General features: G+C 33.4%; 4 protein-coding genes across 7 annotated transcripts; 2 read left to right on the forward strand and 2 right to left on the reverse strand.

Moving 5' to 3' along the window:
* The first annotated feature begins 30,339 nt into the window (after nucleotides 1-30,339).
* LOC126889774 (ATP-binding cassette sub-family C member 4-like) lies at nucleotides 30,340-107,779 on the forward strand. 3 transcript variants are annotated; one of them, XM_050658362.1, is made up of 19 exons: nucleotides 30,340-30,489; nucleotides 49,966-50,143; nucleotides 52,617-52,727; nucleotides 58,238-58,375; nucleotides 63,960-64,158; nucleotides 67,465-67,693; nucleotides 70,139-70,295; nucleotides 73,184-73,426; nucleotides 76,976-77,335; nucleotides 80,880-81,195; nucleotides 81,248-81,421; nucleotides 82,112-82,296; nucleotides 91,765-92,165; nucleotides 95,026-95,256; nucleotides 96,883-97,113; nucleotides 99,095-99,396; nucleotides 103,949-104,194; nucleotides 104,772-104,932; nucleotides 107,372-107,779. In XM_050658362.1, exons 2-19 carry the CDS (start codon nucleotides 50,070-50,072, stop codon nucleotides 107,661-107,663), a joined length of 4,050 nt encoding a protein of 1,349 aa, XP_050514319.1. In that variant the 5' UTR covers nucleotides 30,340-30,489; nucleotides 49,966-50,069; the 3' UTR covers nucleotides 107,664-107,779. The 3 variants fall into 3 exon arrangements, with proteins under 3 accessions (XP_050514319.1, XP_050514318.1, XP_050514320.1); XM_050658361.1 differs by lacking the exon at nucleotides 30,340-30,489 and adding an exon at nucleotides 32,226-32,390; XM_050658363.1 differs by lacking the exons at nucleotides 30,340-30,489; nucleotides 107,372-107,779 and adding an exon at nucleotides 32,226-32,390 and having other exon boundaries at nucleotides 103,949-104,198.
* Nucleotides 107,780-108,923: 1,144 nt separating this feature from the next.
* LOC126889775 (GTP-binding protein 10) lies at nucleotides 108,924-119,416 on the reverse strand. The gene is made up of 6 exons (XM_050658364.1): nucleotides 118,978-119,416; nucleotides 117,187-117,404; nucleotides 115,537-115,755; nucleotides 113,236-113,474; nucleotides 111,038-111,161; nucleotides 108,924-109,209 (listed from the first exon to the last, which is right to left on the reverse strand). The coding sequence occupies exons 1-6, from the start codon at nucleotides 119,103-119,105 to the stop codon at nucleotides 108,974-108,976; spliced, it is 1,164 nt and encodes a 387-aa protein (XP_050514321.1). The 5' UTR covers nucleotides 119,106-119,416; the 3' UTR covers nucleotides 108,924-108,973.
* Nucleotides 119,417-122,013: 2,597 nt separating this feature from the next.
* Nucleotides 122,014-218,702, reverse strand: LOC126889777 (tRNA N6-adenosine threonylcarbamoyltransferase, mitochondrial). Its single transcript, XM_050658367.1, has 7 exons — nucleotides 218,413-218,702; nucleotides 211,994-212,127; nucleotides 137,845-138,101; nucleotides 133,431-133,638; nucleotides 129,981-130,129; nucleotides 126,096-126,241; nucleotides 122,014-122,221 (listed from the first exon to the last, which is right to left on the reverse strand). The coding sequence occupies exons 1-7, from the start codon at nucleotides 218,595-218,597 to the stop codon at nucleotides 122,029-122,031; spliced, it is 1,272 nt and encodes a 423-aa protein (XP_050514324.1). The 5' UTR covers nucleotides 218,598-218,702; the 3' UTR covers nucleotides 122,014-122,028.
* On the forward strand, nucleotides 138,654-207,387 carry LOC126889776 (E3 ubiquitin-protein ligase TRIM37-like). Of its 2 annotated transcripts, XM_050658365.1 has the most exons (10): nucleotides 138,654-138,923; nucleotides 142,070-142,366; nucleotides 156,264-156,444; nucleotides 160,663-160,832; nucleotides 171,317-171,507; nucleotides 198,862-199,060; nucleotides 199,402-199,586; nucleotides 200,323-200,555; nucleotides 202,426-202,639; nucleotides 207,123-207,387. In XM_050658365.1, the coding sequence occupies exons 1-10, from the start codon at nucleotides 138,751-138,753 to the stop codon at nucleotides 207,305-207,307; spliced, it is 2,028 nt and encodes a 675-aa protein (XP_050514322.1). In that variant the 5' UTR covers nucleotides 138,654-138,750; the 3' UTR covers nucleotides 207,308-207,387. The 2 variants fall into 2 exon arrangements, with proteins under 2 accessions (XP_050514322.1, XP_050514323.1); XM_050658366.1 differs by lacking the exon at nucleotides 142,070-142,366 and having other exon boundaries at nucleotides 138,663-138,923.
* Nucleotides 218,703-261,670: the final 42,968 nt, after the last annotated feature.

Here is a 261,670-nt window from a genome sequence, read left to right on the forward strand (position 1 = left end):
TGGGCGACCAACTGACCTTTTTCCATCGGGCCTTTCCCAGAATGTGGCGTTTAGAAATCTTTCGTCACTTGATCTTAGTACGTGACCCGCCCATCGTGATGTAGTGTTAGTAGGAAATAGTGAAAGAGACTTGGAACAAAAACTGGAACAGTGGAGGCAAGCTCTGGAGGAAAAAGGTTTAAAACTTAGTAGGTAGGACAAAAACAGAGTATTTGGAATGTTCTTTTAAAGATGAACTTACTACAAATAAAATGATATCTTTGGACGGTGAAATGATTGTGAAAAGCAATTAATAGTTTTAAGTATCTAAGATCGGTATTACAGAGTAGTGGAGAAATAGATGGAGATGCATGCCGTAGAGTTAGGGCTAGATGGATGAAGTGGAAGAGAGCGAGTGGCGTGTTGTGTTATAGAAAAATTCCAATGAAGCTGAAGGGAAAATTTTATAAAACAGCCATAAAACCGGCTATGATGTACGGAACTGAATGTTGGGCAGTGAAAAAGAAAGAGGAACAACGAATGCATGTGGCGGAAATGAGAATGCTTACTTAGATGCATAAGTGGAGTGACAAAAAATGATAAAATTAAAAATGAGTATATAGGGGAAGTCTAGGTGTGGCACCAATTGATGCCATAAATGAGAGAGCATAGGTTAAGATGATTTGGTCATGTACAACATCGAGCCGTTAATCACCCAATTAGGCGAGTAGGAGAGGACGACCTGGGGGAGACGATTAGGCAGGACATGTTAGTAAAGGGGATTAAGATTGATATGATCCAAGATAGAATTGTATGGAGAAATGCAATTAGGAAAACCGACCCCGCATAGGGATAAGGCAAAAAGAATGATGATGATAATAGATTTAAAAGTTTTAGGCGACAAAATGTCTCGTTCGTTTACGAACGAATGTTAAGTAATTATTCAATTTTTCTCAATTATCTTTATATTTACTGTTGCCAAAATTTCTGACGTGCATACATTTTTTTGTTTTTATTTATTTAAAAAAGATAATGTTGTTTATATATACTTAAGACTGCTTATTACAAATATATATATTTATATAGACAATTAAAAATGTGGGGTTTTTATATTCGACTTATATAGACAAATACACGATAACATTATTCAGACCATAAATCAATTAAACATTTTTCACGAAAACGTAAGGCCTCATTCATTTATCACGTGATTTTACTATACAGTCGAACACGCTTATTGGAATAGCATTCCTACCAATCAAAATTATTCCTATAACCGGGATATTCTAATAATCGATCGTTGTTGGCTAGGGGAATTTGAAATCCATAAGGAAAAATTTCCTATATCTGGCTGTATACCATTAATTACATAAATTGAAGAAAAATATCTTCTGCGTAAAAGGTATATTTATTTGAAAACCTCATTAAAGGGCCAAATTAAAAAACAGGACGTTTTCGCTCCAAAGAGAGCATCATCAGTGTTCTAAGCCTAAAATAAGTATAACCATAATTAGTGAAGACAAGAGTAAAAAATTAAAAGGTAGACCAAAATAAAAAATTAGGTTATACTCACAAGCTCTACATGCTAAGCCACCAAAAATACATGGGTTAAAATCCTTAAAATTGGACTTCGTAAGTCCTAGGTTTTCACCCAACGTGGCCGAAAGAAGAACTGGAAGTCGATATTTGAACTCTTCGTGTAGGTAACTATGCGTCGATAGATATACGATTTTTCCGGTCATAAGTTTTTAACCAGAAATGACATCAAATTCGGAAATACACATTAAAGATCGACTTTTCAATACGCGATGATTGATATATCACATGAGACCTATAGAATCAAAACCTGCTATATCCACTTTTTGAAATTTTTCAGGAGACTAAAAAAACATTACAAATGTAAATTTCCTAAAAAGTATCCGGCATTTCTCAATTAAAGTGGTATCAATAAATGTCATAAAATGACACACTAATTTGGTGAATGACACTAGTCATTTTTCTGCATTCCCCTTGCATCTTCAGAAATTTGTACTTTTAGTTTGGATTTAGCAGATTTTGATTATAAGCCCACATAATATTGCTCATTTTCAATTGCTTTTATGCGCAATTAATGAACTAAAAGAATCTGGCTCTGGCTGTATGGCAAACTGCCGAAGCCATAGTAAAAAAAATGAACTAAAAGTAGGTATTGACCTATTTTGATAGGAAAACATACAAAATGCCTATACAAGAAAAAGAAGTATTTTATTGTTCATAAAACTATGGACATAGCAGAGTCAGTGGCGGTTTCTCCATAAGTGCACATGTGCACGTGAACCCCCAAAATTATTTTCACACCAACATTCATATATGTAATATTTATCATTATATAAATAACATTTTAATCTAACTATACAGTAATTGAAATTAGAAATAACAGATCCAAGGAGTTTATAAGTATCTAATAGGTAACATTTAATTATTTTTATTCTATTTCAAAGGAGAAAGTTCACGGATGCGAGCCCTTAGACAGAACCCCGCGTTCACCGCTCTCACAGTGGTTCCTATACCAATGACTTTTCATACGACTAAATACAACTCACCACCCACCCCGCTACCCGCTATAGCCCACAAGTTTAAATGGCCACAGATCACAAGTGGGATGTGATCTTATGGCATGATCTTTGGTGTTTTCAACGTGCACGGCACACTTATGTTTAAATTTTGCTTTCATGAAGTTCGAATTTCGGAACTATATTAAGAATGTAAGGATTTGTGGACGTAAATGTTAGCGTGGAATATTTAAAATCAATTAAATTTTCTTCATTATATTTAGAAGAAAAATTAAGAATGCCGAAACCAAATTTGTTAATTAAGAATGTACCAAAGTGCAAACGTCGGGATTATAAATGATTATTTAAAATGGAGATTTGTGTAAAAACTTACAAATTGTGTAGGTGTGAAGCACATATTTGGAGAAGAGGAAGCATAATGAATAAAATAGAAGATACGATTTTAACTATCCAGTTGTAATTCTCCAATTATGTACTTGTTACGATGCCAGTGACAACTGCAGAAACAGAACGATGTCTCTCTGCATTGAAACGTATCAAAACTTTCCTTAGAATAGATATGGGCCAGGATCGATTAACTGCACAAGCAATGTTTTCAATAAAAAAAAAATGATTCAAGAAATTCCAAATTTTTTTCCAAATTTATCTAAAAAATAACAGGCGACTGACTTTCGTTACAAAACTTGCTTGTAACATTTAAACACTAAATTATGATTTTAAGTCAATAAAATACATTATTTATTGTAATTTTTAATAAGGTCCTTTGATTTTTACAATTTGAAGACACTCAAAAACCTTTACCTACGGAAATAGGGTCTCAAGGTCTTTTTATATGTTAACACTATGTGTGCACCCCCAATATTTTACACCAGGCGCCGCCACTGAGCAGAGTTTGATTCTACGTTAACATTTCAGTGGTTTTTGAAGAGGATTTAGAAGGTTTTGAGCCGAAATATTATGCCTGTAGATTAATAGATACTTGAATTTTGAAACTGTTTAAAAAAGGGAAAACGAAAAAGGACCCCGCAACACTCCTTATGGAAAAGTGGTCCCGGTCAAATTTAACGAAAGTTTGGTCAATGATACTTCTCGATGTGTAGATTAAAAAAGTCTATGGGACCTGGGCCTGAATAACTACTATTCTCGAGCTACAGACTACTGAAGTTATTGGATTCGAGGGCTCGGTTTACGTTAAGCGTTAAGTGCACTAATTCACGATCAAGTGAACGAAAATATTTATTATTGGAAGAATAGAGACTCATTTTCTTCATGCATACTTGCGTCTTGTATATGAATTTGTGGTCATAATAGATGCATCGTATTTTAGTCTTCAGGAAACCTCCGAAAAGTACTCAGAAAACCAAAGAAGTGCGATATAAAATGTGTTACTAGAGCGATGTAACAATTATCATGTTTTCATGAATGCTTCACAGTTATACAATACCAGCAAAGCTGCAGTTCCGCCTTATCTTTAGAATACTACTGAACAGTGGCGGATCTAGGGGGAATGGGAGAATTCCCCCCGTAACACGGTCTAGTACTAAAGAGAAAGTTGTCGGAACATAAAAAATACATTAGCTGACATCAAACTTGTCCCGCATATCAGATATAAGTCAAGTAGAGAACAAGGACTTGATCTCAATACGAAAAAATCAAAGTAGCTGGTAGTCAGTAAACGCTATATATATTAATGTTGTTCTGAAGCTATTTCTTTGCGGCATTTTTGTAATTAACTATTCTAAATGGGAAATAAGCCAAATTTAACTAAAAAAAAAATGATTTTATTTTTACAACGACGTCCGATGTGGACGTCGAAACGTTAATAAAATCATTTATTAGTTAAATTGTGGCTTACTTTCGATTTATAATAGTTAATTGCTAAATATTAATTATACAATTGTCTATGGAAAAATTGGGTTTAAGGGGGGGGGGGTATGGTTTGAAATATTTAATTTTTATTATTATTTCAAATAAAAGTGCATACTTTCAAGAATACACTCTGAAAATTTCAAAATAATCGGAGTAAAATTACCAGAGATACAGGGTGTTGAATATCCCTACCTTCGACTCGCTTTGCCGCGATTTCGCGCCAGCACCAGCACGCTTGAGCGTAGTGAGAAACGTTAAACAACTGTTCGCCTTCTCTTTTGTAGATTACTCCTCGATTCAAAAAACATTCCAATTTGCATCACCTTACGATTTGGCAGAAAAATAAGAATATGAAGATGCAGTTGTCAAAACTTTAAACGCATTTTTCTCAAAACTGCTTTTTCAAATGCGGTGGACATTGTAACTGAAAAACTGCTCGGCCGATCTACCTGATATTTTGCACAGATTTTCTTTAGACATTTTATGAGGTAACAACGTCGAGATATTTTTATTTTTTTGCTTATTTTTTGTTCAACAATAATAAATCTGTTGATTTTCACAAAATTTTTACCAAAAATTTCATTTTTTTTATTTCTGAGTGATACCAAAAATTCAAAAATCATTAAAATAAAAAAAACTCGACGTTGTGACCTCGTCAAACTCATGAGCTAATTAAATCATTTTGAATTTTTTGTTTCGTATGATCGAGTGTCGAGTTATGATGTCCACCGCAAAATCCATTTTTTTGTGAGCTGCCTGTCAAAATTTGTCACCAATGGCTTATTTTTCAATATTTTGGATTGAATTTTTTTCTAAATATTCTTTGAATTGTACTTAATATGCTTATTTAATTTAAAAACAAAATAATTTTACCATAGCTTCGAAAAAAATTCACAAAAATGTGCTTGATTTGTTGATTTCAAACCATAGCCCCCCCCTTAAGTCATCTTCGACTACCTGTACGTTAATATTTTGCTGATTTCGATTAGATGCATCATATGTCGTGTTAACTGACGACCTATCAGGATACTTAACATTGAAAATATTCGAACTCTTATGAATCCCGGTTCATCCATATTCTGATCAATTTGAAACTGTTCGTAATTGTCTCTAATTATTTTATCTTGTATGTAACGGTGCCAGTTTAATTTGATATATCTCAATCGTAAGGTCTTTTCGCTTTTCTAAGTCGAAAATAGGAAAGATGGCAAAATCATGATTATGAAGCCTTCCTCATTGAACATTTCTTCTAATCAGATTATTAGTCTCAACTCTATCTTGTACAACATTAGGAATTAATTACCTCTGTAATAATTGTTGAGCATCTTCAGCTGTAGCACCTTCAATTGTACAATATTTTGTATTAAAAAATTCATCACCACTGGCTCTAGAACCCCTGGTGGACCTCGGCCTGTTCAAAAATCAGCTTCCATTCCTTCATATCCTTCGCCTTGGTTTTCCAATTTCGTACTCTTAACACCCATAACTCGCCTTCCACCTGGTCCTTAAATCGTACTCTGGGTCTACGTATTTTCCTCACACCATCCGGTCTTTGGTTATAAATGAAGAACAATCTTTTTTCTTTAATTCTGGAGCATGTTACGGGTGGAATTACCCCATTCCCTCCTAGATCCGCCACTGTTAAGTAGAATTCTAATAATAAGGCGGAACTACAGCTTTGCTGGTATTGCTAACTGTCAAGCATTCATGAAAACATGATAATTCTTACATCGCTCTAGTAGCACATTTTATATCGTACTTCTTTAGTTTTCTGAGGACTTTTCGGAGGTTTTCTAAAGACTAAAATATGATGCATTTATTTTTAACCACGAATTCATATACAACACGCAAGTATGCATGAAGAAAATAACTCAATAATAAATATTTTCGTTCACTTGACCGTGAATTAGTGCACTTAACGTAAACCGAGCACTCGAATCCAATAACTTCAGAAGGCTGTAGCTCGAGAATAGTAGTTATTCAGACCCAGGTCCCATGGACTTTTTTAATCTACACATCGAGAAGTATCATTGACCAAACTTTCGTTAAATTTGACCGGGACCACTTTTCCATAAGGAGTGTTGCGGGGTCCTTAGGATTTAGCAGATTTTTTTTTATTCTGATGGGCTCACATATACTATTCCTATGACAGCAGACTGCAGACAGCAAACACAGAAGTAGATACTGCTATCACAATTCGAAGAAGTGAAATAGAACAAATGTGAGAATATTTATTATTTGAGGCAAGTAATAAAAGCGAGAAGAGAAAATCAAACAGAAGAGATTAAAATACGTATAACATTTTACATTTGGCAAATTAATCTAGATCCTGAAGAATAAGAAATATGCGCAACATATTAAGTCTAAAGTCTTCAACCAGTGTGTGTTACCAGTAAACACGTATGGAGTGCAAACTTGACACTAACCAAGAGTAATAAGGATAAAAAACACAGAGAGCAATGGAAAGACAGATCTTGAAAATACACTTTAAAGTTAAAGGATGTAAGAGAAAAAGTAGCGGAGTCTAAGTGGAAATTTGCGGGAAACAACACCAGACACAGAGACGATGGGTGGAACAAGGAAATACTGCACTGGAGAACATACGAATACAAAAGAACAAGAGGAAGACCTCAGATGAGATGGGTTGATGACTTGAAGAGGCAATCGGGTGCCAGATGAATGAACTTAGCTCAGAAAATTGACATGGACTAACATGGGCTACATCGATAGATAGATAGATTTCTGTGGCTATATTATGGCACTTCCGATTGCAACTTTTTAACCGGAAGTGTACAGATTGTCTCATCCAAAATCCAAACGACCGACAAACTAATCACAAGAAAAATCCAGGTCCGGATTAACAAAAAATTATAAAGTAATTGTGACCTTAAAACAACACCCTGTATATTGAAATTCTGAAAATCTGTTTGCATATTTGAAAAGAGCACAAAAAACTAAGTCTAATTGTTGGCTTCAATTTTTCGGCCAGACAATTTTATGACTTTAATTTTAAAATTATATTGAATTTTTTAAGAACTCTGACATTAAAAAGAAGCTATTATTAACTTTTAATTATAAATTATTAAAGCTATTGAATAAATACTTATTTTAAAATTAATCAATACTTATTTACCACATTGGAACGACCCAATTATTAATCACAAGAAAAATCCAGGTCCGGATTAACAAAAAAAAATAAAGTAATTGTGATCTTGAAACAACACCCTGTATATTGCAATTTTCAAAATTTGTTTGCACATTTGAAAAGACCACAAGAATCTGAGTTTATTGGTTTGCTTTAATTTTTTGTGAAGGAAATTTAATTTGAAATTAAATATATTGATAATTTTAAGAACACTGAAATTAAAAAGCAGATTTTTAAAGCACTTTTAACAATAACTTATTTAAGTTATTAAATAAATACCCATTTTAAAAATAATCAATAAGTATTTACGACATTCGAATGACCCACTTACAAATCACAACAAAAATCCAGGTCCGGATTAACAAAACAATATAAAGTAATTGTAACCTTGAAACAACACCCTGTATATTGAAATTTTCAAAATCCGTTTGCACATAGGTATGAAAAGGGCACAAAAAACTAAGTTTAATCGTTAGCTTCAATTTTTTGGCCAGACAATTTAATGAATTTAATTTTGAAATTATGTCGAAATTTTTAAGAACTCTGGGAACTCATAATAAAAATTTCGATATAATTTCAAAAGTAATGTCATTAAATTGTCTGCACAAAAAATTAAAGCGGGACATTAAACTTAGTTTTTCGTGCTCTCTTCAGGTGTGCAAACGTATTTTAAAAATTTCAATATACAGGGTGTTTTTTCAAGGTCAGAATTACTTTGTATTTTGTTGTTAATACGGACCTGGATTTTTCTTGTGATTAGTAAGTAAGTCCTTCTAATGCTGTAAATAATAACTGATTATTTTTAAAATTAGTATTTATTCATTAACTTGAATGATTTATTAATAAAAGTGCTTTAAAAACCTGCTTATTAATTTCAGGGTTCTTGAAAATTTGAATATATTTAGTTTCAAAATTAAAGTTAATAAATTTTTGCACAAAAAATCAAAGTGAATCTATAAACTCGGAATTTTGTGTTCCTTTCAAATGTGCAAACAATTTTTGAAAATGTCAATATACAGGGTGTTGTTTCAAGGTCAAAATTACTTTATGTTTTTTTTGTTAATCCGGACCTGGATTTTTCTTGTGATTAATAATTGGGTCTTTCCAATGTGGTAAATAAATATTGATTCATTTTAAAATGAGTATTTATTCAATAAATTTAATAATTTATAATTAAAAGTTAATAATACCTGCTTTTTAATGTGGAGTTCTTAAAAAAATTCAATATAATTTCAAAATTAAAACCAAAAAATTTTCTGGCCGAAACATCAAAGCGAACTATTAGACTTAGTTTTTTGTGCTCTTTTCAAATATGCAAACAGATTTTCAAAATTTCAATATACAGGGTGTTGTTTTAAGGTCACAATAATTTTATAATTTTTTTTAATACGGACCTGGATTTTGCTTGTGGTTAGTATGTCGGTCGTTTGGGTTTTATATGAGAGATATGTGTACCAAATATTAAAAAAATATACAGGGTGGTTCTAAAGTTATGGTTTAGGAAAGAAATGAGCAAAATCGATAAAACACCCTGTAACTCGGATATAAAAGTCGGTAGGGCAAAAAATTTAGTATACCTAGAACCGCCTTGGTGACCTCTATTCATCATTAAAGTATTTCCGTTTCCCAATGAAACACCCTGTATATCATAATATATCCCATTTAAACGATAAATATATGTCACTTCCGGTTGTAACTCCAGAACCGGAAGTCCCAACTGAAATTATTTACCCTTACTGTCTGTTTGAGTTCCCAGAAATCAATTTGGTTGTGTAAAATAGTTCGAAAAGCATCCCTTTTCCGCTACCCATGTGTTCCTCTTATCGATATCGCGGTTAAGGAATGTGAGATCGGTCGGGCACTTGAAAAACGGCCCAAAGACGAAATTGATTCTTACTATCATCACATAAGGAAGACATACGCATCCAGACCAGAAGTGTGTGCACACATCGTTCGGTCGTTCCCTAATCCCTAGTGTCTCGAATTCGACAAATTATCGGTAAGTTTAACCTAAATTTATTATACAGGGTGTCCAGAAACTTTACCGACAAACGAAGACAGGAGATTCCTCAGATAATTTTAAGACAATTTAACCCAATTCACCTAGTCCGAAAATGCTTCTTAAGGGAGCTAGAGCTCTTTGAAGATGGCGTCATGAAATTAGTTTTTCTTAAATACCTCCAGAACGCTTAGATTTAGAAAAACGAAAATTGGTATGCATATTTAGTTTTCAGAGATGAATCGATTCCATCTATCGCAAAATTCTAGTACCGGTCATGGGCGTCCGTTTTGGGTAGAGCAACGGGTATTTTAACGCATAACTTTTTTATTCTTAACTTTTATGCATTTTTGACACCGTATTATTAAATTGTGAGGTATTCTAGTACTAAAAGGTACTCTTGCTTTAAGTCGGTAGGACACACCGTTTTCTAGAAAAATCGATTTGAAATTTTTCATTTTTGGAATTTGAAAAAAAAAATGAAAAGAACTTTTCAACAAAAAACGAAGTATTTTACCAACATAAAGTAAGAGTAACTTTTAGTACTCGAATACCTCATAATTTAATAATCTAGTGTCAAAAATGCTCAAAAATTCAAGATAAAAAGTTATGCTATAAAATAACTGTTGACCTACCCAAAACGGACGCCTATGACCATTACTAGAAGTTCGCAATTAATGAAATCGATTTATCTCTGGAATATAAATAAATGTACCAGTTTTGGTCTTTCTAAACAGTTTTTTTTTTTGAAAAAAATTTTTTTAATTCAAAGAGCGAAAAATTTTCAAATCGATTTTTCTAGAAAACGATGTGTCCTACAGATTTAAAACAAGAGTACCTTTTAGTACTAGAATACTCCATAATTTAATAATCCAGTGTCAGAAATGCATAAAAGTTAAAGATAAAAAAGGTAAATTTAAGATAATTTAACCCAATTCACTTAGTCCGAAAATGCTTCTTAAAGGAGCTAGAGCTCTTTGAAGATGGCGTCTTGTAATTAGTTTTTCTTAAATACCTCCAGAACTCTTCTATTTAGAAAAACAAAAATTGGTACGCGTATTTATCTTCAAGATATAAATCTAATCCATACATTGCAAATTTCTAGTACCGATCATAGGCGTCCGTTTTGGGTAGGGCAACGGTTATTTTATCGCATAACTTTTTTATCTTTAACTTTTATGCATTTCTGACACTGGATTATTAAATTGTGAAGTATTCTAGTACTAAAAGGTACTCTTGTTTTAAATCGGTAGGACACACCGTTTTCTAGAAAAATCGATTTGAAAATTTTTCACTTTCTGAATTACAAAAAAAAAATTTCAAAAAAAAACTGTTTAGAAAGACAAAAACTGGTACATTTATTTATATTCCAGAGATAAATCGATTTCATTAATTGCGAATTTCTAGTACTGGTCATAGGCGTCCGTTTTGGGTAGGTCAACAGTTATTTTATAGCATAATGTTTTTGTCTTGAATTTTCGAGCATTTTTGACACTAGATTATTAAATTATGAGGTATTCGAGTACTAAAAGTTACTCTTACTTTATGTTGGTAAAATACTTCGTTTTTTGTTGAAAAGTTCTTTCAATTTTTTTTTCAAATTCCAAAAACGAAAAACTTTCAAATCGATTTTTCTAGAAAACGGTGCATCCTACCGACTTAAAGCAAGAGTACCTTTTAGTACTAAAATACCTCACAATTTAATAATCCGGTGTCAAAAATGCATAAAAGTTAAGGACAAAAAAAGTTATACGATAAAATACCCGTTGTTCTACCTAAAACGGACGCCTATGATCGGTACTAGAAATTTGTAATGGATGGATTAGATTTATATCTTGAAGATAAATACGCGTACCAACTTTTGTTTTTCTAAATGGAAGCGTTCTGGAGGTATTTAAGAAAAACTAATTACAAGACGCCATCTTCAAAGAGCTCTAGCTCCCTTAGGAAGCATTTTCGGACTAAGTGAATTGGGTTAAATTAACTTAAAATTATCTGAAGAATCTCCTGTCTTCGTTTGTCGGTAGAGTTTCTGGACACCCTGTATAAAGTAAATACCCATTCAACATTTAAATTTATTATCTTTATTATCCTTTTTTTATTGTTTTGAATTATTTAGCAAACAATTATTTGAATTTGTGTATATCATATGGCGCTTGTGGAGAACTCCCATTTTCTCTCATTACCATAGGCTATCAAAAGTACAGTTGATTAGTAGGTATTGTAATTAGTGTTTATTGCTTGTTTTTGATTTTATTAATTGTCTCGTTCAATATCTGCTATTAGTAAACTTACACTGTCTTATCCTATTCAATTCAAGTACTGTTATTTGACACTTTATTTTTTTCTTTATCTTCTATAATAACGGAGATATGATTACGGAAGGACGGACAGACGGACGTGGATAATTCAACATCTTCACCATTTTTTGATTATGTATAATGGGTGAAAACATCAATATTAAATACTGTGTATATGTATACATACTTACGTTGTATGCAGTTGCATGTCTTTTTATGTAAATAATACAGTGTAACTATTAATTATTTTAATAAGGTTCTGAAATTGTTTTTTGTGGCATGCCAAGTTAAACATTATGTTTATATGGGGATTAGCCACAGTTGATTGTAATGACAATTATTATAACATATATTTTTACCTAAAATAGATTTGACGTTCCCATTTCCATTCCAGAAACAGTTTTCCAAAAAGATTATTAAAAGAAAATTGTGTTATAGATATATCCACCGAGGTGTTGAGGAGCTTATGTATAAATAGGGTATGTATATTAATTATTTTATAAAAAAACCTCTTTTTCCTCTTGGAGATAGGCCAGGAACCGAAGCTTTTCACATCGCAATTTTTACAGAATAAATCGATTTGCTTTAAAATTTGAGAATAAGTAGTGGATAGGATTTCCACCCCATCTCGGGGGTGGAAATTTTTTATTATATTTTGACCGCAAAAGTGGATAAAAACATTCATTCTAAGCAAAAAATGTTCTATACATTTTTTTGATAAAATTAATAGTTTGCGATTTATTCGCTATCGAAAGTGTTAGATTTGTATAGAAAAGATCAATGTTTTTCGAGATACTCATTTACGATTCACTCAATTTTTGCCGTAGAAAAAAAATTTTTTCAAACCAAGTTATTGGGAATTAAAACGTACAATTTTAGATTGAAGCATTTTTTCGTATCTTTGATGCAAATCTTTCTATTCTGAAGAAAATGGAATTTTTTACCAAACTACAAAAATTCGTTATTTGCTTTTGACTCCAGTTTTTAAAACAATGAGAGAATGACTAAAAACATAGCTAACTTACATTATTATGCTTCCAATTGGATTTCTCCTTTTTTTTTCAAAAAAATATATTGATTTTTTTGACCGTAACTTTTTTATTTTTTATCTAAGAAAGTTTAGTAAAAAATAATTTTGTAGATTTTTATAAGGTCTATAAGCCTGACTGACATTCTTTTTATTATAAGTCACTTAATTTTTGAGCTAGAGACTTCTTTTGTATTTCTGAAGATAGATATTGTTATGTACTTTAAATTAGTTTGAACAAGTTATCCTCGAAAAATGCATAGTTTTCCCATCTTTTGACTTTGAAACTACAATATTTAGCATTTGACGAAGAAGAGCCAACATATAATAAAGTATAGCTCGATTACTCTTGGTCTTAAAGAAAATTAAAAAAAAAAACGGTTTTGTTTATTTTTTCAAAAGGTAAATTTTTGTTAAGTAAAGTTGTTCTGATAAAACGAAAACTTTTGGAGTTATTAGCAGAAAACTTATTAAAAACATTGATTGTTTCGATATAAAACTAACACTTTCGATAGCAAATAAATCGAAAACTATCAATTTTATCAAAAAAATGTATAGAACGTTTTTTTGCTTAGAATGAATGCTTTTACCAACTTTTGTGATTAAAATATAATAAAAAATTTCCACCCCCGAGATGGGGTGGCAACAACCCCCATGGTAAAAGCGCCTTTCGGCATCATATAGATTCTGATCCTTGGACTATCCACTGCTTATTCTCAAATTTTCAAGAAAATGGATCCATTCTGTAAAAATTGCGAGGTTTTGCCCTATTTTAAGCTTCATTACTTGGACTATCTGTTTAATTCTGAATTTGCCTTTGGTTAATTTCCTGGTAGGTAGATTGCCAACTATCCCTCCATCTTTTAGGTGGTCTTCCGGGGGGTCTTGAACCGGGCGGGTTGTTTTCTAGGGCAATTTTTGGGAGTCTGTTCTCATCCATTCGTCTTACATGGTTGTACCACATCCTCCTGCGCTGCCCATCTTACAATATCTTGAATTTTGCATTGCTCTCTGTTTGTATTTCTCGCCCTGTCTCTTCTTGTTTCCCCCCACTATTGTTCTTAGGGTTTTCATTTCGGCAACACTTAGCATCTGTTTCGTTTTTTGGTGTCTTCGCGCACTTCTATGCCATGTCATGATCGGTCGTATGCAATGCAAGTCTTGTAGATTCTAATTTTACTGTCTGTGCGCATATACAGATTTGACCAGACTATCTCCCGCAGACATCCTGACAATGCAGAGGCTTTGTTGATCTGACTCCTCAGGTCCTTTACTGGGTCGTGAGTGCTTGATATATCTATGCCCAGATATCTGAATTGCATCACCCGTTCTATGGGGTTGTTCTCAACTACTAACTTACATCTGAGCGGATCTTTTGCTATTGTCATACATTTAGTTCTGTTGGTAGAAATGTTCATATTTAGTTGGCGGCTTATTTGAAAGAACTGAAAGAGCTGTCTCTGAAGACCATCTTCTGATTCGGCAATAATTGCTGCATCATCTGCGTAACACCTCATACCAATTCTTATTAAAAAAAAGAATGTGTGTGTGTACTTTGTACGCACGTAAGAAGTTATACTTCTATTATATGATTTCAACGAAATCAATATACTTTCAACAGTTTATTTATATTTTATTTAAATATTAAACTAATTTTAATACTTACTACTTTCCAAAAAATTTTATTAAGACAATACGAAAAATTAAAAAAATAAAAGAATAACACATACGCAAACACATTGAAAAATGAAACCAAAGAAATTATTTCTGAACAATTGTTGAGAAAATTTTAACTAATACGTATTTTGAAAAAAAAAATATAATAAATATACTTACAATCATAAAATGTATAAAAAAAATAAAAAAATAAAAATTTGCATTGGGAATTGAACCTGCGTCTATCAGGTTTAGATTATTTTGAACTCACCCCACGCAGAATTTAACTACCGAGACATGCGGATGAAATGGAAAGATATAAACGTTTTAAAAATTTTTGACAGTTGCTTATTCTGTTAGTTTAATCAAATACGTTTGATTCTTGTGGAATTAAAATACGACAAAATATAGACTAAAAAAGCAATATATTAGATGGAGATTTTTGTTGGTAATCAAATTATGTAAATCAAAGCATTACCTACTAGCTAGGTAGGTAGGTACATTTTCCAAATAGGTACCTATTTACCTAATTTGTAATTATTTATTACAATACTGAAACATTTACAATAAGGTACGTACCTGTTGCTTTTAAAAACTATTTAAAAAGTCACTACAATTATTATAAACTTGCTTTTTGTCTCTGTCCTCACAACAATAAAAACTAATATACACAATATTTTGTTTATCCAGAATCTCCATTTGAACAATTATTGACAGATGATTTTAACACCCAATCAGATCCCGTATAACGTTTTATACCATACTGTCGGTGTGCGCATGCGCGCAGCAAAATAAAAATTTACCCTCGTGCCTAAAGAAGTATAACTTCAAAAACAAATTATATTATCTGTGCCTGTGTGGTAACATTGACATGTCATTAAACGCACCCGCGGCAACTTGCCGCAATTCAAGAAATTCTTAAAATAATTCTATTGTTCGTATAAAAGAAGAGTCGCGGTGCTGAGTATTCCTTCCCCCAATCCTATACAGCATGCTCATAGGTCAGACTAGTCTGCCGTTATCCCTTGTCGGAATAAATCGTGGTGTTTGAGCATTTTGCTAACAGCGTGTTATAGTGTAGTGGTAGTGAGTTAAGTGACCAATTTGCTAATGTTCGCTTTCTTCGCGGGAGCGCGGGAAAAAGAACACATCGATTAAGAAGTCTATATAATTCTGTTCAGGAATGTAATTTAGATCAGTCAAGTGACGATTTATCTGACTATAGTGATGCTGATGAAGCAGAAATAATAAATCATGCAGAAATCGATAGCAACTCGATAGAGAAGAGTATGTACTGCAGAAGACAGAAGATATTTCGTAGGTTCGGAATATCACCAATGAGAATGTCAATCAACATTCGCAGCCACACATTAAAGTCAAGCGTCCACAGACCCGCATCGTACGCATCGTACGCAACGGATTTTAGTTTGACAATCGATAATGCGATCCGTACGATGCGGATCAGTGGACGCGGTTACATAAGTTTCTGTACAAGGCAAACTAAAATCCGTTGCGTACGATGCGTCCGATGCGTACGATGCGGGTCTGTGGACGCTTGCCTTAAACCTTCTCTTGATCTTTTATTGCAACGTGTTATATTTTGGTGGTTTAACCACAATGCATTATTTTTAGTTCCCGGTTTTTACATCCTATGAAAACTTCTCTAATCGAGTCATTACTTTTCATTATTTCTTTGTTTCGATTATATTTACATTTATAGCCTTGGTAGTGTGTAAGTTCAGTTAGCATTTCCATAAGGGGTATTTGGCCATAAAACACCACGCTGGCTAGGCGTGCTGGTGAGTAGTTGGGATATTGGGAAGGAAACTATAGGTTTGGACTTAGAGCGAGGTCAGGACAATGGTTTCCCTGTGTGGTATTAGGAGATAAACCAAGACCAGTGGCGTGTTGGCCATATAAATGAAACGGTGCAATCACCGAGAGGCTGCGGCCTCTTGAGGCCGGTCAAATAAGTTTTTTTCACAAAAGTTTCTAGATGTAACAACAATATTTTTAAATTTCGAATCGAATGATGTTAACAAAACATTTCACAAAAATTTAAATCTTTTTTGATTGTTAAATGCAGTTTAAGTAAATTAATAAGACTATAATATGTACATATACATAATTGCTACAGATAAATAAGCATTTACATGCCACTCTCTCAGTGACACAAGTATCTTGAGAAAGAAGCTTTTCAACGTTGAAGTACATAAAAAAATAGGTTAAGACGTACTTTAACCCAAGATCACTTAAAAACATTTGTGCTAATGGCTATAGAAAAAGACACTTTGTATGAGCTTAAAAATGATCAAATAATCGACGAATTTGCTCAAAAATATATCTACTTTGGGCATAGGCGCAAAATTTCGCGAAAATGTTTTAAATGCATTTATTTTTTTAGAATGCTGAGAAAACTAATAAGTATTTTTAAAAAATTAAACGCAGATTGAAATATTGCATTATTACAGAGGGCCGAAAGTCCCTGCAAACTTCTATAACGTTTATTTGAATAAGTTACTGGGGTAAAAACAGAAAATTTAGTGTAATTTTTAATTTTAAAAATCTCATTCAAAAGAAACTTTTTGGTTATTCTAAGCGACTTTCGGCCCTCGGTAATCCCTTTCATTCTTCGTTTAAACTTATTAAAAATACTTATTAGTTTCCTCAGAATTAAAAAAAAATGAATGCTTTTAAAACATATTGGCGCGAAATTTTTCGCCTACGCCCTTAATGCGGAAATATTGAATGAGAGTTAATTATTTTATAAACTAATTGCAAAATAATGTTTAGATTATTGCGTTGTATTAACATTGCGTATTTTTACTTTCTACTGTAGGTACATACTTGTATTTGTACTCTCTTGTATAATTATTATTGATTTACTAAAATTCAACGTACTTAATACATAATTGAAAAATTCTCAAAATTTCATATTATTTTCATCTTTTAATCACATTAAATTTATATATATATATTTATTCAGGAAATTATGGTTTCTGCCTTACTGCAAACAACATTGCCATACATGTGATAATATTTATTATTTGTCAGATTGCTTATTCTTAAATAATAAACCAGCAAATTTTAAACAATTTCATTGAATTCAAAGTTTAATGTTTGATTTAAAAATAATTAATATTTTTGTATTTTTGTTTTATAAATACTTCTTCTTCTTCTTCTTCCTTCTTGTATGTAGGCTTTAAAGCCTGTTTCTTCTTCAATATTATCCTCCTAAATTGTTTAGGTTATCGCACCACCTTTTTCTTGGTCTGCCAATACTTCTTCGTCCATTTGGTGACTTATCTCGTGCTATTCGTACTATCCTATCCTCTGCCATTCTACTAATGTGTTCGTTCCACTCCTGTTTCCGTTTTGTCACCCATCCATTTATGTCTTCTATATTGCATGATCTTCTTATGTTTTCGCTCCTCTCCCTATCCAACAGACTTTTCCCTGATATTCGTCGGAGTATTTTCATCTCTGTTGTTTCTAGTAGTCGTCTCGTTTTAGATGTGTCAGGCCTTGTCTCCGCCGTGTATGTTAATATAGGTCTAATTGCTGCTTTATAGATTCTTGCTTTTGTGTCTTGTCTTAAGTGTTTGTTCTTCCAGATTGTGTCATTAAGAGATCCCGCCGCTTTACTTGCTTTTAAGCTTTGTTGTCGTACTTCCTCTTCAACATCTCCGTAACTGGTTATATCAATTCCCAGATATCTAAACCTTGCTTCCTGCTTTATTATTTTCCCATCAATTTCGATTTTACATCGTAGTGGGTATTTAGATGTTGTCATACATTTGGTTTTTTCTGCTGATATTATCATATTGTATTTCTTGGCTGTTGTATTAAAGATGTGTGTTAATCTTTGGAGATCGTCTTCTGTCTCGGCGATTAATGCGGCGTCGTCTGCATAACACAATACTTTGATTTCTTTATTCCCCATTCTGTAACCACGACCTTTACGTACTGCTTCTATTATTTCGTCCATTATTATATTAAAGAGCAGTGGGCTTAATGAGTCACCTTGTCTGACTCCACTTTGTACTGGTATAAACTGCGTTAGTTTTCCATTTATCTTTGCCTGTATTCGATTATGAAAGTAGATGTTTTCGATGGTTTGTATAATATTGATTGGTATGTTTCTTCCATACAGTAAATGTAAGACGTCTTCGACTTGGATGCGATCGAAAGCCTTTGTCAGGTCTATAAAACATAGATATGCTGGTTTATTGTACTCAATGGCCTTTTCTGTGATTTGTCTCAGTACAAATACGGCGTCTACGCAGGATCTTCCGGATCTGAATCCTTGTTGTTCATCTGATAAAGTTGTTAGTTTATTGATTTTGTTGGTTAGGACTTTTGTGGTTAGCTTAAGTGCGGTGTTTAGTAGATTTATACCTCTATAATTGTTGGGGTCTTCTTTGTCTCCTTTTTTGAACATTGGTATCATTATGCTGTTTCTCCATGCGTCTGGTATCTTGCAGTGCAATATTAGTTTTTGTATAAGTTTTGTCATCTCTAGGGTTATACTTTCTCCTCCGTATTTTAGAAGCTCGTTGGTTATTCCGTCTGGTCCTGGTGACTTCCTATTTTTGAGTGAATTTATGGCTACCCCTACTTCCTGAAAACTGATTTCAATTTCGTGTCTTAATTCAGGTAGGTTATTATTTTGATTATGATTTTCCTTTCCTTTAAACAGTTCCGTCGAGTATCTTTCCCATTCGTTTGCTGGTATGTTATTGTATTCCTTCAATTCTGCCATTTCTTTCCGTTGGTTTCTTATGAATCTCCATATTTGTTTTTGTGTTCCGTAGAAGTCGCTTTCCATCCTTTTTGTAAACTCTTCCCAGTGTTCATTTTTTGTTCTTCGTACCAATTGCTTTGTTTCATTTCGTATTCTTCTATAGGTGTCTCTGGATTCTGGAGTGTTTGATGTTTTATACTTCATGTAGGCGTCTCTCTTCTCTTTACATTTGTCTTTTATTTCTTTTCTGAACCATGGTGTATTGTTGTTGTTTCTTTTGTTCAGTATGACTTTGCGTTTTCCTAGAGCTTCTGTTGCTGCCTCTTCAATATTGTTTTTAATTTTCTCCCAGCTCGCGTTTATATCTTCGATGTCGTCTATCTGCTTCAGCTGTATCTTCTGTGCTAGCCTCCTTTGGTACATTTCTTTGGTAGAATCGTTCCACAGTGATTCTACATTGAATTTTTCCTCGGTGATTTCCTGTGGAAAATGTTTTGGTGTTAGTTTCATTCTTATTTTTGCTAGGACTAATTTGTGTTCACTCCCTGCGTCTGCCGAGTTTAAAGTTCGAATATCTAGAATCTGCTCTGGGTGGATTTTTCTATTAGTGACTATAAAGTCAATCATAGATTTGTGCCCCCTGGAGTTTTCAAACGTATATTTATACTGAAGCTTATGGTCGAAAAATGTATTATTGATTCGCAGTTCGTTAAAAGCACAGAGATTAGCCATGAGTTCTCCATTTGAGTTGACATGGTTTTCATTGAATCTTTGTTTTACTCCTGGAACTATTTCATTTCCGATTCGTGCATTAAAATCCCCCATAAGAATTAAGTGTTCTTCATGAGGTATATCGTCCAGGATGGTTTGCAACTGTTCGTAGAATGCCTCTCGTTCCTTCTTAGGTTTGCAGTCCTCGGGGCTATAGATAGATATAACATTTAATTTTTGGTAGTCCATTGTGATGTTCATATGTATTATTCTTTCGGAGACGTAACGGCAGTTACTTATGTTGTCTTTAAATTTTTTATGGACAAGTATACCTACGCCTGCTCGTGCTCGTTCTTCTTTCTTCACTCCACTATATGCTAAAATATATTGGTTATAGTCTCTTTGACCTTTACCTTTCTTCTTGGTTTCTTGGATTGCACAAATGTCTATGTTTTTGTTTATCAGTTCTTCGATTATCTCTTGGTCTTTGTTGTTGAACGAAGTTATGTTCCATGTTGCTAATCTGATTGTTGGCTTCTTTTTCCTTCTCGTTTTCCTTTTCTTTGCGTGGTTCGTCATCTTAGGTTCCGTCGAGTTCCGAGGCTTTATATCGGTTCTTTGAGCCTTGTTTTCTTTTATAATGGGTAGGATGCTAACCTGGCCCATCAACCCTCCTCTTTTTTCCGGGCTTGGGACCGGCTGTGAGTGTGAACGTGACTTCTGAGCTACTCAATCCACTCAGTCTTCGCGCTCACAACCCCCAGGCAGAGTTTTATAAATACCTAACGATTAAAAAATCCTGAAAATAGAAGGTAAACTGAGGATGGGAGGCCGCTTTTCTATAAAATCACCGGGCCGCTTGAAAAGTTCCAGCACGCCACTGACCAAGACCCGCGTAGACAAGGGCGCATCCGTAAAACAGATGTGTCACCTATCGGGATCATAGGTGAGCATCTACCCGCTACCGGAAGAATAGAGTAAGAATTGAAAATAGTGACCCTTCTGCCCTCGAAATCCTAATAGCCATTCGGGGCAGGAAAAAGTAAGAGGTGGTCAAGGGAGACCGATATAAAAGATTTAAGTCATTTTACCCAAGACAAGTTGAAGTAAGGTAAAATGTGAAGGCCCTCATAATCGGCTAGGTGCTAACTGAGAGTATGCAGTCCCGGATTCAAAATCGTGAGGCCCCTAGGCAGTGGCGGCTGGTGACTCAAAAATTTGGTAGTTCTGCAGTATTTTTTGTTTTTTTTTTAATTCAATATCTTTTAATCGTTGTATTTTACAACGAGGCTTTTAGTTTGATATTTTACACCATATATTTATTCATTATATATCTATTAAAAAATAATAAAGAACTTACCGATTTTCTTCTTTTCAAATTGAAGATAAATCCAATTATATCAAAAATAGCAATGGTACATTATGGCACACTAGTAATTGTTTTATAGTTTATGTTTTTAGTAGAATTTTATCGATAAATACGCGAAACGAAGGAATGCAAACGAAAAAACACTACAAACAAAATCGCCACAACAATAATTGCATTATAGGGTCTTACGAACTAACTACACACAGAGCCAAATATATTATTTTTTTTTATAAATAAGCTCGATTCGTCGATTTTTTTTTAAAGTAAACTTGTCTATAACTTTTTCATTAAAGTTTGGTATTTCTTTTATAAGTGTTTTTTCTACTGACAACATGGTTAATGCTACAAGTCGGTCTTCGGTCATGGACTTTCTCAAGAATGTTTTAATCCGTTTTAAACTCGAAAAGCACCTTTCAGCTTCTGCCGTACTCATGGGCACTGTAATTAGAATTTGAAGCAGTTTTACAGTTTCTTGAAAAGGCTCTGTTAAATTATTTTCAATTAAAAATTTCAAAAAAGGTATTGCCCCATTAATGTTCTACAGTCTCTTCTAAAATAAATAACAGATAATTCAGTCTTCAAGCGCTCCCTATCTAAATTTGGATATGACGCGCAAGTCAGGCTTAAATTATCATCTGGGAAATTAGCACAATAATTATCAAATTGCTTAGGATAAAGCAATGAAGTTGCAAGTAGGTGATTTTTAAAAGCAAATCTATCATTTGCACAATTTATGATTATATCACAAACTTCGATAGATGCTCTCCGATGATCTACTGGACTGTTATCCTTCCGTAACCTTTTAGTTGGTATTGGTTCAACGCATAAACTAGAACCTTGGTCAATGGTATCATCTATTGAATTTCTAACTGAATTCATGTATCTTTCGAAATCTGTCACCTTTTTATTGATTTCCAAAGGATCCGTTTTAGTCTTTTGAAGGGCATTATACAAAACGTCTACTTGTGGCATTATGCGATGGAAAAATGTTAACCAAAAAACAAAATTTTGATCCACTAGTATTCTTCGAATGGAAGACGCTGAACTACAGACAGCTGCCTTATCAAACGATTCTTCTATTTCTTCCATACATTCGATAAAAGAAGATCGATGTTCAAACACAACATTAACAGTTCGAATATTGAAGTTCCAGCGAGTTGGAGCGCCATGAGGAATTTTCTTTTGGACGATTTTATCTAAAACTGCCACTCGTTGTGGCGAATTTTTAAAAAAGGTAGGGATTTCATTTAAATTTCCAAAAAAAAAGTCTAACTTGAGAGTTTTCGGAACAAGCCTTAGACATTATTAAATTTAATTGATGCGCGTAACAGTGTACAAAATGAGCAAACGGATATTTTTCTTTGATTCTGGCTTGAACTCCTGCGTGCTGTCCACACATGACCGCTGCCCCATCATAACTCTGAGCAATTAGTTTATTATTTGAGTTTTCCAGGATAGGATCCAAAACACTGAAAATGTTTTTGCTTAAAGTATCTGCATTTAATTTTGAAGGTACCAAATATGTCCAAAATCGTTCTACCGGTGCTCCATTTCGACAATATCTAAATACTACAACCATTTGTGATTTTGCTGAAATGTCTGTAGTCTCGTCGGCCATGACAGCTAGATATGGAGATTCCCGAATTTTCTCCAAAATTTTATCCTGGCATAATTCCAACATGCAGTCCAAAATATCATTTTGAATTTCTTTAGAAATGCCCTTAAAAACCGTCGATTCTTCCAAGTGTTGTGCTAAAGTTCTATCCAATTCAGCAGTAAAATTTATGAGGCCGCGAAAAATTCCAGGATTGTCGGATGTTTGTGTCTCGTCGTGTCCCCGAAGCGCCAATTCGAAAACACTACAAAATTTTATGCAGTCTATAATTTTTGAGAGAACATACCTATTTTTTGTTACAGCTTCATTGAATTTTTGAATATTTATCCAGTATGCAGAATCTAACTGTTCTTTAATATTCACGGAGCCTAATAAAGCATATTCCATTTGATTGTGCAAATGATGCTTAGAAGTTTCGTGCTTTTTTATTTTATCACTTAAATGTACTAAGTCTGTTACACCAACTTGCGTCCATGACTTATCACCTCCAAAGAGTACACAAGGAAAACAGAAAAGAGCGTTTTTTCTGTTGCAGCCACATATCCAACTATTTCTCGTATAAATATCGCAATTAAATTGTCGTTTGTAATTTTTCCCTCGGCTTGATCCTTCTTTTTCGATTTTAATATCCGGCAAAGGACGTCCTTTGCATTTTAATTCTAGTTTTTCGTCATAAGAATATTTAAAGAATCTCTTAACATTAATCAAATTATAAATAACATCCATCCTGAACAGCACTTTTATTCTCATATACTTAATATAAATACCGAATTACGTGCAGGACAACTTATTTTAACAGTCGTCGCGTCGCGATCACCGATTATTTAAAATTACAATAAACGTAGGTTTCTACACACTAGTTCGAACTGCGACAAATGCAGCTCAAATATTGCTTTCAGTCGTCGCCTGAAAAGTGTAGGCGAGGGTTGAGAGGGTGTTATCGGGGATATCTTTAACAGTTCACAGCTCAGAGTAGCACCGGTCCGGTCAAATAAGTGGGACTTGCTATCGCCATGAGATGCGACGGACGACAGATTAAAATAAAGGCGGCCATGCACGAAAACCATCTAAATGAATTTAGATTTTATAAGTAGTGATATTTTTTATTTAATTTTCAAAGTAATTTTGTTTGGATATTTTGGTGGTTCTGCAGCTCCGCAGCACTTATATACCAACCGCCACTGCCCCTAGGCAAACCAAGCTTTGAAGCCCCTTAAGAAACCTCCTGATTCTTCCTTCAAAACCGCGGATTACGCTAAATCTTAGAAGCTACTGACACATTTGCAAACGTCGATTCGAGTTTGTTCTCATAAATAACCTAAAATGACTCTGAAACAGGAATAAATGATTGTTTTCCCTGCGTCTTGAAGCTGCGCTATAAATTATTTGAACTGCACTAGTTCATCTTCAATTACAGGTTTAGTATGATCAGGATAGGTTTCATGTAGTTTTAAAGCATAACACTTTATTTAAGTATCACTCAGTTTTGGAAAACACACAACAACACCAAATACTGAGTTCACTGGCTCGTACTCTGTCAACCGACGACTCAGCTCAGTAATTAGCTTATCCAAAATTGGTGGATACGTTTCTATTTTTAACATTTCTCCACCCTCGAGAAAAACTTCATTGGAATTAGCATCATAAACATGTAGTTTTCTTGCTCGTTTTCGTTGACTCTCGTCAGAATATTCAGAGTACTTATTGTAGATCGCAGGTCTCTGCTGGTTGTTAACAAAATTATCTCGTTGGGATTTTAAGAACTCCAAATGCGAATTTAGAAACTGAATTGTAATTTGAAGTTCAATCTCTTCCCTTTGTAATGATTTATTGACAACGTTGATACATTATGAAATTGTAACGCAAAACTTATTCATTATGAATGTTTCTTTTTTTGATATTTCTCTCAACAAACACTTAGCCTCATGAACTGTTTTAGCTTTCTGATTAGTGTCTTCAGCAAGAGTATGAAGAGCAAATTTGAAGACGCTGTAACCTTTAGATAAAGCTCTAGTTGCATCATTGATTCCTTGCGCGTCATTTAGTGCAGCTTGTTCTTTTAAGGATTAGATCGTGGCGAATGGGATCGCTTAGTGGAGTTTCATTAAGCATTTGATCATAACTTTCCAACGGTGGGTAGAGGCTGAAAAAGGTTGTATACGGACTAAAAAACCCAAAATACGATATTGCTCCAACACAACTTTCCACAGCACTTTCTACAAATAAATTAAGCCAGTGTGCGGTACAAGGAATGAAGGAATGTAAATTTTAAGTTTGTTAGTCTTAGATAAATGAGTCTGGAGACCACTGTATTTTCCTGACATGTTTGCTGCATTGTCGTTTGATTCGTCCCTCATGTCGTTTACATCAATGCCATAGTCATTTAAAAAGGTTAAAATAGCAGAAGAACGGTCATTAGAGCGAAAGGCAAGGATAGTGGATGAGAGGGTAGTGAGGGGGCTCTGACTCATTTGTTCATCTTGCTCTTCTAAAAAACTAAATATTATTCACAATTTTTTTTAATTGTAATTATTATTTTTTTGTATTGAGCCCTGCGAGGCCCCCTTTGGCGTCGAGGCCCCTAGGTAACTGCCTATTTTGCCTAATGGGTAATACGGCACTGAGAGTATGAGTATTATATATTATTGTATTCCCGCTCATACTTCGGGGTAGTGACTACAGGCTACATGGCCTGACCACTAATTGGATTCTAAGCGCCCAGGACAGAAGACAGTGGACAGAAATAGGGGAGGCCTATATTCAACAGTGGATGCAAAGGGCTGATTGATGATGATGAGTGTAAGTTAGCATTGTGTTCTAACTGTATAATATCTAGGTATGTACGCCTAATATTTCGTTTAACTTAGAAACATACAGGGTGTCCAGAAACTCTACAGACAAACGAAGACAGGAGATTCCTCAGATAATTTTAAGACAATTTAACCCAATTCACCTAGTCCGAAAATGCTTCTTAAGGGATCTAGAGCTCTTTGAAGATGGCGTCTTGTAATTAGTTTTTCTGAAATAACTCCACAACGCTTTTATTTAGAAAAACGAAAATTGGTATGCGTATTTACTTATCAGAGGTGAATCAATTCCACTCATTGCAAATTTCTAGTACCGGTCATAGGCGTCCGTATTGGGTAGAGCAACGGGTATTTTATCGCATAACTTTTTTGTCCTTAACTTTTATGCATTTTTGACACCGGATTATTAAATTGTGAGGTATTCTAGTACTAAAAGGTACTCTTGCTTTAAGTCGGTAGGACACACCGTTTTCTAGAAAATCGATTTGAAAGTTTTTCGTTTTTCGAATTTGAAAAAAAATTGAAAGAACTTTTCAACAAAAAACGAAGTATTTTACCAACATAAAGTAAGAGTAACTTTTAGTACTCGAATACCTCATAATTTAATAATCTAGTGCCAAAAACGCTCAAAAATGCAAGACAAAAAAGGTATGCTATAAAATAACTGTTGATCTACCCAAAACGGACGCCTATGACCAGTACTAGAAATTCGCAATTAATGAAATCGATATATCTCTGGAATATAAATAAATGTACCAGTTTTCGTCTTTCTAAACAGTTTTTTTTTAATTTTTTTTTAATTCAAAAAGCGAAAAATTTTCAAATCGATTTTTCTAGAAAACGGTGTGTCCTACCGATTTAAAACAAGTGTAACGTTTAGTACTACAATACTTCACTATTTAATAATCCAGTGTCAGAAATGCATAAAAGTTAAAGATAAAAAAGTTATGCGATAAAACACCCGTTGCCCTACCCAAAACGGACGCCTATGATCGGTACTAGAAATTTGCAATGGATGGATTAGATTTATATCTTGAAGATAAATACGCGTATCAATTTTTGTTTTTCTAAATAAAAGCGTTTTGGAGGTATTTAAGAAAAACTAATTCCAAGACGCCATCTTCAAAGAGCTCTAGCTCCCTTAGGAAGCATTTTCGGACTAAGTGAATTGGGTTAAATCATCTTAAAATTATCTGAAGAATCTCCTGTCTTCGTTTGTCGGTAGAGTTTCTGGACACCCTGTATAATTACATACAGGGTGAGTTTTTAGTGCGGGATCGGTCAATAACTCCATTATGGTATAAAATATCGAGAAAAGTTATTTAAAAAAAATGTAGGCAATGATACTCTGCACGCTTGGAAAATATGTCCATTTATACAGGGTGATCAGTAACTGCGTGGTATATCAAACATATAATTTTTTAAATGGGACACCCTATATATTTTTTCATATTTATATTCCCCTCATAATTCTTGTTCATATAATATATGGTTTTGCATTACTATACAGAGTATTTAACAAGTTATGACCATTTTTATTTCGAAATCACTGTGAGATTAACACCCTGTATATAAAGAAGTAATTCGTAGACAATAATTTGTTTTATGTAATAACATAAACAATATACTGTAGTTTTTAAATTAAGTCCAATTGAAATCATTGACGAATGTTTGTATACAGGGTGAACTACAAAACCAAATTACGATTTTCTCTATTTTTTTAGATGGATCACCCTATATTTTATTTTTCAACATTATTGCATTTAATATACTCTTTCATTTTTATATAGCATTCCCTATATCTAAAATGATTACTTTCCGAGATATTTTTAGTTTTCTTCAAATTTCGGGAATACATTCAATTTTTCTAGTAGAAATAAGTTAGTATTGAGTGATAATTAAACAAAATTATTTTTATTAGATAATTAACTAACACAAAATATAAACTATAGTAATACGCATTGAATATACCAATAAATGTGATATTAAGAAATTATCATATTTCCCTACTATACAAGAATCGTAAAATTCCTACAAAAAAAAAAAATTGTATTGTATATAAAAATATAACAAGATTATTTTTATTCAATAAATAACTTACATGAAACATAAATCAAAACAATATACAACTGATGTAACAGTTTTTAAATTGGTATATCAACAGCATTCTAAGCCAAGAATTTTTTAGTAGAACATTCATTTTTATAAGCACTTTTAAACTACAAAACAAAATTACGATTTTCTCAATTTTTTTTAATAGATCACCCTATATTTTATTTTTTTGAAATATTGTATTTATGATACTCTTTCATTTTTATATAGCATCTCCTATACCTAAACTTATTAGTTTCTGAGATATTTTCAATTACATATTCTTATAAATGTAAATAACTTAACAAATAAGTATTATGTAATAATATAACAAATATTTTCATTCAATAAATAAGTAACAAAAAAATAATAAACCATAACAAAATTTAATGAATGTACCAATTAATATGATGTTAAGGATATAAGTCTAAAGTAAATGTTGAAAATGACCACTTTCAACGTATATGCAATTTTGTAACCGATATTCAAATGACCGAGCCACATTTCTAACATTTTTGTAAGTCAATATTATTAAAACCTTCTTTTATTCCATTTTTCATATCATCAAGCGTTGTTGGATGCTTCTGGTATACAAGGTTTTTTATATAGCCCCACTTGAAAAAATCAATTTTGGAAGAACTGGAGCACCGTCGTATAAAAACCTCAACCGTCAAAAAATGTGGACCAATCACATAATCTCTAACAATATCACCTTAAACATTTATAGATCACCTAGTTTGAGTGTTAACAAAGTAGGGATTTCTTATTGATGCATATTAATGAAATTTAATATGAAAATTATATTATTAATAACTGCGGGTCACAATCTGCTATTAGGAATGTGTTAGTAAAAACTTCTTGGCTTAGAATGCTGTTGATATAATAATCTAAAAACTATTAAATTAGTTGTATATTGTTTTGATTTATGTTTTGTGTGAGTTGTTTATTAAATAAAAATAATCTTGTAATTTTATTATACACAACATACCTATATTTTTTTTTGTAGGAATTGTATGATTCTTGTATATTAGGGAAATATGATAATTCCTTAATATCACATTTATTGATACATTCATTGCATATTGCTATGGTTTATATTTTGTGATAGTGATTTATTGAATAAAAATAATTTTGTTTAATTATCATTCAATACCAACTTATTTCTACTAGAAAAATTGAATGTATTCCCGAAAGTTGAAGAAAACTAAAAATATCTCCGAAAGTAATAAGTTTAGATATAGGGAATGCTATATAAAAATGAAAGAGTATAATAAATACAATATTTTTGAAAAATAAAATATAGGGTGATCCATTTAAAAAAATAGAGAAAATCGTAATTTGGTTTTGTAGTTCACCCTGTATACAAACATTCGTCAATGATTTCAATTGGACTTAATTTAAAAACTACAGTATATTGTTTATCTTACTACATAAAACAAATTATTGTCTATGAATTACTTCTTTATATACAGGGTGTTAATCTCATAGGGATTTCGAAATAAAAATGGTCATAACTTGTTAAATACTCTGTATAGTAATGCAAAACCCTATATTATATGAACAAGAATTATGAGGGGAATATAAATATGAAAAAATATATAGGGTGTCTCATTTAAAAAATTATATGTTTGATATACCACGCTGTTATTGATCACCCTGTAGAAATGGACATATTTTCCAAGCGTGGAGAATATCATTGCCTACATTTTTTCTAAATAACTTTTTTCGATATTCTATACCGTAATGGAATTATCGACCGATCCCGCACTAAAAACTCACCCTGTATATGTATATCACACACATAAATAAATGATTATAAAAATACATAATATTCATCTGAAAATATCCAATGTAAAATGTTAGCGGCATTTTGCTAACGAAGCGTGTAGACTCGATAAGTCGGATGCGGCAAATTGCTAAGGGGCGTGTTTTCTCGTCACATAAAAGAAAAACAAGAGAAAAAGTAAGTTAGCATTGTGTTCTAACTGTATACTATCTAGGTGAATATCTGTGAATATCTAGGTATATGAATTAACTCAAATACAAAAGGCGAAGCGGAAGATGCTCTAATAGACCAGTAAAAAAAAACAGCTGAAAAAATCTTATAGAAGGTTTTGAAGGTTCTAAAAGGCATATGAGGGATAGCTGATGACAAATCCTTAAAGACATGCAGATGATTTTACTTTGTTTTTTAAACAATCATAAAACGTAAAACCTATAAAACCTATTTTTGCCTATAAAATATTTATTAATTTGAACAATTTTTCTTTAAAACGTATAAGATAAGTTGTAGATCTTAAAAAGTTCTTTAATTTACTAGTTTATAAATTAAAATATATAAACATAAACAATTGACTGCAAAAAACACTTATCTTTGCAGTAATTTATAAATGTTAACAACTTTGTTTTTTGCATAATTACATGTAATATAATTACTTGAAATTATGGCAATTAATGAGTTATTGAACTGTGCTAAATCTCAGCTAGATCGAGTAAATAGTTTGTCAAAAGGTTATTCAATTTTTTTATCCCAGAGAGAGATTATTTAAACAATTGTACGTGTCCAAAAAGTGACTAGAAGTATTTAGCAGATCGCAGTTGATTCTTTGAAGTTTCAATTTTAAGGTATGTTAAAATTTGTGATTTTTTAGCTTATAAAGATTATAACTTCAACATGTCACAATCCATTCCCACTTTCTATATTTTATATCATTTTATACTCTCTTTTCAGTCTTTTCTTCGATCAGGTGAAGTCATAAAGACCAATGGTAACACGTCAAGGCCAATTGAAATACAACGAGGTGTTAGACAGGGTTGTGTGCTTTCACCCATACTGTTTAACGTCTACTCTGGGGTAATATTTGCGAACGCTTTATCGCACTCTTCAGAAGGAATCAGGATAAACGGTCAAACAGTAAATAACATCCGCAATGCAGATGACACGGTATTAATGACTGATTTGGACCATAGTCTGCAGATACTGTTAGATAGGGTTACTGAGAGTTGTGAAAAAATGGGAATGAAGATCAATACTGCAAAAACCAAAGTTATGAAAATATCAAGGAACAAAAATTTACCCCTTCCAATATAATGTGAAACACCAACAACTTGAATACGTAAACCAATACAAATATCTTGGTTGCTGGTTCAACAATCAACTTGATTATAAACAAGAGGTGAGAGCGAGATTAGAGGTAGACCGACAAGGGTTTATCAAAATGAAAAGCTTATTCTGTAACAGTATAGCATTAATATCAGCCTTAGATGTCGTTTTCTGCATTGCTGTATGTGGTCAATACTTTTGTATGGAACGGACGCCTGGACACTCAACACAACACTAATGAACAAGTTAGAAGCCTTTGAACTCTGGCTTTATAGAAGAATCTTGAGAATACCTTGGACAACCCACACCACCAACGAAAATGTTCTGAGGAGAATAGGTACAGATAGGGAACTGCTAAAAATCATTAAAGTCAGAAAAGTTAGCTACCTGGGACACATAATGAGAAACGAAAAGTACCGCCTCGTACAACTGATCATCCAAGGTAAGATTGAAGGAAAACGGGGTCTCGGTAGGCGCCAGATTTCATGGAGACTGGACCGGCCTTGATTCAACATCTTTGTTTAGAGCCGCATTGGACAGAGACAGATTTGCCAGTGTAGTCGCTAACCTCCACTAAAGGAGAAAGCACCACAAGAAGAATGTGTAGGAGATCTTCGTTTCTAATGATATTAGACCAAAATACGAACAATTCTTCGTAGGCATTTATTAACAAAGACCTTCAGCCTGCAGTTTGTCTGTAAGGGTTTTTGTCACTTTCCAGGTTTCACATCCGTAGAGTAGAACAAACATGACATTTGACTGGAATATTCGGATCTTTGTCGTTGTAGTATAGGTACTGACCAGACCTCCAAACAGGATTAAGCATGCTGAATGCTTGTTGAGCTTTTCGTATGCTCATACGAATATCGCCTTCTGTACCTCCGCTTTCTGTTATGACACTTCTAAGATACGTAAAATTGTCCATACTTTCAATCTGCATGTTGTTAATAGTAAATAGTATCTTGCTTCTTGCATTTATTCTGAATGGATTTGGATTTGTTACTATTGATTTTCAAGATCCAGGTTCTCTTAATTTCGTCCATATCACTAATTATTTCACCCTTCTTATTTTTGCATAGCCTAGTCTTAAGGCTGAAGAATATATAATTTCTTAAGGCTATATAATTCTTATGTGTTTCGTGATGTCATCTTCATTGTATGTATTCACTTTTTTCAGAAAACGCCCGCTGCACTCTCGTTGCTTATCTCATGTGTATAATAATTATTTTTTATCCCAATTGTTGGTTTTATGATTACATGAAAGTTTATTTAGTTTTGATAAGTTAGGCCTCGTTTTAATGTCAGTATAATTAAAGTAAATGATACAAGTTGATAAAAATTGTTATCTTACTCTATAGTCAAAATGTGTGTTACTGAAGTTCAAATCTCGTAAAAAAAGTGTTTAATTCAATGATTGATTCAGGTAAGTTGTATATTTTATACATCGACTGACTACTTACTTTAACGATTTATTTTTATGATTCTACAATGTATAGATGTATATGGGAGTCAATGTGGATCGAAAACCTGCATTGTTTCGGAAAATATCAAACAAGCTTATATTTTTCTAAAACGTTTTTTGTTAATTTACATACAGTGATGAGCGCGCTAATAACCGGCAAAATATCACAAAAGATGGAAAACGTATTAAGTTGTGAGATAAAATGAAATGAAACTAGTCGAGCTGGGAAATTTAGCGATAGTAACCTTATTATAGTCCGTCCGCTATAACTTTTCCCATCCGATACGATTCATTTTCAATAAAATTAAGTCAAAACAGAAAGTGAAACGTACGCAGATGTGTGTAGTATATAGTATACAGTATACAAAATACAGTGCGCCCATAAAGTAACGCATAAATTCGTTATTTCGTAAATCGACGACTTTAAGGAAAAATCCCGAAACAGGTCGATTTCTATTTTTAAATTACAATTGTTTGGAATATATATCATACTAGTGACGTCATCCGTCTAGGCGTGATGACGTAATCGATGATTTTTTTAAATAAGAATAGGGGTCATGTGATAGCTCATTTGAAAGGGCATTGAATTCTCTATTCACTAATGTAAATATTAACATAATTATTTATACAGGGTGTTCAAAAAAATATTTTTTTAATTAAAATAATTGAGACAAAAAGAAGAATGTATGTAATTTATTTAATTCAAAATGCGTTTTACTACTGTCAGAAAACAGAAAAAAAATATTTTAGAAATAAACATTGATTTTCGCTTAAAAGAAATGTTCAAACTGGCAAGAGACAGGTGGGTAGCAGCTTTAACATTGAATTTAAGCGAAAAACAATATTTATTTGTCAAATAAACATTTTTTTCCTGTTTTCTGACAACATTAAAACGTATTTTAAATTAGATAAATTACATACATTCTTCTTTTTGTCTCAATTATTTTAATTTAAAAAAATGTTTTTTTGAACACCTTGTATAAATAATTGTGTTAATGTTATTATGGAATAGAGAATTGAATACCATTTCAAATGAGCTATCACATGACCCCTATTCTTATTTAAAAAAATTATCGATTACATCATCACGCCCAGATGGATGGCGTCACTAGTATGATATAAATGCCAAAAAATCGGAAATTAAAAATAAAAATCGACCTGTGTCGGGATTTTTCCTTAAAGTCGCTGGTTTACGAAATAATGAATTTATGCGTTACTTTATGGACGCACTGTATATTTACATATATTGATTGTTTCCCAGCTTGACACGTATCAGAGGAGTGTGTCAGCTAAAACTGTCACTGTGACAGTGGTATTTGCCAAACTCGTCCGATACGTCTAAATGCGGGAAACAATCAATATAATGTAAATTAATGGGTTAATATCGCTAAATTTCCCAGATCAACTAGTTTTATTTCTTTTTATCTCAAAACTTAATTCGTTTTCTATCTTTTATGCTATTTTGCCGGTTATTAGCGCGCTCATCACTGTATATTATATTAAAGTAAAAAGTTCTCCTGACAGATTTAGCCGCTAATGGCTTTAGCTCTTCTTCTTTTTTGTATAGACATGACTCAGTCTGTTTTTTCAGTGCGCCTCTAGTAAGATGTCGTTCCATCGTTTTCGTGGTCTTCCCAGTGATCGTCTTTCTATTGAGGAACCGTCTCTCACCTTCCTTATTATTCTATTTGTTGTCATTCGACTTATATGGTCATTCCATTCTACTCTTCTGTTTACTACCCAGTTATTAATGTTATCCACCTTGCATCTCCTTCGTATAGGTATCCGTACTTCTAGTTCTGTTCCATATAGTCTTACCATCGATTTTTCGAAGGGTTTTCATCCCCCTGTTTCGAGCAATATTTTTGTCCTCTCTGTGGCAGGTCATGTTTCTGCCGCGTATGCCATTATTGGCAGTTATTGGTCTGATGACTATTTTGTAAAAACTGCCTTTGAAAAAAGGGCAATATCACACTGTGCAAAAATTGGAGGGGAATAACCTTGCTTACTGCCATAAATAAAATTTTCACTACCATCATTTAACCCGGGAGCAGTCGCGCTCACTTCTGTGAGCGCGACTGCAAAAAAAATACCTACACATTACTACACCCTTCTTCGAGGCACTTACAAATTTTTTTCAAAGTTGCAAAATTTTTCATCAAGTTATCGCAAAAAGGATAAAATGTGAAATTCTATCTAACGGCGCGACTACTCGCGGGTTAAAAGATTAACAAACCAGGTTGAATTTCGAGCAGCCGTTAGACCAGAATCCTCCTGCATAGACCACATTAATACTGTAAGGGTAATAATGGAAAAATCGGTAGTTGAATAGAACACACCTCTATACATGGTTTTTGTTGATTTTGAACGTGTCTTTGACAGCTTTTCTCATGCTGCTATATGGAAAATTTTAGAGCAAAGAAATATCCCGCATTAAATAACTTCCATTATAAAGTCACTATACATTGAGGCGAAATGCAGCGTGACACACAATGGGATCAACAGTGACGAATTTGACGTACTTCCCGGAGTCAGACAGAGATGCGTACTTTCTCCGTTTCTTTTTAACATAGCTATAGACTATCTTCTCTCCAAACTAGACTCCGACACAAAAGGAATACAATGGATATTAACCACACGCCTAAGCGATATATAATAATCATCATTCTCTTTGCCTTATCCCTATGCGAGGTCGGCTTCCCTAATTGCAATTCTCCACACAATTCTATCTTCGGTCATATCAATGTCAATCCCCTTTACCAACATGTCCTGCCTTATCGTCTCCCCCCAGGTCTTCTTTGGTCTTCCTCTCCTACTACCTCCAGGAATCTGGACTTCAGCAATTCTTCGTATTGGGTGATTAACGTCTCGACATTGAACATGACTAAACCATCTCAACCAATGCTCTCTCATTCTGGCATCAATTGGTGCCACACCTAGACTTCTCCTAATATAATAAGCTATCTTGAATACCCGGACGATATCTGCCTATTAGGACAAAGGTTCCAAGATGTGGAATGAGGTAAAGGCTTTAGCACAAAATATAACTCGATGGCGCGTTTTCACTGAAACTCTATGCCCCACTTAACTGTTAAATAATTTTTATAGGGAACATTTAGAGAATTAATTTTATGTCAAAGACCACGAGATCGTAAATTTTCATCGCCCTGTATATAGCCAAAATTTGTAAATCATATAATTCAGCCGTATAGCCCAATAAATGTCCGTTTTGGAGTGTAATCTCCAGGGGCACCTCCGAATTGCATGAAAATTTGGATTTAGGTTCTACTTACCCTCTACTTCAAAGTTGGATTTGTGCCGTTGGTTGCTTTTACTTGGGGGGTGACATTTACCCCTTCTCGGGGGGTGAAAAACGCGTGTTTAAAATGAGGCCGGAAATGGATAAATTGACTTATTTTAAGCACCTTTTGTTCTATAAAGTTTTTTACGTAAGTCAATACTTTTTGAGTTATTCGCGATTTAAAATGTTGATTTTTCGACAAAAAAACTACGTTTTCAGACCGTTTTTCCCAAATAACTGTAAAAGTAAATATTTATCGAAAAAAATATTTTTAGCCAAAGTGTAGCCTATAAAAAAACGAAAAAAAATGATGTACCAGTAAAGTCTACAAATTGAGTAGAAGCAAAGTTGTAGCTCATGAAAAATACGTTCTTATTCGTCTAATTCCAAATCGAATAATTCAACGCGAAATCACCGAAGAAAGAAGCGTTTTTCGGGAAAACCTTATTAACATTTTTAAAGTATGGAAAAAAGCTTATTATCTGTTTATTACAAAAGTTTACAGCATCAAAAATAAACGAGTAACACTGAAAAAAAAAGTTGGCCCCTTTTTTTGCTAAAAAAATTCGTGAAAACCTCCCTCTATTTAGCACCCTAAATGAAATTAATCGTTTGGCTTTACCATCTAATTTAACTGTACGTGTATTGTTTATATGATTTATAAGTTTGATTGGTTTGAAGTGCTTATTTTTAAAAACATTTGGTTTTATAGTAAAAAAATTTTTCTAAAAATTTTTAAAAAATTTCATTTTTTCAAAATAACTGAAAAATAACTTAAGTATTAGTGATAAGAAAAATCTTAAAGAGTAAAAAAATGTAGATTTTGCTATTATAAATATGCTAGTTTATTTTGTTTCTTCGTAAGACAAAAATTGGTTAATATATGGCTGTTCAAAATTTACATACACTCATGATTAGTGACCCATTCAAGTTTTCTCAATTATAACCCTTTCAAAAATAAACACTTTAAACTGGTGAGACTGACAGATCATATAAAAAATAGATAGGTAAGTAAATTGTTTGTAAAGCGGTAGCGATCAATTTCATTTGGGGAGCTAAATACGGCGAGATTTTCATGATTTTTTACAAAAAAAAGAGGGCCAACTTTATTTTGAGCGAAACTCGCTTATTTTTAATGTTAAAACTTTTGTTAACAATTAAAACAAAGCTTTTTATAAACACTTTAAAAAAGTTTAAACGGGTTTTCCCGAAAAGTGCTTAATTTTTCGGTGATTTCACCTTGAAATATTCGATTTTTAGGTTTTTTATAAGCTACACTTTTGCTAAGGATATTTTTTTCGATAAAATATTTACTTTTTGAGTTATTTGTGAAAAACCGTCTGAAAACGTAGTTTTTTTGTCGAAAAATCAACATTTTCAATGGCAAATACTCGAAAAGTATTGACTTACGTAAAAAACTCTATAGAACAAAAGTTGCTTAAAATCAGTCAATTTATGCATTTCCGGTCTTATTTTGAACGTATGTTTTTACACCCCCGAGAAGGGGTGACTGTCACCCCCCAAGTAAAAGCAACCAACGGCACAATTTCAACTTTGAAGTGGAGGGTAAGTAGAACCTAGATCCAAATTTTCATGCAATTCGGAGTTGCCCCTGAAAATTACACGGTATCGCCGAATTTCCCATTCATTTACTGGGCTAGTAAGCAGTGTTTCATGGAAAGAGGAAATGTTTAGTGATAAAGATTCTACGAGCGAACTTATACAAATTAAACAATAAACTAAAATACGGTCGGATTAGAAAGTGAATGTACTAGCGGTTGGAGTAGGCAATAGAATGTTTCTAAATGGTTTCCTAGAAAGAAACGACGGTAAAAAATTTGTTTAGTTTTAGAATATAGGGTTTTTCTACGATATAAGAAAACATTTAATTTTAATATCTCCTGGAAATTTGACAAGACAGAAAATTTGTGTACAATACTGTTTCTTCTTAAGAAATGAAAGTAGGGATGTAATGTGTAGAGAGAATGCTTATGATTGGCGAAGAGATGTATGGAGGAGAACAGAGTGTTTGAGTCTCAGATTGATGAAGGAAAAAGATTTACTGTGTAATTAAGATCAGAAGGGAGCGGTCCAGTTTGAAAATTAGTAATTTTGTGTAAAGTGGTGAATTTGGTGGCCGTGTAAGCAGATTCCTGTTGAGACGAATTCGTGATCGAGTCGAGAAGTACAATCTCCTCGTGTCCGAATAGATTGCAGTTTCTGTCTGGAACGAGTAGCCGGTTTGAATCAATTTTGCACAAGATATCGAGCCGAGAGAAAAAAATCTTGGAATTATAAAGATTGATATTGTTTGTATCGAGTAGGAGACTAAATAGAGAAGATATTCCGAGCGAGTGCTGTTTTTTTTTTGTTTTGTGAAACAGTTTGGAAGAGAAAGACCGTAGCAGCATCCGAGGAGCACGTGTGGGAGAACCGAGGACAAAACAATCCATGAGAAGAAGTAAAGAAGATAAAAAAGGTTAGTCAGATTATTTGTGAAAAGGAAAGAGTTGGTTTATATTACATACCATATTTGTTTTTTGTCAATTTAACAGTTTTACAGCATAATGTATTCATTCATATACATTCATAGAAGAGATAAATAATCTATTTAAAAGGTAAATTAAATATTGTTTTTTTATAATAATAAGAACAGTCTACCGAATCATTTAAATGAAAATTTGTTAAAAGAAAAAGGAGATAGTAGAATTAAAGATTATTTTTATTAGATAAGAAATTTTGACAACAGAATAAAGTTTTAGCGTACATTTTGAATCTTATATTTAGGGTAAAGAATATAAATAAATAATATTTGTAAAATGTATAAGTATATGATTTTGAGTATATTTATTTTCTCTGTTTTGTCCTGGATGAAGTAAGCAACGAGAAATACTAGAAACCACAAACTAAAGGTGATATATTAAAATCAATTAGCCCTGAGAATATATTTTATTGGAAAGTTGTATTAAATTTTGGTTTTGTATCCATGAGTAGCAATTAAAATAATTAATTAATGGATTGAATTAATAAGATGCTGATCGATCTCATCACAGAGAGAAAATATAGAGCATAACAATAAATATGTCAAAAAATATGAATTTCGCTCAAGAGTAAAGTACCTTTATCTACGACTGATACATAATATATGTATTATACTTGTGGTGTTTGCAATATAATGCCATATAATAATCCCTTAGGGATTAATAATGCGGGATTAATAGCTATTAATCCCTCTGGCACAACAATCACAAAATTCACAACGGAAACAAAATAATCAACCTCAAAAAGTGTCACTGTCAAACGAATAGTATATTTGAGGAGGCGATTTAACTGGATTAAAGCGTCATGGGGGCTGGAAGTCAACACAGGTAGCTGAAGGATACATTGATCAGTCTATGAGAAACAAGGCAACTACAGCAGATACTATCGCTAAAGAGATAAACAGTAATGTACCATCTTCTTGTTCTACAGCAATCGAGATCCCAAATATTTGTATTAAAAACTCTACTAAAGTTAATGATGATTCTCAACCAATTCAGTTTATTAATTGTACTATTACTAATTTTAATGTTTTTAACAAATAAAGTTGTTCATTAAAAATCTTAAATTAATTAATTTGTCGTAGATAAAGTAGAGTATACTACTCGCAATAATGGCTCTCATTCCCTCGGAATGTTACTCCCTCGCCGCTAACGCGGCTCGGTTCGTAAATATTCCTCGGGAATAATAGCCATCATTATTGACTCGTGGTATAATCTACTATTATATTTCACAATATCGATAATTATTATGAAAAGTTGTTTGGAATTAAAAAGTATGTTTTCATATGCAGTTAAAACAAAAAATCCTTTTTGATTTAACAAAGATGGATAATATTTCGTTATTATAATTTTAATTTGATTTGCAACTTGCAACAATATAAACGTCGGCTTAATTACAGATCGTTTTTATATACTGTTATCGTGTCTTGAAGAACATCTGGCATATTAAAAGTATATCACTAGCTACTTGTTCATGATAAATATAATTGGCTTAATTACACTGGTTTGCAAAAAAATTTCTGCTTTTTGTTTTCATACATGATAACTTAATTTTTTTTAGAGATTTTTGTTTGACATAATGGTTATCTCTTGGATATATCTATCACCGGTTTCAGTTCTCAGTCACATAAAAAAAAGCAAAACTTCCTGTCTTCTTCTTCACGTGCCATCTCCGCGACGGAGGTTGGCAATCATCATGGCTATTCTGATCTTAGATGCTGCTGCTCTGAATAGTTCGGTTGATGTGCATCCGTACCATTCCCTCAAGTCACGCAACCACGAGATTCGTCTCCTTCCTACACTTCTCTTGCCCTGGATTTTCCCCTGTATAATCAACTGAAGTATGTTGTATCTCTCATTACGCATAACATGTCCCAGGTACTGCAGCTTTCGTGTCTTGAAGGTTTCCAATATTTCCAGTCTTTTGTTGACTCTTCTCATGACTTCGTTGTTTGTTATATGCTCGGTCAATGATATCTTCAGGATTCTTCTATACACCCACAGTTCAAATGCTTCCAACTTTTTAGTAGTCGATGCGTTAAGTGGCCATGCTTCTATCCTCCCTTCAGCCTAAGTCTCAAGTCTAATTTCAGTTCTCTTGCACAAAGTACCTTTCTCATTTTATTGAAGTTTGTTCTTGCTTTCTCTATTCGAACTTTGATTTCTTTGGAGTAATCGTTTGTGTGATTAATTATTGTGCCAAGATAGTTGTAGTTTTCTACTTGTTCTAAAGTTTTACCTTTAATTGTCAGGCTTTCATCATTATTTTGGGTTTTGATATCCTCATAAATTTAGTTTTCTTGATGTTTATTGATAATCCATATTCTTCTCCATACTCAACTATCCTGTTCATTAGCTTTTGGAGGTCTTTAAGGTTGTCTGCTATTATGATAGTATCGTCCGCATATCTAATGTTAATTGGCGTTCCATTTACCTTTATTCCTGCTGTTTCTCCCTCAAGAGCTCTTTTCATAATTTCTTCAGAGTATGCATTGAATAGTAGTGGTGATAATACACACCCCTGTCGCACTCCTCTTTTAATTTAGAACTCTTCTGATGTGTGTTCGTTAATGCGTATGTGCTTGCTGTTTATAATATAGATTTGTTATAATTCGAAGGTCATTGCATTGTAATTGTTTTGCTTTGAGGACGTCCATTAGCTGCTTGTGGCGGACTTTATCGAAAGCCTTGTTGTAATCTATGAAACAGACGTACATATCCTGGTTCACGTCCAAGCATCTCCGGATTAGTACGTTGAATGCAAAGATAGCTTCACGGGTACCTACGCCTATACGGAATCCAAATTGGGTTTCTTCAATATCCATATCAAGTGTTTGGTAAATGCGTTTATGAATGATCTTTAAAAACATTTTAAGTGTGTGAGACATCAGGTTTATGGTGCGGTGGTCGGTGCAATCTCTAGCATTTTTCTTTTTTGGGAAACAAATAAATGTTGAGGTCAACCATTCATTGGGTATGTCACCCGACTGATAAATTTCATTAAAGAGCTTTAAGAGGACATCTATGTACTCATTTTCTATTATTTTAAGGATATCAATAGGCAGTTGATCTTGCCCCGGGCTTCTTCCGTTACTGGTGTCTTTTAGTGCATACAATATTTCTTCCTTTGTAATTTCTACACTTGTTTCTCTGTTTTCGAAAGATATGACTTGTAGGTTTCCTCTTTCGTCGTCGAAAAGCTCTTCCATATATTCTTTCCGTCGTTTTAGCTTTTCGTCAGTCGTTATAATAGTATTTCCATTTTTGTCTAAAAGAGTTGTGTTGTGGTTTCTTTTTTGCAGCCCTGCCATTTCTTTAACCTTTTTATGCAGGTTGAATAGATCGTATTTGTTCTGAAGATCTTCTATCTCTTTACATTTTTCCTCATAGTAAGTTTGTTTTGTCTCTCTTATCTTTTTTCTGATTTCATTGTTAATTATTTTGTGATTGTGATTGTCTTTGTTCTTGGCTTGTCTTCGTTGATCCATTATGCCGAGTATCTCGTCTTCTCATTCTCTTTCTTAGCGGTTTATTTAATATCTCTTTGCATGGAACAAGTAGGCAGTTTTTTAGTGTTTCCCATTGATGGTTTATCTCGTAGGTGTTAGTATCTTATTTATCAAATTTTTCGTATATTTTCTGTAGAAGTTTGTTTTTTATAGCAACTTCTTTCAGTTTTCTAACATCTATATTTGGAGTTCTTTGGGGTTTTCTAATACGTTTAAGCATAAGCGTGACATTAGCGATTAGTGGGTTATGGTCTGATGTGACATCTGCTCCTGGATATGTTTTAACGGATTTGATGGTGTTACGATATCTCTCTTTAATCAGTATATAATCGATTTGGTTTCTTACCACTTTTTCCGGTTTACCTGCTGGTGAGCGCCATGTATATAACCGTCTCAAAGGTCATTTAAAGAACGTGTTTGTGATTATTAGATTTTGTTCTTGGCAGAATTGTATTAGACGATCACCTCTATCGTTACGTTCCCCTAGTCCTTGATCTCCCATTATTGTTCCAGCACTTCCCTTGCCGACTTTTGCATTAAAATCGTCCATAACTACTGTGATTTCCCTGCTCTTTGTCATTTTCAGTGCATCTTCAATTTGTTGGAAGAATGTTTCTACTTCATCTTCTGTTGCATCCGTCAGTGGTGCATATACTTGGATCAAATTTAGTTTCGTGTGTGATGTCCTTATTTGTAGTAGCATCACTCTTTCTGAGATTGGGAGAAAACCCTCTATGGACTTGTTGATTTCTGTATCGACAATAATTGCTACTCCACGTCTATGTTGGTTGTCAGTGTTTCCCGAGTAATATAAGGTACCGGTTTTGGTCGAAATGTATCCTGAGTTGGACCACCATGTTTCGCTTACTCCTAGTATATTTATATTCAGTCTTCTCATTTCTTGAAGAATCTTATGCATTTTATCCGGCTGATACATGCTTTTGACATTCCACGTACCTATCTTTGATTTCGTTAATTTTAATTTGTCTTGTTTCGGTGTTTGACAAGGGTTTCGCCGGTTAACGACCTGGGAGTCCTTGTCTGTTCCTCCCCTGACGGATCTTGGGCTCCGATTCCCATGATCAGTTCTTTTTTTCTTTTAGTACTCATTGCCATGATAATTGTACTAGAGATATCCAATTGGATCTTTAATAGTGGTTTCTCCTTGCCTTCTGTATCCTTATGCCGTTGATCATTTACTTGATTCATTCGCCTTTGGTGCCAATTTCTTAGCGCCAGGACAAAAGAGTGCCTTTCCATTTACCAACTCATCCGCCCGAAGCCGTTGGTCAGTAAGTGTGGGATTGCTTATACCGGCAATCGTTTGGTGGAGTTTTCGCCATATCTGGCTACCCTCACTTAGTTTAGCCTGCAGACCAATGCAGTTGCCCGGGGTGTGGCAAGTCTATGACGCTCGATGTGGTCGTTCCGATAAAAGGTGCTACCTCTATAACACAACTTTACAACCTAAAACTTCCTATATCCTCCCTGTAATCCAGCTATGTCATCAGCCCATCTCATTTGTGGCCTCCTTCCTAACCATTGTCTCCACTATTGTATTTCGTTGTTCCATCTTTTATCTTTCACCTGGGCATTGTGTTCTGCGAAGCTCCATTTTAATTTGGCAGCATGTTCTTCTGTATCTTTTACTTTGGTTTTATTCTCAGCTCATTTTGGTCTCACCCCGAGCATTGATCTTTCCACCGGTCTTTGTGCCTTTACTATGTATTTTATCCATATTGGCCTTAGTGAGTGTCAAAAAAAGAGAAAAAAAGCAAAAAAGAATGTGTGTGTACTTTGTACGCACGTAAGAAGTTATACTTCTATTATAATATAATTTCAACGAAATAAATATACCTACCTAACAGTTACAATACAAAAAATTAACAATAATTACCAAAAATGAACCAAAACTTAACAATGCCAAATATTAAAAAAAAAAGAAAAAAATATGAATCGTCCGGGATTTGAACCCGCAATCTCGCGATTTTTTTATCTCTGGTCCAATGCTCTACCAACAAGGCCATCAAGCCGCATGCCAGTTACCTTTCAGATATACATAATTATACATCACGGTGACAAGTGAAATATAAAAATAGATGTTTTATTATTTTACGCCCAAGGAAGACAAATCCAAAGACACAAAATTATAATAAAAAACCTTTTAAACCACCTTTTTCAAATTGCGCAAGTTGTATTATTAATATTAATGTTAATAAATGAAATATAAATATTTTGACGTTTCACAATTTGACAATTCACTTTTAACTGCAGTGCCTTAAAAATTTTAAAGCACTAGTGCCTAAAAGTAGCATTTTTAACGCTCCTATGGAGTCCTAAAAATTGCATTTTTAACACGTTTGTAGAAAAATATATTTAAAAACACTAATATATTCTTTCCACACCTTTTCTGGACTGATACATACATAAATTAAAACATTTTGAAGTATAACTTCAAAAATATAATATGAAAACTATTTAAAAAGGCAGTATAACTATTAACTAACCTTTGTTGTTTCTCTTACCACAAATTTTAAAACGCAACAACCATACATAACCAAACCGTCAACCGTCCAAACCACAGCTGCGCTACAGCTGCCATATTGGATAATCTTTGACATGTCATTTAACCATCCAATCAGAACAAAGTTATAATGCGCATGCGCCGGGATCGTAGGTTTTAACATATAAAAATTTACCCTCATATCGCGCGTAAAGAAGTATAACTTCAAAAAAAGAGAAAAAAACTAAGAAGATGTAAACCTAACAGATATTGAGTCGGGTTTACTACTACTACAGTAGTAAAAAAACAATTAAAAATAATAATACTAAAAAAATATAAAAAAACAAATTAAAAATATAATAAAAAAAATAAACATTTACAAAAAAATATTTACAACCAAAACAGTGTATTTATTAGATAGTATGTAAGTATGTTAGTTTGTTATGTACATAATATTTAGAGTTAGAAATACAGGAAAAATTCCTCCTATTAAAAAAAATTGTTTGTTTTTTAAATAAAATAAAACACACAAAAAATCCTAAGACCAACTTTTTTCGAAGCTTGAAATAATTGCGTAGGACTGACTACCTCATAAACTAATAATAGTAGGGGAGCCCAAGCGGAGATTTTTATTTTTGCAGTTACTCGAACGCCTCAGATTATCATATGGGGAGAAACCTGGTGCCCTGCAGATGTACCTCTACCATATATTGGCTCTTAATACAGGGGAGTTCGTTAAGGGGGCCCGAAAAAAATGTATCCTTAAAAAAACTCGAAATTGTCAGATTAAGATAAGGTAAGTTAAGGACATGCAAAACAGTGTATATTTCAAAAATCTGACGATTTGAGCAAGGAAATGGGCGAGTTAAAAAGTTTCACAAAAAAGCGAATAATTCGCGAAATGAACGTTAGATCGAAAAACTAAAAAATACGTGTTCAATATTTTTCAAAAATCTATCGAATTATACCAAACATGACCCCCCACGAAGAGGGGTGGGGGGTAAATTTAAAATTTTAAATACAAATTCCGCGATATTTCGCAAAATAAACATTAGATCGAAAAACTGCAAAATACACTTAATCAATATTTTTGAAAAATCTATCGAGTGGTACCAAACACGATCCCCCACGGAGGTAGGGTGGGGCTTACTTTAAAAATTTTTATTCCAGATTTGGTAAATAAGCAGCTTTTATTCGAAACATTTTTTCAAATTATGGATAGATGATAGATGGAATCTATAATCGGAAAAAACGATTGTTGGAAATGGAAAATTAAATTAAAAATGGGAAGTCCCCACTAAAACGGAAAAGTTTACTTAACTTTGTTTGGTTTTAGGACCTACAACTCAATAGGTCCCCAAAGCGCTCGAGTGACTGCACATTTAGCATACCAAAATAAAAAAACCGGTTGCAAAATATCTTCTAAAAAGCGCCGATCCCAAAATTTTAATGACGTGCATCAAAAGATTTATTTAATTTAATTGTTGAATTGATTAGGATTAAATGTAGGTTCCATTCTACTAAACATAATATGCGTGCACACCCACACGAAGTACATACCCACTTTAGTTTTCTATCACATTTACCTAAATTTTTCGTTCCGGGTATAACAGTTTATGTTTGTATTGAAGTGTTAGTTAATTGTTTTAATAAAATTCATGTTAGTGTTGCAGTAAGTTAATTGTGATCGATCTAATAATATAGGACTACCTTAAGCTGCTTGCCTACTAGGTGTGTATCGGTATGTTTAGTGTATTAACGCTATAGTGTTTGGTTTATTGTTTCTTATACTTTTTTATGTTCAATAATTCGTAACGTAAATACTAATGCGTCTGACCAATATATGTTGAGTTTTATCTTTATCAATTATATCTGACTGACTACCTTTACAGCTGAGTCTGAGTACTCGAACAGCATCTTCGATGTAATATTTGTATTCAGCAACCTCAAAAACCCCGAGATAATAAATTTCAACTAAGTTCATAACAAATTTCCTTAAAAACACCAGTTACATCATATAGCTTCGCCCTTCGTCGACCCGGTATTCCTGTTTAGCAACCTCAAAAAACCCTAGAGTATGAAAATTGAACTCATTTCCATGATTATTTTCCTAGTTGTGAATGTTTTTTGTGAACACTTTGAGATGCACTTTGGCAAAAGCATTTTTTGCCTTCAACAAAACAAAGCCTGCATATTTATAAACAAGCTAAGGGTTTGTTTATATGCAGGCGGTTTGCCAACGTCGACTCCGCGGTTTACCTATTTTACTTGATCCCACTCTAATGCCGCCTTTGAAGTTTCACCCTAATACCAAGTAAAACTACGAGTAAGACTACGCTTCTCCCAGGTGGTCAAGACTGAAGAAAGAATCTAAATGCGAGTGGCGGCTCGTGATTTTTACAATAGGGGAGGCTATACCTAACTAAAAAATATCTAGACAAATCCGCCAAAAAAATCTAATTTAAGGCCCCATTTTTTTGACCATTAATTATTTACATTTTATAATAATATCATCATAATTCACAATTTCATAATATCATATCATTTTAAAAATAGTTAGTCTAATTGTAAAAGTGTATTACCAAAGTTTGTGTCGTTTATTTGTTAACAATTCTTCTATCTCTGTAAGTAGATATGCATATCAAAATAAATACAGATTTGAAGTTTTGCAGTCCATTCAGGTTGAAGGTTCACATTTTTTAAGATACACAACTGAATTTTTTTAATTCTAAAAGTGGCCTACTGCGAATCCAAAAACACGGTGAATTACCGATATTTTGCTTTGCATTACAGATATCGGAAAAAATTATTTGAACAAGTTGTTCCAAATATTATTCTAATCCCACATACCAAATTTCATCACAAAATTCGCACTTTTAGTTTTTTCATTATTTGTAGTCAGGATCCTAAAATCGCAGAGGAGGCTGCTGGCCGATTAGCCGCCCTTGCCCAATCTCCGGGCAGCGTGTGCGTTAAGGCTATGGGTACATAATTCGCAAATATTTTACGGCTATCCCTACTTTTTCTGTCTTTACACGGCAAATTACGTGTAGTAAAATTCTCACTGGTATGGAAACTGCAGATGTAAACATTAGGTTGACAGTGACATTGTCATTAGAAAGGTAGAGACGGCTATTTCGGTTTCGTTCAGTTTTTGAATGTTCTTGGATAACCTTTACTTGTATAAATGATAGGATTATTTTTTCACTAATTATGTATTCAGTGGTTACCATTATTTATATACTATACAAATAGTCGAAAAAGAAAAAAAGTTGTAAAGTTATTTTAATAATGTCCTGTTACCATGGAAAGCTTAGTATATAGATAAGGTTTGAACATGTGAAGAACTGCGTTGTATAAATGTAGTAGGTATTGCTCAATTAATTTATAAAGACTTTATTTATTTCTTTATTTGCGCAAATTAAAATATGGGACGTTGTTATAAGAAATGTGTTATTGAAAAGCCAAGAAATAGATGGTTAGCTCAATTGAAGTAAGTACTTTTTTACATAAATCAAATTAATTACTTTTGTATTTTTCAAATTAATTTTAAATTTATAGTGAAAATATGATCTATAAAATCTATCGGTAAACCAATAATTTTCGCATTAAATTTTATTCTCGTTTAAAGGAGTAAACTATTTATTACTACACAACAGAAGTACCTACTACTGACCAGAAGTATCTACTACAAAGCGTTACGCCAGCCGTGTCTGCATTACACCAATCGTGATGGAATTAGTTTTCCATGTGCTTGTGATTTGTGAATTCACATTTTTACGTACCAAATTATTAGAATTGTACATGAGTAAAAATGAGTGACTCAGATCCGAAGCGACAAAAGAGTTACGCGAGGATAAAAATGAACAATTATTATTTATTGTTAATCTTCTTCACAATTATTAAATTTTATTTGATAAAAGAATGATCCCAAAAATTAGGAATCTTCTTCTTAGTTTGTAAATTTTTCTATGACACACATTCATAAATGCTGCCATATTGTAATAAAAAAATACCTACGCCGAAGACGTCCACCCACCAACTTGACTTAAACTGAAGCAAAATACCTACTACTAAACAAGCACATACTTCAAAGGCGTAGTACATTCTTCTATGTAGGCTGGTAAATAGTAGCAAATACTACGGAGAAAAGCAAATGCTTTTTAAGTTTAGTGAAATCTTCAAAAATGTAGTACGTACTTGAAGCATTAGCATTTACTCCATTTTATGCCACCATGGGCACTTTACTTTATAGCTAAACTCGTACCTATTTACGGTTATCGGAACAAACTCTTATAAAATAATACTTTTATTTGAACTTTAATGACTCGAAATACTTGGATTTTCCATAAATAATATATAAACAATAAATAATTTTTATTAATGGTACGCCTTAAATCAATTATTATTTTTCAAATACACTATCAATACTATTTAATAAACAACTCTTTGATTGATTTGATTTTCATCGTAAAAGCGTTAAAAAGCAGTAGCAGAATGAACTGCTATATCAAAATAGCGGGTCGGACACATCTCTACTTGTCACTGTCTTGAGTCTTGTCATAACATTATATTCGAATGAGTGCGTTGTATGGCAAAGATAGCGAATGTTCGATTTCCACGGACATGGTGTCTATTTTTTTCGAATCCTGAAAAAACTAATAAATATTTTTAAAAAATTTAAACACAAAATGAAAGACTAAATTATTATCGAGGGCCGAAAGTCCCTTAGAATATACAAGAAGTTTCTTTCGAATGAGATATTTAAAATTAAAAATTACACTACATTTTCTCTTAGTTTTTCACCCCTGTAACTTATTAAAATAAACATTATAGAAGTTCTCAGGGACTTTCGGCCCTCGCTAATAACGTAATCTTTCATTCTGCGTTTAAATTTTTTAAAAATACTTATAAGTTTTCTCAGCATTCGAAAAAAAAATGAATCCCCATTTGAATAGCATTGCAGCCGAAAATACGTACCGATCCTCTTAAGCGATATGCAGCTCTAAAAGGAGACCGGGTCTCCCTAAACTACCATGCTTAAACGCTGCTGTGCTGCGCGGAGCATTAGCAAGTGAGATTTTCCGGCCAGCAGCCTCCTCTGCGATTTTAGGATCCTGACTACAAATAATGAAAAAACTAAAAGTGCGAATTTTGTGATGAAATTTGGTATGTGGGGTTAGAATATTATTTGGAATAACTTGTTCGAATAACTTTTTCCGATATCTCTAACGCGAAGCAAAATAGCAAAGTAAACAAAACAGTGTAGCACGTGTAAAAAATTTATGGGGAGGCTAAGCCTCCCTTGCCTCCTCTGACCAACCGCCACTGCTAAATGCATTTTGTAGACACACTGTAGCGACTATCGCAACATTTAGAATCTAATGACATTTTAACATTGTAATTAAAAAATATTAATAAACAGCCATTAATAAGTGATAAGAGTAGTGTTTTAAATTAATGAAGTATAAGTATTATGGATAATGCAATCTTGAGATCCACCTTGTTTGTATTTCACATTGGTCGATATATTCATTTAATACTAATAAAATATAGTCAATGTAAAAGCGGTTTAAGGCGGAATTGTAATTTTCAGTGAAAGTCACTAACGATACAGGTTTAATCTTCTTATATGTGATACGCCGAGTATAGTGAAATATGTGCATTTTCGTTTCGTTTTTAGGGTCCATCTATAGGATGTTTAGGATATTCTAATGGAATGTACGGAATATTCATAAAAAATAAATTGTTAGGCACTTGGGATTGTTGAAGTACCTAAAGTAGAAAATGGATTCGACTAAGAAGCATGTAAAAGTGTCACCGGAAGAGAGTGCTAGTCCGTTTTCAGTACTTTTTTATTGGTAAGTAAATATCTGATTAAATGTTTAAAATCTTTTTAAAAATGTTTAAAATGTTTAAAAGTTTAGTTGTTAAAGTACTTTTTATGTCCTTTTCGGATAATTTTAAGTGAAAGAAGTGAGTATAGGGTTATAACCCCGGTAACTCTAATAATGAGAAAAATATTATCAAGAAAGTGTTTTTGGCAATAAATTAGGGTATGTAACTACAACAAAAATGAAAAAAAAACAGTTTTTTGTGTACCACTGGTACTTATATACCATTAAATTTTAAGCGAAGGAAATGAGTTTGTATTAACCCATATTTTTAAATGACAAGTAATAATGAGAAAAACATTTTTAAAAACGTGTTTTTTGTAATAAATTAGTGTAACTAGTAACTACAACAAAAATGAACAAAAAAACTGGAAATTTTTGTTTTTTTATATAGAAAAAACTAGTGGCTTTATTCACCACTGGCAAATAGTGCAGCCGATATGTGAAACAATTGTGAATTTAATGATAGAAGTATATAATTTGGACTACATATACAACACATATAAAGGTTCAAATTTAGATATGAGGCCATCTCAGATTTTGCCTTTTACAAAAATGGCGGGCATTCAAAATGGCGGCTATACATATGTGACTAATAGCACGATAACTTTTGAACGAGACGTCAGATTTCAACCAAATTTAGAATATAGGTTCTTTTTTATGTATAAGATCAGGATCTTAAACAGGATGAATCGGTTTTCCAAAAGTTGTGTTCTTCCTGGTGTTAATAATAATAATAATAATAATAATAATAATAATGACTTTATTGCTTTTTTTTCAAAAAAAAAATACAAACTAGACAAACAGTAATAATTATAATAAAGCAAAAGGCGACGTTCGCTCTTAGATGATGTTCCTAGAAACACCAGCTAAGAAGCGCTCTTCCACGTAACCGCAATATGTAAAAATATATTGTTTTTTTTTTCAATTCTTTCACCCTGCATGTATTAATTTTTCAAAAAGTTAATACCGCTATTAAAAAGAGCGTAAAAATATTTTTTAGGATATATTTTTAACTTTTTAGTTATGTTAATGACCATGTAATAAATGCATAACGTATCTTCACATGTACCTATGTGCGGCAGATTCGTGCAAATATTATAATTATTATTGTGCATTTAATGGTAGAAGCATATAATTTGGACCACATATACTACAATTATAAAGGTTCAGATTTAGATATGAGGCCATCTCAGTTTTTGTTCCTTTTACAAAAATGGCGGGCATTCAAAATGGCGACTATACATATATGACTAATGAACCAAAAGTCTGATTTCAGCCAAATTTGGCACCAAGGTTCTTTTTTGGATAAATAAGATCCAGGTCTTGAACCGAAAGAATCGGTTAACGAGAAGTTGTGTTTTTACTGCTTTTTATGTAAAAATATGTTGTTCCTTTTTCAATTCTCTCACCCTGTATATACTTATTTTTCAAAAAGGTAATACCGCCATTGAAAAGAATGTAAAAATATTTTTTAGGAAATATTTTGAACTTTTTAGTTATGTTAATTACCATTTACTAAATGCATAATGTATGTTCACATGTACCTATGGGCGGCATTTTGAATGCCCGCCATTTTTGTAAAAGACAAAATCTGATGGCCTTATATTTAAATTTGAGTCTTCGTATGTGTAGTATGTGTGCTATATATGCTTCTACAATTAAATGCACAATAATTCTTATATTATTATTTGCACGAATCTGCCGCACATAGGTACCTACATGTGAATATACGTTATGCATTTAGTAAATGGTAATTAATATAACTAAAGAGTTCGAAATATTTCTTAAAAAATATTTTTACGCATTTTTTCAACACCGGTTTTACCTTTTTGAAAAATTAATATATACAGGGTGAAAGAATTGAAAAAATAAATAACATATTTTTTCATAAAAAATCAAGAAAAACACAACTTGTGGTGAACCGATTCTTTCGGTTCAAGAGCTCTATTTTATACATCAAATATTTTATATACGAAATTTAGTTGAAATCGGACTTTTCGTTCAAAAGTTGTCGTGCTATTAGTTACATATGTATAGTCGCCATTTTGAATGCCCGCCATTTTTGTAAAAGGCAAAATCTGAGATGGCCTCGTATCTAAATTTGAACCTTTATATAATGTGTGGTATATGTGGTCCAAATTATATGCTTCTATCATTAAATGCACAATTCTTATAATATTTGCACGAATCTGCCGCACTAAAAATACCTTTACTTAATTGATTTTTTCAAATTTTTTCTTTAATTAATTTTATTAAGGCTTATAGTCCATTCCTTCATGGTTATTGCTCACAACTTTAAAGAACCTCGTTGATTGACATGAAATTTGAAATACGTATAGAAAACATGTCAAAGAAAAGTTATATGGTGCAGATATGTTATGAAATTCGTTATTTAAAAAATCGTTAAATCTAATAAAAACAATTTATTTGTTTTTAGGTGGATTCTGCCTTTTTTGAAGTATGGATATCAAAATGATATTGGGATGAAAGATGTATATAATACCACACAAGCAGATCAATCAGGACCATTAGGGGATGAATTACAAGAGTAAGTATCAATGTCACATTGTATGGTCAACTTGGCCAATTATTACTTTATTAGTGATTTTGACCGTCGCCATGCGACGGGAATACAATCAATTGCCTTCTATAGTCACTGCACTCAATTTTTTGTGACATCCTCCTATTTTATCGTATCTCCTTCCAATTTTTTCTGACAATCTCCATTTTTTTCTGATTCCCTCAATTTTTTCTGGTACCCTCCAATTTTATCTGATACCCTCCATTTTTTTCTGACTCTTATTTTTTTATATCTATTTTATTGTATAACTCGAGAAGCACTGGATTGATTTGCCTACTTTTTATTTTGAAATATTTGTAGAAGTCTAAGGGCCGGTTGTTCGAACGCTAATCAAAAATGGAATATCAAATGATCATTATCAAATATTTAATTACTGTCATAAACTGTCTATGTCAACTTTATTTGGGTTGCTGAAAACATAATTGATTACAATTATGAGATTTATTAATCAATTATGTTATTAATTGTTATGTTAATTAATAATTAATTAATCAATTAATTATGTTAATAAGCATAATGATAATTAACACAATTGATTACAATCAACTGATTGACGTACGAATGAGGGGTGTTGTTATTTGATGGTTGTTAAGAGGACTTAATTATAATCAACTTCTTGATGAGCGTTCGAACAACCGGCCCTAAGAAAGAGATATTTACAATATCCCATCAAATATCAAATTTTATTAGTTGTATAGTAGTACATTCTTTCACGGTTTTTGCTGTAAATTTTAAAGAACCGCTTGGATTGACATGAAATTTGGCATACCCATGGTAACGAAAAAAAGTGATGTTGTGCCGATGTGTGCTTTTGTCCTGGGGGTGAGTTTCACAGTTTCACCCCCTCTTGGGGATGAAAAAATATATGTCCAAAATAAGTCCTGAAATGGATAAATTGACAAATTTTAAGCAACTTTTGTTCCATAGAGTTTTTTCACCAAGTCAATATTTTTTGAGTTATTGGCGAGTGAATATGTCAATTTTTCAACAAAATAACCACGCTGTTAGACAGTTTTCGCAAATAATTCAAAAAGTAAGTAATTTATCGAAAAATCATTCTTAGCCAAAATATAGCCTGTAAAAAAGTACAAAAAATGGTGTACGCATGAGGTCTCTACACATAGTAGAACCAGAGTTATAGATAATGAAAAATAGGTTCATGTTCGCTAAATTCCAAATGGAATATTTCAATGGGAAATATCCAAATAACTAAGCACTTTTTGGGGAATACTCATTAGAACTTCTTAAAGTGTTTTAAAAAAACTTTATTTTTGTTTTTATAAAAAAAGTTTCTAGCATCAAATGTAAGCAAGTTACGCTCAAAATAAAGTTGGTCCCTTTTGTTTTTGCACAAAAACTCGGGAAGATCAACCCCTAATTAGCCACTTAAATGAAATTATTCATTGCCGCTTCACAATTAGCTTTAATTATGTTGTGTTTATATGATCTATAAGTTTCATGGATTCAAAGTACTTATTATTGAAAAAAATTGGTTTTAAAGTAAAATTTTTAATTTTGAAAAAATGCTTTTTTTAAATAACTTAAAATTTGTTAGAGATACCAAAAATATCACACAATAAAAAAAAAGAATGTGTGTGTACTTTGTACGCACGTAAGAAGTTAAACTTCTATTATATGATTTCTTATAAATAAATATACTTTAAACAGTTTGTTTTAATTTTTTAAAAACCAAACTAATTTTGTGCTTACCGCTTTCAAAAAAATAAAAAGAAAAGTATAGAATTGCTCCGGACTCGAACTCAAGACCTCTTGATCTCTGGCCGAATTCTATACCAAATACGCTACGAGGACTGTGTCTGTATTGGTTCGGACGTACCTAATGACAATTCACGGTAACAAACAGAGTGGAAGGTGAAGTATAATAAATATACAATAAAATGTTTTAATAATAATCATCTTACTCCTGAGGAAGACAAATCCAAAGACACAAAAATTATAATAAATATATTTACTAAAAACACTAATATATTCTTTTCACGCCTTTTCTTGCACTGATGCACTGATATATATATTTATACTGATATATTTATACATAACTAGAAAAATTTAGCAACTAAACGCCATACTGTATATGTGCGCATGCGCGCAGTATTATGAAATTTTACTCTCAATCGCGCCTAAAGAAGTAAAACTTCAAAAAGTCGCTTTGCTTTTCTGAATACATATTTTGTATTTTTTGTTTTTCTGTAAGACAAAAATTGGTTAAGATTTGGTGCTTTTCATTTTGCATACACTCGTGATAAGAGAATCGTTCAAGCTCTTTTAACTACAGCCCTTTGAAAAATAAGGACATTGAACCGATGAAACTTACAGATCATATAAACAATAGATACATTAATAAAGAAACTTGTGAAGTGCTAATTAGGGGGTGATTTTCACGATTTTTTTACATAAAAAAGGAACCAACTTTATTTTGAGCGTAACTTGTTTACTTTTGATGTTAGAAATGTTTTTTATAAAACAAAAATAAAGCTTTTTTAAACACTTTAAGAAAGTTGTAATGAGTTTTCCCCAAAAAGTGCTTCATTTTTTGGTTATGTCACATTAAAATATTCGATTTGGAATTTGACGAATATGAGCCTATTTTTTATTAGCTGTAACTCTGGTTCTACTAGGCACAGAGAGCTAATATATACATCATTTTTTTTTCACTTTTTTACAGGATATATTTTTGCTATAAATGTTTTTGAAGTTATACTTCTTTACGGGCGTAATGACGGTGAATTTTTATATGGTAAAACCTAGCGACCGGGCGCATGCGCATTATAACTTTGTTCTGATTGGATGTTCAAATGACATGACAAAAATTATCCAATATGACAGCTGTGGCACAGCTGTGGCACTGTGGTTTGGTTATAATGTATGGTTGTTGCGTTTTAAAATTTGTAGGAAGAGAAACAGCAAACAAAAAGTTAGTTAATGGTTATACTGCCTTTTTAAATAGTTTTCATATTATATTTTTGGACTTATTTTCATAGAAGAGATGATTGTTGCATGCCAATGTGAAAGCCCATCAAACTGTGACTAGTATGAGTGCCGCAGATCTCGCTTATTCAAAGCTAAAGAATCTTACACTGGTAAGTGTTTTATAAATAGTTGATCAAATTTTGTTATGGTATTTGAACATAGCCACAAGTGATTGCGAAATTTATTAGTCGTTATACGGGCTCCGATACCTACCTATTTGAACCTACCAAAATACATAAGTAGTATGTAATACTTTTATTTACATAATTTGATTGCCATCAAAATTTCTATCAATATTCACCTAATATATTGTTTTCTTACTCTATGTTTTGTTGTATTTTTTCAATTCTAAATCATTTCAATTCAAAATCAAAATAATTTGATTTACATAAGTTAAAAATTTCAAAAGTTTAATCCGTTTAGTTAGTCGATCTTCGCACATAATCACAAACTGTCTCTGTGGCGAAGCTTTTAATGCGAGTGAACCCCAATACAACGCAAATACCAGCCGCGTGGTAAGTTGGTTCGAATCCCAATAGAAACTTTTATTTTTTTATTTTTTTTATACATTTTATGATTGTAAGTATATTTATTATATAATTTTATTTTCAGAAAATACGTATTTAGTTAAAAAAATTTCCGACAATTAATGTTCAGAAATCATTTGTGGCATTTTTAATGTGTTTGTGTGTGTTTTATTCTTTTATTATTTTAATTTTTGGCACTGTTTTAACAAAAATGTTTGAGAAGTAGTAAGTATAAATTAGTTTAATATTTAAATAAAATATAAATAAAAAGTATATTAATTTCGTTTATAATCATATAATCATATAATAGAAGTATAACTTCTTACGTGCGTACAAAGTACACACACATTCTTTTTCGACAAAATGCTTACTTTTCAATTTATTTCCGAAAAACCGTCTAAAAACGTGATTATTTTGTTGAAAAATGAACATGTTCACTCGCAAATGACTCGAGAAGTATTGGCTTAGTGAAAAAACTCTATAGAAAAAAAGTAGCTTAGAATTAATCAGTTTATCGATTTCTGGACTTATTTAGGACATAAGTATATTTTTTCACCCCCCATAGGGGGTGAAAGTCACCCCCAGGGCAAAAGCACACATCGGCACAATATCACTTTTTTCTTTGACTTGTTAGCTATGTGTATGCTAAATTTCATGTCAATCCAAGCGGTTCTTTAAAACTTAGAGGTTTTGCTATATTTTACCGTTAAAGAACGTACTATAGGAAGTGTGTAAAAATGTGCTCCATGCTCAAGAATATGTATCTCTATTTTTGAAAATATCGAAAATTAATTTACAGAAAATATGTTTAAAATTAAAAATAATTTTAAAATATTGTTTACTGACCATAATAAAATCTATTTTTCAACATTTTCCCTGCGATAAAGTCGAAAATTCAAGTTTGTGCATTAATGCAATACATTTTAATAATTAGGTATAAATTTAATGAAACAATTCTAATGGTAGGGGAGCAAAGTATGCTAAATATGCAGTCACTCGAGCGCTTTGGGGACCTATTGGGTTGTAAAGAGTAGGTCCTAAAACCAAAAAAAGTTAAGTAACCTTTTCCATTTTAGTGGGGACTTGTCCATTTTTGATTTAATTTTCTATTTCCAACAATCGTTTTTTAGATTATAGCGCCATCTATCCATAATTCGAGAAAATGTCTCGAATAAAAATTACTTATTTTTAAGTAAGGAATCCAAATCTACAATAAAAAATGGGGGCTCCCATTTAAGATTTTAAAGTAACCCCCCACCCCACCTCCGTGGGGGACGTGTTTGGTGCCATTTGATAGATTTTTCAAAAATATTGAATGAGTGTATTTTTCAGTTTTTCGATCTGATGTTTATTTCGCGAAATATCGCAGGATTGGTATTTAAAATATTAAATTTACCCCCACCCTCCTATGTGGGAAGTCTTGTTTGGTATCATTCGATAGATTTTTGAAAAATATGGAGTACATATATTTTCGTTTTTCGATCTGTCATTCATTTCGCAAAATATTCGCTTTTTTCTTGTGAAACTTTGGAGCTCACCCATTTCCTCACGCCCCGCTCAAATCGTCAGATTTTTGAAATATACACTGTTTTGCATGTACTTACCTTATCTTAATCTGACGATTTCGAGTTTTTTTAAGGATAAATTTTTTTTCGGCCCCCCTTAACGAACTCCCCTGCATTAAGAGCCAATATATGGCAGAGGTACATGTTCAGGGTACAAGATTTCTCCCCACGTAATAATTTGACGCGCTCGAGCAACTGCAAAAATCCCCGCTTGAGCTCCCCTACCATAACATATTTTCATTTTCATTGTCAAGTATTTTTTTGACGGCCATGTATTTGATCTTTGTTTAAAATTCAGGTCATTCAGATTCAGATACAAATATAGGAACCCTACGTTTACACGCAACTGATCCAGGATAAAATAAAATTGTTCTGATCTCTTTTTAATTTTTTATAGAAATTGGGAGCGAGAAATTTTAAGTTATATTGACAAGCAGAAAAACAAACCTAGTTTAAAAAATGCAATATTTAGGACATTTTGGAAATCTTTTATCCTTTCCGGTGCTGCAATATTTGTACAATTTATAATTATTAAGTAAGTACGTCTTTAAGTTCTCTATTTTATTTTTCTCTAGGAAGGTCTATAACTTTGTGATTTATGCGGAAAACTTTGTGGAAGACAGGGGAAGGTATGCTCAGGGTGTCTTAACCCGGGCGCCAAGTCCAAGGGGCGCAAGCTGAAAACTTGCTAGGCTCAAACTTGCGCTTTTTGTCCTTAAAAAAACTACAAATAACAAAAACATACAAGTGCACTTTCGATATTTTTTACAAAGGCTATTAATGCTTACTACACCTACGATATGGAAATGAAATATGAAACCCATTTAGATTATTCCGACAATAATTTCAAAAAGGTGACGCGTAGGTATACTATTTTGACCAATATTTAATGTCGAGTGACAGTGAATCACCATCTTGTAAGATTTGAAATGTTGAGGGAACATAATTATAATTTTTCTTTCATGGAAAGTACTTATATTGTTTTGGAGAAACTCCGAAGAAAACTTAAAAAACAACACAATGTTTAAATTTACAACAAAAAAAACTAACGCTTAGAAATAGATCTGATATATGTAGATGGTGAAGATCTATTCCATGAGTTAGAATTGTTACTAATATTTTTTTTAAAATATAGACACAACTCCACTCGATATTTTTAGTTATATACAGGGTGTTTGGTAGGTCGATGGAAATTTTTTAAGGGATAATAGGGGACGCCATTTGCAACATTTTTTGCTAATAATGTATCGCTCAAAATAAACCACTTCATAGCAGGTAGATTGTTTGTTAGCATAGCAGGTAGATTGTTTTTTGTTTGTTATGCGTTCGGAGAATGACGATAGCTGATGGAAATTGTATGCAAAGAGTCAGTGTTGTAGGTTTACATTTTTATTCCATTCGTAAAACAGGAAGGTAGTACGCCTACATAATTTTGAAACGTGAAATAGACGGTTGTCGAATATTGACAAATTTAACTTTATATCGGAAACCTTAACAGTTTGAGCGATACATTATTAGCAAAAAATGTTGCAAATGGCGTCCCCTATTATTCCTTAAAAATTTCCATCGACCTACCAAACACCCTGTACATTCTAAAATAATTTACTCTCCGTTTTCCTAAATATTTCTACATGTCTAAGGATATATATTTAACACTTTTAGATAAATAGCTGAAGGAGAAAGATCTTTTTCTAAACTTAAATTGATCAAAAATAATTGGCTTTAATAAGTACCTATAGGAAAGTAAGTAAAAAAGATATCACCGAAGCAATAAATACTTTTGCCAACTTAAAAGCTAGAAAAGTTGACTTTGATAGACTTTAAAAAATATGAGGTTTGTTCCAACTCGATACAAAACCGTTCTTGAATCTTTATGCGCATGCGCAATAACGAATAATATGCGCAGTATCACATTTTTCATTACTGCCCATACTCGTAACAGTTCAAGAACGGTTTTGTATCGAGTTGGAACAAACCTATTGTATAGTTTATAATAAGATTGACATTTTTTGAATACTGAAACCATGTTTTTTAATATACAAGGTGGGCCAAAGAAAACAGTCCACTTCGACATTTGGCAGTAGTTATTGTATTTTAAGGAAATGCAGAAATATTTCGATTTTTATTGTTATATTGCAAATGGTATAATTGCAACTTTTTAGAATTCCCTCTTGTCTTCACTGCAGCATCCATCTGGCTTGCAATTTTTAGAAGCCATGGCGGTGTTACCAAGGAAATGGACCAATAAGTTTTCAATTAAAAATCTTTTATTAATATTTTTACTATTATTCAATATTATAAATGTTTATATTAGGTTGAAAACTTTGCCCTTGTGCCTTTAAAACATTTCTATTTTAACAATCATCTCTCTTGGGTTTTTGAGATAAATATCATCGTCCTCCCTCTGGGAGCTTCAAGAATCCTCAATCGCCGGCGCCGGCGATACAAGAACGAGGAACATGAAATCTAGACTGCAACGACCAAAATCTGTAGGCCTGGTGGAATACAGCCTTTAGAACCCCAGCAGAGCCAGTTGCAGAATCAACAGCAGTACCATTCGTCATCAAGAATTTACCAGCGAACCAGATACCAAACGCCATAAGTATAATTTAAAGATTGTTAGTTTTTGGCAAGAATTTGAATATATTTGTTAATGTTAAATGCATAAGTCACATTTTTATTATATATTTATTGAACAATAAACATGATTGGTTAAAAATACTGTTTTGTTACCCGTGTTGAGCTGCCCCCCCCCCCCCACTTGCAAAAATTAAAAAACAAATAGCCCTGATTTATGAGCTATTTATGAGCTCTCATATTCCGCAAACTAAAAATTTTGAGCTCGTTCCACTGAGCAGGAATTTAATACCCTAGTGGGGGCTGACTCAGCCCCCCCCCCACTACTTAAAAATAGGAATATTGAATCGGCTTTTGCGACAGAATTACGAGCTATTTATGAGCTCTTGAAATTATATAGTTTCGATTTTTCAGCTCATCCCCTTCACCCCCAAACAACCCTTTAATTGATTTAACTTAAGAGAAAGATGCTGAGAAAACTTAAAATATATCGTATTGCGGATATAATTCCTATAGCTTATATACTCTAAGAATAAACTAATAAATCAAGGGCATTTCGATTATTGAGCTACAACCCCTTCGCAAGAAAACCACCCTATCTTCCCGGCTTAAGAGAAAGTTGTACTTAAAATGCGTTAAACTAATTATTTGGCGACTACATATCATTTAATAATTTATAAGCTTCCAAATTACGCGCATTTAGATCAGTAAATTGCAATTTATTTTGTATAGTGCAGTCACTGAAGGTAAAAATCAACAATTACCTTCAAGTTCGGTGAACCTTCATCGATTTTCACGAAAATTGGTCAGTGGTTAGAGGATACGTCAAGAAACAAAGGTGACATGGTACCACCTTGCGCCTTTACCCTGAGGGTGGATACCGCCCCTTCTCGGGGGTGAAAATTATTTTATAAAAAATAACTGCACAAATCAATAAAAGAACAAATTAAAAGCCAAATTTATTATATAAAGTTAATAAAATAAGTCAATACTTTTTAAGTTATTAAAGATCAAAGATTTTAATTATTTGTGAAAAAATGCATATTTTGAAGAGGTTTTTTGTAAATCACTGAAAAACTGTAAGTTTTTACAAAAAAGTTAATAGTAGTTTAATTCGTATAGCTTATATTCTAAGAATAAATTCTAAAATCACGCGCCTTTTGATTATTGAACTACAACCCCTTCGCAAGAAAACCATCCCATATTCCCGGCTTACGAGAGAGTTGTTCTTAAAATAATTTAAATTGATTATTTGGCGACTACATATCGTTTAATAATTTATTAGCTTGCAAAATATACGCATCTCAATTATTGAATTGCCATTTTCTTTCTATAGTGTAGTCACTGAAGGTAAAAATCAACTATTACCTTCGATTTCGGTAAATCTCCATTTATTTTCACGAATTGGCAATAACAACTTGGGGTTTTAGCCTGGGGTATATGTCACCCCTTCTCGGGAGTGAAGATTACTTTATCAAAAATAACCCCACAAATCGAGAGAGGGACAAATTGTAAGCAAAATTTGTTATATAATGTGATTAAAATAAATCAATACTTTTTGAGTTATTAAAGATCAAATATTTTAATTTTTGGAAAGAAAATGCATGCTTTAGAGCGATTTTTCATAAATGGCTCAAAAACTGTAAGTTTTTACAAAAAAGTTTTCATCACTAAAATTGAAGCTAATAAAAGATATAATAAATTGCTTACTTGAAAAACCTTTAATGTTAATTTAAAGTAAGTTATTGGTAATTAAATGTATATTTTTTTCCGCTACTGTTCAAATCTAAGGGTTCAAGCTTAAATAACGGGAAAAAGATGCATTTTATAACACTTAGGTACTAAATACTTGTCAAAGTACTTAGAAATACCCATCAAAAATAAGATCCAGAAAAAGTTGATAGTATCAAAATCCGCTCACCAATTTTCGTGAAAATGAATGGAGATTTACCGAAATCGAAGGTCATAGTTGATTTTTACCTTCAGTGACTGCACTATAGCAAGAAAATGGCAATTCAATAATTGAGATGCGTATATTTTGCGAGCTCATAAATTATTAAACAATATATAGTCGACAAATAATTAATTTAAATTATTTTAAGTACAACCCTCTCTTAAGCCGGGAATATGGGATGGTTTTCTTGCGAAGGGGTTGTAGTTCAATAATCAAAAGGCGCGTGATTTTAGAATTTATTCTTAGAATATAAGCTATACGAATTAAACTACTATTAACTTTTTTGTAAAAACTTACAGTTTTTCAGTGATTTACAAAAAACCTCTTCAAAATATGCATTTTTTCACAAATAATTAAAATCTTTGATCTTTAATAACTTAAAAAGTATTGACTTATTTTATTAACTTTATATAATAAATTTGGCTTTTAATTTGTTCTTTTATTGATTTGTGCAGTTATTTTTTATAAAATAATTTTCACCCCCGAGAAGGGGCGGTATCCACCCTCAGGGTAAAGGCGCAAGGTGGTACCATGTCACCTTTGTTTCTTGACGTATCCTCTAACCACTGACCAATTTTCGTGAAAATCGATGAAGGTTCACCGAACTTGAAGGTAATCGTTGATTTTTACCTTCAGTGACTGCACTATACAAAATAAATTGCAATTTACTGATCTAAATGCGCGTAATTTGGAAGCTTATAAATTATTAAATGATATGTAGTCGCCAAATAATTAGTTTAACGCATTTTAAGTACAACTTTTTCTTAAGCCGGGAAGATAGGGTGGTTTTCTTGCGAAGGGGTTGTAGCTCAATAATCGAAATGCCCTTGATTTAATAGTTTATTCTTAGAGTATATAATCTATAGGAATTATATCCGCAATACGATATATTTTAAGTTTTCTCAGCATCTTTCTCTTAAGTTAATCAATTAAAGGGTTGTTTGGGGGTGAAGGGGATGAGCTCAAAAATCGAAACTATATAATTTCAAGAGCTCATAAATAGCTCGTAATTCTGCCGCAAAAACCGATTCAATATTCCTATTTTTAAGTAGTGGGGGGGGCTGACTCAGCCCCCCCCCCACTAGGGTATTAAATTCCTGCTCAGTGGAACGAGCTCAAAATTTTTAGTTTGCGGAATATGAGAGCTCATAAATGGCTCATAAATCAGGGCTATTTGTTTTTTAATTTTTGCAAGTGGGGGGGGGGGCGGCAGCTCAACACGGGTTGTTTTGTTTGCTTCCATTCTGAATTTTCATAGTTCATATCTAAAATTAGGACAAGACGAATATCTTAGTTGGTTGAGATATTATTTTCGAATGTTATTTCAATTAGCTGGGGTAGTCTATCGTTTTTTTTTTCGTTTTAAAGTATACTGGCTAGGAATTATTTCGGCAGGAGAGAAGCGAGAAGATAAAAATGATGGAACGAAGGAAGGCAATTCAAACCAATCCCATGTTTATTTTCAGATATTTCTATATTCTAATCTTTTAAATTTTAGCAAAGATAGAAAAACCCGTTTTTTTTTCGTTTATTTACAATCGATCATTGACAAATTTAATTAACAAAATTGTATGTATCTAATCTTCAGGACACTCCAGCCAGTAGTTTTGGCCAAATACATTAATTTCTTTGATACAAACAACAAACCCTACCTTGGTTGGATATGGGGATGTGGAGTGGTTTTGTTGGCATTGGCCAATGTGGTTCTATACCATAGCACAATGTTAGCAACCCAAAGGATTGGTATGAGAATTCGTACTGCGGTATCTTCGTTGACTTACAGAAAGGTAAGTTTGTATTATTATAAGTATCTTCTTTTTATGGTTCCGTGCACCTATTGTAACGGTCCCAATTTATCGTCGTATAAATATATCTGGTCCAACCCTGTGTGACGATTAAATTAGGCGTATGAGATTGCGTAATCCTCGTTCCCACAACTATATATTTTCCGTTTGCCCAGAAGTAAAGAATTTGTTTATCTTCGGCGAATTATCAAAAGAATTTAATGTTTTTTTGAGACTGAATTCTGTTTACTAGAGCCAGAATGTTTACACAAATTCATTCCATAGTAGCGATAAGATCAAGTGTCTTTGAGTCGAGGTTATTCGACAGAGCTGAGTTGACATTTTGGTGAGAACCGAAAAGAAACTGCTTACGGATATTGAGTATTTTCTTATTTATTTACAACTTTTAGTGGGCTGTGATTTAGTAACATAACCCTGGCTATTTATTGTTCGAAGAAATATTTGGTTTCTTTTCATTGGATAACTATCTGGGGATTGCCAGATTGGGAGGTAATTTCTATGTTTGAGACCTGGAATCTTGTCTTGAATTGGGACGAGAGAAAAGGAAGTCAAGATCTAGCTACGACAGTGTATAGTCGCGGACCGATTTGGTCTAGTCCGCGAGACAGTTTTGGTTTATTGTCTGTAAGACAAGTTGAGTTACCAGATGGAGTGAACTCAAATATATTTAGTCTGTTTTCTTAGTGAGCAAACAAATGTTGGTTACACTGAATACCACGATAGTATGTTTTGTGTCTAGCTCCCATGTATCGGAAGGAACAGTCGTTTTTATTTTTGTTTTTAAGAAGAAATTAATACAAGTTCGCGGAGCGAGTTTCCCAACTTTATAATAAAATAAAAAACTCATTTTTTTTTAAACAAAATCATGCGATGTTCAAGTGAACAGTGTTTACATCGTTCCAATATTGGAATGTTCCAATAACAATCAATAATTAGCAGTTACCTTTTTGTAAAAATAAAACAAAAACTTTGGAATTTTATTCTCATATCATAAAATTTTATGAAATAGAACGTTAGATCAAACAAATGTAAAGTGTTAAGTGTTGGATAACAGTTCCAGCTGAGCTATATACCAGATCCACGTTAGCTCTAATCAAGATGCAGTCCCAGGTCACCAGGTACTCGTAATAAACTGTTTATTCTTTCTATCGAACAATCATACTCGTGAAGGACTTAATTTTTTCTTTTTACTCTTTCTTTTCAATTCATTTTTACCGTCTTAATTTTTATAAATAAAAGACTATTATGTTATAACCTTTATCAGTATTTTTCTGCACACTACATCTCTTATCCTTATTGTTGGAGAGGAGTACAGACAAATTTACGAACGCAATGGTAAGTACCAACCTACATCAAACGAAACGACCTTGCAAGTAACTTTCTTTAATTTTGGATAAGCACATTGCAGTAATTTTATTTTGATTTATTAATGGCGCCCAATAATATCTTTTAATAATGTTATTTTAAAAACCCACCCCTTTAATCTCTGAAGACCGTAGCTTACCGGGGCATCTCAAAAAGTAGCACCAAGAACATCACGCCTATGACCTACATAAATTTTTCACCTGTTTAGAATTGCTAAATAACTACACTGTTTGAACATATTTTTTTGAGCGAAATGAATTTCGACTCAATTCAAGCTTTCTGTTTAACCCAGGTATAACATACCAAAAGGCACCGCCAGGAAAACATTCCACTTTGCGGTTCAGAGAGCCCATATGAAACGAGTCTTTGTACTCTATGCAGAGTATGGCATTAACAAAATATTTTTTTGTTTATTTAATTTAACGTGTCTAGGCCGGCTACACAAATGGCTCCCATTCGTGGGGTTACACTATAGTGCGATGGCGAATTATATAAAGGTCTTAGAATCCTCAGCAGTGACTCTGGACACCAGGTGTTCCGGGGGTCGGTTTTGATGTTCGTGTTTAGCGGTCCCAAAAACTCCCGAGTAATCTTCTTCTTCTTTTTGTATAAACATGTCTCTGTCTGTTTTTTCAATGTGCTTTTAGTAAGTTGTCCTTCCATCGTTTTCGTGGTCTTCCTACTGATCGTCTTTCTATTGAGGAACCGTCTCTCGCTGTACTGACTACCCTATTTGTTGTCATTCGGCTTATGTGGTCATTCCATTCTATTCATCTGTTTCTAACACAGTTATTAATGTTATCCAACTTGCATCTCCGTCGTATATCTGTACTTCTAGCTCTGTCCCATAGAGTCTTACCATCGATTTTTCGAAGGGTAAACCGAGTAATCTGTTTGCATCAATTTACTGCCAAAAACCCTCGAAGCTCATGATGAGGTGCCTTAGCAGCAACCCTGGACACCAGGACATTCGAGTTCGGTGACCGAAAAATCTCCCTTTATGCATTTCCACCCATTTTTCTATTGTAGACTTTTTCCTGACGTCATCCTCAACACAATGCAAAAAGTTGCGTCTCTAGGTGCTAGGTGCAATATAGCTTGTAGTTGTCATTTTCAAGCATATTCTCAAAATCGTATTGATAATATGGGATATGGTCCAAACTGTTATCTCTTGATGAAGGATCTTTCTTACTGAGTCATGCCGTTCCGTGTATTCAGTTGAAGCAAATGCCTGGTAGCCCCTGGTAAGATGTTGGATGGCTTCTTGGGCTTGACATCCATATCGGCATTTGTCGTTTTTGGACCTAAGGGTCTTTGACGATATATTTCAAATAATTTTTGGTTGGTATAACCTGATTCTGAATGGCTAGTAATGAACCTTCTGTTTCAGGGAACATCTATCCTGATGTCAACCAGTAGTTCGACGCTGTATTGTCGACGTACTAGTCTTGGCTGACTTCATTAGGATGTCGCCCGTGCAGAGGTTTACCCATCTATGTGCGCATTTTTTCGTCTTAATGAGGTGGTTTATGCGCATTTCTGGTTCCCTCAGTTTGATCGGTGTTATCGGTGTCATCTACTGCGCAAATAGCGCGATGTAGAGCAGATATCTCAGCCTGCATCTGAAAATAAGTTCTTAAATTAGCAATCTGATTATCTAATTGCTCACATACATATTCCAAAATTTTTCTTCTTCCTAAATGTAGCTCCTAAATATTGTTCTTTCTACTGCACTGCGTGGATGATGTTTTTGCGCCTTTGTGAGGTGTGTTCGTACTTTCCACTGAAGATTTTCTATATCCGTTGTTGTCCACTTAACAATACCAAATGAATAGCTAAGGGCGGAATAGGCTTAGTACCTTAAACAAATTTTTATTATTATATTTTTATTATTGTTATAAGTATTTATAATATTTATTGTAGCTTTTAAAATTAAACCACAAATCTCTAGGAGAAACTGCGGCAGGGCAACTGGTTAATCTTATGTCCAATGATGTTCAAAGATTCGATGTGTGTGCCGCTTCCATACATTTTATTTGGATCATGCCTATATACGCGGTACTTACATTCTATATCTTGTATATCTATGTGGGAATCATTGCTGCTGTGACTGGAATGGCGTTTATTAGTTTGGAATCAATTCCATTACAAGGTAGGTTATATTATTCTTTAATTTGTTAAATTTGAAGATTTAGGATATTTTCTTCTTCAAGTGCCATCTCCGCGACGCAGGTTGGCAATCATCATAGCTATTCGGACTTTAGAGACGGCTGCTCTGAAAAGTTCATTTGATGTATATTCGTACCATTCTCTCAGGTTGCGCAGCCACGATATTCTGCGTCTCCCTATTCTTCTTTTTCCTTGAAATTTTCCCTGCATAATCAATTGGAGCAAGTTGTATCTCTCTCCACGTGTAATATGCCCGAAATATTCTAATTTTCTTGTGTTGAAGTCTTGATGGTATTTAAGATTGCCGTTTATTTATTCATCTTTCTCAGAACCTCTTTGTTTGTGATGTGTTCTGTCCACGATATTTTCAGAAGTCGAGAAAACGTAGCACCTAGCCAACCTAACTTTAACTCCAAATTCAAATCTCTTGTGCAGAGGCAGAGAACTTTTCTCATTTTGTTAAAATTAAGATATTAGAATATGTACATACATTTGTACATACAGTGTGTCAATTTGAAAAGTTGCCACCCCTTATAATTTGGTCCCTATAGAAAATCTAAAAATATGCAAAAACACGTCAAATTTATTTGTGAGGGGGGCATTTTGTAGACCAGTTTTCAACTAAATTACATCAACCCTATAGCGAGGGCTGACACAACCCCCAAAATCTTTAATGGAAAGGGGGGTTGAGTGGTACCTCATTTTGAAGGTCATTAAATTACCTTTTCAAAAATACCACATGCCTTATATTTCTTTTCAGTACTTTTGAAAAAATCTTGGACTCAATACTCTAAAAAATTTTGGAGTTCTGAACTCTATACTTAATATCTTTACGGTTTTACTTGATTTTTCCAAAAATACTTCAAAAAAATACTCTAAATATTTCAACACCCCAAAAAAAGTCAATTTGGAGTTCAATACTCCAAAAAAAAATTTTTGGAGTTCTGAACTCGATATTTAATTATTAAAATTAATTATAAAAAAATTAAAATTACTGAAAAGAAATATAATGTATGTGGTATTTTTGAAAAGGTAATCAAACGACCTTTAACATGAGGTATCACTCAACCCCCCTTTCCATTAAAGATTTTGGGGGTTGTGTCCGCCCCCGCTAGAGGGTTAGTGTAATTTAGTTGAAAACTGGTCTATAAAATGTCCCCCTCACAAATAAGTTTGACGTGTCTTTGTATATTTTTAGATTTTCTATAGGGACCAAATTATAGGGGTGGCTAACTTTTTAAATTGACACCCTATATATGAATAAAATGTAGGATATACGATACCTAATGTTCCACTATTGGTACTTATTATGCACTTAACTATACTCGTAGATCACATATGTACCTTAAGAATCATCCTCGAACAAGTCAATGAATAGCAGAAAGTTATAAATGTAAGTTTTGTCGACCTTGAAGAAGTAGAGACAGTCACTTATAGGGGCAGTTTACTTCAATTGTTATCGACATTCACTTCATTTTTCCTCGTTAGAAGTCGCTCAAAACAGACTCCGGTATAATATTTAAATATTTATATTTACCCACAAGTCGGTGCGTTTGGATTCGATTCAGTCTTCTTGCAAAGCCCTTTTGATAACGGTAAACCTAGAAACACGTGTTAGAGGATGACAAGAGACTCCAATAGGGAACTTGCAAATTATTTTTATTACATAATAATGTTCAGTTTCCTATAAAAATGAGATTTCCAAAATTTCACGCTTCAAAAACTCATAATAACTTAGAAGTACAAATTTAAAGTCTTCTGTATCTTAAAATATGTAGTTCAAACGACCCGTGACGTCACAGAGTTTAACTATGTGGTTCCGTTTATGGTTATATTTACGTATATTCTTCTTCTTTAGTTTATTGGCCTCCACCTACTTGGGTATTTGGCCAGTTTGTTGTCGGGGAATAAAGGAAAAATATTTATATTCTAATGACATTGATCGTATGTTATTGTAATAATATATACCAGTTTGTTGAGATTGGAGTTTGATACAGTTTTTGAAGGAAAGGAAAGAAGGTTTACTATTGAAAATAAAACCATTTTGTAAAAGTACAAATTTTCTATGAATAGTTCAAACGATCAAAAACACTTGTAACGTCACATAACTGTATTTTCTACTGACGTTTATAATGTCTAATTTAATTGGTGTAGAATGTAAACATATAACCCCGTGACGTCACGACGCGTTTTGGGGTGGCTGGTATAAGTTGAATTTTTAGTCGTCTTTAGGAGCCAAACGAAAGACAAACACAACTTTTTTATCTTTGATGCAGGTTCTAAATTATGTTCTTTTGTGATTTATACCATTTTTTTTCGAATTTAAAATTTTATGCAAGTCCCCTATTGAATCAAAACGAAACCGTTAATTTTTATAGAATAACATGTGTTTTTATCATTTTGCAATAACAATTAATTTTTTTATTAGGAACAATATCCAGATGGCAGGGTGTATTGAGGTATAAAATTGCCCTAAGAACTGATAAGAGAATTAAACTGATGAGTGAACTAACATCTGGAATACAAGTAATCAAAATGTACGCATGGGAGAAACCCTTTGAAAAAATTGTAGAAATGTCAAGAAAGTAAGTTCATCTCCTCCAAATATCTTTTGAAAAAAATCCTAAGGATTTAGTGAAATACATATACAGATATGTCCCTGTAAGTTGTATCCATATGGAAAACTTTTTTATTATTAATTTTACGAAAAAAAGTTATTCTTCATAAAAAGCTCTGCATGGTCCAAAACCTAAGATTTAACCATCAAATATCAAATTTTTTGAATATTATACGAGGTATGTCAAAAAGTTTGAATTTCACTCAAGAGTAAAGTAGCTTTATTTTTCACAATATTGAAAATTGCTATTATGAAAAGTTGTTTGGAATTAAAAACTATATTCTAGTATGCAATTACATCCTTTTGATTGAATTTTTTTTTTTTTTTGAAAAATTATGGACAACTAACATTATTTTCAGTTATTTTAATTCAGATAACTCTTCTATTGTCCCTTTCATGATCATTTTTCAGTGCGTAACAAATGATAGGAAAAAGGGTAAGTCCGTGATAATACACATTTATGACATTTATTCTAACATGACATTTTAGTTAAATCTGACAGTTGTCACATTTTATTTTCAATTTGGAATAAAAACAAATCAAATGTGTTTCTTGCATTTATAAAATGGTATTTTCTTTGATTTGTATAGTCTTATAAATTATACAGATTATATTTGTAATATTATTATCTAATTAAAAAAAAATATTTTTTTATTATGGCGCCATCTATCGACAACTAGAATAACTAGAATAAATGTTATAAAAATGTCACCGACGAAATGTAATCACCGACGTGCCTTTTTTTCTGTCACATACAATTTAATGCGTTAGAAAGAAATCGAAAAACTGTGACGCACTGAAAGATGATCATGAGAAATACTGTATTATTAATTTTACGAAAAAAAAAGTGATTCTTAATAAAAAGTTTTGCATGGTCTAAAACCTAAAATGCAACCATCTTATGTCAAATTTGATCAATTTTATACGAGGTATGTCAAAAAATATGAATTTCGCTCAAGAGTAAAATACGTTTATTTTTCACAATATCGAAAATTGTTATTATGAAAAGTTATTTAGAATTAAAAACTATGTTTCAGTATGTAATTACATCCTTCTAATTGAAATATTCTGAACTATAAAGGTACTTTACTTTTGATCTAAATTTATCTTTTTTTGGTATACCTCGTATAAAATTGATAAAATTTGATATAAGACGGTTGTATTTTAGGTTTTAGACCATCTAGAACTCTTTATTAAGAATCACTTTTTTTCGTAAAATTAATAATAAAAAAGTTATCAGAATTGAAATAACTGGAAATAATGTTATGTTATCCAAAATTTCTCAAACATTTTTTTTTTCAATTAGAAGGATGTAATTGCATATTAGAATATAGTTTTTAATTCCAAACAACTTTTCATAATAGCAATTTTCAATATTGTGAAAAATAAAGCCACTTTACTCTTGAGTGAAATTCAAACTTTTTGACATACCTCGTATAATATTCAAAAATTTTGATATTTGATGGTTAAATACCATAAAGGTTTTGGACCATGCAGAGCTTTTTATGAATAACTTTTTTCCGTAAAATTAATAATAAAAAAGTTTTCCATACGGATACAACTTACAGGGACATACTGTATATAAAATTAAAACTTGATGTTAATATTGAGAGTAAACTAAATGCAATACCGAGTGCTTATGATGTCTTACTTTACTTTTTCGAGGCTGTTCCGAGTCTGATCCAACTATGTACAGTTTTTCTGTCCAGTATCGGGCTACGTCTACACCCTTTGTATTTGCGAGCCATAAATCATCGAGGGTGCACGTGCACTGTGATGGGCAAAGTCTGCAAACTCTCAGGGGCTCCACATTCTGTATTCCCCACATTCACAAAGTGCGTCGTTATTTGTGTTTATACCCCATTTAATGAGGTTCTCTTTTAAGGGGCAACGCCGCGCCGCGCCCCGTGCGTATGTGGTTGAGTGTCAGCCAGGTTCTCCAGTCCAGATTCATTCCATTTGGTGGTTCTGGGTGTAGGGGAAACAGTTCGGATGGTTCGACGCTGACGTTTCTCATAAACCCCTCCCTTTAGGGGGGTAGATTTCATACAGCCGATAGTCATTCTACATATTTCATTTAGTACCGTGGTTACTTGTAAGGAGTATCTAGATCTACCCCAGACGGGACAAGCATATTCCACTGCTGAGAAACATAAGGCCTCAGCTGTTGACTTTAAGACCTATGGGTTTTTACCCCACTTGCTCCCTACAAGTTTCCGGAGAAGGTTGTTTCTCGTAGTAACCTTTTATCTTATACTCTGACAGTGGAATTTATATGTTAGTGACCAGACTAGTATGACACCAAGATATTTGGGCCTATCAGTATGTTCCAAGCGTTGTCCCTTCCAAGATACATCCAGTTTTACATGTGCTAATTGGTTGTTGAGAAGGAATGCACATATATACTTGGCTTTTAGTAGGAGTTGGTTTTATTGAGTGTAGATGCTAAATAGGGACGGCGCCAGAATGCTTCCTTGTGAGAGGCCATTTTTTGAGTTCTCCATCTGCTCTTCTTTCCATTTAGCACTAAGTAGAAGCGTCTATTACACAACAGTGTTCTAATGATCTTTAGCAGGTCATAGTCAAATACAGTGTTATAGATCACAGTTAGCAAGATTCTGTGGTTTACTGGATCGTATGCCGTTGTGTTGTGAGGTCTATCAAAGCTACTAACACTATCTCCTTCTGCTCAAATCCCTCCTCACTTTATGTCAAGATAGTATCATGTTTTTTTTCGTGGTATTTCTTCTTCTTTTTTCCCTAAAATTGTGTGTTATTGTGTGTGGTTATAGTATATGATTTAATTAATAAAAAATTATTGACTTTAAATGTATAAATACAATTGCTTTCTTTTAGATACGAAATAGACGTGATAGCCAAGACCTCATATTTGTATGGAATTTTATCAGCTACTAGTGTATTTACTGAACGACTGATCCTTTACGTAACTTTAGTACCATTTGTGTTACTTGGACATAGATTGACAGGAGACATTGCATTTTCCCTTGCCAACCTTTTTAATAACATACAACTTGTCATGGCGATTAATTTTCCAAGAGCACTATCATCTTATAATGAAGCAAACGTGTCTATAGCAAGGTTTGTATGTACTTATGTAAATTCTAAAATTATTTATAAGAAGCCTTTATAATATACTATTTAGCATCTTCTTCCTCAGCTTTTTCCTTTTCAGGGGCCGTTCTCCCTTACTCTTCTTTGCCACCCATTTCTGCCTCTCTCAAGTCCTGTACCACACAGTTCTTCCATCTTCTCTTCGGTTTTCCTATACCTCTCCTTCCGTCAACTTCAGCAACAACAGCTCTATCCTTTCTCCCACATAGTTTTCATTTCTATGTCTAACGTGACCAAACCATTGGAGTCTTTGTTCTTGAATCTTTTTTGAGACTATAGTCACCCAGGCTCTTTCCTTAAGCAAGTCCTTCCTGCTGATCCTGTCCCTTCTAGTCTTACACAGCATCCACCCTACATTTTCATTTTAGCTCCCTCCTCAGAAACATGGATCATGCCAAAAAAGGCAATAAACCCTTTCAATACTTTTGACAGAAATATATTGAGAAGGGTATTGGGACCCATCTCCGACAATGGAATTTGCAAACCCATCTGTATAGCAAATTATGCAAAAATAAAAAATTGCGCTAGGCAGGTCACCTTATAAGAATGGATAATGACAGAACACCTAGTAGAACGCTTAACGGAACTATGGTGGGACGTCGGCCAGTAGGAAGGAAGAGGTGGATAGACGGAGTGAGAACCGATACTAGAGAGATATTGAAGGTAGATAATTGGAGATCAGCCAGAGGCAGTGATACTTAGAGGCGGATGCTTTCTGAGGCAAGGACCCGACTTGGGATGTAGCGCTATAGGAGAGAGATCTTTATCTTCTTTTCCTGAATCTTCTTTATAAGCCGCACTTCACAGCCGTACACCAACGCAGGTGCCACTTCACTCTTGTATATCTTTCCTTTCAGCATTTCTCCGTTTTTTTTATCACAGAGTAGCCTGGCCTCTTTAATAGCCATTCTCCAACCAATAGACTCTATGAAAACCAATAAATCTGCTGGTCCAGATGAATTACCTAGCGATCTGATAAAGTTGGTCAACGAGAAAAACCTGGACATAATAGTAGAACTGTGCAACGCTATCTATACTACGGCAATCATCCCTAGAGAAATGTTGACATCAGCATTTGTGTGTTTGCCAAAGAAAGCCATACCGAACCACAAGTTTAATGTCACAAACCTTGAAAATTCTGCTGAAAATTATCCACGCCAGAATACACTCTAAACTGGAGCTGGATATTAGTGACACTCAATATGGGTTCCGCAATGGTATGGGTACCAGAGGGGCATTATTTTCCTTCAACGTGCTGACGCAAAGATGTTTGGATGTTAACCATCCTCTTTACGTCTGTTTTATAGACTACAATAAAACGTTTGATAAAGTAAAACATGATCGACTCATGGAAATTATGAAAACTAAAAACCTAGATGAAAGAGATTTAAGACTAATAACACACCTCTATTACAATCAGCGAGCAATAGTAAGAATTGAAACAGAAACATCTGAAGAAATGGAAATAAAGAGAGGTGTCAGGCAAGGCTGCATACTATCACCTCTATTATTTAACGCTTATTCTGAAGAGGTAATGCGAGAAACCCTGGAAGATGAAACAGTCGACATAAGAGTAAATGGAGTCTTATTTAACAACATCAGATATGCAGATGATACAGTAATAATAGCCGATAGTTTACAAGACCTGCAAAGACTCATGAGTAAAATAGTAAGGTGTAGTAGGGAGTACGGACTCTCTCTCAATATCAAAAAGACGAAGTTTATGAAAGTTAGTAAAAACAACCACAATACTAACGAAATCTTCATAGTAGAGGGCCAGCTGATCGAAAGAGTAAAAAAGTACACTTACCTAGGAACACTTATAACAGAAAATAATAGGTTTGTTCTAGCATCAGTTTCAAACGGTTTGAAACCATCAGCGAATAATGGACCAGCGCGAGTAGAGGGTCTTAAAGTACGCCTAACAAAACGTTACCGTTAAATGTAGAGACAATGAGACGACTTAACGCCTTTGAAATGTGGACCTACAGAAGAATTATGAGTGTTTCCTGGGTAGATAGAGTTACGAACAACGAAGTACTAAGAAGAAGAGATAAAGAGAAGGAAGTTGAACTTACAATTAAAGAAAGAAAACTACAGTATCTCGGACATGTGATGCGGGGCGAGAAGTGTGAGTCCTGCGACTCATAATGCAAGGAAAGATAGATGGTAGAAGAAGCATCGGAAGAAGACGAATTTCATGGCTGAAGAACCTGCGAGAATGGTTTGGATGCAGCTCAAAACAACTATTTAGAGCTACTGCCTCAAAAATTAAAATAGCTATGATGACTGCCAACCTCCGTAGCGGAGATGGCACCTGAAGAAGAAGAACCCTTCAACATTTCTTAGTTTTCCTCTACTAACACGATATCATCCGCAAAGAGTATTGACCAAGGAGTCTCAACTCTTACCTTCCCTGTCAGTATATCGATAACAAGATTCAACTGATTCATTGAACAGTAAATCATACTGTCTTAATTACTTAATCCTCTTCACTCTATGCATAGGGGGTCAACTGTCTGCCTCCATTCTGTCCTATCCTTTGCACTGATCTGTATATCTGCCTAGATTTTCCCAATAGTATTAATTTCTTTCTCGACACTTCTTTTCCACGTTTCTACGGGTCTACCGGGTCTTCTCTTTCCATGTGGTGTGTATTCTTGGGCCTGACTCGCTATGTCTGTGTCAGGTATTCTTAGTGTGTGACCCATCCCCATCCAACTCCATTTCCTTTTGCATATTGTCTTAGATATAGGTTCCTGGTTAGTTCTTGTCTATAACTCTTGGTTTGATATGCAGTCTGGCCAATAAATATTAAGAATCTTCCTTAGACATTTATTTATCAACACCTGCATCTGTCCAATACATTTTCTTGACACTTTTTAAGTTTCTGCCCCATATAGTAACACAGTCTTCACGTTGCTGTTAAATAATCATATCTTGGTTTTACTTGTCATCTTACGTGAAGACCACATTTTCCTTAGCATTGAATGCCTTTTGAGCTACATATTCCTTTTCTCCGTTTTACGTTCTCCTCCGTTCCTTCTTTGTTGTTCAAATTACTGCCCAAGTAGTTAAATTTCTCTACCGTTTCTAATTTCGTGACCCCCCAGTGATATTCCCATTTCTTTCTCTCATTTATTTTCATTATGTATCAAGTTTTTCTAACGTTTATGTTAAGTCCGACCTTCTACCTCTTCCTCTGCTACTTTTTCAGTTTTGCGATGGATGTGTTGTCTTTTTTGTGTTAAAAGGCATATATCATCTGCAAATTCCAAATACTCAAGTTGGTTAAAAACATTCCATCTTATTTCAATCTTATTACTATAGTAGCCTTGGACATGATCCAGCCGATTACTATCAGGAATAAGGTTGGAGAGAGCACACAGTCTTGCCTTACTCCTGTACCAAAAACTATTTGTTCTGTTAATTTTCCTTCGTGGACTATGCGTGCTGTGGACCCTTCGTAGAACAGTTTAATATTTCTGATATTCATATTAACATTACACTTTATAGGTTAGAAAAATTCCTTCTATTAGAAGAAGTTGAAGAAGAAACAGTAGTAAACGAAAAGCACGGTGATCATGTGGGATGTATTAATTTAAACAATGTTACTGCCAGTTGGTCCCCTAAATCGATCGTACCAACATTGATTGATATTGATCTACATTTAAGATGTGGAACCTTATGTTGTGTGGTGGGTAATGTAGGAAGTGGAAAAAGTAGTCTCTTGCAGTTATTTCTAAGAGAATTACCAATAACGTCAGGTTACATGAATATTGCAGGAAAGATCTCATATGCTTCTCAAGAGCCATGGTTGTTTGTATCAAACGTGAAAGATAATATTTTATTTGGAAAATCATTTAACAAAAAGAGGTAAGTATTTGTTTATATCTTATAATCATAAATATTGTGAATTGGATATATGTTGGAGTATTTTGCCATTCGTTTGGTAATCAAGAAAAATTATGCCTGGTTGCACCAACGAATCTTAAGCTCCAGCTTAGCCCAGCTCAGCTTATAAATAGGGCTTGTCTATCTTAGCACGTCTTAACTGATAAGTTTAAGATACAATCCACGTGGCAATCCATTTTGGCAAGCTGAAAATTGATCTCAGACTCAATGGTGTAACGCTTATATTTCGTAAGCTGAGCTTAAATCACGTCTTAAGCCTAAGCTCTGTTGGTGCAACCAGGCATTATTGTTCTGGATTTTATATGCCTTCTTTGTATATGAAAGTCCTTTCTGTGTGGGAAACATGTCATTCGGGGTTTGGTTTTACAGGTTCTGGTTTGACCCCAGGTAGTTTCCCAGATAACATGTAAACTTGTGGCAAGTTTGATTCTTCTGTGATTTTAAATTGCTGCGTCAAATATGACGAGACAAGTTTGTGTCAAGTTTGCTGAAATATTGTTATGACAAAGATGATGATTCAAGTTTGTAGCAACTTTGCTGCAAGCGTACAGTTGCAAAGCCACGTCACGAGTGCCATCTATTTGGTTGACTTACACGTTACAGTCGGTTCGGTTTCGTTCGTTACCCTGACTGATGTCACGCCCACGAAAACGAGAGTGTTGCCACCGGTGGTAAATTTTCCTTTCTGCGAGAATTTTCAACATAAAAGGGAAAAAGTTAACTTATAAGGGAATCTTTGCTCCAGTCCAAATTGTAAAATATTTATAAAAATCAAAATATTTGAACATAATTCAACATATTTTCACAGATTTTTTAAATAGGAGCATAGGAGGGAATTTTATCATAAAAGTGGGAATTTTTAAGGTACATTGAGGGAAAAAGCTTACTCGACAGCTGGCAACACGGGAAAAGTAACCTGCCATCCTGCCAAGCGGTGATAATTTGTGGTTAGGTATGTCCTATCCTATGTTGATATTTTTCTTTGATTTTTTTACAACATTTACCGTACAATTCTCCGAGACTATTACTTTAATTACTAAGCTGCAGCTGGTTTTCTTCAGTTTTTCATAGACCCACCTGCTTGTGTGATTAGGTACAGATTGGTATTCTTTTTGCTTCGGTGAAATTGAGGTAAGTTTTTTTTGTTTTTCGTAGCTTCTAACTGTATTTACATACATAGTATCTAAAATAAACATATTATAATATATTATTTATAAATAAGTTTTAGGTTTTATTGTAAAATTGTTACTTTAACATATTTTTATCTCTTTTAATAGCAAATATTAATTCTGTTCACACAGCAAGACTTTACAACAATTTCTTTTATTTGTTTCAGAGCTGAGACAAAACTGAGCATCGGAATCTGAAGCTAGCGGGTTTAATGTAAGCAGTTCCAATAAATAATTTTAGACAATAGATTGTATTTTAGTTGAGTGATTACTGAATAAAGTTATATAAAATGGTATTGTATTTTTTGTTCACATTCTTTTATTCAAATTATGGCTAGTATGTCAAAACAAACCTTAAGCAAGTTTGTATCAAGTTTGAAAAAACAAACTTCATGCAACAAAACAAAAACAAACCTTCAGCAAGTTTATTATATCAAGTTTGTATCAAGTTTGAAAAAATAAACTTCATCCAAGTTTGTCACACTCCAACTAGCAAGTTTGATTTAAACTTGCTGCAAGCTTGCAAAGTTGCCATTGCAAACCTGCAGCAAGCTTTCATGTTTGATGTATCAAACTTGTTGCAAGTTTGAAACAAGTTTATATTGCTATCTGGGTTAGGTCTGCTTCTGGTTCTTTTACCGGGTGGTATCCATTATTCCGTTGTAACTCTTAACGGATTGATCTTCTCTCTTCTCATTATGTGTCATTTCTGTGCTTTTATTGCTCTAACTATGTTTTCTTGGGCCATCCATTCTTGTATTTACATCCTCTTCGTTTTACCTCTTTGATCCCAATCTTTTTGTCTCAAAAACTTTCAGTCGTTCCTCTTCTCCTGCTGTTAATATAAATGTCTCTTGTTCCGTGTCCATTATTGTTTCTTCTTCTTCTTCTCTATCCGCTGCTTAATATATTTCTTCGAAATACTTCTGCAATATTTCTGCTTCCATAGTAAACGGAGAGGCAGCGCTGAAAAATCTCTTTGAATTTACTAAAGCTAAATTTTTCACAGTTGTTTACTGTCATTGTGTAGAGAAACATACTGCGGTCGGTCAAGCGAAACGTAGAACAGGGGTTAATGAGGAGAGGGTATCAAAGATGCTTTCCTACGAAGGTAATTAAATCCATTTACTAAGGCTGAAAATCAGTACACACATTCTAAATTGAATTTAAATAAAAGTTATTATAGTCGGTCAGCTGTATGATAGGACAGAGCCGGTCGGTCGGCCCCAATGAATGTACAGGGTTATTCACTATATTTTTACCCCCTTGTAAACTGCTTTATTTACAGAATTAGAAAAAAATGTAAAATACAAAAGTTATTCGATTTTTTAATTATGATTTTTTGACATATATATCGTACTAGTGACGTCATCCATCTGGGCGTGATGACATAATCAACTATTTTTTTTTAAATGAGAATAGGGGTCGTGTGCTAGCTCATTTGAAAGGTTATTCAATTTTCTATACAGTACTATAAACATTAAGATCATTATTTATACAGGGTGTCCACCATTTTTTCTTGAATTATTAGACAATTAATTTAATTAAATAAATTTTTTTGGACACCCTGTATAATTAATCATGTTAATGTTTATATTACTGAATAGGGAATTGAGTAACCTTTCAAATGAGCTAGCACTCGACCCCTATTCCCATTTAAAAAAATAGTCGATTACGTCATCACGCCCAAATGGATGACGTCACTAGTACGATATATATGTCAAAAAATCATAATTTAAAAATCGAATATCTTTTGTATTTTACATTTTTTCTAATTCTGTAAATAAAGCAGTTTAACAGGGGTCAAAATATAGTGAATGACCCTGTACATTCACTGGGGCCGACCGACCGGTTCTGTCCCGTCATACAGCTGACCGACTATAATAACTTGTATTTATATTTAATTTAGAATGTGTGATTCTTATTTCTGTTTGCATTTTGCCAACCACTTTCGCTTCTGTTTTGTTTATTCCTAGTTTGGTGTTTTTATTTTAGATACTCCAGATTTAGCCATACGGCCCACACTCCCTCTAAGGGGAAAATTCACTCATCCCAGATACCTAGGTCGACATGTTCTTGGTTAACCTCATTCAGATGCCGTCCATGCAGAGGCTTACTCATCCAGGTGCGCATTTTTTCTTGCTTAGACTGACGGTTTATGCGCATTGATTGTTCCCTCAGTTTAAGCGGTGTTGTGTCATCTACTGCGCAGATTGCGCGATGTAAAATAGATGTCTCAACCTGCGCCTGAAAATAAGTTCTTAGATTAGTGACTTGTTGCTCCCTATGTCCATGAGTCCTCTTAGATACTTCCATAATAATTATTATTATTTTAGGTATCAAGATGTTATAAAAGTGTGTTCGCTAGAAAGAGATTTAAAACAGTTACCGTACGGCGATAAAACATTGGTGGGAGAAAGAGGCAAGTCGTTAAGTGGAGGACAAAAAGCAAGAATTAATCTAGCAAGAGCTGTCTACACAGAAGCTGATATTTATTTATTTGACGACCCCCTTTCTGCCGTCGATACAAAAGTTGGAAAGCATCTATTTGATGAATGTATAACGAAATATTTAAATGGAAAAACAAGAATTTTGGTAACACACCAACTTCAATACATGAAGAAATCAGATCTGATAGTCATAATAAATAATGTGAGTAATCTTTTATTAACAAATAAAGATGTCAAAATCGATCATATTTTAGGGCAAAATAGACAAAGTGGCAAAATTTCATGACCTAACTGAGCAAGAGTTGAATCTCCTCCAACAAACCCCAGAAATTGATGATAAAGATAAAGAGAAAATGCCGACTATATTAGAGACGAAAATTCCAAAAGTTTCATCGACTGCAACACTTCAATCAGCATCTTCATTAGCAGTAAGTCATTATAAATAATCATTTCTACTTCATTCGCTGTTAGTATGAGAAGTGTGACATCTGCGTATCGCAGGTTCTTCTTCTACGGCACTACAGCCCAAATTGAGCCTTGGCCTCCTTTATTTTTTGTCTCCACCATTGCCTGTCTGTGGCTACTCTTCTCCATACACCGACTCCTAAAAGAGCTTGTGCGTCGCTGTTTACTGTGTCTTCTCAGCGCTTTCTTGGCTTTTCAAACGGTCTCTTTCCTGCATTCTAGCATTCAGAGCTCTTTTTGGTAGCCTATCCTCTCCCATTCTTATCACATGTCCGGCCCATTGCAATCTTTGTATTCTTGTATCGCAGGTTACCTGATATCTTATATGAGAATGTGAATGGTTCTGTATTAATTTGGTTTGTTGCCTGATGTCGTCTTCTTGTGACGAACACATGGCTGATTTATCCTGACGCGTTCACGCTATATCCAGATGCAGCTTTAATAATATGGCTGAATATCTTTGAATCTCGTATTGTTAACTACAACAACTATTTAACACGAAGTTTTCGATTTTATTTTAGGTTTAGCACTGATGCTGATGATCTGCAGTCAGATCGAAAATGTTCCGCATTTGCAATGTAGCCCTTTTTAGGAATTTTTAATAAATTTTATGCCTCTTATAAAGGATTTTACTTAATCTTTTTCGATTTTAGAGTTCTATACCAACTGAAGAACCAGGAGAAACAGGCGAATTAATAGAAAAAGGAGATTTATCGACTTCTCTTTATTGGGAATATTTCCGATCTGGGACTGGCATTGGTTTCCTGCTATTTACAGGTTTTATGTTTATTTTTTCACAAATCATAACAAATGCTTCAGATTTGTGGTTATCTCATTGGTAAGTAGTTGGTGGAAATTATCACATAATATAGCGCGTCGATCCTAGAAGATCCATGGCTTGATTTGCCTCTCTCCATCCGTTCCTATCCATTTCTGTCATCCTACAATTTGTGACATTGAGACTTTTAGCTCATCTTCTACATTCATTTACTACTAGCCCGATCAAAGAACAATCTGACCCAAAAAAATAAAGGAAGGATGAAAATTTGGGAATAGGTAGTTGAAATTGTCTATTATTATATAAGAAAAAGTTTACAATTCTACATCCCCTCTCAACGGTGAAAAATATACATTCAAATAAGTCCGGAATTGGAAAAAATGGCTATTTCTAAAAAACTTTTCTTCCATAGAGTTTTTTCACCAAGTCAATACTTTTCGAATTATTTGCGAGTGAATATGTTCATGATTAACAAAATAAAACGTTTTTGGACGGTTTTTCGGAGATAACTCAAAAAGTAAGTATTTTAGCGAAAAAAATATTCTTAGCAAAAATATAGCCCATCAAAAATTGAAAAAAATGGTGTATACATGAGGTCTGTAGACTCAGTAGAAGCAGAGTTGCAGCTAATGAAAAGTAGGTTCTTCTTCGTCAAATTCCAAATCGAATATTTCAATGTGAAATAACCAAAAAACGGAGCACTTTTAGGGGAAAATTCATTTTAACTTTTTTAAAGTGTTTAAAAAAAGGTTTAAGTACTTTTGTTTTTTAAAAAAACTTGTAATATTAAAAGTAAGTGAATTACGCTCAAAATATTGTTGGTCCGTTTTATTTTTTGGTAAAAAAATGGCGAAAATCACCCCCTAATTAGCATCACAAATAAATTTTATCATTACCACTTAACAAGTTACTTTGCTTATGTATTATTTATATGATCTGTAAGTTTCATCGGTTCAAAGTGCTTAATTTTGAAAAAGCTGTAGTTAAAATGGCTTGAACGAGTAACTAATCAACGAGTTTAGGCAAATTTTGAACAGCCATAGCATAACCACTTTTTGTCTAAAAAGAAAACAAAAAAGCAAAAATATTCAGAAAAGCAAAACGTACATTTTATCACTCTTTAAGATTTTTGGTATTACTAATAATTTTTAAGTTAATTCCATAAAATTCCATTTTTTTTTTTCAAAATTAAAAAAATGTTTTATTTTAAACCCAATTTTTTTTAAAAATGAGCACTTTGAACCAATGAAACTTATAGATAATATAAACAATATAAAAGTAAAGTAACTTGTGAAGCGGTAACGATTAATTTTATTTGGGAAGCTAATTAGGGGGTGAATTTTGCGATTTTTGTACCAAAAAATAAAAGGGACCAACAATATTTTGAGCGTAACTCACTTATTTTTAATGTTAGAAGTTTTTTTAAAAAACAAAAATAAAACTTTTTTAAACACTTTAAAAAAGTTGTAATGAATTTTCCTCGAAAATTGTTGTTTTTTGGTTATTTCACATTGAAATATTCGATTTGGAATTTGACGAAGAAACGTACTTTTCATTAGCTACATCTCTGCTTCTACTGGGTCTGCAGACCTCAAGTTTACAGCATTTTTTTAAATTTTTTATAAGCTTTATTTTCAATAAGAATATTTTTTTTGATACAATATTTACTTTTTGAGTTATCTGCGAAAAACCGCCCAAAACATGTTTTTTTATGTTAAAAATGAACATATTCACTCGCAAATAACTCTAAAAGTATTGACTTAGTGAAAAAACTCTATAGAACAAAAGTTGCTTTTTTTTGCTTAGACTTACCGTCATACTGCCAGACACATAAGGAATACAAGTTATCAATGGCTTGAAATAAGGAGATGTACTAACTTCAGAGGAGTTAGTTAATTTTGGAAATTCTTTGTCTGAATTTGACAATATTTCAAATCTGTTATTAGAAATAAGACCAGAAAATGATGAGTCGCTCAAATTTTTTGCCTCCAAATATGAGATTTTATGTTCAATCATGATATTTTTTATTTTTTTTATGTTCGAAAAAAGGACAGTTTTTAGAGATCGATATATGCTTATCAGTTTTACAGTGTATGCAATACTTTTTTGTTTCATCACATGTATGTATGTCATTTTTAATTTGTCCACATTGTATACAGTATTCCTGTGTACCTTTACACTGTCTAGAAATATGTCCATATTTGAGGCATTTATAACATTGCGTCACTTTACCCAACAATTTTTCCACTTGGAAAAATACATAATTTATCACAACATAGTTTGGCAAACAATTGCCTTCAAAAGTAATTATAACATTACGTCTAGGGACGTATTCTGTATTTCCATCCTTTTCTACCTTTCTGTGCATTCTTTTAATATCAACAATTGGTGAACTAGAGCTCATATATTTTTTCAAATAGTCAATATTATATTTGGTATCAACATCGCGTATCAGTCCTTTGATTTCCAAGAGGTGATTTGGAATGTACGCTTTTAAATTATCGTCCTTTAAGTGACTATTATTGACTAAATTATTTGCATCCAAAAAAGATTTGAGGATTACTTTAACACGGTTTCTTCCTATACTTTTAATTTGCTTAATATTATTAATCTTTAATTTTTGATGTAAAATATCTGCAACAACCCTTGGATGCAAACGGGAAATATTCTGATCATTGGTCTTCTCAACATAAACACAACAATTTTGAAAGTCGTAACTATTACAATTAATATTAAAAAGTTTTACCTCCCTTGTAGCAGAAGAATTTGTGGTGATAATTCCTGTATCCATGTCTTGATTACTAACACTAATAACTTCAGCAGTATTTAGTTCGCACACTGGCGTCTTTTTTATATTCTCCCCCATCTGGGGAGAATATTTTCACTTTTGTATCACTATTCATTCTACAATATGTAAATGTTTTTACCCACGATGAAATTTAAATGTTTTAATTGTCACAAAAACTGCGAGCTGAATGTCAATATTTAGGTACGTTTAACCGTGGCCAAATTTTAAACTGTTCACACAAAAGTTAAACACCGTGAAAAGAAGCCTAGGCTGTTTAACCCATAGGACCGATACTTCTTATCAGTGATAATTAAAACCACTATAAAATTAATTTAAGTTAAACTACTAAAAAATTAATTTTTTCTGGAGCTATTTTAGATGCAACCGTATTTGACGTTTATTAATGTCAAAACTGAAAAAGTTGCTTAGTATTAGTCATTTTATCCAATTCCAAGCCTAGTTTGAACGTATATTTTTTCACTCCCGAGAAAATATTTTTCACCCCGTATTTCCGAATTTTTGTAAAATGGAGGGGATGTAGAATTGTAAACTTGTTCTTATATAATAATAGACAATTTCAACTACCTATTCGCGAGCTCAAGCGAGGGTGCTGCCGCTTATTTGGAACTAGAGGAATTGGGATGAAAATATAAACCAATCATTCGTTAACCTATGCATGAACGTCGTTTGAAAGTTTGTCGGATGTGTTTGTTTAATAAATAATTTATTTATATTAATTAATTACATCAATAATAATATTAATTATAGAAAAATACGATATCCCAATTACACCGGCCATTTTCATGCAACTGCACTGCCACCTATAGTCGATTGAGTTCGCTAATTCCCAAATTTTCATCCTTCCTTTATTTTTTTGGAGGTTTTCGTAAAATTTTGTGTTCCCTGATCGGGCTATACCTTGTTCTGTGTCGACCTTTTCTCTGACGTCCTCCAATTGTACCTCACATTCACACTAGCATTTTCGGTAGTTTCTCTCTCAACTCTAGAAACTCTCTAGAAACTCTCTCAAATCTCCATTCTCCTCCATCCATTCTTATCCATTTCTTTCATACTCCAATTAGTGATATTGAGACTTTTTAAATCATCTTCTACATCCATTTACTACCTTGTTCTGTGTCGACCTCTTCTCTTCTCTGACGTCCTCCAATAGGGAACTTGCATAAAATTTTAAATTCGAAAAAAAAGTTATAAATCACAACAGAACATAATTTAAAACATGTATCAAAGATAAAAAAGTATTGTTTGTCTTTCGTTTGGCCCCCAAAGACGATATTAAAAATTCAAATTATACCCGCCAGCCCAAAACGCGTCGTGACGTCATCCGGCTATATGTTTACATTCTGTACCAACAAAGTAAACAAAATTGTATATATATTTTAAATTAGACATTATAGACGTCAGTAGAAAATACAGTAATGTGACGTTACAAGTGTTTTTGATCGTTTGAACTATTCATAGAAAATTTGTACTTTTACAAAATGGTTTTATTTTCCGTAGTAAACCTTCTTTCCTTTCCTTCAAAAACTGCATCAAACTCCAATCTCAACAAACTGGTATATATTATTACAATGACATACGATATTTAAATGTCATTAGAATATAAATATTTTTTCCGTATTCCGCGCCGATGAGCTGGCCAAATACTTAAGTAGGTGGAAGCGTAAGTGGAGGTAGTAAACTAAAGAATGAGAAGAAGAATATACTATGTGACGTCACGGGTCGTTTGAACTATTTTATAACGCAGAAGACTTCAAATTTGTATTTCTAAGGTCGAATTTCTCATATCCAGTTCAACTCCAGTTTAAGCTGAACTGCCAGTGAACCACAGATAAACGTCAAATTTTTGACGTTGAACTGTAGTTCACCAAGAGTTTAGGTTAAACTTGAGATGAACTCGACATGAGAAATCGGCCCTAAGTTATTACGAGTTTTTGAAGCGTGAAATTTTGGAAATCTCATTTTTAAACAAAACTGAACATTATTCTGTAATAAAAAAATGTGCAAGTTCCCTATTGTACTCGACAGTAGCATTTTCGGTAGTCTACCTTCTGGCATCCTTTGTATGTGTCCTAGTCATTTTAGTCATTGGGTTCTTATTACTCCTATTATGCTAAGCTCCCTATATACTTATCGCTCTCAAATCTTCATTTGTCCTTCCAATCCAAATTTCGTTTATTTTTTCCAAATATTTTCCTTAATGCTTTTCGTTTCCATATCTGCACCATTTCTATTGCTACTGTTGCATAAGTTATTATAGGCCTAAAAATCGTTATGTATATTAATTTGACACCTCTTGATATGCATTTATTTTTTAGTAACCTATTTAGTGCATAAATATTTATTTATTATTTAAATTTTAAACACATTAATATATAGTTTGACTTTGACGGTTCTGTTAAAAGTAAACAAGGTATGCTTTGCTAATATGTTAACAGGTGGCATTAGGAGCAAACATAATAATTTATTTATTGAATTATTATAAATTCGATACCCCCATCGAACAAGGTTGTAACTTATTTTTAGCAATTTTACAGGAGAGGCAAAAAACGAAAACATGAATTTTTAAAAATTTGTAGCGAAATGATTAGACTCTTTTACACTAATGTGATATGATATTTATAATAACATAATAAGGGATTACTGTGAGATGTATGTTTTGTAATTTTATTAACTATTGAAAATCTTGAGTTTGAGTGAGATACAATCTTGAAATTAAACATGAGTATTCGTAGAAAAAGGTTATAACTCGCCTAACAACCATTTTACACTTTCCGTGTTAATTATTTTTCCCGTTTAAGTATTAAAAGGTTGTATGTTTTGAATTATTTGCAATATAGCTAGGAGAAAATTAGTTTTAATGGTATATTTAAACAAAATATCAACTCACAATTTACACAATTTTAATTGGAAATTATAAATTTTACAATAACAATAATATTCTATCACTATGAAAAAAACATGGTATAAAATATCTCAAATTTATCGCATTTTTATTTCGAATTTGTAAATATTTAATTTTAAACCGTTTTACTTTATTACTTCACTCTTTTACTATTAAGAGGAAACAGTAGTGATCAACAGGTAGCGAAAACGCGTTCCAAGATTGCGGCTGTAATTTTGAATATTTTTTCGAGATATTTGGCACACGTATTCGTAATATAATAAAGAATGGCGGTACAGAGCCCAATTTGAAAAATATATTAATATGTGGAAATTACTCTGTAATTAAATACAATATTAAAAAAACGAGCCTGTACCGCCATTAAGAAGAACAAAAAAAAATACACTTTCTTCAAATAAACTTTTTTATCCGATGCCTAGATTTTGTGTCATTTTGGAACTACTAATGAAATAAAAAATTTTAGTAGTTCCAAAATGACACAAAATCTAGGCATCGGATAAAAAAGTTTATTTGAAGAAAGTGTATTTTTTTGTTCTTCTTAATGGCGGTACAGGCTCGTTTTTTAATATTGTATTTAATTACAGAGTAATTTCCACATATTAATATATTTTTCAAATTGGGCTCTGTACCGTCATTCTTTATTATATTACGAATACGTAATATCTCGAAAAAATATTCAAAATTACAGCCGCAATCTTGGAACGCGTTTTTGCTACCTGTTGATCGCTACTGTATCACCTTAATATTTACTTCAAAATTAACATGTGTGTCCTTAAATAGGTTAAAATTTAGAATTTGCTTCTGATTTATTTCAGTTGCGGATTTAGGCTTGCCTGAGGCTTTGGCATATCCTATCATGGTTATCCATTGATGTGGACCATATAGGACTTCATGTTTTTCCGTTTTTCTATAAGGGCATGCATTGAATCACCCCCGTTTTGTGAATGTGCTATTTCAAAAAATACATGTTCTTTAGTTTAAACTTCTATGTAGTGAAAAAGTTTAATATGTATTAACATTAAACTTTTTCACTACATAGAAGTACGTAAGCAAAAACTATTCTATATTTATTTTATCCACCGCAACTATAAAAAAAGAAAAAAAGTCCGTAAATAATTTTTTACTTTTATTACGATAAATTGACTTATGAGATGCACCATATGTTTGAATACTTTATAAATTAAACATACGTGCAACAAAGTTGTAACTCATTTAAAATCCTTGTTAATCGTCAAGTATAAAGAAAGTAAATATTTAACATAGGGAGTATCTAGTGTTAGCCTTTTCACGCTAAAATGGCACACGTAAGCTAAAATACAACTTTTTTCAATGGAGCATTAGCCAAACTATTGGGATTTAAACTATGTCGTTTATATTGGCGTGTGCGCAATTTTTTGCTGAATTCGCCTGTGTTGAAATCTGAAAAGAAAAAAGGTCTAACTTAAGTTACAACCTTGTTCGATGGGGTTGTCGAATTATTAATAAAATTTTGAGTAGGTATATGTAGTTTGAAAGGAATTTATTAACAACTAATGTTAAAAGGGTTAGTAGAAATATATTGCTTTTATAATAATTACAAATGAATTGTTTATATTTTTGTATAACGTACTCGCCTATAACGGGGGTGAATAGAATATTCCATCTATTTACGTTGACCATTCAAATATCCTTACTTAGTCCTGTCGCCAGGGGGGGTACAACGGCCTCCTTTATTCAGATGGACTTACCCAAGTTTTTTTCATGTATTTTGACCCGTAGAATACGAATTTTTTGGGTAACAGTTGATCCGGATGTCGATAAGATTGTTATTGACCAAGAACTTGAGGAATTACATAACCGCGATCTCTCGCAAAACAAAACATTTTTTGGTATTTTTTGGGTCATTCTAAGCAAAACATGTTTTTACAATTTTTTTCGAGGATGGCTAGTTTTCGAGATAACCGCGGTTGAACTTTCAAAAAATCGAAAAATTGCAATTTTTGAACCCGAATAACTTTTGATTAAAAAATAAAATAGCCAGTCTGCTTACCGCATTTGAAAGTTTAAGTCAAATTATATCGGTTTTAATTATTTGCATTGCTAAAAATTTATTTTTTTATTGTTTAACAAAGCTATAAACACATAGTGTTTCCCGTGCCTTTACATGCATTTTAACGCATGCTACGTAGAAATAGCCTCGATTGCACTAGTACCTATTCTACCTACTCGTTAGATTTTAAATGAGAAATCATAGAAAACATCACTCACGCACTAGGTGTTTGTAGCTTTGTTTAACAATAACACAATAAATTTTTAGCAATGCAAATAATCAAAACCGATATAATTTGACTTGAACTTTCAAAGGCGCTAAGCAGAATTGCTATTTTATTTTTTAATCAAAAGTTATTCGGGTTTAAAAATTGCAGTTTTTCGATTTTTTGAAAGTTCAACCGCGTTTATCTCGAAAACTGAGCATACTACGGGAAAACTTGTTAGAACATTTTTTATTTAGAATGACCCAAAAAATACAAAAAAATGTTTTGTTTTGTGAGAAACCTCTGTTATGTAATTCCTCAAGTTCTTGGTCAATAACAATCTTATCGACATCCGGATCAACTGTTACCCAAAAAATTCGTATTCTACGGGTCAAAATACATGAAAAAAACTTGGGTAAGTCCATCTGAATAAAGGAGGCCGTTGTACCCCCCCTGGCGACAGGACTATACTCCAAATATTTACTACTTCATCAAAAATCAAATTTTTCGCAAAATTGACAAAAATAATAGTTATTCTATTAAGAAAAATAGTTTAAACCTTATATTTACTTGCAAGACGTTCATTATTTTAAAAAATTTTAATTTTTAATTCTTTTGAAAATTTGTTGATCTTAATATTTTGAAAAAATTGTGTAAAGTGACTTTAGAGGGCAATTGATTGAATCCCCGTCGCATGGCGACGAGCAAAATCACTATAGTCCGTCCCACCTTGACTTTACAGTATTCGCGGTGTGCAAGTACTTGGAAAGGGAAACGAGAAACGACCGTGCGCGAGTCGCGGAGAAATATTGCAACTATCTTAAATAATTCATATTGTCAATTGAAATTGTCAAATTGACGTATATTTCATACCTTCTGTCATTGACTCAGAAAAATTATATATTGCTCCACAATATTGATATGATATGCAATTATTATATAAAGGTAAATTTAATTAATTGTATTTTGCTTGCAATACTGCATTTTAATAACGGATTTTATTTACTACATACAATTGTTTACGTTTGCTAAACATAACCTGCATCTTATTTTTTCTTCTTATTATTTTTTTGGACTACGGTCTTGACAATTATCCAGCAACCAGGACTAATATAATTGGCCAATATAATTAAAAGTGCGAATAAAAGTACAGAGCGTAGAAATAGAGGTCGCTTTGCCGAACTTGCACGGTCCCAATAGGGATTATAGGCAATGCTTTATAGTATAGGGTCCTCATGAGAGCTTTCAGTGCGGTGATGCCGATTTTATCAAAAAGAATTTGTAATCGAACATTAGAGATATTAAATGAAAACTGTTTTAGAAAGGCAATCTACAATTGTAGGATTTATATGCGTACTAACTATAGTATATCAAATTAACTTAAACCCATTCGAATACTAAAATTGTAGATTGTCTTTCTAAAACAGTTTTAGTTTAATCTCTCTAATGTTCGATTACAAAATCTTTTTGATAATATCGACATCACCGCGCTAAAAACTCTCATAAGGACTGAATTGCCTATGTTCATTATACTGTATAGTCAAGGTGAGACGGACTATAGTTCGTAATAAATATTGTTTTAGGACTAATGTTGAAGCTAGAAGATATGTCTCAACTTTAAACTTATCTACTGAATTCATTTCTACAACGATTTCTTCTATAAACAACCATACCGTGACAGATATGCTCAAGTCTGTGGCTTTTACAAACACAAATCCTCAGGAAATTATCACAACTGCCGATCCTTCAGTTAGTGCTTCAAAGTTGTCTTCAAATATGTCATCACTAGAGTTGGAAAATTTTAAAAGTGAAGGATACTATATATGGGTATATTCAGCTTTGATCATAGCTGTAGTAATATTACAGATATGGAGATGCTTTTTGTACTATCAAGTGTGCATGAGCTCATCTAAAGCATTACACAATAAAATGTTTCATAATATACTCCAAGCACCGATGAGATTTTTTGATACCAATCCGTCAGGTAAAATACACTGGTCCAAGAAATTAACGCATCTTATTAAAAACAGGTCATCATTCTTGATGTCTCGAATTTTCTTAACATGTTGTCCGATTTAAGTGATTTTTTAATATGTTATAATAGCCTTATTTTTTAACAATATCGCTGTACTAATATTGTTGCTAAACAGGTAAATTGTCATTGTATACCGGGTGTACCAATCAAATTAAGTTTTCTCTCAAAGTCCGCAACATCCTGTGGAATATTCTAGCATTTATAAAATACTGAAATTAAAACGCAACTAAAGCCTTATGTTTTCTTAACATTTTGTTTTTTTTATTCATTTGCTTATGTTGGATAATAAAAAAGTTGGGTACTTAACAACTAGCCATGTTTAGCCATCAAAACAGGGTGTTTTTAAATAAGTATGACAAAGTTCAAGGGTAAATTCTGCATAAAAAATAATGACAGTTTGCTTTATAAACGTACATATGTCCACAAATGTTTCGTTTCCGAGATAGGGGTGTTGAAATTTTTCTTAAAAACTGACGATTTATTTATTGCTTTAAAACCGGTTGAGATATGCAAATGATATTTGATGGGTCCACCATTGGTGCACATAAGGGGCATATTACTCCTATCCGCGCCAATGGTGAACTTTCTAATTGTATATTAAAAATTGCGCAATATATGGATGCCTCAGAAGTCAAACGGTGTAAGTCACATTCTCCCTAAAAATGATTTATGAGATATAACACTTATTATTATATATAATATTATTATTTCCCTGTTTGTATTTATGAATATAAATTAGCATTTACCCATTAGCTGTTACCCATATTATGATAAATAAAGATAGTTTATTTGTTTTTAATAACTACTTATATTTCTGCAACTATTGTCAGAAACATCTTACTATCTCATTTTAAACACTTATTGACTTACACCGATTGGCTTCTGAGGCATCGATATATCAATCGGTTTTAAAACGTCTTGCGACGTTGTCCGATGCCTAATTTCCATGACACTCTATCATCCCATTGGCCCTCTCTAAGATCTCTTGCGCTCATCGCCTTCGTTACTCCCTCTCTCCAAGATTTCTTGGGTCTTCCTCTCTTTCTGCAGTTTGGTGGTACCCATTGCATAATTATTTTAGGGAGTCTTGAGTTATCCATCCTCTGGACGTGTCCGTCCCATATCAGCTGTTTTCTTTCTATGTCTGTTGTTAGAGAGCCGTCAACCCCAATTCGCTGTCTTATCTCATCATTACGTATTCTCTCTCTGCGTGACACTCCTACTGATCTTCTAAAAGCGTCCATTTCTACTGCCTCCAGTTTTCTTCTCTTGTTTTCGGTTATCCGCCAAGTTTCTGCTCCGTACAATAGACTGCTTTTAATAAGAGATTGCGCAGTAACTACCTCTTAAAATCCACCAAATTTCATTTGCATACCTTAACCGGTTTTAGAGCAATAAATAAATCGTCAGTTTGTAAGAGAAATTTCAACACTTCCTATCTCGAAAACGAAGCATTTGCGGACTTACGTTTATAAAGCAAACTGTCATTATTTTTTCATGCAGAATTACCCCTTAAAGTTTGCCATACTTATTTAAAAACACCATGTATTGACGAAAAAGAAAGCTAGTAGTTAAAGTACCTAACTTTTTATTATCCAATATAAGCGAATGAACCAAAAAACAGATTGATAAGAAAACATGAGGCTATTCGCGGTGTGCAAGTACTTGGAAAGGGAAACGAGAAACGACCGTGCGCGAGTCGCGGAGAAATATTGCAACTATCTTAAATAATTCATATTGTCAATTGAAATTGTCAAATTGACGTATATTTCATACCTTCTGTCATTGACTTAGAAAAATTATATATTGCTCCACAATATTGATATGATATGCAATTATTATATAAAGGTAAATTTAATTAATTGTATTTTGCTTGCAATACTGCATTTTAATAACGGATTTTATTTACTACATACAATTGTTTACGTTTGCTAAACATAACCTGCATCTTATTTTTTTCTTCTTATTATTTTTTTGGACTATGGTCTTGACAATTATCCAGCAACCAGGACTAATATAATTGGCCAATATAATTAAAAGTGCGAATAAAAGTACAGAGCGTAGAAATAGAGGTCGCTTTGCCGAACTTGCACGGTCCCAATAGTTGAAATTTAATTTCACTATTTTATAAATGCTAGAATTTTCTACAGGGTACGCGAACTTTGTGAAAAAATGACAGTTTGATTGGTACATCCTGTATACAATGACAATTTACCTATCTAGCAACAATATTATTACAGCAATACTGTTAAAGAATAAGACTATATAAAATTTCAACACTTCCTATCTCGAAAACGAAGCATTTGCGGACTTACGTTTATAAAGCAAACTGCCATTCTTTTTTCAAGCAGAATTAGGTACCCCTTAAAGTTGGCCATATTTATTTAAAAACACCCTGTATTGACGAAAAACAAGGCTAGTTGTTAAAGTACCTAACTTTTTATTACCCAATATAAGCGAATGAATCAAAAAACATAATGTTAAGAAAACATGAGGCTATAGTTGGGTTTTAAGTTCACTATTTTATAAATGCTAGAATATCCCACAGGATGACGCGAACTTTGTGAAGAAATCACAGTTTGATTGGTACCTAAACCGGTATACAATGACAATTTACCTATCTAGCACCAATATTATTACAGCGATATTGTTAAAGAATAAGACTATAACTATAAATCACTACTAAGACTATAAATCACTTAAATAGGACAACAGGTTTAGGAAATTCGAAACATCAAAAATGGCCCATTTTTAAAGTGGTGCGATAATTTCTTGGAGAAGTGTATAATTAAAATTTTATTCGTTTTAGGTAGAATACTAAATCGTTTCTCCAAAGATATGGGAGCTGTTGACGAATTACTACCAAGCTGCCAAATTGATGCGATTCAAATTTTGATGGTTTTTGTTGGTATATTGGTAATGGTTGTTATAGTAAATCCTTGGATGATCCTTACAACCATAATTATCGGTCCGGTTTTGTTTATTCTTCGAAAAATGTACTTAAAAACCGCTCAATCAGTGAAGAGACTTGAAGGAATCTGTAAGTAATATTTAAATTAAACTTCTTCTTTTTCTTTAGGTACCGTGTCCTTATTCAGACGTTGGCCTACTACAGGCCTTAGTTTCTTTTTATACAGCTCCGTCATATAAACTTTCAAAAAAACTGTCAGATATTATTACAGAATACACTAAATTTTCAGCTAAATTCACCGTAAAAAATACACTAGAACTAGTTAATAAAATACAACATTTTCAATTGCCCAACAACTCCAGACTAATTTCATTTGACGTAAAAAATCTTTTCCCTAGTGTTCCTCCTACAGAAACTTTTGTTTTAGTTAAAAATCTTTTAGACCATAATAGTACAAATCCGATCATTGCATCTGAAATTTTACCCTTTCTTGAAATTTGCATAAATCAAGACTATTTTGAATTCAATAATCAAATATACACAAACAACAGGCACGACTTATTATGGGTAATCCTCTAAGCCCATTACTATCAGATATATTTATGAACCAACTTAAAACAACAATTTCTAAACATCCCGTATTTAAACAGTTCTTATATTGGTGGTATACGTGGATGATATACTAGTATGCTTTACAGGAACTAACAGACAACTTGACCAATTTCTATCATACATTAATTCACTTCATAGTAATATTGAGTTTACAATAGAAACAGAACATAATAATTCCATAAACTTTCTAGATGTAACGATTACCAGACTACACAACAAACATGAGTTCTCCGTATATCATAAACCTACCCGTACTGACACAACTATACACAATTCATCATCCCATCCTACACAACACAAATTAGCAGCCTACCATAGCATGATACATAGACTGACAGAAATTCCCATGACAAAAAATAACTTCGAGATAGAACTAAACATCATTAAACAAATAGCAGTAAACAACGGCTATAACGAACAAACAGTTAACAAAATTTTAAATCAAAAACTCCATAAGAAAGCCCTGAAATTAGTGTATCCACCACCACAGAAAGAACGTACCTTCTGCTCTCTCACATATACTGGCAAGATAACAACAAAAATAGCCAGATACATAAAAAAGAAAGGAATAATACCAGCTTTCAGAACTAACAACAACTTAAGCAAATATATTAAGAACAATAAAAGCCGAAAGAGAAAGCAACTACAGAGTGGTGTGTACATACTAACTTGTGGTGACTGTCCGAAAACGTACATCGGTCAAACTGGCAGAACTTTTGACAAACGGATAGCAGAACACAAAAGGGCTTTCAACAATAGAAAAACAGACACTTCTACATACGCACTTCACCCTCTAGATCATAATCATTCTTTCAATGAAGAGTTTCAAATTCTGCATATCCAAAATAAAGGCCTTAAGCTATCTTTTTTAGAATCTATGGAAATTAATAAACTGAAAAATACAGATATAATTCTGAATGACCAACTCGAGACAAACAGCTCCCCACTCCTCAACCTCTTCAGTTAGAGACTTAAAAGGGCAAACACATTGTAAATTATATCACTAGTTGTAAATAATAAATTTTGTGGAAGTATAGAAAACAAAAGTTTTCAGTGTTTTATTGTGAGATAAAATGAACTTCCATCAAGTAATGGTCGAATCCATCAATTAACAAAATTAATTTATACCTACATTTGTTTTAGCAAAAGCGCCTGTTTTCTCGCATATATCAGCATCACTGTTTGGAATTACCACTATTCGGGCATCCAACGCTGAGAAAATGGTCACTACAGAATTTGATATTTTGCAAGATCAACACTCCAGTACATGGTTTTTGTTTTTGGTCAGCGGAAGAGTATTTGGATTCTATCTGGATGTTATTTGCTGCATATTTTTGGCTATTGTTACAATTCAGTTTTTACTTTTTAGAGACGGTAAGAAAAGTTATTTCTTTATTTGGTTGTTTGGAGGTAAAATTTAATAGATTTATTTTATTTAATTGACGAATCAAATATATAAAATAACACTGAGAGCCTGGAATGAGGAACAAATCCCGGAAGAGTGGTGTATTGGAATCGTTTGCCCGCTACACAAAAAGGTGATCAATTGGAATGTAGAAACTATAGGGGAATAACCCTCAATACAGCTTACATAATATTTTCGAGTATCTTATATGGTCGCCCAAGTGCATATTCAGAGGAGCTTCTTGGCGAATATCAAAGTGGTTTTAGGCAACAACAGACCAGATTTTTGTGCTAAGGCAAATACTGGAAAAAACCAATGAATTCAATCTCGACACATACCATCTTTTCGTAGATTTTAAATCGGCCTATGATAGTGTACTAAGAAATACATTGTATGAAGCCATGGATGAATTTCACATCCCCGATAAACTGATAAGATTGGTTAAAGCTACAATGCGTAAAGTTGTTTGGAAAGTCGACATACAGGGCGAACAATCGCAGGCGTTTGAAACGCATGTTGGGCTGCGACAGGGAGATGCGCTGGCGTGTCTCCTTTTCAACATAGCTCTGGAAAAGGCGGTCAGAGATGCCCGAATAGAAACATAGGAAATATTTTTAATAAACCATCCCAAATTTTGGCATATACAGATGATGTGGACCTAGTTGCCCGCACAACACGCAAGCTAGAAGCAATGTATACCACCTTCTCAAATGCCTAAAAAAATATGGGCCTGCAAGTAAACGAGGAGAAAACTAAGATGTTTTCAACGCCCAACAATAGACCCAGAAACATCGGTCACCAATTCACGGTTGATAACTCTACCTTTGAAGCGGTGGACAAATTCACATACTTAGGCTCTCTGATCACGAAGAACGTCATGACAGAAGAAATCGAGCGAAGGATAATCCTCGAAAACAAATGATATTTTGGACTGAGTAGACATATGTGAAACAGAAACTTAAACCAAAAAACAAAAATAACCATATACAAAACCCTTATACAACCAGTGTTGACATCGGAGACATGGGCCACCTCCAAGGCAGATTAAAACCTTCTGCTTATATTTGAACGAAGGATCCTGAGAGGAATATTCGGTGTCATCTGTGAAAATGGTGTTTGGAAAAGGAGGTACAACTACTAGGTATACCATACATATATAAACATATATTTGGTGGTAAAGACGCAGTATCTGTTATAAGAATAGGAAGACTAAAATGGGCAGGACATCTAGCAAAATCACAGCAGAACAATCCTCCTAGAGGAATCCTTATGTCACAACCTGTGGAAAGTAGAAATAGTGGTAGGCCAAAACTTAGATGGAAGGATGGTGTAGATGAGGATGGGAGAAAAATAGGCGCAGTAAACTGGCAACGGTTGGCAGTGGATAGGACTGATTGGCGTAATAGACTTGGGAATGTCGAGGCTCTTTCATAGGGCTGTAGCACCATTTATGATGATGATAATTTTATTTAATGGAGGTGCGCAGTGCGCACCATTAGACGACCTTTCACTTCACCATATAATACAAAATTTGATAAAAACTAACAAGAATCGGGCAAAACTAACTATAAATAACTATACCAATATCTAAAATGGTAAATAAATAACGTGTTTATGTACTTTTTAAATTATATTTCTATCAAGAAAAAAACTTAGCGCTTATTTTCTCAGACACAAAAACAATAACATACCACGCGAAAACATGTAAACGATAACTGCCAACCGGTAAAGTATCTCTCGACGTTCGTTTGTGTGGGATAGATCGGACAGTTGCTAATAGACGGCGCGACAGATAGTTTTTGCAATTTTATTAAATAGGAGATTAGAAACATTGATGCGCAGAATTATCCGACGCGCACCATTAGCCGACTCTCCCCAACGAAATAATTGTGGAGACAGTATACATCTGGATGTTTTTATAGGTTATTATCTATCTTCCTTGGTTTTTAGAGAATACGTTGAGTGGAAACGTAGGTTTAGCCATTTCCCACAGCTACATCTTAACTGGTATGGTACAAATGGGTATACGCCAGAGCGTGGAAGTAGCCAGTCATATGATAAGCGTCGAACGAATTTTACAGTATACCAAATTAGAAAAGGATGGTGTATTTGAATCACTGCCTGCTAAAAAACCTCCCCGAGACTGGCCTAATAAGGGGAAGATTATTTTTAAGAATACTTTCTTAAGATACGCGCTCAACATGACACCCTCCCTAAGAGATTTAAGTATAGACATTAAGTCTGGAGAAAAGGTAGGTGTTAGATGTAAAGTATTTATACATGTATCTAAATTAAAATTATAAATAAAATAATATAATTGCTGTTTTTTATAAATATGTTTTTTTTTATTAAGTAAACCGCGTCAACCATGAAAGGTTATTGACGGGGAAGAGTTGTACATAAAATCAGATGTTTGCTTATAACAACTAATTACAATTAAAAACTTAAGCTTATTTTTATATTAGATTGTACAATTTAGTTATTTTAGAAACTTAGTCATTTTATCACATTTACTATAGTTCACAGCACTTTTCAGATCACTTGGTAAATCACTTTGAAGTCGTTCCAGGTGATAGAGTGGACAACTAACAATAATGTGTTCGATTGTCAGAGGAATATCACAAACATAGCAGTTTTTGTTGTTCTTTCTTCATTAGGTACTCGTGGGCTAACCTGGTATGTCATATTCTCAAGCGGTGTTGTATGACTTGATCTCGTCGTTTTTGTGGCATTATCCCTTTTGGTGACAAATTTGGGTTGATGCGTTGTAGTTTGTTGTCGTCAAGTTTTTTCCATCTTTCGAGCCATATTCTCATTGAAAATTCTTTGATGGTGTTTTGAATGTCGGAATGAGGAATTTCTAGGAGCTCTTTATCTGTTCTATTCGTATAGCAGGGTTCTTTAGCTTCCCGATCAGCTTTTTCATTACCTATTATGTCTGCATGGGATGGAATCCAAACAAATTTTACCCGTTTATTCTTACTGTAAAGTTCTTCTAGATCAATTTTAATTTGGCATAGTATTGGGTGGTTTGGGTAAACCCTTAATATTCCTTATACTGCGCTTAAAGAATCTGTGAAAATGACTGCTTCCAATTTGGGCTGCTTTGATATATATGTTGTAGGGTTTTAGATATGGCATACAATTCGGCGGAATATATGGAGTACTCCTTAGGTAGCTGGAACTGATGTTTAATTGTTTCGTCAACGAAAGCTGCGCCTACCGTTTCCATTTCAGAAGTTTTTGACGCATCTGTATATATTTGGTAATACCTTTTGTACTTGTCTTTAATCTCTTGAAACCGTTGTAGAATTATACAGTGCTAGTCAAAAGTCCGTACCCCCCCTCGTATCTTTTGAACGGTTATACTTATAATAGTGAAATTTTAAGGAAGGAAATGAACGGACGTAGGCTTCTTAACTAGTCATGACAGGTGACGTAAAAGTGACAGATGACTTTACAGCGCCACTGTGACAGATAATTTTAAATGGTACCCTATGGTAAGCGATACCTCGTTTGATAGGTATTGAAAATACCCATTCAGCTATAATAATTTTGTTTCAGTTTAAGCTCATTTGGATGAATAAATAAAATAATATAAAACTGTAGTTTCGCATTTAATTAATAAAAATTCAAACCTCCGCCTATGGTTACTTGTCAAAAAGGTTGATGTTGACGTAAAAACTACTAGAGAGCTGAAAAATGTCAACTTTTTTGACAAAATAACCATGGGCGGACATTTGAATTTTTAATAATTAAATGCGAAACTACAATGTTATATTTATTTCATTTATTCACCAAAATCAAAATCAACTTAAACCCAAAAAAATTAGTATGACTGAATAGGTATTTTCAATACCTTTCAAATGAAGTATCACTTGCCATAAGGTCCCATTTAAAATTATCTGTCACAGTGGCTCTGTAACGTCATCTGTCACTATTACGTCACCTGTCATGACTAGTTAAGAAGCGTACGTCCGTTTATTTCCTCCCTCCAAATTTCACTATTATATGTATAACCGTTCAAAAGATACGAGGGGGGGTACGGACTTTTGACTAGCACTGTATGTGATAAAGTATCAGCTTTAGGATACAGTAGAAGATTTGTATTCCATTTGGTGATTTTTATGATCCAAGGAGGAGGGTAGTTTATTTCATTGGAAATAACTTTCGGAAAATTGAAACCTGTGATTCTTTTACTAAATGATGCAGAAAGAAAGGGTTTTTGTTCAAAAATTAAATGAAAATTGTCAGAAAATGTGTAGGAGTAAGCAGGGATATTAGAGTTTGCTCCAATTTTAGCTGCATATTGTAGGCTTAGTCTGTTTCTTCTAATTGAAAGAGGTGGTTCATCAACTTCTACATACAGACTCTTTACTGGACTGGTCCTGTAGGCTCCAAGTGCAAGCCTTAATGCGGTATTTTGTATGATGTCCAATTGCTTTAATAAACTATTTTTAGCTGAACTGTAGACTATTGATCCGTAATCTAGCTTGCTACGCTGTGTTTTATATATATTTATGTCGTCCATGTATATATTATGTCTCCTATATTTATGTCGTCCCTGTATGTATTATAAATATGTATTTATGTCGTCCCTGCCATTTCCAACTATCGAATGTGAAAAGTGGTACTTTTCAGGAGAGCAAAATAATTCTTTTTTAAAGACTCCTAAATCAGCGCATTGACAATTGGGAAAATTTTTATATTTTTTGTGTTTAATCCTTGTTAGATTGATAACAAATTTGAACTGCTTATCATTTTTTTCTTTCCAAAAAATCACATTCGTTTGCTTTGTATTAATTAAAGATTTGTTTCGGTCCGATGTTTCAAAGTAGCGAATATATACATACATAATAGCGAATAACTGTATAATCAAATAATGAAAATCCGTAAAATGAAATCATAAACTGCCTCACAAGAATTTCTTGGAAGCGATACTGAAAAAAGAAAAAAATTTACAGCAATTTATTTTTAAATTATTTTTTTTTATTTATAATAATAAATAAAGAAAGTTACAGCTAGGGATTGCAATGCAGCAGATTGGCCTGAATCCAGCTGGATCCAACAAAATGTGTAATCAAAATAAAAACATGATTTTAATGTTTTTTTGTCTGTATGCTAAATTTCTAAACAACAGAAACATAAATTATTTAGTTTTATGTGATACCTTAAAAACATAGGCCTAACCTACTTCGTACAGAACTGCACATATTCGCGGTGTGCAAGTACTTGGAAGGGATACGCGAAACGATCGTGCGCGAATAGCGGAGAAATATTGCAACTTTCTTAAATAATTCATATTGTCAACTGAAATTGTCAAATTGACATACATTTCATACCTATTGTCATTTAAGGAGAAAAATTATATATTGCTTCACAATATTGATATGATATGCAATTATTATATAAAGGTAAATTTAATTAATTGTATTTTGCTTGCAATACTGCATTTTAATAACTAATTTTATTTACTACACACAATTGTTTATGTTTGAATAACACAACCTAAATCTTATTTTTTCTTCTTATTATTTTTTTTGGACTATGGCCTTGACAATTATTGAGTAACCAGGACCATATGATTGGCCAATATAATTAAAAGTGCGAATAAAAGTTCAGAGCGTAGAAATAGGTGTCGCTTTTCCGAACTTGCACGGTCCCAATAGCCGGTTGCGGAGAAATCCCTTCCTGCCTCTGTGCTGGTCGGTTTTAAGGTCATCAAATAGTCATAGACCAAATCGCCTTTCACTCCTTCGGGCTCATAAACCGCCATATTTTATCCTTTTCCAAAATCTTTTCGTAATCTTTTTGAGAATCAGTTTTTTGGCTATAAATGTTTTTTCTTTCTCGTTTCAATTCAATCTCAAGTTCTTGTTCCAAAATAAAATTCACAGGCTCCGGATTAGTTGGCCCATCTTCTTCCATTATCTCTTGCATTGGTTCCACAGTTACTTGTTTATTTATACGAATCAACAAATTTTTCATCTCTTGTCGCATTGCATTCTTTTTCGGCATGGGGAAGTAACCAGGATTGTTTAGTCCTTCGTTATACTGTTTTTGATTTTGTAAATACACTAATGTACCTGTAATCTCATAGAGACGTCGTTCCGTGATTCTGTTGCGTAGTGCTTCCAATAGATCGGCATTAAGGCTAAAGTCCTGACTATTTTAGTTTGTCTAAGACAAATTTTATGGTTGTGTCGGCCGTTATCAAAGTGGAATCTATTCTGTAAAGAGCTTCTACAGCCGGTTAAAAGTGGCGATTAACTCATTGATTATTGACCACTCACCTGCAGAGAATTTTATCGCAGAATCAATGTAAATCAACGCTTTATCGATGCAAACTTTTAAGCTATAGAAACTTTCCAGCATATTGAGCTACTGTTGCCAACTCACGGCTTTGAATAAAGAGGCTAATGAAGATATTAAGTAACTTATTTCGAATTTGACACGTTTGCGGATCCGCGCTGCTGGATCCAGCATGTGAAAACAAGTGCTGGATCCAGCACTGGATCTACTAGATCCAGCTGGATTGCTAGATGCAGCAATTGCAATCTCTAGTTACAGCCCTTTGACGTTGCAAACTGAAAATCGATTTATTCCAATATATCGAAAACTATTAGATATTTTTTATTGAAAATGGACATGTGATATTCTTATGACAGAAACATCTTTAAAAAATAACAGTGAAATTTGTGCACCCCACAAAAATTTTATGGAGGTTTTGTTCCCTTCCCCCAAATATTTGTGTACGTTCACCTGTATAAAGATAACATCAAGTATATAAATTTTTTCTTTTAGGTTGGCATTGTAGGTAGAACTGGTGCCGGAAAATCCACCCTAATTGCTTCATTGTTCCGCTTAGCACCGGTCGATGGTGAAATTATTATCGATGATATAGAAACTGGAGGAATAGGACTACATGATTTGAGGACAAATATTTCTATTATTCCTCAAGATCCCGTTTTGTTTTCAGCTTCGGTCGGTTACAATTTAGATCCCTTCGAAAAGCATAGCGATGAAATTCTATGGAAAGCGTTGGAAAATGTATGTTAGTATTTTTTTAAGCACTTGTTCACTAAGTACAATCTTTGTTATAGAATTGATTCTTCTTCTTCTGGTTCCTATCCGTTTCGGATGTTGGAAATCATATTGGCAATCATAACATTGCTCACTGCGGCTCGAAACAGTTGCATTGAGGTTTTCTTAAACCATGTTCTCAAATTCCGCAGCCATGATATTGAGTCGTTTTCGTTTTCTATATTCGTCGTCTGTTGTCTTATAAATTGTAAAAATCACATATTAAGGATGTACCAGAAAGAATTTCCAACAATATAAGTTTTCAGCTTCAAATAATTATTTACCATTTTAATTTTATTATAATGGTGGATTCTGTATCTGAGACTTTCATTTTTATTTAAGAGATGTCGCTGATTGCGTCCCACATAAATAGATGGTTTGGCTTTGTTATTCTTCAGAGGGGTGCACGCTAGCTCTACTGAGGAAGTCTGTAAGACAGAAACAGTTGTCTAGGGATTGTGCATCCTTCTGAATCGAAAGGAAGCATAAACCGTCTTTTTCTTTACAATGTTTATTAATTAAATTAAATTAATTTTAATTGTAGGTGGAACTTAAAGGGGTTGTTACAGATCTAAATCAACCTGTTAGTGAAGGAGGTTCCAATTTTAGCGCAGGACAAAGACAACTCATATGTCTTGCAAGAGCCATAGTACGAAATAATAAAATTCTTGTCATGGATGAAGCTACAGCAAACGTGGATCCGCAGTGAGTAGCATTTTTTAATAAACTCTCATTTACATTCCACAGAGAAATTTTTGGTTTCTTATTCTTTGATTCTCTATCTCTTGTCGTTTCCCCATTACTGAGGATCGTGATTTCGTCCAATATTCCTAACAATTTTTTTCCATTTGTCTCTATCTTCAGCTGCGCTAAGAGCTTCGCAGAAAGAGTTTTCAGCTGAAATCTTAATTTGGTCGGACCATCTAGTTGGTGATCGTCCTCTTGATCTTTTTCCTGGAACGTTTTCAGAAACAATTAATCTCTCCAAACTATCATCACCTCTGCGAACCACTTGACCGAAGAATTTCAGAATTCGTTGCAGACATATTGTGGACAGCCTTTTTTTAATCTCGAGTTGGTTTAGAATGGAAACGCTTGTCCTATGAGCTGTCCAAGATATGCGCAGCATTCTTCTCCAGCACCACATCTTAAAAGGCATCAGTTGTTTGGCTATCGCGTGCGCGAAGAATGTTAGTGTCTGCCCCGTATAGAAATATTGAGAATACAAGGGCATTCACCAGTCTCATCTTGATATTTTGAGAGATGATCTGTCTTTCCAAACTTTAGTTAGGCGACTCATCGCATTTTTTGCCATGCCAATACGTCTCTGAACTTCTGCTTCACAGTTACCATCGTTAGTTATAGTAGACCCGAGACCTACAAAGCTGTTTACTATCTGGTATTTCTGTAACATGTTAGTCTACTGCTAATATGGCGGTGTCGTCGGCAAAGGTAGCTAAACAGTAGTTATCGAATTCTGGTAGATCACATATATAAAGGAGATATAGGACCGGGCCCAATACGCTACCCTGGGGGACTCCGGCTTTTATTTCTGTAAGTTCAGAATAAGCCTCATCTTGCTTGATTCTGAAATATCTATCAGTTAAGTACGATTTAATTATGTCTGTGTGTGATTTTGGAAGAATAGTCTCTAATTTATGAAATAGTCCTTCATGCCAAACTCTGTCAAATGTATAGGCAACATCTAAGAATAAAGCTGAACAAACTTTTCTTTCCTCTATTTTATATAATATCGGTGACTCTGTGGAGTTGGTCTATAGTTGAGTGTTTCTGTCTAAAGCCAAACTGGTAATTTGGAATTAATTTTTTGTTTAATATAATTGGTTGCAATCTTCTGAGAAGTTTTTCAAATAATTTAGACATTGTGGATAGCAGTGATATTGGTCTACAGGAAGAGGTTATATGTGGTGGTTTGCCTGGTTTTGGTATCATTACTATTTCCGCCACTTTCCACAATGAGGTAACATATTTTAATCTGATCGCAGCATTAATTAAATAGGTCAACTTGACAATTCCTTTTCTTGAGAGCTGTTTTAATATTTGTCCTGTTATTAAATCAAAGCTAGGAGCTTTTCTCGGGTTTAAATTATACTTGATTTCTTTGATTACTTCCTCTAGTTACTGGCATTACGTTCTCTTCTTCTTGCAAATGGTTGCTCTGTAATGCTTTTGGTTTATAATAATATTATATTTATACAATATAGGTGCATTGATGTGCCCATTGGTGACCATGAGAGACAGAGAGAGATAGAGAGAGAGAGAGAGAGAGAGAGAGAGAGAGAGAGAGAGAGAGAGAGAGAGAGAGAGAGAGAGAGAGAGAGACAGAGAGAGAGAGAGAGAGAGAGAGAGACAGAGAGAGAGAGAGAGAGAGAGAGAGAGAGAACATTCGGCTTGCTTCATGAATAGTCAAAGGAACTATATTCGGAAGGGTCGGTCCTGTACCTCAGTTATTTTCGTAGACGTATTTATTGTTTTAAAAAATCGACTTTTAGCCGCCTAGATCATTCAAGTACCCATATATGGCCTGATACATACTGTTCGCTGTGTGCAAGTACTTGGAGGGGATACGAGAAACGATCGTGCGCGTATAGCGGACAAATCTTGCAACTTTCTTAAAATATATTTCTTAAATAATTCATATTGTTAATTGAAATTGTCAAATTGACGTATATTTCATACCTACTGTCATTGACGAAAATGGGATTTCGCAAATGATGTGTTATAAATTGTAAAAATTATATGTTGCTCCACAATATTGATATGATTACAATTATTAAGGTGAATTTAATTAATGGTATTTTGCTTGTAGTACAATGTTTACCTTTTAATAACATAACCCAATCTTACTTTTTCTTCTTATTCTTTTTTGGGCTATGGCCTTGACAATTATCCAGTAACCAGGACTAATATAATTGGCCAATATAATAATTAAAAGTGTTAAAAATGTTGCCGAGCTATGAAACCAGGTGTCGCTGTTCCGAACTTGCATTATTCCGAATAGCAGACGCATTCTAAGTGCTTAAACCTGATTGAATCTTGGTTGGACGCTTCTAATTTTTATTGTAGATATAGACCTCAAAATTACAGATAAACAAGAACCTAATGCATACATATTTATTTTAGAACTGATGCTCTGATCCAAAAAACAATTCGTGAGAGATTTAGAGATTGTACAGTACTAACTGTTGCACATCGATTGAACACTATTATGGATTCTGATCGAGTTCTTGTCATGGATGCCGGCCAAGCTGTAGAATTCGATCACGCCTACCGACTATTACAGAATTCAGATGGGTATTTTGCTAAGTTTCTGAAAGATGCTGGACCACCAATGGCAAATAAGTTAAGAGATATTGCTAAGGAGGATTATTATAAAAAACACACGTCGCCAGAAGTTATTGTCGATGACGATTAAGTCGAATTTATTAAAATCTTTTTTTATTGATACAAGCTTTATACGATTATTTACAAATTTATAGTAAGATGAAAATTATTTTTCGATTTCTATAAATAAAAAGTGTACAAAAAACATTTTTTGTTATTTTTCCTCTTCTTGTTATTTTTCTTGCTCAATACGCCTGATTTCTCCAATTTCTTTTTTTTTTTGTATATTTATGTATTTTTGGAACGTATGGCGAAATGGGCGAAGACACAGAAGCCCAACACCAAGCGACTCATACGAAGACCCAAAAAACAATGGTAAAAATAACCTATTGTGCCTTCTATTCAACATTGCCCTAGAAAAAGCTATTAGAGAATCTGGAATAGCAACAAGAGGGACCATTATTAATAGGAGTGTACAAATACTAGCGTATGCAGACATTGATATCAGCACGAAGAAAGGCAGGCCTGGTTCAATCGTTCACGGCATTGGAAACAGCAGCAAAAAGAATGGGGCTACACGTTAATACTAATAAAACTAAGTAGGTATATGAAGGTCTCAAATAATAATCAAGTAGCAAAACCCGAGTACATTTAGTCCTGAAAGAATCAGATGATAGAAAGATAAAAATCAAAGAAGCGACTCTAATTATGTTAAATGCAGTAGGATATGGTTGCCTATATTAAAAGAGGAAATTCATAGAAAGAAAATACCACGATTAGTAAGTCAATAACATATCGAGCATACATCATGTATATTTTATTATTATTTATAGATTTATGTATTATCAATATTTATATTTTAAAACAACACACATAAAAATCAGAGTTTGGCATTAATTTTGAGAGTAAACTGAATGTAAGACCAAATACTTACCATGTCGGGATAGTATCGTGAGGTATTTCCCTGCGTTTTCCTCGTGGTTTTGTATGGAATCACTAACACGATAATCTTACTGTCATCATTGCATGTGGTTGTCTTTTTCAAGACAAATTTCATGTAATCGAATGAAATATCTTCCAATAAAGTCGTCCCCGGAACGCAACTCATAAATATTGGCAATATAATTGTTAAATGTGTATGTCTGAATTGTCAATTAAATTAGTCAGATTAAATTAAATTATTGGAAAAAATTTTTACCAAGCAACATAAACAAAATTTGTTTAATTTATTAATATTTCGATAACGATTTCCGAAGTGGAAGTCGAAACGTCAATTAAATCTATTTTCCAACTTAAATTGTGGCTTATTTCCCAAGTAAAATAGTAAATTGCTTAAGATGCCACAAAGAAATAGCTTCAGAATTTTATTAAAACGTTTATTACACAATTTATATTTAATAACTACATAAGTGCAGGTCCTTTTTCTTTTAACGTAGCACGAATATTGTCTACATCATCTTCTGATTTACCGCCTTCATCCTTTTCCTCCTTTTCGGCAATTACATCTAACATTTTTCTTAACCTTTCCTTTACATAATCTATATCCTCTGGATTTTCTTTTGCTGATACGGGAATTATTTGGCTAAATTTGAGATTGTTAGCAGGCCTCATATTATCTGGATAGTTGCTAAAGAAACCTAAAATAGTATTTAATACAATAAAATAAAATTTTAGTAGTTGTATCCAATACTGAACCGGTTGAGTAATGGATAGATACTAATAATAATTTAGGGGCAGGGGGGTCGATTTTATGAAAGTATATAACTTCAAGAAAAAATGCTCTCTGAAAATGTCAGATTGAACGGAGCTAAATAACCGGAAATACAGCATGTTGAACATCCCTACCTTCGACTCTCTTCGAAGCAGGTTCGCGCCAGCGCGCTTGAGCGTAGTGAAAAACGATGAACATATGTTCTCCTTCTCTAGTGTAAATTACTCCGCGATTCAAAAACATATTTCGGTGTGCATCACTTTAGCATTTGACAGATAAACTAAACTTGACATAAAAGTTGTCAAAACTTTAAACGCGTTTTTCTCAAAACTGTTGTTTTCAAAGGCGGTGGACATTGTAACTCAAAAACAACTTGACCAATCCACTTGAAATTTTGCAAAGATTTTCTTTAGACATTTCCTGAGGTAACGATGTCAAGATATTTTTTGTTTTATGCTTATTTTTTTTTAACATTAATAAATATGCTGATTTTTACCCTTTTGTTTACAAAAGCTTTCGTTATTTTGACTTCCGAGTGTGATACCAAAAACACATCCGTTTTTTTTTATAGTATTAACTTAGTTTAGACGTTGTTTTGACTAGAAATTTTTTATTTGATTCGTATGCATATCATCGATGATAACAACGAAACTACAGGGTAACATTCCATGGTGCTTAATGTATGCTGATGATGTCGTGTTAGTAGGAAATAGTGAAAGAGACCTAGAACAAAAACTGGAACAGTGGAGACAAGCTCTGGAGGAAAAAGGTTTAAAACTTAGTAGGACAAAAACAGAGTATTTGGAATGTTCATTTAAAGATGGAGCTACTACAAATAAAATGGTATCTTTGGATGGTGAAATGATTGTGAAAAGCAATAGTTTTAAGTACCTAGGATCGGTACTACAGAGTAATGGAGAAATATATGGAGATGCATGCAGTAGAATTAGGGCTGGATGGATGAAGTGGAAAGAAGCGAGTGGTGTGTTGTGTGACAGAAAAATTCCAATGAAGCTGAAGGGAAAATTCTATAAAACAGCCATAAGACCGGCTATGATGTACGGAACTGAATGTTGGGCAGTGAAAAAGAAAGAGGAACAACGAATGCATGTGGCGGAAATGAGAATGCTTAGATGGATGAGTGGAGTGACAAAGAAGGATAAAATTAGAAATGAGTATATTAGGGGAAGTCTAGGTGTGGCACCATTGATGCCAAAATGAGAGAGCATAGGTTAAGATGGTTTGGTCATGTTCAACGTCGAGACGTTAATCACCCAATACGAAGAATAGCTGAAGTGCAGATTCCTGGAAGAAGTAGGAGAGGAAGACCAAAGAAGACCTGGGGGGAGGCGATAAGGCAGGACATGTTGGTAAAGGGGATTAACATTGATATGACCCAAGACAGAATTGTGTGGAGAAATGCAATTAGGGAAGCCGACCCCGCATAGGGATAAGGCAAAGAGAATGATGATGATGCATATCATCGATGACGCATGAGTATTCTTTCATTTTTCCTACTGTATGTAATTCAAAAATAAAATAATTCTACCATGATTTAAAAAAAAATCATCACCAAAAGTGCTTAAAATGTTGATTTCAAACCATACCCCCCCCCCCCCCTTAAAAAGCAAAAGTAATGTAGTTTCTGACTCCACTGCAAATATCCGGAAGATTGTTGGTACATTTAAGCTTTACAAACTTGATAAACAATAAATAATTGCCCATTGGCCAAATAAGAAAAAACATTTTCGTACCTTCTAAATGTTTAAGCTGTTCTTTTATTTCCTGGAATTTTTCAACTGCCCCTTCAGTATCCATTTTATTTATAACCATCATCGCCGGTTTTGATAGCAAAGTTTCGTTATACATTTCCAATTCCTAAAAGAATAATAGTCCAGTCAATGCACTACCCTATACCAAAATATGCGTTTACCTTGGATGTGGTTCCCACCCCTTCTCGAGGGTAGAAATTTTTTGGTCAAAATAGCCCCGGTCGTTAGAGGACAGAAATACTCTTTTACTGAGTACTATTTTTACTCAATAATTATTAGTGTTGTATATTGAAAATTTGCCGTTTCATTAAAAAATGACACCTTTTCGGACGGTTTTTTTCGAATAACTTCAAAACTATGCATCTAACGAAAAAAAGTGTCGGAAACATTTTCTAGCTTATGAAAAAACAAAGAGATTCGTTTTTTCAGAAATCGTCTAGTTGCAATACAAAGCGAGATATGGTAGGTGAAAGGCGACATTTTTTGTGAATGCTCAAATTTGTGCATTCAATTTGAAATAAGAGAAAAATGGTAGATTTTAAGAGTATAATGCTCAGAACACTTTTTGTAGTGCTTTACCTTTAAATGAACACTGTTTAGATACGAAAATATTGATCCCTCATTTATTTTAAGAAAAAATGATCAGTGAGTCCGCCAGAATTTAAATACATCGTTTTCCTATTACAATACCTTTTATTTTAGTGCTATTTCTATGCCAGAAACTTCTATGTAAAACGCCTGATTTTGGGAAAAAAAAAAAGATCAAATTATAGAGCGCATATTTAAATTTTCTTAGATCTGCATTTTTCTCCGTGTAACGGAGATAAGGGATACGAAAAAAATATGATGAGATACGAAAAAAAAATGATTCAGTGTTCTTACCTAGACTGACACTAACCACCCACATTTAAGAGGCTGTAGTAGCGATCAACAGGTAGCAACAAATGCGGTCCAAGATTGCGGCTGTAATTTTGAATATTTTGTCGAGATATTTGGCACACATAGGCGGTACAGAGCCTAATTTGAGAAATATATTAGTATGTGGAAATTACTCTGTAATTAAATACAATATTAAAAAAACGAGCCTGTACCGCCATTAAGAACAAAAAATAAACTTTCTTCAAATAAACTTTTTTATCCCATGCCTAGATTTTGTGTCATTTTGGACCAACTAAAATTTTTTATTTCTAACAAGAAATCGAACATATTATACCTAATAATTAATTAGGCAACATAGAGAAATTGTCACTGTCATTTTGACAAACCTGCGTCAGATTTTCTCTTATCTGTTCTGTTATCTTTATCGATATCTGTTCAGTGCAGTAGTGTATTATTTTAAGAATTCGTTAATGTTGTTTCATAGAAAAGTAGTGTTTATTTATAGTTAATTTATCATATTTTTGTGTAATAGAACGAAGTTGTTGGCCTATTTGAAAAAATAGATTATTGTTAATTGAGAGTTTTAGTTATATTTAGGTAGGTAAGTATATTTTAATTTAATAAAAATAATAAAAGTAATAAAAATATTTCTAATTCTAATGGGAGTATATAAAGTTAGAGTGCCTTTGGCGCTCTATGAACTAAATAAAATAAGACGGCTCTTGTTTCGATTCACAACGAAATTATTATTTATTATTATTATTTCGTGCAAATACCTATAATATTTACTAATAACAAAATTGGTTTCTATTGCTTCCATTTAGCGCGACTATGAGTATAATTGTCAAAATATTGATCTTAGATAATGCCAAAGATTACCACTATTGCCAAAGTTTCGCAGACCTTACTAAAAAAGGTATGATACTATCTCCCGAAGTTACATTGATGATTAACGATACACATGCATACCAAACCGGTCGTTGGCTTCCACACCCCTCAAGAGATTTCTACCAGAAGCTGGTATTTACTAAAGACGTCACCATGTCAGTATACAGCGATTCTATTTATTCCAAACAAGGTCTGAAGAATTCGAGAAAAGAGTCGGAGTGTATTTAAATAGATGCCTAGACTTTATAGTCAATCTAAATAATAAATCGATATTGTCTGTACGGTTTTGTTATTAAGAATAAATAAATTAAAAACAAGTGTAAATAAATTAAAATCAAAACTAAATAAATTCAATGTTAAAATCATTGCAATCCGCTATGTTGATTTAAAATATTGAATCTGAAAAGCATTACCTTAATTAAAAGCATCACAGTTTCTAAACAACTTCTATGGGGGTACTGAGGACTTAATTGAAATCCATTAATGTCAACCACCATAAGAATTAATTTCGTTCTTTCAATATGTTTAAGAAATTGATGTCCCATTCCCTTATTAAGGTGAGCACCTTCTATAAGACCTGGTAAGTCAGCCATGGATATCTGTCGATGGTCTGGATACATTAAGATTCCTACATTAGGTTTTACAGTTGTAACTAAAACATTTTTATTTGTTTAAAACATGATATTAAAGAAATTTGAAAATAATAAAAACCTTATCTTGTAAAACGTATATTTAAAATCCCTAAAAACGGATATATCACAACAAAACGTTTTCGGAATCAATATTCCATCATCAGTGTTATCACAGGTCACATTACATGTTTTGAGCCACCAAGATATACGGGTAAAAACCCTTAAGTTGTTTTAAAATTGTGAAGTTTACATTCTACTGAGTTTAGTTTTCATCTAAACTCTGCCATGTGAGGTCCAACCTTTAAATATTACAACCAATATGGTTGATGTCATGTGATGCCGAGAGTTAATCAGGGAATATTTTAAAATCCCTTAAATTTAATAATATAATGTAAATTTAACAATTTTAAAACAACTTAGGGGTTTTATCTGTATATCTTGCTGACTCAAAACTTGTAATGTGACCTGTGCTAACACTGACGATGAAATATTGATTCCGAAAACATTCTGTTGAGATGTAACGCCTTTTTTAGGGATTTTAAATATACCTTTTACAAGATAAGGCTTTTATTTTTGTGATTTATGGTATACAGCCAGTTACAGGAATTTTTTAAAATTATGACTTTTTGGCATATATCATCCAAGTGATATTATCTATCTGGGCGGATGACGTAATCGATATTTTTTAAATGAGAATAGGGGTCGTGTGCTAGCTCATTTGAAAGGTTATCAATTCTCTATTCCATAAAATAAACATTAACATAATTGTTTATACAAGGTGTTCAAAAAATCTTTTTGAATTAAATTAATTGAGACAAAAGAATATAGGTATATAATTTATTTAATTTAAAAAACATCCTACTGCTATCAGAAAACAGAAAAAAATTGACAAATTGTTTATTTGACAAATAAATATTGTTTTTGGTTTAAATTAAATGTTAAAGCTGTTACCCACTTGCCTCTTGGCAGTTTGAACATTTAATTTAAGCGAAAAGCAATATCAATTGTCATACAGTATTTCTCATAATCATCTTTCAGTGCGTCACAGTTTTTCGATTTCTTTCTAACGCATTAAATTGTATGTGACAGAAAAAAAGGCACATCGGTGATTACATTTCGTCGGTGACATTTTTATAACATTTATTCTAGTTATTCTAGTTGTCGATAGATGGCGCCATAATAAAAAAATATTTTTTTTTAATTAGATAATAATATTACAAATATAATCTGTATAATTTATAAGACTATACAAATCAAAGAAAATACCATTTTATAAATGCAAGAAACACATTTGATTTGTTTTTATTCCAAATTGAAAATAAAATGTGACAACTGTCAGATTTAACTAAAATGTCATGTTAGAATAAATGTCATAAATGTGTATTATCACGGACTTACCCTTTTTCCTATCATTTGTTACGCAATGAAAAATGATCATGAAAAGGACAATATAAACATTTTTTCTGTTTTCTGACAGTAGTAGAATGTATTTTTAATTTAAAAAATACATATATTCTTCTTTTTGTCCCAATTAATTTAATTAAAAAAAAATGGACACCCTGTGGAAATAATTATGGTACCTAATGTTTATATTACTGATTGAATTAAATTACCTTTCAAATGAGCTAGCATACGACCCCTATTCTCATTTAAAAAAGCGTCGATTATGATAATAAAAAAAAATCATTCGTAAAAAAATGAATTAATTCCAACCTAAACGTCCTCATTTTATGTAGTTGCTGTTTATTGTTTTGTTTTGATTATTGTTCGAAATAATTTGAGATTCTTTATATTTATATCTGAAATTAAACTGTAAAAAAAGTTTCTCCCGTTAATAAAAAAAAATAAACATTATAACCCAATTAATTGAACCAGTCGCTCCTTGGATGGAGACAGGTTTCATTTAGATTGTAAACTGGTTGCAAACCGATTGCAGATGAAACTAGTTTTCAACCATAGTTTTAAAACAGTTGCGTTGTGGGTGCTGGACATTAGAGATAAACAATACAAGTTTGTAAAGAAATATGAGCAATTTGTGACACAGAAAGCTAGAAATAAATAAAAACATTGTTCACAACTTACATGGATAGTTGGCTATTCTAGGTTTTGCATGTGAAATAGCTTTTAGTAAGGTACTCTTTCCAGCATTAGGAAATCCAACTAGTCCTATATCAGCAATTAGCTTCAAATCAAGTTTTACTGAGTAGGCTTGTCCTTTGGTTCCCAAAAAACCATTTTTACTGTGGCCTCCAGTGCCTCCTTTGGCTAATATTATTTCTTCTCCCTCATTATTTACTTCACCTGAGAAAAGAATGTGATTTTATATAAAACTAGTGATTTTACCCATTTCCATGCAATAGAGCGATACAATCAATTGCTCCATACAGTCACTGAACTCAATTTTTTACTTTCTCCTATTTTATCATATTCCCTCCAATTTTTTCTGACTCTCAAATTTTTTCTGACACAATCGAGATGCTCACAATCGATCAAAATCGAATTGGTGATTCTAAGAAGTGCTTGAAGCTGTTCAAACGTAATAAAACCAAATTTTTGGGTTAATATGTTACAATCCATGGATGAAACCTCCGCCTCAGAATCTTGGGCATTAAAAAAAGACAGTAGAATAGACTAATAAGCACAGAAATGAGATTTTTGAGAACAATAGAGGGAAAAACAAGGAAAGATAAAATTAGAAATCAAATGTTTAGAGAAAAAATTAAAATACACCCAGTTACAACAACAATCTAACAAGGACAACTTAGATGGCTCGCACATGTACTGAGAAGAGGAGAAGAAAAAATAGTAAGACAAATACATGAAGAGAAAGATATGGGAAGAAAGAAGAGAGGAAGACCAAGAAAGACGTGGACAGAAGAAGTGAGGGAAGCGACCAACAAAAGAGGAATAAATTTAGAGGAAACAAAAGCATTGGCCATGGATAGAAGGAAATGTGGAAGAAAACGACGGAGAACCTAACTCCGCAATAACTCACACCGAAAGGTAGAAGAGTTTTAAGTAAGTAAGTAAGTAGGTATGAAACATGGCTCCATCATTTCACATCAAAGTTCAATTGACAGTCAGCTAAATGGACGGCATGTGATGAACCGACTCCAAAGCGTGGAAAAGGGCAGTGAGTTGGCAAAGTTATGACATCAGTATTTTGGGATGGGCATGGTATAATATTCATTGACTATCTTGAAAAGGGAAAAACTATTAACAGTGACTAATAGATTGCGTTATTGGATCGTTTAAAGGACGAAATCATGAAAAAAACCCCATTTGAAGAAAGTACTATTTCATCAAGATAACGCACCATGTCACAAATCAATGAAAAAGATGGCAAAATTTCATGAATTATGCTTTGAATTGCTTCTGCAGCCACCCTGTTCACCAGATATGACTCCCAGCAACTACTACCTGTTTGCTGACCTCAAGAGAATGCTCGCTGGAAAGAAATTATCACCAATGAAGAGGTAATTGGTGAAACTGAGGCTTATTTGAGGCTAAAGAAAAATTGTATTATAAAAATGGTATTGAAAAGTTGTATGACCGCTATAATCATTGTATTGCTCTCAAAGGTAACTACTATATTAAATAATGCAATCAAATTTTATCAAGAAAAAAATTCTATGATAGCTTACAAACTTTTCAGCCCAACGATTAATGTTTAATCTACATTCATTTGACAAAAGAATAACTTAGTAATAACTTAATAATAAATTAATTTACCTAATCTTTTACCAAGTTCAGTGTCTAGTATAACTCCTACTGGTACATCAAATTTAATATCTTCCCCAGGCTGCCCTATTATAAAATTATGTGTGGAATGTCTTCCTCCTTTTGCGATATACCTTTTTGATTTATTTGATTTAAAGACATGTTCCAGTGTGATGTTTTCTTTGCCTACAGCAATAACATCTCCTCCCTTGCCTCCTAAACCACCAAACCTAAAACCATTTGACAGAACATATTTAGAATGGCAATCTATACACATGGTGAAACCGAATTAAGCCTAGCTGAGATAAAAAGAATGATCAAAACTCTAAAGAACAAAAAAGCAGAGAGCCCAGGCGGAATTCTAAATGACCTGATAAAAAATGGACTAATAAAGCTATTCTGCATGATACACAAAATGTTTGAGACAGCACTGAATGGAGAAGACTTACTGGCAAAATGGACTTAAAATATATGACATCAATATAAAAGAAAGGAAACAGAAAAAACGGCAAAAACTATCGACGAGTCATCATTACATCATCTATAGGCAGACTATATGGAGAGACCGTGAAGGAAAAATTAGAAACATATATAGAGGAGAAAATCGGAGAGGACCAGGTAGGTTTCACAGAGGGAAAAGCATGCTTAGATCACATTTATATGGTTGAACAATTAATAGAAACAAGAATGGCCAAAAATAGATGGCCACCCATCTGGCTTTTGTAGATCTTAAGAAGGCATATGATTCGATACCTAGAACCAAGCTATGGGAAGCAATGAAGGACATTGAAGTTCCATGAATATTAATAAAGGCAGTAAAAGCGCTCTACAAGAACAACAAATTAGCTATCAAAACGGGCAATAGAATATGAAGTTCATTTAGGATGACAAAGGGACTACTACAGGGCTGCTCCACATCCCCTATCCTGTTCAAAATATTCCTGGAAAATATCCTGAAACCTTGGAAGAGAAAGTGCGAAGGAATGGGTGTACCAGTAAGGAATGAATATCTATATACCCTAAGTTTTGCAGACGACCAAACAGTCATCGCACAAGACAAAAATGACTTCAGTTTTATGAGAGAAAACTGGAACGGGAGTATACAAAGATTGGGATGGAAATAAACCTAAAGAAAACTGACTACCCAACAAAGGAGAATACAGAAACAAAACAGATGGAGATACATGAAAGTAAACAAATCAAAGGGTACAAGTATTTAAGTTTCATAATATCAAACAAAGGAACAATGGAAGAAGATATAGAAAATAGACTACGGCACACAAGAGACTGCATAAGAACATCAGCATAAAAACAAAAAGAAGAATATATAATACCATGACAAGAAGTAGTATCCTCACTTATGGGTGTGAAAATTGGAGAATAAATAAGAAAACCAAACACAAAATAAGAGCAACAGAGATGAAATTCCTAAGGAGAAGCTGCAAAGTAACAAGAAAAGTTAGAATAAATAACATAGAGATTAAGAAAAGAATGGGAATGAGTTCAGATATCATAGACTACATCCAACAGAAGAGATTAACATGGTACGGACATGTCAGAAGAGCAGACCAAAATCGTTGGATAAATAAAATAATAGAGTGGAGCCCGATAGGAAAAGAGGCAGACCCCAAAGATCTTTCAGAGATGAAGTGGACGAAGCAATGGAAAGAATAAATCAGGGAATGGGACTGGCAAAACAGAAAGAACTGGAGAGAACGGTTGACTGAAGGAATACGGTGAATACTGTGGAAATCCTTAGTATATTAGGTATATAGGTATTTAGAATAAATCCAGTTGACTTACTTTGGATACCCGTTTCCACCTGGTCCACCTTGTACATAGATTCTTAAATTGTCTCTGAAACCTAGCCGTTGATATTTCCTAGTTGCCTGTTTAATTTTTCCCAATAGCTTAATAGTTAATTGAACCATTTTAAATATTCAGCACAGCATTTTCATTTAAAAAAGTGAGGTTATAAATTTGACAACAGTCGAACAGGAACAGTCAATAACTTACCTGAAGTTTGCAACATTTTTGTGTATCAGGTTTGGCATGGCCTTTTGGCCAAATTATTGGAATGTGTCATAAACGAGGAAATTCAAAATAGGGAACTTGGATCAAATTCTAAATTCGAAAAAAATGCTATAAATCACAACAGAACATGATTTAAAACATATATCAAAGAAAAAAGTTTTTTTGTCTTTCGTTTGGCCCCTAAAGACAATCAAAATCGAGAGAAAATTCAAATTATAGCAGGCAGCCCAAAACGCGCCCTCAATGGTCGTGACGTCATATCATTATAGTATTTGATGTCCTCGCCATTAATTCAATAGGTTTGGCACTAACTATGACACTCAGTTTTATAAATATTTTGATAGTTGCTATTTCTGACTAATATTTGAGTGTTTTTGTTAAGACATATGGGGATTTTGGGGGTTATAACCCCCCATTGGGATCTACTTTGAGCTTTCTACGCTTAACACCATTATGTGTTGTTGACAAATCAAGCCATTTTGAAGTTGTAACCCTCCCTTAGAATCATCCTGGTTACGCCGTTGCCTAGAACCCAAGTGGAGTAAGTGACAATTTTTAGGAAATTGGGTTAAATACAAAAATGGTCTCCCAAACAAATAGAAAACATAGTAGAAAAAAAAATGAATAACCATTTTCAATTTCGTTGCAACACGAAACTACAGCCGCATCATTATTCCAGTTCAATCAGAGAGTGCAGCAAGCACCTCTACCGGTTTCGAAACTTATTAGTCTCTCATCAGGAGGCATATATGCTGCTCTCTCTGACCCAACTAGGACAAACCCCGGCGTGCAGTCACGGATTGCAACGAACGAAATGGCAGGGATGCCCTAGCGGCAACTGCTATCAAAAAACTAGTTTTCAATCTAATTGCACATAAAACAACACCAAAAAATGTCATTCTACATCCTACCAGACCGAAAACAATGGGAACCTTCTCTGGTAACACCTCCGAGGCTTCTACAATTTGCAAGCCATAACGGATGCTGAGACTAAGGAAGATGAGAGAATTTTACAATTTATAATTCACGTCCCATCTGCTCAGCGCGGTAAAGTTCCAACGAGAAAATGCTTGCAAATTGTAGAAGCCTCGGAGGTGTTACCAGAGAAGGTTCCCATTGTTTTCAGTCTGGTAGGATGTAGAATGACATTTTTTGGTGTTGTTTTATGTGCTATTAGATTGAAAACTAGTTTTTTGATAGCAGTTGCCGCTAGGGTATCCCTGCCATTTCGTTCGTTGCAATCCGTGACTGCACGCCGGGGTTTGTCCTAGTTGGGTTAGAGAGAGCAGCATATGTGCCTCCTGATGAGAGACTAATAAGTTTCGAAACCGGTAGAGGTGCTTGCTGCACTCTCTGATTGAACTGGAATAATGATGCGGCTGTAGTTTCGTGTTGCAACGAAATTGAAAATGGATATTTATTTTTGATTTATGTTTACTCCCATTGGAGTACGAAGGGAACCATTCTCGTTGGAACTTTACCGCGCTGAGCAGATGGGACGTGAATTATAAATTGTAAAATTCCCTCATCTTCCTTAGTCTCGGCATCCGCTATGGCTTGCGAATTGTAGAAGCCTCGGAGGTGTTACCAGAGAAGGTTCCCATTGTTTTCAGTATGGTAGATGTAGAATGACATTTTTTGGTGTTGTTTTAGGTGCTATTAGATTGAAAACTAGTTTTTTTTAAACATAGTAGCTTCAAACTTTCTACACAAATTAACAATAACATGATCAAAAATGACATGTCATTGAAAACATGCTATTGCTAAGTAGTACCTACCTAGATTTTTAAATTTGTCAAGAACTTTGAAAAAAGTTTTCTCAAAACTTATCACGTACACTCCTTTTGTTCTAAGGGCCTCGTTATATATTATTACAATGACATACGATAAATGTCATTATAAAATATAATGATGTGCCGTCATAAGTGTTCGAGCGCTTTTTGGGTCGTTTGAAATGGTTTAAATACACAGAAGATTTAAAAATTTGTACTTCCAAGTTATTGAGTTTTTAAGGCGTGAAATTTTGAAAATCTCATTTTTAAACAAAATTGAAATTATTATATAATAAAAAAAGTGTTTTACAGTGGCTCACAGCTTAAATGGTGCAGTCGTTGCTCAATAAAACTAGCTTGTGTCAGTGGCTCAATATTTATAAAAACAATTACATACTGAAACTAAATTACTACTATAATAGTCTTCTAAAATAGAATGTTATTTTTTAGGTTTCAAATATACCATAGTTAAAGAACGTCTGATTTTGATGTCACAGTTAAACTTTAAAACAAGAGAATTAATAAAGAAAACAAACTCGACTCATGGAAAACTGATTGCTAATATTTTATAGGCCCCCTTCACTATCACTTACTAAAGCTTACGTCTAAGCCTCTAGGGTACGCATTAGTTCAATCAACTTTCTAGTGTACTCTGGGGAAATTGTGTCCCAAGCTTCAGTAATTTTTACTTGCAATAGGGCATTCCAACCATAGACATAATAAAAATAGATTAGGTAAGGTATGGGCCGCTGTGTGCATCGAGGTGTAACGCCAATATTAAGGACGTCATTGGCCTATATTCTCTTTGAGTGGTCTAGCCATCTTTGTCTGTCACATGCGCGGGATCATTCGGTAAAAAGAGATAGGTAGACCACCAATCGACTGCCGCGCGTTACGCTATTTTTCTTAGTATGCCTTGTCTCTCCTTATTATGTCTATTATTTTATGTATTGGTATGTTCTTAATATTGACTACTTCTTTGAGTATTAGTAACCAAAGCCTAATTATTAGTAGCCAAACCAAAACAAACAAAAAATCAAAAGACAATTTATTGCACAACTTTACTTTCAACAATTTGTTCTACATTTGGTACTTGTGGATAATTTAATTTTGTTAATTTAACCCATTTGCAACTGATTTGTTCACGGTCTACATCTTCTATCAAGCTTTCTCCTAATGGTGCAGACTTCTCAATGTCAATATGTTCAAAATTTGTATATACGCCTATATTTTCTTTCCACCTACAAAAATAATGTCAAATTCAATATATGAGATCTACATTTTATTGCACATAAAGTAATAGAACATCAGATATGCAGTGAACACCTCGATCATGGATGAAAGTATCGAAGATCTTCAATTCTTTATAGATCGAGTCACTACAGACTCACGCAATAACGGACTTGGCATAAATACAACAAAGACAAAGTTACTTGTGGTTAGCAAACAAGACGTCGACCCTAGGCAACTAATTGTCTATAATGAACCGATAACAAAAGTTAACCATTTTAAATACCTAGGATGTTGGATAAACGAGATGAAGAAATTAAAACTCGTATATAAATTATAAGACAAGCATATATGAAACTTAGATCTATTCTGAGCAATTCTCAGCTGAACTTACAACTAAGAAGCAAGCTTCTAAAATGTTATGTGTATCCTGTATTAATATATGAATGTGAAACTTGGATCATAAAGGATAACATGAAGAACAAATTAGAAGCCTTCGAGATGTGGTCATATCGTAGAATGCTCAGAATATATTGGGTTCAACGCATTTCGAACAGAGAAGTCTTAAAGAGAGTAGGTCAAGGCGAAGGTGACCTAATGAAGATGATAAAAAAGAAAAAACTTGAATATCTGGGGCATATAATGAGGGGTAGCAGATACAGGATATTGCAGTTAATACTCAACGGAAAGATCGACGGAAAAAGAGGAATTGGTAGGAAGAAATATTCATGGTTCCGAAACCTTCGTCAATGGACTGGATTATCAGCAGATGAATTATTACATGCTGCGCAAGATCGATAACGATATCGGCCAATTGTCATGGAGTCTACCCACGCCTAAAATATGGGCAAGGTACTTAAAGAAGAAGAAGAAAGTAATAGAACAGGCGAAAAAGAACAATTAACAAACGATTGGATGTAACTATGTAACTAAGGACAAACTATATTTCCGATTTTTTGACCACAGAAATCGCTCTTTTCGTAAACATCAGACAGAAATGAGGCCAAGTGTAATGACGTCAGAAATAGAGAAGGTTCTGAAAGGAATAAATAATGGTAAAACTATCTATTAGCCTTGCGACATCCAATATTGGACATAGGCCTCCCCTTCGCTCCTCCATCTTTCTCTATCCTGAGCCATGTGCATCCATTTTGAGCCGGCTTGGTGTTTTAGGTCATCTACCCATCTCATCTGTGGTCTCCCTCTCTTTCGTTTATATGTCCATGGTCTCCACTCTGTAATAATTTTATTCCATCTTTCGTCTTTTTGTCTAATCGTATGACCGGCGAATTTCCATTTTAGTTTAGCTGTTTGACGAGTAGCATCTTTAACTTTTGTGATATTTCTTACCCAAGAATTCCTTTTTCTATCTGACAGTCTTACGTTGATCATTTGTCTTTCCATTGCTCTTTGTGTTTTCGCAATTCTGTCCATATTCGCTTTTGTGAACGTCCATGTTTGACATCCATATGTAAGGACCAGAAGAATACATTGGTCGTAGATTTTCGTTTTTAGATATTGAGGGTATTCTTTATTCTTCAATATGAAGCTGAGCTTACCAAACGAGGCCCACGCTAGCTTCGTTCGTATCTTTATTTCTGCTGTTTGGTTGTCTCTATTCAATTTTATTATTTGTCCCAAGTATATGTATTCATTCACTTCCTCTATTTGGTTTTGTTTAACTACGATTCTTAACTCATCTTCTTGATTTGTTATCACTTTTGTTTTGCTGTAATTCATATTTAATCCAACTTTACTGGCTTCTTGGTCTAGTTGTTGTATCATTATTTGTAGTTGTTCCTTGTCTGTAGCGATAAGGACAATATCGTCAGCGTATCTTAGGTGATTTAAGTATTGGCCGTTAATGATGATTCCATATTCTTCCCATTGTAATCTCTTGAAAATGTCTTCTAGTGCTTGGTTGAAGAGTTTCGGCGAAATCGTATCTCCCTGTCTAACGCCCCTTTTGATAGGTATGGGGTGTGTATTCTGTTCAAGTTGGATCGTAGTTGTGGCCTTACTGTATATATTAGAGATTAGTTCTGTATAGTATACCTGTAATCTACTCTGCTACTGTGTAGTGATTGTTTCACTGCCCAGTGTTCTATGGAGTCGAATGCCTTTTCAAAATCTATAAATGCCATATATATCGGTATTTGGTATTCATTTATTTTCTCAATAAGTAACTTCATTGTCAGTAGGTGATCACATGTACTGTAGCCTTTTCTGAATCCTGCCTGTTCTTTTGTCTGATAATTGTCGAATTTAGGAGTTAGCCTGTTGGTTAATATTTTAGTTAACAATTTATACATAACATTAAGCAAGGTAATCGGTATATAATTTTTCAGATCTTTTTTGTCTCCTTTTTTAAACAATAATAGGGTGATTGCTTCATTCCAATTACTGGGTATGTTTCGTGTACTTAGTATTTTGTTCAATAATATATATAAGACATCCCTTATCTTTCCGCCATTTTTAATCATCTCCACTGTAATACCGTCTCTTCCTGGTGATTTATTATTTTTCATTTCTCTCAGGGCTTTCTTTATTTCTGATTTGCTAATCTCTGGTTGTAGGTCAGAGTTAGCATTTTTTATTTTAGTTTTCAATTTTTGAAGAGTTTCTTGTGTCGGTGGTTGCTTTTCTTGATATAAGTCTAAGTAATATTGATGTGTTATTGCTAATATTTCATGCATGTCGTTGGTCTCTTCTCCCTGAGTATTTTTGATGGCATTTATTTCTGTTTTTCCCAGTTTAGGTCGTAAGCACTTCATATTCTTGTTTTGTTGAATTATTTTTTCAACTTGTTCTTGTTTCTTTCTTTTCTCTTCTTTCATCTTTTTCTTGATGCTTTTGTTTATCTTCGAATACTCTGCTGTTGCTCTCTTGTTTTGTTGAGCTAGTGTTCTCCGTTTTTCCATTAATGTTTTTATTTCATGTGAGATCCATTCTTGTCTTTTCTGTCTCATGGGTGCCACTTCTTTCCCGGCTGTCAGTAATGTTTGTGTTAGAATGTTATTGATTTCGTCGACTCCTTTATTTACGAGTTGATTTTTATCGGGCATGATGTTTTTTATTTTCTCTTTATACTCTTGTTTATTTTCCCTTAATTTTTCCATATCTAAATTTCGTAAATTTTGTGTTCTCTTTTTCATTTCAAGTTGCCCATTAATGCTTAGGTTCGCTCTAACTAATCTATGGTCAATACCAGTTGTAAAATGGTTAAGAACGGTTACGTCTTGTACAACAGACTTTTCCGATGAAAGTATGTAGTCTATTTCATTTTTTACTTGACCGTTAGGACTGATCCATGTCCATTTTCGTTGAGGTTTCTTATTGAAGAACGAGTTTATAGCATATAGTTTCCTCTCTTCCAGATAGTTCATTAAGGTATCTCCTCTATTATTTCTTGACCCATATCCGAAATTTCCTATCCTTGTTTCTTCTTCACCCTGCTTTATTCCTAATTTTGCATTGAAATCTCCGATAATTAGTGTTATTCTCGTTTTACGTTCTTCCATGGCCATTGTCAGATCTTCATAAAATGCTTCAATGGTAAAACTAAGTTTGCTAAATCCTGCCAAATCCTGCAAAATCTTCTACATAATCGAATACGTGGGAGAATGGCTACAGACCGTAACTAATGAAGAGGTTTGCCGAGGGAGACCAGGGCTCGAAATGGGTTGTACGAATAAGACGGATGAATGGAATACCTAGCAGATGCGAACAAGACATGAGCGAATTACAAAAGGGATTTCAAGAAAGATTAGACACTGGAGAGGCTTTGTTTATGTAGTTAGTTCTGCTGTAAAAGTGCCAAGATCAGCGGAAAGAAGTATAACTGTTTGAAGTGTCCAACATTTACTTAATTTAATAGAAACAAACCTTTCAACGCCGTTCCAAGCTATCATGACGCCATTATCTGTACAGAGTTTTGGTGGTGGCCTCACGAGTTTGTAACCTATTTCGTCGCATACCATAGATAATCCTTTTGCAATAAAATTATTACAGGCAGCCCCACCTGATACTACCTAAAACATTGTTTTAATGAATGTGTTAAATTAATTTCATGTAAGAGAATGAACTATCCTACAACAGCCATCTACTTTAAAATGTATAATATTATGTATTATGCACTTCTTCAAGAAATTAACGCACACCTTAAAAAAGGCTCATTTTTTATGTCTCGATTTTCGTAAACCTGTTGTCCGATTTAAGTGATTTTTTTAATATGTTATAGCCTTATTCTTTAACAACAATATTGTTGCTAGACAAGTAAATTGTCATTGTATACCGGGTGTACCAATCAAACTGTGTTTTTTTCCCAAAGTTCGCAACACCCTGTGGAATATTTTAGCATTTATAAAATACTGAAATTAAAACCCAACTATTGCATTAGGTTTTCTTAACATTCTGTTTTTTGATTCATTCGCTTGTGTTAAATAATAAAAAACTTAGGTACTTTAACCACTAGCCATGTTTGTCATCAATACAGGGTGTTTTTAAATAAGTATGACAAATACTGCACTCTGCATGAAAAAATAATGATGGTTTGAAAAAAAGACTAAGTTTTCACTCTAATGGCACATAACATATCCCACCAGAATGAAAAGTGTGAATGGTTATTCATTTTTTTTTTAATGATGGTTTGCTTTATAAACTTATGTCCGCAAATGCTTCGTTTCGGAGATATGGGGTGTTGAAATTTTTCTTACAAAATGACGATTTATTTATTGCTCTAAAACCGGTTGAGATATGCAAATGAAATTTGGTGGGTTTTAAGAGGTGCCTAGTTATTGCGCATATATTTTGACATACAATTAAGAATTTAATATTCACTATTGGCGATGCGCGCCAATGGTGCCAATTGTATTTAAAAAAATGCACAATAACTACCTTTTAAAACTAATCTCAACGGGTTTTAGAGCGATAAATAAATCGTCAGTTTGTAAGAAAAATTTTAACACCCCTTATCTCAGAAATGAAGCATTTGCGGACATACGTTTATAAAGCAAACTGTAATTATTTTTTCAAACCCTTAGAGTTTATCATACTTATTTAAAAACACCCTGTATTGATGAAAAACCCTGCATTCGACAGGGTCAAGTGGAGACACTTATGGCAAATTCTAAAAGAAGTGGGCGTACCCCAACACCTTATTTCGCTTATAACTGAACTATATCCTGTATATAAGTAATATGAAAATTACAGCAGAATCATTTGCAATTTGTTCTGATAGTTAAAGTGCTATTATGAAAATAAAAAATATCCACCAAGTCAATAGTAATTATGTTTTGACTAATATAATTATTAAACTTCATGAATTACAAACAAAAAAAATCAATGTATCATTAGTTTGGATTAAAGGACATTGTGGAATAAAAGAGAATGAAGAAGTGGACGAAGATGCTAAGAAAGGAAGTAGAACTGGAGAGCTTTTAAGTTATAAATGTCCCCACAGTGAAATTGCCTGCCACGTAAAACCCATAATACTAGCCGAATGGAGAGAAATGTATAGTAACAGCCCAAAGGGAAAATTTTATAAAAACATAGTCACCAAGCCTCCTGGCCAGTCTTGGTTCTCAAGACTGTCGGGAAGCAAGCGGTTTTTCTCTGTTTTGTGCAGGTTAAGGTTCAACCATGTTTTAACTCCCCAGTACAAATATAAAATAAAATTGAGTGATTCTCCTAATTGTTCATGTGGAGAAGAAGGTACAGCGGAGCACATGATCCTAGGCTGTTCTAGAATAATAAACAAGGTTAAATTATTAAATGAAGAAATGGCCAAAATACCCAAAATCAACAGACCATATAACCTAACTCAACTATTAAGAGCAGAAGATTGCAATGTTTATCAAATTTTGTACAAACATATTTTATGTATTAGATTAAGTTTATAACCTATGTTTTTTTTCCTTTCGTGTTAAGCCCTATGCCTATCCGAGGTCCACCTGTCTCGTCTAAATGCTCTGATCGACCCCTGAGCGTCAAATTGTGTCCTAGTCTAATATCCCAAATTATATTGAAAAAAAAAGACAATGAAAAATAAAAAAAAATATCAAAAAAAATATATACAAAAAAAAATAAAAAAAAAATAATAAAAAAATTAAGTAAAAAAAATGATAAAAAAAATCACAATGAAAAGAAATAATTCCAAATAAAAACAAAAATCGTTGAAAATTAGATATAGATATATAAAATAGTTCTTTGTAAAATTGGAGCAGGATTGTGATTGGATACATACCTGAACAAATCAGTAGAAAGCAGGAAGCACTCCTTAGAGCTTCCGCATAAATAATACAGTTAATCCCAAAAAAGGTAAGATGGCGAATGGACATTGACTCCGAAGCCAATAATGCTCAAACACACACACACACAACTGAACTATACGAACACACTACTGGATCAGTTAAAGTGCTTGCCACACTTTCAAACGAATTTCATCCAGAACGGGGTGTCAGACAGGGATGTATACTCTCTCCACAATTATTCAACATATATGGAGAGCATATTATGAGAAGATCACTTGAAGGATGGGAAAAAGGCATCTCAATTAATGGTCATAAAATAAACAACCTACGTTTCGCAGATGACACAGCCCTTCTTGCAAATAGTCAAGCAGAGCTGATTGATCTTATACGACTGGTTGAAAATGAAAGTCAAATATTTGGTCTCCAATTAAACATATCAAAGACAAAGATCATGATAGTGGATAGACTACATAACAATCATAACCACAATTGATCGGTTTGAGGTTGTGAGCTCATACTTATATCTGGGATCATTAATCACAAACACAGGGTCACTACAGGAAGAAATAAAACGTAGATGTGATCTAGCAAAAGTCGCCACAGCAAGAATAACCACAATATGGAAGGTTTGTCAAATTTCAAGAACGTTAAAGATGAGGTTGATCAACTGCTTAATATTCCCAATACTGACTTACGGATGTGAATCTTGGACCCTGAGAAATTCGGAAAGAAGAAAGATAGACGCCACTGAAATGTTCTGTTGGAGACGAATGCTACGAATTCCTTGGACCGACCGTAGAACAAATAATTCGATTTTAAGAGAGCTAAAAGTTAGCCAACGGCTCTCCAGTAAAGTCCATCTCCAACAATTAAAATACTTTGGATATGTTATGAGAGCCAACACAGAAAACATGGAAAGACTCATTATACAAGGAAAGGTGGAAGGCCGAAGATCACGAGGAAGATCCCCAACAAGATGGATCCATCAGATTACAGGAATATGCAAAAGACCTATGCATGAATTAAAAGAAATGGCCAGAGACAGAGATCTTTGGAGACGGACAATACACGACATCACGTCGACCACTACACTCCCTCCGGGGGGTCAGGATTGAAGAGAGAGATTGATGAAAAACAGGGCTAGTTGTTAAAGTACCAACTTTTTTATTATCCAACATACGCGAAATAATCAAAAAAGAGAATGTTAAGAAAACCCGAGGCTATAGTTGGGTTTTAATTTCAGTATTTTGTAAATGCTAGAATATTCCACAGGGTGTTGCGAACTTTGAGAAAAAAAACACAGTTTGATTGGTACACCCGGTATATAATGACAATTTATCTGTCTAGCATCAATATTATTACAGCGATATTGTTAAAAAAATAAGGCTATAACATATTAAATATCACTAAAATCGAACAACAGGCTTAGGAAATTCGAGACATCAAAAATGACTCATTTTTAAGGTGGTGCCTTAATTTTGTGGAAAAGTGTAGTTAAAAATATTTAGCTTTTCCCTACCAGAGTTTGTTTATCGGGTGGTATTAATTGTTTTCTAGAAACATACTCCATCGCTCTCTGAACTCTGTGGCAGATGTGCCTGGTTACGACAAGCTGAAAACTGGCACACAGGTTTTCAACGCCCGGTATAATTCCATCAGCGGGAACCTCTGTAATGTACAATTAAACAAGTGATTACAGTTTAACGACTTAAATATAATAAAATAGCACATCTCTACATAAATATAATAGAAAATAGAATTAGTGCAGTAACTGAAGGTTTTCACCTCCGATTTCGTTGAACCTCCATGGATTTTCATGAAAATTGGTAAGTAATCAGAGGATACCTCAAGCAACAAAGGTGACATGATGCAAACTTGCGCTTTTACTCTGGGGTTGGATGCCACCCCTCCTCGGGGGTGAAAATTATTTTATTAAAAATAATACCATAAGTCGATAGAGGGACAAACTATAAAAAAAAATTTGTTATATAAAGTTATTAAAATAAATCAACACTTTTTGAGTTATTAAAGACCAAAAATTTTATTTTTTCGTAAAAAAATGCATGTTTTAAATCTGTTTTTCACGTATAAATCAAAAACTATAAGCTTTTACAAAAAAGTTATTATTACTGAAATTGAAGATAATAAAAAACTGAATACATTACTCACATAAAGAACTAAACTAATGTTAGTTCAAAGTGAGTTATTGGCAATTGAATGTGTATTTTTTTTCGACGAGTACTCAAATCTAAGTATTCAAGCTTAAATAACGGGAAATCGATGCAATTTATAAAATATTCCTGCTAAACATTTGTCAAAATACTTCGGAATACCTATCAAATGAGCTTTAGAACAAGGTAATAGCGTCAAAAAAGTTGTGATGAAAATAAAAGAACCATTTCGAATTTTTTAGGAAAAAGTGAAAAATAAAACATACGCCATTTCCACAAAAATTAAAATTTATAGTAATCCTTACAAGAACTTCTTTATATTAGCATAAGTAATGTGTTCGATAATTTTGTCTGGTTTAGAATGCATGTTTTTGAAAAAAAGGTATAATTTAAAAAAATCATAATTTTTAAAATTATTGTAATTCTCATATTCTTTTGATAGTAACTCTAAAAATACTCAATATACGTAAACAATTACATATAACCAAATTTTAGTTTTTTCTGTACCAAATATTTTACCTGTTTTACTATTTCTATAGGGTGAAAAATAACCGAGATAGAAACGTTTAAAAATTAAATTTTGCTGTGGGAACCATGCAACCGGGGCCATTTAACCTTTTATTTTTAAAAAGGTAAGGGGTTTAAAAGATTAGGTTTAACGTGCCTAAATATCACTTGGAATTAACGTTCAAACAGTTTTTAGATAAACCTGATATCGTAAACACGAACGGAGTTATAAAAAAAATAACATTTTTTGGAAAAAATTTTAAAAGATAAATTTTGAAAAAATTTTGGAGCATAAATTTTAACGCTGTCAACATGTTCGGGGGCTCATTTGATAGATATTTTTAAGTACTTTGACGCAACAATTTCCCGTTATTTTAGCTTGAATACTTAGGGTTTTTTACTCGCCGAAAAAAAATATACATTCAATTACCTATGACTCACTTTTAGTTAACATTAAAAGGTTTTTCTAGTAAGGGGTTTATTTCATTTTTTATTAGCTTCAATTTTGATAATAATAAATTTTTTGTAAAAACTTACAGTTTTTGGGTTATTGATGAAAAATCGGTTAAAACCATGCATTTTTCTAAAGAAAAATTAAAATCTTTGATTTTTAATACCTCAATAAGTTTTGATTTATTTTAATAACTTTATATAACAAATTTTGCTTAGAATTTGTCCCTCTATCGAATTATGGGGTTATTTTCAATAAAATAATTTTCACCCCCGAGAAGGGGTAGCATCCACCCCCAGGGTAAAAGCGCAAGTTAGTACCATGTCACCTTTGTTCCTTGAGATATCCTCTCCTAACCACTCACCAATTTTCATGAAAATCGATGGAGGTTCAACGAAATCGGAGGTAATAGCTCATATCCACCTTCAGTGACTCCACTAAATGTAAAAAATCTTATTAATCCTAGGTTTATGCATGCCAACAATGAATTAAACCTGCAACTGGCTTTTAAAAGTCCAATGACTATCTGAAGAACATGGCAAGCATCTAGATTCAGTTATATAAAAACCATCATCTGAGGCCAACATCTACCCTCACAGAGCGATAGAACTGCCCGAAGTCAACAGTTTATATAATAGCATGAGCTTCAGAGAATTTGCTTTACTTGTTGATAATAAAATTTCATTTTATTTTATAATGTAAAATAAATATGATTAGTTAATTTCATATTTTATTTGTCCCTTCCAAGACACATTCTTCACGTTTTCAATTAAGATAAGACGAAGTTACACCTGAGTGACTGAGCTAGACGCTAGTTCCTTCGCCTCACTCCATGTCTTCCCTTTTATTCGAGATTCTCGTTTATGCTAATGTTCTATGTTTTTCTTGGTCGTCCTCTACGGTTTTCCCTATTTTTATCGCTTCCCATATATTCTTCACCTGTCTAGTTTCGTTCATTCTGATCATGTGTCCCCATCATTTCAGTTTCTTTTCTTCTGCTTTAGCCTTTAGTGATTTCGTTCCTAGTTCTTCTTTAATGTATTCCTTTCTTCTTCTGTCTGTTCTTCTAACACCCAGCACTTTCCTCAAGTATTTCATTGCACTTGCTTGCAGTCGCTTTATTTGTCTTTCGTCTAGTACCCAGTTTTCTGCCCCGTAGGTTAATACAGGTTAGTACACTGTTTGGTATACGATCATTTTTGTTTTTGTTGTTATTTATTTTCTGTTCAAGAAGTTTTTGTATAGTGCATGATATATTCTAGTTGCTGGGTTTTTCTGGCACCAATCTAGTCTTTTTGTGCCCCTTTATTATTCAAACTTATCCCTAAATACTTGAATACTTCTATTTGTTCGATTCTATTTCCTTCAATGTTAATGTTTATTTTTGTTTTGTTTTTTGTTACTACCATCACTTTAGTTTTCTCGGTGTTTACTCTAAGTTGTATGATTTTAATTCTCCTGTCCACATTGTCACGTTCTTTTGAAGGTCTTTTAATGTCTAACAATAAAACTCCAACTACCTATGGGAGCCGATTGTTTAAGGCTTCTAGAGACAGAAAAGTGTGGCGTAAATTTGTAGAAAAAATTTAAGAGAGCTTGTACCCCTCGACACCTTCGGGTATAAGAGGTTTTTGATTATGTATGTATGTATAAGACGAACTTACATCTGAGTGACTGAGCTAGACGAAGGGCTTAAACAATCTGCTCCCATAGTTAGTTGAAGTTTTATTGTTAGACATTAACCCCCCACTTTCTGTGGTAGTTCGAATGTTACACATTAGCGCCCACCATTTCTGATAGGTCGTTCAAATGATACAAGTTTATATAAACTTTTACATACCTTTTTCTTTTTCTTCTCGCTGCAATTGAAGAAGTAGCTGATTTTTTATGCCAGAAAAACTAAAATTACAATTCTTGTACATTAATAGGGGTATTGTAAATTTATACGCCAAAGGGTTGTCGGCATGGGTAGCAGCTAATTCGATCGCTTGACCCCCCGATAAGGTTGAGTATGTGGGAATATTTTTTAATTTCATTCGTCTTGCCATCTGAAAATTGTTAGAATTTTTCTAAATGATATTCAGACAAAAATATTTCCAAGTTATAACTTAAATGATATTTCAACTAGACGAAAATACAAAGACCACCCCCATTAAGAGAGGAGATTGACAAGGAGACGTAATATCACCAAAACTTTTTAATCTACATAGCCCTGGAAGACGTCTTCAAAACTACAAAATAGGAACATATGGAATGGCAACAAGTAAAACACCTCAAATTCACTGACGACATCGTGATTATAGCGAGCACATTCGAAGAACTACAAATTATGATGGAGGAACACGCAGATAGCTCCCCATACGTCGACCAAAAAATTAATATGACACAAACAAAAATAATGCCAAACACAGACGATCCCAAACGTATAACTATAAATGGCAGCGAGATAGAACAAGTCCATGAATATATCAACCTAGGCCAAATCCTGAAACTTGACAAAGAGAACCAATGTGCGGAAATAAGTAGGAGAGCAAGACTAGCATGGGCAGGATTTGGTAAACTTAGTTGGATACTTAAGAACCGCAAAATACCTCAATACTTGTTCAACTAGTGTATCCTACTTTCATGGCATATGGATGTCAAACATGGACCCTAACCAAGACCAATATGAATAAACTAGCCACAACAGAAAGGACAATGGAAATAGTTCAGGGTAATATGGTTTTTTCCATGACACTTGAACAGCCAGGGTACTGAAGCGTTTTTTCGACAGGTAATACCTATAAGAGCAAATTGTAACGATTTCCTGCGTAGGATCTGGCGGCCATTTTTATTTATAAGCAATTAAGTGTCAAAAAATGGCATTTTTCACTTTTTTTTCAAATCAATGGAAAACAGGAAAACTTATGGTTTTTTTTGTACAAATATCTTCGAGATTATGGAAAAGCTTTAAAATGACGTATTACAAAATTTGATATAGGTACTCATTTATTGTTAATATAATTGCGAAAAAAAGTCGGAATTGCAAAAAAAAGAATGTGTGTGTACTTTGTACGCACGTAAGAAGTTATACTTCTATTATATGATTATATGATTATAAACGAAATTAATATACTTTTTATTTATATTTTATTTAAATATTAATTAATTTATACTTACTACTTCTCAAAATTTTTTATTAAAACAGTGCCAAAAAACACATTAAAAATGCCACAAATGATTTCTGAACATTAATTGTCGGAAAAATTTTTAACCAAATACGTATTTTCTGAAAATAAAATTATATAATAAATATACTTACAATCATAAAATGTATAAAAAAAAAATAAAAAAATAAAAGTTTCTATTGGGATTCGAACCAACTTACCACGCGGCTGGTATTTGCGTTGTATTGGTATCCACCCGCATTAAAACTTCGCCACAGAGACAGCTTGTCATTATGTGCGAAGATCGTCTAACTAAACAGATTAACCTTTTGACATTTTTAACTTATGTAAATCAAATTATTTTGATTTTGAATTGAAATGATTTAGAATTGAAAAAATACAACAAAACATAGAGTAAGAAGACAATATATTAGGTGAATATTAAGGTGTAAAATAAAAGTATTACATACTACTTATGTATTTTGGTAGGTTCAAGGTAGGTATCGGAGCCCGTATAACGACTAATAAATTTCGCAATCACCTGCGTCGTGCAAAGTGGCTATGTTCAAATATCATAACAAAATTTGATCAACTATTTATAAAACACTTACCAGTGAAAGATTCTTTAGCTTTGAAGGCACAGTTTGATGAGCTTTCACATTGTCATGCAACAATCATCTCTTCTATGTAAATAAGTCCAAAAATATAATATGAAAACTATTTAAAAAGGCAGTATAACCATTAACTAACTTTTTGTTTGTTGTTTCTCTTCCTACAAATTTTAAAACGCAACAAGCATACATTATAACCAAACCATGCACAGTCCCACAGCTGTGCCACAGCTGCCATATTGGATAATTTTTGTCATGTCATTTGAACATCCAATCAGAACAAAGTTATAATGCGCATGCGCCCGGTCGCTAGGTTTTCCCATATAAAATTTCACCGTCATTACGCCCGTAAAGAAGTATAACTTCAAAAAATTATTTTCGCAATAACTGTTGTAAAAATTAGTGTATAGCTTTGAAATTTTTGTCAAATAAGGGTTCTTTGGTGCTTAATATGTGATAAAAATTTCAAAGCGATTCATTCAATTGTTTAAATTTTATTCAAATTGTTTATCCCAGAGAGCATTTTTTTGCAATAACATAAGTCAGAAGAAAATGACGTTAGAACCATTCCACAGGTGTCAAATGAAAGAGCATGAGCTATATTTTCAACTTGGTTTAAAAAAAGTGAATAAAAATGCATTTATTAGTAATAAATAATTATGCAAAAGTATCGTAAATCTTTCCTTATAAACTTTTTATTTTGTTATATAAGAAATTATACATATTTATTACGATTTTTTATCAATTATGATATAGATAATATTGCTTGGTAGTTGTGCACTTAAAACAGGGTAAAAAAGGTAATTTTTTTGGAAAAAGTTTTTCAAAAAGTTTATAAAGAAAAATTGACGATACTTTTGCATAATTATTTATTACTAATAAATGCATTTTTTATTCACTTTTTTAAACCATGTTAAAAATGTAGTTCATGCTCTTTCATTTGACACCTGTGGAATGGTTCTAACGTCATTTTTTCTGACTTATGTTATCGCAAAAAAAATGCTCTCAGGGATAAACAATTTGAATAAAATTTAAACACTTGAATAAATCGCTTTGAAATTTTTATCACATATTAAGCACCAAAGAAGCCTCATTTGACAAAAATTTCAAAGCTGTACACTAATTTTTACAACAGTTATTGACAAAATATTTTTTTTTGCAATTCCGACCTTGTTTCGCAATTATATTAACAATAAATGAGTATATCAAACTTTGTAATACGTCATTTTAAAGTTTTTTCCATAATCTCGAAGATACTTGTACTAAAAAAATCATAAGTTTCACTGTTTTCCGTTGATTTGAAAAAAAAGGGGAAAATGCCATTTTTTGACAGTAAATTGTTTATAAATAAAAATGGCCCCCAGATCCTACGCAGGAAATAGTTATAATTTGTTCCTATAGGTATTACCTGTCGAAAAAACGCTTCAGTACCCTGGCTGCTGAAGTGTCACGAACAGGGTATATTTTTGTCTTATTACCCTAGCCTAAAAGAGCAATGATAGATACTATTTATTGTCAGATAAAAAGAGATACAATTGGGTAAGATCAAAAATAAAAAGTCGAGGATATCAAAACAAAAATTGCCAAACTCAAAGGCCACACTGCAAGCATTTTGAGCTTTGAGCGTTTTGAGCTCGAAGAAGGATTAAGTACCCAAACAGAAGACCAAAAACCGCTTTGCAAAACCATTCTGCCATATATGAAGGGTACAACAGAGAAAATAGGGAGAGTGCTGAGAAAACACAAAATAGAAACGATATTTAACACGGACAGAAAAATCTCTGGTAAAAACTATTTTTTACTAACAGCAAAAACCAGAATATCAAGGGGTATATGAGATTCCATGTGGGGATTGTGAAAAGTCGTACATCGGGCAGACCAACCGAAGAATCCATTATGTTGGACGAGAAGAACACCGAAATGCCATCGAAAGCAGAGAAACAACGTCATCCTTTGCATAACATGTCGCTAATACAGTACATACAATAAACCAGAACCAAACGACGATGCTAGCTAACATAGAAATCAAAAGAAAACGTGAAATCAGAGAATCGATAGAAATAGAAAAAGTCTTAACAGTCTAAACCAAAGAGACTATGCTCAAAGGGTTCCTACAACATGGAAAACAGTACTGAAGAAGAAGACCAAAATAAATCAGGCAGCGACATCGACGCGTATCACCTCTCCTGTCCTCCAATCTATACAGGGCCAATAACACGAGCCAGGAATCGCGCGTGCGGATGAAGTGCATCACGATCGACTTTATAAGTGACCTATTGCAAATAAAAATTCAGTTTACTTCAAGCAGCAGCGAGAAGCGAAACTACCTGACTTGACAATGGCAAGTGAGACATTGCCAAAACGTCGTCAAAATAATGGTTTTTCTAAAACCCAAAATTATTCAACGCGAAGGCAAACCCGGAAAAACACAGAAAGCACATATACCTAGCTCCCGCGGAAACTTGAAGTGTAACATATATAATAAATTGGCGCTTACTTTATCGAAGGCTTCACCAGGAGCATCGTCTATGCTTTCTCCTAATAGAAGGAATTTGTCTACTGACTCTGCTACTACGAGTAAGCAATGTCCACCACTAATTAATAGAACTAGAAAAGGAAATTCGATAGATTTGTCGTGCATCCTTGCGGTGAGCGCGTGAGCTTCCATGTGATGAATTGGCATAAATGGTTTGTTATGCTTTCTGCACAAATGCTTACCATATTTGGTACCGATTAGAAGAGACAGTGGTAATCCTGAAAAATAAAAAAAAACTAGGTTGTTCAATAAGTTTTGCGGTTCGATAAGAGAGACCGTTGCTACCATAGACATAATAAGAATAGACAAGGCATACTGAGCAAAATAGTGTACCGCGCGGGCAGTCGATCGATGGTCTATACCAAGCGATCCCGCGCATATGGCAGACAAAGATGGCTAGACCACTAAAAAGTGAATATTGACCAATGATGTCCTTGATATTAGCGGTGCACATAGCGGTCCATACCTTACCTGGCCATGTATGACGAAAAAAGAAAGCACGTTTAGACCGACGATATCAATTATATTAATGGATAACATTTTATTTTTGCAAGTTTTTTATATTCACTGTTTTTTGCCATTTCTGAAATTGACTTTGTCTGATCTTGCCATTGACCCCCACTTTCATTTCATATGTCCCCGATTTTTTTTCGCCCACGAAGACTGCATGCAGGTTTTCATAGACTCCTGGGGGTCAATGCAGACCATTTTGGAAATCACTGGTTTAGACTAAACATATTAAAACCAACATGAAGGATTGACATCACATAAAACTAACTCTTATATAAACGTCATCTCCTTCCGTCAAATCATTGACAAATATTTTTCTAATAAACCTTTTTTGCACAAAGAACAACACTCAAAATCATGGAATGTTTTAATACAAACTCAGAATCTACGTTGACTGAAGTGTTTCGGTGTTTCATTTGTATGGAGAAACTGCGAGATGCCCACTTGTGTCCACACTGCTCTAAACTATGTTGTTACGTATGTATCAGACGATGGTTGACTGAACAAAGATCCCAATGCCCACACTGCAGGTAATTTAAATATCAATAATATCCTTAAAAATTAAAAACAGCCTATGTTTAATTTCGGTTCAGAGATGATCCACCATCCCCAAACGTCCGTTTCGGACCTCTTTAGTGGGCTCTTAGACCCTCTTTAGTGGGCTTTAGACCTCTTTAGTGGGGCTACATGAATACCTTTGAATCGAAATGAACCAAGCTGCCTATTTAAGCAGAATTATGAAAATAGTTCTGCGTATTGGACGCTGTAGCGGTAGCGACATCTATTAGAGAGAAATGGGAAGTCTCAGATCTAATCAATAAATCTGAAAATTCTCGTGGAACCACTTTCTGGTAACATCCTTAATGTCGCAACCGCTACAGCGTCCGATACGCAGAACTATTTTCATAATTCTGCTTAAATAGGCAACTTGGTTAGCGATCAAATTTTCCATTAACTCTCTGTTTCTTGCAATAGGTATCAGAGATTGTATGTCATTAATCCCTATCCCCATTGCCTGATGTTTCGGAGCCAGGACATTTTCTTGCGTCCAATTCCTCTCTTGCCTTCAATTTTACCCTCGATTATAAGTTGGAGGAACTGGTATTTTTAATTTCGCATAATGTGAAGTAAGTACATACGCATACATTCTTTATGGTTTCGAAAAGTTGGCGTTCTTGGTTGATTCTTTTAAGGACATCTACAATTGTGACTTCAGCCGTTCATGGTATCTTTAGAGGATAAGGCGACAAAGCCACATTTCGAAAGCTTATAATCTGTTTATATCCTTCGTTTTGATTGTCTTTGTTCTTTTGTTGTGCCGCTGTTTGTTTATATAAAATGTATACAGGGTGTCCAGAAACTCTACCGACAAACGAAGCCAGGAGATTCCTCAGATAATTTTAAGACAATTTAACCCAATTCACCTAGTCCGAAAATGCTTCCTAAGGGAGCTAGAGCTCTTTGAAGATGGCGTCATGTAATTAGTTTTTCTTAAATACCTCCAGAACGCTTCTATTTAGAAAAACGAAAATTGGTATGCTAATTTACTTTCCAGAAATGAATCGATTCCATCCATTGCGAATTTCTAGTACTGGTCATAGGCGTCCGTTTTGGGTAGGGCAACGGATATTTTATCGCCTAACTTTTTTGTCTTTAATTTTTAAGCATGTTTGACTTTGAATTATTAAATTGTGAGGTATTCTAGTACTAAAAGGTACTCTTACTTTAAGTCGATAGGATACACCGTTTTCTAGAAAAACCGATTTGAAAATTTTTCGTTCTTCGAATTAAAAAAAAGATTGAAAAAAAACTATTTAGAAAGATAAAAACTGGTACATTTATTTATATTCCAGAGATTAATCAATTTCATTAATGGCGAATTTCTAGTACCGGTCATAGGCGTCCGTTTTGGGTAGTTCAACAGTTATTTTATAGCATAACTTTATTGTCTTTAATTTTTAAGTATTTTTGACACTAGATTATTCAATTATGAGATATTCGAGTACTAAAAGATACTTTTGCTGTAAGTTGGTAAAATACATCGTTTTTTTTTTAATTTTTTTCAATTTTTTTTTTCAAATTCCCAAATCTAAAAACTTTCCAATCGATTTTTCTAGAAAACGGTATGTCCTACCGACTTAAAGTAAGAGTACCTTTTAGTACTAGAATACCTCACAATTTAATAATCCAGTATCAAAAATGCTTAAAAGTTGAAGACAAAAAAGTTATGCGATAAAATAACCGTTGCCCTACCCAAAACGGACGCCTATGACCGGTACTAGAAATTCGCAATGGATGGAATCGATTCATTTCTGGAAAGTAAATTAGCATACCAATTTTCGTTTTTCTAAATAGAATCTTCTGGAGGTATTTAAGAAAAACTAATTACATGGCGCCATCTTCAAAGAGCTCTAGCTCCCTTAGGAAGCATTTTCGGACTAGGTGAATTGGGTTAAATTGTCTTAAAATTATCTGAGGAATCTCCTGTCTTCGTTTGTCGGTAGAGTTTCTGGACACCCTGTATAAATGAATAATTTTAATACTTTAAGTATATTATAATAAAGCTTATATTATTAAAACCTTAGAAAGACCACAGCCAAATTTAACTATTATTAAATCCTCAGGTAATCGTCAAAATCGTGCATTTAATATTAACTGGTATAATAAATGGGACTGGTTAACCGGGTCTATTAAGAGGGAAAAAGTTTTTTGTGTAAATTAAAACTTTTGCTAAACAAAATATAGTATTTAACTGCTTTAGATACACCTCAAAAAGAGGCCATAATTACTTACAATAATCAGGTTTTGGAGAATAGGATGAATTTAAAAAGGGTTATCGATATAACACTATATTTGGCTTTTCGCAGACACGATGAAAGTGATGATTATTCCATTAATCGCGGCAATTACAAGGAACTTCTATCGTTGTGGGGTAATTATGACTCAAAATTCGAAAAATTTCGTTAATTTTAGATTTAATCCTGTTTTGATAAAGTTCTTTTAGTAACAATAATATTATTATTAGTTACAAAAGCTATTCTACATCTCAGTTATCAATGCAAGCATGCGGTAAGAGGGAGGGTCCCCGTAAGGTGAAATGTAAATAAAAATGGTCAAAAACAAATGGAGCCTTAAATTACTTTTTTTGGTGCACTTCTTTGCTAGTGCAAATTTGTCTAGATTTTTTATAGTTAGAGCCTCCCCTATTGTAAAACTCACGAGCCGCCACTGTAGAATTGTCTCTTTTTAATTGTAGCGTTTGATACCAGTACAAGTTTTCAATGCATCTTATGTCTTTTTATTCTATATCAAAATTTTTGAGGATCTGATCTTACTTGTGGTGTTGGGACACGATCAAACACGTCCTTGCTTTGATCGTAACAATTTTGGACCAGCACCTATGTTGCTACTATTGCTTCTCTTGTTCCTAAACATTGCCTAAACCTGAACTGAGAATCACTGATGTCCCATTCACATTTTTTGTATAATCTTTGATGTAGTATTTTTAAGAATATATTTGAAGTGTGACTCACCGGTCTAATGAGTCTGTGGTCCTCATATCTTTTTGCGTTGCTTTCTTGGGTAAGGGAATTAAGGTAAACCGCAACTACTGTTGGGGATAGCAACCAGTTTTATAAATAAATGCCTCACCCTGTACAATACTTATATATTTTAGGGCATCCCTACATCTTCATGAACTGGTCAATTGTCGATGGGTGGAGGAAGTTACTCAACAATTGGATTGTCTCCAATCTGTCACGGGCTTGACCAAAGAAACCGAAACTGAAAGAGACAAATGCAATACACATTTAGAAAAACTGTCTGTTTACTGTTGGACTTGTCGTTGTAGTATTTGCCACCAATGCGCTCTTTGGGGTGGTACACATTCGGGACATACCTTCAAACCACTAAATGAAGTATATGATCAGCATGTATCACAGATTAAGGACGAAGTAGTGCAGCTTAGACGTCGGTAAGATTATTAATTACGAGGGCTATAGCCCAATGAATGACCGTTTTTGTTTGGAGTGTAATTTCCAGGGGCAACTCCGAATTGTATGAAAATTTGGATTTAGGTACTACTTACCCTCCACTTCAAAGTTGAATTTGTGCCGTTGGTTGCTTTTACTTGGGGGGCGACATTTACCCCTTCTCGGGGAGTGAAAAACGCGTGTTTAAAATAAGGCCGGAAATGGATAAATTAACTTAATTTAAGCACCTTTTGTTCTATAAAGTTTTTTACGTAAGTCAATACTTTTCGAGTTATTCGCGATTTAAAATGTTGATTTTTCGACAAAAAAACTACGTTTTCAGACCGTTTTTCTCAAATAACTCAAAAAGTAAATACTTTATCGAAAAAATATTTTTAGTAAAAGTGTAGCCTATAATAAAACGAAAAAAACGGTGTACAAGTAAAATCTACAAATTGAGTAGAAGCAAAGTTGTAGCTCATGAAAAATACGTTCTTATTCGTCTAATTCCAAATCGAATAATTCAACGCGAAATCACCAAAGAAAGAAGCGTTTTTCGAGAAAACCTTATTAACACTTTTAAAGTATCGAAAAAAAGCTTATAATTTGTTTTTTACAAAAGTTTACAGTATCAAAAATAAACGAGTTACACTGAAAAAAAGTTGGCCCCTTTTTTTTGGTAAAAAAAATCGTGAAAACCTCCCTCTATTTAGCAGCCTAAATGAAATTAATCGTTTGGCTTTAACCTCTATTTTAACTGTATGTGTATTGTTTATATGATCTGTAAGTTTGATTGGTTTGAAGTGCTTATTTTTGAAAACATTTGGTTTTATAGTAAAAAAAAATTTCTAAAAATTTTTGAAAAATTTAATTTTTTCAAAATAACTAAAAAAGCATTAGTGATAAGAAAAATCTTAAAGAGTAAAAAAATGTAGGTTTTGCTATTAAAAATATGCTAGTTTTATTTTGTTTCTCCGTAAGACAAAAATTGGTTAAGATATGGCTGTTCAAAATTTGCATACACTCGTGATTAGTGACCCATTCAAGCTTTCTCAATTATAACCCTTTCAAAAATAAACACTTTAAACCGGTGAGACTGACAGATCATATAAAAAATAGATAGGTAAGTGAATTGTTTGTAAAGCGGTAGCGATTAATTTCATTTGGGGAGCTAAACACAGCGAGACTTTCATGATTTTTTACAAAAAAAAAGAGGGTCAACTTTATTTTGAGCGTAACTCGCTTGTTTTTAATGCTAAAACTTTTGTTAACAACTAAAAGAAAGCTTTTTATAAACACTTTAAAAAAGTTTAAATGGGTTTTTCCCGAAAAGTGCTTAATTTTTCGGTGATCTCACCTTGAAATATTCGATTTGGAATTAGACGAATAAGAACGTATTTTTCATGAGCTACAACTTTGTTTTTATTTGATTGATAGACTTTACTGATACACCATATTTTGGGTTTTTTTATAAGCTACACTTTTGCTAAGGATATTTTTTTCGATAAAAGATTTACTTTTTGAGTTATTTGCGAAAAACCGTCTGAAAACGTAGTTTTTTTGTCGAAAAATCAACATTTTCAATGGCAAATAACTCGAAAAGTATTGACTTACGTAAAAAACTCTATAGAACAAAAGTTGCTTAAAATCAGTCAATTTATCGATTTCCGGTCTTATCTTGAACGTATGTTTTTTCACCCCCGAGAAGGGGTGACTGTCACCCCCCCCCCCAAGTAAAAGCAAGCAACGGCACAATTTCAACTTTGAAGTGGAAGGTAAGTATAAAATCCAAATTTTCATGCAATTCGGAGTTGCCCCTGAAAATTACACAGTATCGCCGAATTTCCCGTTCATTTACTGGCTACTATCCAGAAACTTCGTTACGTCTTGTTCTGTAGCCGCTAGGGGCGGGGCTAGCGCGGCCGTATTAGCATCGTGGCGTTCCTCCGTTCAGTAGCTGTCCAGCCGTGCTAGCGAGAAGTCACTGTCTCTTCTAGTTATTTTACAACAGCTGTTGGAAGTGTGTGCCACTGTCGAAAACCCCGCCAGTTGTGAGGTGCGATAATACGGTTCTTGTTGGCTAAAAACAACAAACCAATTGCTATGTTGCGAAATGTTTTTCTTGATTTAATTTTTTCTAGCATTCCTGATATATTTGTTTCTGTACCTCTGGATCCGTTGTTTGAGGAGGGATTTCATCATACACCTGTCAATTTTGACGTAATTGTTGATTTAAATGAATCTGTTCTTAATTATGAAGAATACTTTTTTGACTTTAAAAATGGGGATTATGTTGCTTTAAATTATTATTTAGCAGAAGTTGACTGGAATTTATTATTTCTTAACAGAAGCATTAATGACATGGTTAAAGAATTTTATGATATTTTATTTTATTTAATCGAGTTGTTTATACCACAAAAAAAATTTAAAACATCCACTTATCCCAAATGGTTTACATCAGAGTTAAAACATTTAATATATGAGAAGAAAAAAGCACATAAAAAATTTAAGCTGACGGGCGATGATGAGAGCTATCTTCTTTTTTCCGGTCTCAGGGAACAGTGTAAAGAGCTTAGCAAGTATTTACAAAGGCGTTATGTAATAGAAATTGAGGCTAACATTTTTCAAAATTCTTGTTCTTTCTGGAAATACATCAATAATAAACGCAACTCTCATGTTGTACCATCGAGTATGTGCTAAGGTAATGAAACTAGTGAAAATGGTTTAGATATTGTTAATTTATTTGCTGGGTTCTTTTCGACTGTCTATAACAAAGAAAAAATAAATCAGGTTCCTGATTTTAAGTACGAAAATAATGTTGATGTTAATACTTATTTAGTTAGTGTTAAGGATATTATTGATAAGATACAGAATAATCCGTGGAAACAGACAGCGGGTCCGGATGGCATACCAATGTATTTTATTAAAAAATGTTTATTCACTCTTGCAAAACTTATTCAGTTATTATTCAATATGTCATTAACTTCTTCTACATTTCCTGATTTTTGGAAAGTAAGTTTTTTAAGGCCCATTTTTAAATCTGGTAAAAATAATAATGTTGAAAATTACAGGGCGGTTTGTTTGCAGTCTGAACTACCAAATTTGCTTGATTTTTTTGTTAATCAGATGTTAACCTACGACTGTAAAAATTTGATTGTCGGTCAACAACATGGTTTCAGTCAGAAAAAGTCTACTTGTACAAATATTATTTTGTATTCAAACTTTATCGTTGATTCTTTGGAATCGGGTAACCAAGTTGACTCCATATATGCTGATTTTGCCAAAGCATTTGACAGGGTGAATCATGAAATAATAATTGCTAAACTTCGTGGATATGGAATTGGAGATGATTTATTGGGTTGAATTAGGAGTTATTTAATAGATCGTTCACAAATAGTGAAATATGGTGATTTTGTTTCTGAAGCCATTAGTGTTACCTCGGGTGTTCCTCAAGGTTCTCACTTAGGCCCACTTCTATTTAATCTTTTTGTGAATGATATATCATCAGTAATTAATAATAGTGAATTTTTGTTGTTTGCTGATGACATAAAAATCTTTAAAACGATTAAAAATACCTAGGATATGGATGCTCTTCAGTCTGACATAAATATTTTTTGTCGTTGGTGTGACATCAATGCCTTGTATTTGAATCTTAAAAAGTGTTACAAAATTACATTTTCTAGAAATACTAAACATCAGTTAGATAGAACATACATACTTAAGGGCGTATCAGTTACGGAAGTTAATCAAATTAGAGACCTCGGAATTACATTTGATCAGAGACTAATGTTTGATAGGCATATTAATGATATTACGTCGCGGGCTTACAGGATGCTCGGCTTTGTTCAGAGGAACTCACAGGAATTTTCAATATTTACTTTTAAAATTTTGTATTGTTCTCTAGTTCGGTCCATTTTGGAATATTGTAATATTATTTGGTATCCTCATTATAATATGTACATTGATCAGTTAGAACGAGTTCAGAATAAATTCCTAAGAATTTGCAGGAATAAAATGGGTTTTAATAGAACTAACTGTGATTATAATTATATTCTTTGCCAACTTAATATGAAAACTTTGGAAAATAGAGAATCTGAGTGTGAATTGCGTTTTTTGCATAAAATTCTTAATGGTTTTGTTGATTGTCCGGAACTGCTAGAATTAATTGTTTTTAATGTAAATTCTAGAAGAACACGTTCTTCTGACCTATTTAGAATAAAGTTTCATCACACTAATTATGGTAAAAATGAGACAATTACAAGGATGATGAAAACTGCCAATCATTTGCAAGATAGGGTTGATTTGTTTAATCCATCTGTATCCGCATTCAATAATACTTTAAAAAAATTGAGACATTGATGTTAATAATACCTACTTTTGAAATATGTAATGTATGACTACAGTTTATTTGTTAATTATATGTATATATTGTAATTTTTTGTAAGGAAAAAGGGTTCGCCCCGTTAAATAAATAAATAAATAAATTTAAGTTTATCGAGCAATTTGTGCTGTTTATGGGAACGATGTGATCACTGAAGGTGGAGTGCGACAATGATGAATTAAATTCAAAAATGGCTGAACCAATGTGCACAATGAAGAACGAAGTGGACGGCTAAGCATTGTGACTGGTGAACTTGTCTCTTCCGTTCAAGTGGGAGGTGTTTCCTCATCCGCCGTATAGTCCGGATCTTGCACCTAGCGACTACCATCTGTTTCAAGCAATGAAGACCTGGCTTGCAACGCAGCGCTTTGATGACGATGCGGAGCTACGGGACGGCGTTGAACACCTGGTTGAAGTCTCAGGCGGCAGAATTTTATGACGCTGGTATTTCAAAGCTAGTTTACCGCTATGATAAGTACCTGAATTTGTTGGGAGATATGTAGATTGTATTTGAGTGTCTCTTTCAAATGTATATAATAAAATCTTTTTCTTTTACTTGTTTTTTTTTTCTTAATTTTGTTCTGAAGCTATTTTCTTGTGGCATTTTTGCAATTAACTAGTTCTGATGGGAAATAAGTAGTGTTGCCCAAAATCAGTTTTGGTCTTGCAGTCTTGGTTTTATTCTTGCGTTTTCGCAAGACCAAGACCAAGACCAAGACCGTTTAATTTGAGCAAGACCAAGACCAAGACTTACCGTGCAAGATTTGAGCAAGAACAAGACTAAGCCTGCAAGACTCTTGCGTCTTGCAGTTAGAACTGAGGGTCGTTTTATGAAGTATATTAGTTCGGGTATATTCTTAGGTACTCTATGAGAAGAAAAAACATTGTAAAATTGGACTTATGTGCCTTACGAACAATACCATAAACAAACATACATTCTTCGCTCTGAAATTAATTGTCCAGGTTTTGAGAATAGCCGCCCTCTATTCATAAATTAATGTATCGAAACTTTTTAAAAATATGTCAGATTATGCTGATAAACAATATACCTACCTAATAAGTAGTTTATTTTTTTCCTTAATTAGTTTTCTAGGAATTTAAACACCACAAATCATATGGATATATAGAATAATAAGACTATATTATGTATATTTTTTCTGCTGAGTGTGATTACGATAACGAGACAGATTAATAACATATAATGCCGTGCCGGCTATACCGTGTAACCAAATACCCAAATATTTAATAACGATATACTGTCTACTAGGCATTCAACAAAGAAATATTTACATGGAAAACACAAGGACATTTATAGCAGTTTTTTCTGTAGGTAGTTAAATAAAATTGGTCATTTGTTTTATCAATCGACTGTTCTTTTGTTACTCTTTGATTGATATACACTACTCCGAGAAATTAACGCACCACCTCAAAAACGGGTCATTTTTGGTGTCTCGAATTTCCTAAACTTGTTCGATTAAGTGGTTGATAATTTAATTTTTTATTTATTTGATTTTAATAATATAGCCTTATTCTGTATAAATATCGCTGTAATAATATTGTTTCTAGGCAGGTAAATTGCCATTGTATACCAGGTGTACCAATCAAACTGTATTTTTTTTCTCAAAGTTCGCATCACCCTGTGGAATATTCTAGAATTTATAAAATATTGAAATTGAAACCCAACTATAGATTTCATATTTTCTTAACATTTTGTTTTTTGATTCATTCGCTTTACATCAATACAGGGTGTTTTTAAATAAGTATGGCAAACTTTAAGGGGTAATTCTGCACGAATAATAATTTGACAGTTTGCTTTATAAATGTATGTTCGCAAATGCTTCGTTTCCAAAATAGGGGGTGTTAAAATTTTTCTTACAATCTGACGATTTATGTATTGCTCTAAAACCGGCACATGAAATTTGGTGGGTTTTAAGAGGTAGTTATTACGCATTTTTGACATACAATTAAGAATTTAATATTCACCATTGGCGCGCATACGGGTAACATGACCCGTTTGTTTAGAATTACCCCTTAAAATTTGCCATACTTATTTAAAAATAACCTGTATTAATGAAAAACCTGGCTAGTTGTTAAAATACCTAACTTTACTGTTATCCAACATAAGCGAATGAGAAAACAAAATGGAAAAAAAATATCACACTGTAGTTAGGGTTTTAATTTCAGTATTTTATAAATGCTAGAATATTCCACAGGATGATGCCAACTTTGAGAAAAAAACACAGTTTGATTGGTACACTCATTAGTACCGAAAAGGTATCCGGTACCTATACAACGACAATTTAACTTCTAGCAACAATATTATTACAGCGATATTGTTAACGAATAAAGCTATATAATATTAAAAAATCACTTAAATCAGACAACAAGTTTAGGAAATTCGAGACATCAAAAATGACCCATTTTTAAGGAGGTGATTTAATTTCTTGGAGAAATGTATAATTCTCGGTTTGGTATTCGGTACCAAAATGAGAACTGGCATAACATATGAAGGACCATGGGAAAGAACGATGAATGTCTATCTGCAAGCATTTTCGATAAAATGTGAAACAAAGTTACATATTCATTGTTTTTATCCCTTGCGTCCAATCTTGTGACGTGATTTTAAGACGATTATCATATTTATTTCCCCTTGTCCATTCACAGGTTGATAGTATTCTTTCTAAACTAACAGATTGCACAAAAATCTCGAAATGACCAAAAATTGACATTCATCCTTTTTCCCTCTGACCCTTCATATTGTGCACATCTGTCACCGAATTGAATGCTTTTCAAATCACACATTGTCAATAGCAAATACTCGAAAAAATAAGTAAATTCCTAATAAACTTTGGTTAGTTGGAACATAGACACGGATCGCTTAGATCGTAGGTTCAAACCCCACCCGGTGTCAGTTATTTAGATATTTATTAATTTGGTTGGTCTTTACTATGGCTGTGATATTAAAGCTTAAAATTGACCTACTCTGTTATGTTGTTCTAAGATATGTAATAGGCTAATGGGCAACTGCGAGACTTGCAAGACTCTTGCTGCAAGACCAAGACCTGGAGCGCAATACCAAGACCAGGTGTACTGTCGCCAGACCAAGACCAAGACTCTCAAGTCTCGTCTTGGTCAACACTAGAAACTGGTGTTTGGGCAACACTAGAAATAAGCCACAATTTTACTAAAAAAATGCTTTTATTAACGTTTCGACGCCTAAATCGGGTGTCGTTGTCAAAATACAAAAAATTATTTTTGTATCTTGAAACGTTAATAAAATCATTTTTTTTTTAGTAAAATTGTGGTTTATTTCCTATCAAAACTAGTTAATTGTTTTTTTTTTTCTATTCTAAAACGTAACGTGTACTTTCTGGAAAAACCCGATATATTCTATAAGTTTTCTCTACTTAAACAAGTAGATAGGTAATTGAGGCGCTCAGAGCAACAGTTGCCTAACCCACAATCCACAATTTTACTAAAACGCATTTATTACATTGAAGTTATCCCTTATTTAAGTATTTTCAGATGCGGACTGGCTCAAGCAACCAATGCTGAATATTCGAGTTCGACTTTTCAATACGCGATGGTTGACATATCACGTTAACTATTTCTGCGACTATAATGTTAGACTTGCGATTACACCTTTTTAACCGGAAGTGATATAAAAACCGGAAGTATATATTTATTCTTGTCTTACTAAGACGCGTCGAGTAATATATCGCTTGTACTATTTCAGTCACTTTAGGATAGTACTTTCAGTTGCAACCGAGATTCAAGTTCTTACCTTGAGTTATAAGCTCTCTCGACGCCTCATTTGTCAATCTGGGTTGTTTTGTCCGGAGGTTGGATCCTCCCATTGCGAACAGTAATTAGCAACTTCTTCTTTCTAGCATGATCTATCATGCTAGTAGGCTACTGCCTCTTCATTGCCATCAAGTCTTCCCCAAACATTGAGGTCCAGCATTCTCGCCATCGTTTTGGTTGTCTACCTTGTGGTCTTTTACCTATTGGGTTATTCGTTTTTGCGCTTTTAACGAGTTTGCTTCCTCATTCTCTTTGTATGTTTATTCCAATATCTTCGTCTGTGTCTGACCCGCCTTCCTAGTCCTGTATTCTACAGTTTTGTCTGATGTCTTCACTTCTTATTCTGTCACGTAGAGTTTTGCCTTGTATACTTCTTAGTATCTTTCAACTGTTCAACTTTTGTATACTTTCAACTGTTCTCATCATTTGTAACGTTCTATTTGTGTCTGGTATTGTTTCTACCGCATATGTTATAATAGGTCTTATTGTTGTTTTATATATTTTGACTTTGCTTTTAGTATTTAGATATTTGTTCTTCCATACGATTTCTTTCAGGCATCCCGAGATTCTAGCTGTTTTCATTGTTTGTTCTCTGACCTCTTTTGAGAGATTTGCATAGTTTGTTATTTCCGCACCAAGATATTTGAAGTGATTCACCTGTTTCACAGTTTTGAAGTCAATTTCCAATTTGCATCTCATCGGTTCTTTGGAAATTACTAGGCGCTTAGTCTTCTCGGTGTTGATAAGCAGTAGCCTTTGGAGATTATCTTCAGAATCGGCGATAAGGACAGCATCGTCAGCGTAGCAAACGACTCTATAGGGCTCTATTAGTCTAGGTAACTGGTGGCGCAACTAGTGGGCACACCAAATTGTGAGCACGGGCAACTGGTGGCCGAGAATAGCCACCAGCAAAAATAATAAAATGAATTGGAATTGGAAAAATAATCAAATGCAATTGGAAACTTGTTTGTTATCAATTTTACGAAAAAAGTTATTCTTCATAAAATGCTCTTAATAGTATAAAATATAAGATGCAACCATCAGATTCAAATTTTGTGAATTTTATACGAGGTATGTCAAAAAAGATGAATTTCGCTCAAGAGTAAAGTATCCTTATATTAAACAATATCGAAAAATGTTCTTTAAAAAGTTGTTCGGAATTAAAAGCTATGTTTGAATATGCATTTACATTCTTCTAATTGAAATATTGTGAACTGTAAAGCTACTTTACTCTTGGACGAAATTCATATTTTTTAACATACCTCGTATAGAATTGATAAAAGTTTATATATTATGATTGCATCTTACATTTTAGACCATATAAAGCTGTTTGTAAAAAATAACTTTTTTCGTAAAATTAATAATAAAATACTTATAGATATTTGTAATAAAATGATGTTCATCATCATCATCATCATTGGCTCGACAGCCCTTTCTGGGTCTTGGCCTGTTCCAGGATTCTTCTCCACTCTGATCTGTTTCGTGCTTTTTTTCTCCAGTTTTTTATTTTTAAGATTTTTATATCATTTTCTATTTGTTCTAAATATCTCAGCTTCGGTCTTCCTCTTGTTCTTTTTCCTACTGGCATCTGTTTGAATATTTTGTTTGGTATTTCGCCTTCTTCCATTCTTTCTACATGTCCCATCCAACGCAGCCGTCCTATTTTAATGAATGTTATGATATCTGGATCCTGGTATATTTCGTATAGTTCAAAGTTGTACCTTCTTCGCCAAATTCCATTTTCTTTTGTGCCCTTACATATGTGTCGCAAGATTTTTCTTTCAAAGGTGGCTAGCAATGTTTCCTCTCTTTTAGTGAGTGTCCAGGTTTCTGAGCCGTATGTGAGTACCGGTCTTATTAGGGTTTTGTATATTTGGCATTTTGTTTTCCTTGCGACGTTGTCTGATCTTAGTTGCCGAATTAAGCCATGATAACTTTTATTGGCAATAAATATTCGCCTCTTCACTTCCTCTGCTACGTTATTATCAGATGTGACTAGGGATCCCAAGTATGTAAAGTTTTTTACCCCCTCAATGTTGTATTCTCCTATTGTTATATTTTGTGGCTGCCTTATTTCTGTGTTTTTACTTACCTGCATATATTTTGTTTTGTTCTGGTTGATTTTCAGGCCACTATTTTGTGCAGCTCGTTCTATTTGATTGAATGCCTCTATCATTTCTCTTCTTGATCTTGCGATTATGTCAACATCATCTGCAAATGCTAGTATTTGCACGCTTTTATTAATTATTGTTCCTCGAGTATTGACTGTTGTGTCCCTCATTATTTTCTCGAGTACAATGTTGAACAAGATGCATGATAGAGCGTCTCCCTGGCGTAGTCCCTTTTTCACATCTATTGTTTCCGTTAGTTCGTTTTGTATCCGGATTTTACTTTCTACTTTTAGAGATTCTTTTATCAGTTCTATTAGTTGTGTTGGTATATTAAATTCTTTCATTGCTTTTATTAAGAATTCTCGGTTTATATTGTCATATGCGCTTTCGAAGTCTATGAAGAGATGATGTGTGTCGATGTTATGTTCACTTGTTTTTTCAAGGATCTGTCGCAGAACAAATATCTGGTCTATTGTTGACTTCTGTCTACAGAAGCCACTTTGGTACCTGCCAACTATTTTTTCAGCGTGTGGTCTAAGTCTTTCATAAATGACGTTGGACATTATTTTGTATGCTGCATTCAGCAGCGTGATTCCACGGTAGTTTCCACATTCCAACTGATTCCCTTTTTTATGTAATGGTACAATAATACCACTATTCCACTCCGCTGGTAGCTGTTTATTTGACCATATCTTTGTTATCAATACATGTATTGTTTTCTGTAGTGCGTCTCCTCCTTCCTTCAGTAATTCCGATGCTACTTGATCCGATCCCGGTGATTTATTGTTCTTTAATTTGTCTACTGCTGTTCTAATCTCGGCTATTGTTGGTGGACTCTTTTCTCTGTTGTCTGCTTGGTCTAATGGTATATCAGGGTTCGTCTCACTCCCATCTCCTTCAAGCTTTTCCGTAAAATGTTCTGTCCATCTTCTTAGTATCTCTTGCTGTTCTGTCAATATATTACCTTCCTTATCTCTACACATCGTCGTTCTCGGTTTGAAGTCTTTTCTGCTTTTGTTCAGTTTCTGATAAAATTTTCTTGTCTCTGTCGATCTACTTAGTTCTTGCAGTTCCTGAAGTTCTTTGTTCATATATTCTCTCTTTTTTCTTCGGTGAGTTTTCTTTTCTTCTCTGCGTAGTTGTTTATATTCTTCCTCTGCTTGTCGGGTTCTGTGCCCCTGTTGCATCAGTAAATATGCTCTGTTTTTTCTGTCTGTTATAATCTGACATTCTTCGTCAAACCAGTCATTCGTTCTTGTTCTTCTTTCTTTACCTTCTATGCCTAACACTTCTTTAGCTGTCTCTTTTATTATTTCTCTGCACTCTTCCCACTCCTTATTTGGGTTTTCATGTTTTGGTCTGTTTTCTAGTTTGATGCTTATCTTTTCTTTATACTCTTTATTTTTGTTTGTTTCTTTGAGTCCTTCTACCTTGTATCGTTCATGTTTAGAGCCTCTTTCCTTTTTGATGTTTGAAATTCTAGCCCTTACTCTACTTTCGACCAGGTAATGATCAGAATCCGCATTTGCCCCTCTTCTGGTGCGGACGTTTATTATATTCGATTGGTGTCTCGAGTCTACAATAACATGATCTATCATATTTACTGTCATTCCATCTAGGGACTTCCAGGTACCTAGGGACTTGTGTATATCTTTGCGAGCGAAGTATGTGCTAGCAATCACCATGTTACTTTACTCTTGGACGAAATTCATATTTTTTAACATACCTCGTATAGAATTGATAAAAGTTTATATATTATGATTGCATCTTACATTTTAGACCATATAAAGCTGTTTGTAAAAAATAACTTTTTTCGTAAAATTAATAATAAAATACTTATAGATATTTGTAATAAAATGATGTTGGGTATCCGTAATTTAAAAAAAATTGCATTTTTTTCACTTAGGATGATGTAATAAAATGCATGCGTCCCAAAACATAGTTTATTTAATTCTTAACAACTTTTCATAATAACAATTTTCGATGTTGTGAAATCTAAAGGTACTTTACATACAATTTTTTTGACATACCTCGTATAACATAGACTATGCAGAGCATTTTATAAAGAATATTTTTTTCGTAAAATTGATAAGAAAAAAGTTTCCCATATGGTTCCAAGTTACGCAGACATACTGTACCTATATATAAAAGCTCATTTTTTTAAAATTTTCCAATTAACGTCACATTCGGATTCAGCATAATCAAAAACAAAATATGTAGAAACATTTTTGATCAAGGTAAAGTGATGAATTCATATTTCTAAAATATAAAAAGAGCTTTTATTGTTTAAACAATGAATAAACACTTAACGGCTATAGCTGCGAGAAGAACTTTTTAATATAACATATTTATAAATCAACAAAAAAGGTTTTGGAAAAATATACGCTTTTTAATAGAAAATATAGAAGTTAATAGAAAAGAAATACGAAGCACTCGATTACAATACATATGAACTAGTGGTGGCCGACACCAGTTGCTCAGTCTAATAGTGTCCTTATAACATAATGCCCCCATGCCCCGGCTTGGTGGCGCCACCAGACCCGGTTACCCGGCTGGTGGAATGGTTCGGCCACCAGATCAACAACAATTTCTGGTGGCACCAGTTGCCGTAGTCTAATAGGTCTCATTTACTTAAATGCCCCGTGACGTCATGAGTCACTGGTGGAGCAACTTGATGGCGTCACCAGTTGCCTAATATAATAGCGGCCTAAAGAATGTGTTACCCTTCTTAAATCGAGCTGTTCTGGGAAGGTGTTCTATTATTTTGTCCTATATTAAATTAAATATGAAATGGCTCAGTGAATCGCCTTGACGGATTCCTGTATTTATAACTAGGTCTTCTGTTATCAAATGTCCTACTCCTATTTTTGTTTTACATTGTTTGGTAATATCGTGTACTAGGTTAATTAGCCTGTGGTTTAGCCCTTTTTTCCCCATTATTTGTAGCACGTCCTTTAATCGGACTCTATCAAAAGCCTTAGTCATATCGACGAAACACATAATATGCAGGTTTATTAAATTCTATGGATTTTTCCGCTATCTGTCTGATAACAAATTAATATTGCATCAATGGTAGATCTATTTTTCCGGAAACCTTGTTGTTTTTCCTGTATGGTCATAGCTTCGATTTCTTCCAGTACCTATATCTTTTGTGAATGCTTTGAGAGTGCTGTTAAGCAGTGTTAATTTAATTAACAAGTGAATTTGCTAACTGAAGTTGAGATGCTAATTACTATTGTAATGTAAGCATCCAACCTCCGGAAAAAAGCAACCCCACGTGTCGTGGGGAATCCAGTGTTGCCTGATGTTAAATCCAAGAATATTTTAAACATCACTTTAATTTTAACACAATAATGTAAACATTTCATAACTACATATATAATATTTAAAGGGTTTTTATCCACTTATCTTGGTAGCTCAAGCACGTCTTTAACCTGTAAAAAGCACTGATGATGGAATTGTTATTCCGAATATAGTCTGTGATGCAGCCCTTTAAGGGATTTTAATAAAAATATATTTTTGTGATCAAGAGTATAAAGCCAGCTACAGGAATTTAATTTTCTAATGGATTTTTTAATTTATAATGCTTTTGTTCAAAATAAGGCTAATGGAACTGATAAGCATTGTCCAGGAAGTCGAAAGAAACGTAGATTCTGTCCGATCAGCGAAAGACGAACGTGTAAGAGAAATAAGAAATGCTGTTGAGTTTATGATAACGAGACTTGATACACAACTGAAAAGCAAACTTTTAACATTAATGGGCCAAAAAGATTCTCTCACACAGGTAAATATATTGTATTACTTACTTACTTACTGAAATAAGAAGGTAATAATGCAAAAATTACTATCCTACTGTTTATAACTTCGTCGTACGGTCAACTTTGACCGGTTATATCTCAGGAGCCCCTAATCGCAATTAAACTTTTTTTCCTTTAAAAGAAGCGTCCTGCCACGTCCTTTTCAATACCGTTTTCTAAACTTAATTTATTCTAATAGTTGCCGAGATATTCTATTTGTTTATAGGACAAAACATTATTTATAATTTAAAAATATCCCTGAGGCGGCTAAATAGTCCAATTCCAATTCAGTAAAGTACGTTAAGGCTGTATGACACTATGCATTTTCTTTTCATCAGGCATTATTTCTAATATCGTTTCTGATATTAGAAAGTTATATACATTTTCTTGTATCGTTTCTTGTACGTACATTTGTGCCCTGTATGACACTATGCAAGTTCTTGTATCGAAAATTGGGTTTACTGTAAAGATACCGAAATCATTAGACCGAAAGCAGTAGACCGAACTCATTAGACCGAAAAGCACTTTACCGAAACCTCACTAGGCCGAAGAGCAGAAGACCGAAAAGCAGTTCTTTTTACTTGTCGCAGTAAAAGAGATAAGACTAATGAAATTACAACTAAATGTTCTTTGGATGGTTATTATAAACAGTTAAAATGGTGTTAACGTCACTCTACCCTTAATTTATTTTTACCTTCACTAATTTGTTTAACGGATGAAATTTTTTTCATATCAGACTGTACAGAGTAACAATTTACACAGTCTATATATAAAATAGTACAAAAAAAATACAATAAACCAAAAGACAGATATACAAAATCTTAGCATAATGTACTTTAATCTTTTTTAATTTATGTACCATTTCGGTCTAATGCTGTTCGGTCTACTGAGGTTTCGGTAAAGTGCTTTTCGGTCTAATGAGTTCGGTCTACTGCTTTCGGTCTAATGATTTCGGTCTAATTGTCGTGTACCCGAAAATTGTATGGAATTCGGCACGTGATTGGTCGAAATTCTGTGTCACGTTACATTGGTATGGTAGTACTGCGTCTACAGCTGATTTTTATAATATTTATAAACTTTTAAAAACTTATAAATTTAACATTTTAATGTTAACCAGAATTTTTGCGTTGACTCTTTGAGGTTGATTATTCGTGTTTTTATTTTGTTTTGATATTTGTGCTAAATATGTGCATTAGAATTATCTTCAGTTTAATCCAAATTAGGAATTATTGTATTTTTCTCTATTAAAAAATTATGCAACACAACGAAAGCCAAAGTTATAGTTGGTTATAGTTTCAGCTTTACTAGGAGCTAAATATATGGTTATTAATAGAACAGTACCTACTGTACTGGACTACGTAGTCCATATATTAAGTATCAATAAAAGATTTATAAATAATACCTACAAAAACACAAATAAATTCATCAAGACCTAAATCATATGACATTATGTCGCCTGCCGCCATTATGACATTTAGATGTTTTACCAGCGGGTTATACGTTTTTGCTCTTTGCGCAGAAATTGGCGCAGTTCGTGTACAAGAATCTGTGTCTGGCACAAATTCTTGTATCGTTTCTGATATTGTTTCTTGTAACTGTGTATGACACTATACATTTTTTTGACATATCAGAAACGATATTAGAAATGATACAAGAAAATGCATAGTGTCATACAGCCTTTAGATAAGTACAGTGTCTTTTTATATAAAAATTATAATTATTCTGATGTATCATAATTATTATGGTTATTGTCACTGGTAAATTGTCACTTAACAATTTAATTGTTGCTAAACTATTCGTTCAATTTTCACTGGCTTCTGAAAATATAATACACTCACCGGCACAAAAAACCGCCACCCCAAAAAATGGGTCATTTTTAATGTCTTGTATTTCCTAAACCTGATGTCCGATTTAAGTAATTTTTTTAATATGTTATAGCCTTATTCTTTACCAATATCGCTGTAATAATATTGTTGCTAGTAGGTACATTGTCATTGTACACAGGGTGTACGAATCAAACTGTGTTTTTTTTCTCAAACTTTGGAACACCCTGTGGAATGTTCTAGCTTTTATAAAATTCTGAAATTAAAACCCAACTATAGCTTCAGGTTTTCTTAATATTATGTTTTTTGTTTCATTCGCTTATGTTGGATAATAAAAAAGTTAGGCACTTTAACAACTACCCCTGTTTTTCGTCAATATAGGGTGTTTTTAAATAAGTACGGCAAACTTTAAGGGGTAATTCTGCATGATAAAATAATGACAATTTGTTTTATAAACGTATACGGCAAACTTTAAGGGGTAATTCTGCATGATAAAATAATGACAATTTGTTTTATAAACGTATGCCCGCAAATGCTTTGTTTCCGAGATAGGAGGTGTTGTAATTGTTCTTACAAACTGACGATTTATTTATTGCTCTAAAACGGTTTGTGATATGCAAATAAAATTTGGTAGATTTTAAGAGGTAGTTATTGTGCATTTTTTGGCATACAATTAATAATTTTATATTCACCATTGACGTGCATATGGGATATATCTAAAATGTTTATACCCGTATGCACGCCTATGGTGAATATAAAATTCTTAATTGTATGCCAAAAAATGCGTAATAACTACCTCTTAAAATCTACCAAATTTCATTTACATATCACAAACCGTTTTAGAGCAATAAATAAATCGTCAGTTTGTAAGAACAATTTCAACACCCCCTATCTCGGAAACGAAGCATTTATGGGCATACGTTTTATAAAGCAAACTGTCATTATTTTATCATGCAGAATTACCCCTTAAAGTTTGCCGTACTTATTTAAAAACACCCAGTATTGACGAAAAACAGGGGTAGTTGTTAAAGTGCCTAACTTTTTTATTATACAACATAAGCGAATGAAACAAAAAACATAATGTTAAGAAAACCTGAGGTTATAGTTGGGTTTTAATTTCAGTATTTTATAAAAGCTAGAACATTCCACAGGGTGTTCCAAAGTTTGAGAAAAAAACACAATTTGATTCGTACACCCTGTATACAATGACAATGTACCTGTCTAGCAACAACATTATTACAGCGATATTGTTAAAGAATAAGGCTATAACATATTATAAGAATTACTTAAATCGGACATCAGGTTTAGGAAATACAAGACATTAAAAATGACCCATTTTTTGGGGTGGCGGTTTTTTGTGCCGGTGAGTGTATATACCAAATAAGCTTTTATATTACCAAGTTATTCAATTATTGATAAATAATTAATTACCTAACAATTTAGTTGAAAATAAAAATATTTTCTCGGAAAAACCCGGATTTTCGGTGAGATTTCAAATTTTAAGAGATAGTTATTGCGCATTTTTTGACATACAATTAAAAATTTTATATTCACCACTGGCGTGCATACGGGTAATATGACCCGTATGTACGCCAATGGTGAATATAAAATTCTAAATTGTATGTCAAAAATGCGCAATAACTACTTCTTAAAACCTACCAAATTTCATTTGCATATCTCAGCCGGTTTTAGGGCAATAAAGAAATCGTCAGTTTATAAGAAAAAATTCAACATCCCGTATCTCGGAAACGAAGCATTTGCAGACATATATTTATACAGGAAACGGTCATTATTTTTTCATGCAGAATTACCCCTTAAAGTTTGTCGAACTTATTTAGAAACACCCTGTATTGATGAAGAACATGACTAGTTGTTAATGTACCTAACTTTTTTATTATCCAACATAAGCGAATGAATCAAAAAACAGAATGTTAAGAAAACCTGAGGCTATAGTTGGGTTTTAATTTCAGTATCTTATAAATGCTAGAATATTCTACATTCTACAGTGTGTGGTGAGCGTTGAGAAAAAAACACAGTTTGATTAGTAAACCCGGTATAGAATGACAGTTTACCTGTCTAGAAACAATATTATTACAGCTATATTGTTAAAGAATAAGGCTATAACACATTCAAAAAATCACCTAAATCGGACAACAGGTTTAGGAAATTCGAGACATAAAAAATGACCCATTTTGTGGGGTGCCTGTTTTCCCTGACGCAATCCCTGTGTAGCAGTAGCACATACAATCCGAAGATTCGATTCCAGCAATAAAATTGCTGATAAATAACTTTTCCTTGTTTTTTTTTGTAATTCGCCCAGGGCCCAGAGTAATGTATTGTCCGACAAAAAAAAACGTACACACTTTAGATATATTTGTTTAGGAAACAGAACAATTAGAACATCTCTTAAATGAAATAGAACTTCAGCTACATACGTCTTCAAAATCAGAATTAATATTAAAAAGTGAAGATCTGTCCAAGATGGTCAGTACTATAAGGAAAAAACCAATGACAAGTTTCGTTACAGCTCCTGTGCCAGCCGAGTTTCAAAGGTAAATCTATTTTATAACTACGCTTTCAGTCAGGAAATCCTTCAACTTCCTGGTCCGGATTAGTTGTAGCAATCCACACCTTTCGCTGTTCCCATGATGTTATTCCCCCTTTCGATTTTGGTTGTTTTTATTGTGGTTAACTAACAGCTCTTTTTATTTTTGCATTCTCAAAAAAACACCCTATTAGTAACGTGGTCGGTATAAGATACCTCCAGGATTCGACGATAAAACCACGTTTCGAAAGCATCAATTTTCTTACAGGAAGCGTATGTGAGAGTCCACGTCTCAACTCCGTACAACAGTATAGGAAAGATATAACATTGTAGTAACCTGATTTTTATGGCTATTAACACATCATGATATTACTCCAGGGAAATAAGGTTTTTGTCGGGACACTTGAGCAGCCAGGTTGCAAATGGATTTTTTGGCTACTATATACCTAATACATTATAAATACAAAAATGCCCGTCACAGTTCGGACGAGAAACTTAGTTATTAACAAATAAGGGTCAAAAATGGCAGTTTTTTCATTTAAATCGCTACAGGTAAAAATAGGGTAATTATATATATTATTTAGAGTAATCTTATTTTAGAAGATCAGCCAAGGTTTAAAATGGCTCTTTTTGAATTTTAGTCCGATCATTTTTTGCGTCGGAAAAATGGCAATATAAGACTAAAATTTTAAAAATAAAAAATGTGGTATAACTTTTGCGAAAATGGCCTTAAGACTTTCATATATAGTTAATATATAGTTTCGTGCCATTGATTGTTTTTAATTAATCAAACAGTAAGTCTTTTTTGGATCTACTACATACATTAGTTTAATTAACAACTTCAAAAAAACATAAACCTGCACCTCATTAGAAGAATGTCTTCAAAATCTCTGTGCTTATATTGCAATAATTTGTTAATGGAGATCGATAGCCAGGTCTCTTGTCTAAGTTGCAACAAATTATGCCATAAAAGATGTGCTCGATCAGAATTAAATGGTTGCAATGAAACATCCGTATCATTTGAGAACTGGCATTGTAATACCTGTAGAGCCTCTCCGAATAACATTACTCTTCAGAATGAGCCATCTATGTCTTCAGCCTCGCTACTCAGCAACCATCAGTTTGATTTACTTATGGACAAATTATCCATTCTCACAAATTCTGTGACAGAATTAAATAACAAGTTTTCTACACAATCACAAATGCTTGAAAACTGCATGAAGGATGTATCCGCTCTTCGTGATGAAAATAATCTTCTTCGTGAAAAAGTTAGTTCCTTGGAAAAACTAGTGAACTCTACAACTCCGTCACAAGATGATATATATTACGAAACTACTCAGCGTTTGAAGCGGGAAAAGAACGTCCTACTCCTAGGAATTCCTGAAAGATCACCCGAAGATGACGCTCGCATAATTAAAGAAGTAATTACGCACTTATCTCCGAATTCTGCGAATTGTATCCAGTCCGGCTATCGTCTTGGAAAAAATACTAATAATAACAAACCTCGTCTTTATCGTGTTATTTTTGGGACTCCTAAGGCTGCATTGGACGTTTTGAGAAACAAGAAGAATATTTCTCGTAATTTATATCCTACAGTTAAGATAATCTCTGATATGACACCTAAACAGCGTCAACATCTAAATGATTTACGTGCAGAACTAGAGTTACGATTAAAAACTGAAACAAATCTCACTATTAAATATGTTTATGGAGTTCCGCAAATCGTTCAAATACTATCCAACAAAAGAGTTCGCGAGGAAGAGTCTTCACCTAATCGAGAGTCTGGCCTAAAAGTTGTAAAACCTGCCTCCTCGAAATCTGAATAGCAATCAGTACACATTGTTTTTTGGAACTCACAAGGAATTAATAGTGTTAATGACTTTTTAAGTGATTTCAATGATATACCCATTCTTTGTTTATCGGAAACATGGGTTATTACCGAAAATATAAAATTTTCAAATTATTTATCTACTTACTCATGTGCCAGTTCAGTTGCCATAAAAGAAAAATCCTTGGGTAGGGCTAGCGGTGGTCTATCAATTTTTTGTAATCCCAACCTTTCTTCTGTTTGTATTGATAAATCACCTTGGTGGATCTTTTGTTTAATATCTAGCAATAATTATAAATTTGTAGTCTGTAACGTTTATTTTAAACCTAGTCTAAGTATTGAATATTTATTGTCACTATTTCAGGAGGTGTTATCTAATATTTTAGAGAAATTTAATGATACACCTATAATTATTGGAGGAGACTTTAACTCCCGTGTTTCACACAATGACGTATCCCCTCCTGAAATATTTGAAAACACAAATTTTTTTGACGAGAGACAAAGTTTAGATACTGTAATTAATGCAAAAGGTAGATGCCTTCTTGATTTCATGAATTTTAACGGGTTCTGTCTGTTAAATGGTAGGTGTATTTCTGATCGGCCTGCAAAATTTACTTTCGTCGGCCCTATGGGCAAGAGTACAATAGATTTAGTCTGGGTAAATAACTCACATTTGCACTTTGTTAATGATGTTTACGTAAATACAACGTGTACTTTATCAGACCACTTTCCTGTTTCATGCTTTATAACTCAAACGTATCTTTCACCTATGAAAGAAACTATAATAAAAAATAAAACTATTTTTAAGTTAAATGAATCTTTAGTTTTGTCTTATAAACTAAACATGCAAAATTCGGCGGGGGTGCACATAATTCATGATGTCGAAATGGCAAACAAAAACCTGTTGGATAATATTTATAAAACAGCTGATAATCTTGGGCTGTCAAAAAGTATAATCGCTCCTAACAGACCTAATAAACACAAACCGTGGTATGATTGTCAATGTAGAGATCTAAAGAAATCAGTTAAAAGTAAACTCAAAATTTGTCAACAAAACAATTTCTCAAATCAAACTAAAAACGAATACTTAATTATTAAAGCAGAGTATAAAAAATTATTAAAAGTAAAAAAAACTGAATTTCAACAAAATATTATTGGTAATATTTCCAACTCTACTGATTCAAAAACTTTTTGGTTTCATATTAAAAGAGCTCGAAATATTTCAAATAGTTACATATCTTTACCTGCTGCAACATGGGAAACATTCTACTCTGAAATTATGGGAGCCGGGATAGTGGACACAACCCTCTATTTCGATGCGAGGAATCCGTATTTTGATAATCCTATTACCACCAATGAAATTTACTTAGCTTTAAATTCCTGTCAAAACAACAAAGCTCCAGGATCTGATAATATTCCCTATGAGTTTTACAAATACTTACCAAATAACTGGATCTTATACCTTAACTCATTTTTCAATACTATCTTCAACACTTCCACTTTTCCTAATAGTTGGTCGAAAATTACTCTAAAAATGCTCCACAAAAAAGGTCCCTCTAACGATCCTTCCAATTACAGGGGAATTGCTTTAGTAAACTGCATTACTAAAGTATTCATGCAAATTATTTTGAACCGTTTAGTCAATTGGGTAGAATCGTTTAATATACTTCCCGAATCCCAATCTGGTTTTCGTAAAGAACGTGGTTGTTACGATAATGTCTATACTCTTACATCCATCATTCAATTTCGTCTCCGATTTAAAAAGCGCAAGCTATTTGTATTGTTTGTTGACTTTAAGCGGGCTTTTGATTGCATTAACCACGCGTTGCTCTGGTCTAAACTTTTTGCTTTAGGTATTAGCTCTAAAATTGTACTTCTACTTAAATCTTTCTATTCTAATGCTACCTTTAGGGTTAATGCTGACGAGCAATATACTAAATCGTTTAACATTTGTGAGGGCGTGTTACAGGGAGAAGTCCTCAGTCCCTTGTTATTTGCGTTATTTCTTGCAGACATCGAAGATTTTTTTAAAAGCCGCGGAGCAGAAGGCATCAATGTTAATAACGTAAATGAAATTCTTATGCTTTTATACGCTGACGATTTGGTAATATTAGGTCACTCGGAGATCGATATATCAAAAAAATTAAAAATGTTGGAGGATTACTGCAAACAAAACAAACTTACTGTCAATACTGCTAAAACTAAAATTATGTGTTTCTCTAGGGGTCCTTATAACTTAAAAAATAATATTAAATTCACTTTCAATCAATATCCCATTCTATTAACTAACACCTATAATTACCTTGGAGTGACTTTTGCCTCTTCGTCTCTATTCCGTGAAATGGCAGATGTGAGTAATGCGAAAGCTAAACAAGCAACTGGAGCACTTATACCTGTTCTAGCTAAACTTAAAATTGACTGCATGCAAACGAGGCTACAACTTTTTGATGCATTAGTAACAAGTACAATCTCCAATTGTATTTCTGTATGGGCACTCCGTTATGTAGATGTTCTCGAACAAGTTCAAGTACAATTCCTAAAACGAATTCTTATGCTTCCCATATCCACACCCGGTTACATAGTCAGAGTAGAATGCGGCAGAGTCAAACTCTTGTATAATATATTCAAGTGGACACTAAACTGGTTAAAGAAAATTTATATGATGGACGATTCCCGTTACCCCAAAATGTGCTTTTTTCGTCAACTACAACTGATGGAGACCGATAGCAGGTATAACTGGGCAGCGCAGGTAAAATCACTTTTTACTTTTATTGATGCTGAACCTATTTGGAATAATCTCTCCCTTCATTCCCTACAACTGAATAGAAAAGCCTTGTTAATCAAATTTAAAAATAAGCTCTCTGAATTAGATATTTCTCTTTGTCAGCAATCCAATTTTCTCCCCTTATATAAACACCTAGCTCTTTCCGAATTAAGTCAAAAATACTTATGCCTAAAAATGCCCATCCAGATTACAAGAACTATTGCACAGCTTCGATTATGTAATTCATTCTGCTTAACGTTCACTTATAAGGATTCTACATATAAAATTAATCCTAATGAAATCTGTACTATTTGTAACAATAAGGAGTTAGAAACAATTGAACATATACTTTTTGATTGTCCAATATATTCTTGTATGAAACAATCATCCATTAATTATATAGCCGATATTGATACTGTAACTCATACCTTAAATAACATTACAGTATATTCAGCTAAAATAATAGCTGGCTATATCTGGAATGTTCTAAAACTTAGGTCTTTCATCATAAATGAATAGTTAAATACGTAAATTATACTTTGTATCTTTAATTAATTCTTATATAACTCGTTGTTTTTTTTTTTTTTTTTTTATTTATTTCTTTCTTTTGTTTATCCCTAAAATAAACATATTGTGTGTTTCTTGGGATGAAGAAAAGGAACGAAATATTTGTTCTCACCCTTTCCATAAAATTGTAAAATTTTAAAAGGAAATAAATGTATCTATCTATCTATCTATCTATCTATCTATCTATCTATATTTCATTAAAAGTTGAGTCAAATATTCCATATAACGCACAAAAAATTTTAAGACGATTCGTCAATTAGTTTAAATTTTATTCAATTTGTTTATCGCAAAGAGCTTTTTTTTCGCAATGTTATTGTTCAGAAAATAATAATGACATAGCAATTCTGTGGAAATCACACGCAATGTGATTGCAATGCAAAATAAGAATAGTTATGTTTTCAAAGTGTTGAAAAAAATCATTAAAAAGTCGTTTTTATCTCTCCGAAAAAAGTTTACAAAAATAGAGTCATTTTTGGCTTATAAATAATTTGAATAGCTTTGTTAATATTGACTATATAGTAAATATACTTTAGAATTTAAAAAGCTGGTATTTTTACACGAATTTTCAGAAAAAAACTTTTTGCCTAGGTTAATTCGGCTCAAAGTTAGCCACTTTTATTATTTAATTCGCGGTTACTTTTATATACATCAAATTCTCCTGTAACAGTGTTAGTTACCATACTACTCCGAAACGGCTTGGCCGATTTTTATGAAATTTTACACGTATATCCTATAGGAGGAGAGGAGGTCTTAATCTATTTTTTATACCCATAAGTTATAAGGGGGGTTGCATCCCTGACATTTTTTTTTATTTTTTTGGACAAAATTATCTACCTTAATTTTATATGATGTAGAAATAAAAAATACATACAACCCTTAATTTTCACTCTTTTATCACCAACCCCTATTTGTTAACAGCCATCTATATATTTACATCTATAAAATTCTCCTGTCATAGTGTTACTTTCCATACTCCTCCGAGACCGCTTGACCGATTTTTATGTAATTATATATGTATATTCGGTACGTCTTAGAATCGGTCGTAATCTACATCGGTTTTATATCCCTGAGTGATAAGGGGAGTTCCCCCTAACATTTTGTAATGTTAGGTGGGGATGTGTGTACATAACGTACTCTATAAACAACGAGTACATACAAATTTAAAAAATTATGATCAAAATCCATCAACAAGCTCCGGCGATATAAATCGCAGCATATGTTTGCAGAATCAGTTTCATTTTTTCAGTGCACGGATTTTAATAATTCCTCTCCACCGACCACGAATTAATTCCGTTCGGACGCCATTTTTAAAACTTTATTAACCACTCTGTTGTAGTTCAAAGTTTAGTCAAACTTTTACACATAAACTATATATCTTCAACTTCAAAATAGCTCTAGTTAGGTTGCTTAATTGTTATAAACAAAGTAGCCGTCAATTAAATAAAACCTAGCCGAAAAATTTTTATTTGAAAATTCGTATAAAAATACCAGTTTTTCAAATCTTATTGTAGTTTTAGCCTACAGTCAATATTAACAAAGTTATTCAAATTGTTTATAAGCCAAAAATGACTCTATTTTAGTAAAATGTTTTCCGAGTGATAAAAATGACTTTTTAATGATTTTTTTTTAAATACTTTGAAAATATGACTATTTTACTTTCACGCTATTTTCACAGAATTGCTATATCATTATTATTTTCTGAACAATAACATGAAAAAAAAGCTCTTTGCGATAAACAAATTGAATAAAATTTAAAATAATTGACCAATCGTCCTAAAAATTTTTGTGCATTGTGTGAACTATTTGACTCAACTTTTCATGCAATATGAAAGTCTTAAATTCATTTTCGCAAAAGTTATAGCAAATTTTTTATTTTCGAAATTTTAGTTTTATTTTGCAATATCCGAAGCAACAAATGATCGGACCAAAATTCAAAAAGCGCTATTTTAAACCTTGGCTTATCTACTAAAAGAAAAATATTCTAAATAAGATATTTAATTACCATATTTTTACCTGTAGCGATTTAAACGAAAAAACTTCCATTCTTGACCCTTATTTGTTAATAACTAAGTTTCTCGTCCGAACTGTGACGGGCATTTTTGTATTTATAATGTATTAGGTATATAGTACCCAAAAAACCCATTTGCAAAATGACTGATCAAGTGTCCCGAACATGGTATATTTTTGCCTTATTTCCCTGGTGTATATCTGAATAGTGCTTTCTTTACACTAAATTTTTTGATTTCTAGCGAATAGTCTCAATTTTCAATTGACGTTCGTACCCAGGTAGATGTATTTTTTTACTCTTTCTATTTGTTGACCTTTCACACTGATACATCCAAATTGCTGTTACTTCTTAAAGATCATCATAGATTTTGTTTTCTTAATGTTTAGTGAAAGTCCATATCTCTGACTTACTTAACTTACTAACATAACTGTTAGCGAATACCATCGTGTCGTCCGCATATCTTACATTATTAATACCTTCTTAGTCGAGGCATTGAAGCACAAAAAAAGGCCTTACTGTCGATTTTCGGCGCAGTAAGACGGATTTTAATGCAGTTTGGTGCGTTGGATTTGTAAGAATGTCAGGAAATTTTGTGAACTAATGTAATGAATAAGAAATCTGAAATTGCGTTTGTGCATAAGAAAAATGCATTTCAAAAGTGCGTTTTGAAATAGGCAATTATTATAAATTTGCAACTCGTAAATTTTCTTACTCGGGGGTTTTTGAGGTCGCTGAAAACGAATATGAGGTCGGCGAGACTGTGCAAACTACGTAGTGCCTGCAGCGGGTGTAATAAACGTCTTCCTCTGGAGTATTGTGGTAATTTATCATATAATTGGCTTAAACTCATTACTCGGGGGTTTTTGAGGTCGCTGAAAATGAATATGAGGTCGGCGAGAGTGTGCAAACTACCTGGTGCCTGCAGCAGGTGTAATTAACGTCTTCCTCTGGACTATTATGGTAATTTGTTAAATAATTGGCCCAAACTTGTTACTTGGGGGTCTTTGGGTCACTGAAAATAAATATCGCAACGACTAAATTCTAATTTCATAGGATATTATAAAAAAACATGATTATTATGTTGGCAGTATTGATACATTCTTGACTAATTTCATGTAGGATTTATTGCCTTTCTCTCTCACACGTTTGTATACACTAATATAACGGTTTCACTGTAAGCAAAACAGAACACGTTTTTTTTTATTTTGTTTTCCTGTTATTTTATATATTTATTTAAATAATTTATTACAAAGAAGTGTAAAAAATACTTTTTTTTTATTTAAATTAACGTGTCTCAGCAACGCAGGCCATTGACACGGTTACAAAAGCAAGGTTTACAAAATGTTTAAATTACAAGAATTAAGAAAATTAAGAATTTAAATTAAGAAATTACAATATCAGCAAAATGATAAAAAACAACATTTATATGGCGTAGTATAACCGAGAGTCTTTGAGAAACATTATCACATTATTAACGTTACTATTATCACTAAGAGTGGTGGTTTGGTCTTCATCCAGTTTATGTTGTCTTCGGGTGTTCGTGTATAGCTGGCACTCAACTAGTATGTGTTTGACGGTGACACGAGTGTTGCAGGTATGACACCAAAGAGGATTTCCCTGGCTCATTAGGTAACCATGTGTCAGACGGCAATGTTCAATTCTTAGTCTTCTCATGACAACTTTGTCCCTTCTACAAGGTGCTGGTATTTTTAAGGCAGGTATTCTGGGTTGAATATTATGGAGTTTTGAGTTTGTTCTATTCCAGAGGTTTTGCCAGACTCTCAAGCACATTTGGTTTACTGTATGTTGTACCCCTTAATGAAATTATTGACCACGGCTGCCAACTTCTTTTGGCTATGTACAATGCCCCGATAAGTTTCAGGAAACCGAATATTCCTGAGCAGTTTAAACTGAGTAATATCCAATTAGCTGAAACTTACCGATACAGCATGTACTTAATGGCTTTTGCCAAAAATAAAAAGATTGTCATTGGAAAAATTCTTTCATCTGTTGATGCATTTACCCAGCATTTAAAAAGGGTATATTTACAAACATAAATTTGGCTGCATGGAGAGGACAGTAACATGAACCCAACCGATTGGGGATGGGAATTACAAAATAATGTATTGATTATATGAATGTTGAATATATGACTCAGCCACCTGGTCCTCCAAACATTTTAAATTTAATATTCTGTAGTTGTAAGTCAGTACTGCGGCAACTCATGCGGGTGCAGGAAGCATGGGTTAGTTTGTAATTTAGCCTGCAAAAATTGTGCAGGCTCTGATTGCACAAATATTGCATTGGACTCGAGAAAGGAAGTCAATAAAGAAGAAGAAGATGATAATGATGAAGAAAATGAATTTTAAAGATACATTATGATAAATTTTGTATAATGAACTTTTTTAACCATAAATATATTATAATAATAAAAATTTATGTTTATTTATAATAAAATACCACCCTTTTCGATCACTATAGTTACATCGAAGAAAATAGATTACCCCAAAAAACCCCGAGTAACGAGTTTAAACTAATTACATGATAAATTACCATAATACCGTCTTCAGAGGAAGACGTTTATTACACCCGCTACAGGCACCAGGTACTTTGCACACTCTCGCCGACCTCATATTCATTTTCAGCGACCCTAAAAACCCCCCGAGTTACAAGTTTGGGCCAATTATTTAACAAATTGCCATAATACTCCAGAGGAAAACGTTTATTACACCCGCTGCAGGCACCAGGTAGTTTGCACACTCTCGCCGACCTCATATTCGTTTTCAGCGACCCCAAAAACCCCCCGAGTAAGAAAATTTACCGAGTTGCAAATTTATAATAATTGACTATTTCAAAATGCACTTTTGAAATGCATTTTGCTTATGCACAAATGCAATTTGAGATTTCTTATTCATTAAATTAGTTCACAAAATTTCATGACATTCTCACGAATCCAACGCACCAATCCGCATTAAAATCCGTCTTACTGCAAAAAAATCGACACTTCAATCCTTCAATGCCTCGACTATCTCAGTTAATTCCAATTCCAGCTTCACCATCATCTACTGCTGCTTGAAAGATTTCCTCAGAGTATATGTTGAACAGCAGTGGTTATAGTCTACATTCTACATCTCTGTCGGATCCCACGTTTAATTTTAATATCGTCGGATTCTCCTGTCTTTGTACAGACAAACGATGTTTGATTCCAGTAAAGATTGCTAATAATTCTTAGATCACAGGTGTTTATTCCAATATTTGTTTGTCGTGCGTTACCGTATCAAAATAATTCTTATTCAAATCTGTTTTAACCTTTTACCCATTTAGCGAAATAGTACCTTCATACGACACTAGTACCTATGTAATGTACCCCTTTTCACAACTTCAAAGAAAATCAGATCCAGTTTACTCCAACCCACTACACAGCAATGGATTATGTTGGAGACTCAAAGTGTATCCTGAAGGAAATGGTGTGGTGAGAGGAAATTATCTATCAGTCTTCCTAGAGTTAACTGCAGGTAAGTTAGTTTCTTTTAAAAACTAAAAAAAAATAAGAAACGCTTTTCTTTAGTTATGAGTGACTAAAATTAAAAATATAAAAAATCAACTAAAAAGCAAAACATTAAAAAAAATCAAAATCGAAGGATTATTCGAAAAAACTGTCAGACAGATTAAAATATACTTACAAAAATCTCACACATTCGTTAAAAAAACTGAAAAAATCTCACATTCGTTAAAGAAAAGCGTGGGGCGAAAACCGTTTATTCGATGAAGACGCGCCACGCTTTTCTTTGACGAACGTGTTAGATTTTTTCAATTTTTTAACAAATGTGTGAGACTTTTGTACAGTTGAGTCCCTGAATCTTTACCCGTGCGTCATCATTTAAAGCATACGAAATAAGTCGATGATAAGTCGGAAATTGAAATTTACTAAACGCAACAGCAAGTCACTTACTGTCACTTTCTGTTGCGTTTAGTAAATTTAAATGTCCGACTTATCATCGACTTGTTTCGTATGCTTTAAAACTTTAAATTATAACGCACGGGTAAAGATTCAGGGACTCAATTGTGTATTTAATCTAACAGTTTTTTTCGAATAATCCTTCGAGTTTGATTCTTTTTTTTGGGTTTTTAGTTGATTTTTTATAAGATTTTTAATTTTAGTTATTCGTAACTAAAGAAAAGCGATTCTTAAAAAAATTTCCATATTTTTATTTTTTACTTTTTAGTCTTACACTTTTCAAACATTAAAATATAACGTCATGTTTAAAAAAAAAGTATGTATATGATAGATACATTTTTTGCATTTATTTCAACATTTGATACATACATTGTACATTTTCTGTAATTTCTTCATATATTTCTTAAATCAAAATCATTATTTACACCTATTACAGTTTTCGCAATCTTTCCATCTCTTCTAATGCTTTACTATTGCACGGTGTAGACCCTGTTAATTTCTCACGAATTACGAATTCTAATGTTAATTGTAGCACGAAACGTCTCTACCGGTGGTTTTTCTAAGACTACGTTAAAACAGGAATTTTTGAATTCGAATTTTGGTTGAAGTTTTGTTTCGTATCGTATTGAAATTTCACACGAATAAGCGCCGATGTTTATATAAACAAAGATATGAGCGTTCAAAATCGTCGCCGCTTTAAAAATGATGTACAACATAAAAAGTAGTCGGAATCTACAAAAAATTTGAAACTTTATTGTTTATTTATGAAGCATAACGTAAACAATTAACGTACAAAGTGAAATTATCTATAGTTCATATAATTAGCTACAATCTGTAAAAGTTTCAAGTTTCTACATTGTAAAAAACAAGAGAATTGAAGCATTTTCCAATAAAATCGTTTGTTTTTTATTTAAACAATTAATATTCATAAAAAAAATTTTATTGACTATTCGTGTATTGTTCCCGCAAATGTATATGTGTGCAAATTTTCATTCATTAGCATTGAAGAAAAGGCAGTCAAATTAACGTCTAAAGATTTGACCCAAACGATTGAACTAAAGAAAAGCGTTTAATAAAAATACAATCTTTTTTATAAGCTTTATTTTTCTTCATTACACATTTTTACATACAATAAAATAAAACGTTTTGTTTTTGAATTATTCGTAAAAAATCATTGGAAAACATGCTTTTTGCGAAAAGTATACTTTTTCAAGTGCGAATAATTCAAAAAATAATGATCTAGCGAAAAAATTATGACTTTTTTGTTTAAAATTTGATTCTCTATCAATTCCCGGGTTCTTTGAGTGTAAAAATTTTATCGAGATGGTGTGCCAACTACCCCAGCATACATCGATACCATATAGTAGCTTTATTTGACTAATTTCCTACCAACTAACTGTAAAAATTTCAGACAAATCGGTGCACAAAAAATTTGGAGGGAAAATTCTACATCAACTGGACTAAATTATAATAATGCAAAAATAATACACTGGCGGGCAAAAAATTTAGGTCACTAGGAATATATATACACGTTTGATGCCTTGAATTTCCTAAACCTGTTGTCCGATTTGAGTGATTTTTTTAGTATCTTATAGCTTTATTATTTAAGAATCTAAATGTATTAATATTGTTGCTAGACAGGTAAATGTCATTTTATACCGGGTGTAACAATCATACTGTGTTTTTTCCTTAAAGTTCAGAACACTCTGTAGAATATTATAGCATAGATAAAATATTGAAATTAAAACCCAATTGTAGCCTTAGGCTTTCTTAACATTTTCTTCTTTGATCCATTTGCTTATGTTGGATAATAAAAAAGTTAGGTACTTTAACAACTAGCCATGTTCTTCATCAATAAAGGGTGTTTCTAAATAAGTGCGACAAACTTTATGGGTAATTCTGCATGAAAAAATAATGACTGTTTGCTTTATAAAGATATGTCCACAAATGCTTCGTTTCCGAGATACGGGATGTTGAATTTTTTTCTTACAAACTGAAAGTTTATTTGTTGCTCTAAATCGGGTTGAGATATGCAAATGAAATTTGGTAGGTTTTAAAAGGTGGTTATTGCGCATTTTTTGACATACAAATAAGAATTTTATATTCACCATTGGCGTGCATACGGGTATAAATATTTTAGATACATCCCGTATGCACGCCAATGGTGAATATAAAATTCTTAATTGTATGTCAAAAATGTTCAATAACTACCTCTTAAAACCCACCAAATTTCAGTTGCATATCTCAACGGGTTTTAGAGCAACAAATAAACCGTGAGTTTGTAACAAAAAATTCAACATCCCGTATCTCGGAAATGAAGCATTTGTGGACATATGTTTATAAAGCAAACGGTCATTATTTTTTCATACAGAATTACCCCTTTAAGTTTGTCGCACTTATTTAGAAACATCCTGTATTGATGAAGAACGTGCCTAGTTGTTAAAGTACCTAACTTTTTCATTATCCCACATAAGCAAATGGATCAAAGAAGAAAATGTTAAGAAAGCCTAATGCTACAATTGGGTTTTAATTTCAATATTTTATCTATGCTATAATATTCCACAGAGTGTTCCGAACTTTAAGGAAAAAACACAGTATGATTGTTACACCCGGTATAAAATGACATTTATCTGTCTAGCAAGAATATTAATACATTGAGATTCTTAAATAATAAAGCTATAAAATACTAAAAAAATCACTAAAATCGGACAACAGGTTTAGGAAATTAAAGGCATCAAACGTGTATAATTCCCCTAGTGACCTAAATTTTTTGCCCGCCAGTGTATAACCAGTTAAAAAATAATACTTATAACGTATGCGTTATTAACTGCTTCCGTTCCTGTGCAAACTTCTGGAACGTAGTTTACAACACCATGGGGGATGTGGTATATGGACTTCTCGATTTTCAGCTGGCTTGATAGTCCGTTCTTTAACGGTAAAATATTGCAAAACCTCTAAATTTTAAAGAACCGCTTGGATTGACATGAAATTTGGCATACACATAGCTAACAAGTCAAAGAAAAAAAGTGATATTGTGCCGATATGTGCTTTTGCCCTGGGGGTGGTCGTGGCCAAATATTCGTCCAAAGAAAGTCAGGAAATCGATAAACTGGCTAATTTTAAGTAAATTTTGTTCTATAGAGTTTTTTCCCTAAGTCAATACTTTTCGAGTTATTTGGCAGTGAATATGTTCATATTTTCAACAAAATAACCACGCTTTTAGACGGTTTTTCGCAAATAACTCAAATAGTAAGTATTTTGTCGAAAAAACATTCTTAGCAACAATATAGCCTGTAAAAAATTTTAAAAAATGGTGTACATTTCACGTCTCTACACCTAGTAGAAGCAGAGTTATAGCTAATGAAAAATAGGTTCATATTCGTCAAATTCCAAATGGAATACTTTAACGTGAAATAACCAAAAATGAAGCACATTTCGGGGAAAACTCATTACAACTTATTTAAAGTGTTTAAAAAAAGCTTCATTTTTGTTTTATAAAAAAAATTCTAGCATCAAAATTAAACAAGTTACTCTCAAAATAAAGTTAGTCCCTTTTGGTTTTGGTAAAAAAATCGAGAAAATCACCCCCTAATTAGTATCTTAAATAAACTTAATCGTTACGACTTCACAAGTTTCTTGACTCGTGTATATATTGTCTATATGATCTGTAAGTTTCATCGGTTCAAAGTCCTTATTATTGAAAGGGCTGTAGTTAAAAGGGGTTGAACGAGTCACTGATCACGAATGTATGCAAATTTAGAAACACCAAATCTCAATCAATTTTTATCTAACAGAAAAACAAAAAAATACATGATATTCAGAAAAGCAAATCTGACTTTTTTTGTTTTCGAGATTTTTGGTATCTCTAACAGTTTTTAAGTTATTTTGAAAAAAAGCATATTTTTCAAAATTAAAATTTTTAAAAATTTTACTTTGAAACCAAATTTTTTCAAAAATAAGCACTTTAAATCGATGAAACTTACAGATCATATAAACACAACATAAGTAAAATAATTTGTGGAGCGGTAACGATTAATTTAATTTAAGTTGCTAATTAGGGGGTGGTCTTCCCGATTTTTTTTTGCAAAAACAAAAGGGACCAACTTTATTTTGAGCGTAACTTGCTTAAATTTAAAGCTAGAAACTTTTTGTAAAAACAGAAATAAAGCTTTTTTTAAACACTTTAAAAAAGTTATAATGGGTTTTTCCCAAAAAGTGCTTAATTTTTTGGATATTTTACGTCGAAATATTCTATTTGAAATTTGGTGAATATGAATCTATTTTTCATTGGCTATAACTCTGGTTTTACGAGATCCAGAGACCTAACGCTTACACCATTTTTTTACTTTTTTATAGGCTATATTTTTGCTAGGAACATTTTTTTCGAGAAAATACTTACTTTTTGAGTTATTTGCGAAAAACCGTCTAAAAATGAGGTTATTTTGTTGAAAAATGAACATATTCACTCGCAAATAACTCGAAAAGTGTTGACTTGGCGAAAAAGCTCTATAGAACAAAAATTACTTAAAATTAGTCAGTTTACCCATTTCCGGACTTATTTTGGACATATATTTTTTCACCCCCAAGAGGGGGTGAAAGTCACCCCCAGGGCAAAAGCACACATCGGCACAATATCACTTTTTTTCTTTGACATGTAAGCTATACGTTTGCCAAATTTCATGTCAATCCAAGCGGTTCTTTAAAATTTAGAGCAAAAACCGTGAAAGAATGGACTATGACACAAAGTGATAAAGGGATACTGAGTGGCCGACACGTTAGTAGAGACTTCCTTGACCATTTTAAATGCATATTTGATGTTGCAGCGGTTAAAAACTATGTACTGATGATTGTTGAATAAAGAAAGTGTAGCTTCGTGTTCAAATAATGAGAAGAGATCACTACTTTTAGACTTGGTGCACCAGGTGGCAATCGCTCTAGACCCATCGTAGTAATGACCTTTAAAAAAGTATGTTTTTTCTAAAAATGGTTGGTATATATTTATGTTCAAATCAATTAAATATACACTCACTAACGTAGCATTGTGTTCACGTAACTTTTCTTTTAATACCTTAACTGCACCAGACTGCTTGAGACACCCGAAATCAGTAGTTTCAAATGTAGATACAAAGACGTCTCTAGTTTTCGTTTTACAGCAGAATTATTATTTAATAAACGTTTTTTAATTTAGAAAATCTCATTTCAAGAACAAGTATTTTCAAAAAGTTGTCTGGCAAACGCATCTAGAATGCGTTTTTTCTCAAAAAAGTCGTTGTTTTTTGCTAATGTTAATAAAAACAATGACGCAGAAAAAATTTCAATACCTAGAGATGATATTGTCCTTTTCATGAGCATTTTTCAGTGCGTAACAAATGATAGGAAAAAGGGGTAAGTCCTTGATAATACACATTTATGACATTTATTCTAACATGACATTTTAGTTACATCTGACAGTCGTCACATTTTATTTTCAATTTCGAATAAAAACAAATCAAATGTGTTTCTTGCATTTATAAAATGGTATTTTCTTTGATTTGTATAGGGTGAGGCAGATAACTGGCCTACTAGAAATATCTCGAGTACTAAAGGCAACAGAATCATGAAAATTGGAATAAAGGGGTTTTGAGGGATGATCTATTAAATGAAAATATTTTCATCTCTTTGCAACTTCCGGTTATACCGTAGTACTTTTTTTAGTTTATAAGTATTACCTATACCTAACTGCTTTAATTTGTGAGTTATTGGTGATTCAAACTAAACATTAATTGCAAAAAAATACGTAAAATTTTATTAGGTTGGCCATGAAAATATTCAATCACAAACAATGTTTCAGAAATAAATACATATTAATCCAGACCGATCCTTAAAATTACCAATAATGGATTAGCTATCAAAATAGCTACGTAGTTAAGATTGTTGGTGCGACTAACAATTAAGCACAAATTAAAGCAGTTAGGTATAGGGAATGCTTAAGAAATAAAAAAGTACCATAAAATATCATTTCATTACAATACTAAAATACAGGGTGTTCCATTTAAGAAAACTCAGAAAATACTCATTCCGAGTTTCGACCAACCCTGTATACTAAAATTAAAAATTTAGCTATACTAATGATTCTTCACAATAGTAGACTATATTAAAAATCATTTGAAGGTAAGTAGAGTTTTAGTTGTCAAACTACTACAATTCTACAGGGTGTGAATATTGCTACGAAATTAATAAACAAACATAATTATCTTTTAAAATACCCTGTATAACATTACAAATCCTCATATTTTAAGAAAGAAGACATCGAAGAGAATCCAAAAATGTAAAAATATACAGGATGTCCCATTAAAAAAAACGAAGTTATAAGCAACTTCCGGTATAACCGGAAGTTGCAAAGGGATGAAAATATTTTCATTTAATAGATCATCCTTCAAAACCCCTGTATTCCAATTTTCATGATTCTGTTGCTTTTAGTTCTCGAGATATTTCTAATAGGCCAGTTATCTGCCTCACCCTGTATAGTCTTATAAATTATACAGATTATATTTGTAATATTATTATCTAATTAAAACATTTTTTTTATTATGGCCCCATCTATCGACAACTAGAATAACTAGAATAAATGTTATAAATGTCACCGACGAAATGTAATCACCGACGTGCCTTTTTTTCTGTCACATACAATTTAATGCGTTAGAAAGAAACCGAAAAACTGTGACGCACTGAAAGATGATCATGAGAAAAAGAATACGCGTAATTTCTATTGACTTCACGACTTTTTCGACTGCGTTTCATGATTTTATGGTATTCGCATTACAAAATAATACCCTAAACCTAGGTACATACTTTTGTTGTGTTTTACGCTATTATTCATCAAGTTTATCAAGTGCATATACAGTGGCGTAGCTGACAGGCCCGCAAGGCGGGGGGCCCCGACGTTAGGAGGGGCCCCTTAAAGCCTTCAAGCTTAATATTTCTACTTTCTTTAATAGGCTATTGATTATATTCAAAATAAGATAGCTTAAAGGAACTACAACGTTAACGGGGTTTTATTATTTCATATGGTCAATGAATCTCTATATGTGAAAAAACCGCGGAGTGCTACCATTTAAAGGGGTGCGTTTTTGAGAAATGGGTGAATTAGTCCCTGGTCACAGGTTACATTAGGGTGAGTTCTATGCACTTTTGGTAGAAACACGTCTACAGAAAAATTGTTCCTGGTTAAATTTTCTATCTAAATATCACTTTTTAAAGTCGATGGTACCTTTTTTTACAAAAATATGTTCAAAAGAATCAGCACAAAGAAACCCAAAAGAAAGAAATTTTGTTTTTTGTCCCATAACTTTTGTCCACGAGGATATAGGTATAGACATTGCTTTACAGAAAAAAAACCTACATATTTCTTCTTTAAAATGTTGCTTAGTAGAGGTAATTAGGATCTACAGTTTTCGAAATATGATTTTTCAAAGTTCGCCACTCACAGAAATTTTCGGCAATTTTCCTTGTTATTTCGCAAATATTGTTCTGTAACTCTTTTCTACGTAACTTTAGGTATATGCAATTGTACACGTAATAGGAATAGAAATCAATTACCTTTAAAATGGTTTAATGTATAACGTTGTACGACTTTTTTTAAAGAGATTATGGTTTTTCAAGGTTTTATACTTTTAACGATTTTTTATAATATAATATAAAAATAAAATAATATTATTATGTATGTATACACCGTTCTTAGGCGTCAACGCCCTTCGGTAGGGATCTATGGAGGAGTATCACCAAGCCGCAAGCCCTTATCCCTTGCCGTACCGCTCCTCCATAGGCCGATCCGACGCCAGTTTATCCAGACCAAGCCGTAGACTCTATTGAGTTTTATACTACGGCGTTGGCCTTTTATAAATTTCATGACCTAGCTGAGGCTCGAACCAGCGACCGCAAATCGCAAATCCACTAAACTTGTCGATAGACTGAGCCCCAGCTAACTGGACCGTCAAGACCGACAAATAATATTATTATACATTATATTATATCATACCTAATATAAAAAAAATATTATTTTTTCCATTTTTTACGATTATTTTTGAAATTTGTCATTATAATTTTTTTTCTTGTACATAAATATACTATATATTGCTCAATAAAGAGGGCTTACTTTCTGTTCTTTAAAATGGTGTATCATCTATATTTAAATATGTAATGGAAACCGAGTGATTCGTTGATATTTTTTTACGTGTATTATTTAAAATTATTTCTTTTACAAAAATTACATAAACATTAGTCTCAGAAAACATCACTTTAGTTAAAATTATTTAAGCGTTGACATTTAAAAAATTTTCAAAATCAAAGTCCATCTCCTCGTTAGTATTAGCTTCAATATCTTCTTCTGACACCTCAGTTATCTTAGAGTTCCCACAATTAGTACCCATGCACATGCACCCTTTGCAGAATATTGAACAACTGATTCCTATCTTCCTACAACCGCAGTTTTTTGTACATCCTTCGGTATATTTAAATGCTATTTTTTCAAGCAAAGCTTGTGGTGCAGGAGCTTTAACAGTAAATATTAGAATTAATCCATATTTTGAAGTGTGCCCGGCCGAGTCAAGTGGATCCAAAGTATTAGCTATAAAAATAAGATTCAATCATAACACACAATCACATAAAAAAGTTATAATGAGGAATTTAAAAAATAATCCTAAAATCAAAAATCGTTGCAAGTACTTATTACATTTTGAAAAAGCATATCTTATTCAAAAATAATCCTAGAATTTTTTATAATACACCATTTTAAAGTAGATAGAATAAGCTTTCTTTTTTATTATATAATATATACCTAAATGTAGAAAAAAAAGTTATAATGGGAAATTTAAAAAATAATCGTAAAAAATATAAAAACCCGTTAAAAGTATAAAGTCTTGAAAAAGATAACCTCTTTAAAAGAAGTCGTATAACATTATACAGTAGAATATTTTAAAGGTAATTGATTTCTAATCCTATTACGTGCAACATTGCATATAGCTAAAGTTACGTAGAAAAAAGTTACAGAACAATATTTGCAAAATAACAAGGAAAATTGCCGAAAATTGCTGTGAGTGGTAAATTTTGAAAAACAATATTTCGAAAACTGTAAATCCTAATGACCTCTACCAAACATCATTTTAAAGACAATATTTAAGTTTTTTTTCAGTGAAGCAATGTCTATACCTATATCCCCGTGGACAAAAGTTATGGGACAAAAAACAAAATTTCTTTCTTTTGGGTTTCTTTGTGCTTTTTCTTTTAAATATATTTTTGTAAAAAAAAGTATCTTTGACTTTAAAAAGTTATATTTAGATGGGAAATTTAACCAGGAACAATTTTTATGTAGACGTGTTTGTACCAAGAGTGCATAGAACTCACCCTAATGTAACCTATGTCCAGGGACTAATTCACCCATTTCTCAAAAACGCACCCCTTTAAATGGTAGCACTGCGCGGTTTTTTCATATATAGAGATTCATTGACCATATGAAATAATAAAACCCCGTTAACGTTGTAGTTCCTTTCTATAGTACATAATCAATAGCCTATAAATTGGGGACCAAAACATATTTTCCTAATAAGCATCAAAATATGAAATTTGGAAGGAAATAATGAAGCGGGTAATTGACGTAACTCTTACTCTTTTCGGGTGCAATTTAGCGTTTCGTACTTTCTTGGACATGTTGGTAGTTTAGATGAAAGTGAATCCCAAAAAGGTAATTTTTTGTCGATGGTTCTTTTGCTAGCTAAATATGATCCTGTTTTAGCTAAATTAATAGATTAAAAACAATAACTAAAAAAAAACAAATTACTTGAGCCCCAAATAAAAAACGAAGTTATAAATTTGCTTGCTCAAGAAACTGAAAACGAATTGATTAATTTAATTAAAAAAATTGTTTTTATTCAATAATTCTTGATAGGTACCACTCAAGATATTTCAAAATACAATCAGCTTAATATTATTTTCGGGTATGTAACTTTTAAAATGTATGTAACTAAAAATAATTTATCTTCTAAAGCCGAAGTTGTTGAAAGTTTTTGGCATTTATTCGCATGTTGGACCGAAGTGCAGATGGTCTTCTAAATGGAATTTTAAAATTTATACAATTAAAGCACCTTTCCGTACACAACTGCAGACGAAAGGGGTATGATGGGGCAAGCGTTATGAGTAGTGTGACCAACTCCTATTTGGTCAAATTCGGGACACGGCTGAAAAAAATACCTGAACGCCGGGACTTTTCAATGAATATCGGGCCATTTTTTTAATATAGAACTTTCAGAATATCATTTTATTTATTAAACATTTTTATGTTGACAATGATATTTTTAATGGGGTTAAGCCACAATAATTGGTTGTCATGATAATGACGATAATTAAAATACAGAAACGAAAAAAAGTTCACAGTTTGAGTTTTTGTAGAACTATAATACCAAATACCACGATATGCAGAGCTTTGGATGTGGTATTAATATTCTTCTTCTTCTTCAGTCTTCAGAAATCCAACTTTGGATATAGGCCTCCCCCAATTCAATCCAATGTTGTTTATTTTGCGCCACGTGTTTCCAGTTGTTTCCTCCAAAGTTCTTTATGTCATCAGCCCATCTCATTTGTGGCCTTCTTTTGCTTCTTCTTCCTAACCACGGTCTCCATTGTTGTATTTCATGATTCCATATTTTATCCTTCAGTCGGGCATTGTGTCCTGCGAAGCTCTATTTTAATTTGGCAGCATGTTCTCCTGCGTCTTTTACTTTGATTTTGTTTCTAATCCATTTATTTGTTTTTTTTTTATCTATAAGCCTCACCCCTCCTCGACACCGTAAGGTACAAGAGGACGGCTTAAGTAAGTAAGTAAGCCTCACCCCGAGCATTGATCTTAATATTACACTCTCGAAATTTTTTTTTGATATACTGCATTTTTACAATCTACTCTAAACACAAAGTAATAAGTAAATAGTCTGAAAGTAAATTAACGTGAATTAGGTACCATCCAGTGACGGTTCTCTAAGTATTATTCTTTATTGTGGTAGGTCGTCTGGCCATATTCTCTTTAGTCTTCTTTCAGCAAGTGGTTGGGTGAATAAATTATTTATCAAGTCGTTGGTGTGGTCAGTGGTGCGATTTTGATATTTTATTGAACGATTTTTTATTAAGTCCTTGATTAGTGGGATGTCCAGATCCTTGTGGAGTGTCTGGTTGGATACATACCATGGAGCTTTACTTATCATACGGGGAATTTTGGATTGGAATGTTTGGAGTATCTTCGTATTTGAAGGTTTACTGCAGCCCCATAGTTCTATTCCGTAAGACCAAACTGGTATAAGTATAGCTTTGTACAGAAGCAGTTTATTTTCAAGAGATAACTGAGACTTCTTGTTAAATAGCCAGTTCATATTTTTTAGTTTAAGATTTAATTGTTTACGTTTAATTTTAACGTGCGTTTTCCATATGAGTTTTTCATCCAGATGCAATCCCAAGTATTTGACAACTGGCTTGATGGGAATTGGAGTATTCTTTATAGAAACTTGAGGACATGTAGATTTTCTGGTTGTAAAAAGTAATTTGTACTGATTTGCTAGCATTAACATTTATTTTCCATCGCTTGAGCCAGTTTTGTAATTGGTCTAAATGATTTTGAACTTTTTGTGATGCTACATTAGGGTCGACATCCACTGCTAAGATTCTCGTATCATCGGCAAAAGTAGCTAATAAGGTATCATTTCTGGTTGGAACGTCGGCTGTAAATATCAGATAGAGAAATGGGCCGAGAACGCTACCCTGTGGTACGCCAGATTGGATGATGTGGTAATTTGAGAAGTTGTCTTCAATTTTGACTTGGAAATATCGGTCAGTCAGATACGATTTTAGAATAAAGTATAGTTGGTCTGTCATGTGTAATTTTAGTTTATAGAGGAGACCTTGATGCCATACCCTATCAAATGCCTGTTGTATATCGAAAAACACTCCAGCGCAAAACTTTTTTTCTTCAAGAGTTGTTTTAATTATATTTACTATTCTGTGGCATTGTTGTATGGTTGAGTGTTCACGTCTAAATCCGAATTGGTGTTGTGGTATAATTTCGTTTATGGGGACAACTTGCTCGATTTTATGTAATAGTAGCCGTTCTAATACTTTCGACATTATTGGGAGTAGGCTTATCGGGCGATATGAATTTGCTTGTGTTGCGGGTTTACCAGGTTTTGGAATCATAGTAACTTGAGCTAATTTCCATTGTATTGGAAAGTAGCGAAGACGTAGTATGCTGTTGTATATTACTGTTAATAACACCACTGCTTTTCTCGGTAGCTTCTGAAGTAATTCTCCTGTTATCAAATCATAGCCAGGAGCTTTCTGAGGATTTAGCATTTTTATTTGTTGTCGAACCTCTGTCGGAGTAAATGTTGTCAGAGGAAGAGATAGTTGACATGGAGTTTCGAGGTACTTTTTTATATCGTCATCTTCATCGTCATTGTTTTCTGGTGCTGAGAATACAGTTGCAAGATGCTCTGCGAATACGGTGGTTTTTCCTTCATTTGTGCGGGCCCAGGTCATATCTGTTTTTCTTAAAGGTGAATTTGTTATTGTCGGCCGTTTAAATTTTTTTGTAGCTTTCCATATAGAGTGGTCTTCACGTGAGAGGTTCGAAACATAAAACTGGAAGGAGTCGTCTTTTTCCTCATGTAGTGCTCTATTTAGTCTATGACTTATCCTATTAAGGTACGTTTTATTTAATGGATTTCTCGTTTGTTGCCATATGCGTCGAGCTCTTCTCTTTTCTGCTACAAGTTCTCTTATATGGAGGGGAATATTATGGTTTTCTTGCACACTTCTTTGACGCTGCTGTGTTGCTTCCCACCCTGCTGTTTGTAAAACTGTTGTTAAATAGTCTACTGCTTCCTCTACCTCTTGGTTTTCTTTTATCCTAAAATCTAGTCTAATATTTGTATTTACAGAATTTTGGAAAATATCCCAGTTTGTTTCTTTAGTTGTCAGTTTGGGTGGTATTCTTCTCCATATTATGTGTGTGCTTAAAGTTATTATTATTGTGCTGTGGTCTGATGTTAAATCGAAGTTTGACTATATTGCACTATGGATGTCAGATATCCCTTTTGTTACAGCAAAATCTACCAAATCTGGGATTTTGTTGGGGTCCGTAGGCCAATATGTGGGTTCTCCTGTTGATAAATATCTTAAGTTATTTTGTTGAATAGTATTCATTAATGCTCGACCTTTAGGTGTGATTAATCTGGAACCCCATGTGGTGTGTTTGGCGTTCCAGTCTCCTGCTACTATGAATTTGGATCCAAGAGTTTGTATAAAATCATGATATTCTTCGCTTGAAATGGGATGTCTAGGTGGGCTGTAGATAGATGCTACACTGAGAGAGGTATTTGTTTCGAGTTTAATGATGGTTGCTTGGATTTTTTCCGTGATGTAAGGTTGGACTGCATAGTGTTTAATTTTTGATTTAATAATAACGGCAGAACCTGCATGTGCTCCTCCGTCTGGATGGTTTGCGTAGTACACAGTATAGTAAATTTATACTCTCGAAATATAAATATAAAATATATACTCTCGAAATTGTCGACTTTTTTTCGTCCTACCAATTCAGTTTGATATGAATTCTTAGAAGAATATTCAAAATTTCAAAATGGAATTTTACCAAAACATTGAAAATTCGGATGGCCCAGAAGCCTGGTCCGGGACGCTGGGACACGACTTCGTAATTCGGGCCATGTCCCAGATTTTTCGGGCTAGTTGGTCACACTAGTTATGAGTGGTGTATATTCAGGCGTACAAAGACGTATAACTGACATTGAAAAAACAGCTTCCTATGTTCATTGTGCATCTTATAATCTGAACCTATGTTGAATGATGCCGTTGCTGGTGTAGAGGCGTTGGGTTTTTTTAAGATATAATTAAAATATTATGTTTTTTGATTGCAAGTATTAAAAGATAGGATGTACTATGTACTATTATGACTTTGGATCCATCGCGTTTGCCAACACTTAAAAGGTTATGTGAAACCCGGTGGTCATCCAGACATGATGAAAATTTCATTGCTATCTAAAAAACGATGAAAAATTATAAGTTAATGCATTATTAGAGCATATGATTAATTTATTATTCAATCATATAAATATTTATTATTCATATAAATACTTAACTTTATTAATCTAACATTAACACTTTTGCAATATGAAACGGCAGTGTTAACGCTCGCCCTTCAACTTTTTGAAAAAACTCGTGACAATCTTCTAGAAATGAGAAATTCGTTTTCCGAAACTTTAGCAAAAGCAGCAGGAATGGCAAAATAGTACGATATTATACCGGCATTTAAAAATAAACGGATAAAACGTATAAAAAAAATTTACGATGAGCTTAGCTGCGACGAAAAAATAACTTTTAACAAAAAAAGTTTTGTAGTTAATTTTTTCAATTTAAATTTAGATATAATATTGTAACAACTTACTAATAGCCGTAGTAGCAATAAGAGCCGAAAATCGCGATTCAAGGGACTGGACTGTCCTCCGTATTCTAATTGAAAAGTAGGATTGTTTTGTCTTCGCATTGCAACTGAATTAAAAATAAAATTTTTATTTTATTTTTAACTTACTAATAGGTTTGTCGGATTAAGATACATAATGTATAATATTTTTCATGTCTATTCCCAAAAAATCTATTAACACTAACTAATAAAGACTTATTAAAGAAAGGCCCAATATTGTCATTTACACATATTTTAGTAATTATACTGACTGTTATTAGTTGTCGTTATATATGTTTATAATACAGGGGCCCACAAAAATTGTCGCGGGGGGCCCCGCAATCTTCAGCTACGCCACTGTGGATATAATTATATAACCTCTGATATATAATCGATGTGGCAAATAAATTAATGATAGAAGACTGTGGTCTTTTATTTTTAACCACGTTTTTATTTTTAGTTAAGTAATATTTCCGCCTGTGGATTGGTAGATACTATTGTAGTTAGTTATAGCAAAGTGAAAGATTGAAGTTTAAAATCATGAAACTTCTGTCGTTTCTTCTGCTTATAACGCAGATTGTGTTGCTTGTTCAAGGTGAAAACTGTATTAAGTCGCTGTCCATAGGAAAGTGGTCTCTTCTTACCGGTAATCCCCAGATTTATGTCTTTCTAATCAAACAGGAAGACTTCAATTTTCAAGATAAAGTAAAGCGAATACCTTTTTTCGGAAACAGAGCAATTGTGCAGAAATCTAGGGACGCACCAGAGTTAATAATTGTAAGTACTTTTGGTGGTAAAATCATAAAGAAAACTATCTTTACAATAAAAGACGACCAAACTAATACCGATAAAGTTGATGCCACAGAAGTCTATCCTTTCAAAATTTCAAATTTTTCCATATTGACTATAAATAGCACTATTGATGTCGATGTCGGGTGTCTGAAGCAGTCTGATGCAACTAAGATATTAGAAGAAAAGTTACGTGAACACAATGCTACGTCTCTGAGTATATATTTAATTGATTCGAATATAAATATATTCCAACCAGTTTTAGAAAAAGCAGACTTTTTTAAAGGTCATTACTACGATGAGTCTAGAGCGATTGCCACCTGGTGCACTCAAAGTAGTGATCTCTTCTCATTATTTGAACACGAAGCTACACTCTCTTTATTCAACAATAATCAGTACATAGTTTTTAATCGCAGCAACATCAGCTACGCGTTTAAAATGGGCAAGGAAGTCTTCACCAACATATGGTCCACTCAGCATCCTTTTCTCTTTGTGTCAAGCCAGCTGAAAATCGAGAAGTCCATATACCACATTCCCCATGGTGTTGTAAACTCAGTTCCAGAAGCTTGCATAGGAACGAAAGCAGTTAATAACGTATACGTGGTGTATTTGATCGTTGGACATTTCTGTGTAGTGTTCCTAGTTGGTGTTATTGTTATAATAAAAATGTATGTGATCATTAAAAAGAATCGGAAAGAAAATACAATAGACTCTTCACGTGGATCGATTCACACCTATTGTATACCTGGAACAAACTTGGAAAAGATATATGACGCTTCTGGTAGACTGGTACAGATCAAAGAACCCACTTTATCACCATAAGTATTATTTTTTAACTGATTATATTATTTTTGCATTATTATAATTTAGTCCAGTTGATGTGGAAGTTTCCCTCTAAATTTTTTGGTCACCGAAAAATGTCATACAATTTTTTTGACTAGATCAATATTTTTTGGGTTATTCGAACTTGAAAAAGTATTAGTCCAGAAAGCCACTGCGCATCCGCTAGGAAAAATATTCCGATTCGGATTTTTTGCACAATCTTACTCAAAAAGAAACCCTTTTAACAAATTTGCATGTTGCCAGGACCAAAAGTGGGTCAAACATTTTTTAAACGTTTTTTTTTTTTTTGTTTTTTTCCTAAAATTATTTTTTTTGCATGGAAGTTTTTTAGGTTTTTTGGATCATTCCAAACAGAAAAGGTCTTTAGTGACTTTTCTCGAAAGTTGATAGTTTTTGACATATAAGCGATTAAAAATTGAAAAATTGCGAAATCGGCCATTTTTAACCCTCAAAAACTATGTGGAAAACTGAAAATTTGAATGTTGCCAAGGTAGGTAGATATTCTTTAAACATCGATTGATGAAATCCCGAAGAGTTTTTTGGAATACAATATTCAAAACTCCTTTGTTTTTTAATTGCTAATAAAGCGTGCGCGACACTATTTTCCACCGTTGCGTGTGTATACAGTATGGTGTAAATGAAAGGAATAAATTCGTTATTTCGTAAACCGGCGACTTTAAGGAAAAATCCCGAAACAGGTAGATTTTTATTTTTAAGTTATGATATTATGGCATATATGGTATACTAGTGACGTCGTCCATCTGGGCCTGATGACGTAATCAATGATTTTTTAAATGAGAATAAGGGTCGTGTGCTAGCTCATTTGAAAGGTTCTTCAATTCTCTATTCAGTAATATAAACATTTACATAATTATTTATACAGGGTGTCCAAAAAATTTTTATTAAATTATTTGACAAAAAAGAAGAATGTATGTAATTAATTTAATTCAAAATACATTTTACTGCTTTCACAAATCATAAAACAAAGTTTATTTCACAAATAAACATTGCTTTTCGCTTAAATTAAATGTTAAAACTTCCAAAAGGCAGGTGGCTGGCGGGAGCTGTTGAACATTGAATTTAATCGAAATAATGTTTATTTGTGAAATAAACATTTTTTAGTTTTCTGGTAACAGTAAAATTTATTTTGAATTAAATAAATTACATACATTCTTCTTTTTTTTTCAAATAATTTAATTAAACATTTTTTTTTGGACACCCTGTATAAATAATTATGTAAATGTTTATATTACTGAATAGAGAATTGAAGAACCTTTCAAATGAGCTAGCACACGACCCCTATTCTCATTTAAAAAAATCATCGATTACGTCATTACGCCCATCACGACCAGTCACTAAATATCTTTTCTGTTTGGAATGATTCAAAAAACCTAAAAAAACTTTGTTCCATGCAAAAAAAATAATTTTAGGAAAAAAACAAAAAAAAACGGCTAAGTTTTCACTCTAATGGCATATAAAACAACATAATGCTATTCTACATCCCACCAGAATGAAAACAATGGCAACCTTCTCTGGTTACACCTCCGAGGCTTCTACAATTTGCAAGCCATACGGATGCTGAGACTAAGGAAGATGAGGGAATTCTACAATTTACAATTCACGTCCCATCTGCTTAGCGCGGTAAAGTTCCAACGAGAATGGTTCCCTTCGGAGGTGTAACCAGAGAAGGTTCCCATTGCTTTCATTCTGGTGGGATGTAGAATACCATTATGTTGTTTTATATGCCATTAGAGTGAAAACTTAGTCTTTTTGGTAGCAGTTGCCACTAGGGCATCTATGCCATTTCGTTCGTTGCAATCCGGGACTGCACGCTGGGGTTTGTTTTGGTTGGATCAGGGAGAGCAGCATATGTGCCTCCTGATGAGAGACTAATAAGTTTCGAAACCGGTAGAGGTGCTTGCGTCACTCTCTGATTGGACTAGAATATGGTTCGGCTGTATTTTCGTTTTGCAACGAAATTGAAAATGGTTATTCATTTTTGATTTACATTTTTACTCTGTGTGGAGTATGAAGGGAACCATTCTCGTTGGAACTTTACCGCGCTGAGCAGATGGGACGTGAATTGTAAATTGTAGAATTCCCTCATCTTCCTTAGTCTCAGCATCCGTATGGCTTGCAAATTGTAGAAGCCTCGGAGGTGTAACCAGAGAAGGTTCCCATTGTTTTCATTCTGGTGGGATGTAGAATAGCATTATGTTGTTTTATATGCCATTAGAGTGAAAACTTAGCCTTTTTGGTAGCAGTTGCCGCTAGGGCATATATGCCATTTCGTTCGTTGCAATCCGGTACTGCACGCTGGGGTTTGTTTTGGTTGGATCAGGGAGAGCAGCATATGTGCCTCCTGATGAGAGACTAATAAGTTTCGAAACCGGTAGAGGTGCTTGCGGCACTCTCTGATTGGACTAGAATATGGTTCGGCTGTATTTTCGTTTTGCAACGAAATTGAAAATGGTTATTCATTTAAAAAAAAACATTTAAAACATTTTTGACCCACTTTTGGTCCTGGCAACATGCAAATTTGTTAAAAGGGGCCCTTTTTGAGTAAAATTGTGCAAAAAATCCGAATCGGAATATTTTTCCTAGCGGATACACAGTGGCTTTATGGACTATATACTTTTCGCAAAAAATCATATTTTCCAATGATTTTTTACGAATAATTCAAAAACAATGAGCTTTATTTTATTTTATTGTATGTAAAAATGTGTAATGAACAAAAATAAAGCTTATAAAAAGATTGTTTTTTTTTTAGTTTTCTAAGTACAGTAATCAATCAGCAGTGCTCCGAATAGATGGAGAATACATACACAGATCAGGTCAAAATCTTAAGGGGAGTAAGACAGGGATGCATAATTTCACCGCTGATATTCAATCTGTACTCAGAGCACATTTTTGAAGAGGCTCTAAATGGTATTGATGAAGGCATCTCAATAAATGGAGTCAAGCTCAGTAACCTGCGGTATGCAGATGAAACAATAGTGTTTTTCAATACCACAGAAGGGCTGCAAAACTTAATGAACAAAATAACGGAAACAAGTCGAACATATGGACTAAATATAAACACCAGCAAAACCAAGCTAATTATCATCAGCAAGCAAAACATAACTGGAGCAAATCTGTATGTGAACCAAATGAGAATTGAACGTGTCTCACAATACAACTACTTAGGAACTATAATCAATGAGTCGTGGGACAATACTCAACAAGATTAAATGCCGCATCGGAAAGGCAAAAAGTGCCTTCTTAACTATGAGCTCTGTGTTCAAGAGCCATGACCTCACCTTAAAAACAAAAATAAGGCTCCTTATATGTTACCTGTACTCAGTGCTACTATACGGAGTAGAAACGTGGACATTGAAGGCAGAAACTCTATTGAAACTTCAGGCTTTTGAGCTATGGTTGTATAGAAGGATCCTGAAGATACCTTGGACAGACAAAGTCACCAATGAAGAAGTACTACGGAGGATGAACACAACCGCAGATTTAGTCAACATTGTGAAGGGCCGTAAGCTGCAGTACCTGGGACATATAATGAGAAATCAAGGCAGATACGAGTAGTTCAGAGAAATAAGGAAAAAAATATCCTGTTGGTGACACAACCCCCTCCAGACCGAAACCAAATTTTTTGAGTAGTATGGACATCTATAATAATAACCTATATGTTTCCTGCAGCTGATTTTGATGATATACATAGTTATAAACAAATGAAGATCAAAAAACGGTAAATTTTATTTTTTTTTATCGTCTATTACCAAAAAGTTAAGCATTTTAAACATATTTGAGAGTAAGAAACTCATAAATCGTATAAAAAAACTTTAGTATAGCGTTTGCTGAATATGTCTTTCCTTATTGGTTGCTTAGAAAATTACAAAATAAATCATAAATTTTGTGTTTTTATAAATATTCACAACATGTAAAAATTAACTCGGAATCTTCTTATTACACGGAATGCTGATACTTCTGGTGCTTAAATCATACCCTAAATTTCAAAGCAATCGGTCAAATAGTTAAAAGTTATTTAATTTGTTTATTCCAAATTAATTTTTCTTGCAACACTATAAGTCAGAAAATGATGAAGTTACAATAATATTTTAGATAGTTTATGAAAGAAGATTTACACTATTAATTTAATTTAAAAAAAATGCCAAAAAATAATTCTAAATATTGCAAAATTATTTGGCAAGAACATGTGAATTAAAAAAAGGGGGGGCTAACTTCGTCCCTATTTGTCCTAGGACAATTGTTTTTCTTTCTAAATGTGTATAAAAATTCAGTCTTTCTAAATATGAAAAAATAAATTTTTCTACGGGTAACGGTTAAAAAGTTATTCTAATTGTTTATAAGTAAGCAAAAAATCGACATGTTTTTGCAAAATAATTTTACACTGTTTAAAATTACTTTTTGTAATTTTTTTTTAATTAAGTTAATACTATAATAAATGTTCTTCTTTCATAAACTGTCCGAAGTATTACTGTAACCTCATAATTTTCTGACTTATAGTGTTGCAAAAAAAATGAATTTGGGATAAACAAATTAAATAACTTTTAAACTATTTGACCAATGGCTTTGAAATTTAAAACATAATTTAAGCACAAGAAGTTTCAGCATTCCGTGTAATAAGAAGGTTACTTAATTTTTACATAAGTTATGAACATTTATAAAATCTCAAAATGTATGACTTATTTTGCAATTTTCTAAGCAACAAATACGGATAGACATATTCAGTGAACACCATATTGAAGTTTTTTATATGATTTATCAGTTTCTTATTCTCAAATTTGTTTATGGTAAGTGCTTTGCTTCACTTTTTAGTAATAGACGAAAAAAGGGAAAAATTTACCGTTTTTTATTTTTATTTGTTTATAACTATGTATATCACCAAAATCGGCCGCAGGAAACATATAGGTTATTAATATAGATGTCCATACCACTCAAAAAATTTATTTCGGCCTGGAGGGGGATTGTCACGAGAAAAATCGTATTTCTCTGGACTAGAGCTACTCCAATACATTTTATAAGATAAAATTGAAGGAAAAAAGGTTCCAGGGCAACGAAGAATATCCTGGCTTGCTAACCTAACATGGTATAGAAAGACCTCAACACAACTATTCCGTATAGCAACCAACAAAGTCATAGCCAGAATAATCGCCAACGTTCGGAACCGACAGGCACCCTAAGAAGAAGAAGAAGTACAGTAACCAACCAAGTACGAGAGTTTTCAGTAGTAATTGCACAAGAGCTCTAAAATTATTGAATTTTTCCCGAGTGACACTTTGACAGTTTTAATTTCACGAGCCGAAGGCGAGTGAAATTATGTCAAAATGTCACGAGGGCAAAAATTCTATATTAATTTTAGAGATCGAGTGCAATTTGTTGCGATTATTTCATGAATAAAACTGTTCAAAACCAAAATTTTATTGTAATTTATTTATGTAAGTACAAATTAGTACAATTAAACACACAGTTGTTTTAAATATGTATTTGACGGTTGAAAGTCATCACTTTTATAATTTTTAAAACATTTGTCATTAATGTCACTGAATGTATTTTTTCGTAGCAACGAAGGGCATCTGACGTAATATGCTTGACGACGGGCAATTATCAAAAAAGTTATCAGTTTAATTTAGATTTCTGTACCTTTCTATTGGTCAGAATCTCCTATGAATGAAATAATCAGTAGTAATTGCACAAGAGCTCTGAAATTATTGAATTTTTCCCGAGTGACACTTTGACAGTTTTAATTTCACGAGCCGAAGGCGAGTGAAATTATGTCAAAGTGTCACGAGAGCAAAAATTCTATATTAATTTCAGAGGTCGAGTGCAATTTGTTGCGATTATTTCATGAATAAAACTGTTCAAAACCAAAATTTTATTGTAATTTATTTATGTAAGTACCATTAAACACACAGTTTTTATAAATATTTGACGATTGAAAGTCATCACTTTTATAATTTTTAAAACATTAATTGTCATTAATGTCACTGAATGTATTTTTTCGTAGCAACGAAGGGCATCTGACGTAATATACTTAACGACGGGAAATGATCAAAAATTATCGATTTAATTCAGATTTCTGTAGCTTTCTATTGGTCAGAATCTCCTATGAATGAAATAATCAGGTTAATTTTTTAAAGCACAATACGACCTTTACTTTTTTTTAATAAAACTATCTTTAAAATAGAAGACGACAAAACTACACCCACCGGCACAATATACCGCCACCCAAAATTTTTGATTAAGTTTGACAGATTACTTTATTATTTGTACTCCGATTTTTAAGATTCTTGCATCAGTTTGTAGATACTTGTTTTCATGTCGTTTGTTATTATTTCGGTAACCAAATTTTTTTGCTTGGATGGCATTATACGGGGGTGAATGGAAGCGTTGTATTTTCCCTAACTTTAAAAAATTCTGTGGAAATATTGGAGAGCTGATTTTGTTTCATACTCCTTTTGTATTATCCTGGAGGTATCCCTAAGATTTTGCTTTTTGAATTACCTCTTTTCTTTTAAAAGCTGTAAATATAAACACTGCTTTGAAGGTTTACTTGATTAAAAATATCAAACGCACTAAAATTAACAACAAAAAAAAATTAACAATAAAACAAAACAATTCAATAGCGGGCATGTCCACCTCTTGCAGCAACGACTGCTCGCAATCTGTTTGGCATCGAATAAAGGTGTGCTATCCTTGCCTAGGAGATGGCGAATAGCTATTTTTAATTCATCCCATAAATGCTCAATAGGATTGAGATCTGGGCTGCATACGAGCCTTCTAATCTTATTAATCTAACCTCTATTTAAGATATTGATGTTTATGAGTCAATCAGTGTTTTTATTTACAAAAAATTGTACAGCTCTTACAAGAAAAGAGATATTCGAATAATTCAAAAAGCAAAATAGGAATATCTCCAGGATAATACAAAAGGAGTATGTAACAAAATCAGCTTTCCAATTTTTCTTTTAAAGTTAGGAGAAAATGCAACGCTTCCATAATTTGTATAATGCCTTCTAAGTAAAAAATTTTTGTTACCGAAATAATAACAAACGACACTAAAAATACCTATAAACTGATGCAAGAATCTTAAAAATCGAAGTTCTTATAATAAAGTTATAAATTGTCAAAAATTTCGGGTGACGGAATTTTGTGCCTGTGAGTGTAGTACCGATGAAGTTGATGCCAAAAAAGTCGCTTTTTCACTAACGAATAACTTGCCTATTTTATACATATATGTATAACACTACAGTCCGTCTAATATACTTACCGTTGCACTTCTAGGTCTGGATCCCGCGTATGAAAAAAAAGTTGATTAATAGCAAGCTGAAAATTTGTTAATAGCTTAAGGGTGTCTAGTCGGACAAACTTTGATATAGGGGAAGACTGGAACAGGGGAAGTTTTAATTGTGGAACAGGTTAAAAATTTGGAACGGTCAGACCACGAAAACGGCGCATGTATTTTGTCCGACAGAACAGACTTAAACTCTCCGAACAGAGATTAAACTCTCATGCAAAAATCAGACTGCTATTTATCACCAAATGGGCGTTTTAATGAGTGGAACATGTAGAATATGTGAAATGACACGAATTATGACAGGTGATAAATAGCAGTCTGATTTTTGCATGAGAGTTTAATCTCTGTTCGGAGAGTTTAAGTCTGTTCTGTCGGACAAAATAAATGTGCCGTTTTCGTGGTCTGACCGTTCCAAATTTTTAACCTGTTCCACAATTAAAACTGCCCCTGTTCCAGTGTTCCCATATATCAAAGTTTATCCGACTAGACACCCTTAAGCTATTAACAAATTTTCAGCTCAATTTATGTCAGAGATCTAAATTGACATAGTTGCCAAAGTATAAAAAAATCCTGAATCCATTTTAAATCAAATAAATCACATAATTATTGCAAACATGGATTATATAACAAAACAAATTAATATTGAATGTAAATAAATAGAAAGAAAACAAGAATTAAAAATAATCTTATGTTAAAGTAAATAATAAAAAGAGTAAATATAATAAAACAAATACTTATAGTAAAGAATCAAAAACAAAAATGAAGTGTCATCACCGCAATTGTCAAATAAATGTTACCAATTTATGCCAAAATGTCACCTTCGTTCGATTACAGTTACAGTGTGTTCCGAACAAATGTGCTTCATAAAAAAGCTTTATAATCCAGTTTACAAATTAAATGAAACATATTATTGTGTATTCCTTTAAGTTAACATTAATAGAAATACGTTTAGTGGCTGTAATTCCATTGTACTCGGCAAACTGATTCTAAAAATGAACACACGTTCCGCCTAAATATTTCGTGTTGGTATCATGTGACGTCACAGGCTATGACGCGGATGACGTGCAACGGTAAGTATATTAGACGGAGTATATTTATCTCGGGTGTCTCAAGAAGTCTGATGAAACTAGTAAAATTGATTATGCCACTCTCTGAACAAATTGAAATATAATACACCTCTTGTTGTCGTTTCACGACGACCTTTTTTATTAGTTTTACTCCTGAGTATCGAGACCTACTTTTCGTTGGAATTTTGCCACGTTTGATAGACGGGTAGCGAGATGCAAATTATACATCTCTCCTTTAGTCTTCTTTTATCCAACATTCGTGTTGGATTAAAATTATTATTAAGATTATTCTAAAACAACTTCCTAAAAAAGGTATAATGAAGTTATTGTACATATTAAATGCAATCTTGAGACTTAATTATTGGCCTAAATCACTAAAAATTGCCCAAGTAATTATGATACCGAAACCTGGTAAAGCCTTAACGGATGTTTCATCATACCGCCAATAAGTCTACTACCAATAATGTCAAAACTTCTTGAAAACCTGTTACTTAAAAGAATTATGAGCGACCTAGAATTCCAAAACTGGATCCCAGAACACCAATTTGGATTCCGACAAGCTCATTCTACAGTGCAACAATGCCATCGCATATCAAACGTAATTAATAGAGCTTTGGACAGTAAACAATATTAGGTCTGGATCCCGCGTATGAAAAAAAAGTTGATTAATAGCAAGCTGAAAATTTGTTAATAGCTTAAGGGTGTCTAGTCGGATAAACTTTGATATATGGGAACACTGGAACAGGGGCAGTTTTAATTGTGGAACAGGTTAAAAATTTGGAACGGTCACACCACGAAAAGGGCACATTTATTTTGTCCGACAGAACAGACTTAAACTCTCCGAACAGAGATTTAACTCTCATGCAAAAATCAGACTGCTATTTATCACCTGTCATAATTCCTGTCATTTGACATATTCTACATGTTCCACTCATTAAAACGCCCATTTGGTGATAAATAGCAGTCTGATTTTTGCATGAGAGTTTAATCTCTGTTCGAAGAGTTTAAGTCTGTTCTGTCGGACAAAATAAATGTGCCGTTTTCGTGGTGTGACCGTTCCAAATTTTTAACCTGTTCCACAATTAAAACTGCCCCTGTTCCAGTGTTCCCATATATCAAAGTTTATCTGACTAGACACCCTTAAGCTATTAACAAATTTTCAGCTTGCTATTAATCAACTTTTTTTTCATACGCGGGATCCAGACCTATATTGTACAGCAGCCTTTCTGGACATCAGCCAAGCATTTGATAAGGTATGGCACCCAGGATTGCTTTATAAAATCAAAAACTCTCTACCCAACAAATACTTTGACTTATTAAAATCATATCTAAATCACAGAGAATTTGAAACTAAAGTGGAGGATGAACTATCAAACCGTAACAAAATTCAATTAGGAGTCCCACAAGATAGTCTACTGGGTCCACTTCTTTATGTACTGTACACATCCGATTTACCAACCTCTCCACAAACCACCATTGGAACTTTCGCTGATGACACAGCAATATTTGCAACTGAAGAGGATCCAACAGCTGCAGTATTAAAACTTCAAGAACACCTATACCAAATTGGACAGTGGTTAAAGAAATGGAAGATAAAAGCTAATGAAACTAAGTCAACACATATAACTTTCAGACTAAGGAAAGGCCAATGCCCAAATATTAGCCTTAATCAAGTCAACATACCTCAACAGAATATCGTCAAATACCTGGGGCTTCATCTTGATTCTAAATTAAACTGGAAACAACACATTTTAAAGAAGAAACAAATTGAGTTGAGAGTGAAAGAAATTACTTGGCTTATAGGTCAAAAATTTCGACTCTCAATTGAGAACAAACTGCTCATTTATAAAACAATCATCAAACCTATATGGATGTACGGTATAGAACTATGGAGTTGTGCCAGCAAATCATATACAAAAATTATCCAAAGAACTCAATCAAAAATTCTACGCATCAACGCAAATGCCCCGCGGTACATTTTCAACCAAACTCTTCATAGAGACCTAAACATCTCGTTAGTCAGCACAGTAATTCAAGAAAGAGCCAACAGACACCACGAGAAATTGGAAGACCACCCCCAACCAATATTACCACTACTGCCGCCACTAAACAACAGAAGATTGCGAAGATTATGGCCCATAGAACTTCGCTGAAACTGAGGTGAAACCGCTGGGTGATGTACCTCATAACGCCCTATTAGTGTACAATACTACAGTTGATATAAGTTATTGTACTTGTTATCAAATTAACTCATAGAATATGTAATTCTGATTGTTAATAAATGCTTACAAAAAAAACATTCGTGTGATTTGCAAGTAATAGAAACCACGAAGGCGTCACCAGAAAATAGGTCTCATTAAAAGTTTATTTCTTCGGAAATAGAACTTTGAATTGTAATCATTTTTTTAATTAAAGGTTATCCCGAAACCTCGAAATACGAATACCGGGTGGAGATGATTCACCAAGTAAGCAGAGATCCTTCAAAGAACATTGTCCGAGAGTTTGCTTCAGACTTCGAAGTAGGCGAATGTTGGGGCTACAATAGATTCTTTCGGCTAGACCTGCTCGCAACTGAGGGTTACTTGAATTTGATCAATGATACGCTAGTATTAAAGTAAGTACATATTCTAATTTTAAAGGCTGTTTTCAAATGAAGATATATGTACAAAGGAAAAAATGCGCGACTGGCGGTGTGCCGACAGAAGTGACTTCTTGTAGATTCGATTCGATCCGAATCAGTTTATTTTATTTGATTTTATTTAATTTTATTCAATTGTATTTAATTTTATATAATTTTATATAATGTTATCTTATATAATTTTATTAATTTGAATTATATTTATTTAATTTTATTTAATCTTATTTATTCAATAGTTAATTTTATTTAATTTTGTTTAATGGTATTTAATTTTATTTAATTTAAAGCAAAATCTCTGCAACTTTCGTATTTTACAGGTTTCAAGTAAGAGCCCCAACTTATTATCAGAAATGTAGGGATCAACAATGGTACATAAATCAACTCAAAGCAACTCAACTGCAGTATGCCATACAAATAAATGATACAAAAGAAAACGATGCAAAAGAACACGTAAACGAAGCTACCGATGATACAGCTGCAGTACATAGCAAAAATCCAACAGGTAGGCATAGCCAATGACGAGAATTTACTTGTATTTATATTTATTAAACCGGTTTTATAACGTTCTACGCATTTTCGTTCCTAATCGCCACTCCTTTCTATTGTGATAGTCTTCCTCTCTTAAATTTCTTTCCGACATCGCCTTGGAGCTGCCCTTTATGCATATTGTTGATGGTGTTCCTCGTTTTCGTTTTTCTGTGGGGGTCCATTCGAACACTTTTTTGGGATTCTTCTTTTTTCCATTCGTCTTACGTGTCCGTACCATACTAGCTGTTGTTTTTCGACGTCATCTATGATTATTATTTATATTTCCATTTGTTGTCTAATGTCGTCGTTTCTTATGTGTTCTAGTCTAGATCGTCTTGCTGACGTTCTCCAAAAATTCATCTAAGTGGCAAAAATTTATCTTTGTACTTTTTGGTTAATTGCCAGACTTCAGCTCCATAGGTCAACACTCGTTTTAATATTGTGTTGTAAATTAGTTTTTTATTTTCTGTTCTTATATTTTTTGCCCCACTACCGAATTCAGAGCTCATATCACCTGTTTTCCCTTTACTATCCTTTCTTTAATATTTTCTTCGTTTCGTCCTGTACTCGTTAGTTTTTTTCCCAGATGTATGTATTCATTGCAGCTTGCAATTTTCTCCTGTTACAGGTTCAGGTTCTGATTCAATCGAAAAAAGCAGGTTTTAACGTTTTAGATCCCTAACTACTAAACTAAATTGTTTTGTTTTTAGCAAGTGCAGATGAAACTGAAGCTAATTGTTCATCATCAATATCTAAAGCTGATACACCAAAACAATCAACATCGATAGAAAACCCACAATTGGAGTCCGCGGGTATCAAGATATCGACTTTTTCAAGAGATAGTAAAAAAGTAACATCTGTTCCGTGTTCATGTAACAAGAAAAATATGTCCAGTGAAAATTCAATATGCAGTTCTACATCCGATTCGTCTATACGAACACAGGTATCCAACTATTTATATGAACGTAAAAAAGGGTCAGAACAAAGATATTTTGTCAGATGAAATACAATGTAACACTGGCGTCCCTTAAGGACACACGCTTGACAGTGGCTTGACCCACTTCTCTTTATACTTTATTTAAATCATTTAAATTTATTCATTTTGTCAATGTGACCTTAAGAATCTACACTGCGCGTCATTAAAAAGAGTCCACCTAAAATTTTTGGCATAAATACGTTCTAAAGCAGTATGCAATCATTTCTTAAATAAAAAATGCAAAAAAAAGAGTGTGTGTTGTGTGTACCTACTTTGTACGCACGTAAGAAGTTATACTTCTATTATTATGATTCCAACGAAATAAATATATTTTAAACAGTTTATACAATTATTGTATTTGTATTTAAATATTAAACTAATTTTAATACTTAAAATAATCCCAAAAATTATCTCTATTTTGAATTAGGCTCTTCGTTCGACTGGGCATTGCATTGATCAAATTCTGGATGTTTTCTTGAGGGAAACTTTCCCATTCTTCCATGAGCGCCAACCGAAGCTGCTCACGACTTATTGGAATTACGTATTTTGTTTCTTACTCTTCGTTTGAGTTGGTCCCAAACATGCTCAATCTGGTTCAGATCTGGGCTGTGAGCCGGCTAATTCATTTTTAGCACACCGACGGTCTCCAGATATTACGCTACCATTCTGGCTAGGTATGGCCGCACGTTGTCTTGCATAAATTCGCCCACAAACCCAGCAAAAGGCATGGCATGCTCGTCTATCATTTCGGTAATGTATCGGTTAGCATTCAACGCTCCTCTATCAATAAACACGAGATCAGTACGGCCTTCGAATGAAATGCATGCCCAAAATATTACCGAGCCTCCTCCAAAAGCAACACGTGCTCGTCGAATACAAGCAGCATATCGTTCCCCATGTCTTCTGTACATTTTGATACGACTGCCTGAGCCATAAAGAATCTTCTATCGTCCAATGCCTATGGGCTCTAGCAAACTCAAGTCGACGCAGTCGATGTGTTGCTGTTAAATAAGGTACTGTTGCTGGCCAACGAGCCCTTAGACCAAATTCCTTCAACCTTCTTTTTCCTGTATAATCGTTGGTATGTTTTTTGGACCATACAATCCAAGCTGCCTGGTCACTTCTCTTTGACTCATTCCATTATCAATCAAAGTAACAATTTGAACAGATCTAACAAATCTCTGAACTATAGTTTTAAATTTAAAAATGGCACAAGTTTACTTTTTGAACAACTGTATACCAGTGAAAAATTTTTGAAACAGAACAGCCATACGTATTCCAAGAAAAAGAACGTACAAACAACACGTGCATTCTCCGAAGTCGTACAACTGATATTAATTCTGTCACCTTATTACCCTTAGTTGACCTGTCGTGCTCAAAAAGTTTGTGGGAGTTTAGTTACAATAGAATAAATTGCAATTAACTAGTTTTGATGGGAAATAAGCCACAATTTTACTAAAAAAATGATTTTATTAACGTTTCGACGCCCAAATCGAGTGTCGTTCTCAAAATACAAAAAATATTAATGTATTTATAATATATAAACATTAATATTCTTTGTATTTTGACAACGACAGCCGATTTGGGCGTCGAAACGTTAATAAAATCATTTTTTTAGTAAAATTGTGGCTTATTTCCCATCAAAACTAGTTAATTGCAAAAATGCCACAAGAAAATAGCTTCAGAATAACATTAAGAATAAATGGCATAAACTTAAATTGGCTGATGATAATTTGTTAGCTTGTTATAGTACTCTGGATTTCTTTAACAAATCATTTCTTTAGGAAATTTATCCACGTGTTGATATGCCTCTGGTAATAAAATAATTTCTTTTAAGGTGAGTGGTCAAAAGTCTCGAGGAAACTCATCAATTCGAAGTAATGACGATTGCCAGCAACTGATAGGTGTAGGATCTTCAATAAGTTCTCCAAATTTACTTAACTCGGCAGTGTCTCTTATGCTTTCTAGTAGCAGTAGTGAAAGCGATATGAGTGATACAGAGCATCTGATTGAAGATTTCAACAACAGAGAGAACAATGTAGAATTTATGGGTATGAGATTTATTAATAATAATTTAAAGCAACTACGGCTTCATGTGGTTTCAACAAATTTTATCCAAATCAGGTCATGTAGATAGCAAGGCACACCAGTGGCGTGCTGGCCATATAAATGAATCGGTGCGATCACCGAGAGGCCGCGGCCTCTTGAGGCCGGTCAAATAGGTTTTTTCACAAAAAATTTAAGATGTAACAAAAAAAATATTTTTTAATCTCGAAAACAATTATTTACATAAATTATTGCTATATAAAGTATATTGTACATAAATTATTGCTACAGATAATATTTATTTTCATACATACAAGTAGTATATTTATGATTTTCCAATTTTCTTCAAACATCTAAATCTAAAATATGTACTCTGCAGAATAAAAAATGGAAAAACGTCTTGCAAATTTTTGACCGAATTATTGGAAGTATCGAAAAACGACTTGTCTTGGTCATGACGATTTGATCAAGACAAATCATTTTATGATAATATAAGCACTCTACATCTTAGAAATTTTGATAAAATGAAAAATGGTATATGTACCTTTAACGTCATTTAAATCATTTACTGAAAAATTAAAAAAACATTATCATATCATATTATCTGCGACTGCAATTAGAGAGGAACTTCTGGATTTTCTGATAAATTGATTGTATTAAAAAATAGGATTTTGCAAAATACTGAAATTATTTAGTGATGAATATGTTCAGTCTACAGAAAATATGAAGGATGATATTATTAATCTAAGTGATAATGAGCATGAAGTAACACATGAAAGTGTTGTTAATATCGTGAAAATTCACCTCCGTGTGGTACTAAAAATTGTAAAGATTGTATAGCTTGCTGTTACGCTGTTTTGCATAAGTAAAACGTATATTAGTGTGCTTATCCAAATTTAAATATAGTACAAATATTGTACATATATAAGCATTTATTCACTCTTTTAGTGACACAAGTATCTTGCTAAAAAAGCTTGTAAACGTTGAAATACATAAAAAATTGGTTAAGAAGTACCTACTTTAACACAAGATCACTTGGAAACATTTATGCTAATAGTTATAGAAAAAAAGTATTAGCTTTGTATGAGCTTAAAAATGATGAAATAACGTACGAATTTGCTCAAAGATCTATTTTAATGCGGAAATTATTGATCGAGAGCTATGTAACTATTTTATAAAATAATTGCAAAATAATGTTTAGATTATTGCGTTTAAGTGTTATTTTAAATATTGTTAAATTAAAGTATTTGCACTATACTTGAATTTGTACTATCTTGTATTATTGATTTACTAAAATTCAACTAAAAAATTCTCAAAACAGAAGGTAAAATGGGAGGCCGCTTTTCTATAAAATCACCGGGCCGCTTGAAACGTTCCAGCACGCCACTGAGGCACACACTAGTATCTATAATTCCCTATCTTGTAACTTCATTTACCAGTATTATGGTTTCTTTTAGTCTTTGCTGCTTCACAGCTCTTCCTCGTTTCTGTTGTATTCAGTATATTCACTTGTTTTTTAGCTTTTCTTGTAGGTTATAATTCTTTTTACATTCAGTATAAAACCAATCTTTTCTAAGTATTCGCTTTCTGTATTTTTCCTATTGTCTTTTCTGTCGTTATTGTCTTCTCTATTTGTGTCCATTCTTGGTCGGTATCTTCATGTGGAATTGTGTAATATTTTTGCATCCCTACACCTAACTGCCATCCTAACTCCATCCAGATATAAAAACGCTATAAAGTCTGTGAGAACATACCCCGGAGCTGACATAAATTCAGATCATAATCCATTAGTAGGCGTAATGAAGATAAAACTGAAAAAGATCCAAAAACAAACAAATATACCACGATTTGATGTCTCAAATATAAAAGAAGAACCTGTACGTCAGAGGTTAACACAAGAAATAAATGATAACTTAAAGAAAATCAAACAAGACGTGATAAAAACAACAGATGTTAATGACAAATGGAACATGATACAAGAAACGTTAGTAAAGGCAGGAAAGAAGAAATTAACCACAAAAATAATAAAAAAAAACAGAGATGGATGACTTCAGAAATCCTAGATCTAATGGAGGAAAGAAGGAAACATAAAGGCAGGAGTAAGGCAAAATACAAGGAAATACAGAGATTAAAAGGAAAGAAAATAAAAGAGGCCAAATCCACCTGGCTGGCAAATCAATGTAGTGAAATAAAAGAATATTCTAAAAAGTATGATAGCTTTGACATGCACAAGAAAATAAAGGAAATCACAAATACACAGCGAAAAAGGAAAGATGGCCTTCTTAAAGACATAAATGGAAAAATTATTATGAAGTCAAAGAGAAATTAAAAAAGTGGAAGACATACATAACAGATCTTTTTGAGGATAATAGACAAGAACCTGAAGAAATCGACAGCGAAACCAGAGATCATTATGGAGGAAATCGAACAAGCAATACGAAACGCAAAAAACGGAAAAACTATAGGTCCAGACGAAATACCTGCGGAATTACTGAAATGTCTAGACGATGAAACTCTACCTGTACTACTGGATCTGTTTAATGAAGTATATAAAACCGGAAAAATCCCTCAGGAATGGTTGGTATCAACCTTTGTAACCATACCAAAAACAATATATGCCAAAGATTGTTCGGACTATAGGACAATATTACTAATAAGCCATACCCTCAAAATATTTCTAAAGATGATTCATGGAAGATTATACAGAAAGCTAGAATATGATATGGATGATACCCAATTTGGGTTCCGCAAAGGACTTGGAACAAGAGAGGCATTGTTTGCGTTTAATGTCCTCTCTCAAAGATGCTAAGATATGAACCTGGATATTTATTCCTGTTTCATCGACTTCGAAAAAGCGTTTGACAGGGTCCGACATGAAAAACTAATAGAATTATTGAAAAACAGAGATATAGACAGACGAGATTTACGAATTATCATCAATCTGTATTGGAATCAAAAGGCCAATATAAAGATAGAAGAACAAGAATCCGAGAATATTGATATAAAAAGAGGAGTAAGACAGGGTTGTGTTCTGTCGTCGCTACTGTTTAACCTGTACAGTGAAGCCATATTTCAGGAAGAGATAGCGGAGCTAAGTGATGGAATCACTATAAACGAAAGAATAGTAAATAACATAAGATTCGCTGATGACACCGTTATAATGGCAGACATCCTGGAATCGCTACAAGAATTGCTAAATAGAATTAACGATTATTGCATTCGATACGGACTAAAAATAAACAAGAAAAAAAACTAAATTTATGATTGTCTCAAAAACAGAACATGGAAATGAAAAGTTAATGATAAAGCAAACCCAAATAGAAAAAGTGAAGACATACAAATATCTGGGAACGACAAAAATGACCAAAGTCAAGAAATTTTAGTCCGAATTGAAACTGCAAGGCAAGCATTTATAAAAATGAAGACACTGCTTAAAAACAAAGACCTTCAGTTGCCTCTCAGATTGAGGGCTCTAAGATGCTACGTTTTTTTCTATATTGCTATACGGAATGGAAGCTTGAACATTGAAGAGACAACACACAAGAAGAATAGGAGCGTTCGAAATGTGGTGTTACAGAAGAATATTGAAAATTCAGTGGGTTCAAAGGATTACCAATGTTGAAGTGCTACGACGTTTAAATAAGGAGTTAGAAATTATGAAGAGTATAAAAACTAGAAAACTGGAATATTTGGGTCACATTACCAGAGGAATATGAGTTGCTGAGAATTATTATGCAAGGAAGGATCCAAGGAAGAAGAAGCATAGGAAGAAGACGCACCTCCTGGCTGAGGAACCTTAGAGAATGGTTTAACTGTAGTTCATTACAAATGTTCAGAGCAGCAGCCAACAAAGTGACCATAGCCATTATGATATCCAACCTCCGATAGGAGAGGGAACTTTAGGAGGAAGAAGACCTAACTGCCATCTATTCCTATCCTGGACATCCTCTTCCTCTAAATCTGGATGTTACATGGCTTTTCTTATATTTTCATTCCAGGATAGCCTTGGTCTTCTTCCATCCGAAGCACGTGACCAAACCACTTCAAGCTCTTCTACTCTATTCTGACCACTGCAGTGTCTTGGGCGTGTATTCAATGAATCCTAGTTACGCACTCTCTCCTGTCTCGAAACTCCAGCTCTTCGGCGCATGTAGTCCATTTCTACTGCGTTGATTCGTCTTCTGGACTCTGCTGTTAACGTCCATACTTCACTCCTTTACATCAGAATTGACTCCATTAGGCCCTTCCTATTTGAATTTTTGTTTATTTTGTAATATTTTTATCCCACTAAATGGAATTTAATCATCCTATTACTTTTCTGCTTTGCTCTATTTTTCTTCGAATTTCTGTTTTTCCCAGATCTTCTCCAGTTGCTATAGTTCCCAGGTATTTAAACTCATCCACCTGCTGTACAGTGGTATTGTAGTAAACTTAGTAGTATCATAGTAAAATGTTATGTTTCAACAAACTAAAAAAATTATTTTACAGCTGGGGACGAAGAACATGAAAACAGTATTATAAGAATGTCTGGAGGTGATTACAGTAATCTTCCTTGTGATTCTTATGAATGCCAAAACCCAGAGTCTGGCAATTCTGTCGCAGAAAAAGATAACGCAATAACTCCTACATTAGAAACATCACAGCAGCAACCACAAACTTCAGATTGTTTATAAGCATTGTTAGATACAGAGTTTGTACAGTACACAAATATTTTATTATAAAAATAAATTGAAAATTAGAAAAATTAAAATAACCGTTTCCCTTATAGTACAGAAAGCCACTGCGCATCCGCTAGGAAAAATATTCTAATTCGGATTTTTTGCACAATCTTACTCAAAAAGGACCCCTTTTAACAAATTTGCATGTTGCCAGGACCAAAAGTTGGTCAAAAAATTTTTAAACGTTTTTTTTTTGTTTTTTTCCTAAAATTATTTTTTTACATGGAACAAAATTTTTTTAGGTTTTTTGGACCATTCCAAACAGAAAAGTTCTTTAGTGACTTTTTTCTAAAGTTGATAGTTTTTGATATATAAGCGATTAAAAATTGAAAAATTGCAAAATCGGCCATTTTTAACTCTTAAAAACTATGTGAAATACTGAAAATTTGAATATTGCCAAGGTAGGTAGATATTCTTTAAATATCGGTTGATGAAATCCCGAAGAGTTTTTTGCAATACAATATCAAAAACCCCTTTGTTTTTTAATTGCCAATCAAGCGTGCGCGACACTAGTTTCCACCGTTGCGTGTGTATACAGTATGGTGCAAATGAAAGGAATAAATTAGTTATTTCGTAAACCGGTGACTTTAAGAAAAAATCCCAAAACAGGTCGGTTTTTATTTTTAAGTTATGATATTGTGGCATATATAGTATACTAGTAACGTCATCCATCTGGGCGTGATGACGTAATCGATGATTTTTTTAAATGAGAATATGGGTCGTGTGCTGGATCATTTGAAAGGTTCTTCAATTCTCTATTCAGTAATATAAACATGTACATAATTATTTATACAGGGTGTCCAAAAATTTTTTATTAAATTAAATCATTTGGCAAATTGACAAAAAAATTAAATTATTGGACACCCTGTATAAATAATTATGTAAATGTTTATATTACTGAATAGAGAATTGAAGAACCTTTCAAATGAGCTAGCACACGACCCCTATTCTTATTTAAAAAAAATCATCGATTACGTCATCACGCCCAAATGGATGACGTCACTAGTATACCATATATGTCACAATTTCATAACTTAAAATTAAAAATTGACCTGTTTCGGTATTTTTCCTTAAAGTCGCCGGTTTACGAAATAACGAATTTATTCCTTTCATTTGCACCATACTGCATACACATGCAACGGTGGAAAATAGTGTCGCGCACGCTTGATTGGCAATTAAAAAACAAAGGGGTTTTTGATACTGTATTGCAAAAAACTCTTCGGGATTTCATCAATCGATGTTTAAAGAATATCTACCTACCTTGGCAACATTCAAATTTTCAGTTTTTCACATAGTTTTTCAGGGTTAAAAATGGCCGATTTCGCAATTTTTCAATTTTTAATCGCTTATATGTTAAAAACTATCGTTTTTAGAGAAAAGTCACTAAAGAACTTTTCTGTTTGGAATGATCCAAAAAACCTAAAAAAAATTTGTTCCATGCAAAAAAAATTATTTTAGGAAAAAAACAAAAACGTTTAAAAAATTTTTGACCAACTTTTGGTCCTGGCAACATGCAAAATTGTTAAAAGGGGTCCTTTTTGAGTAATATTGTGCAAAAAATCAAAATTAGAGTATTTTTCCTAGCGGATGCGAAGTGGCTTTCTGGACTATTACTTAATCGAGGGTTGAGAACCATAAGGTTCCAAGCGACATTTTATACAAAATCGGTTTTTGTAAAGAATTTTGCATCGAATTATATTTGAAATATGTTGAATTGTTTCTAGATTTCGCTGTAATCAATAATGATCTGCTTCCAGTGCGTGAAATATTTTCAGGTTTGGTCCATAAGGTTCCAAGCGACATTTTACGCAGAGGCGGCTTTACCTATTGTGCAGGGTGTGCGGTGCACACGGGCGCCGAGATGTTGGGGGCGCCAAGCGCCAAAGAGCGGGTCCTGGGTCCTTTACTTTGTTTCAACATAAAACTATAAAATATGAAATTTTTTAATTATAAGGCGGAAGATGAATCCGTAACTGACGCCAAAATACATTAGTAAACTTTTACTATTACCTATTAGATATCGCAATTATACTAAGTTTGACGAACGCTTCAAACTTTTAAAGCAAAATAGTGACACTTTTTCGGTCCTTCAAAAATTAAAAGACTGGAAGGATTTAGAATTAGATACAAAAAGAGCATATTGTTCTAATTTAGAAAATAAATTGTGTCATGTTGGCTCTTTAGATGTAGATAGGTTTGAGCTCTTTAATGAAATACAATTATATTACCAATCTTTATCGATGATTCTACTACACCTTTGGATATTTTAAATTCTTCTTCTCTAAGTGCCATATCCGCGACGGAGGTCGGCAACCATCATAGCTATTCGGATTTTAGAGACGACTGCTCTGAAATGTTCTCTCAGGTTGCGCAGCCACGATATTCTGCGTCTCCATATGCTTTTTTTTCCTTGAATCCTTCATTGCATAATCAATTGGAGCAAGTTGTATCTCTCTCCACGTGTAATATGACCGAGATATTCCAATTTTCTTGTTTTGATGGAATTTAAGATTTCCATTTCTTTTTTTCAGCTTTCTCAGAACCTCTTTGTTAGTGACGTGTTCTGTCCACGATATTTTCAGAATTCTTCTGTACACCCACAGCTCAAATGGTTCTAGTTTTTCATTGATGCAGCATTCAAGGTCCAGCTTCATTTTAAATTACTTGTATACAAATAAATAATTACATTATTACATTCAGTGTTCCCAAATTTGTTCACTGCTCTTAGAATTTACCTCACATTGCCAGAGACAGTAGCGCACAGTGAAAGATCATTTTCTAAATTAAAAATAATTCAAAATTATCTAAGGTCAACATAGTCTTAGTCGATTGACAAATTTATCACTAGTAAGTATTGAACATGAAATAAAAATCAAAGTAAGTGATATTATTTCAAGATTTTTCTAATTCAAAAGCACGAAAAGTATCTGTTGTATAATAATTATAATTATTATATGTTGTAGTAAGCGCCTATGTGCGTCCTTTAATATTTATTAATTAGTTTTTTTTTTAAATAATCACAAAGTTGTTCTTTTTTATTCATCTAACAAATTCCTTCCTAAAAGTACTATTTACTCGTGTACTCAAACCTGTCAAATTTCCTCAACCAATTTTCCTCTATACCTCATAGATAAAAAAGTTTATTTTTAATTAAATATTTTTAACAGATTTGGGTAGGTTGTTCTGACGCCGTGAATACTTATTGGCTCCCGACATAATTTAATATTGCACTATTTGCATCTGGATTTTTGTTTACATTATAAGCGTACCTAATACCCTCTAATACTCTATGTACTATTAGTACAGGTACTAGGTATTATAGGTACCTATTCGACTATTCCATTTTGACTGCGCGTCAAGCGAAGGGCGCCAGGGCATCGATTGCACACGGGCGCTACATGTGCTAGAGCCGCCTCTGATTTTACGTCAGAAATATAGTAAAAAGTTTGTTGATTTGTGATGTATTCAATAAAAAAAAATACATTTAATTAGGTACATTTTTCCATAATGTATACTTAAGTATATTTTTTTTTTATTTTCATTTCAAGTACATAGGTACTTGCTGTTTTTTAAGCGTAATTTAGGAAAAATATTTTTTTCTTGTTTTTTGTTATGATTTTTAGTTTAAGAATAAATATTCGCTTTATTTTGAAAATGATTGTAATTTCACCTATTGCGCTAACAATATTGTGGAAAATTTAAAATTTTCTTTGAACTGTTTATCTTATAATTCCATAAGGTTCCAAGTACAAGGCTTTCATAGTGCATTAAGGTTACAAGTACACTGCAGACGTCATAAAAATGTTATATTAAAAACCACACATTAGAATCTTACTTATGACATTATCTAACTTGAGGCGATGTCACAATTTACCACACTGTAGTATATAATTATTTTCCTAACAAGTGCAGAAAGTCATTGTTTTCCGTACGCGACTGCAGTTTGCCGAACGACGCGAAGCGGGAGTTCGGCAAGCAGTCGAGTGCGGAAAAGAGACTTTCTGCAAGAGTTAGGAACAATATTTTTTCTAAGAGTCTTTAAAAATTACCAAATCTTAATCAATTAATTTAGTTAATATGAAAATACATACACAAATTAATTCTTTGACAAGGTTGTCAAAACCAAACTTTCAATATAATTAGTTAGCATGACGACGATCTTGGTTTCCATGACGATGATTCAAAACGACTGTTATTGTCTACCGATTTGACTTTCGAATATTATGTCAAAATAATTTTATTTCATCGAATTGTCGCGTTAATTTTATTAAAACAGGAACACAATAAGATATATTTGAAATAAATTATTAAATAATATCTAAATATTAGTTTATTGCATGTATTAGGTATAATTACTTTAAGGCCATATTAACATATCTAAATTAACACGCGTGCGGAAAAGTAAAAACCGCGTGCGGAAAAGTAACACGCGTGCGGAAAAGTGAAACTTTCTAAACTAAAATGCGTGTGCGAAAGTAGACATTTTTGCACGCTCGTAGAAAAAAATAATTTTTAACATTTACAGTTCTCCAAATAACGAAGTTATGATAGTTTAAGATAGAAATTTGTTTCCTGAAAAATTTGCGAAATGGCGCTTGGAACCTTATGGTTCTCAGCCCTCGTAATAATAAAAGCACTTACCAGGTTTTACTGTAGTGGCTATGGCATCTATATCTGCAAATGAAATATTTGAATTTTGTATGGCCTCAGTCACTACTTTTTCTATATTTTTTCTGTGTAGATCCTGAGCTATTGGAGGTATAATCCCACCATTACTAGAAAAAAATAAATCAATTTATTTGTGAATTTTTACAACGACATAGACTGTAGACAATTGGTACAAAGTAAGAATATACCGATTGGGTATTTTCTTATGGTTGGTATGCGCCTTTAATAAGAGTAACAAAGAGACATGTATTTATTATACATTTAAAACGGGTTAGAAGATATGGGCCGAACGAACTATAAAAAAATAGGGAACGGTCTCCGAAAAATTTCGTGTCGTAGGTATGGCTTTGTCAGACAGCGTTGCCAAAGTTGGAAATTATCAGAAGAAAATATTAAAGTAGAAAAAATAATATATTTAACTTTTTGTAAACAGATATAATAAACAAATTATTTAAAAATAACAAAATATTTTTTTACCCATTTTAAACAAATGTGAAAACGTTGATTTATAATTCAACGTTTATTTTTTTTACTTATATTTTTCTATTAAATAATTTGTTTAGTAAATGTACTTATTTGTTTACAAAACATTAATATACAGTAATGAGTGCGCTAAGAACCGGCAAAATAACGCAAAAAATGGAAAACATAATACGTTGTGAAATAAAAAGAGATGAAACGAGTAGAGATGTAAAATATGGATGGGAACCTATGAATTTATATTACATTACATAGTTTCCCACCTTTAGACATATCTGAGGAGTATAACAACTCTAACTGTGACAGGAGAATTTTATAAAATTCTCCATGTTTTCTGTCACAGACGTCTAAAGAGGGAAACTATGTACCTAATGTATCTCTACTAGTTTCATCTCTTTTTATTTCACAACGTATTATGTTGATTATAACTCTTTTGCGTTATTTTGCCGGTTATTAGCGCGCTCATCATTTTATTATTTTTTTTTTCTACTTTGATGGATAATTAATTACGCATGTCTGTCTATCTCAGAGACTTTGTAAACACAATTTTTGTGTCATTAGATAATACAGGACAAATGAGCTGTCGAATGAAAGCTCATGACCCAAGGATCTTATTAAGGTGAGAAATTTGACCTTACACTTCCAGTTTTAGAGTTGAAACTTGAAGTACTATTTTAAAGACGCCCGAATATTATAAACGACTTATTATTGGACGCGCTTTAGAAAGACGAAAACCATTATATTCTTCCGAATTTATGCAAGTCTGTCCTTCGGTCTGTCTGTCCGCAAATATAACTCCTACGTTATTAAAACACTCAACTCAATTTAGGATATTTTATAAATTTCTCCATTTTCTTTTAAGTTGTATATTATTAATTAAATTAAATGAATTATCACCTGTACTGAGAAGATAGACAAGGCCTGTAAAGAAAATAAACAAATTCACAAAACCCATTAAACCATAAAATTATCTGAAACTATTTACAAATCAACGAAGCTTCGCAATATTGATTTGGGAACTGCATGAACTATTGTAGTGTTCTAAAGAGTTTCTGAGATATCAGGTAATACCCTGACCCCCTTACAGTGAAGTGTATTTTTTGAAACAATTGAAAAATATCGAAAGTCTGATCAGATTGTTAAATTGGAAAATGAAGCAAGCCAAAGGGATGTGGCATTTCTTGAGACCGGATCTCATCAATACTGATCCGGTATGGCTGTAGACAAAGACAACAGTCAGAGAAGATCGCATTTTCGCTATTCCTGCATTGTGTAACCAGATGTTAGCTGCTAGAATGCTCCAAAGCCATATTCAACAAGCCCAAGGACCAGTGTTTCTACTGTTTAACATATTCACTGACACAACTGAATATGCAGATGCTTATAAAGGGACATGCCTGTGTGAAGATAATTATGAAATAAATGCGTAGCCTATTTTCTCTGATGCGCAGTATATTAGACAAGTAATCCAACATTTTAAATACAACAGGTAATCCATTCATTCTCTTTGCCTTATCCCTATGCGGAGTGGCTTCCCTAATCGCATTTCTCTACACAATTCTATCTTGGGTCATATCAATGTTAATCCCCTTTACCAACATGTCCTGCCTTATCGTCTCTCCCCAGGTCTTCTTTGGTCTTCCTCTCCTACTCCTTCCAGGAATCTGCACTTCAGCTATTCTTCGTATTGGGTCATCTTGACGTTGAACATGACAAAAAAATCTTAACCTATGCTCTCTCATTTTGGCATCAATTGGTGTTACACCTAGACTTCTCCTAATATACTCATTTCTAATTTTATCCTTCTTTGTCACTCCACTCATCCATCTAAGCATTCTCATTTCCGCCACATGCATTCATACATAGCCGGTCTTATGGCTGTTTTATAGAATTTTTCCTTCAGCTTCATTGGAATTTTTCTGTCACACAACACACCACTCGCTTCTTTCCACTTCATCCATCCAGCCCTAATTCTACTGCATGCATCTCCATCTATTTCCCCATTACTCTGTAATACCGATCCTAGGTACCTACAGTACGTCTAATTTACTTACCGTTGCACGTCATTATCTACGCCAGAGATCTAAGTTGACATAGTTGCCAAAGTATAAAAAAATCCTGAATCCATTTTAAATCAAATCGATCACATAAATATTGTAAACGTGGATTATACAACAAAACAAATTAATATTCAATGTAGATAAATAAAAACTTTAGAAAGAGAGAACAAGAATTAAGTTATAATCTTACGTTAAAGTAAATAATAAAAACAGTAAATATAATAAAACAAATACTTATAGTAAAGAATATAAACAAATATGAAGTGTCATCACAGCAACTGTCAAATAAATGTTACCAATTAATTCTAAAACGTCACCTTCGTTCGATTATAGTTACAGTGTGTTCCGAGGAAATGTGCTTCATAAAAGCGCTTTATAATCCATTTATACAAATTAAATGAAACATATTATTGTGTATTTCTTTAGGTTAACATTAATAGAAATCTTCAAATATTATCTCTACGCGTATATAATAAAATATGTCTAGTGGCTGTAATTAAAGTGTACTAGGCAAAATGATTCTAAGAAAGAACACACCTACCGCCTAAATGTTTCGTGTTGGTATCATGTGACGTCACAGGCAATGACGCGGATGACGTGCAACGGTAAGTAAATTAGACGAAGTATACTTAAAACTATTGATTTTCACAATCATTTCACCATCCAGAGATACCATTTTATTTGTAGTGACTCCATCTTTAAATGAACATTCCAAATACTCTGTTTTTGTCCTACTAAGTTTTAAACCTTTTTCCTCTAGAGCTTGTCTCCACTGTTCCAGTTTTGGTTCTAAGTCTCTTTCACTATTTCCTATTAACACTACATCATCAGCATACATTAGGCACCATGGAATTCTACCCTGTAGTTTCGCTGTTATCTGGTCCAAAACTAATGAGAATAAATAAGGACTAAGCACCGAGATTGGTGCAATCCTACTTTCACCTGAATTTTATCAGTCTCTCCCACACCTGTCCTAACACTAGTCGTTACTCCCTCATACATATCTCTCACAATCTTTACATATTCGCCAGGGACCCCTTTCTTATTGAGTGCCCACCACAGAATCTCTCGAGGAACTCTATCATATGCTTTTTCAAGATCAATGAATACCATATGAGCTTTGGTCTCTTTATTCCTGTATTTTTCCATCAGTTGCCTTACAATGAATACCGCCATTCTTTATTATATCACGAACATGTGTGCCAAACATCATGACAAAATATTCAAAATTACAGCCGCAATCCTGGACCGCGCCTGCCGCTAGGTACCTATTGATCGCTACCGTTGCCTCTTAATTCCATTTTTTTTTCTAAAAATTTTAGTATTTCAACACTCACTTCATCGAAGCCAAGAGTCATTTTCCATTTTTTGCTGCTTGTATTGCCCATGTAACCTCACTTTCGGTTACAGATAGACCTGTTATACCAAATCCAATATTCTTCCTATTTATTAATCCTAATTTCATAGCCTAAGGCTGACAAGTCTGGCGAATTGGCTCCGCCAAACCCATTTAAAAAAAAATATATCCTAGGGCTGCAAGTAACCAAAGCATTTTCACTCTACTTCGAGAACACAGTATAAGCTACTGGTAACAGGAATGTATACTTTAAAACTAAAAAGAATTCGAAATGAAGACATTAGAACAACATTGATAATAGAAAGGCACAGTGGCAGATCTAGAAATTTGCCTTGGAAGGGGAAATTTGCCTTGGTCAAACCACATAAAAGACATAAATAATAACTTATAAGCATTAACCCTTAAACGCTCAACCTTTTTTAGGTTCCATGTACGCCCAAGGGTGGGTAAAAAATGTAAACCTCGAAAATAGCTAATATAAGGTTTGTTCGTAGTACGATCCAATCGATCAGCAACCGTTGCCAACCATCAGACGCATGCGCAGTTAACAGTTAGCGCTGCCCAGTTAACAGTTCAAGTTCGTAGACTACGAACGCGCTTGCGTCTGACAGTTGGCAACGGTTGCTGATCGTTCTACGAACAAACCTATATTTATTGAGAGTTTTTGGAAATGGATTAAACTTAAGATTCTTATGCTTAATAAACACAGCATCTTCTAAAATATTAATATAAACAATTTACAAACCTTACAACAAAATTACAATGTACAGTAGAACCTCGCAAATCCGAACTAATTGGGGGGACAGCCTGTTCGGATTCCGAAAAGTTCGGATTATCCGAAAGTTAGCCTTAACTAGTAGTTCAAAGCTTTCATTGTGATTTTGAGTAGCCAAACGTTCTCGCAAGGGTGTGGACAATATTTTTGGACTCAAGTTGACTACGAGAGAAAGAAAGCAAGTTTGTGTTTAACCTTCATAAATACTTTATAAACCTATATATTAAAGTATAATATTTATTTTTAAGAAATTTTAAATGTCAAAGTCCTAGTAATCCTACATTGTCCAATTTTCTGGCTTTACTCTGTATAATGAACATGTTTTTAAGTTTTTGTCTTGAATTTTTAAATTTTCTTCGCTTTCCGTTGGTTCGGATTTGCCGAAAGTTCGGATTCGCGGGGTTCGGATTTACGGGGTTCTACACATCAAAATTAACACACCAGTAAAAGCCAATAAACTAAGATTTGTCGATTTTCTCCACATTCTTCCTTTCAACCTCCTCATTGGTGGATAATTATGTAGATTATGTAATTATACGTCGATAATTATATGGATTATCTTCCTACCAACGAGAAATTATATAGAAACCTTTAGTAACAAATTTTACCAAGGGTGTACTTTTTATGCCCACCCATATTTAACTCAAGATGCTACTTTTATCTTCAAAAATATCGGTAGAACCAAATTAACATTTGATAAAGGGCTGTCTTTTTAACAATAAATAATTTTTAAAAAAATTTTAAACACGTAATAAATATGTTACAAGGGAATACACATTAGGTGGACATTTTTTACCCACCCTTGGGCGTTTAAGGGTTAAGTTCCCTTAATTTTCGTAACTAGTGTGTTTATTGGGTTGAATATGTCTGTATGTGGTTTAAGTTTCATGTCAGCTAATATATTTTTGTTTCAACAATTTTTTCCTTAATTTGGACCTTGTTTGTTGGGAAATTTCCACATTTTCCCTCCCCGTAGATCCGTCACTTGAAGACCATCACATTTTCTATAATAAATATAAACTAGAACTCTATATTGTTACGTCAGACCTTGCCCTACTATAGACAGTTTCACCGAAATCTGGAACCAGAGGCGGACTATAGAGAACAATTTAGATTTTAGAATCAGTCTGAAATATAAATATGTATTGTTAAATAATAAATATATTATAATGAAAGTAAAGATGATTCAGATTTGATTACAGAACAGGGCCTCTACTATGTGCTTCATCATCATCATCATCTTGGTGCTACAGCCCTTAGATGGCCTCGACCTTCTCAAGCCTTCTACGCCATTCTGTTCTGTCTCTTACTTGCATTTTCCAGTTGCTGACTCCGATCTTCTCAGCATCTTGTGTTACCCCGTCCACCCACCTCAGCTTTGGTCTACCCCGTCTTCTCATTCCCACTGGTTACGCTGCTAGAATTTTTTTATCATGTTTGATTCAGGGGCCTGGGCTACATGTCCTGCCCACTGCAGGCGGTTTCACTTACAGGTAATATAGTAGACAAATCAGTAGTAAAAAACCTGATGTAGGTAGTGATGAAACAATGATTCTGATAAAAAACTGAGATCAACTAGAACAAACAAGTAGAACGAAAGGGGGAGTCAAATAAATTACTAAATAATTAAACTGAGAAAAACAACAGATAATTGATCAAACAGCGCGTAATTATTTGTATACAATAGAAGTTGTAAATAACAAGAATGTAATAAGCTTACTTTAGGTGTACTAAATGCTGAGAATTTAAAGCTTCACCTAGAATATTTCCATCGGTATCCACAATGGCACAGCCAGTATCATCGCAAGACGTTTCAATCCCAAGGATAACACCTCTTTTTGAACTGTAAGATCTAACATTTTTGATTGAGTTTAAGATTTTTGTGCTATATCGGTTTAATAACATTTTCTTTGACGCAACTAAACTAAAAAAAGGTTATGTTTTTGTTATGGCAAATTTGGGTAAATGCTCTACTCCATCAGCAGTAGTATTTGAACTACTATTTTCCAGTTAGGCAACCAGTAATTTCTGGGAATCTACTGATTGTGAAAAAAAGTTTAGGACAGGGCCGGATTTAAGGGAGGGCAGGCTGGGCAGCTGCCCGGGCTCCGTATTCTGGGGGCCCCCACAAAGCCCCAAATGTTAAAAAGAAATCAGCACAATATTCACTAAGGACACAGAATAATTTTTGTCAATCAATTAACTGTTATGGAAGGTTTCACTCAAAGGTTTCTCATATTTCTCTAAAATCACGGTCATAAAGCAGAAGAAATTTAATTCTCTAATGACATTTTTGTAAGAATATGATATCGATTTGAAACACTGCAGGGTACAGTCCTACGACAACGCGTCAGTTAAGAGTGGAAAATACAATATGGTGTTCAGGCTAAAATTAGAGAGATCTTGGCGTTGTGGATTCCATGTGCAGCCCACTCTCTCAATTGAGGCGCATAGTGCCAAAGTGGCCTAACTAAAAAAAAAATGATATTTGAGTTAATAACACCGAGCGTTAGTATTTTTATTAATCTATCGTGTGCAATAGTGGCCCACATCGATTTGATTAAAATGACGGTAGAGGAATGGTCAATGTCACTTTGGCGTATTACGATTTGTTGACAAACGGTTGTGCAGTAATAGCCCAACGTTCGTGCCTATCTATGTGTTTCAATTTCTCGTGTGCACTAGTGTCCTATCTTTTAACCTTAAAATTATTATTTGTTTTTTAACAGCTCGTGTATACTTTAATTGTTTAACTGTAGTTATTTGGAAGTTTCATTATGGATATTCCATCCACATCAGGTAAATATATTATCCAGATAATTTTCTTAAGTAGTAATATTATTAAAAGTAAAAGCAGACATTTTGGAATAAGGTGTTAAAAAGTATATTTTAATGCACGGCTGAATTACTGTAACTTATCTCTTTCAGGCAAAAGCAATAATATCTTTGATGACAGTGATATCTCTAGTATTGATGATCCATTTGCAGATTCAGGTTCCAGCTACAATCCTTCTGATATAGAAGAATCGTCAAGTGAAAAAAGTACAGGTATTTTATTATTATTATAATCGTTTGCGAGAAACTAATAAACTTTGTTTTAGCTGAAAATGAAAAGGTGCTGGTGGCTGATGAGAATTTACAAAGCAATTTTCAGTCTAACGATATTGCAAATCCTGGAGAAATTCCAAGAAGTAAGAAACGTGGTCCTCGGCGCAAATTTGCAGATAAAAGTCAATGGCAACGTAATACCTATAAGAAAAAAATTACGAAACAGTGGACGTGAGTATACAACCATTAAGGGTAAGGTAGTTGCTGCCAAACAATTTGATCCATCCGACTGCCGCTGCTTTAAAGAATGCCATAAACTTATTACTCTTCAATAGCGTGAAACTATTTTTAAAGATTTCTATAAACTCACCAATTATGATTTACAGACGTCTTATTCAGGGCCGCGCCAAGGCTTTCAAGCGCCCCGGGGCAAGAAATTTTAGGCGCCCCTTTCCTACTCCATTTGTAAGTAGTTTTTTGCAACTTATTGAATCGGTTTACCATATTCGCTCCGTGTGTGACTATGGTGGCGTTGACATTAAAACAACGCCAACGTGAGTACTAGCGAAATATGACAATATTGGAGCTATCTTTGTAATGTCATTGTCATTGTTTGTATAAAAATTTTTGTCAAAAATGGTACATAACTGTTACCTATTTATATATGCTCAACGTCAAATTGTGAGATCTAAAAATGTCAGTTGAAGGCGCTAGGTGATGTCGCGTCAGTCATGCACAAAGCGAAAACCTACAAACTATTTGTTTCATCATCGTTATCTTTGCCTTTATCTCTATGCGGGGTCAGCTTCCCTATTTGCATTTCTCCATAAGTTTTTGTCTTGGATCATATCGATATTAATCCCCTTTACCGACATGTCCTGCCTAAGCCTCTCCCCCCAGGTCTTCTTTTGTGTTCCTCTCTTACTCCTTCTAGGAACCTGCAGTTCAAGAATTCATCGTATTGGGTGACTAACGTCTCGACGTTGAACATGACCAAACCATCTTAACCTATGCTCTCTCATTTTGGCATCTATTGGTGTCAACCCTAGACTTCCCTTAATATACTCATTCCCAATCGCATCCTTCTTTGTCACTCCATTCATCCATCTAAGCATTCTCGTTTCTGCCACATGCATTGGTTATTCTTATTTCTTTTTAACTGTCCAACATTCACTTCCGTACATCATAGCTGGCCTTATAACTGTCTTATAGAATTTTCCCTTCAGCTTCACTGGAATTTTTCTGTCACGCAACAAACCACTCGTTTCATGTCACTTCATCCATCATCCATCCAACTCTAATTCCACTACATGGATCTCCATCTATTTCCTCATTACTCTGTAATACAGATCGTAGGTAGTTAAAACGTTTAAAGTATTTTCAAAAAGTTTTAAACCCTTTTCCTCAAGATGTTGTCTCCACTGCTCCAGTTTTTGTTCTAAGTCGCTTTTACTATTTCATACTAACACTATACCAACAGCATACATTAAGAACCAGAGAATGTTACCATGTAGCTTCGCTGTTATCTGATCCAAAACTAATAAGAATAAATAAAGACTAAGCACTGAGTCGTGGTACATGTGAAACTTTCGTGGTACTTTCACATGAAATTTATCAGTCTCTTCCACACCTGCCCTAACACTAGTTGTTGCTCCCTCATACATATCCCTCACAATATTTACATATTCATCGGGAACTCCTTTGTTATTGAGTGCCCACCACAGAATCTTTCGAAGAATTTCGAGAAATTCTAAAGATTTACCATCATATTATAAGCGTTTGTTTCTTTATTCCTGTATTTTTCCATCAGCTGCCTGATAATATCTGTTGTTGATCTGCCCTGCACAAACCCAAATTGATTATCACATATTTCAATCATTATCAATTACTCTCCCCCATATTTTCATGGTGTGATTAAGTAGTTTTATGGCTCTGTAGTTTGTACTTTGTTGTGTGTCCCATGTTTTTGTAAACAGGTACTAATATACTTATTCTCCACTCGTCTGGCATTTGTCCAAAGTCCATAATTATATTAAATAAACCTGTTGGCCACCTTGTTCCTGTCTCTCGTAACGCTCTCCACACTTCCTCAGAAATAACATCTTTTCCAACTGCTTGTCCTTTCATTATTCTTGAAATGCTTGACTTCACTTCTTCGTTATTTACAAAAAAACAACGATTAGACTATCACAGAACAAACATATAGTTCAACATATAGTTCAGACAGTATAGTTCAGATATATAGTTCAAACAAATAGTTCAATTGAAATAAATAAGGTTTCGTACACTTATGAGATCAAAGTAATACTATAGCTGCTATTTTTATTTACCTACGATTGGTAAGTTTTCAATTTTACAATAAAATATTGCTAATATTTCTGGTTTGAATTTACCAGTGGGTAAAATCCTTCTTGTCCTTAGTCAGTGTCATTACTTTTATTTATTGTTTCTGGTAATAAAAAAAATTCTGGTAATTTCGGTCTTGTCAAAAAATTGTTTTCGGCACTTACCGGCGCCTTTTTAATACGGCGCCGGGGGGCGCCGCCCCCCTTCGCCCTTATGGACGGCGCGGCCCTGGTCTTATTTATGTGGCCAAATCAAACTTACTTCAAAATTAGCCAATACTGCTCAAAGTGACTCCAGAAAATACACAAGACGATATTATGTGACAAGAGAAAGAGGCATAGAGATTCCAGTTTGCAAGGAGTTTTTTAAAAAAGTCCTGAGAGTTTCAGATGGTCGGCTTACACGTGCTTTGAATAATAAGGAGCAAGGTGGTACACCTTCTAAGGATAAACGAGGAAAAGAGGAGCCTCATAATAAAACAAGTCAGGAGAAACTTGACAATATTTTTAATTTTATTTCGAGATTCCCAAAATATCAGTCACACTATTCTAGAACAAAAAATCCCAATCTTTGTTATTTGGCTCCCACTTTAAATCTGTCAACTATGTATTCCTTATACAAACAAGAAACAAATGATCCTGCGTCACAATTTGTTTTTAGAGATGTTTTCAGAAAAAAATTTAATTCAACTTTTCATGCACCTATATCTGACAGTTGTAGAAGATGTGACGAATTTGAACAAACAATAAAAACAGAAACTTCTGAAGTTACTTTAGCAAGTTTAAAGTTAGAGAAAGAATTGCATCTTCGAAAGGCAGAAAGCGCACGTGCTGGGATGGCATTGGATTCGGAGTTGGGTAAAATAGCTGAAAACGATGTCACTATAATAGCGTTTGATCTCATGTCTACATTACCTACTCCTCATCTTTCAACTGGGGTATGTTACCAGTGGCGTGCTGGCCATATAAATTAATCGGTGCAATCACCGAGAGGCCGCGGCCTATTGAGGCCGGTCAAATAAGTTTTTTTCACAAAAAAATTTGGATGTAACAATTTTTTTTAATTTCTAATCGAATGATATTAACAAAACATTTCAAAAATATTTTATTTCCATACATAGTGTTCGAGCCATTTGAATAATATTTCATTAATTCCAGTTGTCTGTTTTATACACACCATGTATTTCAAAACGGTTAAAATTAAGACATTCAATTGAGCCATAAATAGGTATTATTCGGCTGATAATATAAACACAGACTTTTACACAAAATACTACTCAGCAATTGTATATATTTTTTTAGATAGTAATATGTGTTTCTGGAAAAAGTTCGTTAAGTATTTTTGGATGTTTTCGGTTTTGCTGAGTGGACAGAACCAGGCGATGTATCGCGGTTATCTTGAAATTAGATATTGAAATATAGATTTTATAATATTTTCTATAAATGGAAAAACAACTTAAAACAATCTGCTATGCAGACGATGCAATACTAATGTCTTAAAGTGAAGATGATTTACAACGTATCTCTCTCTCTTGTCGTTTTCCCATTACTGAGGATCGTGATTTCTTCCAATATTCCTAACAATTTTATGCAATTGGTCTCTATCTTCAGCTACTCTAAGTGTTTTGCAGAATGACTTTCCAGCTGAATTCTTAATTTGGTGATCACCATCTAGTTGGTGATCGTCCTCTTGATCTTCTCCCCGGAACGTTTCCAGAAACAATATCTCTAAACTATCGTCACCTCTGTAAACAACATGACCGGAGAATTGCAGAATTCGTTACAGACATATTGTGGACAGACTTTTTTTTTAATTTCGAGTTGGTTTAGAATGGAAACGTTTGTCCTATGAGCTTTCCAAGTTATGCGCAGCATTCTTCTCCAGCACCACATCTCAAAGGCATCCGCTCTCAAAAGCACCACACTTGGACTCAAAGAGTCCAAATCTCTGCCCCGTATTTTTTATATAAGCGATTTAAGATCCGAAAAATGACAAAAAAAACACATTTTCGCAGTTTAAATCGCTTATAACTTTAAAACTACTAACTTTTGAGAAAAATGTCAAGAAACTTATTTTATTTAGAATGTCCGAAAAAATCTAGAAAAAATATTTTTCGGAGAAAAATAGGAGATTTTTGAAAATAGTACGGGCCGCACCGGCAAAACACCGGATGGACACGCATAATTAACAATTAAAAAACTACGGTCTGAATTGAAGTTGGACCCGATCACTCCTCGGAATCTTGAAAAGGAATGTTTAAACTTTTTACTTTAATAAGTTATTGGAACCCTTAAAAATACTAATTTAAATATGAGTTTTTAAGCCTCAAAAATGCGTGTTTTTGCATTTTTTAGATTTTAAATCGCCTATATCTCGAAAACTATCAATTTTTGAGAAAAATCACAAGATACCTTTCTTGTTGAGAATGTCCCAGAAAACCTAAAAGTATATTTTTTGGAGTAATAAAAGGTGATCTTATGTATTTGTTTAAAAAAAATTGTTTAAACAATTTCTGCCCAAAAATTCCGTCCGGCACCCTTTAGATTTGTTTAAAGGGGACATTTTTGAGTACGAATCCGCAGAGAAACCGAATTAAAAATGTTTTTCAGACGGGAGCGGTCTCACCACATGGACTAAGATGGAATATGCGTCATAAGCAAATTACTGAGAAATCATATTAGAGTATAACAACATAATAGACCAGCATTTCTGTATCTGATTGACTTGAAGAAAGCATTTCAGACTTAGACTCAAAGATGTAATATATCTTCTGTATAATAGAGAGGTATTCATTGATCTTGAGAAAGCATATGATAGAGTTCCTCGTGAGATTCTGTGGTGGGCACTCAATAAGAAAGGAGTTCCTGGTGCATATGTAAATATTGTGAGGGATATGTATGAGAGAGTAAGTAACGACTAGTGTTAGGACAGGTGTGGGAGAGACTGATAAGTTTCATGTGAAAGTAGGATTGCACCAAGGCTCGGTGCTTAGTCCGTATTTATTCTCATTAGTTTTGGACCAGATAACAGCGAAACTACAGGATAGCATTCCATGGTGCTTAATGTATGCTGATGATGTCGTGTTAGTAGGAAATAGTGAAAGAGACTTAGAACAAAAACTGGAACAATGGACACGAGCTCTGGAGGAAAAAGGTTTAAAACTTAGTAGGACAAAGACAGAGTATTTGGAATGTTCATTTAAAGATGGAGTTACTACAAATAAAATGGTATCTTTGGATGGTGAACTGATTGTAAAAAGCAATATAGTTTTAAGTACCTGGGATCGGTATTACAGAGTAATGGAGAAATAGATGGAGATGCATGCAGTAGAATTAGGGCTGGATGGATGAAGTGGAAGGAAGCGAGTGGTGTGTTGTGTGACAGAAAAGTTCCAATGAAGCTGAAAGGAAAATTCTATAAAACAGCCATAAGACCGGCTATGATGTACGGAACTGAATGTTGGGCAGTGAAAAAGAAAGAGGAACAACGAATGCATGTGGCGGACATGAGAATGCTTAAATGGATGAGTGGAGTGACAAGAAAGGATAAAATTAAAAATGAGTATATTAGGTGAAGTCTAGGTGTGGCACCAATTGATGAAAAAATGAAAGAGCATAGGTTGAAATGGTTTGGTCATGTTCAACGTCGAGACGTTAATCATCCAATACGAAGAGTTGCTGAAGTGCAGATTCCTGGAAGGAGTAGGAGAGGAAGACCAAAGAAGACGTGGGGGGAGACGATTAGGCTATTAGGCAGGACATGTTGGTAAAGGGGATTAATATTGATATGACCCAGGATAGAATTGTGTGGAGAAATGCAATTAGGGAAGCCGACTCCGCATAGGGATAAGGCAAAGAGAATGATGATGATGAATAGAGAGATTCACCTAGATCTCATAAAAAATATTAAGAACATCTACCAAAACAACAAAATGGAAGTCAAAATAAATGGGCAACTTGCAGAACCTAGGTATAGACATAGGCAGCGGAATAAGACTCAATAAGTCCTACGCTCTTCAATTTAAAATTTAATCATGGATGAAATCATTAAAAGAGTCAACAAAGGAAGAGGATGTAGAATGGGAATCAAAGAAGTAAAAATACTCTGTTACGTAGACGACGCAACATTGATAGCTTAAGATGAAGATAATCTGCAAAACAAAGATTAGTCAACAGTTTTAACATAAGAGAAAAAGAATTCAATATGACAATTTCATCTCAGAAAACTAAAACAATAGTAATTAATCAGTGCAGAGCGAATCAGATGTAAAGTAGAAATAAAAATAAAAAGGAATTACACTGTCCAGCTACGAAAACCTGGACAAAGAAGTGAGAAATCAAGTAAAAAAAGCAAATAGACTGGCAGGATGCCTTAATAACACTCTATGGCGAAACCAACATATTAATACTGAGATGAAGTCAAGAATTTATAAAGTCAGTGTAAGACCAATAATGACATATGCATCAGAAACAAGACTCTATACAGCCACAAGACTATCTAAGTACTAGAAACTGCAGAAATGAGAGTAGGTCAGTAGGTATTAAGAATAATTATTACAGGAAATAAGCTGAGATATCGAAAGAGGAATGAAGACATTAGAAGAAAATGTAACGTACACATTGTACAAACAAATGGACACTAAATAGAAAAAAAAAAGAATGGAATATCCACATAAGCAGAATGAGGGTGACACGTGTCACGTGTGGTCCAAACAGCAAGAGATAAATCACCAATCGGTAGAAGAAGTATCGGCCGACCGAGCAAAAGATGAAGTTATAACCTTCCATCGACTGTGTCCATTGAACCTGGCAAGAACCACAAGTTCTTATCGAGCAGGGAACCACGCTGCCCTTTGAGCACTCCTAACACATTTAATCTTTTAACATCGACTTGGAGTCGCTATAAATATCATACAATTATTATGTATACCATAATTCTCGATGTAACCAATTTCAAAAAGTTGCTAGTTTCATGTACTACGCAGAACGCACTGAGGATGATCTGATCTAGATTGAAAACGTTTTGCAAATCCTTTTGGATGACTTTTAATGGTTTTTAATAAAACTTTTTTATACCATTGGGTCTATTGAATAAAAAGAAGTATTTGCTTTTACTTCCTCGGATTTAAGTATTTACTTAATAGTAATTAAATAAAGCATTACAGAAATGACTTTATTCAATTACTATTAAGTAAATACTTAAATATTTGTAAATAAAAGCAAATACTTCTTTTTGTTCAATATACCTATTATACAAACGAAGTTTTTACTTCTGTATGATTTTTTAATTATGGTATACATACGGTGACCATATGTACTTATTTAAGTAGGACAGTACTTATTTTTAAATATTGTCCTAATGTACTTTAAAACCTTTCTAAGAACACGCGAATGTACTTATTTTTTCTAAAAAATGAATATTTTTATCTTTTACTACTTTTAAACAAATTTCTTTGTATACTGTTCCAGGTATTGCAGCTTTTGGGTCTTGATGGTTTCCAATATTTCCATTCTTTTGTTGACTCTTCTCCTGACTTCGTTGTTTGTTACAGGCTCGGTCCATGCTATCTTCAGGTACCTTCACCCACAGTTCAAATGCTTCCAACTTTTTAGTAGTCGACGCGTTAATTGACCATGCTTCTATCCCGTAAAGTAGAGTCGAGAAAATATAACACCTTGCCAGCCTAACTCTCAAGTCTTAATTATTTCAGTTCTCTTGCACAAACTACCTTTCTCATTTTATTGAAGTTGGTTCTTGTCTTCTCTATTCGAACTTTGATTTCTTTGGAGTAATCTTTTGTGTGATTAATTATTGTGCCAAGATAGTTGTAGTTTTCAACTTGTTCTAAAGTTTTACCTTTAATTGTCAGGCTTTTATCATTATTTTGGGTTTTTGATAGCCTTATAAATTTAGTTTTCTTGATATTTACTGATAATCCATATTGTTCTCCATACTCAACTATCTTGTTCATTAGCTTTAGGAGGTCGTGGAGGTTGTCCGCTATTATGATAGTGTCGTCCGCATATCTAATGTTAATTTTCGTTCCATTTAGGTACCTTTATTCCTGCTGTTTCTTCCTCAAGAACTTTTTTCATAATTTCTTCAGAGTATACATTTAATAGTAGTAGTGACAATACACACCCCTGTCGCACTCCTCTTTTAATTTCGAACTCTTCTGATGTGTGTTCGTTAATGCGTATGTGTGCCTGCTGTTTATACTATAGATTTGTTATAATTCAAAGGTCATTGTATTGTAATTGTTTTGCTTTGAGGACGTCCATTAGCTCTTTGTGGCGGACTTTATCGAAAGCCTTGTTGTAATCTATGAAACGGACGTACATATCCTGGTTCACATCCAAGCATCTCTGGATTAGTAGTGTAAAACCAAAGTGGGTTTCTTCAATATCCATATCAAGTGTTTGGTAAATGCATTTATGAATGATCTTTAAAAACATTTTAAGTGTGTGAAACATTAGGATTATGGTGCGGTAGTGCGGTGGTCGCACACAAAACTTCACTGCGCAAGTGAAACATTTTTACACAAAATGTGTAACCTACCTAGAAAACTGGAGTACAAATTTTCATGAATTTAAACTATTCAAAAGCATAGATCTAAAGCGGGCTCCACATTCTCGGCGAAGTTACTTCGCCAAAGTTGACCGAAGTTTGAAGTACCCTCTCTACACACTCGTTCTACTTCGCGAGGAAGTGCGATACCGACAAAGAGCGGTGCGATACCGACAAAGATCCCTTTGACCAGACCAACAGAGAATGGAAGTAGAACGAAGTGAGGCAAAGTTACACAAGGTGGCCGTCTACACTCTCGTACTTGTTAAACCTCGATCGACTTCGGCGAGAGTGTGGAGCTCGCATAAGAAGTGAAATAACATGAAACGATGTTTGTTATTCTCTCGAAGCTTTTAAATTGTATATCAAGGCAATCATGTTAAACGAAGATCAACTCTTTGACAAACTGGGAATTTTGAAAGACGTGGCTACAAGTGAAAAAATTGCTGAGTGGAACAGAGAAGAAAAAAATAGTCAGGATCGATGGCTTAAAGTTTTTAAGTGTTTAGATCAATTCAAACTGAAAAACTTACAAATATTATGCGAATTTATTTTTTGTATTCCGGGTACTAGTGCGGCTATCGAGCATTTATTTTCTGTAATAAATAATTATTATTGGACGTCGGAAAAGTCACAAATGTCCATATCCACTTTCAAGGCAGCGATGATGGTGTACGCAAATTTTGATGAGACTTGTATGAAATGTTTCATTTACTTCAGTCGAAGCCGGACCTTCTTAAATTAATTTTAAGTTCAGAAAAATATGAATGATGCAAAAAACCGGAAGAAGATGAGGTTATTCCAGGTCCCTCATCTAAAAACTCGTAGGATGATCCTAAGGGGGGGGTTACAACTACCTAAAAGGGGGGGGGTTACAACTACTGGAAGGTCTCTGAGGGCTATGGTGTTAAGCGTATAGAGCTCAAAGTATATCCCAATGGGGGGGGGGGGTTACAACCCCCAAAACCCCCCCCTGGTTACGCCTATGATTACAGGCTTGTAACTTTTTCAAAGTTAATGTAATGTGTTATGTTTAGTTTAATTGATATATTTTTTTTATGTCTAGCTACATAGTTTATTTATTTTTATTGCAAAAAGTTATATTTGTCCAATAACAAGGTACATTTTGCGTTTTTAATACATTTTTGTTTTTTGTACTTATTTTTCTTTAAAAAGATATGGTCACCGTAGGTATACAGCCAGCTACTGGGATTTTCCCATTAATTTAGTATAGGTATCAATCCGCCAATGAACAAGCAGCATCGCTTATAATTAAAGAGGAAGAGAAAGAAGATATCCTTTACAAGAACAATAGTATAACAATATAATATGTATTAACTATGTTAAAAATTGTAAAACACTTAGAAATTGATTTAAGTAAGTATGTCACTTGAATTTATTATCGCTGACAAATAAAAATTTCAAACACTAGGTCGACGCTGATTCGACAATTATTATATTACTTGACCATCTAAATTAAGTAATTTCTTTTCATCGATGTTCTATTTTCCAATAATTTTTATTGCAAGGTCATCACCGAGTAAAAATACTTACTACCAGACTTCATCAAAAAGTCACTTTAACGATACAAGGCGAAAATTTTAAATAATTTCCTTTTATGATTTTATATTAGCCTTTTTTGGGCATTATTATTCCATTTGTATTATTATTCCAGTAAACAAAATCGTTAACATATAAAATATTAGATACCCATAGGCGTAACCAGAGGGGTTATAACCCCCCCCCCCCACACATTTGGATGTACTTTGAGCTCTATACGCTTAACACCATTACTATTCCATACCCTCCAAAGACCATCCACCCCCCTTAGGATCATCCTGGTTACCAGTGGCGTACTGAACATGGTTCCGCGGGTTCCGTGGAACCAGGGCACAGGCACCGCAGGGGCCCGCTCTTGCAAGAAATACTCAAAAATAGTTGGTCACCTTATCATCAAGTATTGGGGTATTTTGCGGTTCTTAAGTACTTATCCAACTAAGTCTTCCAAATTCTGCCCATGCTAGTCTTGCTCTCCTAGTAAGTAATTACCGCACTTTGGTTCTCTTTGTCAAGTTTCAGGATTTGGCCTAGGTAGATATAGATACATATTTTGACATGAAATTTTCCAGAAAACTTCTTCATGACTTATGTTTTAATGCTATATGTTGATTAAAATTATAAACGTTTAATATGTTTGTCATCCAACTTTTTTAAGTAAGTAGGTAAACATGAAACTAACGAAATCTGCCGACAAAATGTTTAACAATTAACAACTTCTCTTTTAATTTGTTTAAACATCTCAGATAAATCTTGTTATCTAAATTCTTCAAAGATGACACAGTAAAATTTTCAAAAGGAAATATTTACAGCGACCAAAAATACAGCGAGGTAAATAGTCTAGGCGCCAAATAGAGGTCACCGTGTCCTTTTCAATTCTGATGAACAAACTCAACGGTTTCTTATGGATTATTGGCTGCTGATTACGAATTTCGAGGGTGGATTTCGATCTGAGTGGTCAAAAAATTGTTATAAACAATTTAATTGTTTATAAATTGTTTATTAGGCTCTGGCTCACAAACTAAAAGATAAAAAAAATGTTTCAAATAAAATTTGTTCGTTAATAAAAAACTAAGAAAAAAACGTTTACTAAACTTAAATCCAGCAATTAGAACTCAAGATATTGTAAAATTAGTGCACAATGCAAATTGCAAATTGCAAAATAAATATTTTTCGAAGCTTTATCGATCTTAACTTGCATTGCTTCTACGCATGCAAATGAGCCTTAGATAGTCTCATTTCAAAGCCTAATTAATAGGCTTCCAAACAAAGTTTGTTAGATTACTTTATCTTCATTTGTTTTAATTTTGACAATTTGCATTATAACTGTATGTTCGCAAATGCATCGTTTCCGAAATAGGGGGTGTTAAAATTTTTCTTACAAACTGACGATTTATTTATTGCTCTAAAACCGGTTGAGATATGCAAATGAAATTTGGTGGGTTTTATGAGGTAGTTATTACGCATTCTTGACATACAATTAAGAATTTAATATTCACCATTGGCGCGCATACGGGTAACATGACCCGTTTGTTTAGAATTACCCCTTAAAATTTGCCACACTTATTTAAAAACACCCTGTATTGATGAAAAACATGGCTAGTTGTTAAAATACTCAACTTTACTGTTATGCAACATTAACGAATGAAAAAACAAAATGAAAAAAAAATATCAGACTGTAGTTGGGTTTTAATTTCAGTATTTTATAAATGCTAGAAAATTCCACAGGACGATGCTAACTTTGAGAAAAAAACACAGTTTGATTGGAACACTCATTAGTACCGATAAGTTATCGGGTACACAGGGGCGGTTTCTCCATTAGTTCACTTGTGCAGTGAACACCCAATCAAATTTCATTAAAATACATATTTTTAAAAATCTCATAAATATCATTAAAATATTTTTTCTTAAATCTCATAAATATCATAGTATCATTAAAATATAACTATTTATTAATCACATAATTTATTTGCACAACACCGCTACGCTAGATGCACGTGGTAGGTGCAGAATTCAAATTGAACCAAGCCACTATACAGTAACCCTATAGAAGAACGAGAGCTCTTAAATCCGTGAACCAGCGATTCTCCTATCTTAAAACATTGTGGGTTTGTGCACTGCACACAGAGACCGGGCGGAGGGTTTCGATTGACAGTTTGGCATTTTCTATTGTGGGAATTTATTAAATACAATATTGGTAGGTAGTTTTTTTAGGATGGAGCCTTATTCAGTGAAGTTTATAAAAGAAAATGCAAATAGTTTTGAAAATCGACTTCTTATAAAAATAATGGACTAACTTGGCCGGAGATAAACTTGGTACAAGAATGTGCAATAAGAAACAAAAAGTTTAAACATTGTTTTAAAGTTGAACAATATAGAAAAACTTCGTGATTATGCGGGTGTGATAAACTACATTCTTTATTTTGTTTTCCATGTTTAGTGTTTTCAAAGAATAAAACTATAATTTCAATCTCGGTCTTTGGATGCCGTTAAAATAAACGGATTTTTTAAACAGTTTTGACAAAGCCATTTCAATATTCGTAACTTCTGCGTCCACCTTCACCAACGAAGAAGCGCCATCATTCAGTAGGTATCATATTCTGCACAAAACAAAAAAAGTGTGTGACATCCTGACTAATCGGGTCAAAGATAGGTTTCATTTTACAGAACATCTTTTGGCGAGGCCCCAAAAATTTTTCGCCTGCGGCGCTTATTCACCGTTTGTATAATTACATTCTTTAATTGAACACCCTCCTTAAATTACCACGAGCCGCCACTGCGGGTACATACAACGACAATTTAACTTCTAGCAACAATATTATTACAGCGATATTGTTAACGAATAAGGCTATATAATAATAAAAAATCACTTAAATCAGAAAACAGGTTTAGGAAATTCGAGACATCAAAAATGACCTATTTTTAAGGAGGTGCCTTAATTTCTTGGAGAAGTGTATAATTCTCGGTTTGGTATTCGGTACCAAAATGAGAACTGGCGTTAACATATGAAGGGCCAGGGGAAAGAACGATGAATGTCTATCTGCAAGCATTTTCGGTAAAATGAAAAACAAAGTTACATATTCATTGTTTTTACCCCTTGTCCAATCTTGTGACGTGATTTTAAGACGATTATCATATTTATTTCCCCTTGTCCATTCACAGGTTGATAGTACTCTTTCTAAGCTAACAGATTGCACAACAACCTCAAAATGACAAAAATTGACATTCATCCTTTTTCCCTCTGACCCTTCATATTGTGCACATCTGTCACTGAATTGAATTATTTTCAAATCACACATTGTCAATGGCAAATACTCGAAAAAATACGTAAGTATAAACTTTGGTTAGCTGGAATATAGACACGGATCGCTTAGATCGTAGGTTCAAACCCCACCCGGTGTCAGTTGTTTAGATATTTATTAATTTGGTTGGTCTTTACTATGGCTGTGATATTGAAGCTTAAAATTGACCTACTCTGTTACGTTGTTCTAAGATATGTAATAGGCTAATGGGCAACTGCGAGACTTGCAAGACTCTTGCTGCAAGACCAAAACCAAGACCAAGACCTGGAGCGCAATACCAAGACCAAGACCAAGACCAGGTGTACTGTCGCAAGACCAAGACCAAGACTCTCTAAGCCTCGTCTTGGTCTTGCATTTGGGCAACACTATTTTTAACGCAAACAAAAGTTGCATTTATAATTTTCTGGGGTATTTACAGCTGTACATTCTGCGTGATTCCCCGAGGCACATAACACACATGTATATCATAATCCTTTTTTCCCTCTTTCCCCACAAATAGAGCATGTCTCGTTACGTGCAGCTGGTTTTTCTAATGGTGGTGGAATGAAGCTTCATTCAACATCATCTAATTCGTCTTCATCGATAAGATCTGACAAATAACCGTCTGTTACATCAGACGAATCAGGTGTTAGCTCTTTCTGCACTGTCTTCTTTTTTGTTTGCCTTTTTTGTTTTTTTCTTTTCTCTGTCTGGCGAGATATCTGGCGATTCTTTATCAAAACATCTTCAGCAGTTGCCTTTCTTGCTGTTTTCTGTTAATCCTTTCTCTTAAGATTCTCGTCCATTAATCATCTCTTTTCATGGGCTTCCTCCAATTTTGTCTTCATTGGTGTGCGTGCTTGTAATTGTTGTCTTAATTAATGTTATATCAGGACTCCTTTTTGTAAACCCATAAACAGGGCCCCCGCTACCATATGTGCAAAGTGTGCAATGCACACGGGCGCCGTCCTTTAGGGGCGCCAAAACCGAGGATCAAAAAGTGCAAAAATATTTACAAAAAAATAAAAAAGCAAAAATTAATTTTAAAATAAAAGTTGAGAAATTAAAAGTTCAGTTTTATTTTGTTTGGATCATTTGGATGAGATTTTTGGTCTTTCTATAAACATAAAATAAAAAATCACTCGATAAAAATAACAAACACCCAACTGTAGATAAGAAATACGCTGAAATATGCGCTGATTTCGTGGAAAAATTCCAAACACATTGGTTGAGCAATAGTGTGTGGGCGGTAATTCTATCTCTTCGATAAGCGAACGATTCTGCGGCGCTCAAATGATGATTCGAGAATATTTGAAAATCGCATACCTATCAAATAACTAATTAGACCGGACTGTATCGTCGCCCCCTTTGCGAAATTATTCCGATTAGATTTTTTTGCACAAACTAACTCAAAAAGAGGTCCTTATAACAAATTCACAGGGTGCCAAGCGGTCCCGTGGACGAAAAATTGGTTAAACATTTTCTTCTTCTAAAACAGGTCTCTTGTCATTTTTCACTCAAATTGATTGTTGTCGAGTTATATGTAATTTAATATTTAAAAAATGCGAAAATGACCATTTTTAAGGCTTAATAACTCGATTAAACATTATTATTATGAATGTCAAAAAGCTACCAAATCAAAGTTTAAAACCCCTCCTTCAACATTCTGAAGAAATTTTTGTCATTATTTTATTACAAAGCTGTTGTTATTAATTATTAACAATTAGCGCTATAGTCCAGGATGTATCGTTGCCCACGTTAGCAAAATTATTTCGATTAGATTTCTTTGCAAAAACTTACTCAAAAAAGGTCCTATAACAAATCCACAGGGTTCCAGGCGGTACCTTGGTCGAAAAATTGTTTAAACAATTTTTTTTGTACAAATTCACAAAAATAATTATTTTTTTACTTCGAACAATTTTTTTTAGATAATTTGGGTCATTTTGAGCAAAAAAGGTATCTTGTGATTTTTCTCTAGAATAGATTGTTGTTGAGTTATATGGCCATTTTCGCATTTTTGAAATCTTAAATCGCGTATTATAATAACTCGACAACAATCCATTTTAGAAAAAAATGACAAGGGTTCTTTTTTACTCAGAATGACCCAAGTTATCAAAAAAAAATTGTTCGAAATAAATTGTTTTTTTTTGGGATTTGTTTTAAAAAATGGTTAAATAATTTTTCAACCACGACACCGCCTGGCACCCTGTGGATTGAAACTAGGACAAATAATCCCGGAAAAAAAATCCCCACAAATTATCCCTGGACAAAAAATCCCCAGACAAAAAATCCCCGGACAAAAAATCCCGGACAAATAATCCCTAAAAATATTTTTGGACAAAATATCCCCACAAAAAATCCCGGACAAAATATCCCCAAGAAATATTTGCTGCCGAATAGTTCTCTAAAAGTTTTCCCGTGAATGCAATCGGTATAGGTAGATAGCAATCGCCATGAAACCGCTTTTCGCTACGAAAATAATGAATAGCAATTAATATTAAGCATGAATTGTAATTTCGATTAAGTACCAAATTTCGAATTCCAATTCAATGTCGAAAACTTCAAATTTTACGTGACAAAAAAGTGTGAGTTTTTTCAAAAATCGTGGGAGAGAATGATATGGGGAATGAGCTAAGGCTGTGGGAATCATGTAATTATTGGCTTAAATCTTTTGCTCACTCTGTTTTGAATAAGTATGTCCAGTACATTGCGTATTCGTAATGATAACTGCTGGTCTTGACAACGATAATCTTGATTGTAATCCAAAAAACCTGTTCTTTTTTGTATATTTAGAGTCAAAAATATTTAGTCATCATCATCATCAATGTCGTTATAACTCTTCCAGAGTCTTTGCCGCGTTTATTATTGCCTTCCATGTTTGTCGGTCCTGTGCCACTATTTCTCATTGTTTCACCCCCATTTTCTCCAAATCTCCTCTGACTGCATCTTTCCACCTTTTTCTAGGCCGCCCTACAGACTACAGACCTTCTCCCATCTGGCCTCTCCCCGAGTAGCTATGTCTGGTTTGATTTTTGGATAAATTTTTGGCACGGCATATTCTAAGGCCACATTAAACAACAATGCTGACAGCGGATCTCCCTATCTCAGTCCAGAATTTACGCAGAAACCGTTTGATATTTCTCCCACTATTCTAACTTGTACAAAGGAGTTACATACACGCATTTGCGTTACCGCAGTTAGTTTCTTCTGTACGCCCAACTCGGCCATTTTGGTCGAGCTGGGTGTACGTAAAAATTGTATTCCATGTAGTGTTGGACGATTAATGTAAAATTTGAATATTTCGGCATGGAATTGGTATTCGAAATTTGGTAAAATTTCGGGAAAACTTTTAGAGAATTATCCGGCAACAAATAATTCGTGGGGATTTTTTGTGGGGATATTTTGTCCAAAAAAAATTGTGGGGAATATTTGTCCGGAATTTTTTGTGGGAATTTTTTGTCCCGAGATTATTTGTCCGGGAATTTTTTGTCCAGGGATAATTTGTGGGGATTTTTTGTCCGGGATTATTGGTCCGGGGATTATTTGTCCGGACCCCAAAAAAATAAATAAAAAAACATTATCAAAATACCTATGCCTCTAAAATGGCAAGGGGCGCCAAAATCTTTTTTGCACACAGGCGCCAGTAGTTCTTACGGGGGCCCTGCCCATAAAGCGAATCTTTGCTAGCTAACTTCTTCTCTTTATTAAAATTATTTAGGATATTATTTTATTCAGCATACCTGAAGACCAATCATCTAAGTTCTTTATGTTAAGCCATAGAATAATTTAGCAAACGTTAACACAACATTCTCTTAATTATTTTTCTACTTCACCTGAAACACAGCTGTACAGCTGTGCGGCCTAAACGGGGTGCCGTGTGCAAACCTGTTAATCTTTTTTTTTAAATCGATTCGGGAATTTTTAAAGCCCAGATCATAGATTTTCTAGAGTAGGTTCGTGGCATCTGGCAATAAAAATGGTAATTTTTATATTTACCATTTCATTGTTTGTGGGGTAATCGTGCGAACTCCTGCGCACTTTTACCCCTTTGTGCCCTAAATACTAATCATCATCACAAACGGAAAACTACTGAGCCATACCAACCAACAGATGCACCAAAATACACGTTAAACAACATGATTTAAATCAATAATAAGTCCAAAGCAGTTGAATAAAGCCTAAGGACTTACAGTCCTATTTTTTGGAGCAGAAAGACAAGAAGAATTCTTGCAATTTTCAATAATCGAATCTGACTTAGTCCACGTGCAATGGTCGACTGAAGATAATGGCGTAAACCGTTCATGAGATCGGTTAAAAGGTGTAGGACTGGTTGAGTTCGTAAAATCTTCCACGGAATTTGAAATACAATGCAGCGCACGATTACCCGCCGCGCACCATTCCCCCACTTTCCCTTACCTACAGGGAATCTCAGCTTTTTTACATCTTCATAAGTTCAGAGCAATTTTTACAGACACATGGTGGTACTAAATCTGATTTTGAAGGCATCAAAATTAACAACTTTTTGGTGCTTCAGAGTTTCGTTATCTACATTATATGATATCCATATACAAGTGGATCAAGTTCTTTTGCAGTATCTTCGAGGCACGTTAATTGTGTGTACACCACATAAAATGCTCGTTTTATATGCAATTAGATTGAGTTTGATGTAGGTGGCATAACTTGCAAACTTTGTTTGGAAGTCTATTAATTAGGCTTTAAAATGAGACCATAAAAAGCTTATTTCAATGCGTAGAAGCCGAGTTACGATCGATAAAGCGTCGAAAAATACTTACTTGACTGTGAGCGCCGATCTTGCGCCTCATAGGGCGTTATTAAATATCTACATCTTCGCCAAAAATAAACTTACGAACATTTTCGTAAGCTCAAATTGCTCTTGAGTTCTTATATCATTATTGTTAACTAGAGTATAAATGTTTATAGCTCAAATTTGCTTGAAACTTGAAACCCTTATAAATTAATGTACAATTTTTTTAATAAAATTATAACTTCAAACGGGTATAACTTTAAAACAAATGAAGATAAAGTAATTTAACAAACTTAGTTTGGAAGCCTATTAATTAAGAAAAATACTTATTCGAAAATACTTCGAAAAATACTTATTTTGCAATTTGAAATTTGCATTGTGCACTAATTTTACAATATCTTGAGTTCTAATTGTTGGATTTAAGTTTAGCAAAACGTTTTTTTCTTAGTTTTTTTATTAAGGAACAAATTTTATTTGAAACATTTTTTTTATCTCTTTTAGTTTATGAGCCAGAGCCTTATATAAACAATTTATAAACAATTAAATTGTTTATAACAATTTTTGACCACTCGGATCGAAATCCACCCTCGAAATTCGTAATCAGCACCCAAAAATCCATAAGAAACCGTTGAGTTTGTCCATCAGAATTGAAAAGGACACGGTGACCCCTCTGGTGCCTAGACTAAAATATGAAAAATTCTAGATAAAAATAACGTTCATATTCGGATTCAGCGACCTCGAAAACATAAAGAATGACCAAAATTTGCCATTCACCTATCATGGTCGCTTTTTCGATTTCTAAGCATCAAATAGGGTGTGCCGCTCGTCTATAAATAGATGTTTATTTTACTTATTTCTATTTATCTAAGTATATCTACCGTTGATTGATAAATATAGAGGGGTATGGTATATTAACCAGTAGGTAAGTATGTACATTCATCCATCAACGTCTATACTATATACAAGGGCGCCCATATAAAAATTTTTAGGGGGGGGCCAAATGTGAAGATGTTGCACATTACATTTTGTATATTTCGGATGACAATATATACAGTAGACTCTCTCTATAACGAGCACGGATATAACGAGGTTTCGCTTATAACGAGGTACATTAGGTGTCCCATGAAATTCCTATTAAACTATAACGCTCTATAACGAGGCATATTTGGTTACAACGAGGAAAATTGATATCGAAAAATACGTGTCTTTACCTGTTTTTAGCGTTGTAATGGTCATAAATAAATAAATGCCCCAACTGCCTATACATAGAAATGCCCAACATCTGCCTTATTATCGAGGCCAGTGCTGTATTAAACTCGGCCACCTGTAATAAACTTCTGCCTGTTTATTGACCGATATTGAATATTATAGGAAATTTACAATTTATGACGGCGAAGTCTCATTGTTTACTGTTCAGGTTGACCATCGACATCTAATAAACTACGTAAGAGGCATCAAAACAAGGCATCATATTATTGTTGTTTGATATAACGAGATCCGCTTATAACGAGATAATTAGTCCACCATTTCAGTTCTCGTTATAGAGGGAGTCTACTGTAGTTTAAACCATCTAAAAAACCTAGTTTGAACCCTGTTGTGAGAAATTTGTCATACATTTAAATACTAGACCAAGTTTTTAAATGGAAATGTCATGGGTACCACAAAAGTTGCCCTGTCTTTAAAACCCGTTTGAAAAGAATACAATGCTTGCAAAGCCCTGCCTTCAACTTTGGCGAGTAGACTAACCATGAGTATTGTGTCGAACCAAGTTTTTACTTTAAAATCTTAAAAAGCAGCCCCCTTTATTTTTGCAGATTTAGAATCCTTATGAAAAATAAGTCACATAGGTACCTATATTCCAAACATTTTTAGAATCGTTGATAGATGGCGCAAATAAATCGCATTTTCCGATTATAGCGCCATCCGTCAACAATTCTAAAAAAAGTTTCGAATAAATGTTACTTATTTTTTTAGGAGGAACCTCAATCTGCAATAAAAAACGGGGGTTCCTATTTAAAATTTTAAAGTTAACTCTCACCCCCACCTCCAGAGTGTGGAATGAAAAATTCTGTTTGGTGTCATTCTATAGATTTTTGAAAAATATTAAACACGTGTTTTTTAGTTTTTCATTTGGAAGTATATTTCTCGAGATATTAGACCGTTTCTATAATTTTGCTATGGTATCACGATATATCGTTTTTTCCGATTATAGCGCTCTCTATCCACAATTCGCAAAATGGCTCGAATAAAATTTGCTTATTTTTACAAGGAAAATCCAAATCTGCAACAAAAATTAGGGGTTCCATTTAAGATTTTAAAGTTACCCCCCGCTCCACACCCAGGGGATGAAGTGGTGGACTTGTTTAGTGTCATCGCATAGATTTTTGAGAAATATTTAACACATATTTTTCAGTTTTTCGATCCGATGTTCATTTCGACAATTATTCGACCTTTCCATTTCTTTTGGGACACCCTGTATATAACACTCATTCGTCATGAAAGATCACCTGTTTTTCATTTAAATAAAATTGTTCTGTTCATCATAATGTACACTTTAAAATAATCTACTTACTTTAAAAATACTTTTGCAAACTAAAATTTGACTAACTAGGTACATATGTTCAATCAATTTTAAAAATTATTTTTCAATATGAATTTATTTCTGCTTATGAAGATGGTTCTATTCGGTGTACACAAAACTTAATATAGAAAACAAATATAATCACTTCACAGATTTTACACTTTATCTTTATAGTGCCAGTTCTTAAAGACAAATGGCTCATTAGTGATTATCGGTCAGAGATCGGATTTCTTGCTGATATGATTTTCTTTGCAGTATTTTAAATGATTCATTTAATTTGTAAATTTGGGTGTCGATTACAGTATATATTATGTGACTGTGCGAAATGTGTATTATGCACATTCCATATAGACCGCTGTCGCAGACACACAGATTTTCTGTTAAACTATTAATTACCCAATATGTGAATTTTTTTATTAATAAATATGTTGTTTTCAATTTATCTCTCAAAATTATCCAATAATTTTTTGACAGAAATACGTTTATATCGTAATATAAATTAAATTTTTGTTCTTTCCCGAAAAGCTAGGGGGGCCACGGCCCCCCTCTGCCCGTGTGTATGGGCGCCTATGACTATATAATACGCGATTAGGTATACTTACTTTATTAAGTAAATTAAATCAAAAACTTAATGTTCTAATCTTTGTTTACAAATACCTAGGATAACAAAATATCAATCTGACATGTTACACCCTTGCACTCAACACCCTAAACTCATTCCTAAACAAAATATATTGATCCGTGGCCCAGTGCATGCACTTGCAAACATCCCCCCTTTTTCCTCCCCAAATTTTCCGCCATCCACGTATAGATACTATCCTCAAAACCCTATGAAAAGTTCATTCCTTTATTATCCTGTGAATATCCTCGGGTTGGGGCGGGGCGTGCCACGCCTTCTAGCGCCATGCGAGCGTGACTGCAGTTTCATTGGTTGGTGCTTCATCTAAAATAATCTGGGGTAAACGTATAACAGCATCTCATCATGTTTTTATTTAAATTCGTCTCTGGCTGGAGGTAAGTTGAAGATGTTTATTGAATGCGGAAAATTATGCTAATACAGTTAGGTATCTTTATGATTATCAGTTTTTTTATTATTATCCATTGAACTATTATTAAATTAAACTATGATGATATTGTTAGATATTATCTAGGTATTATCAGTGGCGGCGCCTGGTGTAAAATATTGGGGGTGCACACATAATGTTAACATATAAAAATACTTTGAGACCCTATTTCCGTAGGTAAAGGTTTTTGAGTGTCTTCAAATTGTAAAAATCAAAGGACCTTAAATTAAAAATTACAATGAATAATGTATTTTATTGACTTAAAATTATAATGTTTAAATGTTACAAGCAAGTTTTGTAACGAAAGTCAGTCGCCTGTTATTTTTTAGATAAATTACTCACAAACAAATTCAGTAAAATTTGGAATTTCTTGAATCATTTTTTTTTTTATTGAAAACATTGCGAGTGCAGTTAATCGATCCTGGCCCATAGCTATTCTAAGGAAAGCTTTGATACGTTTCAATGCAGAGAGACATCGTTCTGTTTCTGCAGTTGTAATGTGGAATTCCAACTGGATAGTTAAAATCGTATCTTCTATTTTATTCATTATGCTTCCTCTTCTCCAAATATGTGCTTCACACCTACACAATTTGTAAGTTTTTACACAAATCTCCATTTTAAATAATCATTTATAATCCCGACGTTTGCACTTTGGTACATTCTTAATTAACAAATTTGGTTTCGGCATTTTTAATTTTTCTTCTAAATATAATGAAGAAAATTTAAATTGATTTTAAATATTCCACGCTAACATTTACGTCCACAAATCCTTCCATTCTTAATATAGTTCCGAAATTCGAACTTCATGAAAGCAAAATTTAAACATACGTGTGCCGTGCACGTTGAAAACTGAAAACACCAAAGATCATGCCATAAGATCACATCCAACTTGTGATCCTGTGGCCATCTAAACTTGTGGGCTATAGCAGGTAGCGGGGTGGGTGGTGAGTTGTATTTAGTCGTATGAAGTCATTGGTATAGGAACTACTGTGAGAGCGGTGAACGCGGGGTTCTGTCTAAGGCCTCGCATCCGTGAACTTTCTCCTTTGAAATAGAATAAAAATAATTAAATGTTATCTATTAGATACTTATAAACTCCTTGGATCTGTTATTTCGAATTTCAATTACTGTATAGTTAGATTAAAATGTTATTTATAGAATGATAAATATTACATATATGAATGTTGGTGTGAAAATAATTTTGGGGGTTCACGTGCACATGTGCACTTATGGAGAAACCGCCACTGGGTATTATGCTTCTTGAATGATATCGAGCCAAAGCAGAACTTAAGTACCTATGTGACCAAAAGGCAAAGGTACAAAACAAAATATAGATAGGGGAGAGTGGGGTAAAATGATCCCTTCGGGTCTAAATGATCCCTCGTTTTCTGGCCGTATTCGCAAACCGAAGTACTGAGATATGACAACTATGCAGCTTGCACCACCATATTCGGATTCAGCGAGCGACCTTGAAAACATAAAGAATGACCAACATTGGTAATTCTCCTTAAAGTTGATTTTCGTGGTCGGTATAACGTAATTTTAGGGGTTGCTGTCGCTCGCCTATTAATGATATTTGCATTTGCACTACAAATTTTCAACCCTTAAATTACGTTGTTCCTGGTAGGTAGATATATATCTAGTTTAAGGTAACTATGAATAATTCTGTTGTTGATGTAGGTACCATAGACCGATGTAACGCCGGTTGATGTACCGCCGAGAGGGATGAGCGGGGCCCCGGTAAAAAGTGAATGGCGGGCCCCTGGCAAAAAGTGAAGATTGAAAAAAATTGTTTAATTTTTGTAGAAATCAAATTATTAATAATAAATAATAAGAAACATTTCAAATATAAATTTTATTAAATTTTGATAATATTATTTATAGTGAAAATATTTATATTAGATACAGGTGCTTTTTGAGTTTTCTGATTGGCAAAAATGTCTCTAATTTTTGAAAAATCGCATGTTTTTACCAAATCATTCTCAATTCACAAAGTTGATAGGCAGCTAACCGATCCTGTTTCATTGTAGCTATCATTACCTCATAGAATTTTTTTATGCGAAAAAGAAAACTAAAGGATATTTCTGCTTCTGTGACTGTCACCGGTAATGTGCAAAATAAGTATTCTTAACGCAATAAGGGTTCAAATTTGAGATGTTTTATTTTATTAAGCAAATATATTGGAGAAAGTTGAAATTCACCAATATTATCCTTGTATATCGCTCTCAAATGAAAAATTTCATCCATCAATTCTTCACTGATATCTTCTTTATAAAACTTGCGCAATACATACCTATATCAATGTTTTTCTTAATATTGTCGTCATCTTCATCTCGGAATATCCATAAAATGTTAAATAGCCAATGAATTTTATTTTCCGCATTAAATCTTATTATAAGTTAAATTGCTGGTTAAATTGCTTATTATAAGTATGTACCTATATACAGGGTGTCCCGAAAAGATTGGTCATAAATTATACCACAGATTCTGGGGTCAAAACTAGGTTGATTGAACCTCACTTACCTATATACAATAGTGCACACGAAAAAAGTTACAGCCCTTTGAAGTTACCAAAATGAAAATCGATTTTTTTTCATATATCGAAAACTCTTAGAGATTTTTTATTGAAAATGGACATGTGGCACTCTTATGGTAGCAGCATCTTAAAAAAAAATTAAAGTTAAATTTGTGCACCCCATAAAAATTTTATGGGGGTTTTGTTCCCTTAAACCCCCCCAAACTTTTGAGTACGTTCTAATTAAATTATTATTGTGGCACCATTAGTTAAACACAATATTTTTAAATCTTTTTTGTCTCTTAGTACTTTTTCGATAAGCCAGTGTTTATCGAGATATTTTGAATATTTTTCGAATCCACCACATATTTGTATATGGTAAGTACGATTGTAGCGACCTGTTAATAATCTGAAAATTTATTTATAATTTACATTTTTAGGTATATTTTGAAAAAGAAGCCACATCTCGATAAAAGGTGACTTATTAAAAAAATACTAAGAGGCAAAAAAGTTTTAAAAATACTGTATTTAACTAATGGTACCACAATAATAGTTTATTTAGAACGTACACAAATATTTGGGGGGTTTAAAGGAACAAAACTCCCTTAAAATTTTTATGTAAACATATTAAAAAGGAAGCCGCATCTCGATAAAAACTGGCTTATCGACAAAATACTAAGAGGCAAAAAAGTTTTAAAAACGTTGTGTTTAACTAATGGTACCACAATAATGAATTAATTGGAACGTACACCAAAGTTTGGGGGGTTTAAGGGAACAAAACCCCCATAAAATTTTTATGGGGTGGAAAAATTTCACTATAATTTTGTTTTAAGATGTACCTGCCATAATAATGATACATGTCCATTTTCAACAAAAAATCTCTAATAGTTTTCGATATATTGAAAAAAATCGATTTTCATTTTGTAATTTCAAAGGGCTGTAACTTTTTTTATGAGCACATTTGTACTAAGGTAAGTTAGGTTCAGTCGAACTATTTTTGACCCCAGAATGTGTGGTATAATTTATGACCAATCTTTTCGGGACACCCTGTATAATAAACAGCACATTTTGATTTCTGGATTGAAATATTTAATTAATTGTCACAAAGTTTTATGTTTCATTAGAAGAGGTTTTTTCAATTTCAATATCGTTATTTTGCGTTTTTAATTCCTTCTTTAAGATTTTATTTGGCCTACTGGAGAAAAAAACATCAAGCACATACAATTTTTGGTGGACAAACGTCCACCATTTTATGTGATTTTAGAAAACTATGGAACGTATCCCTACTTTTTCAATGCAAGTAAAGTATTTTTTATGCGATTTTTTTATATGCGCTTTTCTGTAGAACGTATCCACCGCATAAAACGAGACCTTATGTATATCTAGTACAGCACCAAGCTGTTTATGGCTTATAATTTCGCCCCATGAATTTTTTTACTGTCTTCTTTTCTATATTTTTTTCATGTAGTCCATGGAAATGTTACATTGTTCATTGTTTAGGCCTTAGTGCGCATTTTTCAGAGGACAAAATTTTATTTTTGTTGGAGGGTATTAGCATAAGGTTATTTCTGGGGTCGCCACCCTTCTCCCACGGCCGCCATTTTAGAAAAACAGGTGCAAAGGGTTTTCGCGCTGTGTCTCGTAAACTATAGAAAATTTTATAAGACATTATTTGCAGCGAATGAAATGACATCAGTGCAATTTTATAGTACGCCAGTCAATGAGAGCAAGAACAGAATATTACCTCCGAATTCTATCCTACTGCCCTACTGCATGGATTTTAATGAAATTTTGTAGACCAAGAGGCAGTGCTGAAAAATCTCTTTGAATCTATTAAAGCTAGATTTTTCACAGTTGATTACTGTGAGTGTGCAGAGAAACATACTGCGGTCGGTCAAGCAAAACGTAGAACAGGGGTTACTGAGAGGGTATCAAAGTTGCTTTCCTACGAAGGTAATTATTTCCATTTACTAAGGTTGAAAATCAGTGCACACATTCTAAATTAAATATAAATAAAAGTTATTATAGTCGGTCAGCTGTATGACGGGACAGAGCCGGTCGGTCGGCCCCAATAGTCGATTGAGGAAATGAAGCATTTTGGCTCGCATTTTTTTCGTCCAGCATGGATTTACTTGAAATTTTTACGGAAGGTAGGGAATAGTCCAAGGATCATTCTCTATATCATGCCGCTATCATACGCTAAAAACTTGGGGGTGGTTGCCACCCCATCTCGGGGGTGGGAATTTTTTATTACATTTTAATCATGTAATTCGGTGGAAAAAGTTATGCCAAGAAAAAAATGTCTTACATTTTCTTCGTAAAACTAATATTTTTCGAGTTATTCGCGCTTGAAAATAACAGTTTTTCGATGAAAAAATCGACTTTTTTAGAGGGTTTTTGAGAATACCTCGAAAAATATGCATTTAATAAAAAAAACTGTAGATATAGAAATTGTATCTTTTAGTAACACAAACCAAATTCTTTTGCTATAATATCTTTAAGACTAATACAAACCGAGATACGGCATGTTAAAGGTTAGCTTTTTTCGTCAAATGCACAATTTGAAATATTCAAAGCCAAAAAACTTAAATAATCTTTTTTCAAGTATACAATTAGACCTTTTAAAAATAATAATAAAAAGTTTCTAGCATGAAAATTAAGCGACTTACAAAAAAATGTCGGTACCTGCTTTTCTCTACGAAAATATCAGTGAAAATTCTACACCTGTAATTTTGAACCAATCAAAATAAGTTATTTTGACAGATCACCATGGCAACGGAGGTATTTTATCGGAAATTTTTTGCTCGTGGGGTACCCAACAGCGAATTATAGTGGAAATTTTTTGACGTTTACAATAACAGAACATTTTTGACAGACTGGTTTTTATTTGTTTACATAATTTAGTTTTGATTCATTTTCTATCACTTGTAGTTACTCAAAACTTATGTAAAATTGAAGAATATACTATTTTCTATCTTGAAATGGTATTCCCATGCAACTACAATGAGTAGAAATTACGAATTTGAAAGCCTAAATAATTGCTGACAAAGCTATGGCGCGCTATTAATCTGTTCATACAGCTTTGGATTTTCAAATGCAAATTTGGTGTGGAATTTTCTTACCGAATACCACGCGAAGTCAAATTAATATCCGGAAATTTTTTTTTGATCATGAATATTTTTAGAAAATTTCCCTCGTCTGCGACTCGGGAAATTTTCAAAATATTCATGATCTCAAAAAAATTTCCGGAAATAATTTGACCTCTAGTGGTATTACTAGTGAAAATTTTTTGCTCAATTAGAAATCCAATGAAATCAATTAATTTGTGGTCATCTGATTGAATACAACCAATAAAACCAACATTATACTGAAAACAGATCCCATGGGCTGTTTTCACTCAATCATGTAGCTATGGATACCTACATTTCGTTTCATTTCGATTTTGACATTTCAAATATTCAATATTTCAAAATGTCACGATTTGGTTGTAATACTGATGAGAATATTAATGAAATTATCGAATCAAATATACCAAAGAATACTGTTTACAGTAAAAAATTTGTATGGAAAGCGTTTATGGACTTTTGCAATGATAGAAAATATGAATTAGATGGGAATCGGACGGTGGAAGAATTGTTAATTGCACATTTAAATAAATTGTTTCTGCTCTGTATTTTTTTTCATAACCAGCAAAAAATTTTCTATCCGAATTAGAGATGCATCAAGTCAAACTAGTTTGATTTTACTCAACAAACTTGACTTGACTTGAAAATCAAACTTTTTGTATAAAAAAGTTTGACTTGACTTGATTTCGATATCTTTAGGTTTGACTTGAATTCAAACATCTTCAAACAGTTTGAAAAGTTTGAATATTACGCAACGTGTTTATTTTCAATTTTAAATGAGACCGCCTACGCCTTTATTTGTTCAGTGGCGGATCAACGGGGGGAGGGTAGGGGAAATACCCTCCTTTCCCAACAAGGTCAAAAAAAATTTTTTTGACAAATTTCAATAAACATGTAAATGTATTGGCTGATACGATATTTAAACCGCAGACAGACAAATAAAACCCAATAAACGCGCCAGTTGGGATAATTATTAAGAAAGCTTAATGCATATTTATACATTAATTTTTAAAAAATTTAAACCCAACATTTGTAGCCTGTGTCCGAAAAAAATTTAAATTGTAGATATAAAACCATATAGACCTGGATCCCGCGTACCAAAAAAAAAGTTGATTAATAGCAAGCTGAAAATTTGTTAATAGCTTAACGGTGTCTAGTCAGACAAACTTTGATGTATGGGAACACTGGAACAGAAGAAGTTTTAATTGTGGAAAAGGTTAAAAATTTGGAACGTTAGACTATGTATCTACGTAAATGTTCCATGTATTTTGTCGGACAGAACTTCCAATTAATTTGTTACAATTTCATTAAACTCTCATGCAAAAATCAGACTGGTGTTTATCACCAACTGGGCATTTTAATGAGTGGAACACGAAGAACATGTCAAATGACAGGAATCATGTTGGTTAGTAATAGCAGTCTGATTTTTGCATGAGATTTTAATGAAAGGGTAACAAATCAATTGGATGTTCTGACCGACAAAATACATGGGACGTTTTCGTAATCTGACGTTCCAAATTTTTAAACTGGTTCCACAATTAAAGCTTCCCCTGTTCCAGTGTTCCCGTACATTAAAGTTTGTCCGACTAGACACCGTTAAGCTATTAACAAATTTTCAGCTTGCTATTAATAAACTTTTTTTGGTACGCGGGATCCAGGTCTAATAACCCTATGGTTAGTTTTGAATTTTAACACTAGAAAGTCGGAGGGGCCAATGTGGCCCCTGTTGCGATTTGAAGTTATTGTAGTTTTTTTATTTGAGGCAATAATAATTTCATATTTTATGACTTTTAATATATTGATACAAAGCCTTATTTAACACAAAAAATGATTGTTTACTAAATTTATTAAATGGTTTTTCTAACAAGTCTACCATAGAAGTCTAAAGGGGCCAAATTGGCCCTGTGTAAGTTATTATCGTATTCTGGGAAATTCGATGAGCCTTACTTTCAAATTCCTGTCGGATAGGTAAAATTATATTAATGTACCTATGTTTATTGTAAATGGTTACCCTTATATTGATACTGATCATCTACGTAATAAAGATAAAATTGTTGGTAAACACAAGTGAACACAAAGATACAATTGTTGGTGTAAAGGACCAAATGACGCGTCTTTATACTACAAAAGTAACTTCAAGACGATGGACTATCTATGTACATGTTTTATAATACTCTTGACTTGGATGCAATAAATGCATGGATTATTTATAAAGAAATAACTGGAAGTAGACTCAGTCTTCGTAAGTTTATTCTTCGGTTGTGTGAAGAATTATGGGCCCCATACCTTGCCTCCCGAAATCTGGAACTACGCCTAGCAACACCAGGTCTACCAACAACTAATTACTGTTACTATCCAAAAACGAAAAAAAATATCAGTTGAAAATATTTTGTAAAGGAAATCATACTTCCAATCATTGTCACGGCTGTAACAAGGCAATGTGTGGCAAATATCAAAAACTGCAAACTGTATGGTGCTCCGAATGTTTTTGATAAGCAGCGAATGTGTTAAACAATGAAAGTAAAAAATAAAATCAGATTCTATCGTCTAGAGCAGATTAAACTGAGTTTTAATTGATTAAAGAACGTGGGGCCAAAAGGATCCCTTCGGGCTTTCTAGGTAGGTATGCTAAGCGAGACTTTCTAGTGTTAAAGAAATACCAACGAATATACAGCGATACTAGGCGGGCCATTCACGCTCTGATTTGTAGTACCTCTAGTGGTACGACTTTCGATGTTGGATCTAAAATTAGACCGTGAATGGGACGGTTGGGTTAGTTGTTGTACCACTAGTAATACCACTAGTCGTACCACTAGTGGTATTACTAAGAAAGTTGGAGCGTGAATGCTGATGTTGGATGTTGGATTAAAAATTTCCACTACACTGAGAGTCATAAGTTAAGGATATAGAAAATGTATGCTCATTTTCATAGTTGATTTTTTGGTGAACGGATTAACGGATTTCGCTAATTTTTTTTATTATCTTGGATATTTCTTTAGTATTTACACAGTTGTGCAAAGATTTAATTAAACTTCTTTTTTGTACTTATATCGGGTGGAAGAAAAGTAATGTTTTTCTTATGTTAAGTTTGAAACACCCTGTAGGGAGAACGAGGTACAAATCTGTGTATAGATCGGAATCGTATTGTAGTCTTATGTTTTGTGAACATTTTGTTTTTTGAATCTCCCTGATATCTTTAGCTTTCTAAAGATAAAGAAAATAACAAAGAAAATAGGTGGTTTACTCTTTAACATGTATTTTAACTGAAACAAAACTAAATTAACACTAAAACATAACAGTTAACCAAACTTTAAAAACAGAAAGGCGCATAACGTAAACAGTTCTTATCGACACCTATAAGAGGTATTTGTCGATCAGGTAAGCTGTATGCACAGCACAAGATAAGAGAGACGAGATTTTTTAATGGAGGCTCTATGTTTTGGGGTGGAATTTCACTGAAAGTAATACGGATTCGGTGTGGATCCGGAAGCTCTTTAAATATCGAGAGGTACATTACACATATTCTTTTTCTTTGAACACTCTTTTTCTTTCGCACTATATATAGGAAATATTTCGTCTTGATGGTATGATAAGACATGACCTCCTCACGTATCGCAGTCGTCAGTTAAAACACATATTTAAAACCGTCTAGTTTCTTTGTTATTAAAGATATCAGAGAAACTTAAAAAAATAAATGGTTCACAAAAGATGAGACTACAACATAGTATCAATGCATAACCACCATTTTACCTTTTCCTCCCTAAAGGGTGTCTCAAACTTTTGTTTCGGTTAAAACACATGTTAAACTACAAAACCGTCTACTTTCTTTGTTTCTAAAAATATCAGGCACATTAAAAAACAAAATGTTCACAAAACATAAGACTATAATACTCATTATCGTACCTCGATCTTCGTACAGGGTGTTTCAAACTTAACATAAGAAAAACATTTCTTTTCCTCCACCCGGTATAAGTACAAAAAAGAAGTTTAAGTAAATCTTTGCACAACTGTGTTAATACTGAAGAAATATCTAAAATAGTAAAAAAATAGCGCGATCCGTTAATCAAATCACGAAAAAATCAACTATGAAAATGAGCATAAATTTTCTATATCCCTAACTTATGCCTAGCAGTATATTACGTATGGGATGTCTACAAGTTTCTCTACGCAAACATTCCTAGTTTTTCAAATATTTAATAGAAAATAAACTGTCACAAAAATTACCCTTATTAAAATACACGATTCTTTATTATCTACATTTTGTTGGGACCAATCATTTTCCTTTCTGTAAATAAAGACCAGTTTCTTATTAATCTAAAACTATTTTCTTTTGACATCTTATGCAAATTTACTATTTGAATTGGGAATAAGCCACGATATTAGTTATACATTAAATTTATTTGATGTTTCGACTTCCACTTCGGAACATTTTCATAACGATTTCAGAAGTAGAAGTCGAAACGTCAAATAAATTTAATTTGTATTTGTAACTAACAACTAACATTGTGATTTATTCCCAATTAAAATGGTAAATTTGCTACGAGACCGCACTGTAACCTAGTATTTCCTCCGTGTATACAATTTGCTTACAACATCAGCTCCAAACAAAATCTCAGTTGGTACATCTTTTGTATTGTGGTACATATTTTCGAGTGAACTAGCAGCTTTGTACCACATGTTTTTTCGAATTGGCCCTAAGATAAATAAATGCCTTTTTTAATAAAAGAAAGTCATAAAAATTCCAAATCATTTTATTTTGAGCTGTCCATTTAAAAACCAAACAATAGTCTTATTTTATTGCAACCTTTAAGGCTATGGGTACATAATTCGCAAATATTTTACGTGTATCCCTACTTTTTCTGTCTTTACACGGCAAATTACGCGTAGTAAAATTCACACTGGTATGGATATATAAACATTACTAGAATGTCATTCTACTTGAAAATGTCATCATTAATTTCAAGAGATGGGTTTTGAATGTTCTTGGATAACTGTTATTTTTATAATTGGAAATTATTAATTCAGTTAATAAATGTGATAATTTTTTCACTATGTATTCCGTGATTGTAATAATTTATTTGTACAACAAAGACTAATACTCAATCGAGAACAGAGGAAAAGTGTTAAAGTGATTTTTTAATAATATATTGTTATGGAACGCTTACAATTTTGAACATCTCTAACAACAAAATACTTGGATCACAGATTATTATCCTGATGTATTCTCTGCTTGGATCTTCCACAAATAATACACAATAAATAACTTTTTATTAAGTTCACGTTTTAAATCAATTATTTATCAAATACACTATATTTCAATAATATTTAATCAATAACTCAACATATTCCCGATGCAATGTCAAATATTTAAAATTGTCACTGATATTGTCAGTGCCTGACTGACAATATATGCTGACAATATTATATTCGGTTGAGTGCGTTGTAAGACAAAGATAGATTTGGAAAATATTACCACGGCATTGTGTTTATTTTTTTCGAATCTTGAAAAAACCAATAAATATTTTTGAAAAATTTAAACGCAGAATGAAAGACTAAATTATTACCGAGGGCCGAAAGTCCCTTAGAATAAATAAAAAGTTTATTTTGAATGATATATTTGAAATTAAAAATCACACTAAATTTTCTCTTAGTTTTTCACCCCTGTAACTTATTAAAATAAACATTATAGAAGTTCTCAGGGACTTTCGGCCCTCGCTAATAACGTGATCTTTCATTCTACGTTTAACTTTTTCAAAAATACTTATTAGTTTTCTCAGGATTCGAAAAAAATGAATCCCCATTTGAATTGCATTGCAGCCGAAAATACGTACCGATCCTCTTAAGGACATAGGCGTAACATGTCGCTTATCAAAATGTTCAATGTGTTTTAAATGTATTAATTTTTTTCAAATCCTGAGAAAACAAATAAGAATTTAAAAAAAAAATTAAAGGCAGCATGAAAGATTTCATTATTTCTGAGGGACGAACATCCCTGAAAACTTCTATGATGTTTATTTTAATAAGCTACAGGGGTGAACATAAAAAGGAAACTTTAGTGTTATTATTAATTGCAAATATTTCATTCAAAAAAAACTTTTTATTTATTCTAAGAGACTTTCGGCCCTCGGTAATAACGCAATATTTCATTCTGCGTTTAAATTTTTCAAAAATACTTATTAGTTTTCTCAGGATTCGAAAAAAATAAATATCTACATTTAAAACTTTTAAATTAAAACACATTGAAAATTTTGACTTTTATGTGGCACTCATTGTATTATTAATTTTCTTATCTTAATTGGCAACTAACATGTCTATCTCGACAAAAAAGTATATCTACTAAATAGATTATTTTATCTACTCTATGTCATATTATGTATAAGTTTTTAGTTTGTGAAAACTGTCATTATAGATATAGATAGCAGTGCGTGAAGGATTTAAAGTGTGCATGAAGTAACAAAGAAAACATCGTCAGACATATAAAAGCTAATCGGATAAGATGGGCAGGTCATGTAGTAAGATCAGAGGAAGACAGAGTGCTAAAGACAGTGTTCTTCGAGAGACCAGGCGGTAGAAGATCAGTGGGCCGTCCCAGAAAAAGATGGAAGGATGATGTTGAAACCGATCTATCTAGGATTGGGGTACAACAATGGCAAATCGAAGCGCAAGATCGCAGACGATGGAGAGCCATAGTGGATGCGGCGAAGACTCCGAATACCCCGAGTTGTAAAGCCAGTCAAGAAGAAAGAAGAAGAAGAAGTGAAGTAACAATGTATTTTACATGGGATTTACTTTTTCGCACTGATTTAACCTTCGCGTTATCATGGTGACAATCCTTAACTTTCGCGTTGTCAGGGTGATGACAATATGAGCAATGAATTACAACAAAAGTTTTGACAGTTTTGTGGTTTGAAAGTACATACATAGTTAGAATTTTTAAATGTCAAAGTTCTAAAAATTGTAGAATAGAAATGAATTCCAGTGACGAAGAGTTACAGCTTTTTTTATTTTTTTATCGTAGATAAAATAGTGTATGAAACTGTGCGTGAAGTACTTTTTGCAAACTTACGCGATTTATAGCACTCGCTCCGTTGTCGCTCGTGCTCTAAAAATCACGTGCGTTCGCAAAAAGCATATTTCACGAACTGTTTCATAAATAACTATTTCAAACTCTTTCAAACTAGTTTGACAAACAGTTTGAATTTTCAAACCTGTACCATTGACCAGTTTGACTTGACTTGAAATATTTGTCAGAAGGATTGACTTGAGTTTGACTTGAAATTAAGTCAAACTCAAGTCAAGTTCAAACATTCAAGTCAAACTTGTGCAACTCTAATCCGAATAACCCTCGAACATTGATAAATGCTCAAAAATTTTTTAACAACTTTCTCAAGCTTGTTGCTTACAGGCAACAGACCTCCGCCTACGGCGTCGGTCTGTTTCCAAGCAACAAGCTTTCGAAATCTGTTATAAAATTTTTTCGAACAATTATCAATGTCCTTGGGTTATTACTACTGAAAACAACCCCCTAACTACCTTCCTAATTCAAAATTGGTCTTCACCTTTCTGTAGTTCCTTTTATATTTATATTATCAATACACTCAAGTAGTTTGACCTACTTAAAATGCCTAATTTTGGGAAAATTGGTGTTTAAAGAAAAATTGATTTTTTGCAATTTGGTATTTTTCACCTTTTACTTCAAAATATCTCCGAAAATACTGAAGATATAAAAAAATTATAAATTACTAAATTGTAACTTTTAATGACTAAAATTACCCTGTAGATAGATTTTCATTACAGTGAATAGTTAGCCAGATATAACTGTTTAAAACCTCTATTTACCAGCAAACACTCCCTTATTCGAGCCCTTTATACCCGCCCCAATTAAAAACTAAGGCACCTTACGGAATTTAATTTACACAGTCTTATAGCTCTTTAAAAATCCTACAAAATCATTTTTGGGGGGTCTCATTACTGAGTGGGTATCAAAGTTGCTTTCCTACGAAGGTAATTAAATCCATTTACTAAGGCTGAAAATCAGTACACAGTGAGATATAATATTTTTCCAAAATTAGGCATTTTAAATAGGTCAAACTCCTTGAGTGTATTGATAATATAAATATAAAAGGAACTACAGAAAGTGAAGACCAATTTTGAATTAGGAAGGTAGTTAGGGGGTTGTTTTCACTGATTTTTTCGTAGAGACAAGCAGGTACCGACATTTTTTTGATTATAAGTCGCTTAAATTTCATGCTAGAAACTTTTTATTACTTTTTTTTGAAAGGTCTAATTGTATACTTGAAAAAATATTATTTAAGTTTTCCTCGAAAAATGCAAATTTTTCCCATTATTTGGCTTTGAATATTTCAAATTATGCATTTCACGAAAAAAGCTAACTTTTAACATGCCGTATCTCGGTTTGTATTGGTCTTAAAGATATTATTGGAAAATAATTTGGTTTGTGTTACTAAAATATACAATCTTGATATCTACAGTTCTTTTGATTAAATGCATATTATTCGAGGTATTCTCAAAAAACCCTCTAAAAAAAAATCGATTTTTTCGTCGAAAAACTGTTATTTTCAAGCGCGAATAACTCGAAAAATATTAGTTTTACGAAGAAAATGTAAAAAACATTTTTTTCTTATAATAACTTTTTCCATCGAATTACATGATTAAAATGCAATAAAAAATTCCCACCCCCGAGAGCGGGTGGCAACCACCCCCAAGGTTTTAGCGAATGGTAGCGGCATGATATAGAAAATGATCCTTGGACTATTCCCTACCTTCTGTAAAAATTTCAAGTAAATCCATGCTGGACGAAAAAATTGCGAGCCAAAATGCTTCATTTCCTCAATCGATTATTGGGGCCGACCGACCGGCTCTGTCCCGTCATACAGCTGACCGACTATAATAACTGTTATTTATATTTAATTTAGAAGGTGTGTACTGATTTTCAGCCTTAGTAAATGGATTTAATTACCTTCGTAGGAAAGCAACTTTGATACCCTCTCAGTTACCCCTGTTCTACGTTTCGCTTAACCGACCGCAGTATGTTTCTCTACACACTCACAGTAATCGACTGTGAAAAATCTAGCTTTAGTAAATTCAAATAGATTTTTCAGCGCTGCCTCTCCGTCTATTGGGAATGGCCTCTACTTATTAAAGTCTACCCTATGACGATGTGAGCTTATATCTTGGAGGTGGTTCCCACCCCTTCTCGGGGGTGGAAAATTTTTTGGTCAAGATATCCACGGAACTGGTTAGAGAACCTAATTCTAAACTAAAACTATTCTATATTTTTTTTGAAAACTCAATTCTTTTTGAGTTATTCGTGGTTGAAAATTGGCCATTTTCATTGAAACATAATCTTTTCGAACGGTTTTTTGCGAATACCGTGGAATGCCTTAAACACTATGCATCAATGCATCTAGCTAAAATAGTTATTTTCCTAACAAGTGCAGAAAGTCATACTTTTCCGCGCGCGACTGCAGTTTGCCGAACTCCCGCTTCGCGTCGTTCGGCAAACTGCAGTCGCGTGCAGAAAAGAGACTTTCTGCAAGCGTTAGGAACAATATTTTTTCTACGAGTCTTTAAAAAATGACCAAATCTTAATCAATTAATTTAATTAATATGAAAATACATACACAAATTAATTCTTTGACAAGGTTGTCAAAACCAAACTTTCAGCATAATTGGTTAGCATGACGACGACCTTGGTTTCCATGACGACGATTCAAAACCACTGTTATTGTCTACTGATTTAACTTTCGAATATTATGTCAAAATTATTTTATTTCATCGAATTCTCGCGTTAATTTCATTAAAACATGAACACAATAAGATATATTTGAAATAAATTAGTAAATAATATCTAAACATTAGTTTATTGCATGTATTATAATTACTTTAAGGCCATATTAAATTAACATATCTAAATTAACACTCGTGCGTAAAAGTAAAACGCGTGCGGAAAAGTAAAACGCGTGCGGAAAATTAACACGCGTGCGGAAAAGTAAAACTTTCTAAACTAAAACGCGTGCGCGAAAGTAGACATTTTTGCACGCTTGTAGAAAAAAACTATATAAAACATTTTTGTAGCTTATAAATAAACAAAGAGATTCGTTCCTTCATAACATAAATCTTCTAATTATAATACAAAAAGAGATATGGCAGGTGAAAAGAGTTTGTTTCTTTTTGTTCATGTTCAAATCGGTGTATTCAACTTGAAATAACAGAGAAACAGTCGATTTTAGGTGTATAATGCTACCAATACCTTTTGTAGTGTTTGAAAACACTTTTAAAAAGAGCAATATTAAATGTCGATTACATTCAAACTAAGCGAGGTATGCTGCAAAAAATTGATGAATGTATTGTAAAAAAAAAATAAGAAGTATATTTAGTCCCTCATCCACCAGAATTTAAATGCATTGTTTTCCTTCTACAATACCTTTTATTATAATGTTATTTCTATGTTCAAAAAGTTGGACTGGTATCTATAAAATGAATGGTTTTTGAAAAAGATAAGATCAAATTATGAAGCGCATTTTTAAATTTTCTTAAAATTCTTCCTTTTTCTCCATGTAACTTGAAAATGATAAGACACATACAGTAATGAAAAAAAAAACAGAATTTTTATCTAAAAAACCCTACAGTTTTGTACGGTATCTTTTTTTCATGTCTCTTATCATTTTCGAGTTACATGGAGAAAAGGGAAGATTTAAAAAAAAATTAAAAATGCGCTCTATAAGTTGATCTTATTTTTTCCAAAAACCATTGATTTTAAACCGGTCCAATTTTTGAACACTGTAATAAAAAGTATTGTAGAAGGAAAACGATGTATTTAAATTGTGGTGGTTGAGGAGTTAAATATACTTTTCATTTTTTCTTAAAATACATTAATCATCAAATTTTTTGCAGCATATCTCGCTTATTTTAAATGTAACCGACATTTAATGTTTCTCATTTTAAGGGACTTTTCAAGCATTACAAAAAGTATTGGTAGCACTATACACCTTAAATCGACCGTCTCTCTGTTATTTCAAGTTGAATACACCAATTTGAGTATACTTAGGATACTTAGGTACCTGGTGTAGGGGTTACCGTGATCAACACCGATTTGAGCATGCACCAAAAAACAAAGTCTTTTCACCTACGATATCTGTTTTTGTAATATTATAACTAGAAGATTTATGAAAGAACTAATCTCTTTGTTTTTTTATAAGCTACAAAGATATTTATTACAGTGTTTTAGTTAGATGCATAGTTTTTAAGGTATTCGCAAAAAACCGTCAGAAAAGGTATTTTTTGTTTCAAATTTTCAATGAAAACGGCCAATTTTCAACCACGAATAACTGAAAAAGTATTGAGTTTTCAAAAAAAATTATAGAGCAGTTTTTGCTTAGAATTAGGTTCTCTAGCCTCTTCCGTGGTTATTTTGACCAAAAATGTTCCACCCCCGAGAAGGGGTGGGAACCACCCACAAGATAAAAGCGCACATCGGCATAAGGTAGACTTTGAATTAGGAGATAAATAGAGGCTATTCTCAAAATTTCATTAAAATCCATGCAGTAGGATGGACTTCGGAGCCAAATACCCTCATTGACTGCCCTATTACAGATAGAGCGGTTTAGAGTGCTCCGAAGTTGGCCGAGTTCTTGTATACTCGTACGAATGCGATAGACACGAACCATATTAGGATTAGTTGTTATTATGTATGTTTCTTTGTATTCATGTAATTCATCATTTTCTTAAGATGCCTATGCTTATGCTAGATATTATGACTGTATTATCGACCCTTTTTCCCAACACCTATGAGGTAGAGCCTGGGAGGGCGTTTTTATGTATCACCAGGAGTACAGGAGGCCTAATCCATGGGCAATTTTTAGGCGAGATAGTGAGCATAATAATTATTGTACAGGGTGTTAGTAAATAAGTGCGACAAACTGTAACCGGCAATCCTGCATAAAAGAATAATTTTATCAAAAATGAATAACCATTTTCAATTTCGTTGCAACACGAAACTACAGCCGCATCATTATTCCAATTCAATCAGAGAGTGCAGCAAGCACCTCTACCGGTTTCGAAACTTATTAGTCTCTCATCAGGAGGCACATATGCTGCTCTCTCTGACCCAACCACGACAAACCCCGGCGTGCAGTTACGGATTGCAACGAACGAAATGGCAAGGAATAGCGGTAACTGCTAGCAAAAAACTAAGTTTTCAATCTAACAGCACATAAAACAACATCCAAAAATTTTATTCTACATCCTACCAGACTGAAAACAATGGGAACCTTCTCTGGTAACACCTCCGAGGCTTCTACAATTTGCAAGCCATAACGGATGCTGAGACTAAGGAAGATGAGGGAATTTTACAATTTATAGTTCACGTTCCATCTGCTCAGCGCCGTAAAGTTCCAACGATAATGGTTCCCTTCGTATTCCAATCAGAGTAAACATGTAAATCAAAAATGAATAACCATTTTCAATTTCGTTGCAACACGAAACTACAGCCGCATCATTACCAGGGAACCATTCTCGTTGGGACTTTACCGCGCTGAGCAGATGGGACGTGAATTATAAATTGTAAAATTCCCTCATCTTCCTTATTCTCAGCATCCGTTATGGCTTGCAAATTGTAGAAGCCTCGGAGGTGTTACCAGAGAAGGGTCCCATTGTTTTCAGTCTGGTAGGATCTAGAATAACAGTTTTGGATGTTGTTTTATGCGCTATTAGATTGAAAACTTAGTTTTTTGCTAGAATAATTTTAGTTTGCTCGATAAATATATTTATGTCCGCAAATGCTTCGTTTCTATAAGATACGGGGTGTTGAAATTTGTCTTACAAACCGACGATTTATTTATTGCTCAAAAACCGGTTGATATATGTAAATGAAATTTGGTGAGTTTTAAGACGTAGGTGGTTATTTCGCATTTTTGACATACAATTAACAATTTTATATTCATCATTGCCGCGCATACGGGTAAAGGCCTGAATTTTTTAAAGAAAAAAAAAATAGCAGGTACGCCACTGAGATATTTCCTCGTTCATTTTTTGATAAAAAATATCTTCTATTTTTTTCATAAAAGGCGCCGTTTTTATGCAAAAAAAAGTTTTAAAGCTTACAAAGTATTCGAAATAAGTTTTTATACATATAGATTTTTTGTCACAAATTGAACGAGGTAGGTATTCAACAATCTTCTTCTTTAAGTACCGTGCCCAAATTTTTAGGCGTGGGTAGCTTCCATAACAATTTGCCGATATCGTTCTCGATCTTGTGCGGCATGTAACAATTGATCTGCTGATAAGCCAGTCCATTGACGAAGGTTTCGGGTCCATGAATATTTCTTTCGACCAATTCCTCTTTTTCCGTCGATCTTTCCATTGAGTATTAACTGCAGCATCCTGTATCTGCTACCTCTCATTATATGCCCCAGATATTCAAGTTTTCTCTTTTTTATCATCTTCATTAAGTCACCTTCGCCTTGACCTACTCTGTTTAAGACTTCTCTGTTTGAAATGCGTTGAACCCAAGATATTCTGAGCATTCTATGATACGACCACATCTCAAAGGCTTCTAATTTGTTCATCATGTTAACCTTCACGATCCAGGTTTCACATCCATACCTATAGTAATACAGGATACACATAACATTTTAGGAACTTGATTCTTAGTTGTAAATTCAGCTGAGAGTTGCTCAGAATAGATCTAAGTTTCATAAATGCTCCTCTTGCAATTTCTATACGAGTTTTAATTTCTTCATCCGGATTTAGTGTCTCGTTTATCCAACATCCTAGGTATTTAAAATGGTTAACTTTTGTTATTGATTCATCACTGACAATTAGTTGCATAGGGCCGACGTCTTGTTTACTAACCACAAGTAACTTTGTCTTTGTTGTATTTATGTTAAGTCCGTTATTGGAGCATTCTCTAGTGACTCTATTCAACAATGATGAATGACTAACTGAAGTGAGTTAGTTTGTCGTTGTCTCTCGCGAGTGCACTCAAGCACTACGTGCCTCATTTGAGCAAGGATGAAATACTTACATCCACATGGTTTATAATAATCTTAAAACATCGTCTTAATGTCGCATAGTTCATAATGTTAAATATGTTAACAATGTAATTT

This window comes from Diabrotica virgifera, chromosome 8 (assembly GCF_917563875.1).
Source record: "Diabrotica virgifera virgifera chromosome 8, PGI_DIABVI_V3a".
Classification (NCBI taxonomy): Eukaryota; Metazoa; Arthropoda; class Insecta; order Coleoptera; family Chrysomelidae; genus Diabrotica; species Diabrotica virgifera.

Bases quoted from the DNA above. Each gene is read 5' to 3' on its own strand.
- LOC126889774 (XM_050658362.1), top strand. From the start codon at position 50,070: ATGGATTCGACTAAGAAGCATGTAAAAGTGTCACCGGAAGAGAGTGCT. The intron at 52,728-58,237 runs GTAAGTATCAAT...AATTTTTTATAG, and splicing joins TTAGGGGATGAATTACAAGA to AAATTGGGAGCGAGAAATTT. The intron at 99,397-103,948 runs GTAGGTGTTAGA...TTTTTCTTTTAG, and splicing joins ACATTAAGTCTGGAGAAAAG to GTTGGCATTGTAGGTAGAAC.
- LOC126889775 (XM_050658364.1), bottom strand. From the start codon at position 119,105: ATGGTTCAATTAACTATTAAGCTATTGGGAAAAATTAAACAGGCAACT. The intron at 111,162-113,235 runs GTAATGCTTTTC...TTATTCTTTTAG, and splicing joins CTGTGATGCTTTTAATTAAG to GAATTGGAAATGTATAACGA. The intron at 109,210-111,037 runs GTACGAAAATGT...ATACTATTTTAG, and splicing joins ACAGCTTAAACATTTAGAAG to GTTTCTTTAGCAACTATCCA.
- LOC126889776 (XM_050658365.1), top strand. From the start codon at position 138,751: ATGGAATGTTTTAATACAAACTCAGAATCTACGTTGACTGAAGTGTTT. The intron at 156,445-160,662 runs GTAAATATATTG...ATATTTGTTTAG, and splicing joins AAAAAGATTCTCTCACACAG to GAAACAGAACAATTAGAACA. The intron at 171,508-198,861 runs GTAAGTTAGTTT...TTTTAATTAAAG, and splicing joins CTTCCTAGAGTTAACTGCAG to GTTATCCCGAAACCTCGAAA.
- LOC126889777 (XM_050658367.1), bottom strand. From the start codon at position 218,597: ATGTTATTAAACCGATATAGCACAAAAATCTTAAACTCAATCAAAAAT. The intron at 212,128-218,412 runs GTAAGCTTATTA...ATTTTTTTCTAG, and splicing joins CAGCATTTAGTACACCTAAA to TAATGGTGGGATTATACCTC. The intron at 122,222-126,095 runs GTTTGTTTCTAT...TTATTTTTGTAG, and splicing joins GCTTGGAACGGCGTTGAAAG to GTGGAAAGAAAATATAGGCG.